The sequence below is a fragment of the Diabrotica virgifera genome, chromosome 8 (genome assembly GCF_917563875.1).
Source record: "Diabrotica virgifera virgifera chromosome 8, PGI_DIABVI_V3a".
Taxonomy (NCBI): Eukaryota; Metazoa; Arthropoda; class Insecta; order Coleoptera; family Chrysomelidae; genus Diabrotica; species Diabrotica virgifera.
The window spans coordinates 76,823,537-77,064,849 of NC_065450.1; the positions used below are offsets into that span (position 1 = coordinate 76,823,537).

Consider the following 241,313-nt stretch of genomic DNA (forward strand, 5'->3'; position numbering starts at 1 on the left):
TATGAAGCATAACGTAAACAATTAACGTAAAAAGTGAAATTATGTATAGTTCATATCATTAGCTACAATCCGTAAAAGTTTCAAGTTTCTACAATGTAAAAAACAAGAGAATTTAAGCATTTTCTATTAAAATCGTTTTTTTTTATTTAAACAATTAATAAACATAAAAAAATATTTTTATTGACCATTCGTGTATTGCTCCCGCGAATGCATATGTCTGCAAATTTTCATTAATTTGCATTGAAGAAAAGGCAGGCAAATTAACGTCTAAAAATTTGACGCAAACTATTGAACTAAAGAAAAGCGTTTAATAATCACTTTTCAATACATCCTCGTGAATAATTTAATCAATTGGAAAATTTTTGGGTTGGAAATCTATCATACATGAAAATATTCTCATTTTTTGTAGACACCACATGTATGTATTCATCAATCAAGAATGAGAATTTTTGATCTTTTGATGCCCTCTAAATTGATAAATACTAACTAAGCTTTATCTAGAAAAGGATAAACCTTTGATTTTTTTATTTACCTATGCAAATCAATCATTGTATTTATGGTAGGTATAAGTGTGTAACAGGTAAATCAGTTGAACAGTGACGTAGGCTAAGTAATTAGACAAACGTAACTATGTAGGTAATCTGTTCAAAAATAAAGTCGATTATTGTAATTACTAAACATTCTCGGGTAAGACAAAAACTTGTAAATAGCACTCATCCTTGAAGATCAAAAGGTCACATTTCGTGATAAGAGTAAATGGTAATATTTATTTATAGTGATTTCATTTGGTCATTTACGTTTATAATTCGTTAAAGTTCATTTTGAAGTGTGATGGTTCACTGCATGTACCTGTAACCTGTGATACAAATTACAATAGCTGCAATGTTAAACTTTTTGATAAACTTCTCTTTGTTTGGTGGTGTGGTTTTGGTTTCGCCTTTTGTGATTTTGACGTTTTTTGGTAAGTTCATTTAGAATGTTTACGATTATTACGTATGATATGTTTTACTTAATTGTTTATATTATGTGCGTGAATGTTTTCCAAACAAAGCAACAAAGCGATTACGATGATACCTCCGACGAACATTCAATCTTCTTCTCTCTTCTTCTTCTTTCTAGCATGATCGATCATGCTTGTAGGCTACTGCCTGTTCATTGCCATCAAGTCTTTCCCGGACGATGAGGTCCAGCATTCTCGCCATCGTTTTGGTGGTCTACCATGTGGTCTTTTACCTACTGGGTTATTCGTTTTTGCGTTTTTAACGAGACTGCTGTCCTCCATTCTCTTTATATGTTTGTTCCAATATCTTCGTCTCTGTCTGACCCACCTTCCTGTATTCCTGTATTTTACAGTTTTGTCTGATGTCTTCACTTCTTACTCTGTCACGTAGAGTTTTGCCTTGTATACTTCTTAGTGTTCTCCTCTCAACTGTTCTCATCATTTGTAGTCCAGAGTAATAAGGATTTTCTCGGGACACTCAAAGATCCAGGTAGCTGACTACTGTTTTAGTTATTGTAGACCTATAGGAAGAAAACCTACTTGTTTCCTGCCTAGAGTTCGCGTCCGTTTTTTAATTATTAACAATTTAGTGCAAAAATCGCGACTTTTTCGATTTTTTGCACTCCATTCAAAAGCTAAATAGTTGACATAAAATTACAAAATTCAGTATTTTAGAACATTGAAAAACCTTCAAAATGCCGATTTTTGAAAATGAAAAAGTTAATTTGTTGCTACACAAACTGCAAAATAGGTGAAAATCGTTATTTGTTAATAACTTTTATTAAAACTAACTTAGAACTTTATAGTGTTTCACCCAAAGTTGGGTATTGGCGTACTTAACAAACCTTCAAAATTTGAGACCGATCCATTAATTAGTTTAAGAGTTATTCTATTTGTTTTTCCCAGAGACCTTTATTTTGCAATAAGATAAGACAGAAAATAATGAAGATAGTGCAATTCTGAGTATGCCAAATGAGAGTAGAAGAGTGATAGTATCAAAATGTAGTAAAAAAAGATAAAAAAATAATTAATATAATCAAAAATCCTAATGCCAAATTTTTGAAATTTTGTAAATTTATAAACATTTAGAATAACTTTAAGAATGTTGTCCGTATAAACAATATTTCTATAGATTCGAAAAAAGATAGTATTTTAACACGAATTTTCAAATAAAAAATTTAGGTTCATTTGGGAAAAAGTTAGCTTTATGTTTTTTTTTTAATTCACAGCTAATGTGTTTATAATAATTAAAGAATCTCGTTAATGCCATTTTAAAGAATGGAATTTGTATTTTTTCTTAAAAAATTTGCACATACATTGTACCTTCACAGCACCCTCTACGATTTTTCAAAAATGTAGTTCAAACGATTACTAGGGGAACCTACAAATCCACCGAGTTAAAATGCCGAAAAAGCAATTTCAAAGGAATATAATTTTCTGTATCTCCGGATCAACTCAATGGATTTTGATCTTTCTTTTTTTAATTTGTATGTAATTTATACGTACATTACAAATATGCAATTTGTTTATAAATTTATTAATTAATAAATGATCATAGAAAATGTTAAAGTACACTTTAATAAATAAATGATTTTTATTAGATAATTATTTATTGAAGATAATTTATTTCTTAAAGTATACCTTAACTTTTTTTATGATTAATAACGATAGTATGATTAAAATCATGGAGTTTTGGGAAAAATTTATTTTTTCAAAAATTGTTTAAACAAATTAGACTGTTTATTAATTAATAAATGTCTAGACAAATTGCATATTTGTAATGTACAGAAAAATTAAATACAAATTAAAAAAAAGAACGATCAAAATATATTCAGTAGATCCCTAGATATAGAAAATGATAGTAGTTTTAAGTTGCCTTTTTTAGTTTTTCAACTCGTGCATTTGTCGGCTCCCAGCTCCCCCTTCACTTACCACGACTAGTCACCAATTGAACTACATTTTTAAAAATTCGTGTAAAATACCAGCTTTTTTAACATTTAAAATGATTTTTTACGGACAATATTTTTAAAGTTATTTTAAATGTTTATAAATTACAAAATTTCACAAATTTGGCATTAGGATTTTTGCCTATATTAGATAATTTTTGAAGTTATACTTCTTTACGGGCGTAATGACGGTGAATTTTTATATGGTAAAACCTAGCGACCGGGCGCATGCGCATTATAACTTTGTTCTGATTGGATGTTCAAATGACATGACAAAAATTATCCAATGTGGCAGCTGTGGCACAGCTGTGGGACTGTGGTTTGGTTATAATGTATGGTTGTTGCGTTTTAAAATTTGTAGGAAGAGAAACAACAAACAAAAAGTTAGTTAATGGTTATACTGCCTTTTTAAATAGTTTTAATATTATATTTTTGGACTTATTTACATAGAAGAGATGATTGTTGCATGCTAATGTGAAAGCCCATCAAACTGTGACTAGTATGAGTGCCGCAGATCTCGCTTATTCAAAGCTAAAGAATCTTACACTGGTAAGTGTTTTATAAATAGTTGATCAAATTTTGTTATGATATTTGAACATAGCCACTTTGCACGATGCAAGTGATTGCGAAATTTATTAGTCGTTATCCGGGCTCCGATACCTATTACATAATTTGATTACCATCAAAATTTCTATCAATATTCACCTAATATATTGTTTTCTTATTCTATGTTTTGTTGTATTTTTTCAATTCTAAATCATTTCAATTCAAAATCAAAATAATTTAATTTACATAAGTTGAAAATGTCAAAAGTTTAATCCGTTTAGTTAGTCGATCTTCGCACATAATGACAAACTGTCTCTGTGGCGAAGCTTTTAATGCGAGTGAACCCCAATACAACGCAAATACTAGCCGCGTGGTAAGTTGGTTCCGAATCCCAATAGAAACTTTTATTTTTTTATTTTTTTTATACATTTTATGATTGTAAGTATATTTATTATATAATTTTATTTTCAGAAAATACGTATTTAGTTAAAAATTTTTCCGACAATTAATTTCAGAAATCATTTGTGGCATTTTTAATGTGTTTGTGTGTGTTTTATTCTTTTATTATTTTAATTTTTGGCACTGTTTTAATAAAAATGTTTGAGAAGTAGTAAGTATAAATTAGTTTAATATTTAAATAAAATATAAATAAAAAGTATATTAATTTCGTTTATAATCATATAATCATATAATAGAAGTATAACTTCTTACGTGCGTACAAAGTACACACACATTCTTTTTTTATCTTTTTTTAGTGCATTTTGATAACATCAGTTTTCTACTTTCATTTTGCATACGCAGAATTGCCCTATCTTCATTCTTTTCTGTCTTATGTTATTACAAAATAAAAATCTCTGGGATAAATAATTAGAATAACTCTTAAACTAATTAATGGATCGGTCTTAAATTTTGAGGGTTTGTTAAGTACTTGAATACCCAACTTTGGGTGAAACACTAAACAGGGGCGGCTCGTGGTAGAACAAGATGGTGAGGCACACTACACTTGAGGAGTATTACAGAGACTCTCTCTATAACGAACACGGGTATTACGAAGTTTCGCTTATAACGAGGTATGTCCAACATCTGTATGCTTACCGAGGCCAGTGCTGTAATAAATTCCACCGCCTGTAACTTCCTTCCTATTTATCTGTCGACCGATATTAAATATCGTAGGAAATTTACAATTTGCGATGGCCAAGTTTCATTGTTGAAGTCGATGATCGACACCTAATAAACTATGTAGGAGGCTTCAAAACATTTCAGTAGTGGTGATATGCACTGTTTTAAGTTCCTTTCGTCATGTAAATCAAATATTAAACAGTATTGTTCATACAAATCTTTATTAGCAATCAAGAAGCTACAACTTACAAGTTACATGACGCTATCCGGAATGGCGTTACGTCGCTGACATCTGTCTGTCGTTGGTCTTCTTCTTTTACATCCTAAACATAATATATTACATAATATTGTTGTCTGATATAACGAGATCCGCTTATAACGAGGTAATTAGTACGCCATTTCAGTTCTCGTTATAGAGGGAGTTTACTGTATTATTATGGTTAGCTTTTGTTTAATAGCCGGAGGGTCGATTTTGTGGCGTCATAACGTCACAAAACGGCACCGTATTTATTTTAAGGCTTGCAAACGATATTAAATAACAATTATTTTATTCGCAAAAGAAAGTCGAAAGTTCTAAGTCTATAACATCATTCATACTCTTATTAGCTGTTTTTTTAGCTAAAAATAATTAATATGATACCACATATCAAAACAGTGTGAGTCAGACGTTTCGTCATTTCTTGGTCTCATCAGCGTTGTATGTACAGTCATATTAAACAAAATTTACATTATATACTACATGACAAGAACGGACAACTGATTTCAGTGGCGTAACCAGGGGTTTTTTAGGGGTTATAAGCGCCCCATACCCTTAACATCCTCCTTAATTCCATACCCCCAGAGACCCATACCCCCTTAGGATCATCCTGGTTACGCTGTTGACTGATTCTTTTATTAATCACTTGCCAAAATGAAATTATTGTGCTCAAACAATATACCTTCAAACACGTGATAATTTCATTTGGAACCAATCTTATATTAGCAAATTACTGTTATATTATAAGATTGATTTTTTATGTTAAATAAACTAAGGGTTAAATTTTATTTTTTTGGTTTTTTATATTTTTTATTAAACAGCGTGCTTAAAAGTAAAATTATTAGGAAATAAATCATAATTTCTAATTTTTTTATTAATTTACTTATTTAATTGACATTTGCAAAATGGCATACAGCTAGCAACAGCATGATAAAATATTCTAAACATCTAATTATACTAATAGTAAGTAACCAGAGTGTAAGAAGGCCAAGTACACGTAACCAGAACAAACTACCTAACTAAAACTGCAAAACCACGCTAGAGGCATATTTTTGCCAGCCTCTGAAAGGATATTTAATCCCGGTTCCAAAAATTATTCTCAGTTTAAATTTTATTGCGGCCAACCGATCACCGCCGGCTTCGTAATATGCTAGACAAGGACCCATCTGAGGCAGTGCTTCTGCTATAATTTGAGAAAGTGAGAATGAGACGCATATATACTCCCACGTAGGGTAGGTACCTACCGGTCAGGGCCGTACCTACCTATTTTATTTTTTATTATAAAAATAAAGTTATTAAGTTTTATAATAAAAATTAAGTTATTTAGCAGGTTTCAAACAGTTAAATTGTATTTAAATAATTGATGATGAAATAACGAAAATAAAGTTATTTAGCAAATTTCAAACAGTTAAATTGTATTTAAAGAATTGATGATGAAATAACGAAATAACGTAAAGAGTCGATTGATATACCGGTGAGGCACTGCCTCACCTGCCTCATAGGACTAGCCGCCACTGACACTAAAGTTATAAGGTAGTTTTAGTAAAAGTTATTAACAAATAACGATTTTCACTTATTTTGCAGTTTGGGTAGCAACAAATTAACTTTTTAACTTTAAAAATTCGGCATTTTGAAGGTTTTTTAATGTTCTAAAAAATTAAATTTTGTAATTTTATGTCAACTATTTAGCTTTTGAATGGGGTGCAAAAAATGGGGTCATTTTTGCACTAAATTGTTAATAATTAAAAAACGGACGCGAACTATATGCAGGAAACAGGTAGGTTTTCATCCTATATGTATACAATAACTAAAAAGGTAGTCAGCTACCTGGATCTTTGAGTGTCCCGAACATGGTCTATTTCTAGCTTATTACCCTGGAGTATTTGCCTTGTATAGGTACTTACTTCTTAGTGTTCTCCTTTCAACTGTTTTCATCATTTGTAATGTTCTATTTGTGTCTGGTCTTGTTTCTGCCGCATATATTATAATAGGTCTTATTGTTGTCTTATATATTTTGGTCAAAACGGCAAACAGGTGTATGTTTTCAAAAAACCTTTGATAGTGTGTAAAAAATATTTTATTATCAGCTAAGTACTTTCGACACATAACGTGTCATCATCAGAGCTTCCTAAAAGGACATATTTAAGATAAGATTTTTTTATATAAAAAATAAGTGAAAAACTTACGTCCTCTTATAAAACCTTCATAGAAGAGCAATTGCTAAACGACACAATAAAAAACATGTATACTGGGCAAAAGCCACATATATAGGGTATAATAACCCTTCTTAGGGTAAATTCTTAGAATTTAGATGTGATTTTATTCACTTTAAAGGGTTATTATACCCTATATATGTGGCTTTTGCCCAGTATACATGTTTTTTATTGTGTCGTTTAGCAACTGCTCTTCTATGAAGGTTTTATAAGAGGACGTAAGTTTTTCACTTATTTTTTATATAAAAAAATCTTATCTTAAATATGTCCTTTTAGGAAGCTCTGATGATGACACGTTATGTGTCGAAAGTACTTAGCTGATAATAAAATATTTTTTACACACTATCAAAAGTTTTTTGAAAACATACACCTGTTTGCCGTCTTGACCTATTTAGAAGTGTGTAGTCTTGCAGTCTTGCAGTCTTGCAGTCTTTTCCAATTAATTTATATATTTTGACTTTGCTTTCAGTATTTAGATATTTGTTCTTCCATACGATTTCTTTCAGGCATCCCGAGATTCTAGCTGCTTTCATGTACTCTGACCTCTTTTAAGAGATTTCCATAGCTTGTTATTTTCGCTCCAAGATATTTGAAGTGATTCACCTGTTCCACAGTTTTGGAGTCAATTTCTAATTTGCATCTTATCGATTCTATGGACATTAATAGGCACTTAGTCTTCTCGGTGTTGATGAGAATATTTAGTTTCTTCAACTTTAGTATTAAATGCATGCATGCCTTTGGAGATTGTCTTCAGAATCGGTGATAAGGACAGCATCGTCAGCGTAGCAAACGACTCTGAAGAATGTGTTACCCATCTTAAATCCAGCTGTTCTGGGAAAGTTTTCTATCATTTTCTCCATTATTAAATTAAATATGAAAGGGCTCAGTGAATCGCCTTGACGAATGCCTGTGTTTATAACTATGTCTTCTGTTGTCAAATGTCCTACTCTTATTTTTGCTTTACATTGTGTATTAATATCGTGTACTCAGTGCCGGATTTAGGGTACTTGCGGCCCTAGGCCAAATTACCCCGAACGACCCCCCATAACTTCACATCACATGAGGTTCTTTTTCTTCATCAAATATCCTTCAACAAAGCCTTTGAACTGTAACGCGCTCTTCAACAAAGTACCCATCATAATGGAATCGATACTTTTTAGCCAAAATAGAAACTTTTTCCCTGATTTCTTCATTGGAAATTGACGCTAAGCTGTTTAAAAATCCAAATTTTTCATTAAGACTGAAATAAACTTACGACCTTGCATTCAATTCTGAATAAAGCCTGACAATTAGGTATAACATTGAATGCATTAATCTTTAAGTCTTCTTTGCCATTAAAGCGGGGTTCAGTGGATTCATCTTCTATGTCTCTGCCAGGAAGAGCTTTTCTTTTCAGGCGTCTTTTTATTTCAAAAATATAGGTGTCCTTTTTAGACAACACTTTTCTCCTTTTTTTTCATAGGAATCAAAGTTGTGTCTCAGACTCAATACGTACTCCTTTAGAGATTTGTATATGTTGCAAGTCATATTCAGTCTGTAGCGGTATTTTGCAATGTTTTGCTACTCTTGTCAAAACGTTGTAAAATATCGTACCACATGTTTAGTAGAAGAGTGGGCCCCTTTTGCTTGCAGCTCTAGGCCGCGGCCTAGTTGGCCTAGTGGTAAATCCGGCACTGCGTGTACTAGGTTAATTAGCCTGTGGTTTAGACCTTTTTTTCTTATTATTTCTAACACGTCCTTTAATCGCACTCTATCAAAAGTTTTGGTCATATCGACGAAACATATACAGGGTGAGTCATGAGGAACTGTACATACTCCTACCTCGTATAGAGGCTCCTATGTGAAATAACAAATGACCATGAAAAAGTGTCTGCTCCCATTGTTTAATAATATACAGGGCGAGTTTCGCATTTTGACAGAAATTTGTATTCGTCATAATTTTTGAACGGTCAGACCGATGTGTCTCTTATTTTGGTAAATCGTTACACTATTACCACCTAATCAAATGATTTATTCAAACTAGAAAAAAATCAGGTCCGGCTTTAAAAAATTAGTTCGTTTGGGTCCTTGAAAAAATTTCACCCTGTATACGCTTTTTGAAAACTCTAATATGAATTTTACAAATTAGACAAATAGGCAATTAAAATGGGGTATTTATTTTTTTCCCCACACGATTACTTATTTTTTTTAGAAAAAAAATCAAATTTGGCTATGAATAATTATAAGTTTGGTAAAGTGAACCATAGATTTAAAAAAATTAACTTTTATTACAAAAATTAATTTTTTTGGACAAATATTTAATTTATGTTACCAGCCGATCAACTGATTTTTTCAAACTAGAAAAAAATCAGGCCCGGATTTAAAAAATTAGTTTGTTTTGGTCTTAGAAAAAATGTCACCTTGTATACGCTTTTTGAAAACTCTAATATGAATTTTACAAATTAGACAAATAGGCAATTAAAATGGCATATTTATTTTTTCCCCACACGATTACTTAATTTTTTATTAAAAAATTAAATTTGTCAAAATCGGAATTTTAACCTAAAAATGAAAAAAAAAATGAAATCACGGTTTAATTCGCTACAACTCAGTTCCATTTTAATATTTTTTTTCAGAAATTTTTACAGCACATATCTCTTACCATTGTGAAGACTATGAAAATTGTCGTAGACTTTCAGTCTTCTTCTCGTAAAAGTTATGAATTTTTAAAAATAAAAGGTGCAGATTCGTGAATTGCAAAGATAAATCGCAAAAATTAAGTGAAAAAATTTAAAATTTATCTATTTGATCACGTCTATGTTAAACTTTAGAGTCCAAAGAGAAGTGTTATGGGGAGTTTTAGATCTGGACGTGTTATAGAAAAAAAAATGGTGAAACTTTTATTTTAAGAAAAACGTTGTTTATTTTTTTTTATTTTTATGGTAAAATTGCGATTTTGACAAATTTGATTTTTTACTAAAAAATTAACTAATCGTGTGGGGAAAAAAATAAATATGTCATTTTAATTGCCTATTTGTCTAATTTGTACATTTTATATTAGAGTTTCCAAAAAGCGTATACAGGGTGAAATTTTTTCTAAGACCCAAACGAACTAATTTTTTAAAGCCGGACCTGATTTTTTCTAGTTTTAATAAATCAGTTGATTGGGTGGTAACATAAATTAAATATTTGTTTAAAAAAAAATAAATTTTTTTAATAAAAGTTAATTTTTTTAAATCTATGGTTCACTTTACCAAACTTATAATTCATAGTCAAATTTGATTTTTTTATAAAAAATTAAGTAATCGTGTGTGGAAAAAAATATGCCATTTTAATTGCCTACTTGTCTAATTTGTAAAATTCATATTAGAGTTTTCAAAAAGCATATACAGAGTGAAATTTTTTCTAAGACCCAAACGAACTAATTTTTTAAAGCCGGACCTGATTTTTTTCTAGTTTGAATAAATCAGTTGATTAGGTGGTAATAGTGTAACGGTTGGTCAAAATAAGAGACACATCGATCTGACCGTTCAAAAATTATGACGAATACAAATTTCTGTCAAAATGCGAAACTCGCCCTGTATATTATTAAACAATGGGAGCAGACACTTTTTAATGGTCATTTGTTATTCCCAATAGGGGCCTCTATACGAGGTAGGAGTATGTACAGTTCCTCATGACTCACCCTGTATATGCAGGTTTATTAAATTCTATGGATTTTTCCCAAGATAGAACTATACAATCCCACCAGTATAATATAGAAACAGGAAAATGGGCAAAAAGTCCACTAGAAAAAGCCGAAACATTTCAGATACACCTTAAAAAAGTCTTTACACCAAATGACGGAAAATACTAAGACTACTAAGAAGAGACTACAAACTGAATAAGATATTATTTCAGTACTCGCAAAACCTTGTCAAATAGAACTTCCTAAAAAAAAGGAATCACAAAAAATAAAGTAAAGAATATTATACAACCCAACATCGATCCAAAAAAGATCGACAAATGCAAAAAGGATACGACCTTGTTACTGGAATAACTCTTCAGCAACTCCCAAAAATGATGAATGTGATCAAAAGGTCACATTTGGTGATAGTAATAAATGGTAATATTTATTTATAGTAATTTAATTTGGTCATTTACGTTTATAATTCGTTAAAGTTCATTTTGAAGTGTGATGGTTCACTGCATGTACCTGTAACCTGTGATACAAATTACAATAGCTGCAATGTTAAACTTTTTGATAAACTTCTCCTTGTTTGGTGGTGTGGTTTTGGTTTCGCCTTTTGTGATTTTGACGTTTTTTGGTAAGTTCCATGTGTTTAGGCAATACGTAAAGTATCCTTAACAATAGTAACCTATACTTATTGTACGGTTATAGAGTATATTCCCATAGGTAAGCTGGTTAAGAGTAGATAACGATTTTTCATATGTAATTTAAAGTATTATCTGCATAAATGGCACAAAGAATATTTGCTACGAGAGGTATATGGTTCAAAATGCATACAGTATCACGACTAATAAGTTATGTTCACATACATGTAGAGTACTTACAGTTTTATTCCTTGATGACGTGTCACATCAGAGCTCTGATTGAATTCCATAATCCATTTGGTTCATTTGTAAGGCACTCACTAATACGCTAAATAAATCATCGTCGATAATACTGAGCAGATTGAATTATCTGAGCGGTATAAAACGATAGCAAAAAAAGCCGGTAAAATGCGGCCTTTTTACGAATAGCGGGAGCGTCGATAGATTAGAGATGATTCTCGTTAGGAAGCTTTTGACGATCTGCCCCGGCGAGGGGTTCAAATGCGAGTCTCAACAATAACCTGGAGTTTCCAGAAAGGTTACATAAATACTACTTGAATTTTAAGTAATCAGTAGTACAGGGGCGTAACTAATTATTTTAGTGAGCCGTGTATAATATATTTATTGTACATATTGCCGGGGGCGACAGGCGAGAGAGATGGCCTATATCACCTCGAAGAGAGGGGATTGGCAAAGATGTGCACAACGATAAGAAATGTTTGAAGAAATTAGAGTTTATATACACAAGGGGTAACAACGATAAAATGGAGGAAAACGATAAGTTTTCCCCCTAGGGATAGATTTTAATCTTCCAGGGGAATCACAGCGATTTTCGTAATACCACGAAGAAAATCACCGTGAGTAGTGTGAATCTTGACAGTACGAACTAGACCATCCTTACCAGGCAATACATCTATTACCCTGGCAGTTGGCCATAAGAGTGGAGGAGTACCATCCTCCTTCAACAGAACCAAATCCCCGATCTTGACAGGGTCAGTAGGGTCGGTCCATTTATTTCTTTGCTGCAGGAGGCAAAGATAGTCTTTTTTCCACAATTTCCAAAATTGCTGTTGAATTTTACTAATACGCTGAAAAAGATTCAACCTATTTTCAGGTATCTCTGAAACACTTGGTTCAGGGGGCGCGGTTAAACTTCTTTGAACTAAGAAGTGAGCTGGAGATAGGAAAGCGAAGTCATTGGCGTCAGACGACATCCTAGTGATGGGTCTCGAATTTAGAATAGCCTCGATTTGGCATAATACTGTGTTAAACACTTCAAAGGTGAAGTGGGAATTTCCTATAATTCGATAGAGGTGATACTTCACACTCTTTATTCCTACTTCATGGAGGCCGAATTGATGGGGGTTGCGGGGAACACCCATCTTGAAAGTTATGGAGTTTTGAGTACAGAATTCCTTAATCTGTTCCGAATTATTTTGATTTAAGAAAAAATCATAGAATTCGCGCATTTCATTTTTTGCCCCATGGAAATTTGTGGCATTGTCGCTCCAAATAATACTGGGCGTGGATCTTCTGGCAATAAACCTTTTCAGAGTAAGAATATAGGCTTCTGCGCTTAATCCTGTGACGAGTTCGATATGAACACATTTAGTGCTCATGCAAATGAAATAGGCTACGTATGCTTTGTAAAGCGGTGCCTTCCTCAAATGTGAGGACTTAATTAAGAAGAACCCCCCATAGTCCACTGAGACGACTTGGAAGGGTCTAGTGGGGAGTACACGATCGGGATGCATATCTGCCATCTGTTGAACAGAATTGGGTGTCATGAATCGGAAACAGTTTACACACTTACGAATTAAGCGTTTAATCTGTCTTAATCCGTCAATTGGCCAGTACTTCATTTTGACATACGAAAGTACTGTTTGCGCGCCTGAATGTAATAACTTATGATGAGCTTGAGTCAAGATTAGTTCTACAACTCGACATTTAGAAGGAAGTAGAATGGGGTGTTTTTGATTATACGATATGGGGGCGTGTCGGAGACGTCCTCCCACACGAATCAGCCCATCATTATGTTGTAGGAAGGGGTTGAGTGTACGAATGGCTTTATTGGTCACGAGTTTAGCATTTTTCAATTCAAGAATCTCTTTTTTAAAGTAGATACTTTGGATATACCTGATGATCGCGTGATCAGCGATCTCCATTTCGGGTGGCGTCAATATATCCGTATCTCGTGGAGAGTTATTTATTTTCTTTTTAATATTACTGATGAATCTAAAAAGATAAGCGACAATTCTTTGAATTTTACGAAAAGAAGAAGATTTAGCGAATAGATTTTCAAAGGTGTCGTTGAGTTCGTGATTTGTTGCTATGTTTGAGACAACTAACTTCCTTAATTCAGGAAGATCATCCTGAAAATGAGGAATTTGATGAAGAGAAAAATCGATGGGATTGTCTCTAATAAAGCTAGGTCCGCATAACCAGTCTTCGGTGGTCTGGGGATTATCAAAGACATTTATCCCTCTGGAAGCGGGGTCAGCGATGTTTTCGTGACTTCTGACGAAATGGAAATCACAAGGAAAAGTTTCCAACAAGGAATTGACCTTTTGAATTCTGTTTTGTACAAAAATGTTCCAAATGTGTTTTTTAGAAAGTATCCAAGACAAGGCAATTGTAGAGTCAGCAAAGAGATGAGATGAAGATATACTCAAATTTTTCTTGAAGATGTGAAAAAGTCTATGAGCCAGAGTGACTCCCAACACTATTCCACAAAGTTCCAATTTGGGGATGGTGAGTTTATTTTTTAGCGGAGAAATTTTGTTTTTAGAAGCGATAAGCCGCGACGATACAGAAAAGTCTGAGTATGTCGCTTTGAGATACACACAAGTGCTGTATATTTTTTCCGATGCGTCGGTGAAAATAATTAATTGAACATCAACAACTTTCTTTTGTAAAAGTAAGCATCGAGGTACCTTGACCTCTTCTATAGTTTTGAATGTCGATAAGAGGTTTTGCCAATTTTTCATAATGATGGGTGAGTCAATGGGTTGATCCCAGTCCAGTTTCTGGGACCATATTTCCTGTATCAAGAGCTTAGCGTTCACAAGGACAGGGGATAACCATCCTAGCGGGTCATACAAAGTAGCAATGTAGGAGAGAATAGTACGTTTAGTAACAACATTAGCCAATTTGAAGATAGGAGTTTTAAACGAAAAGTGGTCGCGTTCTGAATCCCAGAATATGCCTAAGACTTTATCAGATCCCGTGAAGTTAAGACTGACTTCAGAGACGGGATTTAAATTGTGTTGAGACAGAAATTCTGAAGAACTGCAGTTCCACTTGTGGAGGAGGAAACCATGGGTTTCTAGCAAAGAAGTTAATTGTTCGAAAAGACAACTTAATTCATGAAGACTGTCAGCACCGCTGATCAGGTCATCCATATAGATAGATTCTTGCAGAACACTAGTAGCAAGTTCGTGGGTATGTTTGTTGTTGTCAGCGATGTGCTTGATAACTCTTTGAGCGATAAATGGGCTACTTGGGAGCCCGAAGGGTAATCTTTGAAATTGATAGCACCGTAAAGGCTGCTGAATATTGTCCCTAAAGAGAAAATTTAACAGAAATGTTTCAGTGGGACAAATGGCGATTTGTAGGAACATAGCCTTGATGTCGCCTACTAGTGCGAATTTAAACTGACGAAACTTAGCGAGAATGTCAAAAAGTTCATGTTGGACGACATAACCTTTGTCTATGACGTCACTGAGGGAGATTCCCGTAGACGATTTATTGTTTGGATCGAAAACTATACGAGTGGAAGTAGTAGAGTTGGATTTGAAAACGGGAAAGTGAGGGAGAAAGTAATTAGGTTTACCTGAGTCATTTAGCATTTTTAACGGCACTTGAATTATTTGTCCGTTATTGAGATATTCCGATATAATGTCCTGATATTTTTCCAATAAATCAGGGTTGAGTTGAAAACGTTTCTCGAGACTGAGAAAACGTCTTTTTGCCGAGAGAAACGAATTTCCCATGTCTATATCTTCGATAGGGAGTTTGAGATTGAGTGTGGACTCATATCGTCCATTGGGGAGAACATTAACATGTTTTACAAAATTAATTTCAGCGGGGTGATCATTAATGAGATCGGTGTTCTGAGGAGCGGCTTCTTCCAGCTCCCAGAATTTTTGTAAATGATCGGATAGTTCCTCGTTGGACACTACCGGCTCATTTACGGCGGAAGGAGTGTTATGAGAACAACAAGTAACGAGAGAGTTTGAATAAAATTCCAAAGCCTTTTTAGTATTTTTCGACTTAAGAGCAAAGTCTGGAACTGACCCTGATATCGTGTACCCGAGTAGAGTGCGTTGAAGAACGGGAAGACCTTTTCCCAAACGAATTATTTCAGGTTGAATGATATCGTTATACAGGTCTGCACCGAGCAGGATACCAATTGGGGATGTTACATGGAACATCGGATCACCTAATGGTATCTCTGAGGGTATGTTTAGTTTGCTCGCCGAAATAGAAATTTGAGGAAGCGGATTTGTTATCTTTGGGAGTACAGAGCACGAGATGTCAAAAGGAACGTCGTTAGCGACAGCGAAAATTGTTGTATCTACAATAGATTGAGACGAGGATGAGGTGGAGTTAATTCCATTGATCCGTAATTTTCCATCTCTAGTGGTGAGTGACAGTTCCTTTACGAGGTCAGCACTAATAAATGAAACCTGTGAGGCCGAGTCTAAAAGTGCCTTTGCGAAGACCCTCTTGCCGCTAGGAGCGACAAGATAGACCTGGAGTGTGCTTAATAACACCAAATGATTATCAAGCGAGGCTGCAGATAGAGCCATTGAATGTGGAGTCGAATTTTGAAGATTAACTTCCGTTTCAGGAGCTCTAACATGTGAGGGCCCCTGTTGTGAATTACCCTGTGTATGGGAGTTATTTGAGATAGCGGTTTTATTATGATTATTTGAGTTGTGTTGGCCAACAGCCGCGGAAGGGTTACTATGACCCGTTTTGTCGAAATGGAGCAACGTGTGATGACGAGATTTACAAACTATGCAAGAGAATTTGGATTTACACTGATCGAGCATGTGAGACCCAAGACAATTAATACAAAATTTATTTTGTTTGACAAAACTAAAACGTTCTTTAGAATTCAACTGCTTGAACTGAGGACAAGAGTAGATCGAGTGAGAGTCGTTGCAATAGGAACATTTCTTAGGACCTAAGCGAGGCGAAAGGTTACTGGTAGAAGTGTCTGAGGCTAGGTGTAAAGAGTGTCTGGAAGTAGTAGTCGATTTTGGTTTTGATTGAGATTGAATATTCTCAAGATGAACAACGCGTGTCTCGATTTCCCCTAGAAAATGGACAAAATCAGGGGTAGCTTGGCTACCACCGGATTGGAACTCAAGAGCCCTAATGGTAGGTGCGTCGAGTTTCTGAGTAGCGATATGTATGAGAAGTAAATGCAAGAGATCTGAAGGGGGCCTATTCAAGTTCAATAGGGCCTTGAAATTATTTGACATGACCGTATGAAAATTTCTTAATTGTGAGTGATTTGCGTTTCCAGAAATAGGAGGCGCATCAAGAATTTGAGAGATGAGAGTTTTGATAAGCGATTTAGAGTTGGCGTACCTTTGTGTCAGGTTATCCCGGGCTATTTTGTAATTGTCACCTGTGAGTGGGATATGCTCGAGAAGCGTCAAAGGCTCGGAAGTTAGAAAACTTTTGAGGTAAATGAGTTTTTCCAGATCACTTAATGTAGTATCAGATCCTATTATTGTATCAAAGGTCTCAATGAATGAATTGTATTCAGTAACTAAGCCACTAAATGGTTTTAACTGAATACGAGGGAGGTTTACTGTTCGTTGCCTAGCCATAGACTGTGAGGTTAGAGAAGAATTAGGGTCAAATTGGAGGGAGGGGGTAGCAGTCACATTAGAACTTTCAATGACCTCTAACCTTTCTTCCAATAGAGAAATTGTATCCAAATATTTATCAAAAACCACAGAGGAATCAGTAGAGGGGGTAGGTTCCTCGGGGATCGTCTCCAGCACATTTTGAGCATCGCGGAAAAGTCCGTAAGAATGTTTGAGTTGTGAAATTATTTCACGAATTTTATATTTGTTTAGAGAATTAAGAGTTGTGGGAACCGAATCAGCCAACTTGGTTATATCAAGTTTTGCGGTGAGCCTCTGTCGGTTATATTTTGATCGGTCAGCCATGTTGCGAGAATGTGAGATTAGATAGATTATTTGCAAATGTCTAAACCTATAAATCGATGCGAAAATGAGAGAATATGTACAATATATTATATATTACACGTTTAATAGTGTGAGATTGGCTTAATAGTATCACCCTGTATGAGCGCAGATTAGTATATGAAATGCAAAACTATAAAATTTCAAAATATATGCAATTTTCCAAAATGGGTATTTTTCAGCAAGTGTGAGACACCCTTAACAAGTATTTAAATTAATTAAATTGAAGGAAAAAACAATTATTTATTTTCTATAGTTTTCTAGAAGTGTAAAATGAGCTTAAGCGAAGCTAAATGTAGCAAAAACTTACAATTTATGCAAGAAAACAAAATTATTTTTAATAATTTTTGTAACCTGTGAACCAGGCTTAATCGGATTCAAAATTATAAATTTAATTTAAATCAAAAGGTTGAACAAACAATGTTAAAATTATAACACCCGTACTATCAGCCAAGAAATGAGTACACTTTTTGTATACTATAAACAGAAAAATATATTTACGAAAATAAAATAATGTAATATATGCAAATATTTTTTCATACAAACAAAACGACTCCTTTATTTGAACAAAGCAAGTAGTTTCTGAAATTGCACGTGTAGACCGGGCTTAACAACCTACCAGCTATTGTAGAGACGTGCTGGGTTAAATACTGAGAATTTGAGTGCAGAAAGAGAGGAATATTTTATTTTTGTGCCGGGGCGGCGTGGCTTGGAAATTTCCAAATGCAACAGAAAGACACTATAAATGAAAAACCGTTATTCTCAGAATAGAGATTATCAAAATATGCAAATACGAAGGACCTTGAGGATTTAATTAATAAATAATTAATATGATACGGCTCGATGGAACAGAAATGTTTAGGCAATACGTAAAGTATCCTTAACAATAGTAACCTATACTTATTGTACGGTTATAGAGTATATTCCCATAGGTAAGCTGGTTAAGAGTAGATAACGATTTTTCATATGTAATTTAAAGTATTATCTGCATAAATGGCACAAAGAATATTTGCTACGAGAGGTATATGGTTCAAAATGCATACAGTATCACGACTAATAAGTTATGTTCACATACATGTAGAGTACTTACAGTTTTATTCCTTGATGACGTGTCACATCAGAGCTCTGATTGAATTCCATAATCCATTTGGTTCATTTGTAAGGCACTCACTAATACGCTAAATAAATCATCGTCGATAATACTGAGCAGATTGAATTATCTGAGCGGTATAAAACGATAGCAAAAAAAGCCGGTAAAATGCGGCCTTTTTACGAATAGCGGGAGCGTCGATAGATTAGAGATGATTCTCGTTAGGAAGCTTTTGACGATCTGCCCCGGCGAGGGGTTCAAATGCGAGTCTCAACAATAACCTGGAGTTTCCAGAAAGGTTACATAAATACTACTTGAATTTTAAGTAATCAGTAGTACAGGGGCGTAACTAATTATTTTAGTGAGCCGTGTATAATATATTTATTGTACACCATGTAAGTTCATTTTGAATGTTTACGATTATTACGTATATACAGGGTGTTTGGTAAAGAATGGGCCATAGCTTAACCTCAGGTTTCTGAGGTTAAAATAGGCCGATTTAAGCTAACTTACTTTAGTACAAAGTTTATAATAACCGAGATACAGGGTGTCAAAGTTAAACTTTTTTTTTATTTATTATTGAATATTTCCTGACAGGTATAAGATAACAAAATGAAATTTGGTATGTGAGGGTTTTTTGGGTCGAGAAAACTAAATTCCCTACCAAAAATTATGTATTGCCCAGAGGGCGCCACATACGCCTTTCAGCACTCATTTATTACGTTCAATTTTTTTTATCCCTCACTCTGTATAATTTTAACATTAAAATTTTTATTCTCCTATTACTTTTACTTAAAAAAGGTATACTTCTTTCATCTCCCTAAACTCAACCGTTTTCGAGATAAACGGATTTTAAATCTGCGATACACCATCATTCTTAGCATAATATCATTGAGTTACACCCGAAAAATAACTTAAAACCATAAAATTATCCAAAAATGTATCGCAAATTTCTTCAAATGGAATTTGCGATGCAATGACATAAATTTGAGAACTGGCACAATTATTATGGTTTTAAGTTATTTTTCGGGTGTAACTAATGATATGCTAAAAATGATGGTGTATCGCAGATTTAAAATGCGTTTATCTCGAAAACGGTTGAGTTTAGGAAGATGAGAGAGGTATACCTTTTTTAAGTAAAACTACTAGAAGAATAAAAATTTTAATGTCAAAATTATACAGAGTGAGGGATAAAAAAAATTGAACGTAATACATGAGTGCTGGAAGGCGTATGTGGCGCCCTCTGGGCAATACATAATTTTTGGTGGGGAATTTAGTTTTTTTGACCCAAAAAACCCTTACATACCAAATTTCATGTTGTTATCTCATACCTGTCAGGAAATATTCAATAATAAATAAAAAAAGTTTAACTTTGACACCCTGTATCTCGGTTATTATAAACTTTGTACAAAGGTAAGTTAGCTTAAATCGGCATATTTTAACCTCAGAAACCTGAGGTTAAGCTATGGTCCATTCTTTACCAAACACCCTGCATATGTTTTACTTAAATAATTGTTTATATTAAATGCGTGAATGTTTTCTAAACAAAGCAACAAAGCGATTACAATGGATACATCCGACGAACATTCAGATCATGGTTGTTGAAGAGCATAGGGTCAAAACTAAGAGGATATTCACTATTTATCACCTGTCATAATTCCTGTCATTTGGTGATAAATAGCAGTCTGATTTTTGCATGAGAGTTTAATCTCTGTTCGGAGAGTTTAAGTCTGTTCTGTCGGACAAAATAAATGTGCCGTTTTCGTGGTCTGACCGTTCCAAATTTTTAACCTGTTCCACAATTAAAGCTGCCCCTGTTCCAGTGTTCCCATATATCAAAGTTTGTCCGACTAGACACCCTTAAGCTATTAACAAATTTTCAGCTTGCTATTAATCATTTTTTTTCATACGCGGGATCCAGACCTATAATGAATTCATCGTCATTCTATAATTTGTTTTTGCTATGTAAATATTCCCCATATTTCTTGTAGAATAATCATGCACATTTTTATTGTACACTATAAACTGCTTAAAGTAATCTGGAGCTATATTATTAAGTATTTTATAAACCAAAATCATTGTATAATAATACAGTTTCTCTTCAATTGTGAACCAATTTAAAACCTGTAGCATATAATACATATATGAAAATGAAAAGATTGGTATTGTAAGATGTGTTAAATATTTGGGGTTTCAAATTGATAGTTGTTTGAATTTTGATCATCATTTTGATTATATTGTCCGTAAAATAACGAAAACCTGTATCATATTATGATACAGGTGTAAGTCGATTTGTTTTCAATATAATTCTCATGCCACGATTTTGTAGTTTTTGTAGTTGATTGTGTTTATTTAAATTAAACATATACAATGTAGTTACGCAGTACTCAAAATGTGGCTGAATAATTGAATTAAAAACTGTAATTTTAGCTTGAGTCGATATATTTTGTGATATTCGGCTAAAAAATATAGTTTTTTCGTTATTTTACGGACAATATAATCAAAATGATGATCAAAATCAAACAACTATCAATTTGAAACCCCAAATATTTAACACATCTTACAATACCAATCTTTTCATTTTTTACTTGCAGCAGAATGTTATCGGTATTTAATTGGCTATATTTGTGTTTTGTTGTAAAGATCATTGCTTTAGTTTTGGAAATATTTAATTTTAATTTATTTGATGCCAAGTATTTAGCCATTTTTTCTAATGTATTATTCATTTTTTGAATCGCTACTTCAAGGTTAATATCACTAAAAGCTACAAAAGTATCATCCGCAAAAAGATTAATAAATTCACTTTCTACATATAGGTCTATGTCATTTAGATACAATATAAATAAGAGAGGCCCCAATACTCTACCTTGTGGTACCCCAACATTGATATAATGTTCAGAGGATAATGCCCCATCAAAACGTACTATCTGCTTCCTATCACTAAGACAATCACTTAGCCATTTGTGTACTTTATCTACAAACCCATAATTTTGTAGTTTTGTTAGGAGTATTTGGCGATCAATAGTTTCAAAGGCTCTTTTAAAATCAAGAAAAACACCTACTACGTATCGGTTTTTATCAATATCGTTTTTAAGTTTACAGAGAGTCAGTTGTAAAGCTGACTCACATGAATGTTTCTGTCGAAAACCGGACTGATTATTTATTAAAATTGAATTTTTTCCCACGTGTTCTAGTAGTAGTTGGTCATAAACTGCTATCTCTAATATTTTTTCAATTGGGGGTAATGTGTTAATGGGCCTAAATTCACTAGCTTTATTTGTATTCAAAATCTTCTGAATAGGAACAATTGTACTCACTTTCAAAAGTGTAGGAATTCTACCTGTCATTAGAGAAGTGTTTATAAAATTCAGTATAACGTGACCAATTGATTCAAAAATTTCCCTCACCATCCTTGAATTTAATATTTCATGTATGGAGAACTTGTTGTCCATACTATAAACTATCTTACGTAAGTCTAACATTGACAGTGGTTTAAATTCACTCAAATTTAAATATAAATTATTATTGGTATTGGTCCAGGAATTTATTGAATCAATATTTTCGACAATATTTGTTATACTCCTGACAAAATATGTGTTAAAATTTTCTGCAATCTCCAAGCGTTCTCTTAATACATTATGCTCCGCATCTATACAAAACATATACAGCTAGGAATATTAAAGTTTTTAACATTAATTAATTTTTTTAATGTTTTCCACATTTTGTTTGGATCATTTTTAAACCTATCAATTTTCTCCAGATAATACTTATCTTTTTTAGCTTTTAATAAATTAACGACATGGTTTCTATGAGTTTTAAACAATGACCATTTATTTTGTTTCTCATTTTCCCGTTTTGTTACAAGCTGATTTAAGCCATATATTGAAACTAGATTTTTAAACTTTATAGTATAAAAACTATCACTAAGAAAATCAAGATTAAAATCACCTACTAATACACACTTATTATTCCTAGACAATAAACTATCGCATATTTCTTCAAAATCTTCCAAAAATTTCGCATCTGAACTTGATTGACGGCGAGTGGTAAAGACATCCAACAATCCAAGTGGAAGAAATTAAATTTATCCTTATAAATCTACACCAGTAATTACCATGTAAGACAAATGACTTAACATAAGAAAATTCATAATTATTCTGAATATATATAACAATACACCACCAGTGTACCTACTACTTGAATCACATCTAATACATTTATAATTTTCTATCATGATCTCTTTATCATATATATCTTGCGTGGTTCTTGCTTCACTTAACAAAACTAATTTTGGGTTATAGTGTGCAATAGTAAATATATAGTATATATATAATAGTATATACAGGGTGGGGCATTAGTGTGACAAAGTCCAATTACTCGTTTCTCGTAAGAGATACGAAAAAAAGTTATTTAGATAAAAGTTGGGGCACACATAGTACCATAATCTAAAAATATTTTCAAATATACAGGGGCGTGCGTATTGACAGGGTGACACAAACTTATGTTTTTTTAAATGGAACACCCTGTATATTTTTACATTTTTGGATTCTCCTCAATGTTTTCATTCTTAAAATATATAGTTTTGTAATATTATACGAGGTAGTTTAAAAGTTAATTACGTTTTTTTGTTAATTTCGTAGCAACATCTACACCCTGTAGAATTGTAGTGATTTGACATCAAATTTTCTATTTATATTCAAACGATTTTTAATATAGTCTACTACTGTTAATCATTAACAGTATAGCGAAATGTTTAATTTTAGTATACAGGGTGGGTCGAAACTCGGAATGAGTATTTTCTGAGTTTTCTTAAATGGAACACCCTGTATTTTAGTATTGTACTAAAATGATATTTTATGGTACTTTTTTATTTCTTAAGCATTCCCTATACCTAAGTGCTTTAATTTGTAAGTTATTCGTGATTCTTTAAGCCAAACATTAATTACAGGAAAAATGACGTAAAATTTTATTAGGTGGCCGTGAAAATATCCAATCAAAAATAATTTTTCAAAAAAAATACATAATAATCTAGCCTGATCCTTAATTTATTAATATTGGATGAGATATCCAAATACATTCGTAGTTAAGGTTGTTGGTTCTTAAAATATTAATCAGACATATAAATTTTCCCTAGTTGGCTATGACACAAAATTTGCTTAAAAATTTGACATTATACTATTTATATAGTTCCAGTTGATTTGTTACCATTACTAATATTAATTTTTCTAATGAGGTACTGATTAAAATGGCTTTGTGCTAGGACAGTATAACAAAAATGAGCTACTTGCAATAAAAAATTATCATCAGCAATTCCCTGATAGACGACAACCAAAAAGAGAAACTTTTGAAAGTGTACTAAAACGGTTTCAACAGACTAGATACTTAGATTGTAAGAACGGTTGTACTAATATGCAGATCCTCAGTGAAACTAAGGATTACATTTAATTCCTGTTTTTTTCACTTACAATAGTTTTTGTTCGATCAGATTTATCATAATCTAAGTGTCCAGCCTGTTGAAACCGTTTTAGTATATTTTTAAACGTTTCTCTTCTTAGTTGTCGTCTATCAGGTAATTTCTGATGAAACATTCTTATTGCTAGTAGCACTTTTTGGTATACTCCATTAGCACAAAAATCTTATCAGTTCCTCACTAGAATAATTATTCATATTATGTAGTAATGGTAATAAAGCAACTGGAACTATAAAAATAGTATAATGTCAAATGTTTAAAGAAATTTAGTGTCATAGCCGACTAGGTAGAATATTGTATGTTTTTATTAATATTTTGAGCACCAACAATCTTAACTACGAATTTATTTGGATATCTCATCCAATATCAATAAATTAAGGATCAGGCTAGATTATGATGTATTTTTTTTGAAAAATTATTTTTGATTGAATATTTTCACGGCCACCTAATAAAATTTCACGTAGTTTTTCTTGCATTTATTGTTTGGCTTAACAAATCACGAATAACTTACAAATTAAAGCACTTAGGTATAGGGAATGCTTAAGAAATAAAAAAGTACGATAAAATATCATTTCATTACAATACTAAAATACAGGGTGTTCTATTTAAGAAAACAAAGAAAATACTCATTCCGAGTTTCGACCAACCCTGTATACTAAAATTTAACATTTCGCTACACCGTTAATGTTTAACAATAGTAGACTATATTAAAAGTCGTTTGGACATAAAATAAAAATTTGATGTCAAATGACTACAATTCTACAGGGTGTCGATGTTGCTACGAAATTAACAAAAAAACGTAATTAACTTTTAAACTACCTCGTATAATATTACAAAGCCATATATTTTAAGAAAGAAAACATTGAGGAGAATCCAAAAATGTAAAAATATACAGGGTGTTCCATTTAAAAAAACATAAGTTTGTGTCACCCTGTCAATACGCACGTCCCTGTATATTTGAAAATATTTTTAAATTATGGTGCTATGTGTGCCCCAACTTTTACCTAAATAACTTTTTTTCGTATCTCTTACGACAAACGAGTAATTGGACTTTGTCACACTAATGCCCCACCCTGTATGTTACAGTTCAAGTTGATTCTCAGTTAGAGTTGACTCCAACTAGTTGGAGTCAACTCCAACTGAAACGAGCAGTAAAAGTTGATTTTAAAAATGTAAATCAACTTTTACTAGTTGGAGTTGACTCTTCCTGGATCGATTCAGTAAATGTTGATTATACGAGAATCTCAAGTGCATTTTTGATGAGTGTGCGTTTCTTTGTTTTGGCCGTTTCAACTACTTATTAGTATAGTCTGTAACGTCGCCCCCGTTAGGTAAATTATTCTGATTCGATTTTTTCCACAAACTTGCTCAAAGAAATACATCCGTATAACAATCCTTATAACAAATACACAGGGTGTCACGCGGTACCGCGGTCGAAAAATTGTTTAACCAATTTCAGTAAAGTCAGTCAGTAAAGTGACTCTTTATCGAACGAGTCTGATATTACGAGCAGAGGAACAGACGCGTTCGATAAAGAGTATTGAGGTGGTGCGTACAAAATTGTATCGTCAATCATAAAAAACATTAACACTTATACTTACAACTTTGAGGAATTTTTTTTAATTTTAGACGAAATAAAAATCTCGTATGACAGTAATGACAGATGACTTTTGCATGATGGCCGGTTTTGATGTTTAATCGATAGTTATATATCAATATTGTATACCTACCTAATTACTAAATCTGTAAAGTTTTGATTTATTTTGTATGAATATAATTGCGAAACACTACAGAATTTTACTTTTTGACATAAATTTTATTAATAATAAGATAAATTTTGTACAATATTTTTAATAATTAAAGTAAATAAATTTTAATTTCACTCAAATAAATAATCGATTGCTGCCATTGACCACTTACATTCAATCTCGGTTAATTTGATTAATTATCGCGGCAGGTAAAGTAACATTCTTCTTTCAATACAACAAAGTGTTACTTTACTGCCGAAAATGAGGGCAAATGAGTACAATAATGAATGATTTTAGTGAAGTTTGGCGATAAACAATGATTTTAAACAAATTCGCAAAAATACATAATTTTTTCACTTCGTACAAATTTTTTTTTGATCCCTTGGGCCTTTTTTTCTCCAAAATTTACTGTTATCGAGTTATTAGCGACTTAAAATTTTAAAAACGCCAAAATAACCATTTTCAAGGTTTAATAACTCGGTTAAAGATAATTATTGTGAAAGTCGAGCGAGCGGCCGTGGAGTAACGGCATAATCGCTGGCCTCATACGCCAGTGCACGTGGGTTCGAGCCCTGCTAAAGACAAACCATTTTCATTTTCAATAATGACACGAGCCGTCTCACCGTGCCTCGGAGAGCACGTTAAGCAGTCGGTCCCCCTGGGCTAATGTACATCGACACTAGTTACTTGAAACAGGGTTAAAGATGTAATTGGCGCCAGAACTGTCCGAAAGGCAAAAATGCCATACGATATTATATATTATGAAAGTCAGAAACTAAAAAAAATCAAAGAATAAAACTACCTCTAAGATCCTGAAGAAATTTTTGTCATTATTTCATTAATAAGATATTATTTTTAATTATCAACAATGAGCGCTAACCGTGTATTGAGGCGGCCGTCAATGTAAGTGCGAGTGAGATTCACCATTGGACGGCTGGAATGGTGCATCTCTTTAGCACTCACCATTGACGGCCGCCTAATACGCACTTAGCGCTCATTGTTAATAATTAAAGATAAAGCTTAGTAATAAAATAGTGATAAAAATTTCTGCTGGATCTTGTAGAGGGGGCTATAAACTTTGATTTGGTCACTTTCTGACTTTCATAATAATGGATTTTAACCGAGTTATTAAGCCTTGAAAATGGCTATTTTCGCATTTTTCAAATTTTAAATCGCGTATAACTCGACAACAATCAATTTTAGAGAAAAATCACAAAATACCTTTTTTTGCTCAGAATAACCCAAATGATCTAAAAAAAATTGTTCGAAGTGAAAAAATTATTTTTGTGAATTTGTCTAAAAAAAATTGTTTAAACAATTTATCGATCAAGGTACTGCCTGACACCCAGTAGATTTGTTATAAGGACCTCTTTTTGAGTAAGTTTGTGCAAAAAATTCGAATCGGAGTAATTTACCTAACGGGGGCGACGATACAGCTTAGACTAATTTGAACATATTCAGTAACATTTAATTGCTAGAATCGGCTGTTTGTGTGAATCAGAATCAACTTTTACTAAATGGCATTGGGAAGAGTATACTTTTCCTAGTTGGAGTCTACTTTTACTAGTACATGTTGAATATAAATCTTCATTTTATATTTATAATCAACTTTTACTGAAACCAGCCGTTAGAGTTGACTCCAACTAGTTGGAGTCAACTCCAACTGGATAATCAACTTGAACTGTAACATATATACAGCGTGTCTACTTGAGTTGGAAACATATGGGAAACTTTTTTATTATTAATTTTACGAAAAAAAGTTATTCTTTATAAAAAGTTCTGCATGCCCCAAAACCTAAGATTCAATTATCAGATATCAAATTTTCTCAATATTATACGAGGTATGTCAAAAAATATGAATTTCGGCTAAGGGTAAAGTACCTTTATTTCTCTCAATATCGAAAATTCTTATGTTAAAAAGTTGTTTGGAATTAAAAACTAAGATGAAATATGCAATTACATGCTTCTTATTGAAAAAAAATATTTTTCTCAAATTTATGGATACCCAACATCGTTTTTAATTATTACAAATATCATAACTCGTTTATTATTCATTTTACGAAAAAAAGTTATTCTTCATAAAAACTTTGCATGGTCTAAAATCTAAGACACAACCATGATATATCAACTTTTATTAATTTTATACGAGGTGTGTCAAAAAATATGAAATTCGCTCAATATTATAGCACCTTTATATTTCACAGTATTTCAATTAGAAGCATGTAATTACATATTTGAGCTTGGTTTTTATTTCCAAACAACTTTTCATAATAAGAATTTTCGATATTGAGAGAAATAAAGGTACTTTACCCTTAGCCGAAATTCATATTTTTTGACATACCTCGTATAATATTGAGAAAATTTGATATCTGATAATTGAATCTTAGGTTTTGGGGCATGCAGAACTTTTTATAAAGAATAACTTTTTTTCGTAAAATTAATAATAAAAAAGTTTCCCATATGTTTCCAACTCAAGTAGACACGCTGTATATAAATGGGTTATAGTTTGCAATGGTGAAGAACAGAAAAGAAGAGTGAAATGAACACATAAGCAGGATGACTGAATCAAGGATAGTAAGAATAGCTAGGGACAAGTCGCCGTTTGAGCAGAAGAAGTATAGGACGCCCAAGGAAAAGATGGAATGACAACTTAGGGGCAGAATTAAAGGCACCGTTGAAGAAAAACAGGCGGTACTGCCTATATAAAAGAAGAAGAAGAATAAGAAGAAAACCTTATAAAATCGAAACAGCTAAAAACACGTAGGAAAACAATAATACGACCCGTTGTAAGTGGAAACGTGGAAGTGAAACGTGGACTACGGGTTTAGGAAAGAAAAATCCTAAGGAAGATCTTTGGGCCTGTGCTTGATGAAGCAGCAGGATAATATAGGATAAGAACTAACAAAAGCTCGAAGAACTTTACCCAGACAGATACATACAGGCTAGATACCTAGCCTAGAGACCCAACTAGTGCTGCTACCAATCGGACAACGACGAAAACTTGTTCTCAGTCGTCATTTTCACATTCTCAGTTCGTTTTACCTCGATGCCATTATTTGATGAAAAGTTGTTGTGTTTAGAATTGTTTGACTCTATATTTTTGGTACCTATATACTTTTAAGTGCGTTGTTTTCTACATTATATTGCCTACATATCTAAACCTATAATTCCGGTGACTGTTACATTTGATTAAGCACTCATTAACGAATATTCTCATGTGTAGTCTATCTAATTTTACTTTCACGTTTAGGCAAGAGCCATTTTTGTTTTGAAAAATGTCTGAGTTGGACAAAACGGGACACTTATAAGTTGGATAAAATGGGATACAGTTTTTTATGTCCCGTTTTATCCACCTATTTATTTGTTGGCCTATTAATTTTTTAAGCATGTTCTCATACTGCAGAAAAGAACAACATATTTTTATGTGACTGTATCGAACCGTCTATAATGTTCTAAGGTCCTACTAAGAAATAAGAAAAGTCAATTACCTTAAATCTACGACTTCCGAAGTCTCAGCAAACACACGAACTGGTTGACGTCCTCTGCGATGGCGATGGGACACCACCTCTAGTATCCGCCACTATCTTACTGCTCCCGGGTCCCAGCTAATCCGCCATTTAGTGTTCCAAGTCTACACTCTAGACGACAACTTCGGACATAGTTAGTACGGTATTACGCGAATTCGTATTTTTTTCCGCCGATCACTAGTAGTTCCGATCGCACCCCTTTCCTCAAGGAATTAATCCGTAACAAGAAAAAAAATTACCCTTCGTTCGCTTACACACACGCCGAGCAAAACAAAACATTCCAATCGTCTTTTATTTTGACCGTTCTTCGCAGCGCACTCCCCAAAGAACAAAATAACACTGCCATAAAATCCTCGAATCTGTTTTTCTCTCGTCTCTTAGAAGTTTCAACACCCAACAAACGAAATCATAAATCCCTTTTACTATCCTCCAAAATGCACCTGCTCCTATCGCGTGTCATAAAGCATTTCCATTCTCAGCCGCTGACGAAAAACACCTCCTTTTACACGGAAAGAATCTGTTACCGCGACCAACAATACAGGCACCAGGCTGACGGCCGTAAAACCAGGGACGTTACATCACTCCCCTCCACATAAAAAGATTGCCCCAAGGGCAATCCTTTTCAATCCTCTATACGATATCTAAGGGGTTTTCGCCTCTCTCGCTGAGGCCGGCCTCCTCTTGATAACCCAGGTTCCTCCACGGTTGCTTCGTTAATTATGTCTAGGATTTCCTCGTCACCCGAACTTTCCCCTACTTCTGCCGCTACCATCTGCTCTTCTTCACTGCTGGTGTCCGCAAGCTGCTGCAAGTCCCGCAGTTCTTCACTGAGACCGGAGTCATCTGTCCAGAACTCACTCTCGCCAATTCCATCGGAGGTTGGAGTGTATCGCTGTGGAGGCCTTCTCGTTCTTGGGGCTATCACTCTCGATTCGTCCGGAACGTCTCCAATATCTGCCGTACCCCCTAAGTCATCGTCGTCAACCTCTGGCTCTCTTGCATAACCCCATACAATCTCTCCTTCCTCGTCGCTTCCCTCGTCGTCGGTCATCCTGGGTCTCTCCTCTACTCCATCTTCTATTATTCGCGGAAGGGATAACGTAGGTTTTGCTTGGTTGCCGATTTGTTCTTCCGATACGTCTGGATCTTCCCAGGCTTTATAATATTTTAGCCGATCTATGTGGTAAGTTTGGGTCTTACCGTCGCCCTTATCTACCACGTAGTTCACAGCCCCGCGTTTTTCTATGATTTTGTATGGCCCACTCCATGGTTTGAAAAACTTCTTACTGACTCCGCTGGGCACGATCGGATTTTGAATATATACATAATCACCCTCCTTTAAATTTCTCTCGTGCCTTCCCCGATTCATTCTCTCGGCATTAGTTTGTTCTAGTTCCCGCGCTTGTTCTGCTGCTAATATATAAGCCTCGTCCAGTCGCCTTCGCAGTTCCGCTGGGTAGCTTAACTCTCCTCGGTCATCTATTCTCGGTCCCACGTCACAGTCAAAAGGAATATGTACTTCCCTCCCAAAGGTTAACCAATTTGGGGTGAACCCCGTAGCATTATGTTTCGCACTCCGGTAAGCCATTAGCGCCAGTCCTATATGTTCGTCCCAGTCCCGTGCCTTACTGTTCACATAATGCTTCACCATTCCAATAAGTGTTCGGTGCAATCGCTCCACCCGTCCATTTACTTGGGGCCGATACGCCGTGGTTTGAATCTTCTTGATTCCCAATAGTCTACAAACTTCTTTCATTAGCTCCGAAACAAAATTTGTCCCTTGATCCGTCAGTAACCGCTCCGGCGCTCCATGCCGAAGAACGACCTCGTTCACAAAAACACGCGCCACAGTTTCGGCCGATAAGTCTTTTATGGGTATCGCCTCAGCATATCGCGTAAAGTGGTCTACGTACGTCAAGAGATATTTATTACCTCTCTGCGTTTGTGGCAAAGGACCCACTATATCCATTCCTACCATTTCGAGAGGTCTAGACGTATGGTATGGTTCACAAATGGGCACCCTATTTACACTTTTCGTCCGTCCACATTCTCTACAGTCCTCAACATGCTTTCTTACGTCCTTTTGCATGGTTTTCCAGTAAAACTGTGACTCCGCCCGCTGAAGTGACCGCTGTACCCCACAATGTCCCGCACTCGGTTCATCATGTGTCCGCTTCAACACCCGATTTCTCATTTTCACGGGTACTACGACTCGCCACCTACCGTCCGTCACTTTGTATAGTATGCCGTCCAAATCCTTTCGATATTCCTCGCTCCCACTGTTGACATAACGCTGGCACTCGTTATCAGACTCTTGAGTTCTTTTGATCCACTCCCGATCTATTGAGTAATCTTCATCGCGCCTAACATTTGCTACGGCTCTACTTAAAGCGTCCGCGTTTACGTGTCTCTTTCCCGGCTTATACACTACCTCATACTCGTACTCGGCCAGTTTCATTTGCCATCTCGCTAGTCTAGACGACGGATCTTTCACCTGCAACGTCCAACGTAACGGCGCATGATCGGTGATTACGCTAAACCTCCGCCCGTATAAGTAGCACCTAAACTGACCGATTCCCCAAACCATCGCTAAAAGTTCCTTCTCCGTTACCGAGTAGTTTCTTTCCGCCGTGTTGAGTTGCCTTGAAGCGTAGGCTATCGGATGCTCTTCTCCTTCAAGTCGCTGTGACAAAACCGCACCCAAAGCTAGTCCCGACGCATCAGTCGCTAGAATGAATGGCAGTTCAAAATCTGGATAGCGCAATACGGGGTGTTTCGACAAACTCTCTCTTAGTCGGTCGAACGCTTCCACTCTAGTTGGGGTCCACTCAAACGTAGTTTCCACTTTTATTAGTTCTGTTAGCGGCTTAGCTATTTCCGCATACCCTTTTATGAATCGCCGATAATATCCCGTCAACCCCAGAAAGGCGCGTACTTCTCGCACAGTCTTCGGCCGCGGATATGTGCGTATTGCTACAACCTTCTGTGGGTCAGGTTTTACACCTGCGCTGGTGACTAAATGACCCAAATATATTAGTTCACTCATCATGAACTGACATTTCTTAAGGTTCGCTTTAGCACCTACTTCACGTAGCCGCTGTAAAACATTTCGCAACCGCCTATTGTGTTCCGTCTCATCCGCTGCAAAGATCACTACGTCGTCCAAGTAAACATAGCACTCCGTCCCCTTTATTCCCATTAGTACCGCGTCAATGAATCTCTGGAACGTTGCTGGTGCTCCTGACAGTCCAAACGCCATCCGGTTATATTCATAGTGTCCATCAATCGTATTGAACCCAGTCTTCTCTCGGTCCTCTGGTCTGATCTCAATCTGATGGTACCCGCTGGCTAAATCAATGGTCGTGTACCACTTGCATTTTCCCAACCGATCCAATGTTTCATTTATGTTGGGAAGGGGATAGGTGTCCGCCCTTGTCACCGCGTTCAACCCCCTAAAATCAGTATAAAACCTGTACTTTGGCTCCTCCCCCTCCATAGCCTTTTTCTTTACCAACACCACTGGCGCTGCCCACGGTGAAGTCGACGGTGCAATTATACCCTTGTCCAGAAGATCCTGTATTTGCCGTCTCATCTCGTCCTGCAAACGGAAAGGTACTCTATAAGCCGATTTAGCTATCGGGGCAGCATCCCCCGTGACGATCTTATGTTGCACCTGATTAGTACATGAGAATTCCCCCTCCGTCTCTGCATCCATCACATCGCGGTATTCAAGCAATATCTCCCCTATATTTTTTTCCTGCCCCACTGACAAGTGGGCCAACTTCTTGTGAATTTCCTCTGTGAAGTCGGACCCTTGAGATTCAGCTCTCACCTGTCTCACCATCTTCGTATTATCTCGAGCGATTATTGCCGTCTTTCCTACGACTCTTCCCGAACTTAGCTCCACGGGTTCCTGGTTACAATTTATGAACTTCACCCATACATTATCTCCCATTCGCGTTGCCATCACTCGGTTCACTCTAACACCTGATGGTAGGTGTCCAAACTGCTCGACAATTATTTCCTCCGGTTGGTTCGTTCCTCTAATTTTGGCTTTTAGTATAGTTTCGCTCCAGGCTGGCAGGTGGGCCCTACTTTTTAGTACCACTTCAGCTGGCTCCCAATTTTTCTGACAGACTCCGCCGCAAATTGCTCTTATTCGCCGATCCTTTGGTGCCCGCTGAATCTCGCCATCTATTACTTTAAAATACTCTCCTTCATCCATATGATCTCCCTGAATCTGAATCCTCTGCAAACACACAAATTCGTCTCCCTTGCTCCTTCCATTTTTCCTTGTTTCTTTGAAATATTCCCGTACAAACGCGACATGTTTCTTTTGGTTCTTTCTATGCTCGTTGTTTAGGTGAGAACGTATTTTTTTGAAATAATCCCGTATAAACTCGACATGTTTCTTCTGGTTCTCTCTATGCTCTTCGCTTTGGTGCGAAATAATGGGGATATTTTCCTCCTCTGCCTCAAATAACTTAAAGCGATTCTTCAATTCTATTCCACCACGTATCCCACTTTCATCAGATGTACGCTTTATCGTTTTCTTTCGCTCCCTATTCGTTTTGCTTTTGCTCGCTGTACGCTGCTGTGCATTTTCTTCCATCACTTCTTTGATTACTTCCCAATATTTATCCCGCATTACATATTCTGTCAATGCTTGCATCTCACAGCATCTCTTGTCGGGTTGCAAGACCTCTCGAATCCTTTCTGCTAACTTAATCTTTCCCTTAAGGTTAAAATGGAATCCCTGCTTGGTATAATCGCTTCTCCTTGTGCCGCTGTATATATCGACCAGATCTACATTCATATGTATCTGCATCACCATTAACAAGTCCAAATTATGTTGACGGACGTCTTCAACAACAGTAGAACTTGATACTACGTCGAATCGTTTTGGTAGATTGCAGAGAATAATCTTAGGTTTTTCTGTCTTCACAAATAACCTCGCTCTTGCATCATTTGCTTGCTCTTGTTGTTTCCGCCGAATATCGTTGGTGCCCGTTAGCAAAACGAGACAATCATTAGTTCCAAGTGTACTCGTCCGTTGCTGTACCCCATTAATAATATCTACAGTGCCATGACCTGGCCAAACCATTTCCTCGATTTCCCATTCATCTCCAATCCATCGCTGAAGAAGTGGTTTCAGAAAGCGTCCATGACTATCCGCTGCGATCACTAATGTTCGCCGAGCAGAAGTTGCCTTACGGTTAACCCCACTACCGCTATTTCCTAGCTTTTTCATTGTTGTCTCCACATGATACTCCTTGATTTCGTTTCGCTGTAAATCAAATGTTACTTTTCTCCTTTTATCTCCCAGTATCTCGTGAGTGACTTTCCGTATAACAGGTATCATGGCCTGCTTCGTCCGCAATTCATTTCTATTAACGTCGATTACCAGTCCAAGTCGTTTCATCAGATCGAGTCCCAATATACCTTCAGCTCCACAGTCCACATCGACTATCCATACCTCATGTATGGCTGCGGTATCACCGATGGTTACGTTTAGCTTCTGCTTACCCTGGATGCGTTGACATACCCCCGTCACCCCCGTAATGGTCTCGCTTCGGCCGGTGATGACTGGTACACCCTCCACAGCTTCTCGCAGTAAGGTTACATCGGCTCCCGTATCCACTAAAACTTTTCTATTAGCCTCTTGAAAATCGGCCGTAATTATCAAGGATGTTACTCCCCCTGCGGTTACGGTCGCTTTCCCAATATATCCCCCTCCAGTTTTCTGGGCCATCTCCAAGCTAGGGGAACCTGGAGGGCCACCTAGTTTGGGGAAACGCTACGGCTTTCAGCCCGTCTTCCGGCTAGGCTCGCATAATCTTCCACCTCCCTGTCTGACTTATCTGATTCCCATGACCGTTGTCGCCGCGAAAATGAACCCCTCCTCGCGGATGTTCCAGTATTTTGGCACTGTCTCCACACGTGACCGCCATATCCACAATTATCGCATATGGTCTGTGGACATGTGTTTATAAAATGGCCCGGTCGCCCACACTGAAAGCATTCTTCGTTGCTCGCCCTTTTCCCCAACCGTGTTCGTTCTTCCGGTTTCCAACGTGAATCCCCACTCTTCTGGTTGCCCAGATGTATCGTGCACTCCCGTGTCCAGTGACCAACCTGTCCACACCTCCTACATGGGGTATACGGTACCCTGCGCAGTGATCTCTGCCGCTCTCCTTGCACTTCTCCAGCCGGATTCGCCCTATCATGCCATTTACTTCCGGCCGCTACTATAACCTCTGCACGGTCCATCTTTACAAATCCTTCCTTCTTCTCACCTTCTATCCGCCGAATTCCTCTTCGCTCGCTGCTATTGCTTGCTACCGTCGCAAAGCTCTTCTCAGAATCGCTGCTGTTTGCTTCTTCTTCCTCTAGTTCCTTCCTCACCTTCCTTACTCTTTTCCGGTCACCTTCCTCTCCTATGTCCTTCAACATATCTAATACTGCCGTCAGGGTATTTACTCCCTTCCTAGCCTTCACCACACGTCGTACCTCGCTATTTAAACCCTCCATGAATACTCCCAAGATCATTTCCTCTCGAATCTCATTCGCTACTTTCTTTTCCGCTTCTTTCTCATATTTTTTCACAACATAGCGCGCCGCTGTCCTACACCTATCAGCGAATCTCCGATAATTTTCCCCCTCCTTCCGTCGGATGTTCATTAGTTTCACCATTTCATCCACTCTGTCTTTCTTCACCCCAAACCGCTGCAATAGCAGTCCTTTTATCTCCTTCCATGTCCATCCCTCTTGCTTCTCACTCGTCGCATTTCGCAAAAATTCCGCCGCCTCGCCAATCATCCTTCGTCTCACCAAATCAGCTGTGTTCTGCTCAGTCCACCCATTAATTTGCTGCAACATCTCTACTCTCTCAACAAACTCCTCTACACCCATCTCTCCTTCGCTTCCACACCATTCTTTTACCTCTCTAGCACCTATCATTTCCGCCCTCCTACTTCCGGCCATTCTCAGTTCTTCCATCTCCTTTCTCAAATAGTTTAGTTCATTTTGGGCGACTCTCTGTCTCTCATCTTGTAACTTGCATACTTCCTCTCTCGCCTTTTCTAACTCTTGTTTCAATCTATCTACCTCGTCACCAACTTCCGCCATGGTTTTTAGAGGCAAAACAAAACCCCAGTCTTACACCCGTCGGCACCGTGCCTTTCGCTTGGTTCTCGTCACACCTATACCCCGAGTAGACAGCCCAATGTCCACGACAACTAATAACTAATCTATCCCACCGCTGCCACCATTGTATCGAACCGTCTATAATGTTCTAAGGTCCTACTAAGAAATAAGAAAAGTCAATTACCTTAAATCTACGACTTCCGAAGTCTCAGCAAACACACGAACTGGTTGACGTCCTCTGCGATGGCGATGGGACACCACCTCTAGTATCCGCCACTGTCTTACTGCTCCCGGGTCCCAGCTAATCCGCCATTTAGTGTTCCAAGTCTACACTCTAGACGACAACTTCGGACATAGTTAGTACGGTATTACGCGAATTCGTATTTTTTTCCGCCGATCACTAGTAGTTCCGATCGCACCCCTTTCCTCAAGGAATTAATCCGTAACAAGAAAAAAAATTACCCTTCGTTCGCTTACACACACGCCGAGCAAAACAAAACATTCCAATCGTCTTTTATTTTGACCGTTCTTCGCAGCGCACTCCCCAAAGAACAAAATAACACTGCCATAAAATCCTCGAATCTGTTTTTCTCTCGTCTCTTAGAAGTTTCAACACCCAACAAACGAAATCATAAATCCCTTTTACTATCCTCCAAAATGCACCTGCTCCTATCGCGTGTCATAAAACATTTCCATTCTCAGCCGCTGACGAAAAACACCTCCTTTTACACGGAAAGAATCTGTTACCGCGACCAACAATACAGGCACCAGGATGACGGCCGTAAAACCAGGGACGTTACAGTGACTTCTGTTCTGATATACGTACCCAGGGCCGGCGATAACGGGCCTGCAAGGGATGCACTGCAGGCGGGCGCCCCTGTTTGTGGGGCGCCAAAATGAGCATCTTTTCTGCTGGTGTTACACAAAATCATAGAAAAATTAAGTTTTTTAAAATTTTGCATGCAATAGAATTTTATTCACGGCTCCAGTATGCGTAGTGTATGGCGAACACTCATTTTCAAAATTTTCATAATTTTAAAATTTAAAATCCAAATTTAAAATTAAAAATTTAAATAAGGAAAATAATTGTTTTAGATAATAAGAATTAAATAAGATATTTACATCCTAATTACATTTTGTACCATTGCCAGAAGATAAAATATCTAAATATAAGTACCTAATTAAACCGACGGGCGCCTTAGCTAGTATTGCAGGCGGGCGCCTTATACCCGAGCGCCGGCACTGTACGTACCTAGTCCTAAATAAAAGGTATTATTTCCCATTTTGCAATAAAACATAAAAAAGGCCTATTTTTAAGTTTCTGACTACTGAAGATATTGTTTTTTCAAAGGTAAATTTTGCTTTGGAGTCTTATATCTACTTAAATATAGTTTTTAGATAATTTTATGCAAAAAATTAAATATTGTGAACCTATCCCGTTTTATCCAACCGTGGTATGCTAAAACGGGATGTGCAGGACTTTAATAAATATTTTTTTTACTATTTTTCAGTCATTAAAAATAGCTAAAAATATGTTTTTTGTGTGCTTCAATACATGTTATACATATAAAAAATAATAATATGATACTTTCTTTAATATTTTTTCCGTAATAAAAATAAACAAGAATGGTATTCCGTTTTGTCCAACTCTCCCCTAATAGTGATGTTGAAAAAGTTACTCGTTAGTACTCGTTACTTACGAATACCGAAAGTAACGATTACTATACAGAGAGGCAAATCGTTACTTTGATTACTTTGATTACTCTGATTACTTCGTTACTTCGTACCAATCGTATCAGAGCGAGTAACGACTATTGTATCTACTTTGATTACTCTGATTACTTCGTTACTTCATACCAATCGTATTAGAGCGAGTAACGACTAGTGTATCTACTTTGATTACTTTGATTACTCTGATTACTTCGTTACTTCATACCAATCGTATTAGAGCGAGTAACGACTATTGTATCTACTTTGATTACTTTGATTACTCTGATTACTTTGATTACTCTGATTACTTCGTACCAATCGTATTAGAGCGAGTAACGACTAGTGTATCTACTTTGATTACTCTGATTACTTCGTTATTTCGTACCAATCGTATCAGAGCGAGTAACGACTATTGTATCTACAACCAGTACAGTTGATTACTTTCTATAAAAAAATACCAATCGGATCCCAGCGAGTAGCGGACGGGACCGGTATTTTACGAGTGTTATCGAATATGGTTATCGGTATGAAACGTTTTAAGGGTGTGATGGAATACCTATACAAAATACCTACCTACTGAGAAATAGGATTCTCGATATGATTCTCTTCTTTGAGTGCCTCTCCTATCGGAGATTGAATATCATTAGGGCGATTCTAATTTTATTTACGGCTGTTTTGAACAATTCGTTAGTGGTACAGCCAAACCACTCTCTCAAATTTCTCATCCAGGACATTCTTCTACGGCCTGGATTTCTTCGTCCTTGGATTTTTCCTTGCATTATGTTTTGTAGGAATGTGTACTTTTGTCCCCTCATCAGGTGGCCTAAGTATTCAAGTTTTCTCTTTTTTATATTCAGTAGAACTTCTGGCTTGTTATTTATTCTGCGTATTACTTCTTCATTTGTAATTTTATCCACCCAACTTATTCTTAGTATACGGCGGTAGCACCACATCTCAAAGCTTTCAAGATTTTTAATATTCCTCTGTTTAAGAGTCCATGACTCAACACCGTAGAGCAAAGTACTGAATACATAGCATTTTAACATTCTAGTTCGTAGATGAATACTAATATCACGATTACAAAATAATTTTTTCATTTTTATAAAAGTAGACCTGGCAATTTCAATACGTCTTTTTATCTCGTGATTTTGGTCACCTGTTTCATTGATAAGGGTTCCCAAGTATTTGTATTCGTTTACTTTTTCAAGTTGGGTACCGTTTATTGTGATACTAGTGTCATTTATGATTACCGGTACTCAAATACCAAAGTAATCATAGTAACCAAATTATTTTTATCCCTTAAACAGATCGGTGAAGGTCGTTGTTATATCGGAATACCTATACAAAATACCTACGTTACTGAGAAATACGATTCTCGCTATGATTACCGGTACTCAAATACAAAAGTAATCATAGTAATCAAAGTAACAAATACTGTAAATGATTACTTTATACAAAAGTAACGATTTGTAACGAATACTCGAAAATAACTATAATAAACATCACTAGTAAGTAAGAGTGCCTCTTATTTTTATATTGTTCAATCTCAAATTAATCCCCTAATTTGTAATCTCACATTTTTCTTAACTTCTTAAACTTTTATAGTTTCACCGTGTATAATTGAAACATTGGGAAAATATATCGAGTAATATTTTAATTATTATAGAGTCCAGTGAACCTTTTGCAACCTAAATCAACTGTCAAATCGTGGTATTTTCAATTGTACTTCCTAGTACATGTTGCAATATTTCCTCAATAAACTGTAGTTGTAAGCTTTTGAAAGATTACAAAGTTCGTTGCTGTTGTCATGCAACTTATTGATGAATTGTATATTTTGACGAGATTATAAATTAGACAAAGGGACTATTTTGGGTCGCAGTCTATCATAGAAAGTTACCTGAACAGCATCTATAGTGTAATATTCAGTAGCTGTCAGTAAAACCATATTTTTATTCCACACTCAAACATTTATTTACCATCGTCGATCGAGAAGAATCGGACAAAGGGGCATTACAAAACAATTCGATACTGCTATTTACATCGAATTGTCCATATATTATTTAGATAAACGACGAAAGCATTGATTGCTATGCATTAAAGTTAACAATAAAATTAAAATAATTTTATGGTAAATGGTGTAGAGAATACTTGCATTCTTGAGTGAATCAGGCCTCATGGCTAAATGAAGCGCATCGTGAATTTCAAGTTATGTTTAGTTCGAGTTAGGTATAGTAAAAAAAACCATCATCTGTTATTTCGTTTTAGTTTTAAAAGTCTATAAAGCACTATGGATGAATGTGCTTTCCATGCTACACCCCAATGTAGAATTCATCAAATATGATACAGTGAGATCATTGCTAGACACGCACCGGAACCAGGGGATCGTATGTGTTCTTTTAAGTATAAAGGGGCAAGCCCAACCCGAAGCAGTCAGAAGACATTTGCAGGTAATTAAATACTGAATTTATAAAACAAATATTTCATAATAAAGTAAAAGATAGACGTACTTGAAATCACTTATTATTTTCCTCCGACGACCGGTTTCGCTCTTTAAAATTTGCAGAGCATCATCAGGTCAACATCGGGTCATGTACCTATCGGTTGACCTGATGATGCTCTGCAAATTTTAGAGAGCGAAACCGGTCGTCGGAGTAAAACAAGAAGTGATTACGAGCACGTCTATCTTTTACTTCATTCTAAATGAGCTCGCATATGTGCCCATGCAAAATTTAAATATTTTAAAACAAATAATAAATGTCTTAATTTAGCCCTCAACATCTTTTTCTTCCTTTTCTTAAAATTAATTTAATAGAAAGTGTAATATTAAACCCGCGGGATAGATATCTTTTTAATTATTCTTTTGGCATAAAACAATAATTTTGCTTGCTTATAAGTTTTAGTTTGATAAAAGTAAGTCCCAAACTTCATTATTCTATGATAAAAATCTTAAATGAAGCTAACATAAACGAGATCTTTTAAAATTTTCTTATATGCTGCAGTCAAAAGTGTAATTTTCAAATTTTGGCCCCCATATTTTTCCGCCGAAAATAGGGCCCTCTCTGTTAAAAAAGCTTCATCAGTCGAAAGCCAGTTACAGATTTCTCTGAGCTACTTTGAGCTACTCTGCATAATTGGTTGCATAACATACAGTAGCCCTATTGAATTTCTGAAAAGTAACATACTTTTTATAATTTGAAAAATTGTTTCATGAAAGTCATTATTTTCTTTATTGCTCATTGCATAATTAAATATTACTGAAGTAGTAAATTAATTATAGTTACTATGCTTTGTTTTTAAACCAGGAGGAGTAAACTAAAAAGACAGATTCACACCCAAGAAAGTTACCAGAAAAGTCACCGAATACATCTTCTTTTTGGTTGATGATGTCGGCCTTCGACAGTAATCCATAAATATTATATTACACTAATACGTCGCTAAGACTATGTTTCATGTTTTTTTATATAAAAGCAGACTAAAAATCTAAAAATTAAAGGAATAACGCAGAATTCACAAAAATTGCCGATATAACTTAATGAACCTATGAAATGCCAATAGGGCTTTTCATCGATTGTCATTTATTTCGAGCTTCTGTCATGTGTCACATAATATTAATATATCTACGTCATACGTCTTTGGTTTGTATTATCCCATATAGCACACAACGTCCGATGGACGTCCATATAACGTACATTTAAAGTCCAAACGTCCATGGACCAAAACTGGACGTACTATGTACGTCCATACGCGACGTACGTTGGACATCCATTTGTGGTCCATGGAGATTTTACACAAAACGCGACTATTATTATGAGTAATTATATATAGCTTCTTGTTTTAATCAAAGCAATATTATTAGTAGAATACAAGAAGCTTCTAATAAATGTAGTCACATATTTTTTCATCATTAGATTAAAACACTGAACCACTAAAATTATTTTAATTAAACCTATATAATATTAAATGATGATAAAACGATGGTAAATTTTTCAGAATAACGGAGCTACATCGCGCATCGGTAATTATAGAACTTACAATAATTAGACACTACCAGTTTAAATCTTAAATGTGCATTTTGTAGCTATTAAATTTCCCGCCAAACTAAATGAGAATCTTCTTGACAACGTTGTCGCTCTTCACGCTATCGGTCGTAAAAGGTAGTATTAGGCAGGTACTTTTAGGGGATTATCGCTGTTAATTGTTGTGGAATACTGAAGGAGGATTTATTTATGATAATTCACAGAATGGCAAACCCGCTTGCAATATACAACCGTACTGACCCTAAAGTTCTAAGAAATAATGTTTGGAAGGAACTAAGGAACAGAAATAAACCTCTTTTGTGCATGCTTCATAGGGCGCCATTATCTGAATTTTGTCTTTATTAAGTTATTAGATACAAAATAATACATCCTGTGATATCTTTGTGTTTGCTGTTTATCGTGCAAGTGCAGTCGTGCATTAATGAAGTTCCTATAAATAAAGTATACATAATAAAGTTATAATAAAGAGAAATAAAAAAGGTATTTTGTGTAATATTTTAAAGTATAAGTTTCGTATTGTAGGAACTATTTCCGATACCTAAAGGCTTTTTGCTATGTATGTATTCAAAAAATTATGGACACAAGATTGCTTTCTGAAAAGTGCCCAACAAAAATGTCCATAAGACGTACATTGAATGTACATCAGATGTACATTGAATGTACATAGGATGTACACTGAAAGCTTCAACAACGTACACTGTACGTTTGTAGCGGACGTTCTATGGACGTCCAATTTTGTGAACTCTGGACGTTCGTTGGACGTCCATCGGATGTCCATTGTACCTTAGCGGGACGTCCATTGGACGTTCCAATGTACACAGATGTACGTCCATTGGATGTCCATAAAACGTACTTGTGCTATCTGGGATTATATACCAATAACGTATGTCGTAGATATATTAATACTACGTGACACATGGCAGAAGCTAGAAACAAATGACTGTGAATGAAAAGCCCTTTAGTGTCAAAATGTCATAACAGTAGAGTAAACTTGCCTGACGTTGGACCAATTACATTCAAGCATTACGGCGCGGTAAATTTGAATTACTCTCCTGTTTTAAACACAGAGCATAGTCATTTCTTATACCTGCTTTATAAAAATTTGTAGGAAGTGGTTCGACGAAGAGATAAAACGGGAAACTTGGCATTTTTAAGACTTAGGCATTGTTTGGTAACTAAGTGTGGATCTTATGGTTGGCAAAACTCGAAGTTCAATTTGGATCAGCATTTGACAGTCGTTCCATTTACTTATAAAGGAAGAGCTGTGACAGAATATAACATACAAGTAAGTAATCTTATTAGAAGTAGCTCTGTGTCATCGTCATCCAGCCTTAAAAGTCCACTGCTGAACAAAGGCCTCTCCTCGTGTTTTCAACCCCGTCTATCTTGCGCTGCAGCCATCTAGCTTTTATTTAGTCTTCTTAAATCGTCATTCTATCGTGTAGGTGGTCAACCTACGCATCTCTTGTCTCTTGTCCTCCCTTGATCTCCATTCCAATAACCTCTTTATCCATCGCTCATCTTTCATTCTATCTTTGCCCTTTGTCCTCCTGTCCATCTCCATTTTAGTTGGTTAGTCACCTTAGTTCTCTTGATCTCTTCGTTTTTTATTTTGGCTCGCAGAGTTATTCCTAACATGGATCGCTCCATTCTTTTCTCTGTGACTCTTGGCTTTTGCTAAAGAAGTGTTTCTGAGAAAATACTTGTCTCCTAAGGCATATAGGCGGTTCACTTTTAAAAATTTCTCTCAGTTTTCCACATGCTGCCCAACCAAACCGATTCTTCTTTTCTGTCCATGTTCATAGGTCCGATTATCCATGTCAATCAGAATTTCATGTCCTAGGTATTTATCTAAGACTTCTATTTCTTCCTTACGAAAAAATGAAGCTGAAAAAATAGGACTGAGGATGAATTACAATAAAACAAAGATTGTAACAAACACGGACGAAAACTCCTCGATCACTTTAGGTCAAAATAGAATAGAACAAGTTAAGGAATATGAATATTTAGGACAGATCTTAACGCTCAGCAAGGAAAAATCAAACGGTAGAAATAAAAAGGCTAATCATACTGGCCTGGGTAGCATTCGGTAAATTTAGCCCAGTCGGGATAACATTTGACCTTGCATTACGAGCTGCTCCAAATTTTATTTTTCTAATCTTTAGGGGGTCAATAGTAATATAAATTTAAAATTTCGACTGATTTCCACCGTTGCGTTAGCCGCCGCGCCATCTTGATTTTAAACAAGAACCGTTTTTACTCAATATCTCCGCCATTTTTAACTTTCCGACAAAAAGTGTAGAAACTGAAATTGTTACGAATGCGGTTTTCTATATTTTCGTTTATTATACTTTTTTTCATGCGGTCGATATTTTCCGAGTTATGGGGAGAAATAGTGACAGTTAGAGCATAATTATTGAATTATCTCGTTTATTATTAGTTTTACAACAAATATGTACCTATACAAAAATTAAAAGAAATAAATTTTGTACAATTTTGATATCTTTCATTTTTTTGATAACGTCAATATTTTTTTAAGGTAGTACGTTTGCGGTAAAGGTGCGAGTGTAAGACCTGATTGATTTTATAGCAATTGTTTTTATCCAATATCTCACCCATTTTCAACTTTTCGACAAAAAGTGTAAGGGCTGAAATTGTTGCAATTACGATTTACTACAATTTTTCGAGAGAACCAGTGGCGGGTCTAGATGGGGGGAATGGAAAAATTCCCCCCAACAGAGTCCAAAATTTAAAAAAAATTTTTGAAATATTAAAATATATTAGCTGACAGAAAACTTAAAATATCGACAGACGAATTCAACCAATAAAACCCGCTAGTTTATAAAATTAAGTGAACTTAATGCATATTATATAAGTTATTATTTATGTCTTTTATGTATTTATTTTGGTTGGTGTGTCATTGGAAGTTTCAAAAATTGTATAAAATATAATTCTCTTTATTTTTCTTTATGTACAATTATGTCGTAAAGTTAATAATAAATGAGACAATTTAATAATTATGCTTCCCCTCAATTTCCACTATTTCCCCCTTTAACTCGGAGAATGTTGATGGCATAAAAAAATTGTGCAATAGAAATTGTAGAAAATTGCATTTCCAACAATTTTATTTCTTACCATTTTTGTCGAAAAGTTGAAAATGGCGGAGATATTAAGCAACAACGGTTCTCCTTTAAAATCAATATGGCGGCTAATGCTACCGCGGAATTCAGTCGAGATTTTAAATTTACACTACTTTTAATCTCCCCTAAAGAATAGAATTATAACATTTGGGGCAGCTCGGAAACAAGATTCAATTCAATAATTATGCTCCCCCCACCACTTTTTACTATTTTCCCACTTAACTCAGAAAATATCAACCGCATGAAAAATATTGTTAAAACGAAATTGTAAGAAATCATATTTGGAATAATTTTAGTTGAAAATGGAGTAGATATTGAACAAAAACAATTGCTATAAAATCAATCAGATCTTACGCTCGCGCCATTATCGCATACGTATCTACTACCTTAAATATTAATTTTATCAAAAAAATTAAAGAAATCAAAATTGTGTAAAATTTAATTCTATTTATATTTGTATAGGAACGTTTTTGTCGTAAAACTAATAATAAACGAGATAATTCAATAAATATGCTCTAACTGTCACTATTTTCCGCCATAACTCGGAAAATATCGACCACACGAAAAAATTAAATAAAAATGATAGAAAATCACATTTTCAACAATTTTGGTTGTTATACTTTTTGACGAAAAGTTGAAAATGGCGGAGATATTGAGCAAAAACGGTTTTCTTTTAAAATCAACATAGCGGCTAACACAACGGCGGAATTTAGTCGAGATTATAAATTTACATTACTATTGACCCCCCCTAAAGATTAGACAAATAAAATTTGGGGCAGCTCCTAATGCAAGGTTAGGCCTGTTATTCATCTAACCCGACTGGACTAATTAAGCTACATTTTGAAAAACAAAAAAAATCCTACAATATCTTAGAACGCGAATTATTAACCAGTGTATACTTCCTGTTTTCACATATGGCTCCCAAGTTTGGACACTTACAAAAGGAGAATATCGATAAAGTGGCAAAAGCGCAAAGTTCAATGGAAAGAGAGATGCTGCATATAAAACTTAAAGATCGCAAAATAAACGTCTGGATCAGAGGAGTAACCAAAGTGAAAGACGTTAAGGAACAGGTGGCAAAACTCAAATGGAAATTTGCAGGTCACACCATCCGACCAGCAGATGAAAGATGGAACAAACAAATAATCTACTGGCGACAATGGGAACATAAGAGAGGAAGAGGAAGGCATCAGATGAGATGGAGCGACGACCTCAAAAAGCATGCCCGATCCAGATGTATGACCACAGCGTTGGATAGAAACCAGTGGAAAAGAGAAGGGTAGACCTTGTCCAAAGATGGATAGATTAAGACTCGAAGAAAGATAAATTCTATTTCTTCCTTACCAATACTGATGTTCTATGTTCTGGTTAGGTACCTTTGTCATTATTTTTGTTTTCGACAAGTATTTTTGTTTGTCAACTTATAGGTATACATTTGGCTGAGGACTCTGAGGAGGCTTATCGGTCTGTAATTCTCTAAATTTGCTCTATGTACGTATTTAATTAGTATCCCTTTTTAGGATTATGTGAACGAGATAGTTTCAAAATATATGCCTGGAAATATTTCTCCCTGGCAAATAACAATAATACCTTCTTCAGAAGATCAACATTATATTCTATTCAGACTACACCACATACTTCTTTCTGAAGGCCTTAACATAGGAGACTTGCTACCTTTAATACCTCCAACTCGGCCGCCAGTTGGGTAAGTGTTTTAATTATTATTTACATGTTTAAAACCCTTAACCACTGACAAGCGGTATGTCATACCGCACCGAAACTATATTTTGTTGTAAAACGTGTTTTATACAAGATTCCTAGAACACCATCAAATGATCTGTAATTAGGCAATCCAAACCACGTGATTTTTAATGAAAGGACGACTGGCAGGCAATTCAGCGTTGCCAGAGTTGTTACAATTGTACCAATTTGATACAATTAACAACCAAACTTTCGATACTAAAGTCTCCTAAAGTAAAAACCTAAAATTTTGTGACAAGAAATTTGCTTCAAATAATATTAAACGACTTTTTTAGTTTTTGTACAAAATGTGTTGGTTTAGTACTTTGTGTCACTATTCCAGTCATTCCGGTGCATTTACAAAAATTTCTCTGGCAACACTGCACACAAGCGATTTTATTGGATACTTTATTTAAATTAAAATTTCAAATTTAAGATACAATGTGGTATTACTAGGTACCTAAAATATTAAAATATATATTACCCCGATGATTTTACCTAAAATCTAATTTTAGGGATGCTCAATATTATTTTTTATTAAACTTATAAAACATAAAATTTGTTAACCTAGCTTTCTTCAATCTTCCAAATTACTTAATTAAAACTTTTTAACTACTTATTAAAGTTTATTGACGTATGTAAGCAATATTTTTTACTATGTCACAGAAGTATTTAGCAATATTTACACGGACATAAAATACGAAAATTACTTTAAAATACTAAAATAACATATACTATCATATGCATTAAATGTATTCATGCCAGCCGCCAGACATATTGGAATAGTTTCGACAGATCGTTGGATTCCCTAATTATACCTGCTCCCAACTACTGCAGTTTTAGTATGGTTTAGTCTATAAGCTATTTTGACGTAAAGTTTTCTTGCGGAATCACGTACCGTATGTCAGTGTTTATGTTTCTATAGTTAAAAGCAGCTCAGTGTATTCTTTCGCTATTAGTATGGCAGCAAATTCATCCAGTTGTTGTATCTAACCGCTATCATTATTTTATTATTTTTTAGTTACCAATACTCAAGTTTTCTTGTAAGTCAGTTTATAAAGGATTTTTAAAGAATCTCCACCATTTTTTAATATTAGGTATGCATGTGTTCATAATTTTTTTGAAAAAATAAAGTTTAATTTATTGGAAGCAATATTTTATTCTACAGCAGTGTGAAGAATCGTTCCGTAGTTGATGTAAAAAACAAATACAGTGATATAGTATTTTTACTACAAAAACGTTATTACGTAGGTCAAAATTTTTGACGTAAGGGAACTGTCAAAACATTAGAATGTGACTTTTCATTATTCCCATGTTTATTATAAACATGGCAATAATGAAAAGTCACATTCTAATGTTTTGACAGTTCCCTTACGTCAAAAATTTTGACCTACGTAATAACGTTTTTGTAGTAAAAATACTATATAAGACAAATTAATATTCAAAACAAAAATAGGCAACGGTATGACATACCGCATGACAAAGTTTACGTCCTGAAACATCAACGTCAGTAGTTAAGGGTTAATATACAGTGCGGTCATTTTAAGATTAATCCAAATAAATGGCGACGTTGCTAGCGGGAGTACATGTGTTTACATGTTAGCATCTTGCAGGATTTGCAAAAGCAATAAGAATACAGACCTAAATGTCAATATCCTGAATGACATTTTAATAAAAGCTATAGCCTATAGAGAAAAGCCACAAGATACACTGCCAAAAGAAACCATATAGCTTAAGAATAAGAGACACGGTTTGTTTTATTATTGGTGCAGAGTAGACCATAGATAGAGACTCTCTTCTTCTTCTTTAAGTGCCATCTCCGCGACGAAGGTTGGCAATCATCATGGCTGTTTTGACCTTCGAAGCAGCTGCTCTGAACAGTTGTCTTGAGCTGCAACCAAACCATTTTCTCAGGTTCTTTAACCAGGACACGCGTCTCCTTACTACGCTTCTCCTACCCTCTCTTTTTCCTTGAATTATGAGTCTCAAGATGTTATATCTTTCGCCTCTCATCACATGTCCGAGATATTGAAATTTCCTTTCTTTTATTGTGTTTTCAATTTCCCTCTCTCTGCCTATTCTCCTTATACTCTGGGCTAATTAGCAAAATACAAGGAAAAGTTATTTACCAGCAATTTTATTGCTGGAATCGAATCTTATTATTGTATGTATTAATAATATAGATATGCAAAGTCCGCAGATAGTCTGCTACTTTTTGTATAAACAAAATGGCGCCCGAAAATCGTGTTTTTCCAAGGATTTTAACTTTAGACCAAAAACACTCAAATAAAAATTCACCGCAAATAAATTCTACATAGAGACAGACGTGTTTTTTCCGATTTACTTCGACGAAAACTTTCCCCGAAAACAGCGGGTTTTTCCAACAAAACCTCTAATTTTCAACTAAACTTTTAGATAAGTAGTTGTTAATCAATAATTAAATAACTTGGTAACGTAAAAGCCCTTTCCGTATATATTTTAATTCCAGAAGTCTATGGAAATTGAATGAACAGTTTAGCAACAATTAAAATATTAATTAAAAATTTATGGTCGCTATAATAACCACAATACTTACGATACATAAGAATAACTATGATTTTTTCATAAAAAGACACTATATCTATCCAATATACTTTATAAAATTGAAATTGGACTATTTAGGCGGCCTCAAGAATATTTTAACATTATAAACAATCTTTTGGTTTATAAACAAATACAATATCTCGGGAAATATTAAACTAAATTAAATTGTAAAAACGGTATTCGAAAGACAGTGGCAGGACGCTTCTTTTAAAAGAAAAAAAGTTTAATTATAACGAGTGGTTCCTGAGATACAACCGGTCAAATTTGACCGGAATTTACGGCAAAGATATAAACAATAGGATCATAATTTTCAAACCATCACCTTTTTATTTTTGTCCTCTTTCTCGACACCAATTTTCATATCTTTAAAATCCTCATAACATATATTATTATAATAAAAACTATCGATAATACGTGTGAAAATTGCCAAAAATAGCAAAATTCCAATCAAAAATTAGGTTGGAGAAAATGTAACCCTCAAAGTTCAAAATCGGTATATGTTAACAAAATGCATTTTCTCGGCTTCCCATGGAGCAATTTCCTTCATTCTTTTTTTGTTCCCTAATAACTCCAGTAGACCCATCGAACTAATGCATTATTGAATGTCAAACTTGCTTTTGTTTTGTTATAATAGATTAATTTATTTATAAGAACAGAAAATTACATATTTTTTCCAGTTGTAGGCTTTTTTTTAGATAAACTTACTACAAGTGTACCTTTTAAAGTTAAAAACATAAATATTCTCATTTGAAAGCTGTATAATTATTTAAACAATTTTTATTTAAACAAATTAAAATATTGTGTTATAATAAATAAATTAATTTTTTATAACAAAACAAAAGCAAGTTTGACATTTAATAATATGTTAGTTCGATGGCTCTACTCGAGTTACTTGGGAACAAAAAAGAATGAAGGAAATTGCTCCATGGGAAGCCGAGAAAATGCATTTTTTTAACGTATACCGATTTTGAACTTTGAGGGTTACATTTTCTCCAACCTAATTTTTGATTGGAATTTTGCTATTTTTGGCAATTTTCACACGTAATATCGATAGTTTTTATTATAATAATATATGTTATGAGAATTTTAAAGATATAAAAATTAGTGTGGAGAAAGAGGACAAAAATAAAAAGGTGATGGTTTGAAAATTATGATCCTATTGTTTATATCTTTGCCGTAAATTTCGGTCAACTTTGACCGATTGTATCTCAGGAACCACTCATCATAATTAAACGTTTTTTCTTTTAAAAGAAGCCTACTGCCACTGTCTTTCGAATACCGTTTTTACAATTTAATTTAGTTTATTATTTTCCGAGATATTCTACTTGTTTATAAGCCAAAAAATTGTTTATAATTTTAAAATATTCCTGAGGCCTCGTAAATAGTCCAATTTCAATTCTGTAAAGTACATTAGATAGGTATAGTGTCTTTTTATGAAAAAATCATAGTTATTCTTATGCATCCTAATTATTGTCGTTATTATAGTGACCGTAAATTTTTAATTGACATTTCAATTGTTGCTGAACTGTTCATTCAATTTCCATCGGCTTCTGGAATTATAATATATACGGAAAGGGCTTTTACGTTACCAAGTTATTTAATTATTGATTAACAAGTACTTATCTAAAAGTTTAGTTGAAAATTAAAGATTTTGTTGGAAAAACCCGCTTTTTCCGGGGAAAGTTTTCGTCGAAGTAAATCGGAATAAACACATCTCTATGCAGAATTTAATTGCGGTGAATTTTTATTTGGGTGTTTTTGGTCTAAAGTTAAAATCTTTGGAGTTATAGAGCAAAAATTGAAAAAAACACGATTTTCGGGCGCCATTTTGTTTATAAAAAAGTAGCACACTATCTGCGGACTTTGCATATCTATAATATTAATATATACAATCATAAGATTCGATTCCAGCAATAAAATTGCTGGTAAATAACTTTTCCCAAAAATGGCCTATTCTCCGATAATCAGCCCAGACTATTAACACTTCTACACTCACCGACACAAAGTTACGCCACCCAAAATTTTTGATTAAGTTTGACAATCTATAACTTTCTTATTTGTACTCCGATTTTCAAGATTCTTCCATCAGTTTGCAAGCGCGGCTCCTCCTTAGGGTCAATTGGTCAATGACCCCCCTAAAATAATCTCATAAAAATACCAATTTTATTAAAAATATCTTTTATCTAAAACTTCACTCTGAAATATAAAATTCTCTCTCAGCAGTCTGCATTGGCAAAACAAATATAATAGATATAATAACGTCGCGCCTCGCGCTATACACAAGCCCGTGGCTGGGCCGTATTTTAAATTGTCTATATACAGTTCTTATGGCTTATGGACAAATGCATGTAAAATAGAAAAGAGACGGCAGATAGCAATTTCGTGGGCGAGAGTGGGAGTGACCTTTCCGTCGTATACCTCTAGTAGAGTCGACGGCCTCACGTTTAGTTAGTTACCGTCTGCTGACCGCACTTCACGGCAGGTCTATATCGATCGCGGCGTATTTGCGTAATTTATTTTGTTTTGTTGGATTTTTTTGTGATTGTAACAAAAACAAGATGAGTGTTGTTGACGAAATAATTGCCTTAAAATCTGCTGGAACACTAAATTATGAACGGCGGCTTGAGAAAAAAGAAAGTGGTCGACCAAAACCAAACATGAATTTAAAACAAACAACAAAGGATAGGGGTAAGGACATTCAAAGATATTTTAAAGAATCAATGTACAATTTGTGTGATTGGATTTGTGGCTGCAGTGTGAGAAATGCATTTTTTTGCTATCCGTGTTTACTGTTTTCGAATGACGCTGTATGGGCGAAAAATGGAGTAACTGACATTAAGCATTTAAAAGTGAAAATTACAAAACATGCCTCTTCAACTACTCATATAAATTCATCAATGAGTTACGCAAGTTTAGGACGTGTTAACATAAGACAGCAACTTGATAGTGTATATCGTAAATCTGTGCATGACTTTAATGAATTGGTATCTAAAAATAGGTATATTTTAAACAAACTAATCGACTGTGTAAAATTTTGTGGAGTTTTCGAAATTGCATTGCGCGGTCATGACGAAAGTGACAGCTCCAATAATCGTGGAATTTTTCTGGGCCTTATCGATTTTGTTTCTGAACTGGATTTAATGTTTAAAGAACACATTGAAAAAAGTACAGTATTTAAAGGAACATCGAAAACAATTCAGAACGATATTTTAGAATCAATGTTAGCCATTGTGCATACTCATATCATGAAGGAGATTGGCCAGACAAATTTTGTGGCCATTCAAGTAGATGAGACCACAGACAGCTCCAATAAAACGCAGATGATTATCATATTGCGATATGTATTAACTGGTATTGTACATGAAAGATTTTGGAAATTTGTTAACCCCCTAGGTACTACAGCACAACATTTAACTAATGTAATATTGGAAGAACTTCAATTATTAAAAATTAATGAAGCACCTGAAAAATTGATTGCCCAAAGTTACGATGGTGCATCAGTCATGAGCGGTAAACTGGGAGGAGTACAAACAAAAATTAAAGAAATATACCCAAATGCACACTTCATTCACTGCTATGCCCATCAATTTAATCTTATCCTCCAAAAAGCGGCGAGTCAACACAAACCGATAAAAATATTTTTTGCAAATTTACACGGATTTTCGTCCTTTTTCGGCCGATCTCCAAAACGTACGATGGTTCTGGATAGAGTGGTTAAAGTAAGGCTACCTAAAGCTGCGCCTACTCGATGGGCTTTCAATACAAAATGTGTTGAAATTGTATACACTTATAAAGATGATTTAAAATCTTGCTTAGAGGAAATTATTGATGAGGAGCAAGATGGTAACAATATAAATCAAGCAACTGGTTTAAAAAGACATTTGGAAGATGAGCATTTTTTATTTTGGTTAAATTTTTTCCATAAAATAATGCCCCATGTTGATATATTGTTTAAACAATTGCAAATGCGAGACATTGATGTTATATCTGTCAAAAATTGTATCCTGTCTTTTAACAACAATATCCAAATAATTAGAAATACTATTTTGGAATCAGAAGTACCAAGCACATCAACAGCAAAAAAAAGAAAAACTACTGCAGAGGATCCAAAGCGACGAACTGCACTTGAAATTTGTGATATTATTATATCTGAAATAAATCACAGGTTTAGTTTCAATGATCATCTCATGATTTCACAGTTATTCTACATAGAGAAATTTGAAGCATACACTACCAACTTTCCGCAAAATATTTTAAAAATGGTGACGGCTAATTATCCCACAGTGAATATTTCCAAACTAAAATCGGAACTTGAAGTCTTATATTGTCGTGAGGATTTTCGCAATAGTGCTGGTGCAGTAGCCATACTTCAGCTTTTTATTAACATGAATTTGTCTGAAACATTTTCTGAAGCAGTGAAGTTATTAAATATTTTGTGCACACTCCCTATGACAACCGTGGAAAGTGAGAGATGTTTTTCTACTTTAAAAAGAGTAAAAACATTCCTGCGTAATACGATGGGACAACCTAGACTTAGTGCCTTGTCTATGCTGAGCATCGAGAAAACGCTTGTCAAGAGCATTCCAAATTTCAATGAGAAGGTCATAGACTATTTTGCAGAACTAAAGGATAGAAGAATTGACTTAAAATATAAAAATATTTAAAGTAAGTTTCGTTTTAATAAATTTACAATTTATTATACTATAAATATTCCTATCTATATATCAGTCAATAACCTGTTCATACCATTTTTCCTATATTTTTTAAAAGATTTACTCTAAAAAAAGACAAATTTAATTTTCGGAAAACTAGGGTAAATAGTATTGAGTTTTATCTAAGTCTGTATTTTTTATCTAAAATATAAATGCTAAAAGATCTTTTAAATACTTTAAAAAATCAACAGTTTGAAGTTTTCAAACCAAAATGACCCCCCTGAAGATTGACCCACGAGCCGCCGCTGTCAGTTTGTAGGTACATGTATTGATGTCGTTTGTTACTATTCTGGTAACAAAAATTTTTTGCGTAGATGGCATTATACGGGGGTGAATGGAAGCGTTGTATTCTCTCCTAATTTTAAAAAATTCTGTGGAAAAATTGGAGGGCTGATTTTGTTTCATACACTTTTTGTATTATCCTGGAGGTATCACTAAGGTTTTGTTTTTTGAATTATCCGAATATCTCTTTTCTATTCAAAAAACAAAATTTTAGTGATGCCTCCGGGATACTATGACAGCACTATGAAACAAAATCAGCTCTTCCAATCCACAGAATTTTTTACAGTTAGGAGAAAATACAACGTTTCAATTCACCCCTGTATAATGCCATGCAAGCAAAATTTTTGTGTTACCGGAATAATACCAAACGATATCAATACATGTACCTACAAACTGGTGCAAGAATCTTGAAAATCGGAACACATATAATAAAGTGATAAATTGTCAAACTTAATCAAAAATTTTGGGTGGCGGAATTTTGTGCCGGTGAGTGTACATTCGTAACTCTATCTACCCATGAAATCCTTAACACTCTTCTGAATGTCCACATTTCAAACGCGTTAAGTCGATGTATTGCATTTCGATTTAATGTCCATGATTCTGCTTCATAGCAAAGCACACTATGTATGTACATAACATTTAATTAGTTTCTGAGGGCCAATGTTAAATCTTTGCCGAATAAAATATTTTTCATTTTCACGAAGTTGGCACTTGCTTTTTCAATTCTCCCTCTTATTTCTGCAGTATAATCGTTATTTTCTCTGAAAAAAAGAGCCTCTCTGAAGAGCCCTAATAGGGTGAAACGGAATAAGATATAAACTGTATTTCATTTTTTCTAATTGTAATTTGTTAATCTTATTATCGTGTTGTTTAAAAAAAACTAGCCGGAATAGGAAATAGAAGAACCTCAAATATATTGCTCGACAAAAACGGAAATATTATAATGGAGACAGAACGAAAACTACGACGATGGAAAGAGTACATCGAGGAACTATTTCATGACCAGAGAGAAGCTAGTACATCCGTAGATAGCCAAACCGGAGACGTAGGCCCAGAGATAACCAAATCAGAGGTTAGTCAGGCAATAAACTCTATGAAAACCAATAAATCTGCTGGTCCAGATGAATGATAACGTTGGTCAACGAGACAAACCTGGACATAATAGTAGAACTGTTCAACGCTATCTATACTACGGGAATCATCCCTAGAGAAATGTTGACATCAGCATTTGTGTGTTTGCCAAAAAAAGTGAATGCCAAAGAATGCAGTGACTACCGAACTATAAGCTTAATGTCACATACCTTGAAAATTCTGCTGAAAATTATCCACGCCAGAATACACTCTAAACTGGAGCTGGATATTAGTGACACTCAATATGGGTTCCGCAATGGAATGGGCACCAGAGAGGCATTATTCTCCTTCAACGTGCTGACACAGAGATGTTTGGATGTTAACCGTTCTCTTTACGTCTGTTTTATAGACTACAATAAAGCGTTTGATAAAGTAAAACATGACCGACTCATGGAAATTCTAAAAACTAAAAACCTAGATGAAAGAGATTTAAGACTAATAACACATCTCTATTACAATCAGTGAGCAATAGTAAGAATAGAAAAAGAAACATCTGAAGAAATGGAAATAAAGAGAGGAGTCAGGCAAGGCTGCATACTATCACCTCTATTATTTAACGCTTATTCTGAAGAGGTAATGCGAGAAACTCTGGAAAATGAAACAGACGGCATAAGAGTAAATGGAGTCTTAGTTAACAACATTAGATATGCAGATGATACAGTAATAATAGCCAATAGTTTACAACACCTGCAAATACTCATAAGTAAAATAGTAAGGTGTAGTAGGGAGTACGGACTCTCTCTCAATATCAAAAAGACGAAGTTTATGAAAATTAGTAAAAACAACCATAATACTAACGAAATCTTGATAGTAGAGGGCCAGCAGATCGAAAGAGTAAAAAAGTACACTTACCTAGGAACACTTATAACCGAAAATAATGACTACTCTGCAGAAATCAAAGTCAGAATCGAGAAAGCACGTTCTAATTTTATGAAAATGAAAAAGGTCCTATGTAGCAAAGATTTAACATTAGCTCTTAAAGTACGCCTAACAAAATGTTACGTATATAGTGTACTATACTATGGACTGGAATCATGGACGTAAAATGTAGAGACAATGAGACGACTTAACGCCTTTGAAATGTGGACCTACAGAAGAATTATGAGGGTTTCCTGGGTAGATAGAGTTACGAACAATGAAGTACTGAGAAGAAAAGGTAAAGAGAAGGAAGTTGAACTTACAATTAAAGAAAGAAAACTACAGTATCTCGGACATGTGATACGGGGCGAGAAGTATGGCATCCTGCGACTCATAATGCAGGGAAAGATAGATGGCAGAAGAAGCATCGGCAGAAGACGAATTTCATGGCTGAAGAACCTGAGAGAATGGTTTGGATGCAGCTCAAAACAACTATTTAGAGCTACTGCCTCAAATATTAAAATAGCTATGATGATTGCCAACCTCCGTAGCGGAGATGGCACCTGAAGAAGAAGAATAAACATACTCTAGACTCTAGGTCATGGCCTGTTGTGAGTATAAATAAAAATTTTACCGGTTATTTCATTCATAGGAGATTCTGACCAATAGAAAGCTACAGACATGCAAATTAAGGTGATAATTTTTGATAATCTCCCGTCGTTAAGCATATTACGTCAGATGCCCTTCGTTGCTACGAAAAAATACATTCAGTGACATTAATGACAAATGTTTTAAAAATTATAAAAGTGATGACTTTCAACCGTCAAATACATATTTATAACAACTGTGTGTTTAATTTCACTAATTGGTACTTACCTATATAAATTACAATAAAATTTTGGTTTTGAACAGTTTTATTCATGAAATAATCCCAAAAAATTGCACTCGATCTCTAAAATTTAAAATTAATATAGAATTTTTGCCCTCGTGACACTTTGACATAATTTCACTCGCCTTCGGCTCGTGAAATTAAAACTGTCAAAGTGACACTCGGGAAAAATTCAATAATTTTAGAGCTCTTGTGCAATTACTACTGATAATTTTTTTTAGGTCGTATGTATCAAGAAGCCCTTTGGTAGAAGTATTTAAAAAACCTGAAGTCATCCTTGTACTAAAAGATCGATTAACAGAAGAATTATCCAACCGTTGGAATGAGTTCGTAGCAAATAATGATCCACTAGAACGACCAGAGTTACTAAAAAGTACCCCAACTTTTTTCCAGTTTGTATCATACTGCCTACTAAGCTTTGTCTCTGTTATTAGAGACTGCAGAAAAGGTTTTAGAGTAATTAAACCAGATGCTTTTTCTAGATTCAAATATGTAGTACAATCTGTGCTTAAAGAAACAGATAAAAGACAAATTGGACCAAAAACGTTATGTCTATCTGTGTTTAAGTCTTTAGATCCAAGAAACTTATTGACGAATCTAGTACAATTTCTGTTTTATATTTTATTGAAAGTTCCTATTCGTCTACCCATAGCTCTTTTTGCAGAATGTCGAGCTTTTTGTACTTGTTTAACTCTAAATTACTGTCCTTATCCAAGGACTACTGTAGGGATCTTATATACATTTATTCCATTATTCTACAATTCTTTAAAAGAGTTTGCTTATATTGCTACAATTTTGTTCAAAGCACCGAAAACCATAATCCAAGATATCCTTCTACAAGACGAATCATTCGAGACTTTCACTCTCTGTGGAAGGAAATCTGTTGCTTGGTCAGATCCCATCAAAACAGAAACCATCAAAGCTGTCGCAAAACAGGCAGGAGTCTCAGAAACTGAGATAATGTTGTCAGCGGTGTCTATGTGCCTTTCTAAATATTTTGTCCAAACCAACCATTATATTCCAACCAAACTACCAATCACGATCAGAAACATTTCTTCTAACTATATCTTTTCTACTGGACCCAATATTAGACCGGAAGATGCTGTTAGTGGTATACTGTGTCTTAGTCTAACTGTTCCTGATCCAAAGAAAGGCACCACAGAAATAGAAAATTTGTTAGAGATAAGAAACAAGTTTAATGCGTCGCTAGAAAACCAAGGACTGTCTCACCTGTTGACGATGTTGCAAACGAAGTTTAGATTTCTGAGTAAATTCTTGCCAGCAACTCTTCTGAGTATCTATTTGAAATATTTGTCAAGGAAGTATGCAGTAAGTGTTGCTGAGATCACCAGTAGGTATCCTAATGTAACACAAAGGACCATTTGGGGACAGGAAGTTAGTAGTGTTATTTATCTAAGACCTCCACAAGCAAACACGTGTAAGTATATTGTAATTGTAACACTTATTTAGATTAATTTACAATACTTTAACTCAATGACAACTATCAATCTCAAATACTCAATTACCTTCTGCTTCTTGTGCTACTCCTATCGGAGATTGGAAATCATCAAGGCTATCCTGACCTTATTTACAGCTGACCTAAAGAGTTCATTAGTGGTGCAGCCAAACTACTCTCTCAAATTCCCCAACCATGGCATTCTTCTACGGCCTGGGTTCCGTTTTCCTTCTATTTTTCCTTGCATTATATTTTGAAGTAATGCTTATTCATGTCCTCTCATCAGGTGACCCAAATAATCGAGTTTTCTTTGTTTTATCGTTAACAAAATGTCTGGGTCTTTTCCTATCCTTCGTATTACTTCAAAGTTTTTGACTCTTTCAATCCAACTTATCTTCAGCATTCGACGGTAGCACCACATCTCGAAACTTTTAATATTTTTTATGTTCTGTTTAAAAGTCCAGGCCTCTACACCGTATAATAGCGTGTTAAATACGTAGCCTTTTTTTAGCATTCTTAATCGTGCTTATATCTCTGTTACAGAAGAATTTTCTCATCTTTATCAAGGTGGCCCTGGCAATTTCGATACGTCTTTTTATTTCATTGTTTTGGTCTCCAGTTTCGTTTATTAGAGTTCCTAAGTATTTGTAACTTGATACTGTTTCAATTTGAATGCCGTTTATACTAATATGTGCTGGTTGTGTCATGATTTTACTGAAGACTATCTTTTTCTTGCAGTACCGTCTCCTGTCGGAGGTTCCCTACCATCACAGCAATCTTAACTTTGTTGGCTGCAGTTCTCCTACGTCCCACATATTTCTTTCCCGAGATTTTTCCTTGGATATTGAAGCTTAGCAGGGAGTACCTTTTCCCTCTCATTATGTGGCATAGATATTCAAGTTTTCTCGTTTGTATGTTTGTAAGTAATCGTTGTAATTCTTCTACTGTTCTTGCAATTAGTAAAGTGTCGTCCGCGTATCGAACATTATTTATATCCTCTCCATTGATTACGATTCCTTCGTTTGCTTACAAAAGGGCTTCCTGGCAGATACTTTCACTATATTCAGTCCATTTTTTTGTATATTTCTGTTATAATTTTCGGAGCATATGATCTTCTTCATCTTGAGCCGTTACCACTTGGTCATCTCCAAAACTTAATGTGTACAAGAAGTTGTCGCGGATTGGTATTCCGATCCCGTCACATTTTCTTTTCCATGATTTTAATATTTATTCCAGGAATATCTTGAACAGTGTCGGAGGGTACCCCGACATAATATCCCGCACACAAAATAGCTCCGACAAAATAGCCTGCAGACAAAATAGCCGCGGAATAATAGCCCGCCGACAAAATAGCCCCGAACAAAATAGCCCCGACAAAATAGCCCCGAAAAAAAAAGCTCCCTTCAGAATTCATCATGAAATAATTCCTTAAAAATACATTTTTTCGGAAATGGTAATTATCCTCTATTCAGATGTTTATCTGTAACCACATTAAATAAAAATTGTCTTTTCAGAGAACTCGAGTCCTGTCTTTCCTGCCTCTTGGAAGTTTGAACATTTAAGTGAAGCGAAAATCAATGTTAATTTATGATATAAACATTTTTTTCTGTTTTCGGGCAACATTAAAATGCATTTTAAATTAAATAAATTAAATACATTCTTCCTTTTTGTCAAATAATTTAAATTAAAAAAAAGTTTTTGGACACCTTTTATAAATAATTATGTAATTGTTTATAAGAGGCTGTTTTAGCCGGGGCTATTTTAGCCGGGGCTGTTTTGACCGGGGCTATTTTGTGTGCTATCTATTTTGTCGGGCCTATTTTGTTTGCGGGCTATTTTGTCGAGGCTATTTTGTGTTCGGGCTATTTTTACGGGGCTTTTTTGACGGGGCTGTTTTGACCGGGCTGTTTTGACGGGTCACGGTGTCGGAGATGTAGAGCATCTCTGCAATAAGCTATTATTTGTGGTCTTAAATTCGTTGGAGTATTGATTGCCGGTTTTTACTCTTACCCTGTTGTTGTTGTAAAGGTTTTTTACGACTTCTATTAACCTCTGAGTTATTCCGATTTCCTTCATCGTGTTCTATAGCTGTTTCTAGGAACCGTGTTATATGCCTTTTTTAAATCGATGAATGCCATGTGTACTAGTCTATTTTTTGCTATTCTTTTTTTCAAAAATATTATCATTAACACAAATTTTCTTTCAGGCATTTCATTATGTTTAAATGAATATTCTGACCACGTGAAGCTGGGTCTTATGTGCGATAGCCAGTTAGTTCCGTATCATACATACTTGGTCAGGAACTTTTCGGAGAATATCCAGAATTTGGGAGAAGCTATCAAAGAAGGTATTGGCATAGAATGATAAATAAAACAAATATTTTAACGGAATCTCATTTTTCAAATCTATCTGTATATAGTTTATACCCAAATGACGATTAAAATTTTTATTTATTTTTAGTTTCTCCTTTTACTCCCCGTTCTTTCACAGACATTGAACGCGCTAAAGGTGATAAAAGAAGTAAGAATAAACTGATTACTAATATTAAAAAATAGAAAATTGCAACTATTTTATAGAATTATAGAATGATATATACACATTTTAATATTTGTAACAACTTATAATAATAAGTGACTCCAACACGAACTGTATATGAACTGTAGAGAGCTGAACATAGACACCAATGACATTGACGACCACCGGGAACAACTAAAACATTGCATACTAGAACCTTGTAAAGATATACTAAAGACTTCCACAAGGAGAAAAGAGGAATGGATGAACGACGAGATACTGAATATGATGGAACAACGGAGACAATATAAGAACAAAGATGACAATAAATACAGGGACATTAACCACGGGATAAGGAAGATGATAAAGCAGGCAAAAGAAAAACACTTTGAAGAGAAATGCAAAGAGATCGAGGACTTCCAAAAAAGATACGATCTATTTAACCTACATAAGAAAGTCAAAGAAATGGCTGGACTAAGAAAACAAAATCTCATTGGTGTACTTCTGGAAAGACACGGGGTTGCTATAACAGAGACCGATGAGAAAGTATAACGTTGGGCAGAATACATCGATGAACTGTTCGATGATGAAAGAGGGTACCTGGAACACATAGAACTTCCTTCAGGAGAATTAGGTCCAGATATTACAAAGGGAGAAATAATACATGCGTTAAAAACAATGAAGAACAGGAAAAGCCCAGAATCTGACATGCTTCCTATCGACCTTTTAAAAATTATAGATGAGCAGCATATTGATGTTTTAGTGGTACTCTTGAACAAAATTTATAGCTCAGGCACATTACACAAAGAATGGTTGACGTCGATCTTTATTTGCCTCCCTAAAAAGAAAAACGCAAGAGAATGCGGCGACTACCGCACGATTAGTTTGATGTCCCATGTCCTTAAGTTGCTACTGAAAGTCATCCATAACCGAATACATATATCATAAACTGGACATAGACATTAATGATGGACTACAATGACCTCAGGATTATATCGAATTTTTACTATAGGCAACGAGCAAAAGTACGTGTTAACGACCAGCTGTCAAAGGAAATTGAAATCAGACGTGGAGTGAGACAGGGATGCGTGTTGTCGCCAATTCTTTTTAATGCCTACCCGGAAGAGATCTTGAAAAAAGCTCTTGAGGGTGAAACAGCTGGAATAAAGGTAAATGGAGTTTGCATTAACAACATTAGATATGCGGATGACACTGTCATATTAGCTGAAAATATTGTGATCTTCAGAGGCTGGTGACCAGAATAGCAGAGTTTGGACAAGAATACGGGCTAACAATGAATGTCAAGAAGACAAAGTTTGTGAGAATATCGAAAACTCAAAGAAATAACGAAAATCTCTTCATAAACGGATCCAATATCGAACGAGTCTACCAATATGCATACCTTGAAACAATGATCAACTCCACAGGAGATTACTTACAGGAAATCAAAATCAGAATAGAAAAGGCTAGAGCAAATTTTAACAAAATGAGAAAAGTGCTCTGCACAAGAGATTTGAAGTTGGAGCTAAGAGTTAGGTTGGCTAAGTGCTACGTTTTCTCGATTTTGTTTTATGGAATGGAAACTTGGACCTTGAATGCTGCATCAATGAACAAACTAGAATCATTCGAGCTGTGGGTGTACAGAAGAATTCTGAAAATATCGTGGACAGAACACGTCACAAACAAAGAGGTTCTGAGAAAGATGAATAAAGAAATGGAAATCCTAAATACCATTAAAACAAGAAAATTGGAATATCTCGGACATATTACACCTGGAGAGAGATACAGCTTGCTCCAATTGATTATGCAGGGAAAGAGAAGCATAGGGAGACTCAGAATATCGTGGCTGCGTAACCTGAGAGAGTGGTACGGATGTACATCAAATGAACTTTTCAGAGCAGCCGTCTCTAAAATACTAGCTATGATAATTGCCGACCTCCGCCGCGGAGATGGCACTTAAAGAAGATAATAATAAGTCTGTTCCTTCTATTTCAAACTTCTTTATGTCATCGGCCCATCTCATTTGTGGCCTTCCTCTACTTCTTCTTCCTAACCACGCTCTCCATTGTTGCATTTCGTGATTCCATCTTTTATCCTTCAGTCGGGCATTGTGTCCTGCGAAGCTCCATTTTAATTTGGCAGCATGTTCTCCTGCGTCTTTTACTTTGGTTTTGCTTCTAATCCACGTATTTGTTTTTTTGTCTATGAGCCTCACCCCGAGCCGAGCATTGATCTTTCCATCGCTCTCTGTGCCTTTACTATTTTATCCATATTGGCCTTGGTGAGTGTCCACGTCTGTGAACCATACGTAAGTATAGGGAGGATACACTGATCGTAAACTCTGGTTCTCAAATATTGTTCTATTTTAGTGTTTTTCAAGATCCAACTCAGTTTTCCAAATCCTGCCCACGCTAACCTTATTCTTCTAGTAATTTTGGCAGTTTGATTTTCTTTGTTAACTTTCATTATATGTACCAGGTAGATGTATTCGCTTACTATTTCTAAATCTATCTATGATATATACATAGTAGATATATAGATACATAGGATATATTTTACCCACTGGAAATATTTGAATAGTTTATTCAAATCTTACGAAGAAAGTAAATTTCATCTGAAGTCTATTCTATGGTTAGGTACATTAATAACAAGATCATCAGTTAAATTGGAGTTGTAGACGCTGGCTTGAAAGAGCAAGTAGAGTAGAACGCGAAGCTGACTATTGAGTAAAAGTCCTAAGAAGAGTTGTGATCACCATTAAATTACTTGCTTCTCAAGGACCTTTTCGTTGATCCCATGAGAATTTAACGAGTCGTCATAAGGGAAATTACTTAAGTTGTCTTGTATACTTTGCTTTTGACAACTTCTTAGCTCAGCATTTACAGAGGAATGCGAATAAAGAAAAAGGTTCATTTAGCTATCTGTCTGTAAATGCTTTACTTAAAAACTACGGATCCATCAAACATATTTTTCCAGTTAAGCAATAATAGACAAGGCACTGCATAATAAAATGGATACCTTTGAGACAGGTTAACTTGGATACTCTATAGGGCTTTTCATTCACAGTCATTTGTTTCGAGCTTCTGTCATGTGTCACATAATATTAATATATCTACGTCATACGTTATTGGTAATACCAATGATACAAATCAAAGACGTATGTCGTAGATATATTAATATTATGTGACACATGACAGAAGCTCGAAACAAATGACAATCGATGAAAAGCCCTATTGACACTAACTTGGGCAAGGATTTTAAAACGAGTGAATGCAACAAGCAAAACGTTAGAAACTGTGGACTTGAACGTGTCAATTGGAGTAAAATTAATGACATTTGAGCTTTGTTGGAGACGTAAGAAATAAATTAAGCGAAATTGAACTAGAAGCCAAAAACATTTTTTTGTGAAGGCAATAATCTCAAACATATTCTATAGAATTGGCCTTCAAAAAACAAAGAGAAAAACATTTTTCGATGAAGCAGTTGAAAGTGAAACAATTTTAAAGGGGCAAGAGATATTCAGAATTGAAGTGCCTATTTAATGTTATATGCCACAATATTTCTCAAAATTTTTTAAAGAGAATATAATGCTACAATCAGCTGTTAGATGTTTTTTTACGCTAAATAAAGAAGAAGTCAAAAAGTGAATTAATATTTTATGCGAGAAATATAAAAAAGATGTTGATGAAACCAAAGAGAACTTGCATAATGAAATTATTCATTTTATAACGTTATGCCAAAATTTTAATAAATATTTGAAAATTTGTTGTCATCCAGGATGTAAAGGCAACTTTTGCCAATTTTTAACTTTACTGAAAGTTTATTTGACGATACCAATTTCTAATGCGTCAGGCGAGCGGTCTTTTTTGGCTTTAAAAAGAATAAAGATACATATATTGAAGATCAAAGGGTCAAGAAAACCTAGACGCATTATCACTATCGTATTATAAAAAATGAAGAAGTGGAGCAACTTAATTTTGATGTAGTTTGAGTATTAATATGACAGTTTTCTGATGCCTAGTCAAGAAAAAAGTGAGCTAATTTTTGTCTTATATATTTTTTAGAATATGTTTTTTTTTTGTTTGTCATGTGTTGTTCCGCAGAACTATCTGTTTTTATTATATTTTTAAATGTATTTTTTGGAATATTTTTTACGTTTGCTATTTTTCTCGTTTGTTTTAAAAATGTATGGGTTTTACAATAAAAGTTTATAGTTAAAGCATGTGTTTTTTTGTTAAAAAAAATGACAACGAATAGCAATGAAGGGGGCCCCTAAATATCTAGTGTCCAGGACCCGAAGTTAGGTTAAACCGGCACTGCGTGTATGTCAATATTGGTGTAATGATTGTTTTGTAAATTCTGCCTTTAATGTTGTTCTGAAGCTATTTTCTTGTGGTAATTAAATAGTTTTGATGCCTTTAATTTCTTTCCCGATATTTTTATTTCACCATATTATTTCATTCAGGCAACCTGCAGCTTTGTTTCCTCTATTCACTTGATCTTCTACTTCTGTTTCGTGCTTTCGGTGGCTATGTAAATATTGTGATGCTTAGATATTTAAACTCCATCACTTTTGCTATTATCTGACCTTCCAGCTCCAATTTACATCTTATTGGATCTGCTGTTATAACCATGCATTTTGTCTTTTTTGAGGAAATTAACATGTTAAATTTTCTGGCGATTATGTTGAATTGGTGCAGCATACGTTGTAAATCATCTTCACTTTGGGAGATTAGTATTGCATCCTCCGCATAGCAGATTTAAATAAATCGACCTATTTTAACCTCAGGAATCTAAGGTTAAGCTATGGCCCATTCTTTACCAAACACCCTGTATACATTGTAAATCCCAAATCACGATTTCCAAAGTTTATACATTGTAAATTATGATTCGGGAGTGCTCCTAGTAGAATTTAACGTGTCTTGCTTTGTTTATTTCTACTGCATCTTGAATGTAAATTTAGTATAGAATATTATTGAAATGGCGACCGCGGGCGGACAGACGAAGCAGAGGTCGACCACCACGCGCTGAAGTGAGATGGAACGAGAACTGCCAGGAACTGGATGATGGTACCTCAAGACAGGGAGACATGGAGAAACTTAGAGGAAGCCTATGCTCAGCGGTGGACAATAACGGCTAGATGATGATGATGAGAGTTGCTTTTATAACCATGCATTTTGTTTTTTGGGGAAATTAACATGTTGAATTTTAATGATGATCTTCTAAATTTAAAACCTTGTTGTTCTTCTGTTAGTGTTATAATTTCATCCAATTTGTTTTTTATCCCTTTGGTTGTTAATTTTAGTGTTACGTTTAATAAATTAATATATCTGTAATTGAATCGTTTATTTCAGAAAGGGGTCAAGTCACAAAAACCTGCTTTTGAGAAAAACAAAAAAAAACGTGTTTACATTCAACAAAAATTTTATTTATATAAAATAAAAATTCTCACTAATAACCTGTATTGTTTGTCAAAAAGTATTGTATTTTTCAAAAATTTATCTTGTTAATTTGTTAAGAAAAAAATAAATAATTTTTTGCACTTGGCCCCTTTCTGAAATAAAGTTGGTGTTTACATTCAACAAAAATTTTATTTATATAAAATAAAAATTCTCACTAATAACCTGTAGTGTTTGTCAAAAAGTATTGTATTTTTCAAAAATTTATCTTGTTAATTTGTTTAAGAAAAAAATAAATAATTTTTTGCACTTGGCCCCTTTCTGAAATAAAGTTGGTGTTTACATTCAACAAAAATTTTATTTATATAAAATAAAAATTCCCACTAATAACCTGTAGTGTTTGTCAAAAAGTATTGTATTTTTCAAAAATTTATCTTGTTAATTTGTTTAAGAAAAAATAAATAGTTTTTTGCACTTGGCCCCTTTCTGAAATAAAGTTGGTGGTTACACAATTTTTAAGCAAGGAGTCATGCGTTGTTTGGCCCCTTTCTGCACTAAACGCTAATTTCTCTGCGCTGCCAAGGCCACACTATGGCAGCAATTGATTCTTTTCTGCAATAAAAGCTGTATTTACGTTTAAATTAAAAAATTCCACCAAAAACTCATTTTGTCAAAATTAGTCACTTGACCCCTTTCTGAAATAAACGATTCAATTCTCCTGGTCCCATTTGTCTCCCCTTTTGAATTAAATAATTTGAAAGACACAATTTTGTGAATTCAAAATAAATTTTAATTTTAAAACAGCTAAAGTTGTAGACTTCTATTTTCTATTACGAAAAAATAGTAGTTGTTTATCTGTTCCCATAAGTTTTAATATCTTTATTACGTTAAAAAAAGATACAGGAAAACAGTAAACAACATTACCTTATTACAACATTACATTATAGGTAAGCTTGTTTTTGCCGTTATTTACCTTTTTTATATCACTAGATAAGTAACCAGGTGTAGGTGTTCAGGTAGATACATTGGACAAGAACAGGTGCATGTATTCGTATGTCCGTGTCCGGCAAGTTCTATGTATTGCCGCGCCGCGCTATAGTTTTGATGGAAAATTCCATTTTAGTCCAGTCGACAGAGACAAAATTAGTCCAGAGAAATAAGATTTTTCTCGTGACACATCCCCCTCCAGGCCGAAACCAAAATTTTTAAGTAGCATGGACATCTATATTAATAACCTTTATGTTTCCTGCAGCCGATTTTGATGATATACATAGTTATAAACAAATGAAGATCAAAAAACGGTACATTTTCGATTTTTTCGTCTATAACCAAAAAGTTAAGCATTTTAAACAAATTTGAGAGTAAGAAACTCATAAATCGTCTAAAAAATTTCAATCTGGCGTTCGCTGAATATGTCTATCCTTATTGGTTGCTTAGAAAATTGCAAAACAAATCATACATTTTGAGTTTTTATAAAGATTCATAACTTATGTAAAAATTAACTTAGAACCTTCTTATTACACGAATTGCTGAGAGTTTTGGTGCTTAAATTATATTTTAAATTTCAAAGCAATTGGTCAAATAGTTTAAAAGATATTTGATTTGTTTATCCCAAATTCATTTTTTTTTGCAACACTACAAGTCAGAAAATTATGAGGTTACAGGTAGACTTCTGACAGTTTATGGAAGAAGAACATTTATACTATTGACTTAATTAAAAAAAATGACAAAAAGTAATTTTAAACAGTGTAAAATTATTTTGCAAAAACACGTAGATTATTTGTCTGTTTATAAACAATTAGAATAACTTTTTAACCGTTACCCGTAGAGAAATTATTTTTTCATATTTGGAAAGACTGAATTTTTATACACATTTAGAAAGAAAAACAATTGCCCTAGGACAATTAGGGACGAAGTTAGCCCCCCCTTTTTTTAATTCACATGTTTTTGCAAAATAATTTTGCAGTATTTAGAATTATTTTTTGTTCTTTTTTTTAATTAAATTAATAGTATAAATTTTGTTTTTTCATAAACTATCCAAAGTATTAGTGTAACTTCATCATTTTCTGACTTATAGCGTTGCAAAAAAAATTAATTTGGAATAAACAAATTAAATACCTTTAAAACTATTTGACCAATTGTTATGAAATTTAGGATATGATTTAAGCACCAGAAGTCTCAGCATTCCGTGTAACAAGAACGTTCTAAGTTAATTTTTAGACAAGGTATGAATATTTATAAAAACTCAAAATTTATGATTTATTTTGCAATTTTCTAAGCAACCAATAAGGATAGACATATTCAGCGAACGCCATATTGAAGTTTTTTATACGATTTATGAGTTTCTTACTCTCAAATTTGTTTAAAATGCTTAACTTTTTGGTAATAGACGAAAAAAGCGAATATTTACCGTTTTTGAAGTTATACTTCTTTACGGGCGTAATGACGGTGAATTTTTATATGGTAAAACCTAGCGACCGGACGCATGCGCATTATAACTTTGTTCTGATTGGATGTTCAAATGACATGACAAAAATTATCCAATATGGCAGCTGTGGCACAGCTGTGGGACTGTGGTTTGGTTATAATGTATGGTTGTTGCGTTTTAAAATTTGTAGGAAGAGAAACAACAAACAAAAAGTTAGTTAATGGTTATACTGCCTTTTTAAATAGTTTTCATATTATATTTTTGGACTTATTTACATAGAAGAGATGATTGTTGCATGCCAATGTGAAAGCCCATCAAACTGTGACTAGTATGAGTGCCGCAGATCTCGCTTATTCAAAGCTAAAGAATCTTACACTGGTAAGTGTTTTATAAATAGTTGATCAAATTTTGTTATGACATTTGAACATAGCCACTTTGCACGATGCAAGTGATTGCGAAATTTATTAGTCGTTATACGGGCTCCGATACCTACCTATTTGAACCTACCAAAATACATAAGTAGTATGTAATACTTTTATTTACATAATTTGATTACCATCAAAATTTCTATCAATATTCACCTAATATATTGTTTTCTTACTCTATGTTTTGTTGTATTTTTTCAATTCTAAATCATTTCAATTCAAAATCAAAATAATTTGATTTACATAAGTTAAAAATGTCAAAAGTTTAATCCGTTTAGTTAGTCGATCTTCGCACATAATGACAAACTGTCTCTGTGGCGAAGCTTTTAATGCGAGTGAACCCCAATACAACGCAAATACCAGCCGCGTGGTAAGTTGGTTCGAATCCCAATAGAAACTTTTATTTTTTTATTTTTTTTTATACATTTTATGATTGTAAGTATATTTATTATATAATTTTATTTTCAGAAAATACGTATTTAGTTAAAAAATTTTTCGACAATTAATGTTCAGAAATCATTTGTGGCATTTTTAATGTGTTTGTGTGTGTTTTATTCTTTTATTATTTTAATTTTTGGCACTGTTTTAATAAAAATGTTTGAGAAGTAGTAAGTATAAATTAGTTTAATATTTAAATAAAATATAAATAAAAAGTATATTAATTTTGTTTATAATCATATACAGTAGAGCGTCGATAATCCGAACCCTGGTAATCCGAACGATCGCTAATCCGAATGCAAAAAAGAGTTATAAAATTAAGAAATATGATCGCGGACCGAATTTTTGGATTTAATATGACAATATGGGCAAAATATGACCGCGGATTTTTGTTTTGTTTATGCAGAAATACATACAATATATTTGTTTATTATGCAGGTGAGGTCTTTTATTCCTTATAACTAAAACGTATGTACATAATATGTACTATGTTTATGAGCTTTGTATGTATTTTGAACATATGTTCGATAATCCGAACAATTTGATAATCCGAACTACCCCTGTACCAATTAGTTCGGATTATCGACGCTCTACTGTAATCATATAATAGAAGTATAACTTCTTACGTGCGTACAAAGTACACACACATTCTTGTTTGATCTTCATTTGTTTATAACTATGTATATCATCAAAATCGGCTGCAGGAAACATATAGGTTATTATTATAGATGTCCATGCTAGTAAAAAAATTTTGTTTCGGCCTGGAGGGTATTGTGTCACCAACAGGATATTATTTTTCCTTATTTCTCTGAACTAAATTCCACTGAATCTTTAACCCTCGCAGGGCCAACCTTTTAGTAGAAACAGCGAGGACCAAGGAGGATCAATAAATGTCCACACATAAATTAATCAAAAACGTGCTTCTTTATTTAAACTAATTTATAAATAACACTTTTATGATATTCCTAGACGTTAATGCAACAGTTAAAAGATATGAATTTATAATTTACCCGGAGCCTTCGGCTTCAGTGGAATTGGCATCATCGTAGGATATAGATACATTTTTGACTTCTTGCTGTGCTTACCGCATACATACTTAGTCCATATGTGGTGAGACCGCTCCCGTCTGAAAAAATTTCTGATTCGGTTTCTTTGTGGATTCTTATTCCAAAAATATCTCCTTTAAACAAACCTGAAGGGTGCCGGGCGGAGTTTTTGGGCAGAAATTGTTAAAACAATTTTTTTAAACAAATACAAAAGATCACCTTTTTTGATCCGAGGAATATTTTTTTAGATTTTTTGGGTCATTCTAAACAAGAAAGGTATCGTGTGATTTTTCTCAAAAATTGCTAGTTTTCGAGTTATAGGCGATTTAAAATTGAAAAATGCGAAAACGCGCAACTCATATTTAAATTAGTATTTTTGAGGTTGCCAAGTACTTGAATTGTAGTTTAAACATTCATTTTCAAGATTCTGCAGACTGATCGGGTCTAACTTCAATTTACACCGTTGTTTTTTAATTGTTAATTATGCGTGACCATTCGATTTTTTTTGCCGGTGCAGAGCGCACTATTTCCAAAAATTTTCTATTTTCCTCCGAAAAATATATTTTTTAGATTTTTCGAGACATTCTAAATAAAATAGGTGTCTTGTCATTTTCTCAAAAGTTAATAGTTTTAAAGTTACAAGCGATTTACATATTAACTTTTGAAAAAAATGACAAGAACCCTATTTTATTTATAATGTCCCGAAAAATCTAAAAAATATATTTTTCGGAAAAAAATAGAAGATTTTTGTAAAAAATCCGCGCCGCACCGGCAAAAAAATTGGATGGACACGCATAGTTAACAATTAAATAACAACGGTGTAAATTGAAGATAGACCCAATCAGTTTGCAGAATCTTGAAAATGAATGTTTAAACTACAATTCAAGTATGTACTTGGCAACCTCAAAAATACTAATTTAAATATGAGTTTTTAAGCCTTGAAAATGCGTATTTTCGCATTTTTCAGATTTTAAATCGCCTATAACTCGAAAACTATCAATTTTTGAGAAAAATCACAAGATACCTTCATTGTTCAGAATTACCCAAAAAATCTAAAAAAATATTCTTCTGGTCAAAAAAGGTGATCTTTTGTATTTGTTTAAAAATATTGTTTAAACAATTTCTGCCCAAAAATTCCGCCCAGCACCCTTCATATTTGGTTAAAGGGGACATTTTGAATAGGAATCCACAAAGAAACCGAATCAGAAATTTTTTCAGACGGGAGCGGTCTGACCACATGGACTAACTTGCATTTTGAACAAACTACGGTTGTTTTTGCCCACTTATTGGCCGTTTTCTTTTAGATTTTGCTAATTTGACACATGAATGATATCGTCCCTTTCCATTTTGGGATGGTGTGGAAGGTATTCAAGGGGATTATTTATAGAGCACCGTCAAGTTTTTATAAAAGTATGAGGAAATGAATTAAATTATAAAAATGCTAATTATGCTATCTAATAGGGCAGTAGTAGTACGCCGACAACTACTAATTATTTGTGATTTTTAGGAACAAAGGTATTTAGAAAATCGGATGTAATGCACTGTTGTGGATACTTTTTAACACTCCTTGGTCCTTCCAGGGTTAAAAATCATATGAACAAGCTGAATTTTGCCGAAAATGTCAAATTTAGGACCCCAAAAAGACGCAAAAGAGTTTGATACTCCTACCCCCTGAGCTTTCCCCTAAAACCGCACCTTATAAGGTAATTATCGGGAAACATGGATTTAACAAAAATGATTTTCGTTATGATTTTCTGTACGCCATAGACAAAAATATTTCAACAAGAAATGTAGCTGAGATAATTTTGAACAAAAATAATTTTTAACACTGTTTGCCTAGAATGAACCGTTCTCTCAGAAACAATGTCCAAAGCGACCAGCCATTTTGGATGTCAGATAAAATTTGTATCAACTCCACGATAAAAATGCGAAATCTTTTGATCATAGTGTCCTACCGACAAAAATCAAAATGAGTTTTAAAGGTCAATACAATAATGCAGGTTTCGTTTGGAATATTTGCATTTTGCTGCAAATGAAGTCAGTTTCTGGTGGTTTCAGTGGTTCAAACAACCAATGCTTGAGCCACTCTGTATCTGGAAATACTTAAGGGATAACTTTAATGTAATAAAAGCATTTTGGTAAAATTGTGGGTTGTGGGTTAGGCCATTTTGGATCAGATAGCGTTATTTAAAAAGGACTAATTACAATACGCCATCTTCAAATAGCTCTAGCTCCCTTATAGCCCAATAAATGACCGTTTTGGAGTGTAATTTCTAGGGGCAACTCCGAATTGCATGAAAATTTGGATTTAGGTTCTACTTACCCTCCACTTCAAAGTTGAATTTGTGCCGTTGGTTGCTTTTACTTGGGGGGTGACATTTACCCCTTCTCGGGGGGTGAAAAAGGCGTGCTTAAAATAAGGCCGGAAATAGATAAATTGACTTATTTTAAGCACCTTTTTTTTCAATAAAATTTTTTACCTAAGTCAATACTTTTCGAGTTATTCGCGATTTAAAATGTTGATTTTTCGACAAAAAAACTACGTTCCAGACGGTTTTTCCCAAATAACTCAAAAAGTAAATATTTTATCGAAAAAAATATTTTTAGCAAAAGTGTAGCCTATAAAAAAAACGAAAAAAATGGTGTACAATTAAAGTCTACAAATTGAGTAGAAGCAAAGTTGTAGCTCATGAAAAATACGTTTTTATTCGTCTAATTCGAAATAGACAAATTCAACGCGGAATCACCGAAGAAAGAAGCGTTTTTCGGGAAAACCTTATTAACATTTTTAAAGTATCGAAAAAAGCTTATTATTTTTTTTTACAAAAGTTTACAGCATCAAAAATAAACGAGCTACACTGAAAAAAATGTTGGCCCCTCTTTTTGGTAAAAAAAATCGTGAAAACCTCCCTCTATTTAGCACCCTAAATGAAATTAATCGTTTGGATTTACCATCTATTTTAACTGTATGTGTATTGTTTATATGATCTGTAAGTTTGATTGGTTTGAAGTGCTTATTTTTGAAAACATTTGGTTTTATAGTAAAAAAAAATTTTCTAAAAATTTTTGAAAAAATCCATTTTTTCAAACTAACTTAAAAAGTATTGGTGATAAGAAAAATCTTAAGGAGTAAAAAAATGTAGGTTTTGCTATTATAAATATGCTAGTTTCATTTTGTTTCTCCGTAAGACAAAAATTGGTTAAGATATGGCTTTTCAAAATTTGCATACACTCGTGATTAGTGACCCATCCAAGCTTTCTCAATTATAACCCTTTCAAAAATAAACACTTTTAACCCGTGAGACTGACAGATCATATAAAAAATAGAGGTAAGTAGGTAAGTAAATTGTTTGTAAAGCGGTAGCGATTAATTTCATTTGGGGAGCTAAACACGGCGAGATTTTCCTGATTTTTTACAAAAAAAAGAGTGTAAACTCTCTGTAAAAAAGAGTGTAAAAAGAGTGCCAACTTTATTTTGAGTGTAACTCGCTTATTTTTAATGCTAAAACTTTTGTTAACAATTAAAACAAAGCTTTTTATAAACACTTTAAAAAAGTTTAAGTGGGTTTTTCCCGAAAAATGCTTAATTTTTCGGTGATTTCACCTTGAAATATTCGATTTGGAATTAGACGAATAAGAACGTATTTTTCATGAGCTACAGCTTTGTTTTTATTTAATTGATAGACTTTACTGATACACCATTTTTTGGGTTTTTTATACGCTACACTTTTGCTAAGGATATTTTTTTCGATAAAATATTTACTTTTTGAGTTATTTGCGAAAAACCGTCTGAAAACGTTGTTTTTTTGTCGAAAAATCAATATTTTCAATGGCAAATAACTCGAAAAGTATTGACTTAGGTAAAAAACTCTATAGAACAAAAGTTGCTTAAAATCAGTCAATTTATCCATTTCCGGTCTTATCTTCAACGTATGTTTTTTCACCCCCGAGAAGGGGTGACTGTCACCCCCCAAGTAAAAGCAACCAACGGCACAATTTCAACTTTGAAGTGAAGGGTAAGTAGAACCTAAATTCAAATTTTCATGCAATTCGGAGTTGCCCCTGAAAATTACACGGTATCGCCGAATTTCCCGTTCATTTACTGGACTATTAGGAAGTATTTTCGGACTAGGCGAATTGGGTTAAATTGTTTAAAATTATCAGTAGTAATTTTACAGTTTGACTCTTTGACAGTTTTAATTTCACGACCCAAAGGGGAGTGAAATTATGTTAAAGTGTCACGAGGTCAAAACAAATCGGTAATTTTTAGGAGCTCGAGAGTAATTCGGTAAGATTATTTGACGAATAAAAAACAGTTTTTTAAATCATTTTAACTAATATTTTATTGATATCTTCGCCTGAATATTTGTTAAACATGTTCATGGTGTTCTCTTTGACAAGTTGTAAAACACTAATTGTTATTAATGTCATTGAATGCTGACGTAATACTTGACGATGGCAAATTATCGAAAAAAAATCCCGCTGTAATTTTTATTCTTGTAGCTTTCTATTGGTCAGAATCTCATAATTTGAGGAATTTCCGGTTTTCGTTTGTCAAGTGAGTTTCTGGACACCCTGTATTCTCATTGTGGATTTGCACGTTTATACACTTCTCCAAGAAATTAACGCACCACCTTAAAAATGGGTTATTTTTGATGTCTTGAATTTTTTAAACCTGTTGCCCGATTTAAGTTATTTTTTTAATGTTATAGTCTTATGCTTTAACAATATCGCTGTAATAATATTGTCGCTAGAGAGGTAAATTGTCATTGTATACCAGGTGTACCAATCAAATTGTGATTTTTTCTCAAAGTTCGCGCCACCCTGTGGAATATTCTAGCATTTATAAAATACCTACTGAAATTAAAACCCAACTATAGCCTCATGTTTTCTTAACATTGTGTTTTTTTATTCATTCGGTTATGTTGGATAATAAAAAATTAGGTACTTTAACAACTAGCCTTTGTCTTTCGTCAATACAGGGCGTTTTTAAATAAGTATGCCAAACTTTAAGGGGTAATTCTAAATGAAAAAATAATGACAGTTTGCTTGATAAACATATGTCCGCAAATACTTCGTTTCCGACATAGGGGGTGTTGAAATTGTTCTTGCAAACTGACGATTTATTTATTGCTCTGCTCTAAAACCGGTTAAGATATGCAAATGAAATTTGGTGGGTTTTAAAAGGTAGTTATTGCGCCTTTTTTTATAAATTTTAAATTTACCATTGGCGATCATACGGGTAATATCACTGTTATGTGCGTCAATGGTGAACATAACATTCTTAATTGTATGTCAAAAAATGCACAATAACTACCTCTTAAAACCCACCAAATTTCATTTCCTTATCTCAACCGATTTTAGAGCAATAATTAAAATGGTCAGATTGTAAGAAAAATTTCAACACCCCTATCTCGGAAATGAAGCATTTGCGGACATACGTTTATAAAGCAAACTGTCATTAGTTTTTCATGCAGAATTACCCCTTAAAGATTGCCAGAAAATACCCTGTATTGACGAAAAACAAGGCTAGTTGTTAAAGTACCTAACTTTTTTATTATCCAACATAATCGAATGAATCAAAAAACAGAATGTTAAGAAAACATGAGGCTATAGTTGGGTTTAATTTCAGTATTTTATAAATTCTATTCCACAGGGTAACGCGAACTTTGAGAAAAATATCACAGTTTGATTGGTACACCCGGTATACAATGACAATTTACGTGTCTAGCAACAATATTATTACAGCGATATTGTTAAAGAATAAGGCTGTACCATATTAAAAAATCACTTATTCGGACAACAGGTTTAGGAAATACGAGGCATCAAAAAAGGCCAATTTTTAAGGTGGTGCGTTAATTTCTTGGTGTAGTGTAAATTAAAGTAAGGTCATATGGGCTATTCCACGAATATACGACTGTGTTGGATTATCGCGACAACGAATATTTTAGTGTGCAACATAAGAAGTGCGAACGTAAATGGCTCTAATAATTGTTCCAATAAACAACAATGTCTTTGCAATTTACTTTCGTTCTTCATAATTTGCACAGTAAAATATTCGTTGTCGAGATAATAGCCACAATAATGCCACAACAGTTGTATGTTCGTGGAATAGGGTATAGCTATGTTAAATAGTAAGAATATAAAACAAAATATTTAAACAGATACTAAATAAAAATGAAAAAACATTTTAAATTTCTAAACTTGACTTTATTTCCGGTAAAATGTAAAATTGCTATAGTCCATGAGGTGAGACCGCTCCCGTCTGAAAAAAACTTATGATTCGGTTTCTTTGTGAATTCCCATTCAAAAATGTCCACTTTAAACAAATTATCTGAAGGGTGCCTAGGCCTAGCGGAATTTTTGGGCAGAAATTGTTTAAACAATTTATTTAAACAAATACAAAAAATCACCTTTTTGGCCCGAAAAATATTTTTTTTAGATTTTCTGGGTCATTCTAAACACGAAAGATATCTTGTGATTTTTCTCAAAAATTGATAATTTTCGAGTTATAGGCGATTTAAAATCTGAAAAATGTGAAAATACGCATTTTCAAGGCTTAAAAACTCATATTTAAATTACTATTTTTGAGGTTGCCCAGAACTTAAATTGTAGCTTAAATATTCATTTTCAAGATTATGAAGAGTTATCGGGTCTAACCTTGATTTAGACCACCGATTTTTAATTGTTAATTATGCGTGTCCTCCGATTTTTTTGCCGGTGCGGCGCGCACTATTTCCAAAAATTTAATTGGCAATTGGCGTACGAGTGGCAAACCTTTTTGCATCTTTTTTGACGTACCAAAACTGACATTCTCCGAAAAATTCAGTTTGTTCGTATGACTTTTAGATATCTGATGACTGGACTATTTAGCGGTCATGCGATGACGCGAATGACGTCCATACGACGATGCGCTCTCAGTTGTTTGCGAACCAGGGAAGAGTGAGAATATAATCGCGGCAGACGGCAACAACGTTTGAGCGTTTGCTCGGCTATTGTCATTTTTACTAAAAATAAATCCCGGCATTGATAAAAATCTCGATTTGGCATTTCGGCTGCAAAAAGTCTCAGGTGCTTAACTGGAATCATTCAAAGAAGAGGAAAAGGTAAGTGTTTTTATTCATTGTTTTTATTATAATAGTGAAAGTGAAAGATCTTGCATCCTGAAAATGGGAGATCAATATTGTTGCTATAAACGAGAAGTGAATCACCGCGCACACAGAGGTTTATTTTATTTCTTTTTTGTTTGAATGTGTTGAATGCATTTGTTGCAGTTTTAGTTCATTGAAAAGTGCAACAATGCGTTTAATCAAGCATAAATTTATTTGTTGGTTTTAATTCATAAGTTACATTAAAGTTAACTACTATATGTATTTAATTTTTAAATAGCATAAAAATGTTATACATGTGGTATTATTATAATTTAATATTGTATTATCATAGTTGTTTTTATTGTTAATAATTGTCAAGTTTTAATAATCCACACTTTTTATTGGACTTTTAATTTTTTTGTTTTTTTTTCACACCTACTTTAACTTTTCTCGGGTTTTCAGGTTAGTCAAAAAAATAGGCGATTTTCGGCAAATCCGTTCAATAATAGTTATTTATGTACCAAGTCAGTAAAATGACTCTTTATCGAACGCGTCTTGATATTACGAGAAGAGCGGGCGAGGCGAGTAACAGACAAGTTCGATAAAGAGCCTTTACTGACGTGGTGCATACAAAATTATATCATATCGCCAACATAATTTGATTGGAAATCAACTTGGAATTTGAATTCGCACCTTAAAGTTGACTACGTAAGAATTTGGGCTCTGTAATACTTTAAAAATAATATAAAATTTATAAAATAAATTGAATAAAAACGTGTCGGTAATTTAACTTCTTTAAAATCTCATTATAACACTACAAATTTTTTAAATTTGATTATCTTCATTATTTCATAAAATTAATCATCTTTAATTTTAATAATCGCTGAATGAACAACTGGAAAATTAAGTACTGAAAGCTTGACAGCTTGGATAATGCCAAAATATATTTTATCTACAATTTCACTTTCTACAATAGGGCTTTTCATTCACAGTCATTCACATGTTGTATAATCCGTGTATATTAATATTATACACAGATTATACAACATGTAACATATGACAGAAGCTCGAAACAAATGACAATCGATGAAAAGCCCTATAATTTGATATTCATTGGTTAACACTTTTAAAATTTAGTTTTTAACTTTTGCAATATGGCCGCTTTCGATTTTTAATCGATAGTTATCAATATTGATAATTACTAAATCGGTAAAGTTTTAATTTATTTTATATGAATATATTTACAAAATACTACAGAATTTCACTTTTTGACATAAATTTAATTGTTAATAACGCAAATTGTGTACAATATTTTTAATAATTAAAGTAAATAAATTTTAAGTTCACTCAAATTCTCGCCCTTCGATTACTGCCATCGACCACTTACATTCAATCTCGATTAATCGCGGCAGGTAAAGTAAAATTCTTCTTTCAGCACAATAAAGTGTTACTTTACTGCCGCAAATGAGGGCAAATGAGTACAATAACAATAACTAATTTTTTTATATTTTTTTTTATTTTAACAATAACAATCCAGTAGGTAATTACAAAATGGTATTGTCCTTTTCATGAGCATTTTTCAGTGCGTAATAAATGATAGGAAAAAGGGTAAGTCCGTGATAATACACATTTATGACATTTATTCTAACATGACATTTTAGTTAAATCTGACAATTGTCACATTTTATTTTCAATTTGGAATAAAAACAAATCAAATGTGTTTCTTGCATTATTTATAAAATGGTATTTTCTTTGATTTGTATAGTCTTATAAATTATACAGATTATATTTGTAATATTATTATCTAATTAAAAAAAAATTATTATGGCGCCATCTATCGACAACTATAATAACTAAACTAGAATAAATGTTGTAAATGTCTGTAATCACGGACGTGTCTTTTTTTCTGTCACATACAATTTAATGCGTTAGAAAGAAATCGAAAAACTGTGACGCACTGAAAGATGATCATGAGAAAAAGAATATAGGCAAATTTTTCAATTTAAAGAAACTTTTTACTTTATTTAAAAAGTGTTTTTCTTTTTCTTGTTACTGATTTTTATGTTTATTGAACTTTATTGTGTTTATACACTTCTCCAAGAAATTAACACACCACCTTAAAAAGTAGTCATTTTTAATATCTAGAATTTCCTAATGTTGTCCGATTTAAGTGATTTTTTTAACATGTTATAGCCTTATTCTTTAACAATATCGCTGTATGTAATAATATTGTTGCTAGACAGGTAAATTGTCCTTGTATACAGGGTGTTCCAATCAAACTGTGACTTTTTCTCAAAGTTCGCGTCACCCTGTGGAATATTCTAGTATTTATAAAATACTGAAATTAAAACCCGACTTGGGTATAGGTACTTTAACAACTAGCCTTATTTTTTGTCAATACAGAGCGTTTTTAAATAAGTATGCAAACTTTAAGAGGTACCTAATTCTGCATGAAAAAATAATGACAGTGTGCCTGAGAAATGTATGTCCGCAAATGCTTCGTTTCCGAGATAGGGGGCGTTGAAAATTTTCTTAGAAACTGACGATTTATTTATTGCTCTAAAACCGGTTGAGATATGCAAATGAAATTTGGTGGGTTTTAAGAGGTAGTTATTCTGCATTTTTGATATAGGTACAATTAAGAAATTTATGTTCACCATTGGCGCACATAAGGGTCATATTATCAGTATGTTTTCTTAAGTTATTTTCATAGAGTGAATGCGTCTAATCTTCTTTGACAGTTGTTGAAGCTACGCTGACCGTTTTTGTTGAATATATTGATTACAATTATTTTCAAATTCGTAAGCATTAATAATAAAAATTTCTTTGATTTTTAACATGTTTTTCTATTGATGTACTTAGTACGATAGAATTTTCTAGAATCGTATTTATCTGTACAACTTCTATGTAAATCTCACTTGATTATGGTGAAACAATAATTATTATTCCGCAGTTTCATTATAGGTGTGGGATCTTTGCACTGCGACAAAAGAACTGTATCACTATCACTAGCCACTAGCTAGAATGGTATGTTTGTATCTGAACTTCCGGTCAATGCAACCTCGAAAATATGTAACACAACTATGTATATAAATAATGAGGTAATTGCGTGCTTTTTACCATATTTTAAATCCTATCAGTAATGTTGTCAATAATGTGCATATTTAGTGATTTTTTATTGCTCATTTATTTATTTTAATACAATGTATTTAGTTCTGGGAAAAAAACTGGGAATTCAACCGCGACACCAAATCTTCGTGGACTTTAAACAAGCTTAAGATTCTATTCAGAGAAGCATTGTGGAGACTATGGTAGAAATGGGAGTACCTGGAAAGCTGGTACGATTAGCACAGGTAAGCACGTAGAACGCTTCTGCACGAATCAGAATTGGCAGCACCACGTCGGAGGAATTCCTCATTGACACTAGGCGTAGACAAGGAGATCCTCTCACCCCCCTGCTGTTTAACTTCGCACTGGAACATGCAGTAAGGAAAGCTCAGCCACAACTAACAAACGGATTTGCCGCCAAGGATCAAAGATACTATTGGTCTTTGCGGATGACGTGGACATAATTGCACAATCCACCAGAGATGCAAAGGAAGTTTTCACCCTATTCGAGAACGGAGCCAAGGAAGTTGGTCTTAAGGCCAACGAGGACAAGACCAAGTACATGGTGGTTACGAAGAACCTAAGACCAAGGGTTAGACAAAACGTAACAATTAATGAATACAACTTTGAAGTCGTCAAAGAATTTAAGTACCTGGGAGCGATCATAACATGTGAAAATAAATACGAAAAGGACGTGGCAGCCAGGAACACTGCAGGAAACAGGGCATATTACTCATTAATGACCCTACTTAAATCAAAAATACTCTCAAGACCAGCAAAAATAAGAGTATATAAGGCAATAATTCGTCCCACAATAGCGTATGGAAGCGAACATGGACTCTGAACCAGCGGAAAACGACAAAATTACTGGTACTTGAAAGAAAGATGCTGCGGACTATCTATGAGCCTTGCAGAGAAGAGACAACAGGAGAATGCAGAAGAAGACACAATGATGAACTCCAGAGAATATATTATGGAGATGAAAACATAGTACGCTACATTAAAGCAAACCGAATACGATGGGCGGGTCGCGTGCTAAGGTCGAGTGACGAAAGACTTCTGAACGCCACATTCTGGGAAAGGCCCGATGGAAAAAGGTCAGTTGGTCGCTCAAGAAAAAGATGGAAGGACGCAGTGCCCAGTGATCTACGCAAAATGGGAGTACAGCAATGGGAAATAGCTGCTCAGGACCGACAACAATGGAGGGAAATAGTAAACGCAGCCAAGACTCACATAGAGTTGTAGAGCCAAATGATGATGATGATGATGAATGTATTTAGTTGTGAGTGTGTGTGATGGCATTATTGAAAATAAAATCATCAGACCATAATTCTTCGATGACTCTTAAGGTGACAATCCTCCTTCCAAAGGAGGCCATACTTCTTCGATGACTCTTCTAAGGTGCAATATATTGAGGGTAGTTAACAAATTTCGTGGTAGCTCAATTACAAGTTTTTTTTTAACTTTAGAAGTACCTATTTGAAAGTCTATTTGGATGAAAGGACTCTTAGCAGATTGATAAGCTTTGTATTGCTAGCCAATTTCCCGATTTAACACTGCTTGATTATTTTCTTAAAACTTATCTTACGGTCAACATTTAGGTTATAAGTGGATCGGAAAGAAAATTACGTTCCTGATTAGAAACATACGAAACTGGGAATCCATAGAATAGTTGAAAGACAGTAACTGAAATGCATACACGCTGTTGAGCGTATACTACAAGATTATTTTCTATGGGACGACCTAAAGTATATAAGAGTCCAGGAATGTAATAACCATATTGCTTATATTACTACAGTAGACTACCTATATAACGAGAACTGAAATGGCGGACTAATTACCTCGTTATAAGCGGATCTCGTTATATCAGACAACAATAATATTGAAATATTTTGATGCCTCTTACGTAGTTTATTAGGTGTCGATGGTCGATCTGAACAATGAATGCCATCGTAAATTGTAAATTTCCTACAATTTTCAATATCGGCGGATAAACAGGAAGAAGTTTATTACAGGCGGCGGAGTTTATTACAGCACTGGCCTCGATAATAACAAATATGTTAAGCATTTCTATATACAGGAAGTTGGGGTATTTATTTATAGCTATTTCTGTGCTAAAAACAGGTAAAGAAACAAATTCTTCGATTTCATTTTTCCTCGTTATAACCAAATATGCCTCGTTATAGAGGGTTATAGTTCAATAGGAATTTCGTAGGACACCTAATGTACCTCGTTATAAGCGAAACCTCGTAATATCCGTGTTCGTTATAGAGAGACTCCACTGTAATAGAAAGACATACTAAAAAGAATCAAAAACAAAAAACAACGATGGATAACCAACGAAATTATTGTATTGATAAAGCAGAGAAGACAACAGTAAATAACAGGGAGGAATATAAGAAAAACAAAAAATAAGATCGCGAAAAAAGTGTATGAAGGATAAAAATGCTTATTCGTATCATTTTTAGAGCTTCAGTGGTATTTTCATCTGGACTCAATAATCTATTGAACTATTTTTCCACATGCATTGGAATAGTCCATTAATTGAATTAATGGCAATAATTCATATAACAAGCCATCGTTGTATTATTAAAAATGACATATGGTCCACTTAACCAAAATAAATAGCGTCTAACAATATATAATTTCAATATGTGCAACAGCTGGTGTGACAGCCAATTATTTCACTATAAGAGAACTTTCAAAATATAAATATTATGTAGCATTGCAAATTTGAATAGAAGAAAACAAGGGCAAAAATACCAAACTTCTACAAAACAAAATAACGAAAATAACTAATCAGTGGTGAACGCGCTAATAACCGACAAAATAACGCAAAAGATGGAAAATATAAAACGTGAAATAAAAAGAGATGAAACTAGTAGAGGTGTACAATTTTCGTTAGGAACCTATAAATTTATATAATTTATATAATTTAGGATAGTATCACGAGGTTTTTCCTGGTTTTCCCTCGTTATTTACTATGGGATCTCTAACGCGAGAATTTTAATGTCACCGTTGCATGTGGTTGTCTTTTTAAAGACAGATCACATGCTATGATTTTTTTGTGACGGATATTCTTGAGTTGGGGTTGATTTCATGTAATCGAATGAACTATCTTTCAGTAAAGTCGTCCCAGGAACGCAACTCATAAAAATATTGGCAATATCATTTTAAAGTCTTCTACTTTAAAATGTATCATATTATGTATCTGAATTGCCGATATAAATGAGTCAAATTAAATAAATTATTAGAAGAATTTTTTTTTACTAAGCAACAACATTTTTGTTTATGTTAGTAGTATTTTGTATTTTGACAACGGCACCCGATTTGGGCGTCGAAACGTTAATAAAAATAATTTTTTAATAATATTGTGGCTTATTTGCCATTATAAATAGTTAAAACTATAAATTTACATTACATTACATACTTTCCCACCTTTAGATGTATCGGAGGAAAATGACAACTGTCACTCACGGACGTCTAATGTTGGGAATGTAATGTAATGTAAATTTTATAGGTTTCTATAGATACCTTTACACCTCTACAAGTTTCATCTCTTTTTATTTCACAACGTGTTATGTTTTTCATCTTTTGCGTTATTTTGCCGGTTATTAGCGCGCTCATCACTGTAGAATAAATCTGCAAATAAATAGATGTGAAAATATAATTACAGAATTACATAGGTAGATTGTATAAGTTGTCAATAGATGGCGCTATAATCGAAAAAAAAATTATTTACGAATTATATAATAAATATATCTACGAGTATAATCTGTACAATTTATAAGACTATACAAATCAAAGAAAATACCATTTTATAAATGCAATAAACACAATTGATTTGATTTTATGCCAAATTGCAAATAAAATGTGACAACTGTCAGATTTAACTAAAATGTCATGTCACTAAAATGTATATTATCGCGGACTTACCTTTTTTTCTATCATTTGTGACGCACTGAAAAATGCTCATGAAAAGAAGCATACCTACCTACAGAATTGAAAAACAACAAAACTCAGACATGTAAGGTTAGCTCAAAAACGTAGCAATGCAAAGACAAATTATAAAACAAACAAAAAAGTTAAAGAGCACGAACATATTTATAAATGAAGACTTCTCAAAAGACATATTAGATCAAAGAAGATATCTATAACAATACCCGAAAGAAGCGAGAGAGAAAGGGCAAACCGTCTACATAAGTAACACTAAAAATAGGGCTTTTCATTCACAGTCATTTGTTTCGAGCTTCTGTCATATCTCGTATAATCCGTGTATACACAGATTATACAACATATGACAGCGGCTCGAAACAAATGACAATCGATGAAAAGCCCTATTGATGTAGAATGATATACCCCGAAAATACACTTCTCAAAGAAATTAACGCACCATCTTAAAAATGGGTCACTTTTGATGTCTCAAATTTACTAAACCTGTTGTCCGATTTAAGTGATTTTTGAAGTTATACTTCTTTAGGCCCGATTGGGAGTGAATTTTTATTATTCTGCGCGCATGCGCACACAGACAGTATGGAGTCCGTTCCTAATTGTTTTAAGTCATGTAATTATGTATTAGTCCAAAAAAGTTGTGGAAAGAATATATTAGTGTTTTTAGTAAATATATTTATTATAATTTTTGTATCTTTGGATTTGTCTACCTCGGAAATAAGATAATAAGTAATATTTAAAGTATTTTTCTACTTCACTTGGTCTATTTGACACTGAGAAATGTCTGAGAAATCTTGTAGTCCGCACCCGCACAAACAAAAGGAGTATAGCTCAGTGGTAGAGCGTTCGACTGGAGATCAAGAGGTCCCCGGTTCGAATCCGGGTGTTTTCTATTTTTTTTTTAATTTTTGGTATTGTTTTAATAAAAAATTTTGGAAAGTACTAAGTAAAAATTAGTTTAATCTTTAAATAAAATATAAATAAAATTTTCGAAAGTATATTTATTTCAACAAATTTACAACAAATCTAGTATTTTTATATTTATTTCGTTGAAATCATATAATAGAAGTATATCTTCTTACGTGCGTACAAAGTACACACACATTCTTTTTTTTTAATAAATACGTTATAGCCCTATTCTTTAACAATATCTTTCTTGTTTCTCACTTTTGATAGATTAGGTAATACACCCATATAGGACTTTTACTACATGACTCATAAGGCACAGAAAAATTTTTGGTGAAATTTTCTTGGTAGTTTTATTTCTATGCGGTTCTTGATCATCAATCTTTCTTGGTTCATTTAACTGTATTTAAAAACCAGCTCAAGCTAAAAGACTTAGTTTACGGCCATGCTAAAGCATTAGGGCTGTCTTATTGTGATTGATAGTTTTCTGGCAAAATCAGAGTTTTATTTATCCAAAAGCTCTCCAACTTTAATCAAACGTTTTTAAGTAAAGGAAAATAACACAAATATAATCGATATTTCTAGACCTAATAACGGAAAATTAATTTAGTTAAGTGAAAATGCAATGCAGATATCTGTATTGAAATTGCTTTTATTTATAGACATTCATTTTCATCGGCTTATAAGGTCATACTGGTGTGCCCTTTAATGTGATTGTTCGGAGTGGATTTCTAATGAATTTTCGTATTATGCTGCGGATGCATAAAGGTGAAGTTAAAAATAAACAGAACATGACTATAATTCCGGTATACTTATAGGTTGTTCGGCGTGTAAATTTTTAAGATTTTTAATTTTTAGATTGTTCATGATGTATTCAGAAAATTAATTTTTACTAATAGTCCAGTCATCAGACACAAAAAAGCAACTGAACTTCTAAAAATCATAACTCATAACAACAAGCTTAATTTTGTTGATAGTTTCAATTTTCTTCATTTCCATTTACGAGATCCTTTCAAAACGTTGGTTACCATCACCATCAAATAACTATCTTAATTTTATTCACTGCTAATACCATAACATTCTCGCAAGTTATTTAACCATTACACCATTAAGGTACTAATACACTTTAGAATTTAGAAGACCAAAAATAATCTTTTTTTTTTCAAATTTTTTTTTTCAGAACCTTTATTAAAAATGAACATAAAACTTTTTACATATTAATATCTAACTCTTATCCAATATCTTTTTTCAAAAAAAAAAGATGTTAAGAAATAAAGAGTCTAATGCTCATAATCTTATTGAAGGTTTTATTTACTACAGTTTGTGGGCGACCGGTTTCTGTATTTTCAATTTGTACGCCATAATCAGGCCCTTAGAAACTGAACAAAGCTAAAAAATAAATGAAGCTGTGTCAAAATACAGTTGCCCTAGGTTAAGTTTTAGGTGTTAGGTTTAACAATAGGTAATAAAACACAGAAGGTGTCACAATGGTGTTCGAATGGACCAGTACTAATCTGATGTTAACTGTTGTAGTCAGTATTTGATATATAGGTAAAGTATTAATAAAACAATTATTGGTACTTATATATCAGTATAAAAAGTATACAGTGTACAATCTGGTGTTAGAATAGTAACAATTTAGCCTCTATGTCTTACTAGATTTCAAACTCATATGGTCTTCTAAATGTGTTCCTTGGTTGCCTAGGTGTTCTAAATATGTATCTCAATTAATTGTAGTGTATGTGTGTGAGATACTGAATACGTTAATTTTTGTGCAATGCCAGAAAAAACTTACAAACAGTATATGACAAAACCAAAATTGGTACTTATTGGTACTTTTGTCATATATTTTTTGTAATTTTTTTCTGGCATTGCACAAAAATTAACGTATGCAATATCTCACACACATACATTACAATTAATTAAGATACATATTTAGAACACCTAGGCAACCAAGGAATACATTTAGAAGACCATATGAGTTTGAAATCTAGTAAGACACAGAGGCTAAATTGTTACTATTCTAACACCAGATTGTATACTGTATACTTCTTATACTGATATGTAAGTACCAATAATTGTTTTATTAATACTTTATATATCATATACTGACTACAACAGTTAACATCAGATTAGTACTGGTCCATTTGAACACCATTGTGACACCTTCTGTGTTTTATTACCTATTGTTAAACCTAACACCTAAAACTTAACCTAGGGCAACTGTATTTTGACACAGCTTCATTTATTTTTTAGCTTTGTCCAGTTTCTAAGGACCTGATGATGTCGTACAAATTGTAAACGCAGAAACCGGTCGCCCACAAACTGTAGTAAATAAAACCTTCCATAAGATTATGAGCATTAGACTCCTTATTTCCTAACATTTACACAATGTGCTCATACCAGCAGCTAGTTCATCAATATCTTTTTTTTATTTATGCACTTACACTAATATTGTAGAGGGCGTAAAAGTAGAGACCTCGAAAAATGATGGCGGACAGTTAATCTGAGGATTGGGATATCTGAAATAAAAAATCGTACTGCATTTGAAAAAGGAAGGTTTCTTACGTGACAATTTACCACAATTTGACCAAAAAATAAAAATTTAACCATGAAAAACTGACGAAAAACGGGCGATTTTTTTACAAAATTTTTTCAAATTTCCGTAAAATCTTTTTTGCGGAATTTTTCACTAACGATGGTAAATTGTCACGTAAAAAACTTTCCCTTTTCAAATGCCATATGATTTTTTTGTTTCAGAGATCCTAATCCTGAGATTAACTGTCCGACATCGGAACTACTTTTTTTCGAGGCCTCGACTTTGGCGCCCTCTACAATATTAATGTACGTGTATAAATGAAAAAAGATATATTTTTTGTACTCTCTAAGAGTTAGATATTAATATGTAAAAAAATTTATGTTCATTTGAAGTTTTTCCAGAAATGTTGAACTATACATATATAGGAGAAAAGACAAAGAAAAGATTTTTATGCATCCTAAATATAGTATGGCTGTCAGATGGCATATAGGCTGTCAGAACTATAAAGACGTAATCCTATTATGTATAGCAATAAATCGATTTGAGAACAAATGGAGAGAATTATCAAAAGCTAGACCCACCTCTTATGACACCTAACGGTAGAAAATGAACGATTTTGTTCGTACTATGTGTATTATGAATTTTATATTCACCATTGGCGTACATACGGGTAATGCCCCGTATGCGCTCCATTGGAGAATAATTTTTTTTTAATTATATGTCAAACAATGCGCAATAACTACCTCTTACAACCTACCAAATTCCATTTGCATATCTCAACCGGTTTTAGACCAATAAATAAATCATCAGTTTGTAAGAAAAAATTCAACATCAGGTATTTCGGAAACGAAGCATTTGCGGACATATGTTTATAAAGCAAGCTGTCATTATTTTTTCATGCAGAATTACCCCTTAAAGTTTGTCACACTTATTTAGAGATACCCTGTATTGATGAAGAACATGGCTAGTTGTTAATGAATGACTCAAAAAACAGATTGTTAAGAAAACCTGAGGGTATAGTTGGATTTTAATTTCAATATTTTATAAATGCTAGAATATTCCACAGGAAGTGGTGAACTTTGAGAAAAAAAAACCAAGTTTGATGGTACACCAATGGTATACAATGACAATTTACCTGTCTAGCGACAGGTTATTACAGCGATATGGTTAAAGAATAAGGCTACAACATGTTGAACAAATCACTTAAATCGGACAATAGGTTTAGGAAATTCGAGACATCAAAAATGACCGATTTTTAAGGTGGTGCGTTAATTTTTTGGAGTAGTGTATAATTCCCAACAGAAGTAGTAAATTTTGATTGGTGTCGTAATTTAAGTTAAGTCGTAAGTTAATGTGAAAATATTAGAAGAGAAACATTTTACCTTGAATATAATAATAATTATTATTGATAGTAATAATAGATTTCCGTTATCAAGAGAAAGTGAATTAAATCTAAACGTAGGAGGTAATAAACACTGTTTTGAAACTATAGGAAGGAGTGTTGTTTACTGTTTATCGCTTATATTTTGGTAGTGGGTTTAGTTTTATAGATGATTTCTAGTGTACAGTATGTAATAAAAAGTAATAACCCGAGTGTAATTGTATCGCTTGGTTTGATAGACCATACAAAAAAATGTGGAAACAATGAAGTGGATGTGGAAACTCAAAATTTATACAGTGAGGGGCAACATTATGGAACAAATTAATCTTTCGAGAATAGGCGACTTTGAAGGCAAATCCCGAACCAGGTTATTTTCATTTTTGATTCATAATCGTAATGAACGAATTAATAAGAAAAACTAGAGCAAGAACCAACCAACTACAGACAATAATAGGATACCATAGATTACAACCGATAATAGAGTCCTTAATGTATGCGGACGACATAGTACTAATAGCAGATTCCGAGAACAAAATGCAGAAACTAATGGATATATGGGTAGAGGAAATAGAAGAGCTAAAAATGGAAATAAACGAGGAAAAAAGTAAAATAATGATAATCAACGGCAAAGAAGATAATGAAATAAAAATAAAATGCAAAAACTCAGAACTGGAAATAGTTACAACTTACGAATACCTAGGAAGTATCATTACTAACGACGGAAAAATAGACTGGGAAATAACAAATAGAATATATATATATATATATATATATATATATATATATATATATATATATATATATATATATGAAAAACAAAAAAACAAAAGATGTAAATCTTTGAAACACACTCAGTGATCAAAAGATCTAAGTTATTGGTTTACCGACCAAACGTAACTAAATCAAACAAATGAAATAGAGAATGTGGAAAAATTGAAGAGGGCGAAACACATTTCGAAGAACAGGTGTTTGGATCTTTGATTCTATTCAAGAAATTTTTCCCAACCTGAAATGGTGGATGTGTGAATTGTTCGTAAGGGGATTTTTCCACATTCTCTATTTCATTTGTTTGATATATATATATATATATATATATATATATATATATATATATATATATATATATATATATATAAATAGAAATAACAAAGACATCAAACAACAAACAAGTTATACTATGCCTTAGCCCCAATACTGGGAAAAAGAGAACTTGCAAGAGAAACAAAAATAAACATATCGTGGGCATACTGCAAAAACTGACCAAGTCAAATATTGTGCTTTCGAGATAATTGATGTTGAATATTCTGTAATTTTATTTGAATTTTTTTTTAAATCATTTTAAAAGGATATGTATTTTTTCTTTCCAGGTATTAAATGGTTGAAGTTAGTGATTCTAAGTAGCTCTAAAAATCGCATTAACCTTTTTGTTTTTCGAAAAAAAAATTGACTTGGTCACTTTTTGATGTAGAAATTTGCTCAAATTTAAATCATGGTCACAAAAAGATGATTATTTATCAATAATAAATCACAAAGAAAATACTTCTAATTTTGTTTATTTACAGTGTAAGGCTGAAGTTTCAAATAAAAACATTTACTTTACTTTTTAAATTGGAAAATGATAACAAAAATGTAAACGTTTCTCTACTAGAATTAATCTGAATCCAAATAGGAGAAGTAGAGCTAACCTGAATCCGAATAGGACAATACTGATGGCTCTGGAGCAACATCTTTCCACTCTGATGGTATGGACTGATACCCAAGCATGGAATTCAGAGGGAGTTGTTTCTGTCTACACAATTTTAGAAGATCCTGCATTTTGAGTTTAGAAATAGGAATTTCTTTGGAGTAAAATAGTAGTTGAATTTCTTTTATAAGATTTATAACTCTGGATCACTATAGTTGTACTTAAAAAATATATTGCGGTTTGTCTTCTTCATATCACATACATATAATTTTTAGCCAATTAACACGATTTCAGTTTTCGTCAATGGTTCTATTTTTAAGAGTACCTACGTAAGAAAAGCAGTATACCTTAATTCCTGTACGTTATATGCATCACTTTTTTTGTTTCGGCCAGTCTAAAAATGTGTAACTAATCATGCATAGTTATACTGGAACATTATTTTTAGCATTTTCTATGGCACTGTGCATGTAATCTACTTCCATGTAAGAATGCCCAGATTCTAAAAATTATGCTGCACAATATTTAAATTGCTGTTTTATAGGATAAAATGAAAGATAAACTTATTATTTATTTTTCCAACACGTGATCGTTCAACAAATAAACATACAACGTATAGATAAAACTAAAACATAGAAAAGTGACCAAGTCATAATATCCAATTGTCGCAGTTCAATGTTTTTTTTTCTTTTATGGCATAGACTTGGGTGTCAATTAGCCAGTCACAACTTTTTGTTTTCTATTCATACATAAAGAAGGCAATGAGGTCCTTAGAGTTCCATAGCAAACTCTTCCACAGCTCTCTACTCAGTTCAAAAGCCGCAGCTGGCCGCTATGGACTGTCCAAGTTGCTCACCACATTTTTCCATTATACATCTTCTTCTTTTTTCATATGAACATAATACAGTGGAACCCCGATAAGTCGGCCCCCGATAACCCGGAAGTCCGGCTAACCCGGACCGATTTTCATCAGACAAAAATTTAACAAATAAACAATTTAACAATTTTATCAAATAAAAATGTATGTAGGCCAAATAATATTTCAGAGATAATGTGTATTTGTGTAATTTGAACACATAAGTACAATAGTAAAAATGATTCATGCACACGGCGGCAGCCAGAGCGACCGTCTCAGCTTATCGGAAAGAACAGACACCTGTCTGTATTCCTTTTTCTTTATTTATGTCAAACTGTCTTAGCATTGTTTAAAAAAGACGTGACTATTTAAAAATTCTTGTATTGTGTGTAGTACAGCCTATTAATCACTTCCGTTCTGTAATGTAATCGTGCTTCAGATTGTGTTTGCTTTGTCTACGTAATGGTAACAAAACGTAAAAATGTTGCAGTGACAATGGAAAAGAAACTAGAAACATTAGGTAGGATTGATAAAGACGAATCTTTAAAATAAATTTATTGCAGCATCATAATATGATATTATGCTACCATAGGTCTGGATCCCGCGTATTAAAAAAAAGTTGATTAATAGCAAGCTAAAAATTTATTAATAGCTTAAGGGTGTCTAGTCGGATAAACTTTGATATATGAGAACACTGGAACAGGGGCAGTTTTAATTGTGGAACAGGTCAAAAATTTGGAACGGTCAGAACACGAAAATGGCACATTTGTTTTGTCCGACAGAACAGACATAAACTCTCCGAACAGAGATTAAACTCTCATGCAAAAATCAGACTGCTATTTATCACCTGTCATAATTCCTGTCATTTGACATATTCTACATGTTCCACTCATTAAAACGCCAATTTGGTGATAAATAGCAGTCTGATTTTTGCATGAGAGTTTAATCTCTGTTCGGAGAGTTTAAGTCTGTTCTGTCGGAAAAAATACATGTGCCGTTTTCGTGGTCTGACCGTTCCAAATTTTTAACCTGTTCCACAGTTAAAACTTCCCCTGTTCCAGTGTTCCCATATATTAATGTTTGTCCGACTAGACACCCTTAAGCTAATAACAAATTTTCAGCTTGCTATTTATCAATTTTTTTTTGTACGCAGGATCCAGACCTACCATATTATGGTGTCGGTACATCTCTACAGTATGACTGAGTTTTTTACCAAGAAATGAACAAAACTCTACACTCTATACAACTATACGTAATTTAGATGTGTACTGTGCATATGTGTTTCATGTTTTTGTAATTGTGATGGAGGTTATTTATTAATTTTTACTATATTCTCCGGCTAACCCGGATTTTCGATAACCCGGATCGGCCGCGGTCCCGATTAATCCGAGTTATCGAGGTTCCACTGTATATCAAAATATCAGGATTAAAAGTTTAGAGGTTAATTTAAGTTTCACAGATAAATTTCATTAAACAATCATATATATTTTTGCTATTCAAAGACAATAGATGGGGTACATTGAAATGTGGAAAAACATTACATTTTATTAAATCTTCGATTAAATTATAGGTGTATGGAATGTATTTTGTGCAATCAAAGAAAATGTGATTCAAATCACCCACCTTCTGACATTCAGTACAAAGATTTGAATCAAAAACTTTAATTCTTGATAGATGTAGAGGGAAACAAGCATGTCCAAACTTCATTCTAATTAATGTTGTTATATATCTTCGAGGTACTACATCATTTTTAAACCAATATATATTTGGAACAAAAGGTTGAATCAGTGAATACTGAGATTTGGATAGTTTACAAAGATCTCGCCATGATTGACTCCACTGATTTTTAACTCGATGCTTAATAGTGTTAACTAAATCAGATATGCAAAACTTACGAATATTTGAAGTACCATACTCAATAGCTTTTTTAGCCAAACTATCAACATATTCATTATGCGTTAGTCCTATAGGAGCCTTAACCCATAAAAAGTTCACTCTTCTTTTATTTTTATGAATTTCAAAAAGAATTTTCTTAATTAGTAGGATATAAATATTTGAATCAGTTCAATGTTGACATGAATAAAATATGAATCATATTTCATGCAAAAGTGACCAAGTCAACATGTTCATTTCTTCCAGTCTGTTGATTCGCATACCCAGACATAGACATATTTGTATGTTATGTGTGTTGCGGCATCAAACCTTATAATTTTGCCATGGGAATTTTTTCAGGTATTCGGTTAGTTCTTTGGAGTGACTTGGTCACATAAACTAAAAATCGATAAAAATTGACTTGGTCAGTTTTTGCAGTATACCCACGATATATAACACAATAGTGATACCGACTGTGGTCTATGCAAGTGAAAACTGGACAATTCTGGAAAAACATAAGAGCAGAATAAATGCGATGGAGATGAGACATTTAAGAAGGATAGATGGAAAGACAAAATGAGATAGATTAAGCAACGAGACTATTAGGAGAATGGCCAACCAAGAACCAATAATGAATAAACTAAAAAAGAGACGAATGAATTGGGATGGGCATTTGATGAGGATGCAACCCAACAGAATAACGAGAAAAGTCCACGAAGCAAAGAACGTTGTAACAAGAAAAAGAGGCAGATCAAGAAAAAATGGATACAGCAAATAGTAGAGGCGGGAAAAGTTAAAGGAAAATCACTCGAGGAATTAAAAATAATGGCAGAAAACAGAAAAGAATGGAAGAGATGGGTGAATGTAAATTAAAATAGCGATCCCAAATCCGACACCCTGATAGGGTACAAGGAAGGGGAGAAAGAAAGATTAAAAAGGTTGATTTTTTGGAATATATAATATAGTCATAGGCGTAACCAGGATGATCCTAAGGGGGGGGGGGTTACAACTACCTGAAAGGGGGGGTTACAACTACTGGAAGGTCTCTGAGGGCTATGGTGTTAAGCGTATAGAGCTCAAAGTACATTCCAATGGGGGGGGTTACAACCCCCAAAACCCCCCCTGGTTACGCCTATGAATATAGTCCATCAGCTGGATCTTTGCAAATTGTCATCATTCGTATTATAGTATTATAGGAATTAATCCAAAACCTGTAAGACAATCTTACGTCGGTTATTTATAAGAATTAGAAAGTGGCTAATATTACGACTAACGTTTTTATACTTCTTCATGACTAACTTCAAAAAATCATAATTTAAAAATAAAACTATTGTTCTTGAATTTGTAATGAGTTGAAATGAATTTCATATATTAAAAAACCACCGAATAACGATTTTGCCCTGAGTTTGTACCGAATTTCCAGAAAAATGAAGGAGACGAGGAACTTCTTGGGCCCCAGGTGCCTCGTAGACCATCGGTGTATAATATTCGTAATCAGCGACCACAAAAATCGTCGTGTTATTAGTTTGCGTGATTTTGTATCGAATTTCCATAAAACTCCAGGAGACGATGGCTATCTTGGGCACTAGGTTCTTCGGAGACCAACACCGTTATGCTATTCGTGTTCAGCGGGCCCAAAAACCCCTGAGTAGTAATATTGAACTCATGTCTGCCAATTATTTCCTAATTACAGATTTATCATTTTTCATCACTTCGAAATGCATCATTTTGTAAATAGCGTAATAAAATAAAAAAAAGTCAAAATGTAAATTCGTACAGGTTAAAACAAATTTTATATCACAGTTTAGGAGGGTACAAAAGATATTTGCAAGAAAGTATCCAAATCATATGAGGGGATCATTGTTTAAATAATTAAAAAGGGGTCATTTTTGCAAAAAAAAATATATTTTAACTGCTGAGGTAATTCACTTATTAACGAAGGTCTATGGGATTTTTTTCTGCAAAGTTATAGGGTAAATCTTTCACATAAGACTTACTAAATTAAATTTGACCCCCTGTTTATTTAAATAATTGTACACAAAACTTTAAAAACAAATTTACAAACAATTATTTTTAGCGTTTTAAATAAGCACTATAAAATATCTTATTTTACAGAATAAGTTGAGCTATGTTACCAGTATTAACCAAAAAAAATTGGTCAAAAAATATTTAATATTTTTTGAGATATTGAATTTGTTTATTAAATGTTACTACATTTTCAATTGCAAAAACGCGGTTGTTGCCAAAGAAATATTCACCTGCTTAAGATCTCATTATTTTTATTTTTATGTATATTTTCGATAAATGTATTGATAAATTCAAATTTCAAATAAACTCCCCCCTAAAAGGGCATTTGAAAATTATTCAAATTTGTTTACAATTTGTTTTTTTAATACCGTCGCGGGGATTAAGTATTTTGAAATGCCGTTTCGAAATTGGGTTCCTGGGAATTTTTTACTAATTTACAAAATTTTTTTGTCGTTTTTTCTTCTTCTTTTTTTTCTTGGAGTTATATTACTACGGGCCCTTTTAGGGTTAAATTTTATTAAGAATGTCGAATCTCTGAGTTGTAGATTCTAGACCTGAAAATATTAAGATTTAACTAAAATCTCTTTAATAAAATTTGGCTACTTACTGAGGGTGTTTTATTTAAAAATTTAAAAATTATTGTTACCAAGTACTTTAAAACTATTTGACGTTTCCTTATCATACTTGGCAGAAAGTGTAACTATTATACGCCCTATTAAATTATGATTAATAAACGTTTCTAGCTAGTGCCAGAGGCGTACGACAGGGGATAGTGAATGATTGACCCTTCCCAAATTCTACGCCACTGAGTGAATTACTATTTTAGCGAAATTTTTCGATTCTCCAATACTTTGTATGTAAATAACTTTATAGGTATCGATAAAGTCATCAGTTTGAGATATATTGGAAGTTTAAAATGAATGAATGAATGAATCAAAATAACTATGCCGTTTCATTTTTAACGTCCAATATCTCGAAAACTAATGACTTAATCGTTACCAGTAAAGAGTACATTATTTACATAGAAAGTATTGGAGAATCGAAAAATTTCGCTAAAATAGTAATTCCCTCAGTGGCGTAGAATTTGGGAACGGTCAACCATTAACTATCCCCTGTCGTACGCCTCTGGTAGTATCGAGAAACTTTTATTTATCACAATTTAGCAGACTGTATAGTACCCACACTTTCTGCCAAGTATGATAGGGATACGTCAAATAGTTTGAAAGTACTTGGTAAAAATAATTTTTAAATTTTTAAATAAAACACAGTAAGTAGCCTCATTTTATTTAAGTGATTTTAGACTAATCTTAATATTTTTAGGTCTAGAATCTACAACTTAGAGATTTGACATTCTTAAACAAACTTAACCCAAAAAGGGCCCGTAGTAATATAACTCCAAGAAAAACAAAAGAGGAGCAAAAAAAGACAAAAAAAATTTGTTAATTAGTGAAAAATTCCCAGAAACCCAATTATCGAAACGGCATTTCAAAATACTTAATCCCCGCGAAGGTACTAAAAAAACAAATTATAAACAAATTTGAATAATTTTCAAATGCCCTTTTAGGGGGGAGTTTAATTGAAATTTTGGATTTATCAATACATTTATCGAAAATATACATAAAAATAAAAATAATGAGATCTTAAGCAGGTGAATATTTCTTTGGCAACAACCGCGTTTTTGCAATTGAAAATATAGTAATATTTAATAAACAAATTCAATATCTCAAAAAATGTTAAATATTTTTTGACCAATTTTTTTTTGGTTAATACTGGTAACATAGCGCAAATTATTCTGTGAAACAAGATATTTTATAGTGCTTATTTAAAACGCTAAAAATAATTTTTTGTAAATTTGTTTTTAAAGTTTTATATACAATTATTTAAATAAATAGGGGGTCAAATTTAATTTGGTAAGTCTTATGTGAAAGATTTACCCTTCAACTTTGCAGAAAAAAATCCCATAGACCTTCATTAATAAGTGAATTACCTCAGCAGTTAAAAAAGTATTTTTTTTTTGCAAAAATGACCCCTTTTTAATTATTTAAACAATGATCCCCTTATATGATTTGGATACTTTCTTGAAAATATCTTTTGTAACCACCTAAACTGTGATATAAAATTTGTTTCAACCTGTACGAATTTACATTTTGATTTACATGTAGTGTAATTTTATTTTACTAGACTAAAAATGCATTTTCGTTGTTAGTGTAGTCACTGAAGGTGGATGGGATACGAACTATTACCTCCGATTTCGTTGAACCTCTATCGATTTCCATGAAAATTGGTGAGTAGTTAGAGGATACATCAAGAAACAAAAGTAATAATTTCCCCCTTCCCCCTTCTCGCGGGTGAAAATTATTTTATTAAAAATAACTCCATAAATCGATAAAGGGACAAATTCTAAGCAAAGTTTGTTATATAAAGTTATCAAAATAAAAGTCTTAAGTTTTTCAACCTAATAAAAATATTTTTAAAATAAAAATAATAAAAAAAAATATTTTAAAATAAAAATATTTTTAAAATAAAATATTTTTAAAAGATTTTTAATTGAAAAACTTATTGGACCATTTTCCTGGTGACACCTCCAAGGCTTCTACAATATGGAAGCCAAATGGATGCTGAAGTGAAGACAAAAGGGAAGGAATTTCCTATGCAATTCACAACCCCTGTCTGCAGCTGGTAAAGTTCCAACGGAAAATGGACCTAGTTACTCTATAATAGGAGTAATACTAATATAAAATAAAAATGTATACCATTTTTATTCAGCTGCAAGGCGAAACCAAAACTGTCTTAATTTTTACTTAGGTTAGAGAGCGCGGCCAGCACTCTTATCGACGATTTCACCTCTTGTTAGAGGCTCTTCAGAGAATGCATAGGCTGTTATCTCTACTCCAGGTAAAAATTTTCGACATTTATTAGTCCCCCATTGCAACTGACGTGAAAGTAGTAGGTGCGTAGCGGCATCTGCTAAATGAAAGTCTAAAAATCTAAGTAACCTAAGTAAAAATTAAGACAGTTTTGGTTTCGCATTGCAACTGAATAAAAATGGTATACATTTTTATTTTATATTAGTATTACTCCTATAGAGTAACTAGGTCCATTTTCCGTTGGAACTTTACCAGCTGCAGACGGGGGTTGTGAATTGCATAGTGTAGAATTCCTTCCCTTTTGTCTTCACTGCAGCATCCATTTGGCTTGCATATTGTAGAAGCCTTGGAGGTGTCACCAGGAAAATGGTCCAATAAGTTTTTCAATTAAAAATCTTTTATTTTAAAAATATTTTTATTAGGTTGAAAAACTTAGACTTTCATTTAGCAGATGCCGCTACGCACCTACTACTCACGTCAGTTGCAATGGGGGACTAATAAATGTCGAAAATTTTTACCTGGAGTAGAGATAGCAGCCTATGCATTCTCTGAAGAGCCTCTAACAAGAGGTGAAATCGTCGATAAGAGTGCTGGCCGCGCTCTCTAACCTAAGTAAAAATTAAGACAGTTTTGGTTTCGCATTGCAACTGAATAAAAATGGTATACATTTTTATTTTATAAAAATAAATTTACTATTTATATGTTATGAATCACCTTAGTGTAGGCGAAAGTCTATAAATTCGGGAAGTCGGACTAGTAATGGATCTGACAGATATACATATTTGACCAGTAGAAGTTTTGTCAAAAAAACGTTTTTGAAATTTAATTTTGTACTTTACTTATTAAGAATTTAATAAAGTTGTTACAACCCCGTAATAATTCACTTAATCCCTGAACCCATCTAGAATTACAACAATATCAAAATAAATCAATACTTCTTGAGTGGTAATTAAAGTTCAAAGATTTTAATTTTTCTTGAAAAAAAAATGCATGTTTTAAAGTGCTCCACTTCCAGGACAAAAGCGCAAGAAAAAGGCACCATGTCACTTTTGTTTCTTCTAGGTATCCTCTAATCCTAATCTAACTACTCACCAATTTTCATGAAAATCGATGAAGGTTCAACGAAATCGGAGGTGACAACCTTCAGTGACTGTTCAAAAATGCAGTTTTCATTTCATCATCATCACTTTAGTTCGCAAAGTTTCCTAAGGTTCTTACAAACTGAATGCAACACAGCAACACGTTTCGTTGAGATGCATTCAACTGCAAACATTTGGTAGATTTTGGGCTTTTTACTGCTTTATTGCCTCGCCTATTTTGTAATGTGCATTTGAACTTTTATCTTCCTAAAAAATCTTTAATTAAATTACGTTTAATATCGTCAGTGATTGCGTCCTTGATCTAAAAGTACTGAATGCTCTATTGACGATTTTCAATTTGAATACGTACAAATCCATAGGTCAACAAGTTTTTTTGTACTTTAAAGAAACAATATACATTATCAAACAGTAAACAATTTAGTGGATACAAAATTTTAAATTTTCTACAAAATTTGAGATCTTTGTTCCCTGTTTAGAATCTTATTTGAACTGATAAATATCTTTATCTTCTGAGTTCCATGTCCTTCAATTAAACAACTGATGGACAAAATCAGTTACTAACGAATTGGTGAACATTTAAGTCCGCGAAAGATGCAATTTTATAAGGTAAATGTTTTAATTTAACAATATTTAAAAAAACAGGATTTTCTCGTTATACAGGGTGTCTGCGTAACTTGGAACCATATGGGAAACTTTTTTAATATCAATTTTATGAAAAAAAATTCATTCTTTATAAAGTTCTCTGCATAGTCTAAAACCTAAGATGCAATCATCAGATATCAAATTTTGTCAACAGTATACGAGGTATGTCAAAAAATATGAATTTCGCTCAAGAGCAAACTACCTTTATATTTCAAAATATCAAAAAATGTTATTATGAAAAGTTATTTGTAATTAAAAACCATATTCAAATATGCAACAACAGCCTTCTACTAGAAAAAAAATTTCTGAAATTTTCCTAAATTACCGATTCCGAACATCATTTTTATTTATTAGACATGTAATAACTCTTTTATTAATAACTTTAGGAAAAAAAGTTATTCTTCATAAAAATCTGTGCATGGTCTAAACCTCAAGATGCAACCATCAGTTATCCAAGTTTGTTAATTTTATACGAGGTGTGTCAAATCATATGAATTCTAGAATTCTTTCTAAATTCATATTATTCGACACACCTCGTATAAAATTAACAAACTTGGATAACTGATGGTTGCATCTTGAGGTTTAGACCATGCACAGATTTTTATGAAGAATAACTTTTTTTCCTAAAATTATTAATAAAAGAGTTATTACATGTCTAATAAATAAAAATGATTTTGAAAAAAAAATTTTTTTTTCAAGTAGAAGGCTGTTATTGCATATTTGAATATGGTTTTTAATTACATAATAAAATTTAACTTTTCATAATAAAATTTTTTGATATTTTGAAATATAAAGGTAGTTTGCTCTTGAGCGAAATTCATATTTTTTGACACACCTCGTATACTGTTGACAAAATTTGATATTTGATGATTGCATCTTAGGTTTTAGACTATGCAGAGCACTTTATAAGGAATGACTTTTTTTCGTAAAATTGATATTAAAAAAGTTTCCCATATGGTTCCAAGTTACGCAGACACCCTGTATACACTTCTCCAAGAAATTAACGCACCACTTGACGTCTTGAATTTCCTAAACCTGATTTCCGAATAAGTGTTTGTTTTAGCCTTACTCTTTAATAATATCGCTCGCATAATAACGTTACTATTCGCGGTGTGCAAGTACTTGGAAGGGAAACGAGAAACGATCGTGCGCGAGTCGCGGAGAAATATTGCAACTATCTTAAATAATTCATATTGTCAATTGAAATTGTCAAATTGACGTATATTTCATACCTTCTGTCATTGAAGCAGAAAAATTATATATTGCTTCACAATATTGATATGATATGCAATTATTATATAAAGGTAAATTTAATTAATTGTTGATGGATTCGACCGTTACTTGAGAAGGCACTTGAGAAAGGCACTCTGCCGAAACAGCTGTAGTCACTTAGTTATAATAAATTCTGTGGAAGTATAGAAAACAAACGTTTTCAGTGTTTTACTATTAGATTAATTAATTGTATTTTGCTTGCAGTACTGCATTTTAATAACTAATTTTATTTACTACATACAATTATTGTTTACGTTTGCATAACATAACCTGCATAATTTTTTCTTCTTATTATTTTTTTGGACTATGGCCTTGACAATTATCCAGCAACCAGGACTAATATAATTGGCCAATATAATTAAAAGTACGAATAAAAGTACAGAGCGTAGAAATAGAGGTCGCTTTGCCGAACTTGCACGGTCCCAATACAGTAAATTGTCATTATATACCGAGTGTACCAATCAAACTGTGATTTTTTCTCAAAGTTCGCGTGACCCAGTGACCCTGTGAAATATTCTAGTATTTATAAAACACTGAAATTAAAACCCAACTATAGCCTCATGTTTTCTTAACATTTTGTTTTTTGATTCATTCACTTATGTTGGATAATAAAATAGTTAGGTACTTTAACAACTAGCCTTGTTTTAATCAATACATGTTTGACAAACGTTAGTATAATTTTGCAGGTAATTTTGCATGAAAAAATAATGGCAGTTTGCTTCATAAACGTATGCCCGCAAATGCTTCGTTTCCGAGAAGGGGGCGTTGAAATTTTTCTTACCAACTGACAATTTATTTATTGCTCTAAAACCGGTTGAAATGTGCAAATGAAATTTGGTCAGTTTTAAGAGGTAGTTATTGTGCATTTTTTGACATACAATTAAGAATTTTATGTTAACCATTGGCGCACATAAGGGACATATTACCCGTACGCGCGCCAATGGTAAATAATTGGAATATATAAAGGACATGCCAGCGATGTGTCTTGTACTTCTGTACAAAGAAAAAAGCTAAAGCACATTTGAATTATTGTCACAAGCCACTGAATCCTAGCAATAATAGTCTAGAGCAGGGGCTCTCAAACTTTTTGAGTCATGTACCACCTACAGTTCTTTTTATTATTTTTGGTACCACCTATAGTTTTAGATTGTATTATCAAGACTTACTAAGCACTACTATTTTAATTTTTTTTGTGTCTTGTGTACCACCCCAAATAATGAGATGTACCACCAGTGGTACATGTACCACAGATTGAGAACCGCTGGTCTAGAGATACACAATGTTCGTCCTTTCTGCATCCTCACGCGACGATCGAACGGTAGATCGAGAAAGATTTTCTGCGAAAGATTTTCAACAAAGCACTGTACCAACAACTGACGTGCAAGATGCTTATCCAGTTGTTGGTATTGATGAAAGTCTTGCTAATCGGTGGTCCGAGGATAGTGTACATTAATAATAATATTCATCGTCATCATTCAACCCGGATCTATCCACTGCTGGATATAGGTCTCCCCCAGTCCCTTTGCATCCAATTTTTGTCGAAGCGATTTATGTCATCAGACCATCTTGTTGGCGGACGACCTTTACTTCGATATTCTTCTTGTCTTGGTCTTGGTCTATTATATAATATTCATGTATTAGTAGAAAAAGTTTTTCGCATTTCTTTCATTATTTTTATGTCAGCCAAAAACAACCTGCTCATTTTTATGTCTGAACGTTGTTATTGTACCTAGTCGCTAATTAAAAAAATACAAGTGATATAGGGTAGAGAAGTGGTAGTCTTAAACCTCACCATGTATCACAAAGGGGAAGAGGTTGTTCAAAAATGCCCAAAAAAACATCACGTGATTAATGGACGGCCCCAAACATTCTGTTTTTATAGTAAAGTAATGTGAATGTTTCGAATATTTTCGAAATTCCTAAAACTCTGAGATATGAATCTCGAATACAGTCTAGTTATTACTTTTTAATTGATTGGGAAACCGAAAATTATTTTCGTTGTCAGCTGGATTCAGAAGGTCAACGAGGAGAGATATTATTAACTTTTGGCATAGTTCTAGTCTCTAGAATGACGTTTATTATTATTTCTACTTTCGAATATAACTAAGTAGTTAAGAAAATTCCATAATTTCTAAAATTGTGTAAGTTGCGTCGTATCCGAATTTTCACCTAACCGTAAACAATTATCCGGTCAGCCAATAATCAAAATATTAGCTAACAATAAAACACTGAAAACGTTTGTTTTCTATACTTCCACAAAATTTATTACAACTAAGTGACTACAGCTGTTTCGGCAGAGTGCCTTTCTCAAGTGATATAGTTTACAATGTGTTTGCCTTTTTAAGTCTTTAACTGAAGAGGTTGAGGAGTGGGGAGCTGTTTGTCTCGAGTTGGTCATTCAGAATTATATCTGTATTTTTCAATGTATTAATTTCCATAGATTCTAAAAAAGATAGCTTAAGGCCTTTATTTTGGATATGCAGAATTTGAAACTCTTCATTGAAAGAATGATTATGATCTAGAAGGTGAAGTGCGTATGTAGAGGTGTCTGTTTTTCTATTGTTGAAAGCCCTTTTGTGTTCTGCTATCCGTTTGTCAAAGGTTCTGCCAGTTTGACCGATGTAAGTTTTCGGACAGTCACCACAAGTTAGTTTGTACACACCACTCTGTAGTTACTTTCTCTTTCGGCTTTTATTGTTCTTAATATATTTACTTAAGTTGTTGTTAGTTCTGAAAGCTGGTGTTATTCCTTTCTTTTTTATGTATCTAGATATTTTTGTTGTTATCTTGCCAGTATATGTGAGAGAGCAGAAGGTACTGAGTTCTTTCTGTGGTGGTGGATACACTAATTTCAGGGCTTTCTTATAGAGTTTTTGGTTTAAAATTTTGTTAACGGTCAGTAACGGTCGAATCCATCAAAATATTAGCGTTTTTCCATCGGGAAAACTCTTTTATGGAGTATTAATTCTAAAGGTACCATAATATTACTTTACTAATACAAATTTAATACTAATACAAAAAAGTACATTTACTTGGGTCATGAAATTAGAATTGGCAGAGATAACCAAACATGCGAAATAAAAAGAAGATTAACTCTTGCTTGGGCAGCCTACGGAGCTCTGAGAGACATATTTAGGAGCAGTATACCGATCGGTTTAAAAAGACAAGTGTTTGACCAATGTGTGCTACCGGTAATGACATATGGAGCAGAGACACTGACTCTAACCAAGGCAACAGCGTCGAAAATGCGGGTTGCTCAAAGGCGCATGGAAAGATCCATGCTGGGCGTAACTCTACGGGATAAAATAAGAAATGAAGATCTCAGACAAACAACCGGTATCGCAGATGTTGTAGAACGTATCACCAGGCTCAAATGGAACTGGGCAGGACACGTCGCCAGACTGAAAGATTCAAGATGGGCACGAAGGCTGATGGAGTGGAGACCAAGAGAAGATAAACGAAGTAGAGGAAGGCCGCCTACACGATGGACAGATGATATTAAGCGGATTAGTAAAAACTGGCAAAAATCAGCACAAAACTGTGAAGTGTGGAAACAATTGGGGGAGACCTATGTCCAGCAGTGGACGTAAATTGGTTGGATGATGATGATGAATACAAATTTCGAAATTAATTTATTTCTATCAAGGAGTGTAGAGTGTAGACAAGGAGCTCCCTTATCACCGTTGCTATTCAATTTTGCCTTTGAATATGCAATAAGTAGAAAATATCGTCTGAGCTAATAGGGAGATTTGCGAATCGAGGATCAAAACTATTGTTGGCCTTTGCTGATGATCTAGATCTAGATGCAGTCGCTCATTCTACAATAGGGTGGAACGAAAAAAATGATTTTATAATTTCAATGTGTAATAGTGATAGAAAGTTGCCTATAGCCATTGTGAAGCCACAAATAAAATATTTTTTCAAACAAACTATTTTTAGAGGTGTCGCAAAAGGGTTGAAAGTTAGAATTTTTAGTTAAATTTTGCAAATTTTGATGATTTTGTTTGGTAAAAAATAGCTATTGTAATGTCTTTTCCTATTTTAAATGATAAATACATACTCTAAAACTAATCTTTCAAGATAATACCATAGGAAATATTTATTTCATTCCTTAATACAATTTAACATTCTGACTATAGCAGAAGAGCACATTTCAACTAACACCGGCATTAACAATGGTGTAATTGCTTTTATAGAAAAAAACCTACATAAATTTTTTTCGTCTAAACTAGGTTTTATTTCCATCCAACTCCTCCTAATTGGCGAATCTTACAGACTTACAGGCTTACAGCCGCCGTTATGTCTGTAAATAAGGCGGTTACAAAAATCAATACCTCGAAGGACGAAAAATACCATTAAGACCTTTAAATACGAAAAACAGTAAAACTTTTATTAAAAGCCACAATACAATTATTATTTGGTATATTTTGTAGAAATTATGCACTATAAAATCGCTATCGCTTTTTTATGATTACATATTTTCAACTACTGCTACTTATATCATTTGCGAATACGTTTTCGGTTTCGAAAATGGAAATACTGAGGTATTGGACTGTGGTATTCCAAATTCGTGTGTGAATAAGGCTATTTAGACTTGCTTGTTACTAAGAGTTAGTCCGTGTTCGTCAAATCTGGCTAAGAGTCGTCGATTGATTTGTCCTATCTGTATCTGTAGACTAGGGAGGGAGAATCAAGTCTCACAGCATATAGACCACAATTGACCCATTGTGCATCCTCCCAGGGAGCTGTCGTCCTTATCGCATTGTCCATCCTGCCATTTTCAGGAAGGTGGACTCCCCTATGTCGGCAGGTGTATGCCAGGTCTCGCCGAACGCATACTCTCGTATTGACGATAACTCCGGAAATTCACATAGGACATTTTCGACCGTTTCGTCTTCTCGTTCATACTTCCTGAACAAAGGTGTGTCTCCTAGCCCCAGTGTGTGGAGGTGTTTGCTTATAACCCGGTCTATATAGACATTTGAAATAACAAAAATTGCCGGAGAGCCAAATTTTGGTGGAGAGCTAGGGTATACCATAACAAATAAAGTTTTAAAAGTCCCCATCGATCCCATGTGTGCAACAAAAGTTATTCGGGGTCAAAGGTCAAAATTTGAGATTTTTTGGATTTTTTTTCGAAAACGGTAAGTTTTATCAAAAAATAACCTTACACCAATGTTGTAGATCTAAAAATTCTCTACAAAAATAGTCCTTACCATTTTTTTCCTAAGAGTTGCCATTCCTGAGATATCGCGATTCTAAGAGTCACATTATACATGATATTATGCACACGTTTCCACACCACTACCGTGTTTTCCCCTGTAGGCCTACTCCACTAACTGTTTTGACAATTTTAGGATAATTTAAGGAAACAATACCGGTCGAGTTCTAGATATTACCTTATTATTGATATTGATTATTGATATTGCTATTGATTATTAGGTTAACTATTATTTTGATTTCTTTAGATATTTTATATCTAAAGAGATATTTCATATTCTTGAAAGTCTACTGCAACAGTCAAGTATTCTTCGATTCCATCTTCTTCCTCTTCCTCTTGCTGGATGTTCAAAAATTGTTCAAATGTGACTGAGTCATTGGTCTCTTCATTAAAATCACAGGAGTCTTCCTCTGTTGTACTAAACTGGAAATTTGAGCAAGACTGACCTTGGCAGTTGGTACACGCTAGAGAACACAGCAACCCGAGTTTTTTACATTGAAATTTGGCACTACAACCTTTTTTGCAATTGCAAAAAATAGTGTTAATTAGTTTTTCTGGAGCAGGTGGGAATAAGGTTTTAATCGGTTCCAGAGTATTATCTATTAATTTTCAACCCCAGTCTTCTGGATTCAGTTCATTGCCTAGTCATGTTTGAACTTGATAATATACTCGATACAAATGTCGAAAAGCAGATGCTGATGTCGGAGGAAGACATGATAGTTGTACTTGTTTCTTGTTTCGCGTATTTTTTACAAAAGTTAAGTATCGGTATTTATCAAGACAACTAATTTTTTTTGGAGCTCCATAAACCGCAAGAAGAAAGCGAATTCCTTCCGTAATTATTATTGTTTGCGGTGTGGAATCAAGTTCTGTAAAAACTTTACAGCAGTCAGTCAAATCTTTTTTTTTAGAATAATTTAAGTACTGACGTTTTGCGTCTTCTGTACATTGCTGACGCAGTGTCGCAGCCGGTTATCGCATGTAAAAATAAAATTTACTTTTGGCATTTGGGATAAGCCGATAAACTTTACGAAGAAAAGCTCTTTTTTTATTTTATTTATCTCTGTTCGCTGTTGAGCTCTTCCAGGTTTCAGAAAATAAATAACTTTATCTACTGGAGTCCTTGCAGTAAGCAGTACGCAGTACTAACAAATCAACATCTTCACCAACTACAATTGTTGGGTTTGTTGCCTTAAATTTTTCAATTGCTGTCTCAATTCGCGATGAAAAACAAAGTATCTGACCTGTGATGGAATAAATTTAAACTACTATAAGTGGTATAAACAAACCAGAAAATTGTTGATTTGAATGGAATTTGGTCACTATCAAGAAATTTTTAGTAAATTTCAGCATGATGAGTACATTAAAATATTTTAAATCAAATCGGTATTGTTCTGTTCCTCAATGTTTGTTTATACCATTTATATCGGCCATTTTCCTGCATTCGACCTACCCTCTATATTCCGTTTCAATCGCGAATTATAAGGACATCTGCGTCATTTTTAGCTTGTTTCACTTCAATATTCGCAGCTGTTAATTTGTCAGTTAACATGGAAATGAAACGAGATTTATTATTAATGTTAGCGAAAAATTGTTGTTGTTTCGCTGCAACTGTTATATTTTCATCAAAGATAATCTCGGAACCCGATGATGTTTTTGTAGTTCGACGACGTTGTTCTGCAGCTTTAATATTCTTTGTCGAGTCATTGTAGCCGTCAAATACCACTGTCACTGTAAGCCCATAATGTCTGCTAAATGGTAGACGCTTGTAATAAGTACATACTTATATTCACTTGAACTGAACCTTTAGCACTAAAAGAAACAGATAATATGAACAAGACCTACAGACAATACTGTAGCCATTGTTTACAATAGACAATCTGTTCTTTTTTAAACAGTGGTATAGCCAAATGTTTTTCAAGGCCACATGGATAGAGGAAATTCAGTTTAAATATTTTCAGAATAGTATATAAAAGAGACATAAATAGGCACTTGTCTTAAGTGCCACATTATGTATATACGTGGCTTATATGTGCATATAATGTATAAAGTAACTTTTAAAATCACCATATCTCTGGAATGGTAACTCTGAGGAAAAAAATTGTAAGGACTATTTTTGTAGAGAATGTTAAGATCTACAACTTTGGTTTGATGTTTTTTTTTTGATAAAACTTACCGTTTTCGAGAAAAATCCAAAAAATCTCAAATTTTGACCTTTGACCCCGAATAACTTTTGTTGCACACATGGGATCGATGGGGACTTTTAAAAGTTTATTTGTTATGGTAAACTCTAGCTCTCTACCAAAATTTGGCTCTCCGGCAATTTTTGTTATTTGTCAACTATTTTGATGTCTAAGTTGACCGGATTATTAGTTGACAATGGCCAGTTAAAAAACAACTGTCAAGCGTAGGTTTTCTCTGGCCATTATTAAGTACTTTTCTGATGCTGACTTCCCAAGGCTTCTTAGTGTTACCTTGGCAAGTCTACATCCTGGTCCTTCTTCCCGTCTTTTCACGGTTTGCGTGTGGGAGTGACAATTTCCGCCATTGTTGTAGTTGACTAGTCAAAAAGATCACCAGGCCTTAAGAGTCTTAGTCCTGCTGCCTTCCTAGCTAGCTGTACAGCAATGCGGTTTCCTTTATTTCCATTATGTCCTTTAACCCATCTCACGATGATGTTGTTACCATCCAAAGCTTGGGATAGTGACTCATGACACTCCATTACTAGCCCTGATATAACACGTGGTCTATTCAGGGTTAGTAGCGCTTGTCTGTTGTCTGTGCAGGTTATTATGGTTTTACCGTCTATACCTTTCCGGGTTATCTCTTTTGCGGCTATGGAGCTACCAGCCAGTTCAGTTTGAACTACGCTGGCAATTTTGCCCATACCCCATTTTATACTAAGGTTCAGTGATCTGGTTTGTCCTATATGGTTTAGCTACAAAATCAGTAAGTTATACCTATTGTAAATTGCAAAATTGCAGCATTTTCATAGGCATTTCTTAATGTTGATCCTATTGTCTTTCAATATTTATATCTTTCAGTTAATTTCCAATCAGTGCATTTTAAATGAGCCTAATAGTAGCAAACCACCTAGCACAGATATTTTTTATTTGTTGGACGGACAATAATTGTATGCTGTCTAAATAAAACTACAATACCCGCTACAATTTTTAATATTAGAAAAGAGATATTTTATGAAAAAATATACCATAAGCCGAGTCCACTTTAATTTTTTTTATTTATCTGGAAGATTAGGAAGCTGTAGGAGTTAATAAAAGTATCATTATCGTTATTATGCGTACACATTTTAGTTTTAATATCTTCTCATGAATTCTAATTGCAATTTGATAAGATACGGATGCATTTAATCTCTTTTAACTGACAGCGTAACGCGATATATACAAAGTGCCATGAGTGTACATGAGTGATATACAGATAGCTAAAACCGTATTTGAAGTATTTTTTTTGGTTGGCTATTTTATCCTTCCGTCCACTGAAGAAATAAGCTTACCGTTCGGGTCCATTGGATCCCTGGGTTGAATGAACGAATACATAAACCAAATTTTTGCCAAATAACTTTGTTTCATTTGGCATTTTATATAAAATAAAATAAATATTTCAAAAAACAACTACTATTACTCTGGGCTAATTAGCAAAATTCATGGAAAAGTTATTTACCAGCAATTTTATTGCTGGAATCGAATTATAAGATCCTATATATTAATAATATAGGTATGCAAAGTCCGCAGATAGTGTGCTACTTTTTTTATAAACAAAATGGCGCCGACAAATCGTATTTTTTTCAATTATTGCTCTATAACTCAGAAGCTTTTAACTTTACAAGAAAAACACTTAAATAAAAATTCACCGCAATTAAATTCTGCATAGAGATATGTTTTTCACGATTTGCTCCGACGAAAATTTTCCTCGGAAAATGCGGGTTTTCCTAACAAAAACTCTAATTTTCAAATAAAGTTTTAGGTAAGTAATCATTAATCAATAATTAAATAACTTAGTGACATCAAAGCTTTCTTGGTATAGATTATAATTCCAGAAGCCGGTGAAAATTAAACGAATATTTTAGCAACAATTCAATTGTTAATGAACAATTTACGATCGCAATAATAACTAAAATAATCATGATACATTGATCAAACTTATAAAGATTATAAAGATGAGATTCTTATTTAATATTTTATCGACAAAATAAAAATTTTTCTTTTTTTTGCATAATCTTTAAATTTTGAAAAAAAAAATAGTTATAATACGCTGGTATAATTAGTAAAGTACAAAGAAAGGTTATTTACCAGCAATTTTATTGCTGGAATCGAATTATAAGATCCTATATATTAATAATATAGGTATGCAAAGTCCGCAGATAGTGTGCTACTTTTTTTATAAACAAAATGGCGCCGACAAATCGTATTTTTTTCAATTATTGCTCTATAACTCAGAAGCTTTTAACTTTACAAGAAAAACACTTAAATAAAAATTCACCGCAATTAAATTCTGCATAGAGATATGTTTTTCACGATTTGCTCCGACGAAAATTTTCCTCGGAAAATGCGGGTTTTCCTAACAAAAACTCTAATTTTCAAATAAAGTTTTAGGTAAGTAATCATTAATCAATAATTAAATAACTTAGTGACATCAAAGCTTTCTTGGTATAGATTATAATTCCAGAAGCCGGTGAAAATTAAACGAATATTTTAGCAACAATTCAATTGTTAATGAACAATTTACGATCGCAATAATAACTAAAATAATCATGATACATTGATCAAACTTATAAAGATTATAAAGATGAGATTCTTATTTAATATTTTATCGACAAAATAAAAATTTTTCTTTTTTTTGCATAATCTTTAAATTTTGAAAAAAAAATAGTTATAATACGCTGGTATAATTAGTAAAGTACAAAGAAAGGTTATTTACCAGCAATTTTATTGCTGGAATCGAATTATAAGATCCTATATATTAATAATATAGGTATGCAAAGTCCGCAGATAGTGTGCTACTTTTTTTATAAACAAAATGGCGCCGACAAATCGTATTTTTTTCAATTATTGCTCTATAACTCAGAAGCTTTTAACTTTACAAGAAAAACACTTAAATAAAAATTCACCGCAATTAAATTCTGCATAGAGATATGTTTTTCACGATTTGCTCCGACGAAAATTTTCCTCGGAAAATGCGGGTTTTCCTAACAAAAACTCTAATTTTCAAATAAAGTTTTAGGTAAGTAATCATTAATCAATAATTAAATAACTTAGTGACATCAAAGCTTTCTTGGTATAGATTATAATTCCAGAAGCCGGTGAAAATTAAACGAATATTTTAGCAACAATTCAATTGTTAATGAACAATTTACGATCGGAATAATAACTAAAATAATCATGATACATTGATCAAACTTATAAAGATTATAAAGATGAGATTCTTATTTAATATTTTATCGACAAAATAAAAATTTTTCTTTTTTTTGCATAATCTTTAAATTTTGAAAAAAAAAATAGTTATAATACGCTGGTATAATTAGTAAAGTACAAAGAAAGGTTATTTACCAGCAATTTTATTGCTGGAATCGAATTATAAGATCCTATATATTAATAATATAGGTATGCAAAGTCCGCAGATAGTGTGCTACTTTTTTTATAAACAAAATGGCGCCGACAAATCGTATTTTTTTCAATTATTGCTCTATAACTCAGAAGCTTTTAACTTTACAAGAAAAACACTTAAATAAAAATTCACCGCAATTAAATTCTGCATAGAGATATGTTTTTCACGATTTGCTCCGACGAAAATTTTCCTCGGAAAATGCGGGTTTTCCTAACAAAAACTCTAATTTTCAAATAAAGTTTTAGGTAAGTAATCATTAATCAATAATTAAATAACTTAGTGACATCAAAGCTTTCTTGGTATAGATTATAATTCCAGAAGCCGGTGAAAATTAAACGAATATTTTAGCAACAATTCAATTGTTAATGAACAATTTACGATCGCAATAATAACTAAAATAATCATGATACATTGATCAAACTTATAAAGATTATAAAGATGAGATTCTTATTTAATATTTTATCGACAAAATAAAAATTTTTCTTTTTTTTGCATAATCTTTAAATTTTGAAAAAAAAAATAGTTATAATACGCTGGTATAATTAGTAAAGTACAAAGAAAGGTTATTTACCAGCAATTTTATTGCTGGAATCGAATTATAAGATCCTATATATTATTAAGAGGAAACAGTAGCGATCAACAGGTAGCAAAAACGCGTTCCAGGATTGTGGCTGTAATTTTGAATATTTTTTCGAGATATTTGGCACACGTATTCGTAATATAATAATGTAACATAATAATGTAATATAAGAATGGCGGTACAGAGCTCAATTTGAAAAATATATTAATATGTGGAAATTACTCTGTAATTAAATACAATATTATAAAAACGAGCCTGTACCGCCATTAAGAAGAACAAAGAAATACACTTTCTTCAAATAAACTTTTTTATCCGATGCCTAGATTTTGTGTCATTTTGGAACTACTAAAATTTTTTATTTCATTATTTATGTTTTGAGTAGATGGTTATCATACGTGATACTCCTTACAAATTATTTAACGAAAGACTTTTAGAAATGAAAAAGCATTTGTCTGCAACAATGTTGTGTGATAAAAGCCATAAAAATCGTAGGTTTCATTGTTTTTATAGTAAATTTTTGTTTTTGTCAGTTAATATTTTTTGGGGTATTATGAATTCTGAATGTACAAATAGATCTCTTATAAATAATATAACAATTATTCAATCAATGTCTCATTAAAAATGATCAATTTTAATTTACCAAAATATAAAAAAATAATGAAGGAAAAAAATATTTTATTTCTATATCGGCGCCCCTCAAAATTTGGCGCCCCGGGCGGTCGCCCGGCTTGCACGCCCCTTTATCCGGTCCTGCATTGCAGATATTTATTTCAGTCAGCTTCCCAATAATGATTTTATGTTTACCAAACTGTTCCTTATTGAGCAATCTTAGAGCCGCCATTAAGTCTATAAATAAGACCATTAAAAAAATCGATACGTTGAAGGACAAAAAACAGCATAAAATCTTGGAAAGAACACGTAGAGAAGGATTTCCGAGTATTAATGAAAACTAAAATTATAAAACACTGAACAATAATATTATTTTCCATTTGTTTTCACTAGATATTTGAAATAACTCCCTATCGATGTTATAGGCCAGTAAAGCAAACAAAAGGGCTGAAAAAATTCTTATAAGTTTTTGAAGGTTCTAAAAGGTGTATGAGGAATAATAGCTGATGACAAATCCTTGAAGACGTACAGCTAATTTTGCTTTGTTTGCTTTAAACAACCATAAAAAGTGAAAAAATCATTGTTTGGCTATTTACGTTTCATATAGGTTGATGAAAAATGGTTGAAATAAAAATTGTAAAAAGTTCTAAAGTTCTTTTCTGAAGAATGACATTCATGTAATATACCTACTTGAAATTGGGTCATTAAAATGTGCTAAATCTCAGCTTAACGACAAAATCTTAGATTAACAACAAAATTCGACAGATTCCAGTGGAAAGAACAAGCTGGTTTTAGAAAGGATTTAGCAGAAGTGACCATTTATTAAGTATGAAAATCCTTATAGAACGAACAAAAGAATACCACATTCCTATATAGCGTTTATAGATTTCGAAAAGTCTTTCGACATTGTCGAACATTGGGCATAAAAATTTCTTTGATTAACAGCAGAATTGACCAGATATACAGACACCTAACAGCCAATATATTTATATACAGGGTGTTTGGTAAAGAATGGGCCATAGCTTAACCTTATATTCCTGAGGATAAAATAGGTCGATTTAAGCTAACCATGATGTTTAGTTGGCCCCGTGTAAACATCTTCTCTTTCAACTGGACTGGCCTCCGACAATCCGCAACCACGTGATGACAATTGTCCAATGACAATTGTCTCGCCAATTGCCATCGTGTAAACGCGACTTAAGTACGAAAGTTGATAATAACCGAAACACAGGGTGTCAAAGTTAAACTTTTATTTTATTGTTAAATATTTCCTCACTGGAATAACACGTTTGGTCACATTATTCTAATGAAGTCTGACAAGGGTGTTTCCTGTCACACTGCTATTATTACTTATTTTTATCTATTTTTTCACATGGTTTTTTGTAATGTTGCCTCTTAACCTAACAAAAAATAATGGGCTTAGGATACTTTCGTAGACATTTAGTAAAAAAACAATACTATTGTTTCCATCTGATAATGAATTACCTATTGACTAAGCGATCATTTTATTACATTTTATAGCACTTGGCTCTTGAACAACTTTATTAATATCGCACATTTCGGTTTACTCATGAATTGGCAATGTTTTGATTCAACTAAGGATTTAGAAATAATTGCCAATACTTTCAAATTTAAAATAACCGAATACAGTTTGATGTTAAATGGCGCCTGGGAAAGTACAATCGTAGAAATCTTATAATATAACTTTTTTTTGTTAGTGTGTGGGAAAAGTGTTGTGGATGTATATTCGTTACGATTTTTGCTACTGTGAATCCAGAATTTGGGAAAACTTTAAAGTTTTGACTCTTCAAACAGCATTACAGATGCTATATGTGATTTTGTTTGGGGTCAACAAAGATTCACGTCGGACAATAACTCAGTGTACGTTGTATATTTTATATTTTTTAAATTGCACATTTACTTGCTCGATTTTTTCAACTTAAGTGACTCTCCAGTGTGTTTTGTTTTATAGTATTATAAGGTTTTTGAACTCTCGAAGTGGAGCATAGAGCTTTAGTGAAAACGTGCCATAGAGTTCTATTTGCCACTAAGTCAGAAGCCAGAAAGAACTCAATTTTAGCTCTAATAAACCAGATATACAGGGTGTCCAGAAACTCTACCGACAAACGAAGACAGAAGATTCTTCAGATAATTTTAAGATAATTTAACCCAATTCACTTAGTCCGAAAATGATTCCTAAGGGAGCTAGAGCTCTTTGAAGATGGTGTCTTGTAATTAGTTTTTCTTAAATACCTCCAGAACGCTTCTATTTAGAAAAACAAGAATTGGTACGCGTATTTATCTTCAAGATATAAATCTAATCCATTTATTGTAAATTTCTAGTACCGATCATAGGCGTCCGTTTTGGGTAGGGCAACGGTTATTTTATCGCATAACTTTTTTATCTTTAACTTTTATGCATTTCTGACATTGGATTATTAAATTGTAAAGTATTATACTACTAAAAGGTACTCTTGTTTTAAATCGGTAGGACACACCGTTTTCTAGAAAAATCGATTTGAAAATTTTTCGCTTTTTGAATTAGAAAAAAAAAATTTCAAAAAAAACTGTTTAGAAAGACGAAGACTGGTACATTTATTTATATTCCAGAGATAAATCGATTTCATTAATGGCGAATTTACAGTACCGGTCATAGGCGTCCGTTTTGGGTAGGTCAAAAGTTATTTTATAGCATAACTTTTTTGTCTTGAATTTTTGAGCATTTTCGACACTAGATTATTAAATTATGAGGTATTCGAGTACTAAAAGTTACTCTTACTTTATGTTGGTAAAATACTTCGTTTTTGTTGAAAAGTTCTTTCATTTTTTTTTTCAAATTCCAAAAACGAAAAACTTTCAAAGCGATTTTTCTAGAAAACGGTGTGTCCTACCGACTTAAAGCAAGAGTACCTTTTAGTACTCGAATACCTTACAATTTAATAATCCGGTGTCAAAAATGCATAAAAGTTAAGGACAAAAAAGTTATGCGATAAAATACCCGTTGCTCTACCCAAAACGGACGCCTATGACCGGTACTAAAAATTTTCAATGGATGAAATCGATTCATCTCTGAAAAATAAATAAGCATACCAATTTTTGTTTTTATAAATAGAAGCGTTCTGGAGGTATTTAAGAAAAACTAATTTCATGACGCCATCTTCAAAGAGCTCTAGCTCCCTTAAGAAGCATTTTCGGACTAGGTGAATTGGGTTAGATTGTCTTAAAATTATCTAAGGAATCTCCTATCTTCATTTGTCGGTAGAGTTTCTGGACACCCTGTATATGAGCCGATGACTCTTGGTAGAATATAGATTGCTCAATATTCCGTGAGCTCTTTTAATCCATGTAACACGGTGGATTAGTCAGAATCTCTCCAGTACTGAATCGTTACTCTTCAGTTTACAATTTCCATATTTGATATATCCTCTAGTAGTTAGTCTTTCCATCTTACTTTTGGTCTTCCTCTTGGTCTTGGTTTACGATTGGTTTCCAGTTACTTATCTTCTTAATTAGTACGTCTTCTACTTTTCGTTCATTAGTTTTCTATACTTCTTCTATAGTTCAAACCACAGGTTTGTCAAAGCTTTTGAAACCTTTTGAAGCAGGTTTTTGAAATGTTGCTTGCATTGAATTGAAACTGATGTCTAATAATTTTTGAGGTCAAATGTATAAAACGGAACAGGTTTTCTTGCACTACAATCAAAATTATCGTTTTCAGGATCATCATCACGAATAGGCAATGTTTTGAACAGAGTTATTCAAAGCAGAGTGAGCAAAAGATTTAAGCGAATAATGACAACATGATTCACACAGCCTTAGCTCATTTCCCACATTTTCCACGATTTAAAAAAAAACTCACTCTTTTGTCATGTAAACTTTGAAGTTTTCGGCATGGAATTGGAATTCGAAATTTGTTAAAATTTTGGGAAAACTTTTAGATAACTATTCGGCAGCAAATATTTTTTGGGGATTTTTTGTTCGGAATTTTTTGTGGGGATATTTTGTCCAAAAAAATTTGTGGGGACTATTTGCCCAGGGATTATTTGTCTGGATTTTTGTCTGGCGGTTTTTAGTCCAGGGTTAATTTGTGGAGATTTTTTGTCCAGGATTATTTGTCCTAGCTTCATATACTTAATTTTACTAGTATTAACGTGTAGCCTCATTATTTTTGCTGCTGCTTCGAATGCCGTGAACGATTGGACCAGGTCCGCCTTCCTTCCTACTATTATATCGATGTCATCCGCATAAAAAAGTACTTTAATATGTTATTATTAAATTAAGTACGGCATTATTAATTTGATAACAATCCACATGAATTAGCTGTTTTCTGTATCATTACGTTATTATTAGAGTAATTTCTATGCAAGGTTCTGAAACTGTTGTAAGTATGTAATTTCTATGCATTTTTCGATGTACCTATGTATTTCGATATATTCTGTATATTTAACCCGGTCCAGTCGCGAATGTTTTTCAGCCACGATATTTGTCATTCACTTTACTCTTTACTTCGATTTTATCCTTAATAATCTGCTGCAGCAAATTATCATTTCTAAGTATTTGCTCCAAATATGCTGTCTTTCTCCTTTTAACGGTGACCAAAAGTCAAAAGTGATCATGAACATGAGTACTTAAATATAACATATTATGTTATTATTAAATTGGTGGTCGACATATTCAACTGACTAACATGTTATAGTAGAGGATCCGATATAAGGTCGATTTGCACCGATCTGTTTAATGGATAGAAATTATTGGATATGTAATTTAGGGCAGATTGCAATTGCGCGCAGCGGTCAGAGTTCTCAACAGGGTGTCTAAGCCAATGGTGCAATTGCGCGCACGTCTTTAAAAAGGTATGCTGTGATTGCGCGCAAAGTCGTAAATTATAGTAAACGGAAGTTTTATTTACTTCTTATTCGTTTTGAACGGAAATTTTGCTAATTTTAAAAAATTAAGATAATAACAAGTGAATACTACATTGAAATAGTTGTGATAAAAAAAAACTAAATAGTGTTTCTTTTATAATTAATATTTATTGTATTCTGGATATTTCTTTATTTTTAAATTTCTCTATCAAATTTGTTACATATTTTAATCACAATATACCGTTTTGTTTACCTGCCTTAATCCTTCCGTTGCGCGCAATCACAGCAACCCTCTTAAAGGTAAATTTCAGTACACCAGGAGGTATTTGACCGCTGCGCGCAATCACAACCCACCCGTAATTTAGCATGTTAAAAATTACAAAAAACAAGGATTGCCCGATCTAATCATCTTGTTCTAACTATAATTAATTAATAATTAAAAAATTAAATTTTTTTTATGAATTTGAAAAAAAAATTCGACCCGGGCAGATATTATTTTTTGGATCATTCTAAACAATAAAGATCTTTTGTAATTTTTCTCTAAAGTTGATTGTTTTCGAGTTATAAACAATTTAAAACTGAAAAAAGAACGAAAGATGACAATTTTCAAGGCTCAAAATTCCAAGTAAAAAATATCATTTTTGTAATCATCAAGTATATAAATTCACGTTCAAACCTTTTTCTCAGATCTCGATAAAAATTTTAGCCATATTTTATTCTAAAACATATTTTTTTAATTGTTTATGAGGAAGGTTTCTTATGGGGAGACGGGCATTAACAACTAAAAACCAATGTTTCAGAATGAAATAAGTCCAAAAGACTTATCAAGAACTGATCAGTGGCGACGCGTGACCTTTTCTAAAGTGTTACCAAACCAGATGTAAAAAAATCTTATTAAAAAAAATATTTTGAACCTCCCAAATATATGTTTTTGTTTTCAATCCTGTGGGATAAAATTAAACAAATCACTATTCTCAAATTATATGTATGTAATTATGTATATATAACAGGTATAACAATAAATAATAAACAAACTAAACATATTATTCTACCATAAAATTAACATAAAAAATGAACAAGTAGGAAAAAGAATAGATTTTGAAAACTATTATTTATATTTTAATTCTTCCATTTTCAATAATATCATTTTTGTTCTTCAAAATTATATATAAAAAAAATATACAAGGAGAATAACTTTTCAAGTAGTTGATCAATTACGTAGCAACACTGTTCCATGTTGAAATGCACGCACACTGTAATCTGTAATAGGTACTAAACTAATGTTACCAATCCTCAAAATGGTTACAATACTGATATACACAGCGTGCCTGCGCGCCGTCTCTAACAGAGCCGTCGCTCCTTAAAAATTTTCAGAAACGAGCTAGTCCCGAGCGATAGCGAGGTTTCTCCTGCGTTACCACTGCCGACTCCCAGTATTGGTAACAGCATATAATAACGTGCAAGTGCAATGGATTCACATATCTCGCCAATATTTTCGTGCGTCTAGTTGGCTATTTACTGAATTAGGTACTCTTAACAAATATTTCTGTTGGTAAAAAATATAAGTGGAATTATTTCATAACAGTCATAAAATATTTATTGCACGACTTTTAACTGTTACCAGTGGTAACAGTGGTTACATGGACGCTTCGCCAGTGGAACTTATAGAATAAGGTTTGAACTTGAATTTAGATACTTCGTAATTTCAAAAATGATATTTTAAACTTGTTTTTGAGCCTTGAAAATCGTCATATTTCGATCTTTTTTCAGTTTTAAATTGTTTATAACTAGAAAACGATCAACTTCAGATAAAAATTACAAAAGACCTTTTTTGTTTAGAATGACCTAAAAAATCTGAAATAATATCTGCCCGGGACGAATTTTTTTTAATCTAAAAAAATGTAAATTTTTAATTATGATTTATTATTATAGTTAGAACAAGATTAGATCGGGCAACCCTTGTTTTTTTTTTAATAATTATTAAGATGCTAAATTACATATCCAATAATTTTTATCCATTATACAGATCGGTGCAAATCGACCTTATATCGTATCTTAGACTATTACAGGAATACCAGATAGTAAACAGCTTTGTCTATCTCGGGTCTAACTAATATAGAACTAATATATAACTAATATATAACTAATATAGAAGTATAACTAATATAGAATAGAAATATGCTTTATTGTCATGAAAAATTTAACAGTTTTATAGACAAAGCTTACAAGAATCATAAATAAAATAAAAACAATAACAAATACAATTTACTAAAATTATATAAATCGTTAATATAAATAAAATATAATGAAGTGAAACAAAAAACAGTAACAACTTATTGCAAAATTTAAAAAAAAATGCCAAAAATTAGCAAATTGCATAACTACCTTAAGAAATTTAATAAGTTAAGTTAAGCTGCTGCATACGACACTCAAATATAGATTAAGATTCTACTTATACATAAGAATACTGTAATTTCTTAGTTATTGGTTAAGGAACTCTGCTATTGAATAATATGGTCTTTCAAATAAATAGGCTTTTGTCATTTTACGGAACTTGGGGAAAGATGTTGCAGATTTAAGTTGTAGAGGGGGATGGTTGTAAAGTTTTTTTGCAGAATATAATATAGATTTCTTTACTAACTCACTGGACGGGATCGGTGAATAGATGTCAAAGGTAGAATTTCTGGTGGTATAGTCATGTCTAGGTCTTGCTGGAAAGACATGTAGATTTGTAGATGTTTACGAACTAAGCAAACAGTTTCTAAAATATATAAAGAAGGTAGTGTTAGAATCCTGTGATCTTTGAGTAAGGATGTAACGATGGTAAGTGTGAAGCAGAAGTTCGTAGACGTATTGATATGGCAAAAAATGCAATGCCTAACTAAAGTTTGAAAAGACAGATCTATCTCTCAAAATATCAAGAAAGATGAAACTGGTGAATGCCCTTCTATTCTCAATATTTCTATAGGGGCAGAGACTTGGACCCTTCGCGCACGCGAGCGCCAAAAAATTGATGCTTTTGAGATTTGGTGCTGGAGAAGAATGCTGCGCATACTTTGGACAGCTCATAGGACAAACGTTTCCATTATAAACCAACTCGAGATTAAAAAAAGGCTGTTCACATTATGTCTGCAACGAATTCTGCAATTCTTCGGCCACGCGGTTCGCAGAGGTGACGGTAGTTTGGAGAGATTAATTATTGTTTCTGGAAACGTTCCGGGGAGAAGATCAAGAGGACGATCACCAACTAGATGGTCCGACCAAATTAAGGATTTGGCTGGAAACTCATTCTGCGAAGCTCTTAGATCAGCTGAACATAGACAATGGAAAAAATGTTAGGAATATTGGAAGAAATCACAATCCTCAGTAATGGGGAAACGACAAGAGAGAGATTATTAAATTAAATATGGCGCTGTTTTCAGAGTTAGCGGTTTTCTGTATTATTACGTTATTATTAGACTATGTGTAATATTCATCCATTTTTAGATTATATTTAAAACCAAAATACTCAATAAAACCAAAATAAACAATAACAGCTGAGACAAAAATCGTATTGTAATGACGCGTAAAAATAGTCTGAACAGTAAAAATATGTTTATTGAGAAAAAAATTGGACGGTACTTTATTTTGACGGTAACGCTACATGTCGAAGATGTAAAAACAACAACACATCGGATTTATTTTTGATAAAATCTAGCGACGACATCCAACTTACAAAAATAGAACAGATGAAAATAATTTTAATTGCGTTATGGCACAGGTTGATTCGCAAATTGCGGTAAGATCGGTAGGTAACCTCATTTCAAAATTCGCTATAATCGATTCGGGACACGGGACACTCTGGGAGGAATATGCAGATTTTTTTCCTCATCTTTGCTGTGGTTGTTATAATTTTTTTAACTAAAGACCGGTAGATTTTGTTAGATTTGCCACAGATTAACCCAACATTAACAGATTAACATTGTTGGGTTAATCTGTGGATTTGCCTATAACGTCGTCAACTCACTTTTGTCTTCTTACAGTACCTGTCCGTTCCGAACGTTGGCGATCATTCTAGCTATGATGACTTTGTTGATTGCTATACGGAATAGTTGTGTTGAGGTCTTTCTATACCATGCTCTCGGGTTAGCAATCCAGGATATTCTTCTTCGCCCTGGGGCCCTTTTTCCTTCAATGTTACTTTGTAAAATGCATTGGAGTAGCTCGTATCTGCCTTCATTTCTCATTATATGTCCCAAGTACTGCAGCTTACGGCCCTTCACGATGTTGATTAAATCTGCGGTGTGTTCATCCTCCGTAGTACTTCTTCATTGGTGACTTTGTCTGTCCATGGTATCTTCAGGATCCTTCTGTACATCCATAGCTCAAAAGTCTGAAGTTTCGATAGAGTTTCTGCCTTCAATGTCCACTTTTCTCCTCCTTATAGAAGCACTGAGTACCGGTAACATTTAAGGAGCCTTATTTTTGTTTTTAGGGTGAGGTCATGGCTCTTGAACACAGAGCTCATAGTCAAGAATGCACTTTTTGCCTTTCCGATGCGACTTCTAATTTCTTGAGTATTCTCCCACGACTCATTGATTATAGTTCCTAAGTAGTTGTATTGTGAGACACGTTCAATTCTCATTTGGTTCGTATACAGATTTGCTCCAGTTATGTGTTGTTTGCTGATGATCATTAGCTTGGTTCTGCTGGTGTTTGTATCTAATCCATATGTTCCACTTGTTTCCGTTATTTTGTTCATTAAGTTTTGCAGCCCCTTCTATGGTATTGGAAAACACTATTGTATCATCTGCATACCGCAGGTTACTGAGCTTGACTCCATTTATTGAGATGCCTTCATCAATATCTTTTAGAGCCTGTTCAAAAATGTGCTCTGAGTGCAGATTAAATATCAGCGGTGAAATTATGCATCCCTGTCTCACTCTCCTTAAGATTTTGACCTGATCTGTATATTCTCCATCTATTCGGACCACTGCTGATTGATTCCAATACAGGTTAGCTATTATTTTCAGATCTCTTCCGTCAATCCCTGTTCTCTTCAACACTTCCATCATTTGTTCAAGCCTGAGTCTATCGAAAGCCTTCTTGTAGTTAATCAGGCATGTAAAAACATCACAGCTGACACTTCTACATTTCTGAAACAACACCTGCACGCTAAATAAAGCCTCCCTCGTACCATCGGCGTTCACAAATCCAAATTGATTGGGCGCAATTTGTTCTTCGCAAATTCGGTAAATTCTATTGTGGATGATTTTTAAAAACAACTTCAACAGATGGCTCGTTAGGCTCATGGTCCTATAGTCTTCATAAACTTTTGCTCCTGTTTTTTGGACAACGGTACGAACTCAGAATTGAGCCACTCTGTTGGTATTTTTCCTGCCTTGTATATGTCATTAAATAGTTCAGCTATTATTTTTATTTGTCCTGCATCCAATAGCTTCAGCAGTTCTGCAGGAATTTCATTAAGTCCCGGTGCCTTTCCATCCTTCATTTGGTGACTGCTGAACTGCTGTTACATCTTTTGGTAGGATTCCCGGAGAGAACCACGGCCGGTGAAAGAAATCCTCTCGTTTGTCATGGCCATGGTTCGTTCCGGCAGATGTCCTACATCATCGGAGTCCGATCATATTCATGTGTGTAGTGGAAAAATATTTACTGTTGCACTCCTCGGTATTTAACATCATTTTTTAACGCTTCTGTTAAATACATTATTGATTCTGGTTGTATAGGAAGCGTTCCTCTATAATTACATCTAAATAACAAGGAGGTGATTTCAGTGTTTCTTGCCAATGCCATAATTAGGTAGTTATTTAAAGAATTAGTGATATTGATTTCATTCATAAATATCTCTTCCATTCGCTCAAATAGATAGGCGTTAACTTTTCACAGAGAAAATTATACAGATCTGGTGGATATTTTTGGATATTCTATATCATAATGGAATTATCGACCAAATGACGCACTAGAGATTCATCCTAGAGATTCATCCTGCATATATACAGAACAATTCAATGACGCTACATATATGTCGCAACGAAGACCTACATACCTTACATACTTATTATTTTGTATATCTTAAAAATTGATTAAAATAACAATAATAAAATTTATACACGATATTCGTCTTTTACAAATACATTTTGGAGTGAAATTATGTAGTGATCATTGTGCACATTTTGTAGGTAGTACATACTACATACAAGCGTAATTCACTATTATAACGCTACAAACTCCTCTTCTTCGTCCTTCTCAATATAAATTATGCTGTACTTATAAGGATTCTGTCTCCTTTAGTTAGCGACTACACTGGTAAATCTGTCTCTGTCCAATGCGCCTTTAAACAATGATGTTGAATCAAGTCTGGTCCAGCTTCTGATGTGTCTAAGCCCTAAGCCATGAAATCTGGCGCCTACTGGGACTCCGTTTTCCTTCAATCTCAACATGGATGATCAGTTGCGCGAAGCGGAACTTTTCGTTTCTCATCATGTGTCCCAGGTAGCTAACTTTTCTAACTTTGATAATCTTTAGCAACTTTCTATCTGTACCTATTCCCCGCAGAACATTTTCGTTGGTGGTAAGGGTTGTCCAAGGTATTTTAAAAAATCGACATCTAAGGCTGATATATACACACACCCAAACTATGGAATCATCTGATATTTCTTATTATTTCGCGCGAATTTAAAAAACAAACACACGAAGTCAAACAATATTTATTTTATGTTATAATATTTAACCAACAAGTGTATTAATAAGGGCGATTAACAATAATTGAGATATTTTAACGCGTGACCGGCGCGAGCGCGTTAATGTTCGAGATTGTTAATCGCCATTTTAATTCACGAGTTAATTACAAAACTTTTCCGTCGACCGTACTTTTCAGAAATAAAGATATATCCATCTTTTGATTTTTCAAATACACAGAATTTTAAACAATAAAGTAAATAATGACATACAATGACAGATAGTACTAAACTAACAGCGGCTACTTGATTTTAAATTTTTTAGTGGGAATATAAATAGGTATATGTTTGGTTGCCTACACCACAGGTCACTGCCAATCGCAGAGCGTTTAATTAATTTATGCAAGCAATGTATGTTGTGTTGCCTATATAGAAAATCATTCATTAATAGGGGTCATTAATCAATGATTTTGAGGGTGTTAAAATTGATCATAAATGGACGGTCGACGGAAAAAGCAATTTAATAACAAATACATAACAATTAAATAAAACAATAAAGTATTTAACAAACAAATTGAAACTAGTTGTTTTAAAGTCAGTAGCATAAAAAATTTCAATGTAAAACGAATAATGTTTAAATTGTTTTTATTTATTTATTTATTTTTTTGGTAGTCAGTGTTATCACCTCTAGTCCTTATATGCAAGCTTGTTTGCGTGGGCATGCTCCTAATCAAGTTATCAACATGTTTTTGTGGTAGGTTGCTTCATTCTTCAAGAGCAGCTTGTACTAGCCGTGCGGTGTTTTGTGGATTCTCTCGGCGAGCTCTAATTTTTCTTTTAAGCATATCCCACAAATACTCTATCTATAGGGTTAAGCTCGGGTGAGCAAGCAGGCCACTCCAAAAAAGGGATACCTTCTGCTTTAATCATGTCTCTAGTCATTCTAATAGTATGTGGAGGTCCATTATCATGCATGAAAATTAAATTTTCTCTTGTTGCACCTCTCCAGGGTCTAACCACAGGTTATCAACATACCGGTGAGCAGTTAAAGTTTATTGGATGAACATTATAGGAGTTTTTTTACGCATCACAATTCCTCTCCAGAACATTACACTTCCCCTTGTATATTTGTGAACAGATCTGACAGTTTTCGTTCTTGATTGTGTTCCTCAACCTCTAAGTACTCGATTTCGTGGGTCATTTGATACACGCCTCATGTGAATTGCAGTTTAGTATTCTTTGGCTAAATTATTCTAATCTATACCATTTATATGTTAAAATATCGGGAATGCGGTCTGCGGCTTGATTTTAAACAACATTTATTTCGAAAGTTTGATATTTCATTGATTTTTATTTATTATTTTATTTTTTGAACAACATCCTAACATGCATGTTTTTGTTTCAGGTCTTCCTAAGAGCAGACAATGCTACCAGTTGTATCCTGCAACTTCTGAAACTTTAAAGACTTCGAAAAGGCTGTGTTTTTCATTAAGTAGTATTACCTGGACTGTTATTGATGATCGGTCACGGGAATATCATTTACTGTAGTCAATACAAAAACCAACAAATCGGTAAAGATCCAAGGCAACGACTCCAGAGCTGGTCCAAGCGGTGGATGCAAAATAAAAACCAGATACACTTTATATTGTATACGATACCAATCAATTGAATAGCTGTATATTTTTTTAATATGGAGAGTCCGATCAAGGAAGCACCACTAGCAACACTATCAGGTAATGTACAAAAACTATCCGTTACAAAGTAACGGGTATTGGACAAATACCCGTTACAAAGTAACGGGTATTGGACAAATGCCCGTTACAAAGTTACGGATAATAAATACCCGTTACAAAGTAACGGATAATAAATACCCGTTACAAAGTAACGGGTATTTGTCCAATACCCAAAGTAGAACACAGTGATGAGAACCGACAAAATAACGCAAAAGATTGGAAACATAATCTGTTGTGGAATAAAAAGAGATGAAACTAATGAAGGTGTTAAATTATTGATAGGAGGAACCTATAAAATCTAAATTACATTACATAGTTTCCCACCTTTAGACGTCTGTGTTAGGAGAATTTCATAAAATTCCCCTGTCACAGTGACAGTGACAGTCACAGACAGTCATACTCCTCCGATATGTCTAAAGGTGGGAAACTATGTAATGTAGTGTAAATTAATGGGTTCCTATCGATAATTTTACACCTCTATTAGTTTCAGCAAGACACGAAAGCTGCAGTACCTGCGGCATGTTATGCGTAATGAGAGATACAACATACTTCAGTTGATTATACAGGGGTAAATCCAGGGCAAGAGAAGTGTAGGAAAGAGACGAATCTCGTGGTTGCGTAGCTTGAGGGAATGGTACGGATGCACATCAACCGAACTATTCAGAGCAGCAGCATTTAAGATCAGAATAGCCATGATGATTGCCAACCTCCGTCGCGGAGATGGCACGTGAAGAAGAAGAAGATTGAAGAAGATGCTTTCCATCTTTGGCATTATTTTGCCGGTTCTTAGGGCACACTGGCACACATCACTGTATACAGTATGCACCTATATGTAGTATTCTATAAATATTTAGTGCAGTTACTGAAGGTTTTCACAGTAGATTTCGTTGAACCTCCATCGATTTGCATGAAAATTGGTGAGTAGTTAGGTATTAGTTAGCTAACTAGTAACTTTAGCTAATTAGTAGTTAGCTAACTTGTGCTTGTATTCTGAGGATGGATGCTACCTGTTCTTGTCTACTACCCATCAAATACTCCTTCTGAGACAAGCTTTGGAAAACATATGAGTATGTAATTGATACCATTTGTTTGTGGATTTTAGATTTGCCTATGACAGTGTAGACAGAAATGCATGATGCAAAGCCATGATAGAATTTAATATCCCAATACACTTTTCCTGTTATTTAAGCTTGAATATTTAGATTTGAGTACTCACCGACAAAAAATATACATACATTCAATTACCCATAACTCACTTTGAATTAATATTCAAAAGTTTTTTTAATATTAAAAATATTTGGAGCGGGGCATTTATTATATTTTTTATTTGCTTCAATTTTGGTAATGTTATCTTTTTTGTAAAAGCTTATAGTTTTTGAGTTATTTATGAATAACCGCATTTAAAAGATGCATTAATTTTACGAAAAATTAAAATCTTCGATCTTTATTAACTCAAAAAAGTATTGATTTATTTTAATAACTTTTTATAAAGATTTTGCTTAAAATTTGTTCCTCTATCGATTTATGGGTTTATTTTTAATAAAGTAATTTTCACCCCCAAAAAGGGGTGGCAATGACCTCCAGGGCAAAAGCGCAAGTTGGAATTCATGTCACTTTTGTTCCTTGAGGTATCCTCTAACCACTCACTAATTTTCATGAAAATCGATGGAGGTTTAACGAAATCGGAGGTGAAAACCTTCAGTGACTGCACTACTAGCCGTTACAAAGTAACGGGTATTTGTCTAATACCCAAAGTAGAATCAAAAGTAACGAAAATTTACATAACTGTTTTCAGGTGTAGCTCCATCACTAGAATCTAGCCCGAAGAAAAGCGAAGAGCTGATCCTGATCAATCCATACGAAAAACCAGAAGTCACGTTCAAAACCGACAGTCTTTGCTCGTCTTCGTCTTCATCATCCTCCGCTTCAGAGTCTGGAGATGAGGCTGCGAAACCAAAAATTCCTGACGGAGGGTGGGGGTGGGTTGTAGTGTTTTCATCACTCTTAGTCTCGATGATAGCAGATGGAGTTAGTTTATCGTTCGGCCTACTATTCTCAGAGTTCCTCATAGAGTTCAAAGCTTCTAGTTCCGATACTGCTTGGATCGGTAGTTTATTCTTGGCTGTTCCTTTAATTTCAGGGCCTATTATGAGCGCCTTAGTGGATAAGTATGGATGCAGAATGATGACCTGTGTAGGCGGCACTATTGCTGCCGCTGGATTTATTCTTAGTTGCAGAGCGAATACCATTTCTATTATGTACCTTACGTTTGGCATATTAGCAGGACTTGGTCTTGGACTGTGTTATGTTACAGCTGTTGTATCAATAGCTTTCTGGTTCGATAAGAAGAGGACGTTGGCTGTTGGAATTAGCGCCTCAGGGACTGGAGTTGGGACGTTTATTTTCTCTCCGTTAACCAATATTCTTATTTTCGAGTTCGGATGGAGAGGAACTACCTTGATTCTAGGAGGACTCTTCTTAAATATGTGTGTCTGTGGAGCCTTAATGAGGGACCCCGACTGGATAACCGAACAAAATAAGTAAGTATTACTATATACACTATATACTGATATTTGTTGACTATGAAAAAGCTTTCGACACAATAAGTCATCAAAAAATGTTAAAAGCCTTAACAGAGTGCCGTATAGATCATCGCTATATAAACATGATCAGATACATTTATCAAAATGCGACAGCAAGCGTGAAACTGGTAGATCGAAAGACATTTACTGGCATTTAAAATAAAACGGGGAGTGCGACAGGGAGACACAATTTCGCCAAAATTGTTTACAACATTATTAGAGCTTATGTTTAAGAACGCAAATCTGAGTGAAAAAGGAATTAATGTCAACGGAGAAATACTTAGTCATTTAAGATTCGCTGACGATATTGTTCTTTTTGCTGACAGCATCGAGGATGCAGTATCGCAACTGGAGAAACTATACCTAGCCTCCCTACAGTTGGATTAAAAATCAACCACACAAAAATACAAATCATGACAAATCTTATGTTAAGCGAATCGATTTCAGTAAATGGCATGTCTATCGAAGAAACCACCTCTTATAAGTACTTAGGACATGAGATACGCATAAGAAGAGATAAAACGTGCGAACTAAGCCGCTGTATAGAACTTACTTGGGTGTTATTCGGCAAGCTGAGCTGTGTCCTTAAGTAAGAACTGCCTATGTGTCTCAAAAGAAAAGTCTTTGATCAGTGTGTGTTGCCAGTACTTACCTATGGTGCAGAAACTTTAACAATAACCAAGAAAGTAAGAAATAACATTTGTGTTACTCAAAGATCCATGGAACGCTCAATGTTAGGCATTTCTCGTCAGGATCGAATTACGAACAGGGAGATAAGACGGAGAACAGGAATGACGGATGCCATAGAAAGAATTATGACTCTAAAGTGGAACTGGGCTGGACACATAGCTAGAATGTCGGATAACAGATGGACACAGCGGATAATACACTGGAGACCAAGACAAGAAGCATATCGAAGTAGAGGTCATCCGCCAACCAGATGGTCTGATGACATAAAACGGATCGACAAAAACTGGATGCAAACAGCACAAAACAGAAATGCATGGAAAAGACTGAGGGAGACCTATATGCAGCACTGGATAGATCCGGGTTGAATGATGATGATGATGATGATCTTTGGATCCAAACACCTGTAACAGATAGAAGTCTGTTTGGTTAGCCATTATCTTTTTCCGTATTTCCTTCTTGCTGCCGTCCGGAGTTATCTGTATAGTAGTACCAGCTCTCAGCGGGGTATTATTTTTCGAGTTGTGGAATTACATTAATAGGGGATCATTTCATAAAACAAGTAGATCTCTTGTTTATGGAATTCCACACCTCAGACAATCCCAACTCTCACATACGCATGCTAAACATGGACCTTGACCAAAGCAAACATGGATAAAATAATAAAGACACAAAGAGCCATGAAGAGAAAAATGTTAAGAATAAAATTAAAAGACAAAAAGCAAAACAACTGGATAAGAGATAAAAGAAAAGTCAAAGCCGCAAGGACAACATATAGCCAGGCTAAAATCGAGTTTCGCAGGTCATAACGCCAGATAAACGGACAGTAGGTGGAATACCGATACAACAATGGAGACCATGGACAGGAAAGAGAGCAAGAGGACGACCCCAGATGAGATGGAGAGATGACATTAGAAAGAGAGAAGGAACACACTGGAAACAGAAAGCACAAAACAGAAGAGAATGGAGGAAACTGGTGCAAGCCTATGTTTAAAATTGGACGAATTAAAGGGCAAGAGAAGAATAAAGAAGTATATTTCACTTAATAGTTTTTTTGAAAGTTTTACAAACGACAATCCCTTAATTTCCTTAAATTCATGTTATTTGTGTTTCAGGTTGAATCCGAAATTGTCAAAATCGAGTAAGTCTAGCAAAACAAGTTTAGTTTCATTATCATCAACGAATTTTATGAAAGATTTGGATATTGACGAATTGAAAGATGTTTTGAAGAGCGGAAAGAACGTAGAATATCTTCTGCAAGGTTTGGAAACATCTATCGATTCAAATGCTGCCGCTAAGTCGACTTTAAAAAATAACCATAATTCTGTATTAAATCTTCCAACGTATATTCGTCAAAATGAGAAAGTAAGTATATAATATAATAATAAAAATAAAAACATTTATTGCCGTAATAATATACATACTCGTTTGTTTTAAATTAGATGTAGGTACACCATATTCATGACAATACTGCTTCCCATCTTATTCGCGCCGATTCATTCAATCATTCGTCATTATACAGTGATAATGCAACTCATTCTCTTACGCAATGTTGCCGATCTTAGCGTTTCCTTTAGTGGGCTATATCTAATCCAACACTAAATAGTCTGTATACATTTCATTCCTTAAGATACTTTAGCTTTCTTGTGATGTTCCGCTGCTGTACCATCTCCTTTTCAACTGCTTTTTTTTCGGATACCTGATTCTTCAAGTGTTAGCAAAAGCTGACCTACCGGTAACTACCTGTGATCCTGACACAACGTGGGAATTTACAAAGAAGTGGATCATTGAAGCCATCATCAACACAAACCCCAAAGAAAAAAAGAATGTGTGTGTACTTTGTACGCACGTAAGAAGTTATACTTCTATTATATGATTATATGATTATAAACGAAATTAATATACTTTTTATTTATATTTTATTTAAATATTAAATTAATTTATACTTACTACTTCTCAAACATTTTTATTAAAACAGTGCCAAAAAACACATTAAAAATGCCACAAATGATTTCTGAACATTAATTGTCGGAAAAATTTTTAACTAAATACGTATTTTCTGAAAATAAAATTATATAATAAATATACTTACAATCATAAAATGTATAAAAAAAATAAAAAAATAAAAGTTTCTATTGGGATTCGAACCAACTTACCACGCGGCTGGTATTTGCGTTGTATTGGGATTCACCCGCATTAAAACTTCGCCACAGAGACAGCTTGTCATTATGTGCGAAGATCGTCTACCTAAACAGATTAACCTTTTGACATTTTTAACTTATGTAAATCAAATTATTTTGATTTTGAATTGAAATGATTTAGAATTGAAAAAATACAACAAAACATAGAGTAAGAAGACAATATATTAGGTGAATATTGATAGAAATTTTGATGGTAATCAAATTATTAAATAAAAGTATTACATACTACTTATGTATTTTGGTAGGTTCAAGGTAGGTATCGGAGCCCGTATAACGACTAATAAATTTCGCAATCACTTGCGTCGTGCAAAGTGGCTATGTTCAAATATCATAACAAAATTTGATCAACTATTTATAAAACACTTACCAGTGAAAGATTCTTTAGCTTTGAATAAGCGAGATCTGCGGCACTCATACCTACTAGGCACAGTTTGATGAGCTTTCACATTGGCATGCAACAATCATCTCTTCTATGTAAATAAGTCCAAAAATATAATATGAAAACTATTTAAAAAGGCAGTATAACCATTAACTAACTTTTTGTTTGTTGTTTCTCTTCCTACAAATTTTAAAACGCAACAAGCATACATTATAACCAAACCATGCACAGTCCCACAGCTGTGCCACAGCTGCCATATTGGATAATTTTTGTCATGTCATTTGAACATCCAATCAGAACAAAGTTATAATGCGCATGCGCCCGGTCGCTAGGTTTTCCCATATAAAATTTCACCGTCATTACGCCCGTAAAGAAGTATAACTTCAAAAATAGATAAGAAAAAACACTGGATAACTGAAGAGATCCTCAACCTTGTAGAAAAAGCATGAAAATTAAAAATGGAAACGAGAGAATTCAAACCGAAGACACATCATATCACACAGATCATATATTACAGAAAATGAAGCAAAAAAGGATACCAGCAAACATGATGGAAGTCATAAAACAGATGAACAATAACAATACGACAAAAATTAAAACAAATTACACCACTATGGCCAACATACCCACACCAGGGGGAATCAGGCAGGGAGACAGCCTTAGCCAATTTTTATTCAATATGCTGATGGACGATGGATGAAATAATAGAAGATATGGAATCGCTACAACTAGGATACAGACTCGGGCACAGTAGAATTAGTATAATGTGCTATGCGGGTGATGCAGCCCTTATTGCAGAGGATGAGGATGACCTACAAAGACAACTTTATCGATTCTACTAAGCATGTCGATGACTGAACATGAACATATTCACGCAGAAAACAAAATGCATTACCATTGCGAAATATTCAATTAGATGCACGCTCGTGGTAGAGGGGAAAACCATCGAACAACTAAACCAGATCTAGATGTAGATTTATCAAGTTATCATGACCCAGCCAGAGACCTAAGAGGACAAGGCCGCATATATGAGAATGGACAGCAAAATTAGAATTTATAAAACTTGCATCAGACATGTTATGACTTATGGTATTGAATCAAGAGAAGACACCAATAAAACCAAAAGCATGCTACGAACAGCCAAAGTGAAGACACTAAGAGCAATTGCAGGACACACAAGAAGGGATAGAATACGAAACAACAGCATCAGGGAACAATGTGGCGTGCAAGATGTAGCAAAATGTGGTAGGCAAAGACGAAGAGAATTGTTCAGTCATGTAAAAAGAATGGAGGAGCACAGACTACCAACACTGCTAGAAGTAAAACCAGCTGGCAAGCGTTCATCGGGAAGACCACCAAAAAGATGGAGAGATACCTGGCAGTCTACCTCTCAAGAAATACTTCTCGGAATTAACAGATCGACAGATCTACAAGTATAAGAAGGAGAAGAAGAAGACACATATCATCAAAGATAATAGTGAAAACAGCACAACAAACCCAGAAAGTATTGCAGCATCGTGGAAACAATATGACGAAGTACTATTCTCTAACAACGATGGAGACAAGAATACAAAGAAAAGAAGGTATGAAAAAAAACACAAAGAAATTGGGGCGGCGATAAAAAAGCTAAAATTCAGAAAAGGAAAAGATGAAGATGGAATAGCTGAGACACTCAAAGAAATGTGAGGGGTAGGGATTGAAGTAATGTTTAGAATCTGCAATAAATTCTGGAATACTGTAAAGTGGCCAAAGATAATTACGTTTTCAAAATGTGAATTTTATTAAAACATTCTTTTCGTTCCCTAAAACTTTTTAAAGTTCTCCAAAAAAGTCATTCAAAGAAATAGTATATTCTATACCCATTTTTATTGTATTAATGTATTCATTTTTTTTACCTTTGTATTCTCAACAATAATTTTACAGATAGCGTAAATACCTGTTTACCATAATTATTTTTATTGCACCATATCACTACAATCAACTTAATTATTTTATAACTCTGTACGTCGGTCGTTGAAAATTATACTGTTCTACACGTAAATGGAAACTGTCACGCAGTTTGGCTCAAAATAAATTAACTGGAGCAACAGTGTAAATAATTACAATTTCCAAACAACCATCGCTCGTGGAAATGCTCGATGTACTCGTTTATGATGACAAAATGAGTTTTTGTTTAGGCAACTACATTTTAGGTATACAGGAGGCAATTATATTTTATCAAAATATGAAAAAATACAACTAGACGAGCTGAAATCAGCTTTATAATTTGTAATATACCACTTAACGCCTGTAAATATCTTTGAATTGATTCTGTGTTACAATTTCAACGATTTTTCCCATTTATGTCTCATGGATCTTAACTATATATTGTATGAATTTTATTGTTTTGACATATTTACTTACATTACTTACTCCGTGGCGTTAGAACCCTTCATAGATTTTAGCCGACTCGACAACATGCCTCTACTCTTCTCTATCTTGAGCAATCTCTATCCAGTTTTCCACGCCCATAGCTTTCAGGTTTCCTGCTATAAGATCTCACCACCGGAGTCGAGGGCGTCCGCGTGGTCTTCTTCCAGTTGGGACTTCTTCCCACACCAGCCTTTGTTCTTTGGTCAGAATGTCTTCTGAGGTGTCCTGTCTGGACTTTATTTCTTTAATGATGTTGGCGTCCGGGTATAGTTCATCGAGCTCTTTGTTAGTTCTTATCCTATATTGTCCTGTGCTTCATCAAGCACAGACCCAAAGATCTTCCTTAATAGGATTTTACTGTTCACATTTGTCGGGTGTTGGAGCTAGTGATGCCACATAAAGTCAACAGAGAATTGAAAAAGAGGAAAGATGTTATTGAACTGAATCTTCGTAATTAGGTATTCACCTAATTTGTTCCCATAAATCAGATTGCCAGATTTTTATTAGAGAAGAGAATTATTTTAGTGTCAGCACCAGCATCAGATATACAATTTTAGGATATTACTTATTTACCTACACACTTTTATATGCATGCTATTATGTATGTTTATAGTTTTTAAATATCGTTTATACTATAAATTTCAATGAATGCACCTAAAGTTATCAACATCCGTTCGAAGACATAAATATGGTATGAACTACTATATCTGAGAACCATAAAAATAATAGGTGAACCAGTTTTGTTTTGTGAGGATTCATGATCTTATTGGCACTTTTAAAAATGATGATACATACATAATATGTACATACATTTTAGTTTATTATACACATTCTAACACTTCCCTCGCGTAGACTGTAAAAAAATTTACACCATCTTCGACCTTGGCGACAAGCGACAACCGAATATTATTCGAAGTGTGAATAGAAACGCCGACATCCGATTTAATATAGGTACGAATCCGACACACGACAAGTGTGAACGAGCTGTAACAGGACGTACAAAGATTAGTGATGTTGATTATAGTTACTTTCGAGTATTCGTTACAAATCGTTACTTTTGTATAAAGTAATCATTTGTATTCGTTGCTTTGATTACTATGACTACTTTTGTATTTGAGTACCGGTAATCATATCGAGAATCGTATTTCTTATTTCTCAGTAGGTAGGTATTTTGTATAGGTATTCCGATATAACAACGACCTTCACCGATCTGTTTAAGGGATAAAAAGATTTGATTACTATGATTACTTTTGTTTTTGAGTAGCGGTAATCATATCGAGAATCGTATTTCTCAGTAGGTAGGTATTTTGTATATAGCCCAGTAAATGAACGGGAAATTTGGCGATACCGTATAATTTTCAGGGGCAACTCCGAATTGCATGAAAATTTGGATTTAGGTTCTACTTACCCTCCACTTAAAGTTGAAATTGTGCCGTTGGTTGCTTTTATTTGGGGGGTGACAGTCACCCCTTCTCGGGGGTGAAAAAACATACGTTCAAGATAAGACCGGAAATTGATAAATTGACTGATTTTAAGCAACTTTTGTTCTATAAAGATTTTTACCCAAGTCAATACTTTTTGAGTTATTTGCCATTGAAAATATTGATTTTTCGACAAAAGAACTACGTTTTCAGACGGTTTTTCGCAAATAACTCAAAAAGTAAATATTTTATCGAAAAAAATATCCTTAGCAAAAGTGTAGCTTATAAAAAACCCAAAAAAATGGTGTATTATTAAAGTCTATCAATCAAAGAAAAACATAGTTGTAGCTCATGAAAAATACGTTCTTATTCGTCTAATTCCAAATCGAATATTTCAAGGTGAACTCAACGAAAAATTAAGCACTTTTCGGGAAAACCCAATTTAAACTTTTTAAAGTGTTTATAAAAATTTGTTTTAATTGTTAACAAAAGTTTTAGCATTAAAAATAAGCGAGTTGCGCTCAAAATAAAGTTAGCCCTCTTTTTTTTGTAAAAAATCATGAAAATCTCGCTGTGTTTAGCTCCCCAAATGAAATTAATCGCTACTGCTTTACAAACAATTTACTTACCTATCTATTTTTTGTATGATCTGTCAGTCTCACCGGTTTAAAGTGTTTATTTTTATAATTGAGAAAGCTTGAATGGGTCACTAATCACGAGTGTATGCAAATTTTGAACAGCCATATCTTAACCGATTTTTGTCTTACGGAGAAACAAAATGAAACTAGCATATTTATAATAGCAAAACCTACATTTTTTTACTCTTGTAAGATTTTTCTTATCACTAATACTTTTTAAGTTATTTTGAAAAAATGAAATTTTTCAAAAATTTTTAAAATTTTTTTTTTTAATATAAAACCAAATGTTTTAAAAAATAAGCACTTCAAACCAATTAAACTTACAGATCATATAAACAATACACATACAGTTAAAATAGATGGTAAAGCCAAACGCTTAATTTAATTTAGGGTGCTAAATAGGGGGAGATTTTTTACAAAAAAAGGGGCCAACTTTTTTTTTTCAGTGTAACTCGTTTATTTTTAATGTTGTAAACTTTTGTAAAAAACAAATAATAAGCTTTTTTCCGATACTTTAAAAATGTTAATAAGGTTTTCCCGAAAAACTCTTCTTTCTTCGGTGATTTCGCGGTGAATTATTCGATTTGGATTAGACGAATAAGAACGTATTTTTCATGAGCTACAACTTTGCTTCTACTCAATTTGTAGACTTTACTGGTACACCATTTTTTTCGTTTTTTTTATAGGCTACACTTTTGCTAAACATATTTTTTTCGATAAAATATTTACTTTTTGAGTTATTTGGGAAAACGGTCTGAAAACGTAGTTTTTTTGTCGAAAAATCCTCATTTTAAATCGCGAATAACTCGAAAAGTATTGACTAAAGTAAAAAACTTTATAGAACAAAAGGTGCTTAAAATAAGTAAATGTCACCCCCCAAGTAAAAGCAACCAACGGCACAAATTCAACTTTGAAGTGGAGGGTAAGTAGAACCTAAATCCAAATTTTCATGCAATTCGGAGTTGCCCCTGGAAATTACACTCCAAAACGGTCATTTATTGGGCTAATAGGTATAGATATAAATCTAGATAAAAATATAGGGTTCTCGCATTCGATCTTTGTTAATGACGTACATTACATATTTTACCTCCATTATACCTCCCTCTGTTTCATCTTCTATCTTCTCACCCTCACAGTGTGAGGCTCTGAGGCTCACACTCTTAAAACGCTTCATACCCATAACGATATTCGATAAAACTCGTAAAATACCGGTCCCGTCCGTTACTCGCTGGGATACGATTGGTAGAAAGTAATCAAGTGTACGGGTTGTAGATACAATAGTCGTTACTCGCTCTGATACGATTGGTACGAAGTAATCAGAGTAATCAAAGTAACGATTTGCCTCTCTGTATAGTAATCGTTACTTTCGGTATTCGTAAGTAACAAGTACTTTGTAACGAATAGATACTTTTTCAACATCTCTATTATTCATGGGCGAGCGAGATCCGACACATTTTTTCCGGGCAACGAGGGCTCGCAAAACAGCCGACATTTATTGTCGTTGCCAACAAAAAATTATGTGAATAGCTCCATATAAAATGCGTTGTCATTGGAACCTCCCATTAAAATACGGATCCGACACACGACAAGTGTGAATGGGCTTGTTTCGATTTTATAATTGTTTGAAGGACATACATATATATCTGTTGCCGGCTTGTATCCTATTGTTTATTTCTTGTGATCCGTTATTGTCTTCAGTAGTTATTGTTGTTCCAAGATCCTTAAATTCTCTCACACGCTTGAAAGTTAAATTCATCGATGGTGGTGTTCTCACCTCACCGATTCTGTCTATGCTTTGGTTATTGCGGCTCATATGTATATTTCGCGTTAGTTTAATTGATTATATAATAATATATCGTATATACTATCGTATATCTGTACTTCTAGCTCTGTGCAATAGTGTCTTACCATCGATTTTTCTAAGGGTTTTCACCTCTGCTGTTTCTAGCATTCTTTTTGTCCTCTCTGTGTCAGGTCGTGTTTCTGCCGCATATATTGATCTGATGACTGTTTTATACATTCTGCCTTTAATTTCTTTTTCGATATCTTTATTTCTCCGTATTGTTTTATTTAGGCAACCTGCGGCTCTGTTTGCTCTATTCAGTTGATCTTCCACTTTTGTTTCGAGCTTTCCATCCATAGTTAGATAGCCTAGATGCTTAGATATGCCTAGATATTTAAACTCCATCACTTATTCTATTATCTGACATCTGACCCTCCAGCTCTAATTTACATCTTAGTAGATTTGCTGATATAACGATGCTTTTTGTCTTTTGTGGGTAAATTAACATGTTAAATCTTCTGGCAGTTATATTAAATTGGTGCAGCATACGTTAGAAATCATCTTCACTTTGAGAGATTAGTATTGCATCTATATTTTAATCTATAAGTTTTTTTGTGTCTCTTGGCTCGTTTACTTCCTTATAAAATTAGCAAATATACAGGGTGTAACAAAAATACAGGTCATAAATATATTCACATATTCTGGGACCAAAAATAGTTCGATTTAACCTAATTTACCTTAGTAATGTGCACATAAAAAAAGTTACAGCCCTTTGAAGTTACAAAACGAAAATCGATTTTTCCCAATACATATATCGAAAACTATTAGAGCTTTTTTATTAAAAATGAACATGTGGCATTATTATGGCAATATTATTTTAGGAAAAAATTATAGTGGAATTTGGAAACCCCTCAAAAATTTTATGGAGGTTTTGTTCCTTTAAACCCCCCCAAACTTTTGGATACGTTCCAATTTAATTATTATTATAGTACCATTAGTTAAAGACTATGTTTTAAAAACTTTTTTGCCTCTTAGTACTTTTTCGAAAAATCAGCTTTTATCGATATTTTGAATATTTATTGTCAAATCCACCACATATTTGTATATGGTTAAGTACGATTATGGACACTTGGTAATACATAATATGAAAATTTATTTATGATTTACATTTTTAGGTATATTTTGAACCATATTAAAAAAGAAGCCACATCTCGATAAAAGGTGCCTTATCTAAAAAATAGAAACAGGCAAAAAAGTTTTAAAAAGACTGTGTTTAACTAATGGTACCGCAGTAATAGTTTAACTGAAATGTACACAAACATTTGGGGTGTTTAAAGGCACAAAACCCCCATAAATTTTGTATGTAAACGTATTAAAAAAGAAGCCGCATCTCGATAAAAACTGCCTTATCGAAAAAATACTAAGAGGCAAAAAAGTTTTGAAAATATTGAATTTAACTAATGGTACCACAATAATAAATTAATTGGCACGTACACAAAAGTTTGGGGGGGTTTAAGGGAACAAAACCCCATAAAATTTTTAGGGATGCACAAATTTCACTGTAATTTTTCTTTAAGATGCTCCTACCATAAGAATGCCACATGCCTATTTTCAGTAAAAAGTCTCTAATAGTTTTCGATATATTAGAGAAAATCGATTTTCATTTTGTAACTTCAAAGGGCTGTAACTTTTTGTATGTGCATATTTGTACTAAGGTAAGTTATGTTCATTCGAACTATTTTTGGTTCCAAAATGTGTACTTTAATTTATGACCTGTATTTTTGTTACACCCTGTATATTAACGTAAACTAATTGTCTAATATTTTAGGTGCCTGTTGAAGTATTAGAACAACTTAGTTCAAATAGAAAATTATATAACATAATTTTAGAAAACTTTCCTAGTTTACTTTTAAGTAGGAGTACATCCGATAAAGGTCTAAATATATTAGCTGGAGACGCTTCTCTTGTGGAACGAGTGCCCGTAACAGTTTGTATGACACTAAAAAAGGAGGAAAAAGAAGATCATGGATTAAACGGCAAGGTAAGATATCTATAGAATATGTTTTAGTTTTTGTAGACTTCTCCAAGAAATTAACGCACCACCTTAAAAATTCGTCATTTTTAATTTCTCGAATTTCCTAAACCTGTTACGATTTAAGTGATTTTTTTAATATGTTATAGCCTTATTCTTTAACAATATCGCTGTAATATTATTGTTCCTAGACAGGTAAATTGTCATTGTATACCGGGTGTTCCAATTAAACTGTGTTTTTTTTTAAGTTCACCACACCTTGTGGAATATTCTAGCATTTATAAAATACTGAAATTAAAACCAACTATAGCCTCATGTTTTCTTAGTACATATTCTGTTTTTGGTTCATTCACTTATGTTGTATAATAAAAGAGGTATTTTAACAACTAGCCTTGTTTTTGATCAATATATACAGGGTGCTTTTAAATAAGTATGGTAAACTTTAAAGGGTAATTATTCTGCATAAAAAAAATAATGACAGTTTGCTTTATAAACGCAAGTCCGCAAATGCCCATTTCCAAGATAGGGGGTGTTGAAATTTTGCTTACATGCTGACGATTTTTTATTGCTCTTAAACCAGTTGAGATATGCAAATGGAATTTGGTGAGTTTTAAGAGGTAGTTATTGTGCATTTTTTGACATGCAATTAAGAATTTTATGTTCACTATTGGCGCACATAAGGATTATATTACCCGTATGCGCGCTAATGGTGAATATTAAATTCCTAATTATTGTATATCAAAAAATGCGCAACAACTACCTCTTAAAACCCACGAAATTTCATTTGCGTATCTCAACCGGTTTAAGAGCAATAAATAAATCGTTAGTTTGTAAGACAAATTTCAACACCCCCTATCTTGGAAATGAAGCATTTGCGGACATACGTTTATAAAGCAAACGGTCATTATTTTTTCATGCAGAATTACCCCTTAAAGTTTGCCATACTTATTTAAATAACACCATGTATTGACGAAAAGCAAGGCTAGTTGTTAAAGTACCTAACTTTTTTATTTTCCAACACAAGCGAATGAATCAAAAAAGAGAATTCTAAGAAAACATGAGGCTATAGTTGGGTTTTAATTTTAGTACTATATAAATGCTAGAATATTCCACAGGCTGACGCGAACTTTGAGAAAAAAATCACAGTTTGATTGGTACACCCGGTATACAATGACAACTTACCTGTCTAGCAACAATATTATTACAGCGATATTGTTAAAGAATAAGGCTATAACATATTAAAAAAAATCACTTAAGGTGATACAGTAGCGATCAACAGGTAGCCAAAACGCGTTCCAAGATTGCGGCTGTAATTTTGAATATTTTTTCGAGATATTTGGCACACGTATTCGTAATATAATAAAGAATGGCGGTACAGAGCCCAATTTGAAAAATATATTAATATGTGGAAATTACTCTGTAATTAAATACAATATTAAAAAAACGAGCCTGTACCGCCATTAAGAAGAACAAAAAAATACACTTTCTTCAAATAAACTTTTTTATCCGATGCCTAGATTTTGTGTAATTTTGGAACTACTAATGAAATAAAAAATTTTAGTAGTTCCAAAATAACACAAAATCTAGGCATCGGATAAAAAAGTTTATTTGAAGAAAGTGTATTTTTTTGTTCTTCTTAATGGCGGTACAGGCTTGTTTTTTTAATATTGTATTTAATTACAGAGTAATTTCCACATATTAATGTATTTTTCAAATTGGGCTCTGTACCGCCATTCTTTATTATACTACGAATACGTGTGCCAAATATCTCGAAAAATATTCAAAATTACAGCCGCAATCTTGGAACGCGTTTTCGCTACCTGTTGATCGCTACTGTTTCCTCTTAAATCGGACAACAGGTTTAGGAAATTTGAGAGATCAAAAATGACCTATTTTTAAGGTGGTGTGTTAATTACCTGGATGGAGAAGTGTATTTTCATATTATTGTAAAAGTCAAAATGTATTTCATAATTTTAGGAATTAGTACAACATAAAGATAAGGATGTGGAAGCACAGGAACCATTATTGGCCGAAAAACGTAGTAAAAAACCTGGAATCCTAAAAGTTCCAACTGTTCCAAAAATCAAGGCACAAATAGCCCAAGCACAAAGGCAAAACTATTTTAAAAATCTTAAAGTGCACAGACAGTCACTGATACACCGTGGAGCCATATTTAATACTCACAAATATAGATTTAAAGCTTCCAGTTGTCCGAATATATACAGAGTGTCTACTCTAACCTTAAAGAAAGATGAGAACGAGGTAGGTACATGAATGCGTGTAGAAATAGACTTTGTCATCATAAGTAAGAAAATATCAAAAGTGCTAACCAACAAGTGTCACTAATGAATTATAAAAGTATTCATGTTATATACATAGTGATGCTTATTTTTTATTTATAATTTACAATGAATCGTTTAGTTTTTCATATTATCTAATTTATATGAGAATATTTGGTGTAAAACAGAATTCTACCAATAATTATATGTTTATTAAAATTTGTATATTGTTATCAAAATACTAAAGCAAAGTAAAGTAGAATTAATTAACATAGGTACATATTAGGTTTGTTCTAGCATCAGTTTCAAACGGTTTGAAACCATCAGCGAATAGTCGACCAGTGTGAGTAGATGGGATAGCACTGGTGATTTAGTCCAGAAAAATAAGATTTTTCTCGTGACACATCCCCCTCCAGGCCGAAACCAAATTTTTTGAGTAGTTTGGACATCTATATTAATAACCTATATGTTTCCTGCAGCCGATTTTGATGATATACATAGTTATAAACAAATGAAGATCAAAAAACAGTAAATTTTCGCTTTTTTCGTCTATAACCAAAAAGTTAAGCATTTTAAACAAATTAGTGAGTAAGAACCTTATAATTCGTCTAAAAAATTTCAATATGACGTTCGCTGAATATGTCTATCCTTATTGGTTGCTTAGAAAATTGCAAAATAAATAATAAATTTTGAGTTTTTATAAATATTCATAACTTATGTAAAAATTAACTTAGAACCTTCTTATTACACGAATTGCTGAGACTTCTGGTGCTTAAATTATATTTTAAATTTCAAAGCAATTGGTCAAGTAGTTTAAAAGTTATTTAATTTGTTTATCCCAAATTCATTTTTTTTGCAACACTACAAGTCAGAAAATTATGAGGTTACAGTAAGACTTCTGACAGTTTATGAAAGAAGAACACTTATACTATTGACTTAATTAAAAAAAATGACAAAAAGTAATTTTAAACAGTGTAAAATTATTTTGCAAAAACACGTCGATTCTTTGTTTACTTATAAACAATTAGAATAACTTTTTAACCGTTACCCGTAGAAAAATTATTTTTTCATATTTGGAAATAATGAATTTTTATACACATTTAGAAAGAAAAACAATTGTCCTAGGACACTTAAAGAGGAAGTTAGCCCCCCTTTTTTTAATTCACATGTTTTTGCAAAATAATTTTGCAGTATTTAGAATTATTTTTTGTCATTTTTTTTTATTAAATTAATAGTATAAATCTTCTTCTTTCATAAACTATTCAAAGTATTACTGTAACTTCATCATTTTCTGACTTCTAGCGTTGCAAAAAAATTAATTTGGGATAAACAAATTAAATACCTTTTAAACTATTTGACCAATTGCTTTGAAATTTAGGGTATGATTTAAGCACCAGAAATCTCAGCATTCCGTGTAATAAGAACGTTCTAAGTTAATTTTTACATAAGTTATGAATATTTGTAAAAACTCAAAATTTTTGATTTATTTTGCAATTTTCTAAGCAACCAATAAGGATAGACATATTCAGCGAACGCCGTATTGAAGTTTTTTATACGGTTTATGAGTTTCTCGCTCTCAAATTTGTTTAAAATACTTAACTTTTTGGTTATAGACGAAAAAAGCGAAAATTTACTGTTTTTTGATCTTCATTTGTTTATAACTATGTATGTTGTTCTGAAGCTATTTCCTTGTGGCATTTTTATAATAAACTATTTTTAATGGGAAATAAGCCACAATTTTACCAAAAAAATGATTTTATTAACGTTTCGAAGCCCAAATCGGGTTTCGTTGTCAAAATACTACTAAAATAAACAAAAATGTTGTTGCTAAGTAAAAAAATTCTTCTAATAATTTATTTAATCTGACTCATTTATATTGGCAATTCAGACGTATATTATACATTTTAAAGTAGAAGACTTTAAAATGATATCGCCAATATTTATGAGTTGCGTTCCTGGGACGACTTTACTAAAAGATAGTTCATTCGATTACATGAAATCAATCCCAACTCAACAATATCCGTCACAAAAAAATCATAACATGTGATCTGTCTTTAAAAAGACAACCAAATGCAACGGTGACAGTAAAATTCTCGCGTTAGAGATTCCATAGTAAATCACGAGGGAAAACCAGGAAAAAACCTCGTGATACTATCCCGACATCGTAAGTATTTGGTCTTACATTTAATTTAATTTCAAAAAACTAATACCAAATTCTGACTTTAATATGTTTAAATTATAAACAATATTAATAATATATAGATATACAATAAGTAATACTAAAATATAAAATTTGTACTAACTCGATATGTTATTGACTTAATAATCGTGGTATTTTCTTTCTATTGACTTCCTCTTTCAGTATGGGTAACCACATCCTACTGCATTCTACCGAGGAATTTGCCACACAATTGGTTTCATTTAGCATAATTAGAGCCGCTTCTTTGATTTTTCTCTTTTTACTATCTGATTCTTTCAGGACTATACTTGAATCTCTCCACTGAACTCTATGTTCATTATCCCATGCATGTTGACATATTTGAGATCTATCAAATTCTCTATTTTCAATATAAGACTGATGTTCACTTATTCTAACAAAATAAAAACGCTTCGAAACGTTAATAAAATCATTTTTTTGGTAAAATTCTGGCTTATTTCCCATTAAAAATAGTTTATTATAACTATGTATATCATCAAAATCGGCTGCAGGAAACATATAGGTTATTATAATAGATGTCCATACTACTCAAAAAATTTGGTTTCGGCCTGGAGGGGGTTGTGTCACGAACAGGATATTTTTTTCCTTATTTCTCTGAACTAACTGTATTATGTTCTCTCACTGACCAACTGTTTGCTGACGGTTTCCGACTAGTTTGACTGTCTGCTAGAACAAACCTATTAATTATATTATTTATATCTATTCTTCATCTTCTTCTTCTTTTTTATAGACATGACTGTCTGTTTTTCAGTGTGCCTCCAGTACTCGTTCCATCGTTTATTTCATGGTCTTCCTATTGTGGAACCGTCTCTCGCCGTTTACCTACTCTATTTGTTGTCGTTCGGTTTATATGATCGCTCCATTCTACTTTTCTATTTCTTACCCACTTCTTGATGTTCTCCACGTTGCATCTCCGTCATATATCTTTACTTCTAACTCTGTCCCATAGTGTCTTACCATCGATTTTTCGAAGGGTTTTCATCTCTGATGTTTCTAGCATTCTTTTTGTTCTCTCTGTGTCGGGTCGTGTTTCTGCTGCGTATGTTATTACTGGTCTGATGACTGTTTTGTGAATTCTGCCTTTCATTTCTTTTCCGATATTTTTATTTCTCCATATTGTGTCATTCAGGTATTGTGTCATCTCTATTTACTTGATGTTCCACTTCTGTTTCTAGATAGTGCGATGCCTAGATATTTAAACTCATCACTTGTTTTATTATTTGACCCTCCAGATCCAATTTACGTCTTATTGGATTTACTGTTCAAACCACTCATTTTTTCTTTTTTTGGGGAAATTAACATGTTAAATTTTCTGGTAATTATATTAACGAAAATGGAATGAAATAAATCTTAAAACTGATCTAAATTTCTTATTAGAGTTAAAAAACACTCGTCAAAAATTGAAATATTGTAGTCGTTATCGTGCATAACAGCACAAAAATAATATGGTAATGCTTAAAGTATAAACTAATAGCCAACAAACACGCAACAAACTAAGTCATAAACTTTAATCACCTGAAATATTGGGGGTGATAAAGACACTCACGAGAAACTAAAAATACAATCAAATAATCTGCTCTGCGGATTGTTTTTTTTTCACCCCTGTAACTTATTAAAATAAACATTATATAAGTTTTCAAGGACTTTCGGCCCTCGATAATAACGTAATTTTTCATTCTGCGTTTAAATCTTAAAAAAATACTTATTAGTTTTCTCAGGATTCGAAAAAAATGAATACATTTAAAACACATTGAAAATTTTGACAGGCGACATTTTGCGGCTATGCCCTTAATTAATGCGTCTCTTAGAAACTTGAGGTACGGGCATACAACTTTTTTAATTTTAACAGACCTTGACAAAGGCCTAATACGAACGATGCCGTATATTGTATTGATTAATAATTTTGAGCACTTTTGATTATTTTTCTGTACGGTAGATGACGCTATTGGTATAACCTAACCCGTTTTATAGAAATGGTACGATGAACTTCTAGAATTGGTGAAGGGAATGTGCGATTTTTCCTTGTTCTTAGAACTACATTTTTTCTTGCTGTCCCTCTCAACTATAACCCTTTTTGTTTGGTTTATAGTGCCGTATTTTTATTTGGTGGAACACATGACAAAACACGATTATTCCAACGAAGATGCTTCACTCACAATATCAAACATAGGTATCACAAATACCATAGGGATGGTAAGTACTCCTTATAACAGATCTCTATGTCTATGTATAATTGATAATCATAATTATTATATATGTATTGTATATCATACATACAGACTGTCTAGTTTTTGATTAGATATCTTATGGTGTGAGTTTTTATTGAATCTCACCCGAACAATGGCGAAAGGGTTTAATTATTACCTTTTGCCTAATTGGACATAGGTGAATATTTTAGGACCACAAGCATATGTCCCAAAGCATAGAGTCCTTCGATATTAACAAACTAGTGAACTTCTAGGGCGACTGGTTCTGAGAATTTATTTGGTCTGGTTTTATAGTTACTAATAAACACGATATGAAGCATTGTGCAAACGAGAAATAAAAGTGTTAAGCGAACAAAACATTTATTAACAACAACGGAGTACAACAACAAATATGCGGAATTAACGATAAATTGTCTTAATAGCGAAAGAGAAAGAGTATTTAACCTAATTATTGCGGAAAGCGTAACGTATATTCACTGCGAAAAGAGGAACACACGCGGACAGTAGTGTCCACCGCTGAGAACTAAAAGGGACTGCTGCTATTCTTTTCAAAATCACTGCATTAATATCTTAATTTACACTTTTCTGCCTGAAAAAGGGCGACACACATTTTTTTCTTAGTTAACAAGGATAGATGCCTCTTCTAATAGCAACCACATGTGCGTTAACTTTTGTGCCTACATAACACAAACTTTTAAGAAAACTAAAATATATTTTCAACCCACATACAGATTGTCCCAAAAATTTAAGACCGATAAATTTACGTAAATGCGAATTAATTTAACTGTTATTTTCACAACATCTTCTTCTTAACATGCCCTATCAAGTCCCCTTGAAGTTGCGTTGGCGATTAACATGGCGAAACTATCTCTGTCTCGAGCTATTCTAAATAGTTGCGATGCTTTCTTTATACCTGTCCACTCCCTGATATTCTTCAACCAAGAGGACTTTTTTCTACCAATTCCTCTGCGTTCTTCGATTTTACCCATCATAATAAGTTGAAGAATATATTGTCGGTCTCCCCTTACTACGTGTCCAAAATAAGCCATCTTTCTACATTTGATATTATAAGTGATTAGATATAAATGATTAGACATAGAAGTGCTAAAATCGGCAACATTGCTGTATACTATAAGTATTTTAATTTGATAAATATGTTCAAAATTGATCTACTCGTTCTGAGAAAGCACTGGAATATAATAAACCTGCATTTATGTGCTTTATAGATCTGACTAAAGCCTTCGATCGTGTAAGATTAAATGTGCTAAGATTGCTGAAGGAGAAAAATCAGCCCAACAAGATGATAAGGATAATTAAAGACATTAATACTAAGAACAAAACCAGAATAAAAGTCGAGAATGAACTAACATCGGAAATAGAAATCAACTCGGGAATCCGACAAGGGGATAGCTTGAGTCCATTGGTTTTTAATTCAGTAATGGACAAAATCATAGAAGACATTAAAAGTAGAGGAAAAGGATATACAGGGTGTCTGCGTAACTTTGCACCATATGGGAAACTTTTTTAATATCAATTTTACGAAAAAAAAGTGCTTTATAAAGTGCTCTGCATAGTCTAAAACCTAAGATGCAATCATCAGATATCAAATTTTGTCAACAGTATACGAGGTATGTCAAAAAATATTAATTTCGCTCAAGAGCAAACTACCTTTATACTTCAAAATATCAAAAAATTTTATTATGAAAAGTTATTTGTAATTAAAAACCATATTCAAATATGCAATAACAGCCTTCTAAATTACCGATTCCGAACATCATTTTTATTTATTAGACATGTAGTAACTCTTTTATTAATAATTTTAGGAAAAAAACTTATTCTTCATAAAAATCTGTGCATGGTCTAAACCTCAAGATAAAACATCAGTTTTCCAAGTTTGTTAATTTTATACGAGGTGTGTCAAATAATACGAATTTAGAGAGAGAGAAAGAATTCTTTCTAAATTCATATTATTTGATACACCTCGTATAAAATTAACAAACTTGGATAACTGATGGTTGCATCTTGTTCTGTTATTGCATATTTGAATATGGTTTTTAATTACAAATAACTTTTCATAATAAATTTTTTTGATATTTTGAAATATAAAGGTAGTTTGCTCTTGAGCGAAATTAATATTTTTTGACATACCTCGTATACTGTTGACAAAATTTGATATCTGATGATTGCACCTTAGGTTTTAGACTATGCAGAGCACTTTATAAAGAATGACTTTTTTTCGTAAAATTGATATTAAAAAAGTTTCCCATATGGTGCAAAGTTACGCAGACACCCTATGGAATGGCAGAAAAACAAATAAAAATGCTGTGTTATGCTGACGACGCAATTTTAATCTCCGATAACGAGGATAACCTACAGCGAATGGCACAGACTGTCAATACAGTGGCGAAGAACTACAGCATGAAAATATCAACAGCTAAGACCAAATTCCCGGTAGTGTCAAGATAGATGCAAAATAGTAATTAACAACGAACTAATTGAACAAGTCTCGAGATTCGAATATCTGGGAGTCGAAATATGTAGTTATGGAGATGTTAAAGAGACATCCCAAAGCAAGCAAATAAAGCCAATTACGTGTCAGGATGTCTGAGCGATGTTAACTGGAGAAATAAAGATATGAGGCTGGAAAGGAAAGTACGCATGTACAAAGCATGTGTAAGACCGATCATAACGTACGCGATAGAAACAAGATGTGACACAGCAGAAAGCAAGAGAATACTGAAAACATCAGAAATGAGAACGTTGACGTCAATAACTGGGAAAACATTCAGAGACAGAACACCTAACAACAGAATAAGAGACCTCTGTAAAATACAAGTCATAGTACGGAGGGGAAGACAAAGAAGACGAGAGTGGAATCAGCACGTGACGAGAGTGGACAGCGAGAGAATAGCCCGTATAGCCAGAGATTCAAAGCCAACAGGCAAGAGATCAATAGGAAGGCCCTTTAAAAGGAGACTATATAGCTGGCATTCAACATCACAGCTACGAATACAAGCTCAAAATCGGCAAAGAACTGGTCAAGAGGCCCCTTATAAGAAGAACAAGAAGAAGTTCCGATAGTAACAGTATTAAAATCACTATCAATTTTTCTCTTTTCTCGATTATTAGTTTTATTGCATAGTATTTAAATAATTATAATCACTGAATACATAGTAAGTGAAAAAATAATTCTATTATTTAAATTAGTGAATAATTTAAGCGATTATGCAAGGAACAATTGTCCAAGAAGATTAAAAAACTAAATGAAATAGACCTCTCTATTTTGCTGGTGAAATTGATGCTCTGCCGTTGTCAATAATACAAAAATAATACTAGCTAAACGTTTACGTCTAGCGCGCAGTGTTACCATTTAAAGAGTGTATACAGTGCTAGTCAAAAGTCCGTACCCCCCCTCTTATCTTTTGAACGGTTATACCTAAAAAAGTGAGATTTGGAGGGAGGAAATAAACGGACATAAGCTTCTTAACTAGTCATGACAGGTGACGTAATAGTGACAGATGACGTTACAGAGCCACTGTGACCGATAATTTTAAATGGGACCTTATGGCAAGTGATACCTCGTTTGAAAGGTATTTAAAATACCTATTCAGCCATACTAATTTTTTTGGGTGTAGGTGGATTTTTATTTTGGTGAATAAATTAAATAAATATAATATTGTAGTTTCTCATTTAATTAACAAAAATTCAAATGTCCGCCTATGGTTTCTTTGTCAAAAAATTTGACGTTTTTCAAATTTCTAGTAGTTTTTACGTCAACTTCAACCCTTTTGACAAGTAATCATAGGCGGAATTTTGAATTTTTATTAATTAAATGCGAAACTACAATTTTATATTTATTTCATTTTTTCATTAAAATTAGCTTAAACTCAAACAAAATTAGTATAAATGAATAGGTATTTTCAATTCCTTTCAAACGAGGTATCACTTGCCATAAGGTCCCATTTAAAATTATCTGTCACAGTGGCGCTGTAAAGTCATCTGTCATAATTATGTCACCTGTCATGACTAGTTAAGAAGCTTACGTCCGTTTATTTCCTCCCTCCAAATTTCACTATTATAGGTATAACCGTTCAAAAGATACGAGGGGGGGTACGGACTTTTGACTAGCACTGTATATAATTTAAATATAAACAGTCTGTATATTTAAGTTCGTTTTTTTTAATTATTCTTATGTCGATTTATGTAAAATATGTATTATGTATATGTATGTCGAATTAATCAGTGCAAGATAAATACTTTGATTATATAAACCCTCCCTTCGTACCTTCGATAAAAGATTCTTCTACTTCTTATTATTACTTTATAAATAGGCTCATGCCTGTTTTACTTCGGTTTTTACTTTTTCTACTGATTGGTGATTTATTTCTTGCCATTTTGACCACACATGTCTCCCCCATTCTGTTTATATGGTTATTCCAATCTTTTTTCTATTTAGTATCCATTCCTTTATACACTGTACGTTACATTGCCTTCTAATGTCTTCACTGCTCTTTCGATCTCTCAGCGTATTTCCTGTAATTCTTCTCAGTACTTTCATCTCTACCGTTTCCACTAGTTTTTGTGTTGTGGCTGTATCTGATCTTGTTTCTGATGCATATGTCATTATTGGTCTTACACTGGCTTTATAAATTCTTGACTTCATCTCAGTGTTAATATGTCGGTTTCGCCATATAGTGTTATTGAGACATCCTGTTAATCTATTTGCTTTTGTACTTGATTTCTCAGTTCTTTGTCCAGGTCTCCGCGGCTTAACAATGTAAGTCCAAGGTATTTTGTTTCCATTACTTGTTCAATACTGACACCATCAATTATCAATTTCTATTTTACATCTGATTGGTTCTTTACTGATTACTATTGTTTTAGTTTTCTGGGATGAAATTGTTATATTGAATTCTTTTGCTCTTACTTTTGCAACAGAGTATTTTTACCTCTTTGTTTCCCATTCTGTATCCTGTTCCTTTGTTGACGTTTTAGATTTCATCCATGATTAAATTGATTGAAGAGCATAGGACTCTATGAGTCTCCCTGCCTTATTCCACTGCCTATGTCTATAGGTTCTGTAAGTTGTCCATCTATTCTGACTTCCATTTTGTTGTTTTGGTAGATGTTTCCAATAGTTTTTATGATATATAGGGGGACTTCACTATTATACAGAAGATGGATTACATCCTTTGAGTCTTACTCTGTCAAATGCTTTCTTCAAAACAATCAGACATAGAAATGCTGGTCTATTATACTCTAGTAATTTCTCAGTAATTTGTTTTATGACGAATATTGTATCTGTACATGATCTTCCAGTACGAAAACCGTGTTGTCCATCTGCTGAACTTCAAGTTCTTGTAGAATTTTAGTTGTTTTAGGGTAGTATTTAACAAGTTGATACGTCTGTAGTTTTCTGGCTGCCTTTTATCTCTTTTTTTGAATAGTAAAATTAGTTCGCTTAATTCTTTATTCTTCCGTTATTTTATTGTTTTATGATTTTGTTAATTATTGTTGTTAATTGTTCTGTCATTGCTGCTCCACAATATTTCATGCCGTCCTTACCTGAAGCTTTTCTGTGCTTCAGCTTTTCAAGTGTTTTTCGAACTTTTTGTGTACACATCTTCATTTGTGACAATATATTAGAAATAGTAGCTATAATTGGTAATAATTTCTTTATTATGTATAATATATATTTCCATCAAATGCTTCTTCTGTTTCAGATTTTTCTGGGTTGGGCAGGTGATCAACCGTGGATGAGTATTACAAAAACATACGCAATGTGCTTAGTACTCACCGGAGTCTCTTGTGCTGGTTTGATGTTTTTCACGAACAGTTTTATAATGATCGAATTATGTGCAGCGTTATTTGGAGTTTTTGTGGCCAGCACATACTCCTTCACCCCGGGAATTATTGTGGAGCTGGTTCCCTTAGATCGGTTTACAACTGCATATGGTTTGCAGTTAATGTGTATGGGCATTGGTCTTTTGTTGGGTCCTCCATACGCCGGTAAGTTATTTTTTTTCTACAACCACTACACACAAACGTCTTTCTGAATGGTATTTTATGTTAACATTTCTGAGGCATGGTTTGGGTTTTTTGATATGTTGTGTTTTTCCTAGTGCAGGAGAACTATTCCAACGACTGAACCCCTAACTTGGAGGACCAGGATTTTCTGTAGAGGGTTCTTCCCCTCGATTTTATATGTTCCCTAAAACCGTGGGGCTGCCACCTCCGCCCTCCAGATCGTTGTGAAGACCTTCTTCTCCGCCCTGGATGCCGTTGTGGACTTCATCCGTGATCCTGGACAAGGGACCCTTAGCAAGTACTAGTTTCCCGGATCAGGAAACACCTGGAATCTGCAAAAGGCAGAATTGATTCACTTTCCAAAAAGGAGTTCCTACCCGCTACCTGCTCGAATACAGCCAGTATGAAGAAGAAGAACAAGGGGGCTTTAGAGCTGGCGGCTCCTGTACAGACAACGTATTTAGTTTAAAACAAATTACAGAGAAAAAGAAAACAAATAGAAACGGATAAGTGCACCTGACATTCGATGACTTACAAAAAGCTTATGATAACATACCCTTAGATAAGAGGTGGGAAGTTTTACATTCTTCACCAGTAAGCTACATTCTCACCAAAGCATTAAAAAATCTATATGCAGGATCACGTTCACGGGTAAAGATAAGAAACTCACCAACAGCTTTCCAGTAACTAAGGGGCTTAGAGAAGGATGTTCCGTATCTCCGACCCTGTTTAAAGTCTACGTTGCAGCAGCACTTAAAGGTTGGAAGAGGAAAGTAAATCGAATGGGTATCGAGCTAAACAATACATCCTCTACAGGTTCCAGTTCGCGGACGACCAGGTCGTAATAGCAAACGACAGGGAGGGCATAGAATATATGATGCGTAAGTTGGTCGAGGAATATTCAAGATGGGAATTGGACGTTACTATCCATAAAACCAAGTATTTATGTGTTGGTACAGAAGAGAACGATATTCATCTTACGGAAAATAATCAATAATCTCTGTCAAGATTATAAATATCTAGGAATAACATTTGATAAAACTGGAACTGAAGACAAAGAAATTACTTCCAGAATTATACAAGCAAAAAGAGCAATCTGATGTCTTAACAATACGCGTCTCACTCCCTCTAAGGCGAAAATTGACTCATCCCAGATACCTACGGTATCAAAAGGATTGAGCTCTGGTGGGACTCTTTCCGTGTTATCGAGCCCTAGGTGACTTTATATGCTGAAGTATCTCCCAAAAATTTTAGTACACATCCGGCCGTCGAGAGTAGTACAGCTTTCTGCATGGTCTTGTAAAGATGTTCATTTAGCCCCAGCCTTTTCATGCTTTCGAGGAGGTTCTTTGGAATGACTCCAGTAGTAGACATAATAATAGGTATCGTCTGGGTATTTTGTATTCTCCATTGTCTTCGTATTTGAATTTCCAGATCTCTGTATTTGGTGATCTTTTCAGTAAATTTAGTAGATTAGTGTTATTAGGTATCGCCAATCAATTAATGTTGTGTGTCTTGTTAATTTATTAACTAGTACGAGATCTGGTCTATTATGTGCCACTGTTTGGTCTGTGAGTACAGTGCGGTCCCAGTATAGCTTGTAGTCATTCTCAAGCATACTCTCAGGAACATATTGATAATATGGGAGATGGTCCGTATGGAGAAGCCCCAGTTTGATAGCTATCTCTTGATGAAGTCATGCCGTTCCTTGTATTCAGTTGCAGTAAATGCCTGGAAGCCCCCTGTAAGATATTGGATGGTTTTTTGGGCTTGACATCCACATCGGCATTTGTAGTTTTGGACCTGAGGGTCTTTGACGGTATATTTCGGTAGTTTTTGCTTGGTATAACCTGATTCCTGAATGGCCAGTAATGAACCTTCTGTTTCAGGGAACATCTTTCCTGATGCCAACCAATAGTTCGGCGCTGTATTGTCGACATAGTATTGGCTGACCTTATTGGGATGCCGCCGTGCAGAGGTTTACCCATTCAGGTGCGCATTTTTTTCGTCTTTTGTAAGGTGGTTTATGCGCATTTATGGTTCCCTCAGTTTGATCGGTGTGGTGTCATCTACTGTGCAAATGGCTCGATGTAGAGTAGATGTCTCAGCCTGCATCTGAAAATAAGTTCTTAAATTAGCAATTTGTTTATCTAATTGCTCACCTACATCCATAAGTCCTCTTCCTCCTAAATTCCGTGGTAATGTTGTTCTTTCTACTGCACTTCGAGGATGGTGTTTTTGTGCCTTTGTGAGGTGTGTTCTTACTTTTCGCTGAAGATTCTCTATGTCCGTTTTTGTCCACTTAACAATGCCAAATGAATAACTAAGCGCGGAACATGCGTAAGCGTTTAGTGCCTTAAACAAATTTCTACTGTTAAGGTGTGAACGAAGCAGCTGTTTTACCCTTCGTATAAACTCAGTAGTTATCGCTGTTTTCATTTGTTTATGGTCAATTCTTCGCGCTTGCTTTACTCCAAGATATTTGTACATAGTATCGTTTTCACCAAAGGCCTCGATTTTTCTGGTCATTTTGCATATCGAATCCTCCGGGCTGTACTTTTCCTCTGACTATACAGAGTGAGTTTTATGTATGGATACCCTTAATTATCTCAGAAACGGCTTAACGATTTTTATATATTTTGGTGGGTAGGTATTTTCTAATGCAGCCGATATTATAGTGATAAGTACATTGTTGTCAGATCTTCCGTTTTTCTGGAAATCTAATGAACTTTCTTATTTCAAATGAAACACCCTGTATAATTTTTGCGTTTTGAAGTGCTTAAGAAATTCTGATTATTTTTCATGTTATATTCCCTACACCTAAATGCCACAGTTTCGGAGTTATTGCTACATTTATTAAAAAAAAATCAGACAAATTATAAAAATAATTTTTTTCGGTCCGTGTAGACATTATTTTAGGTTCTTTGGATCATTGGGAACAAAAAAGGTCTTGTAATTTTTCTCTAAAATTAATCGTTTTCGAGTTATAAACAATTTAAAACTGAAAAAAATCGAATAATGACGATTTTCAAGGTTCAAAAGCACAAATAAAAAATATTATTTTTGTAACTGCAGAGTACGCAAATTCAAACTAAACTCTTCATCTAGGGGCTCGCTATAACATTTTTTGGCACACTTTATTCTAAAACATGGCTTTTTAATAATTGTTAATGAAGTGCATGAATGAAACAAGCTCAAATTACTTATTGGTAACTGATAAAATAAGGCTTGAACTTGAATTTGTGTACAGCAGTTTCAAAGATAATATTTTTTATTTGTGTTTGGTAACTGATAAAATAAGGCTTGAACTTGAATTTGTGTACAGCAGTTTCAAAGATAATATTTTTTATTTGTGTTTTTGAACCTTGAAAATCGTCATTATTCAATTTTTTCAGTTTTAAATTGTTTATAACTCGAAAACGATTAGCTTTAGAGAAACATTACACAGACCTTTTTTGTTCCCAATGATCCAAAGAACGTAAAATAATGTCGTACACGGGCCGAAAAATGGATTTTTACAATTTGTTTAAAAATTGTTTTTTTAATAAATGTAGCTCCGAAACTATGGCATTTAGGTATAGGAAATATAACATGAAAAATAATCAGTATTTCTTAAGGACTTCAAAACGCAAAAATATACAGGGTGTTCCATTTGAAATAAGAAAGTTAATTAGATTTTCAGAAAAACGGATGATCTGAAAACAATGTAGTTATCAGTAGTAATTGCACAAGAGCTCTAAAATTGTACATTAATTTTAGAGATCGAGTGCAATTTGTTGCGATTATTTCATGAATAAAACTATTCAACACCAAACTTTTATTGTAATTTATTTATGTAAGTACAAATTAGTACAATTAAACACACAGTTGTTATAAATATTAATTTGACGGTTGAAAGTCATGACTTTTATAATTTTTAAAACATTAATTGTCATTAATGTCACTGAATGTATTTTTTCGTAGCAACGAAGGGCATCTGACGTAATATACTTGACGACGGGAAATTATCAAAAATTATCGATTTAATTTAGATTTATGTAGCTTTCTATTGGTCAGATTTTCCTATGAATGAAATAATCACTATAATATCGACCGGATTAGGAAACCCCTATTCACCAAAGTTTATAAAAATTGTGCAAGCCGTTTCCGAGATAATTGAGGGTTTCCATACATAAAACTCACTCTGTATTTAAAACACGGACTTGTTAAGTCCGAAGTGTATACTAAATTATTATTCTTATTATTTTTATAATAAACATTTTATTTTTAGGTCATCTATATGATGTCACCAACAGTTGGCAACAAGCCTTTTACCAGGCGGCAATTTGGATGGTAATCTCAGGGTTAATGATAGGCATCATTCCCTACACAAAAAATAGAAAGATTTTCGGCAAAGGACCAGTGGAAAAAGTAGTTGAAGATTCTGAAGATAGACTTTGGATTACTACCTCTATTATTGCAGTTTTTCTCATATTAACTGTAATTGTTATGTATTTTACGATTATGTGTCTTTTATAAGTATTAAGAAGTATTACTTATGTATTTTTGAAGATAATACAAGTTTCTCTCGTATATTCAACTTAAATATGCATTATAAAATTTCATGTTATTATATTTGATTCGAATACTGAGATTAATATATACTGTTTCAACCGTTATTAGTTTTATTTCCAAACTATAAGTAATAAATGTCAATAAAAAGAGGAGTTCGCCAGGGCTGTGTACTTTTTCCACTAATATTTAATATATATTCCGAAAATATCTTTCAAAATGCCCTCGAAAATATTGAAGAAGGAATTAAAATCAACGGAGAATACGTACGTAACTTAAGTTACAATTCCGAAAGTGGCTGCAGACTGCAAACCACAGACTACAACGACAGTGTCGTCTGCGGTCAGACCAATTCCGAGCAGAACTGCATCAACTGCACTGCATCTACATGCTAGCGGCAACAGCATTGCACGGTGGAAAGGGCCTAGCCGGGTAAGATGGTGAAAAGTGCCCCCAGCTCGATTTAAATTCCATATAGGCCACTTTTTAGCACCTATAGAGGAACTCACTTTCTGAAATTTTTAGCCCCCTAGGTGGTCACGTGACCCCCCTAGAGCCTATATAGGCTTTTTAGGTTTTTATTTTTTATCTCAGCCGCATCAAGAGCTAGCCAAAAACTTTATTGAAAGAAGTTGTAAGTTTCAAAAAGATCTATATGAAAAAATTTTTTTAAATTTTTTTGGCGGGAAATTCGAATTTTTAGAACAATGTTAAACTTTTAAATAACTCTGAAAAAAAAACTAAGACACTCGTTTTTACGAAAATCAATTATAATGTGTATTTTTGCACAATCTTTCACCCTGAATTTTTTCAGATTTTTAAAGTTGGTGAAACGTACCTTTAAAAATAAAAAACCACATTTTTTTGTTTTTTTTTTCGTTTTTTGATACAATTTTATACATATTTTTCAAAAAATTTAACACTGTCACTAGAATAGGTAAAAAACTGAAAAATAATTGGGGTTTGCTTAATAAAAATTTTTTGTAACACCATCCATTTTCAAGATACAGGGCGTTGAAAAAAACAAAATTTTACATATTTTTTACGATTTTGCCGAAACTACTGGCAACATTGTAATAAAACTTGGCAGGTTTTAAGAGGTAGTTATTGTGCATGTTTTGACATACAATTAAGGATTTGATATTCATCATTGGCGCGCATAGGGGTAATGGTCTGAACTTTTCAAAGAAAAAAAGATAGTACGCCACTGACATATTTCAAATTAACAATCATTTTTGAATTCCTCGTTCAATTTGCAATAAAAAATCGATCTTCTCATTTTCCATGCGACGCGCCGTTTTGCTGCAAAAAATAAAATATCTTAACGCTTCCAAAGTATTTGAATTAATTTTGATAATGGATATAATACGAGTTTATTATGTAGATGTATGTAGAAACTACTAAATTAGAAGTTCGAATACTTTGTAAAGGTTAAGATTTTTTATTTTTTGAATAAAAATGGCGCGTCGTATGAAAAAATAAGAAGATACATTTTTTGTCACAAATTGAACGAGGAATTCAAAAACGATTGCTAATTTGAAATATGTCAGTGGCGTACTATCTTTATTCTTTAAAAAGTTCAGACCATTACCCCTATGCGCGCCAATGATGAATATCAAATCCTTAATTGTATGTCAAAACATGCACAATAACTACCTCTTAAATCCCGCCAAGTTTTATTACAATGTTGCCAGTAGTTTTAGCAAAATCGTAAAAAATGTGTAAAATTTGGTTTTTTTCAACGCCCTGTATCTTGAAAATGGATGGCGTTACAAAATTTTTTTTAAGCAAACCCCAATTAGTTTTCAGTTTTTTACCTATTCTAGTGACAGTGTTACCTTTTTTGAAAAATATGTATAAAATTGTAGGTATCAAAAGACGAAAAAAAAAACCGAAAAAATGCGGTTTTTTATTTTTAAAGGTACGTTTCACCAATTTTAAAAATCTGAAAAAATTCAGGGTGAAAGATTGTGCAAAAATACACATTATAATTGATTTTCGGTAAAAACTTGTGTCTTAGTTTTTTTTTTCAGAGTTATTTAAAAGTTTAAAATTGTTCTAAAAATTCGAATTTCCCGCCAAAAAAATTAAAAAAATTCTTTTCATATAGCTCTTTTTGAAACTTACAACTTTTTTAAATAAAGTTTTTGGCTAGCTCTTGATGCGACTGAGATAAAAAATAAAAACATAAAAAGGCTAATTAGGCTCTAGGGGGGTCACGTGACCACCTAGGGGGCTAAAAATTTCAGAAAGTGAGTTCCTCTATATGTGCTAAAAAGTGGCCTATATGGAATTTAAATCGAGCTGGGGGCACTTTTCACCATCTTACCGCTAGGCCCTTTATAATAGTATAATATTAAAAGTCATAAAGTCATAAGTAGGATGTCACACACAATGAACAACGATGAGTTTATGTTATATCTTTTGATGGAAGAAGATGACGACGATCTTTTACTTTTGCTTTATAAAAGAAAAAGGAAGTCAACTAGGTCTCTATTTAAAAATAGACAGTTTGAAGGAAACTTGCGTCGTAAATAACTGAATATTTTGCTACAAAATTAATTAACTGCTCTTCTTCTTCATTTGAAATACTCATTTTCAAAAGAAATTTAATTCTTTTTACTTTTCAGTCAATTTGGAAACAGCAAAAATACGTGTTGTCGCTCTGCGGTCGGCGACACTACTGGTTCTGTCTGGTGCAGCACTGCGGTGGCGACGTCCCTTTAAGATACGATTCCGAAAGTGACTGCAGACTGCAGCGACAGTGCCGTCTGCGGTCAGACCAATTCCGAGCAGAACTGCACTACATCTACAAAATAGCGACAACAACATTCTTCTTCTTCTACGGCACTACAGCCCAAATTTAGCCTTTGCCTCCACCCTTGCTTGTCTGTGGCTGCTCTTCTCCATACACGGACTCCTAAAAGGGCTTGTGCGTCGCTGTTTACTGTGTCTTCCCAGCGCTTTCTTGGCTTTCCAACCGGTCTCTTTCCCTGGTACACGACAATTAGACCGAAAGCAGTAGACCGAACACATTAGACCGAAAAGCACTTTACCGAAACCTCATTAGACCGAAATGGTAAATAAATTTAAACAGTTTGCAGTAAATTATGCTAAGATTTTGTATATCTTTCTTTTTGTTTATTGTATTTTTTTTTGTATTATTTTATATATAGACTGTGTAAATTGTTACTCTGTACAGTCTGATATGAAATAATTTTCATCCGTTAAACAAATTAGTGAAGGTAAAAATAAATTAAGGTTAGATGACGTTAACACCATTTTAACTGTTTATAATAACCATCCAAATATCCAAATAACATTTAGTTGTAATTACATTAGTCTTATCTCTTTTACTGCGACAAGTAAAAAGAACTGCTTTTCGGTCTTCTGCTGTTCGGTCTAGTGAGGTTTCGGTAAAGTGCTTTTCGGTCTAATGAGTTCGGTCTACTGCTTTCGGTCTAATGATTTCGGTCTCTTTACAGTAAACCCTTTCCCTGCATTCTAGTATTCAGTGCTCTTTTTGGTTGCCTATCCTCTCCCATTCTTATTACATGTCCGGCCCATTGCAATCTTTGTATTCTAATGAAGTCTGACAGGGGTGCTTCTCTATAAAGTTGATAAAGTTCGTTGTTGTATCGACTTCTGAATATTCCGTTTTCCCTCAGAGGTCCTAGTATTAAATTCTCCTCAATACTTTCCTTTCGAATGTGTCGAGTTTGTTTTTGGAAGTTTCTTTCAGGACCCAGGCAATATTTTGCAATTTTCACAATAGCATATTATTGGTCGAATTAAAGTTTTATAGATTCTCATCTTTGTATCTCGGTGGACACTTTTAGACCGAAATATATGGGAAAGGGCAAAACAAGCTCTGTTTGCCTACGTTATTCTCTTCCGTATTTCTCCATCTTCTGATCCGTCGGCATATATTTCTACTCCCAGGTATGTAAACTTTCCAACCGTTTCAATGTCATCTTCATGTATAATGTTTTGTGGGACTATATTTCTTCTCGTCTGAGTCATTATTTTTGTTTTTTCTGTGTTAATTTCAAGACCTAGCATTTTTGTTTGTGTTTTTAACTCTGCCTATGTTTCCTGTGCTCCTTTTGATGTTCTACTCATAATATTAACATCATCGGAATAAGCGGCCAATTGAACCGTTCGGTTGGTCAGTAAGTTTTCTCGTCCATTTTGCATTTGCCTAACCGCATACTCCAGTACCAGGTTACACAATGTTGGGGCCAGCCCATCTCCCTGCTTTAGTCCCTGCGAAATTTTGAAAAAGTCTTTCCGGTGGTTTTGTATTTGTACACATGCCTGAGTTTCATCCATTGTGGCTTTATTGAGTCTTATTAGCTTGTGTGGTATTGCCAATTCAGCCAATATATAGTACAGTTTGTTCCTTTTGACTGAGTCGTATGCCTGTTTGAAGTCTAGACAACAACATTGCACTATGAGAATTTATAAAAGTATAATATTAAAAGTATAAGTAGGATGTCAGACGCAATGAACAGCGATGAATTAATGTTATATCTTTTGATGGAAGATGACGATCTTTTACTTTTGTATTATAAAAGAAAAACTAGGCCTTTATTTAAAAATAGACAATTTGAAGGAAGCTTGCGTCGTAAATAACTAAATATTTTGCTATACAATTAATTAATTGCTCTTCTTCTTCACTTGAAATACTTACTCATTTTCAAAAGAAATTAAATTCTTTTCACTTTTCAGTCAATTTGGAAACAGCAAAAATACGTGTTGTCGCTCTGCGGTCGGCGACACTACTGGTTCTGGTTCTGGTGCAGTACTGCGGTCTGCGGTGGCGACGTTCTGCGTGCGGTGGCGACAGTGCCGCTCTACTCGACATACAGCTCATAAGAAACCATATGAACTAGTAGGTCTGTCGCTGCGGTCTGCGGTTGCGGTCTTGTTTGGAATCGTACCTTTAAGATACGCAGACGACGCCGTTATTCTTGCGGGCAGTGCTGAGGGTTTGCAACAACTTTTAAATGTCATAATCAGAGAGGGAGATGGCTGGGGGCTGAACATAAACACAAATAAAACAAAAGTAATGGCTGTTACACGTGTACCAAATGCCGACATTAATATTCGTATCTATAACAAACAGATAGAACCAGTACAAAGATTCCAGTATCTTGGTTGCTGGATAACAAATGATCTTGACCACGAGGTTGAAATACGTGCTCGTATAGAATATGCTAGGTCTGCTTTTCAAAGAATGAAAAAATTCCTAATAAACTACCTTATCATTGGATATCCGATACCAATTTGTAAAAACATTCATTTATTCCATATTGCTATACATAGTGGAAACGTCGGAATTACAAGTATGCTTTAAGATATGGGTTTTTCGAAGTATGCTGAAGACTTCTTGGACAGAGCACGTGATGAGAAGAATGGGGACTGAAAGAGAACTCCTAAATATTGTAAAAAAGAGAAAACTAGTTATCTAGGACAGGGGTCACCAATTAGATTCCCTGAGGGTCCGTTCAGACAACCTATGACACTTCCGGGGTCCGGATTTCATGCTACATGTGTCTGGTTCATGTGGCGTGCAAAATTTTTGGGCATAAATTATTTAACAATTTTGTTTCACATATCCAAAACATCACCTTTTTTGTCCACGAAAATATGTTTTTAGCATTTTGGAGTCATCCTAACAAAAAAGATCTTGTCATTTTTCTCAAAACTTGATAGATTTTGAGTTTTATATGATTTAAAATATGAAAAATGCGAAAATAAGCATTTTCGAAGCTTGAAAATTTATGTGTAAATTATTATTTTTGCGGTTGTTAAGTGCCTAAATTGAAGTTCAAACATTAAATCTCAATATTCTGATGAGTATTCGGGGCTTATTTCAGTTTGGATCGTTGTTTTTATTAGCTTATGTAATTAGCACATTGACAATAATATGTATGTTATATGTTAATAATAAATTTTTAATAAATGTCAAGTATTTATTGGGAATTTTTCACATAAGTACGTATAATACGTATCGCACATACAGAGACGCACCATAAAGGGCGGCTGCTTTAAAGTCGAGTAGAGGCGTCTAATTAACAATTAAAAAACAACGGTCTATACAGGGTGTTTCATTGGGAAAGTAACATACGTTAACTGCAGAAAGAGGATACTTAGGCGGTCTCAAAAATACCATACTTAATGGGTCTTACTCCATTAATAACAAAGATACTGAGTGTTTTATCTATTTTGCCATTTTCTTAATTGGTTCATAACTTTTTAACCACACTGTATATTTATTTTATATTTGGCACGCAAATATCGTTTAAGGTGTACAATAAATTAAATTATTTATAATTGTAAAAATCCAGGTCAGGATTAAAAAAATTTGGAAAATTATTCCAACCCAAAAACAACACCATGTACAATAATTTTTTTTAAAATGGATTTTTCAGTTGAAAAGAGGATGAAAAACTAAATTTAGTGGTATACTTTGAATTTTTGGCAAAATGATTTTTCTGGTCAAATTTTGAATTTAAATTCTGAAATTATGTGAATTTCGAGAGCTCTAAGTAGAAAAAAATTGAAATACAGGTTACAACTTGTCAACCGCACTGTATATTCATTTTATATTTAACACACGAATATTCTTTTAGGTGTCCAATCAATTAATTTATTTACAAATAAAAAAATCCAGGTCCGGATTAAAAAATATTGTATAAATGTTCCGACCAAAAAAAACATCCTGTATATTAAATTTTTTTAAAATGGATTTTGCATTTGAAAAGTGGCTGAAAAACTGAATTTATTGGTACACTTTGAATTTTCGGCAAAATAATTTTTCTGGAAAAATTTTGAATTTGAATTCTGAAATTATGTGAATTACGAAGCTTAAAGTAAAAAAAATTAAAATATGATTTAATTTTAAATTAATACCATTATTTAATCTAAATTGGTAAAATATTAACATTTTGACACATAACAATGATTTTTGATGGTGGTAATTGTGAATAAGTACTTTAGTTTTGAATAGTTTACTGCACATTTTCTCTGTTTTGTTATAATTTTTAGATACTTTGTTGATTAAAGTGATGTATTCTTTATTGACTCTTTATTATTTATTCATTATTTAAAGATGAATATTCGCCATAAACTATTTGTCACAGATAATAAAAAAACACTGAAATGTTTTAACATTTTACCAATTTAGATTAAATAATAGTATTAATTAAAATTAAGTCTCATTTTAATTTTTTCTACTTAGAGCTCTCGCAATTGACATAATTTCAGAATTCAAATTCAAAATTTTATCAGAAAAATCATTTTGCCGAAAATTCAAAGTATACCACTAAATTTAGTTTTTCATCATCTTTTCAAATGAAAAATCCATTTTAAAAAAATTTAATATACAGGGTGTGTTTTTGGGCCGGAACATTTTACAATATTTTTTAATCCAGACCTGGATTTTTTATAATTGTAAATAAAAAAATTGATTGGACACCTAAAAGAATATTCGCGTGTTAAATATAAAATAAATATACAGTGCGGTTAACAAGTTGTAAGTTGTATTTAATTTTTTTTTCTACTTAGAGCTCTCGCAATTCACATACATAATTTCAGAATTCAAATTCAAAATTTGACCAGAAAAATCATTTTGCCGAAAATTCAACGTACACCACTAAATTTAGTTTTTTATCCTCTTTTCAACTAAAATATCCATTTTAAAAAAAATTAATATACAGGGTGTTTTTGGGGTCGAAACATTTTTACAATATTTTTTAATCCAGACCTGGATTTTTTATAATTGTAAATAGAATATTTGATTGCACACCTAAAAGAATATTCGCGTGTTAAATATAAAATAAATATACAGTGCGGTTAACAAGTTGTAAGTTATATTTAATTTTTTTTCTACTTAGAGCTCTCGCAATTCACATAATTTCAGAATTTAAATTCAAAATTTGACCAGAAAAATCATTTTGCCGAAAATTCAAAGTATACCACTAAATTTAGTTTTTCATCCTCTTTTCAACTAAAAAATTCGTTTTAAAAAAATTTAATGTACAGGGTGTTGTTTTTGGGTCGAAACATTTTTATAATATTTTTTAATCCGGGCCTGGATTTTTTACATTTGTAAATAAATTAATTTATTGTACATCTGAAAGGATATTTGCGTACCAAATATAAAATAAATATACGGTGTGGTTAAAAAGTTATGAACCAAATAAGAAAATGGCAAAATAGATAAAACACCCAGTATCTATGTTATTAATGGAGTGAGACCCATTAAGTATGGTATTTTTGAGACCGCCTAAGTGTCCTCTTTCTATAGTTAACGTATGTTACTTTCCCAATGAAACACCCTGTATTGAAATAAACCGCGACTACGTATAAGAATATTGAAATTTAATGTACAAATTTCAATTTAGATACTTGGCAACCTAAAATCTAATAATATTCTTATTTTAATGGCGGTCCGCACAAAACTAGCCCACGGTCCGGATGCGGACCGCGGTCCGCCAATTGGTGACCTCTGATCTAGGACATATTTACAGAGGAGAAAGATACAACTTTTTACGACTCATAATGGAAGGAAGAAGAGGTCCAGGGAGAAGAAAATGCTCCTGGCTGAAGAACATAAGGGACTGGTAAGGCATGGACACACATTCGATACTAAGAACCGCTCAAGATGTTAACTTGATTAATATAAACGAAGTTTATAATAGTCGAGGAAATGGAGCATTGCACTAACGATTTTCCATAAAGTAAGATGGATTTGCATAGACGGAGAAAGATGGATATGGAATAGCAGTCAACAACAATTAATAAAAGACAAAAAATGTAAAACCAAAAACCTAATGGCACAACTGAAAAACAGGCTAAAATAACGGAGACGACTTGGCAAAGTAATGCTACACGGATGGACAAAATGTACAGATTATTACATATTCAAATAAACGAATAGGTATATTATATTAGTAAGGATATGGAGTACTAGGGAGGAGACACTCGTGGCTACAAAACTTGCGCAATGGTTCGGATTGTCATGTGCCGAACTATTCAGATCTTTCGTAAACAAAATTAGAATAGCCATGTTAATTGTCAACGTTCAGAACGGACAAGGCACATGAAGAAGAAGGGACATGAAGGCACTTACGAGGAAGGAACAATAAAACACCTAGTCGACTAATACTTCTTCAGTCTTCAGTAATCCAACTTTGGACACAGGCCTCCCCCAATTCAATCCAGTGTTGTCTATTTTGCGCCACCTGTTTCTAGTTGTGTCCTAAAAACTTCTTTATGTCATCGGCCCACCTCATTTATGGCCTTCCTCTACTTCTTCCTAACCATGGTCTCCATTGTTGTATTTCTTGATTCCATCTTTTATCCTTCAGTCGGGCATTGTGTCCTGCGAAGCTCCATTTTAATTTGGCAGCATCATGGCAGCGTCGACTAATACAAAAAATATAAATTCAAAACAGTAGCACTATAAGAAAAAAAAACAACTAGGGCAAAACTTAATTGAAATAAGTGACTAGGTAATCCTATTTATTTTTCAACAGCGAAAGAGCGGCAGAATAGGTATAGGCTTTGAGATAAATAATAAGCTGAAAGATTCGAAACTATCCCGCCAAACATGATGTGAAAATAGTGCTAGGAATGCATAAGAAAATATAGAATGTAAAATATAACAATATAGTTCATGTACCTAGATGAACGAAATAAGTGATAATTCAAAATGATGCCAGAGAAAACAGCAGAGATAGAGGGAAAATATAATGAAGGTAAATTGAAGTTTCCCTTAAAAAGAAAAAAATTAGGAACTTATATCAAGGGGTAATCATCATCAGCCTCTCTCAATCCACTGCTGGACATAGACCTCCCCTGTTTGTCTCCAAAGTGTTCTATCTTGTGCTTTCTGTATCCAGTTTTTTGTGGTCTTTCGTAAGTCGTCTTGCCATCGTGTTGGTGGTCTTCCTCTGCTACGTTTATCGGCTCTTGGTCTCATTTCCAATTCATTTCCACTTTAAATTACAGCTTCTTTCAATGACGTCTATGACTTTGGTCTGAGCTCGTAAATCTTCGTTTCTAATCCTGTCTCGCAGAGTGGCCCCTATCATTGATCGCTCCATTCTTCTCTGCGCTACTCTTAGTTTTTCTGCGATTTTCTTTGTGAGCGATAATGTTTCTGCACCATAGGTCATCACCGGTAGCACGCATTGGTCGAAAACTTTTTTCTTCATATTAGTTGGAATGTCACTCTTAAAAATGTTCCTCAGAGCTCTGTGTGCTGCCCATCCTTGTATTATTCTTCTGGATACTTCGGTTGTTTGATTGTCCTTTCCTATCTTAATTTCGTGACCCAGATATACATGTTTGTCTACCAGGTCTATTTGTTCATTTTGTATTTCAAGGTGTTTACTTGGTACTAAGTTCGTCATATATTTGGTTTTTGTTATATTCATTTTTAAGCCTATTTTATGACATGGTGTAGTAAGTTCTTCCAACATTTTCTTTATTTGTCCCAAATCGTCTGCAATCAGGACTATATCGTCTGCGTAGCTTAGGTGGTGTAGCATCTCTCAGTCCACATGTATTCCTTTGTCCCCCCATTTGAGGGTTTTGATCGCTTTTTCTAGAGCCGATATGAAAAGTTTAGGTGACAACGTATCCCTTTGACGGATATCTCCTTGGATTTTTATTTGCTTGCTGTTAGCGTGTAGTTGTATCGAGCTTGTCGCATTTTTATATTATATTACATATTAGCCTCGAATATCGGCTATCAATGCGGCTCTCATTTAGTGCTTCTATAACACTGTCGAGTTCGACTAAGTCGAATGCTTTGTGGAAAGCTACGAATGCTAAAACTAAGGGCTTGTTATATTCTATGGATTTTTCGATGAGTTGTTTTATTGTTTGGAGGTGATCGTTGGTTCCAAAGTTTGCTCTGAATCCAGCTTGTTCTCTACTTTGATATAGGTCTAATTTCTTGTATAATCTTGTGGTGATTACTCTCGTGAAAAGTTTATAAAGATGGTTTAACAGATTGATTGGTCGGTAATTTTCCAGATCAGTTTTTTCTCCTTTTTTCAGATGCTATGGATTTCTGTGTCAAACATAGATTAAAGAGATCTTTTATTTTTCTCATTAGAGGTTCACCGCCATTCTTAACAGCATAGATCACTATTCCATCCTCATCAAGGGGTAAACAATGAGAAAAAGGGTTACCAAAGAAAATCTGTGCAATACAAAAGCAAAAATAGAAATAATTTAGCAAGTGACGAGGAAATGTTGAACAGGTGGAAAGAATAGTTGGAAGAGCTTCTAAATGAAATACCTACCCACAACAGAAGAAGAAGGGTTGAAGGAAAATGCCACCAAGAACAGACAGAGGAGAGACTACCTAATGAAAAGAAATAATAGAGAAACTAAAGAAAAATAAGAACCTAGGAAAGGATGAAGCAACAGCTGAAATGTTCAAATATGCAGTTCAAAATATTTAAGCAATTGGAAAAGTTGCTGAAAGAAATATGGGAACAAAAACACATTCGGAGATGATGCATATAAAATACTTGCAGTATCTATAAAAGATAAGATATCACAAAAAAATTGATAATGACATAGGAGAGTATCAATGTGGAGTCAGAAGAGGACGCAGCAAAGTAGATCAAATTTTGCTGCTGCACGAAATACAAGCAGAAATCTACGAATATGGGAAATCTAAAGTGGTTCTATTCATCGACTTTAAATAAGCTTCTGACAGAGTACAAGTGTACAAGGAAAGAAATATGCAAGGCCCTACATAAAATGGGAATTAGTGAAAAAATAGTAAGAATGATAAAAGCGAAACTCAGAAAAACAGAGAATAGGATTAAAATAAATGCAAAAGAAACAGATAAGTTTGAAGTCAGTGAAGGGGTGCGATAAGGGGCCCACTGTCATCACTTTCGTTCAGTATCATTTTTGAAATTGTCATCAAAGAAGCCCGAATCAACAGAACAGGACTTGTATAATAAGGAAAATACACAATGCCTAACATTCGCCAATGTCATAGTACTGATAGCCAGCAGTAAACACGAATTGAAAGAAATATTAAAAAGACTAGAAGCGAAAGCAAGAAACAAAGATACATACAGTAGGAAAAATGAAAGAATACCCATGAACGAACATATAAAACACGCTGTATTTTCCTGTCACCGTGTCACAAAGAAAATTGCCCAGCGCAATTACATGTAATAATAATTATTACATGTACTTGCGCTGGTCAATTTTTTGTGTGACACGGTGACAGAAAAATACAGCGTATTTTATATGTTCGTTCATGAGTATTCTTTTATTTTTCCTACTGTATATAAATTAAATAATAAAAGACTAAATATGTATAATGAATGGACACGTGATTACATACAGGGACAATACCTAGGAGGAAAATATATAAAGTCAAAGAAGTAGAAAGACTCTAAAGAAGCTATTATAGGAGTGATATTCACCAGGAGACCGTTTATGAAAGCAGATATCAAATAAAAAATTCTGACTGGTAATCGTAGTATGGTAGTACCCTTGCCCTAAACAAGTTATTAAGAAGTAAAGCATATCTAGAAGGATTAAAATAAGAATATATATGACAGTGATAAGACCTACAGCATTATATGCCAGTGAAACATAGACGATGAAGAAATCAGAGCAATTCATGTGTGGGAAAAAAGTCCTCAGGAAATTATTTCGAGGAAAACATGGAACGGAATATGGATATAATGGCTTGGAATTAAAGCCGTAACTGCTATGAGAAATTTCAGCAATAGCTTTTGTATAGCTTTGAAATTACAGGTAGTAAGAAAATCGGTCTGTAGGTACGATGGTACTGTATTTGGCTTTAAGTATCCGGGCTTAAGGATCAATATGACCTCTGCTACTTTCCATATCTTGGGTATATGTCTTAATCTGAACGAGGCATTTATAAAATATCAGTTTTACTGTGGGTTTTATAGGGAGTTGTTTTAAGATTTTCCCAGTAATTAAATCAAACCCAGATGCTTTCGAAGGTATTTACCGTATTAAATAAACTTCTTCTTATTCTTCTTCTTTTATATAGGCAGTACTGCCTGTTTTTCTTCAACGGTGCCTTTCATTCTGCTCCAAGTGGTCATTCCATCTTTTCCTTGGGCGTCCTATACTTCTCCTGCCTAACGGTGACTTGCCCCTGGCTATTCATTACTATCCTTGATTTAGACATCCTGCTTATATGTGATCATTCCACTCTTCTTTTCTGTTCTTTATCCAGGCAGTGGCGTCGGAAGGTAAATTTTGATGGGTGGGCTCAGATAAAACATGTTAAAATAGTATGAAACGAACAAAAATGCTTTATTTGCATATAAAATTTTTACATATAAGTCTACACTCGACCAAAAACACGTTTTCTTTCGTCATTTCTGGAAACGAATTCACGCATTATGTCCTGTAGTTTGAGTTGGCCTGCCAAGTTTTCATGTACATGTAAAAGCATCACATGATTAAGACGTTTTTGGGTCATAGTACTGCGAAGGTACGTCTTCAAACGTCGCAAAGCGCTGAACGAACGTTCCGCTGAAGCAGCTGATGCCGGAACAGTCAACACGATAATTAGCAGTTGAAGGACTTGCTGAAGCATCGATTTGACAGTTTTAGATTCTTTGGAAAGGAATTCAGCTAAATCTTGACAACATTCTGGGCGTTGGTCCAATTGAAGACTTGACAACATCTTCAGCTCTGTTCTGAGAAGATCTGCATCGAAGTCGTCTGAGAAAGGTTTCAATAACTCTTGGATATCATCCAAGCTCGGAATGTCTTTTCCATGAAGAGCATCTAGAAGTAGATTTTCAAGTCGGATGAGGGTAACCCAGGTGTTTATATTGTCTACCCCACATATGCGTCTGATTTCCTCACTTCTTACCCTATCCTGTAGTTCTTTTCCAGCAATCCTTCTTAAGATCTTCATTTCGTGGGTCTCCCTGTCTTCGTGTTTTGCTTCTATCTGGTCTTGTTTCGGCCGTGTAAGTCATTAATTGGCCTAATAACTGACTTATATATTCGGGCCTTTGTTTCCAATCTTAGGTGTTTGTTTTTCCAAATTGTGTCGTTTAGGCATCCGGCCGTTCCACTGGCTTTAGTTATTTATTGGTCTTTTACCTATTGTTCGATATTGTTGTCGGCTGATAGATTAATTCCCAAATATTTGAGAGTCATTACTTGTTGTATAATTTGATTGTCTAACTCCAATTTGCATCTTATTAATTCTTTGGCAATTACTAAGCTTTTTGTTTTATGGGCTGATATTTTCATATTCATTTCTTTTGCGAACTCTTTCTTTTTCTTTTTGTTGAACTCGTGCAGTAATTGTAGGTCGTCTTCGCACTCTGCTACTAACACGGTGTCATCAGCGTAACAGAGTATTTTTATCTCTCTATCGCCCATTTTGTACCCTCTTTTTTTCTTCACTTGTTTTACTATTGCATCCAACATTATGTTAAACAGTAGAGGGCTTAGTGAATCTCCTTGCCTGATTCCTGTGTTTGTTTCTATGGGTTCTGTTATTATTCCATTGACTTTCATTTCTATTTTATTTCCTACATAGGTATATGTTTTCTATCAGTTTTATGATATCCAGTCCAGTGGTAAATTTTTGTCATATAATAGGTGTATCACATCTTTTAATTGGATTCTATCAAACGCTTTCTCTAGGTCTATTAAACAGAAAAAGGCTGGTTTATTGTATTCTAATAATTTCTCCGCTATTTGCCTTATCACAAAAACTGCATCGTTACATGATCTTCCACTTCTAAATCCTTGTTGTTCATCCGATATATTTATGCACGCCATTATTTTCTCCATAAGAATTTTTGTTGCGAGTTTCAGTATAGTGCTCAGTAAATGTATCCCTCTATAGTTACTGGGGTCTGCCCTATCACTTTTCTTAAAGAACGCTATTTGAGTGGAACGCTATCTTCTGGAATTTAATAATAAATGTCAATTTCTAAATAAACTTAATTGCAGGAAACATGCGAGTTTTGTCCGATAATATTTTTTTTGGTTATTTTGCGCTCCCAAAATAAAATATCTCCTGCCACCACTGGCAATATTTGATATAAAACTGATTATTTTCTATCCTTATTACGCCATCGACATCTTATTGAATTATTTGACTAGGATAACCGATTTGCTCCGACGCTTTACGATATCTTAAGCGCCGGCGCTGAACCGCGAACTTGCCTTGCGTACAAATGATTCCTCTGTTTTGGTTCGCCGAAAGCCGAAAGGCGAAAACCGAAAATAGTAAAAAACACAGTAAACGAGCGAGTAGACTCAAGCGTGGAACGTTGTTGAGTTATTACTAAAAAATAGCTGTTTTTTGTTACTCGCGTCTACACATGTGCTGAATTATTGTGCCGGATAAATAAATTAAACAAGAATCCACAATAAGAAGTAAGTTTTTGTATTTTTTGTACCTTGTACAGTAATTTCATAATGTTTGTTTATTAAATATTTATGCAATCAATTGTCTACAACACAGTTTATTTTTGTATTTTTATGTAATACAATACAAACAAAACATGCATAAATACACATTCATGAAAAGATATGATAACACATTGGCGCACCTGCTAAAAAACTGTATGTATGTGTTGAATAGTCCAGTGTACCATGGTAAAAACCTTTGATTTCCATCAACACGCATCGATTTTGGTGAAATTTTGGAATTAACTCTATTTACCCTTAACTTCAAAATCTACTCTATGCCGAAGTGTAATTTTACCTTGGGGGTAGAATCTACCCCAACGAGTGACTTGAAAAATTGTTCTTATACACACCTCCAAGAAATTAACGCACCACCTTAAAAATTGGTCCACAACAATTATCCCTGTGGAATATTATAGTATTTGTAAAATACTGAAATTAAAACCCATCTATAGCCTCATGTTTTCTTAAAATTCTGTTTTTTGATTCTATCACTTAAGTTAGATAATAAAAAAGAGGTAAAAATAATAAATAATGGTTTTGCTTGTTTTCGATTCAGAGGGTTGCACACCAGCTAGACAGGCACTATTTCTACCCTTTCAGGCGTCATCAGTAGCTTTCGATAGTGTGCCCACCTCTTTAAAAAAGAGGTATTTTAACAACTATATAGCCTTGTTTTTCGTCAATACAGGATGTTTTTAAATAAGTATGCCAAACTTTAAGGGGTAATTCTGCATGAAAAAATAATGACAGTTTGCTTTATAAACGTATGTCCGTCCGCAAATGCTTCGTTTCCAAGATAGGGGGTGTTGAATTTTATCTTACAAACTGACGATTTATTTATTGCTCTAAAACCGGTTCACATAATATGCAAATTAAATTTGGTGAATTTTAAGAGGTAGTTATTGTGCATTTTTTGACATATAATTAAGAATTTTGTGTTCACCATTGGCGCACATAAGGGTCATATTACCCGTATGCGCGCCAATGGTGAATATTAAACTCCTAATTGTAAATAAAAAAATGCGCAATCGCTATTTGAGAAATTTAAACTTTGAGAGAAAATCACAGTTTGATTGGTACACCCGGTATACAATGATAATTTACCTGTCTAGCAAAATAGTTATTTATGTACCAAATCAGTAAAACGCTCGCTCTGCTCATAATATCAGACTCGTTCGATAAAGAGTAACTTTACTGACGTGGTGCATACAAAATTTTATCGCCAATCTTAAAAAACATTAACACTTACTTAATTACATCCTAATTAAAAGAGTTTGTGTACTTGGTACGCACATAAGACCTTATACTTCTATTATTATAATTTCAACGAAATAAATATATTTTAAACAGTTTAATCGTATTTTTATTTATATATTAAACCAATTTTATAAGTTAAAATAAAATACCAAAAATTATAAAATACCTACCGTTAATAGTTACGTTATTGTTTATGAAGTGTAACCTTCGCAGCGCAGTTGCTTTTCCCTTGATGAATAGTAGAAAATCTAAATAAATATATTTGCTAACACATTATCATTACCTAATATCTGTCACCGTCCTATATAGGGTGAGGCAGATAAAGGGCCTATTAGAAATAGCTCGAGAACTAAAGTAAAGAAAATTATGAAAATTGGAATATAGGGGTTTTGAGGTGTGAACTATTTAATGAAAATATTTTGGTCTCTTTACTACTTCCGGTTATACCGGAAGTTGATTGTAACTTCGTTTTTTTTAAATGGGACACCCTATATAGGGTGAGGCAGATAACTGGCCTATTAGGAATATCTCGAGAACTAAAGGCAACAGAATCATGAAAATTGGAATGTAGGGGTTTTGAGGGATGATCTATTAAATGAAAATATTTTCATCTCTTTGCAACTTCCGGTTATACCGGAAGTTGCTTATAACTTGGTTTTTTTTTAATGGGACACCCTGTATATTTTTACACTTTTCGATTCTCCTCAATATCTTCTCTCTTAAAATATGAGATTTTGTAATATTATACAGGGTATTTTAAAAGATATTTTCGTTTTTTTATTAATTTCGTAGCAACATTCACACCCTGTAGAATTGTAATAGTTTGACATTAAAAACTCTGCTTACATTCAAGTGATTTTTAATATAGTCTATTATCGTTAAGAATCATTAGTATAGCTAATTTTGAAATATTAGTATACAGGGTTGGTCGAAACTCGGAATGAATATTTTCTGAGTTTTCTTAAATAGAACACCCCGTATTTTAGTATTGTAATGAAATGATATTTCATAGTACTTTTTTATTTTATAAGTATTCCCTATACCTAACTGCTTTAATTTGTGAGTTATTGGCGATTCAAGCTAAACATTAATTGCAACAAAAAATACGTAAAATTTTATTAGGTTGGCCATGAAAATATTCAATAACAAACAATTTTTCAGAAATAAATGCATATTAATCCAGACCGATCCTTAAAATTGCCAATAATGGTTTAGCTATCAAAATAGCTACGTAATTAAGATTGTTGGTGCGACTAACAATTAAGCACAAATTAAAGCAGTTAGGTATAGGGAATGCTTAAGAAATAAAAAAGTACCATAAAATATCATTTCATTACAATACTAAAATACAGGGTGTTCCATTTAAGAAAACTCAGAAAATACTCATTCCGAGTTTCGACTAACCCTGTATACTAAAATTAAAAATTTAGCTATACTAATGATTCTTAACAATAGTAGACTATATTAAAAATCATTTGAACGTAAGTAGAGTTTTAGTTGTCAAACTACTACAATTCTACAGGGTGTGAATATTGCTACGAAATTAATAAACAAACGTAAGTATCTTTTAAAATACCCTGTATAATAGGGTGGAGCGAAAAAATCAACTTTTAAAATTTAAAATGCCTGTATGCGGAAAAGTGGTCTGCATATTTGTTGTAATACCCTGCAAAATTTCAAATCGATCGGACTTCGTTTAGCGGTGCCCCCACTACTTCGAAATTTGAGGCTATTGGCCTCCCACTAAAGTAATGCGCCGATGCGCCCGCCTTCGTTAATACTTACTTGGTTAATTTTGGTAGTAGTTCGATTCGAGAGCAAACTGCGTTTCTTGTATTAGTATCAATTTAGATGCAATACAGTGAACCGTTGTTTTATTCTGTGTTGTTAAACTGTGTCCGTGAGATCCGTAAAAAAAGAAAACATGCCTAAAACACGAACAGACGTCGCTTGTTGTGTTTTTGGAGCACCAAGGAAGTTTAAAGACAATATGTTACCGACCTGTGCTGATGTTATCAGAAACTTTTTGTGTATTCGCCAGTTTATGAAAGAAGCTGCAGCAAATAATGCTGAACCAACTGTTAGTGACATTAATGAAATTCTTCTTGTTGAATTAAAATTGCTGTGGGTTAAAGCATCCATTCCGATAATATCCGATCAACAAATTAAATCTAAATTAAAGGAATTACATCAAAAATACAGAAATATTAAAAAACCTATGAAAAGTAGAAACTCAGCCAATATGCAAAGAAAGGTTAAAGATTTTAGAGATTTATTGGAAAAGAAATTGTTTGATATTGCATCATGCAAATGTTCTGACTATTTATTATGCAAATGCAAAAATAAAATACCGGCTCGAGAGCATGACTTCATTAAAGATCAGAGGCATGATAGAAAAATGGTAATTGGTTCGGTGGATAAAGTAATTACCAAAAAACTAGAACGCTCTATTTACCGGAAAATTGTGGAAACACAATCTCCAATAGCTACATCTTCTTCATCAAGATCCGAAACACATCTTCCAGTAGAACAAATTATAAGTGAGTCTTCAGATGAAAGTGCCACAAGTGTCTACGAGAAAAATACAAAAACCGGAACAAAAGACGATTTACCGAATACAAAAAAAACAAAACAAATGCGAATTAGTTTGCCAAACTTAGCTCAAGCATGCGATCGTACAGGAGTATCTGATAGAGTAGCATCCATAATAACAAACTCGGTGTTGCAAGATCTAAGTTTCATCTCGGTAGAAAGTCATGACAAAATCATAGATCGGAGTAAAATTAGGCGGGAGAGAAAAAAAAGGCGCAACCAGATTAAAATTGATGATACAAAAATTTTTAAATTTCTTCATGGAATCTATTTTGATGGTAGAAAAGATAGAACTCTACAAAATGAAATGAAGGATAATAAATACTACAAAACTACCATATCTGAAGAACATATTGTCTTAGTCTCTGAGCCCAAGTCAAAATATATAGGACATATTAGTGTATCGTCGGGTAGTGCAGAAGAAATCAGCAAGACAATGTTGGACTTTCTAAATAAAAATGTAGACCTTGATAATTTGGTAGCTGTTGGATGCGACGGAACTGCTGTCAATACAGGTATTCACAATGGTGTTATCCGTAAAGTAGAACTTGCAATTGGTCGATCAATGCAATGGTTTATTTGCATATTACATACCAATGAACTACCTCTGCGCCATCTAATAAAGCACTTGGATGGAGAAACTACCGGACCACGTGAGTTTTCAGGACAAATTGGAAAAGGACTACAAAACTGCGAGCATCTTCCTGTAGTTAAATTTGAGCAAATTCGATCAGTTTTACCCAAATATGATGCAAAGGAAATCGAGAAGCTTAGCACGGATCAGAAATATTTATTTGAAATTAGTAATTCAGTATCTAACGGTAAAATCTCGAGTGACTTAGCAAGAAGACAACCGGGAAAAATTTCACATGCTAGATGGCTAACAACTGCAAGCAGAATTCTTCGTCTTTACGTAGCAACAGATCCTCCTTCGGAAAACCTAAAATCTTTGGTATGCTATATACAAAACGTATATGCCCCACTGTGGTTCGAGATTAAAGCAAGACCATTTTGTTTTGATGGACCAGTACATTTATTTAATTTAGTAAAAAGGACGAGGTATTTGTCACCTGAACTGCAAAAAATAGTGGACAGGATAATACAAATTAATGGTTATTTTGCACATCCTGAAAATGTGTTGATAGCAATGCTTTGTGATGAACGGCAGCATATCAGAGAGTTAGGTTTGCGGCGAATCTTAAAATCCAGAAACTCCCATGAAATAAGAAAATTTAAAGTCCCAGAAATTAACTTTAACGCAAATGACTACATTGAAATGATTGACTGGCAACAATTAGTGATAAGCGAACCTCCAATGACAAAAAAAATTTCAACAGAAGATCTAAAACAGATGATTAAAGATGTTCCTGAAGAAATGGAGATACTACGTTTTCCCTGTCACTCCCAAGCTATAGAACGCTGCGTTAAGTTGGTAACAGAGGCATCCTTAAAAGTATGTGGGCCTGAAGCAAGAGATGGCTTCATAAGGTCCCAAATAGTTTCCCGACAAGCATTACCTAAATTTAACACAAAAGTTGAGTTTTTAGCTAATCTCAAGCATTAAATCATAAACGTTTTAAAGGTGGGTGGGTGGGTGGAACTCGAATTGCAGCCACCTCCTCGTGGTGAGTTCTGGGTTGTTTTCACGGAAAACAAGCGAAGAGCTGCAAAAAAAATCACTTTATTTTAATTTTTAGGTGGCTCGGGGCACCGGAAAAAATTATCGCATCAAATTCATTTTTTGCAAGCTACTTACACTACACGTGAGACCACTTTTCCACATACAGGCGAAAAAATTTGAGAAAAAAAAATTTTTGTTTTATTTTCACGTTATCTTAATTTTTAGGTGGCTTGGGGCACCGGAAAAAATTATCCCATCAAATTCATTTTTTGCAAGCTACTTACACTACACGTGAGACCACTTTTCCGCATACAGGCGAAAAAATTTGAGAAAAAAAAAAATTTTGTTTTATTTTCACTCCACCCTACTGTATAACATTACAAATCCTGAAAAATATATTAATGTGTGGAAATTACTCTTTAATTAAATACAATATTAAAAAAACGAGCCTGTACCGAAATTAAGAAGAACAAAAAAATACACTTTCTTCAAATAAACTTTTTTATTCGATGCCTAGATTTTGTGTCATTTTGGAACTACTAAAATTTTTTATTTCATTAGTAGTTCCAAAATGACACAAAATCTAGGCATCGGATAAAAAAGTTTATTTGAAGAAAGTGTATTTTTTTGTTCTTCTTAATGGCGGTACAGGCTCGTTTTTTTAATATTATATTAAATTACAAATTAATTTCCACATATTAATATATTTTTCAAATTGGGCTCTGTACCGCCATTCTTTATTATATTACGAATACGTGTGCCAGATATCTCGAAAAAATATTCAAAATTACAGCCACAATCTTGGAACGCGTTTTGGCTACCTGTTGATCGCTACTGTATCACCGCGACAATTCGATGAAATAAAATTATTTTGACATAATATTCGAAAGTCAAATCGGTAGACACTAACAGTCACAATAAGAGTTTTGAATCATCGTCATGGAAATCACGATCATCGTCATGCTAACTAATTATATTGAAAGTTTGGTTTTGACAACCTTGTCAAAGAATTAATTTGTGTATGTATTTTCATATTAAATAAATTAATTAATTAAGATTTGGTAATTTTTTAAAGACTCTTAGAAAAAATATTGTTCTTAACTCTTGCAGAAAGTCTCTTTTCCGCAACTCGACGCTTGCCGAACTCCCGCTTCGCGTCGTTCGGCAAACTGCAGTCGCGTGCGGAAAAGAATGACTTTCTGCACTTGTTAGGAAAATAACTCTTATAACTTTAAAAACAGTGCTGAGGCCGCTTAGATAATCCGATTTTAATTCTGTAAAGTGTATTAGATCGGTAGGGAGCCTCTTTATATGTCAAAAAATTAGCAAACTTCTAAATGGTCTACTTTCTGTTCAGAAAGTTTTTAAAAAATTTGAACTTTTTTAAAAAAATTTAGATTGCAAAATTATTATGCAAAATCTATCAGGTCGATTTTAATGAAATTTGGTGGAAGATTTAAGTATGTTATAAGGATTTTCTGTGCGAATTACGAAGGTTCTAAGTGCATCCAAAGTTGTTGAAAAACACTGAATAAAAAGAGGCTTATTTTGCCCCCTTATTTTGTATTTATTGGTATTTTGCAGAAAGGGTAATAATTTAAGACATTTTTAACTAGTCGTATATCATAAAAAATTCAATTATCTTTACTTTAATTCCCTACGACCTTGCTCCAAAATGAATCGTTTTAAAGTTATAAGCAAAGAATGTAGGAAAAAATTAATGTTTTTCGAAATTTTTAAATATTTTAATTTTTTTATTAATATTCCGGGCATATTTGAGAAGGAGCATAAGTCAATTATTATTATTGAAGTTGTCACTTAACTTTATCTGCAAAAATCCGAATGCCACCTCGCACATCCACAAATAGACGTTTTATACAGATCCGCCCTGGTCTATACATATAATATTGTTTCAATCAAAAGAGATTTCAATTTTTGTTATATCAATGTTGTTTTTATAAGTACATATAATACACAACATGTTTTTAAGCAAACCAAGAACCATTCGCTTACATAATAATATGCTATGTGCCCCGTGTTGGCTTAATCCGTTACTGTTCAAATTTATTTCTTACCTTTTAACCTAACAACTACGTTGGGTATTAGAATTAAACAATGGTTTCGAATTAACCTGTATAAAGTTGCGAGTTGTTCAGGTAGTGGAAAAGTTACGAATTGGCCGGTATACATTTTGATTTAAAAAAGTTTGTCATTAAGAGTTACGAGTTGGCGAGTGTCCGCTGTAACCTTTCATTCTGCGTTTCAATTCTTCAAAAACACTTATTAGTTTTCTTAGGATTCGAAAAAAATTAATGCATTTAAAAAGAATTTGACCGAAATATTGTGCCTACGCTCTTAAAAAGTATTTAAGTATTAGGTATACATTTTTGTAATCAGTATTTCAAAATCTTTTAAATGCGGTGTCACATGACGTACTTAGTTTTCTATTAAAAAAATCAAAGTTATGATATGACTGTCACCTGAAGAGAGATTGCGTAAAGTTCGAAACATTGATGCTATAATATAGCATCAAGTCCGAGCATTTTGCTTATGTGCTAAAAATCCTAAAAATTTTGCTTATTCCAGCGCACTGTATAATGAAAACAAGGTTAAAAAATATAATGTGCATGGCGATTATTAAAGGCACCTTGCACAGAAAAGCAAAAGTAAAGGAATATTTTGCATTTAATGAAAGTGCATAAGTATGTACGATTTTAATAAATGATTCACCTCGAAATTGAATATATTAATGAGTAAATTTTCCCAATTTTGTTTACGTACTTTACAAATTCCAGAAATTCCGTAAATAATGCAATTCGCGGCAAATCCAACAGTAGTTGCATAACTATTTATGAATTATATGAATGTTATGTCGCACAGTGGTTCCAAATGCTGAAAACGTGGTCATGAGGCGAAGGAAAAAGTCCCTATCTAGGGATTTTCATGTTTACAGTTGTTTTCTCATACTATCGTAAAGGCCTAATACGCAGGTATGAGGATCAGACTGGATGTATTGTGGTTCACAGCTCAGGAACAAGTGAGCCATGTCCGAGGTTATTTTGGCCGGCAGAGAAAGTGTAAAAGAACGCGTATATTGAAAACGCTGTAAAACGTTTTGTGGTTTATCAATTTTATCGCTATAAAGCAGATTCTTCTTTTTTAAGTATGTAGTAATGTAAGATGTAAGTTAACTTAAGTTTTAGTAACAATAAATGCCTTAAATTTGTTACTACATAAATAGTGAAAATATACTTGAAATAATCAAAATTTTGTAAAGATACATTCAAAAAGTACAAAATTCTGCATAATTCTGCGACGGATGTTTATTAGTCTTAAAATATATTGTAAGAAGATACATAATCACTTTGGTCTAGCTGCCTATAACTGCCTATGCATTGCTGGCAGTTGTTTGAATGCAAAAGTGGAAAATGACGCATATTACACTATTCTGGCGATTGTGGAGTATTTATGGGTGGTTGTACAAAAGTAATAGGTTCTGAATATTGTACTTCATAATCAAAATGTATTGGTGATCAGCAATTTTAAAAACCCCTTATAATATAAATTTTTAAACACATATGCATTTAAAATAAAATTTTCGAAATTCTTTCGGCTATATTGGATCCGCCATTTTATTTTAATAAAAAGTAATGTTAGATTTGTAATCAACGACCTTAAATTACCAAATTTGACAAAAACAATTGCGTTTTGATTGATACTTTCAATTTCTTTCCGCCATGTTGGATCTGCCATTTTGTTTTTCAGAAAAAAATAATGTCAGATTCGTAATCAGCGATGCAAAAAACCCCTAAGAACGAAAGTAATTCCGAAATGTATAAACAATATACGCTTTTAAAGGTTCATGACTACGTTTTCAGCATTTGGAACCACTGTGTGTCGGACAGAAAATTTAATGTTTTGAAATTATGTACTATTTTACTGTTTTCTGCTATTTTAAGTTCCATTTGCTTCTTTTTGCATTCCTGAGGTAGGAAACACTGCATATAATACTCTTTCTATCTTATCTGGCTCATTCCAAGTTTATTTCACTCCATTCAGGGGATTCTTAGCATTTCTTGAAGATTGAAGTCGTCTTTTTATATTATTTTTCTCAATTTAAATTTTCACTTCCATTTCGATACTCTACATTTTTAGGTATTTTTTCCACCTTTCATCCCGTCTTCGATAGGCACATAAAAATTACTAGTTTACAGTCGATTGTAAACCAGTTTAGTTTTAAAATAAAAAAAAAACAATGCAAACAAATCATTAAATTTAGTGTCACAAACAATTCATGTTGGGCTGCAAAACTATTTAACATAAATATGTTAATGGAAGTGTGTATGTACTATCAATTGAACTCCATAACTGCTTGCAATTTAGGAACAATTGAGGACAACCACGTTTTATAGCTATGACATCATGCCAGGGACTTACATTGAAATTTGTTACACTAATTGGATGATGTATTTTTCGAATTCCATTTAATTCCAAGAATACAATTAGGAAAAAAATAAAGTACCTAAATAAAAGTAAAAAGAAATTATATAGACCGGTCTAGTTAGACTCAAAAATAGGAGTAAGGCTACAATAATTACCATCAAGCTGAAAATTGACAGGATTGTTCAAAATAAATGAAATCTAAAATGTCCTCATAAATCCGACCCGAGCTAAATAATTTACGCGGGGTCAAAGGTCACCAAATATGGTTTTTAGCGATTTTCAGCGAAACGGTAAGCTTTATCGTAAAATTAGCTTTAACAAAAAATGTAGACTAGATAATTATCTATAAAAGATATCTTAATACTTTTTTTGTAAGAGTCACCGTTTTTGAGATACAACGATTCAAAGAGTTGAAAGACTCCTAATCGTCAAAATATAATACCGGGTATACAGGGTGTAACAAAAATACAGGTCATAAATTTAATCACATATTCTGGGACCAAAAATAGTTCGATTGAACCTAACTTACCTTAGACAAATGTGCACATAAAAAAGTCCTTTGAAGTTACAAAATGAAAATCGATTTTTTCCAATATATCGAAAACTATTAGCGATCTTTTATTGAAAATAGACATAATGTGGCATTCTTATGGTAGTATTATCTTAAGAAAATATTATAGTGAAATTTGGACACCCCATAAAATTTTATGGGGGTTTTGTTCCTTTAAACCCCCCCAAACTTTTGTGTACGTTCCAATTTAATTATTTTTGTAGTACCATTAGTTAAACACAATATTTTAAAAACTTTTTTGCCTCTCAGTTCTTTTTCGAAAAGTCAGTTTTTATCGAGATATTTTGAATATTTGTCAAATCCACCACATATTTGTATACTGCTAAGTACGATTATGGAGACTTGGTAATAATATGAAAATTTATTTATGATTTACATTTTTAGGTATATTTTGAACCATATTAAAAAAGAAGTAATATCTCGATAAAAAGTGCCTTCTCGAAAAAATACAAAGAGGCAAAAAAGTTTTAAAAACAATGTGTTTAACTAATGGTACCGCAGTAAAAGTTTAATAGGAACATACACAAACATTTGGGGGGTTTAAAGGAACAAAACCCTCATAAAATTTTTATGTAAACATATTAAAAACGAAGCCGCAACTCGAAAAAACTGCCTTATCGAAAAAATACTAAGAGGCAAAAAAGTTTTAGAAATATTGAATTTAACTAATGGTACCACAATAATTATTTAATTGGAACGTACAGAAAAGTTTGGGGGGGTTAAAAGGAACAAAACCCCCATAAAATTTTTATGGGGTTCACAAATTTCACTATAACTCTTTTTTAAGATGTTCCTGCCATAAGAGTGCCACATGTCCATTTTCAATAAAAAATCTCTAATAGTTTTCGATATATTCGAAAAAATCGATTTTCATTTTGTAACTTCAAAAGGCTGTAACTTTTTTTATGTGCATATTTGTACTAAGGTAAATTAGGTTCATTCGAACTATTTTTGGTCTCAGAATATGTGATTTAATTTATGACCTGTATTTTCGTTACACCCTGTATACATCACTGAAGATGTAATACAAGTAAACATAATATTCTATCGGTCAACTTAACTTATATTACACATAATAATATAAGATTATAAATATGATAATTTTTCTACTATACAGCTTGCGGTCTACCGAGGAATGCAATGTATTAGCTGTGTTATATTCTCGGTTCATTTCAATGCTGAAAGATAAGTTTATTGCTGAAAATATATCGGTAAAACAAGCCAATAATGATACTGACGTAATGATAGTTGAAATAGCCATAGAGCAATTCAATTTAACAAATACAACTATTGTTGTAGGTGAAGATGTAGACTTGCTCGTATTACTCACTGGTAGAACTCCAATCGAAAAAACTATCTTTTTTTTTTTAAACCTGGAAAAGCGCAACACCAATCGGAAATATATTCATCGAAAAGTTTATCTACTTTTGCAAAGTGTCAAAATCATATACCTACTATTTTTACACGCAATAACTGGCTGTGATACGACATCTGCATTTTTCAGGAGGGGTAAAACCACTGTTTTTAAAATGTTTGAAAAACAAGATTTACTTTAATGTGCTAAAGTTTTTAAAAACACTAATTCAACTCCACAAAAAGTTATTTCCAACGGAATTAGCTTTCTTCTCTCTTGTATGGAGCGCCTAAGAAAACTACGTGCTTAGATAAGTTTCGATATGCATGTTTCTTTAAAAGTACTCGAAACAAAAAACAAGTGCAGTTATCTTGTCTTCCTCCAACCTCAGCGGCTACTCATCAACATAACCTTTTTCGGGTATATCACCAAGTTCAAGTGTGGCTTGGTTATCAGCTAGATCCAAAAGACTGGGGATGGAAATTAGTCGACAGTTCATTAGAACCAATTCAAACTTTACTCCCACCTGCGCCGGAAAAACTCCTGAACACAATTTTTCGCAACTGTAAAAAGGGATGTAGCGCTAAATGTGGTAGCAAAAAAGTTGGACTGTTTTGTTCGGTAGCATGCACTAATTGTCAACACTGGTCGTTCTCCAATGTTGAATCACCAACAATTGAGGATTCATTTGATTCTATCGAGGAGCCATGCGATTATTGGGGCAATTTACTTGCACCCAGGATGAACAAGAAGAAGAAGAACAAGAAGAAGAAGAAGAACTAGAAGGTGAAGAAGAAGAAGAAAAAGGAGAAGAGAAAGCAGAAATATTAGAAAATTATGAACCAGTTGGATAAATTTTCCTTTTTTTTTAATTTATACCGCTTTTTATATTTTTTATCATTTTTAACCCTTGCCAATATCAAGTATTCAATAGCTTCAAATTAAACAGAATCATAACAGATCCGTGAAATAGGCCTACTGGGGAAACCACGTTAAAAAAACGCGCCAAGTACACTACTTCAAAGGTGATGTGGAAAGGGAACATCCATAAACTACGTCGTAAAAATTTTGGAGTTTTTAATCCTCCCCCCTTCCATCGTAAAGCGTCGTTTACAGTTGACCCCCCCTCATACCGACGTCGCAATTGCAACTCATGACCTCCCTTTTTAGAGATTTTTTTTAAATTCAATGGTATTTCTGGATTTTTTAAAGTTAGCTCTTCCAAGTTTATTTACGAATGTATCCAAATCAGTATTACTATGTAGCTCATTAATATCCGCGTACTTTTTTCTCTCAATTCACTGTACAACTAATAATTAGCTTTATTGGGACAAAGGACAACACTTTTATCGGAGTTCCTATGTTTGTTTTGATTCCAATGCCATTTCTTTTATGAAGTATAAATAGATACAATGTACTAACTAAACAGAATAGAATATTTTATTTCTATTCATTCTTGTAGAATTGTTTCACACAGAGTATTCAGTAAATAAGTGAACAGTTTAATATTTATTGCTTCCAGACGTTGTTCTGAAAAGAAGCGTTTGTTTAAAGACATAGAACAATGTTTTATTGTTTGTTAGTCTGTATAAAACTGCTAGCAATATTATTAAGACTGTGAGTGATAAAAACAAAATGAAAAGTATGCGATAAAAATAATATACTAATTTTTTTTAATTCTAAAATAGGTGAATTTCAAAGGACGACGGATGTGCACTCATGGCCCCCTCCCCCCTGTCGTATACCGTCGTAATAAGCAAAGTCCCCCTCCCCCTTTTCAACGACGTAGTTTGTGGATGTCCCCAAACGTGTGCGCATATTATGACGATTATAACTTTTTGAATCGTTCTATCTCAAAAACGGTGGCTCTTAGGAAAAAAAGTAAAGAGACATTTTTTATAGATAATAATTTAATCTACATTTTTTGTTAGAACTAATTTTATGATTAAACTTACAGTTTCGCTGAAAATCGCTAAAAACCATATTTGGTGACCTTTGACCCCGCGTAAATTTTTTAGCTCGGGTCAGATTTATGAGGACTTTTTAGATTTCATTTATGATGGTATGTTGAACAATCCTGCCAATTTTCAGCTTGATGGTAATCGTTGTAACCTCGGATGTGTAAGTTGACCGGAGTATATAAGGAGACGTAGAATATTATAGCTGCACAATCTGAGAGAATGTATATTAAATGAACTTTTCAGAGCAACCGTCTCTAAAGTCCGAATAGCTATGATGATTGCCGACCTCCGTCGCGGAGATGGCACTTGAAGAAGAATATGTTAGATCCTAACGGTCATTGTACTACAACTTACGTCAAACCTAATATTTTGAAGTAATAGTGTGATTAGCAATATTTGTAAACCAAAACATAATTGGGGGATGTGAATTGCATAGTGTAGAATTCCTTCCCTCTCGTCTTCACTGCAGCATCCATTTGACTTGCAAATTGTAGAAGTCTTGGAGGTGTCACCAGGAAAGTGTACCAATAAGTTTTCAATTTAAAAATCTTTTAGTAATATTTTTAATATTTTCAATATTAATAATTTACTATTAGGATTGAAAACTACTTCGTCAAAACATAATTCTTTGAATAGGAAATAACAAAATATTTCAGATACAAAATAAGTGATAACATAGTACGTTTTATTATTTACTTGTGAGATATTTTCTTATCTCAGAAAAGATAAAAATAATATTAAAAATAGTTGTTCTAATTTATGTCTAACCATGCTAATTTTTAATCTTTCAGAGTGTGGCCTCGATGAGAACAACCGATTTGAAGCAGTCGTGGGTGAATAAGATATACTCGATATAAAGATGATTGAAGATCCAGTTGAAGATGGACAACCACACGCACCTTTGGTCAAAATTTCGGAAGTGGCACCTAGTGTGGAAAGTCTCAAAGACTCTCTTCCAGAAACGGATAATTTTAACAATTCTACTCTTCGAATAGATCATCTATATCAACGAAGAGAGTCCATTCTTTCTTCTGAGATTAGTTTGTTCATTGAGAAGACTGGTCAGAAGATTCCTGATGGAGGGTGGGGGTGGCTTGTGGTGCTGGCTTCTTTTGTAATTAACATGTTATCAGATGGCGTTGGATTCACGTTTGGATTGTTGTATAAAGAGTTTTTGATCGAATTTGGTGCTTCCAAGTCAGCTACCTCGTGGATAGGAAGTCTCTTTATGTCGCTGCCATTGATTGCAGGTAAAATATTTATTTATTTTGAAGTTATACTTCTTTAGGCGCGATTGGAAGAGAATTTTTATTATTCTGCGCGCATGCGCACACAGACAGTATGGAGTTTGTTGCTAAATGTTATTTATGTCTTGTATTACTCCGAAAAAGATGTGGAAAGAATATATTAGTGTTTTTAAAAACATGAAGAGAAGTATCCATTCTCAAATGTGGTCTCGAGGTAAGGAAGTACAAAACTCAAAGAAGTACCACAAAATGTATGTATTAATAAAATGGTCATATAAGGACGCGTTTCGGCTCTTCACGAGCCATCATCAGCTAAAAATATAGGAGCAAAGACAAAACTGACCAGACCAGGAAGGAGGAAGAATCTACTAGTTTACATTTTTATGGTTCTATAGACTTCATTATTAGTTTTTTAATTTTTTATATGTTGTATTAACATTTAGTTAATTTGAATGTATAAATTTAAAAAAAAAAATTTAAGACTTCCACGTTGGGATGAACCATCTTGCGAACAGTCTATATTTTTCAGCTGATGATGGCTCGTGAAGAGCATTTTATTAATATATACATTTTGTGGTACTTTTTGCAGTATTTTTTATACTTCACTTGGTCTATTTGACACACTGTCTGAGAAATCTTGTAGTCCGCACCCGCACAAACAAATGGAGTATAGCTCAGCGGTAGAGCGTTTGACTGGAGATCAAGAGGTCGCCGGTTCGAGTCCGGGTGTTTTCTAATTTTTTTTTTAATTTTCGGTATTGTTTTAATAAAAATTTTTGGAAAGTAGTAAGTAAAAATTAGTTTAATCTTTAAATAAAATATAAATAAACATTTCGAAAGTATATTTATTTCGTTGAAATCATATAATAGAAGTATAACTTCTTACGTGCGTACACAGTACACACACATTCTTTTTTTGTAAAAGGCAGATATCGTGAACAGGTGTTTATTAAATCTTGCCCAAGTATACTTTCGCTCTCAGAGGGTGAAGATCAGGGGCATGTGAAATAACAAAAAAACGTCATTGAAGAGATAGAAAAAAGGTGGAAAACTTCGATAAGAGCTCGAAGCTGATACCTATATAAAAAAAAGAATGTGTGTGTACTTTGTACGCACGTAAGAAGTTATACTTCTATTATATGACTTCAACGAAATAAATATACTTTCAACAGTTTATTTTTATTTTATTTAAATATTAAACTAATTTTAATGCTTACCACTTTCCAAAAATAAAAAAAAAACGAATAGGAATGGTCCGGATTTGAACTCAAGGCCTCTCGATCTGTAGCCGAATGCTCTACCAATAACGCCACGACCTCTTTGTTTATACAGGGTGATTGATTAGTAGGCTATAATATTTTATTAAAAGTAGCTTCTAATTTTTTCAAACATATTTTTTGCAAAATGTATTACTGATAAATTATGTTTCGTTCTTTATTTGTTACATTGTTACATTTACATACAAAAGTAGTGTTTAATTGTCTTCACAAAATATTGTATTTTGTGTTTGTGTGTTTTTTTATAAAATTTATTACTAATTTTCTTTGTTTATTTGTTGTATTTACATAAAAATATAGTTTTTAATTGTTTCAAAAATGTTGCATGTAGTGGTTGTGTTTTGGTTTGTAAAATGTATTACTAATAAATTATTTTTATTTCTTTATTTGATACAGTGTTACATTGATTACCGGATTGATAATCGGTAATCTTCAATTGTCAATTCCGTCATGGCTTACTTAAAATTTAGATAAATTTAAACACCTAAAATAATTTGCTCTGAAAAATGAAAATATCTCGAAAACTAATAAATTTGGGCATAGGGAATGTTATATAAAAATTAAAGTACGTTAATGTACGTTAATTTTTGTATCAATAATGATATAAAATACAGGGTGTTCCATTTAACATTACTGAGAAAATAATGTACTTGCGTTTTGACTCACCCTGTATTTGATATAAAGAAAATTAGCAATATCAATAATTCTTAAAAATTTTGACAATTAATAAAAAAATATGGCATTAATAAACCATTGCTGTTGTGCTTATTTTTATTTATACAGGGAGTTGAACTTGTTACGATTTTCATACAAAATTGGTTATAACATTGTAAATACCCTGTATAACATTACAAACCTTTATATTTTTGTGATGGAGAAGTTAACAGGATTTCGAATATAAAATAAAATATAGGGTGTTCCATTTAAAAAACATAAGTTAGGTCTGCCACTGTGTTATCGAACACCCTGTAACATTCTAACTAATTTTGTAATGTGAAGCTCAAAGGTGGCTAAAAATTTTGTTATTACCTTTTATTGCTATCGATTACTATAACGGAGCTATTGAGCTTTACCCTACTAATCAATCATCCTGTATAGTTTCTCAGACATAATGACAATTCACGGTAACAAACAGACGAAGTGAAGTATAATATATACAGGGTGTTTCATTGGGAAAGTAACATACGTTAACTGTAGAAAGAGGACACTTAGGCGAACTCAAAAATACCATACTTAATGGATCTTACTCCATTAATAACAAAGATACTGGGTGTTTTATCTATTTTGCCATTTTCTTTATTGGTTCATAACTTTTTAACCACACTGTATATTTATTTTATATTTGGCACGCAAATATCAATTAAGGTGTACAATAAATTAATTTATTTACAATTGTAAAAATCCAGATCCGGATTAAAAAATATTGGAAAAATGTTCCGACCCCAAAACAACACCCTGTACATTAAATTTTTTTAAAACGGATTTTTCAGTTGAAAAGAGGATGATAAACTAAATTCAGTGGTATAATTTGAATTTTCGGCAAAATGATTTTTCTGGTGAAATTTTAAATTTGAATTCGGAAATTAAGTGAATTGCGAGAGCTCTAAGTAGAAAAAAATTGAAATACAGCTTACAACTTGTCAACCTCACTGTATATTGATTTTTATATTTAACACGAGAATATTCTTTTAGGTGTCTAATCATTTAATTTATTTACAATTATAAAAAATCCAGGTCCGGTTTAAAAAATATTGTGTAAATATTCCGACCCAAAAAACACCTTGTATATTAATTTTCTTTAAATTGGATTTCGCATTTGAAAACAGGATGAAAAATAAAATTAGTGGTATACTTTGAATTTTCGACAAAATGATTTTTCTGGTAAAATTTTGAATTTGAATTCTGAAATTATGTCAATTGCGAGAGCTCTTGTAGAAAAAATTAAAATGCGACTTAATTTTAATTAATACCATTATTTAATTTAATTGGTAAAATGTTAATATTTTAGTGTTTTTTTATTATGTGTGAAAAATAGTTTTTGGCGAATATTCATCTTTAAATAATAAATAAATAATAAAGGGTCAATAAAGAATACATCACTTTAATTAACAAAATAGCTAAAAATTATAACAAAACAGCGAAAATTTGCAGCATAATCACTATTCAAAACTAAAGTACTTATTCAAAATTACCACCATCAAAAATTATTTTTTTTATACGTAGGTACGGTAAATTTTTGTAGTTAGGTACCTAGCGACATGTGTACTGTGTACTGTGCGTGTTGAGTAAGTGTCTTGTTACATTGCAAAGTCGACGTCATTGTCTTTGCAAAGAGACACTAATTGTATCCGAACGTCTGCGGTCCCTCCGGTGAGTACCGATCCCACAAGGACAGAAACTATTTTCATTTATTAATTTATAATAAACGAAAAATTTCTGACCCTGGTGAGATTCGAACTCACGACCATTCGGACCTTTCGATCCAAAGGTAGGCGCTCTTACCACTGAGCCACAGAGGGGGTCATAAAAAATTAATGTTATGTGTGCAAATGTTAATATTTTACCAATTTAGATTAAATAATGGTATTAATTAAAATTAAGTCATATTTTAATTTATTTTACTTTGAGCTTCGCAATTCACATAATTTCAGAATACAAATTCAAATTTTTACCAGAAAAATCATTTTGCCGAAAATTCAAAGTATACCACTAATTTTGTTTTTCATCCTCTTTTCAAATGCAAAATCCATTTTAAAAAATATAATATACAAGGTGTTTTTTGGGTTGGAACATTTATACAATATTTTTTAATCCGGACCTGGATTTTTTATAATTGAAAATAAATTAATTGACTGGACACCTAAAAGAATATTCGCGTGTTAAATATAAGATCAATATACAGTGTGGTTGACAAGTTGTAAGCTGTATTTCAATTTTTTTCTACTTAGAGCTCTCGCAATTCACTTAATTTCAGAATTCAAATTCCAAATTTCAATAGAAAAATCATTTTGCCGAAAATTCAAAGTATACCACTGAATTTAGTTTTTTATCCTCTTTTCAACTGTAAAATCCATTTAAAAAAAAATTAATGTAGTGTGTTGTTTTGGGGTCGGAACATTTTTCCAATATTTTTTAAGCCGGACCTGGATTTTTACAATTGTAAATAAATTAATTTATTGTACGCCTTAAATGATATTTGCGTGCCAAATATAAAATAAATATACAGTGTGGTCAAAAAGTTATGAACCAATTAAGAAAATGGCAAAATAGATAAAACACCCAGTATCTTTGTTATTAATGGAGTAAGACCCATTAAGTATGGTGTTTTTGAGACCGCCTAAGTATCCTCTTTCTACAGTTAACGTATGTTACTTTACCAATGAAACACCCTGTATATAAAAAAATGTGTTTAATACTTATCTTACTCCCGGGAAAGACATATCCAAATACACAAAAATTATAATAAATATATTTACTAAAAACACTAATATATTCTTTTCACACCTTTTTTGCACTGATATATACATAACTTGAAAGATTTGACAACTAACGTCATATTGTTTGTGTACGCATGCGCCCAGAATAATAAAAATTCACTCCCAATCGCGGCTAAGAAGTATAAGTTCAATAAAAAATGTAATAGCGTTCTAGACTCACTTCGTCAGCAATTTATTTATATTATACAACTTTGTTACAATTTTTTTTTTTATTATTAAACACACGCTGTGTTTAGACTACTGAAATCTGGTCATCAGTTGACCAATTATCAGTTCTTCTTTAACTTATATTACTAAATGATACATAATCTAAGATCTTAACCCTATGGTGTCCTCTTATTTTTTTTTAACAAGTATGAAATTTTAAAACTAAAACTAACACACAATACAACACTTGTTACAATTAATAAATAAATAATCATTTCATTGTAAAACGAAACAATAGCCGTCTTATATTTTAGTTTGTTCAGAGAGCATCAAAAGCACAATAACCGGTTTCAAACCTTATGGTAGGTGAGCCCAAGCGGGGATTTTTGCAGTTACTCGAGCGCGTTAGATTATCATATGGGGAGAAATGGGCGAGTTAAAAAGTTTCACAAAAAAGCGAATAATTCGCAAAATGAATGTTAGATCGAAAAACTAAAAAATACGTGTTCAATATTTTTAAAAAATCTATCGAATGATACCAAACATAACTCCCCACGGAGAGGGGTGGGGGTAAATTTAAAATTTTAAAACAAATCCCGCGATATTTCGCAAAATAAACATTAGATCGAAAATCTGCAAAATACACTTGATCAATATTTTTGAAAAATATATCTAATGGTACCAAAAACGACCCCCCACGGAGGTGGGGTGGGGGGTTACTTTAAAATCTTAAATAGGAGCCCCAAATTTTTATTAAAGATTTGGATTCTTTACCTAAAAAATAAGCAACTTTTATTCGAAACATTTTTTCAAATTATGGATAGATGGCGCTATAATCGGAAAAAACGATTGTTGGAAATGGAAACTTACAATTAAAAATGGAAAGTTTCCCACTAAAATGGAAAACTTTACTTAACTTTTTTTGGTTTTAGGACCTACTCTTCACAACCCAATAGGTCCTCAAAGCGCTCGAGTGACTGCACATTTAGCATACTTCGCTCCCCTACTATTGTTAGGTAATCATCAGAGAATGCATATCTGATTATTTCTGAACACACTAAATCCCGAATTTTAGGAGGAATGATGGAAATTATGGGAGATAGTATTATTGCTCCTTTTTTTCATCTAGGGAAATCTAAACGCAATAAAATATTTTGAATTACCGTGGAATCCAATTATTCCTGCATCTCGACATTTTCAAATCAACTTAAACGAAATTTGGCTTCAATAAGACGCCTGATTGGGCTGATGATGCACAAATCGTCATAAACTATTTAGATTTAATTTTTCCTGAACGTGTAATTAGTTAGGTGTTACGTCACCAGAGGACACTCCTCTGGATTTTTCCTGCATTTTTATTTCTTTTTTTTTTTTTGGTATAAATTAACTTAATAAGCCAAGAAAAGCTAAGCGTGTTTGATTTCAATCATATCTATAAATGTAATTACATATTCTCAGTATTATTTTTAAATCAATTATTTATTATAGATACTTGAAGATAACGAAAAATAGAAACGTTTTTTAATTTAACTGTTTCAACTCCCGCCAAATGATGCATTATGCAATCGTATACGATACTTATGGTTATCCCTTTGTATCTATCTTGAACTCAAGATTAAGCGTTATTATTAGAAAGAAACACGTTGTTTATATATCACGTGTATCTTAATAAAACACGAAAGTTCTTAAGGTTATCATGAAAATGAAAGTCAATTTGAATTAATTTTTTTGATTTTAAAATCTCATCAACTCATTGAACCGATTTATTGATGAATTCATGGATATTTGATAAAAACCCATTAGACCAGGGCGCATCTGTAAAAATATTAGTACATTTGGACGTTGAGAGGTGACTCAAATTTTTTTACAAAAATTACTTGAAAATAACTCAAATAATAATATTTGAGTTATCCTCCCTCTCAAAAAGGTCCACCACATTGTTTAAATAATCAAAATGTCAAAAAATGAAGGAAAAATTAGATATTTTTCTTCGTTTTTAATTATAACTTTAAAAGTATTCATTTTCGAGAAAAGTTGTACTAACGTAAAAGTTGCATAATTAAATTTACTATAATATAAAATTGGTTAAAAATTTTTAAAAAATAGTCACCATGTTGCAAAATAGCAATAATTGCGAAAAAAAAACATACAAAAACAAGTATTCGCATTTTACGTTTTTCAACCATTTATGCTACACTTAGGATCTTTATATTTCACCCAGAAAAACTTTATGATACAGTAAAACAAAGCTGTAAATTTCATTAAGATCGGCCTAATAGATTTTGCAAAATAAATTTTGCAATCAAGCTTTCGCAAAAAAAATTCATTTTTTCAAAATGTTACAGGACTAAAAATAAAGCAGATAGCCAATTTATTTTTTATTTGCTTATAGAAGTGTACTGTACCTTTCATTTTTAATTTGTAAAATTAAAATCGATTAACTACCACGGCGTCAGGAACTTTTTAAATAAACAATAATTATTGGTGCTACGCGCAGGACAGCGGATAGTTTGCTCTGATTGGGCATTCCAATGACCTTTGATAATGATTGATACATTTTAATTTTTATTACATTTTGATATAAATAAATAAATTTGTTTATTGCAAAATAAAAACACATACTCTATCCTTTAAAATAACACTTTTTTTTAGCAAAAACTTTCTTTGTTCATATATTTTAACTTAGAGAATAAAAGTTTATTATTTTTAAACATATGCAATTGCTTAAACAATATTTCACAAACAACAATAAAATTAGTTTGATTTTTGTGGAATTAAAATATTAAAATACAACAAAATATAAAGTAAGAAAATAATATATTAGATAAAGATTGGAAGAAATTTTGGTGGAAATCAACTTGTGTGAATCGAACACCGCTGTCCTGCGCGTAGCACCAAAAATTAATGTTTATTTAAAAAATTTCCTGACGCCGCGGCGCGCCGTGGTAATTAATGGATTTTAATTTTGCAAATTGCAAATAAAAGGTACAGTACACTTCTATAAGCAAAAAAAATATTCAACTTGCTATCTGCTTTATTTTCAATCCTGCAACATTAAAAAAAAAAATGAATTTTTTTTGCGAAAGCTAGATTGCAGAATTTATTTTGCAAAATCTATTAAACCGATCTTAATGAAATTTACAGTGTTGTTTTACTATATCATAAAGCTTTTCTTGGTAGAATATGAAGGTCCTAAGTATAGCATAAATGGTTGAAAAACGTAAAATGCGAATATCTGTGTTTGTATGGTTTTTTTCGCAATTATTGCTATTTTGCAACAAGTGTGACTATTTTTTAAATTTTGAACTAATTCTATATTATGCAACTTTTATGTCAGTACAAATTTTCTCAGAAATGAATAGTTTTAAAGTTATAATCAAAAAACCAATAAAAACATCGAATTTTTCCTTCATATGTTGATATTTTGATTATTTAAACAATGTTCCGGACCATTTTGAGTGGGAGGATAACTCAAATATTGTTATTTGAGTTATTTTCAAGCAATTTCTGCAAAAAAAATTGAGTCACCTCTCAACGTCCATCTCAAAACAGATGCGCCCTGGACTACATTAGATCGGGTACCTACTACGTTTTCCCAAATTAAAACAAAATTATTAACCATTGATTTAGAGATTTATACAGAGTGTTTTAAGAATATACGTAAATATTTCAGCCGCACAATTTTGGCAACCATCAAAGCTATAGTAGTAAGTTCTGCCGAAACAGCATTACTGTGCTTAAGGTTCCCTTCGTGTAGTACTCTGTTTGGAGCTGTCGAGTCTCCAATCAAAGGCTCTCGAAGCCTCCTTTTACCCTCCGATTTTACCATCAGTTCCGTCACTCTGATTTTGTGTAAGTTTTCTGCAGTCCACATCCTAGCTGCTATATTTGCCCCGTCCCTGATATTCTGATGAGCTCCATATAGGCACGTAGCCTGCTTCTGCTTAACAATGAGATGCTTAAAAATTGAGAAGAAAAATCCATTGTAACAGTATAACAACCAACACATAGTGGGCCAAAAGGTGGAGTGTAAGGCCAAAAACTAAAACGAGACACCTTGTGTTAGCCTAGCGACACCATAAATTTTAAAAGAACCTAGCAGATTATTAAAGGCAAGGATTATTAAATAATTATAATTATTATTAAAATAAATTAATTAAAATAATTGAAATAAAATATTTCGGGACCAAAACATCACTTCAAATAGATGAAAGACATGCATAAAAAGGTTCTCTGTAATATTGGTATAGCTAGTGGTTGAACCTTATTCTCCATATATCATTGTCCAGAAATGGGTCCCAGTATCCTCCTTAATAGTCCAGAGAAATAAGATTTTTCTCGTGATACATCCCCCCAGGCCGAAACCAAATTTTTTGAGTAGTATGGACATCTATATTAATAACCCATATGTTGCCTGCAACCGGTTTTGATGATATACATAGTTATAAACAAATGAAGATCAAAAAACGGTAAATTTTCCCTTTTTTCGTCTATTACTAAAAATTGAAGCATTCTAAACAAATTTGAGAATAAGAAACCCATAAATCATATAAAAACTTCAATATGAAAAAAAACGTTCAAGAAAAAACCCTCTGGATTCTGCAAGGATACTAATCGAAAGAAATTTCGAAATAACCGACCGTTGGCAAGAAGATTGGGAGAAGAATGCTCCACCTGACATTCGAAATATGCCATGTATTACAAGCAAGCCAGAGGGCTTCATCAATCAACCAAGACGGATCTGGGCTACACTAAATAGAATTAGAACCAACTGTGGTAGGTGCTCTGACTCACTTTTTAGATGGGGAAAAATACCTTCTCCAAATTGCGATTGCGGTGCTGAAAGACAAACGGTTAAGCATTTGGTGGAGGAATGCCCCATCAGATCGTACAGTGGCAATTGGTCCGATTTTTTAATGGCGACCAATGAATCGATTCAATATATTTATCAACTAAATTTTCGTGTATAAAAATTAATTATTATTATTTTTTAATGTATTGTGATCTTTATTTTTATACAAAAACTGTGATAGAGCCATACGCTAAATAAATGAAATAATGGCGTTCGCTGAATATGTCTATCCTTATTGGTTGCTTAGAAAATTGCAAAGTAAATCATAAATTTTAAGTTTTCATAAATGTTCATAACTTATCTAAAAATTAAGTTAGAACCTTCTTATTACACGGAATGCTGAGACTTCTTGTGCTTAAATTATATTTTAAAAAGGTATTTAAAAGTTATTTAATTTATTTATCCCAAATTCATTTTTTTTGCAACACTATAAGTCAGAAAATTATGAGGTTACAGTAATACTTCGGACAGTTTATGAAAGAAGAACATTTATACGGTTAACTTAATTAAAAAAAAAAAATGACAAAAAGTAATTTTAAACAGTGTAAAATTATTTTACAAAAACATGTCGATTTTTTTATTACTTATAAACAATTAGAATAACTTTTTAACCGTCACCCGTAGAAAAATTATTTTTTCATATTTAGAAAGACCGAATTTTTATACACATTTAGAAAGAAAAACAATTGTCCTAGGACAATTAGGGACGAAGTTAGCCCCCCTTTTTAATTCACATGTTCTTGCAAAATAATTTTGTAATGTTTAGAATTTTTTTGTCATTTTTTTTAATTAAATTGATAGTGTAAATCTTCTTCTTTCATAAACTAGTATTTCTATAACCTCATCATTTTCTGACTTATAGTGTTGCAAAAAAAATTAATTTGGGATAAACAAATTAAATCACTTTTAAACTATTGACCGATTGCTTTGAAATTTAGGGTATGATTTAAGCACCAGAAGTCTCAGCATTTCGTGTAATAAGAAGGTTCTAAGTTAATTTTTACATAAGTTATGAATATTTATAAAAACTCAAAATTTATGAATTATTTTGCAATTTTCTAAGTAACCAATAAAGATAGACATATTCAGCGAACGCCATATTGAAGTTTTTTATACGATTTATGAGTTTCTTATTCTCAAATTTGTTTAAAATGTTTAACTTTTTGGTAATAGACGAAAAAAGCGAAAATTTACCGTTTTTTGATCTTCATTTGTTTATAACTATGTATATCATCAAAATCGGCTGCAGGAAACATATAGGTTATTATTATAGATGTCCATACTACTCAAAAATTTTCATTTCGGCCTGGAGGGGGTTGTGGATATTTTTTCCTTATTTCTCTGAACTATAATATCTTTCTTTCAAAAGTATAGAAATATAGAAATATTTAATGTAAATTCACATAAGTAGTGATCTGATCACGAATAAACATGAAAAGCCCTATAGACCATAGAACGACACCCTATCATGGGGCTTGGAGGGGTTGGTAGCAGTTTGTCAAAGAGTTAATTATTGGCATCTGTTATATTATCCACATTAACCGCAATCTATAATTGCATGACCCATATAATTATACCATTCCTCGGTACATAAAATTTCAATATTAATTCCATTCCGCCATAAATTAACGTGAATCAAATCCTGCTTTTACTTTCCCCATAAAATTGTATTTTGATCGCGTTTCTTTTATCTCATTTATAGCAATAAAAATACTCAAAAAGACTTAACTACACGCAATAGTCTGAACACGCGTTAGGAAGCCAACAAACATGACTGAATGAAACGAAAGTATTAACAATATAGGGGTTGTTTCGTGAAATATGAGCGATGTAAATATAAAGATTTGTACTACTGGGAATAATGAATAATGGACTGGATGAACTTTCAACATAATTCATTTTATGGCTTCTTACGTTAGGTAATGTCCCTAATTTTTGAATAGGATAATCTTCTTATACTTAACTAGATTATGAAATTGTGTAAAAACGATTATATTATAATCTGTTCATGATTATACAGTATGTCCCTGTAAGTTGTATCCATATGGAAAACTTTTTTATTATTCATTTAACGAAAAAAAGTTATTCTTTATAAAAAGCTCTGCATGGTCCAAAACCTAAGATTTAACCATCAAATATCAAATTTTTTGAATATTATACGAGGTATGTCAAAAAGTTTGAATTTCACTCAAGAGTAAAGTAGCTTTATTTTTCGTAATATTGGAAATTACTATTATAAAAAGTTGTTTGGAATTAAAAACTATATTCTAATATGCAATTACATCCTTCTAATTGAAAATTTTTTTTGAAAAATTATGGATAACTATCATTATTTTTTATAAAAGATAACTCTTTTATTATTAATTTTACGAAAAAAAGTGATTCTTAATAAAAAGTTCTGGATGGTCTAAAACTTAAAATACAACCATCTTATATCAAATTTTATCAGTTTTATACGAGGTATGTCAAAAAACATACATTTAGATCAAAAGTAAAGTACCTTTATAGTTTAGAATATTTCAATTAGAAGGATGTAATTACATACTGAAACATAGTTTTTAATTCTAAATAACTTTTCATAATAACAATTTTCGATATTGTGAAAAATAAACGTATTTTACTGTTGAGCGAAATTCATATTTGTTGACATACCTCGTATAAAATTAATAAAATTTGACAAAAGATGGTTAGATTTTAGACCATGCAGAACTTTTTATTAAGAATCACTTTTTTTCGTAAAATTAATAATAAAAGAGTTATCTGAATAAAAATAACTAAAAATAATGTTAAGTTACCCATAATTTTGCAAAAAAAAATGTTTAAATTAGAAGCATGTAATTGCATACTAGAATACAGTTTTTAATTCCGAACAACTTTTCATAATAGCAACTTTCAATATTGTGAAAAATAAAGCTACCTTACTCTTGAGTGAAATTCAAAATTTTTGACATACCTCGTATACTATTTAAAAAATTTGATATTTGATGGTTAAATCTTAGATTTTGGACCATGCAGAGCTTTTTATAAAGAATAACTTTTTTTCGTAAAATTAATAATAAAAAAGTTTTCCATATGGATACAACTTACAGGGACATACTGTATATAATACTGCGCGTCATAGAAAACGGGCACCCCAAAAAATGGGTCATTTTTGATGTCTCATATCTCCTAAACCTGCCATCCGATTTAAGTGATTTTTTAATATGTTATAGCCTTATTCTCTAGCAATATCGCTGTAATAATATTGTTGCTAAACAGGTAAATTGTCATTGTATACCGGGTGTACGAATTAAACTGTGTTTTTTTCTCAAAGTTCCCAACACCCTGTGGAATATTCTAGCATTTATAAAATACTGAAATTAAAATCCAACTATAGCCTCAGGTTTTCTTAATATTCTGTTTTTTATTCATTCGCTTATGTTCTACAATACAAAAGTTAGGTACTTTAACAACTAGCCATGTTCTTCATCAGTACAGGGTGTTTCTAAATAAGTGAGATAAAATTTAGGGGACATTTCTGCATTAAGAAATAATGACAGTTTGCTTTATAATCGTATGTTCGCAAATGCTTCGTTTCCGAGATACGGGATGTCGAATTTTTTCTTACAAACTGACGATTTATTTATTGGTTTAAAACCGGTTGAGATATGCAAATGAAATTTGGTAGGTTTTAAGAAACAGTTATTAAGCATTTTTTGACATACAAATAAGAATTTTATATTCACCATTGGCGTGCATACGGGTACTATGAAAGGTCATATTACCCGTATGCGCGCCAATGGCCCAATAACGGCCCAGCCGTTATTTGTCGAAGATTCTGCCCATCTCTAGTTATTGTCCCGATATTCATAGAATTGCTCGTCTTCCGGTCCGCTACATCACGTCTTATCCAGAAAGATCGACGTGGAAAGCGTGTGTGGAGATGGGACCTGTTATACGAGGGTCGGTCAAAAGTAATCTTTTGTTGCAATAAGTTTTATGACACAAAGAATAATTTTTTTGTTTTGTGTTTGATTAGGTCCAATTGGCAGCGCTCTCGTCGACAAATACGGATGCATGTCAATGACAATCATCGGAGGGATCATTTGCACTATTGGTCTTGCTCTCAGCTCGTATGCCCGCACCATAGGGGTAATGTATTTAACCTTTGGAGTCATCGGCGGCCTAGGACTTACTTTATGTTTTGTAACAGCGGTAGTCTCGATAGCCTTTTGGTTCGAGAAGAAGAGAACTATAGCTCTGGGACTGGCTGCCAGCGGAACTGGATTCGGTACGGCAGTTTATTCCCCTCTGGCTACCTGGCTTCTCTTTGAGTACGGCTGGAGAGGAACGCTGTTGATTACTGCTGGATTTTTTGCCAATATGTGTGTTTGCGGTGCGTTAATGAGAGATCCAGACTGGATAATTGAAGAAGAGTAAGTATATCCTGTATAAAGAGTGAGTATGCTGTTTATTTTTTTATATCACCATTTTCGTTTATTCCTAGATGTCTCCCTTTGAACTATCCTTCCAGAACATGTATTAAACATCATCTGGGATATACTGAATCCTTGTTTGAGCCCTTTATTCTTCTTCACGTACCACATCAGAATTATCGGACGTTGGCAATTATCGTTACGAAGGCTTCTCGATCTTCTGCAACATAGAAGAATTGCCCTGTACTGGATGTCTGAGTCCATTCACGAATGCTTTTTAATCAAGAAACTTGCTTTCTTCATAACTTAAGGATCAGTTTTAGTATTCTGTATCGATTTCCTCTCACTATGTGTCCCAAAAGAGACATTTTCCAATGTTTAACAGTCCTTAGCAGTTCTCTATCTTCCACATTAGTTCTTCTTGCTGTCCAAGGTATCTTTAGAATCTCTGTATGAATCCCCATTTTCAATGCTTCAATTCTGTTCATGCTTAATACTTTTAGTGTTCACACTTCGGCACCATACAAAAGTACAGGCCAAACATAGCACTTAACCTATTTGTCTTAGTTCTAAATGGAGATGATTATTACAAAGAAATGTTTTCATCTTCACAAAAGTAGTTTTATATGTACATTTCCATTCCGCGTTTTATTTCTATGTCTGGATCTATTTGGTCTATTGTGACAGTTCCCAGATATTTAATTTTGTGAACTTTCAACTTGGACTCTATATAATACGACTAAAAACTAAAAATTTGGTTTTTTTTGAGTTTATTTTAATGCCCATTTCCTCTCATACTTCGTGAATACGATCATGCAAAAATTAAAGATCTTCAAAATTACTGTATCGTCCTCGTATCTGATTACATTAAGTACAGTTGAGTCCGCGAGTCTTTACCCGTGCGTCATCATTTAAAGCATACGAAATAAGTCGATGATAAGTCGGAAATTGAAATTTACTAAACGCAACAGCAAGTCACTTACTGTCACTTGCTGTTGCATTTAGTAAATTTCAATTTCCGATTTATTATCGACTTATTTCGTATTCTTTAAATGATGACGCACGGGTAAAGACTCGCGGACTCAACTGTAGTTCCCGCTGATTTTTATTTAGTCGAGGAAATGAAGCATTTTGGCTCGCAATTTTTTCGTCCAGCATGGATTTTCTTGAAATTTTCACAGAAGGTAGGAAATAGTCTAAGGATCATTTTCTATATCATGCTGATGTACGCTAAAACCTTGGGGGTGGTTGCCACCCCATCTCGGGGGTGGAAATTTTTTATTACATTTTAACCATGTAAATCGATGTAAAAGGTAATTCTAAGAAAAAAATGTTTTTTACATTTTCTTCGTAAAACTAATATTTTTCGAGTTATTCGCGCTTGAAAGTAACAGTTTTTCGTCGAAAAAATCGACTTTTTTAGAGGGTTTTTTGAGAATACCTCGAAAAATATGCATTTAATCAAAAAAACTGTAGATAGCAAAATTGTGTCTTTTAGTAACACAAACTAAATTCTTTTTCTATAATATCTCTAAGACTAACACAACCCGAGATACGGCATGTTAAAAGTTAGCTTTTCTCGTCAAATACATAATTTGAAATATTCAAAGCCAAATAACGGGAAAACTTTGCATTTTTAGAGGAAAACTTAAATGATCATTTTTTAAGTATGTAATTAAAACTTTCAAAAAATAAAAATAAAAAAATTTCTAGAATGAAAATAGAGCGACTTATGATCAAAAAAAGGTCGGTACCTACTTTTCTCTACGAAAAAATCAGTGAAAATAACCCCCTAACTACTCTTCTAATTAAAAATTGGTCTTCACCTTTCTTTAATTCCTTGTATATTAGTATTGTCAATACACCCAAGAAGTTTGATCTATTTAAAAGGCGTAATTTTAGAAAAATTTGAGTTTAAAGAAAAACTGATTTTTTGCAATTTCGTATTTTTTACCTTTTACTTCAAAATATCTCCGAAAATACTGGATATACGAAAAAAATGATTAATTACTAAATTGTACCTTTTTTAACAACTACAATTATATTGTCCATAGATTTTCATTAGAGTGAACATTTAGCGAGATATAGCTGTTTATAACCTCTATTTACGAGCAAACACCCCAATATTCGAGTCCTTTAAACCCACCCCAATTAAAAACTAAGGGATCTAGCCGAATTTGATTTATAAAAAACTTTTTATCGCCAAAAATAAAGGAGCTATGTTTATAAAACACATTTTTTTTCGAAATATTCGAATAGTACGCTCATGGAACATTTTCAATGCATGTATAATACCACAGAACTGGTTCATATACTGGAAGATGACTTAAAAACCATTTGTATTTGTACTTCTACGTATTTGTAAATTTGTATTTTTGTGTAAATAAATGTTTTTGTAATTCTTTAATTCTACTTTATTTTCTGTATAGATCTATTAAATTATCTACTTATAAAAATTGGCATGTTCTTAAGGGTGATTTTTAAAGTTTGAAATATTATATTATATCCTAAAGCATAAAACAATCATTATTTTTAGCCAATCAAAACCAAATGTTACCCATATTAAAGTTTACAATGTTTTTACATAATTTTTGACCATCAGGGGTAGTTTACACCCCTAAAAATAATCGACGCCCTTAAGCATGTTACAGAATATGAAGTACAGGGTGAGATGATCCTTATCCCAAATTTTTATGTAAATCGATGCAAGCTGAAATTATTCTTTTAGGATAAGTAATTTTTTATATATAGCTCCAACAAGGGTGGTTTTAAGGGTTGAAATATTATGATAGTAAATCTTAAGGCGTAAAAGATTCTATATGTAACTAATAACAACCAAATGTTGACAATATTTAAGTTTAAAATGTTATTTTATAATTTTTTACAAGTACTTTTTAAGGGGTAGTTTTCACCCTTAAAAAACCAAAAGCGTACAACGGCTCAATATAGAAAATGGACTAGAGGGTGAAATGAGCCCAATACCAAATTTTTGTACAAATCGATGCCGGACGAAAAAATTGCGAGGTTTTGCTATTATTTCAGTTTCATTGCCTCGACTAATTACATATATATCTGTCTCTCAAATGTCTTTTTAATAACTGGTCCGAGTAAACATTGAACAATGTTGAAGACAAGATCCAACCTTATCTGACTTCTCGTTGTATAGAAATTTCGTCGGTATAATTATGGATGCAGTTTGATTCCAGTACAAATTTTTAATGACCCGAATATTTTCGTCATCTATTCTTATCTTTTTTAGCATCCGCTTTAATTTTACATGCTGTACTTTATCAAATGTCTTTTCGAAGTACACGAAGCATATTTCTTTGATCACGGCATTGTTGTAATATATAGGATATTTAGAGCAAAAAGTGCCTCCCTAGTTCCCATAGCATTTCTAAAACCAAATCGGGTATCATCGAGATCTTCTTCGCATTTGCGTTTAATTCTGTTATGAAGTATTCTTAAGAAGATCTTAAATAGTGTGGCTCATTAGTCTAATAATTAATGGATATTCTGAGTTAATCTTTTAAGTATTTTGACAAAGATGGATTTGAGCCAATCTGTGGGAATCATAGTTTAATATTTGCTACAAATGGTTGGTGATCAGGTTGGTCCTTTATTCAGTGATATTTTTTATGCCATCTATTTTTCAATATTCATTTTTTTTTTTCGTTAATGTAGAACTATATCTGTTTCTCTCACATCTTTTTTCTAGTATTTATATCACACCAGACATAAGCAACCCACTTTAAATTTTTTTAAAGATTCAATATTCTTTTTGATCTCTTTTCTAAACACACCTGCAGCAGATGTAAACGCTCTTGTTATTGTAGCTCTGTTATTGTTAGATGCCTGCTTGTTTTTCTTTTTATAAATGAATTATATCTAAAGGTACCTGTATCATCACGATTTTAAATATTATTTAATTGAAATAGGTCAACATCGTAATTTAAGGAAGAATCAAAGAAACTATTTTGGGAAAGGCCTTGTGGGAAATATAAATAGAACATAATGATTATAAATAGAATTAGAGTTAAAATTACTATTTTGCAGCGCATCTCAAGAGTAGGGTCGGAATAAAAGACGGAATCTACACTAGACGTAATATACAGGGTGTCCAGAAACTAACCCCTAAGAGGTAGACTAACCGCTTATGCTGAAAATGTCCTATAGAGCAGCGGTTCTCAAACTGTGGTACACGTACCACTAATGGTACATATCATTATTGTGTTATACACAAAACGCAAAAACAGCCAAAATTAGTACCACTATTATAGTTAATTAGATTACCTAACTAGATTAGTATTTCAGTTAGGTGGTACCAAAAATATTAAAAAGTATTTTGTGGTACATGACTAAAAAAGATTGAGAACCACCGCTATAGAGAGTTTCACGTTAAGAATAGAACATTGCGGAGATAGCCCCATGTATTTCTTACGGACGAAGGAAGCGTGACGATGCCACGCCGTACTGATTAGAATGAATCGTATATCGGCAGTCGAGTAGCCACCCGTGCCCGAGAGGTTTGACAACACTGATCTCCATAAGCGTAACGCTCTATTCTTAACGTGAAACAAAGTATAGGAGAATATCAAATCGGTTTTAAGGTAAACAGATCAACAATAGATCAACTATTTACGCTGAAGCAGCTTCTAGAAAAGGGATGGGAGTAAAACAGACCCATACGCAATCTCTTCATAGACTTTCAACAGGCATATGATAACGTAGAAAGAAGCCAAGTATGGAATACCATGTGCGGAGTTCTCAATGCATACCAAAGAAACTCATTCGGATAACCAAAGTGGTGGGTGGAATATCTAAAATACGTGTAAATAATAAACTGTCTGGCAGCTTTGAAATCAACAGTGGACTCAAACAGGGTGATGCGTTATCTCCACTACTTTTAATCTTGTATTAGAGAAAGCCATGAGGTCGGCCGAAATAAAAACAGAACTGCTATCGGTTCAAGGTCCCAAGCTATTACTAACATACGCAGATGACATTGATCTCGTTGGAGACTCCATCCTAACCATAAAAGACATTTTCAACAAGGTGGAAAGAGCAACAAGTGAAGTAGGGCTGAAGATTAATAAAGAGAAGACGAAATATATGTGTATAAATAGAACGATACGAAGAGATCGGATAGGACACAATGTGACGGTCAACACCTTCAATTTCGAAAGAGTACAACCTTATAAATATCTGGGGCCGTAATCACAGCTGGCAACGATGTTACTGAAGAAATAAAAGATAGAATCCAATCGGATAATTGCTATCTATTCGCACTGGATAAGCTTAATAATATCAAAAAATCTTACAAGAAGTTCCAAGCTCAAAATGTATAAATCCATCGTCTGACCTGTACTAACACAAACCAGTATAGGATCAGAACCAATATCGAATTAAAAGCACTCTACAATGACACCGATATTGTCCAAGAAATTAAATCACAGTGACTAAGATTGGCAGGCCACGTGCACATACTTCATAACGCGAGATTTGTAAGACCGGTATGGAAGGAGATTCCTACAGGCAAAAGACAACTCGGATGTCCAGAATACGATGGAGAGATAACATCCAACCAAGCAGATCTCCCGAAAATGACCATTCAATTTGATCCTAGGTTGATGGAAGACAGAACAAATTGAAAAAAAGTTGTACAGTCAGCCAGGACCCACCCAGGGTTTTAGCGCTACGTGATGATGATGATGATGTCCAGAAGTTCTCCTGACAAACGAAGAACTGAGATTCCTCAGATAATTTTAAGATAATTTATCTATTCCAAAAGTGCTTCCTAAGGGAGCTAAAGCTTTTTGAAGATGGCGCCTTGTAATTAGTTTTTTTTAGAAAAAAAGAACGCTTATACATATTTAGAAAAACGAAAACTGGTACACCTATTTAGGCTGCACCTACATTGGATCCGTTTTTCTCCGATCAGATCAGATCAGATCCGACGTCGGAATAAAAAATAAACCCATAGTATTAAATGAGGGTGCCTACATTGGATCCGTTATTCTCCGATCAGATCAGATCCGATCAGATCCGACGTCGGAATAAAAAATAAACCCATAGTATTAAATGGGAGTGCGTACATTGGATCCGTTTTTCTCCGATCAGATCAGATCAGATCCGATATCGGCCGACGTCGGGAGTAGCTTCTCCTATTCTCATGAGAAGTGTTTGGTTTCATTCCGATTTTTGCATATAATTAATTGAATTTTTTGTTTTAACTATTTCATGAAATAAATCAACAATAAATAGTTTCCAAATACAAATATTTAATTTTGTAATAATGTATCTCTACAAGATAGATATTTTATAATGTTGTCTTGTATAATGGTTACAAAATCTCTTTATTTACATTTATACCTCTCGCACAGAATAGGAAACACCCTATTCTGTGCTTCTAGGTAAATAGTTTTATTGGGATGGATACTAGTTTGTAATAAATCAATATATTTTTTCTTTTCTCATGATTTATTTTACATTCTTTTGACGAAAAAATGGAAAATAGGATTTTAAATTTATCAGGATAGTTACGTAGATTTTTGTTTATATTAAATTCTCCTAAAGATCCGTGTTTATTAAATGTATGCATCCATCTACGTTTTTTTCTGTGTCTTTTAAGAACGTTGTTTTCCAACAACAGCCAACAAATTAATAACACATCTTCATCATTGTCGGTGGTAGGTGGTCGGTGGTCGTAAGATTACTGAACCAATGTAGGCACCCTCGCCGGAAAACCGGTCTGATCGGATCTGATCTGTGATCTGATCGGATCGGAGAAAAACGGATCCAATGTAGGTACGCACTTACCTATCTTCTTTTTCTTAAGGTGCCTGTTCTTTCCGAACTTTGACGATCATTCTGAATATTGATGATTTTGTTGGTTGCTACACGGAACATATTTTTATCTACCAGAGATAAATCGATTCCATCAATTACGAATTTCTAATGCTGGTCATAGGCATCCGTTTTGGGTAGGGCAACAGTTATTTTATCGCATCACTTTTTTGTCCTTAACTTTTAAGCATTTTTGACACTGGTTTAATAAATTGTGAGGTATTCCAGGACAGTACTGAAAGGTACCCTTGCTTTAAGTTGGTAGGATGCATCGTTTTCTAGAAAAATCGGTTTGAAAATGTTTCGTTTTTTTAATTTGAAAAAAAATTGAAAGAAAGAGTACGGGTTGGGAATCATATATATTTGTTATATTTGTATACAGTGTGTTCCAACGAAAATTTGACCCCCTCCCCAGAAGCTTAGAAACCAAGAGTTCCTTCACAATTAAAAAAAAAACATAAATTTGTATTGAAATAGGGACGAATTTTCATGCAAAATTCATGCCCTCAAATGTAACCCCATACTGCCCCGCATCAATCCCAATTTTTTTTAATAACAAGTGTAGTCGAGTGACACATCATTTAAAAGGTATTTTTTTTTCTCTACACGATCCTTTATTTTTGTTTTTAATTTGCGAAATAACTTAAAAGATAACTTTGGATTTAACTAATTTATAATAAATTTGTTAAGTCCAAAATTATCTTTTCAAACTTATCACGTAAATTAAAAAAAAAATAGAGTGTCGTGTTGAGAAAAAAATTACCTTTCAAATGATGTGCCACTCAACCACACTTGCTATTTAAAAAAAACTGAGGGTTGATGCGGGGCAGTAGGGCGTTGCATTTGAGGGTATAAATTTTGTTCCCCTTTCCAATATAAATTGATGTGTTTTTTTAAATTTTGAAGAGGGGGAGGGTCAAATTTTCGTTGGAACAGACTGCATTTTGTGTAATAATAGGAAAACTGAATAATTATTTGCTGCAGTGTTACTATTTGTATTTACTATATTAAAAACTAATAGCATGATAAAATATTTTTTTGTAGAAGGGAAGAGAAGAAGCTAAAAAAAGAGAGAAGGAAAAAGTCGAGTGCTTCTTCAATTGATACAGAATGTCTCGAAGAAATCAAACATGTCCTTGAAGAGGGAGGCGACACGCAATATTTGCTTCAAGACGTCGACGCCACTTTAGATTTAAGCGATAAGGATAGATTTAATTCAGTTGTTGATTTACCTACGTTCGTTAGAGAAAACGAAAAAGTGAGTATTACTACTACTGCTACTACTACTATAGGTTTACAGCGTTCTCCGACTCCGAACCGCCATTCTTCCTCGTCAGCGCGTAATGTGGTTACTTCAGTCAGGTGCTGTTCACGCGCCAGCGAGTGATACGGTTACTTCAGTTAGGTGCCGTTCAACAAACTGGCTGCTAGCCAAGTTTCATTCTCTTCGGTCGGCAGCGAATGGGTTAACAATAGACCCGGAGCGATTTCTCATTCCTCTACTTCTTTTTCAATTCCCTCCCTCCAGCTTCTCGCCCTTCTTCTTTTCCTTCTCCCTTGTGGTGTCCACGCCAAAATCTGTTTAGGGATCCTGTCATCTGGCATTCTCTGTATATGGCCGTACCATATTAGTTGTTTTGTTTTTATGTCATCAATTATTGTGTGTGTGTGTGTGACTGCGTGACTCCCATCATTTCTATTGTTTGTTTTTTAACCAAGAGGAGTGATTCAAATTTACCGCGCCATAATGCTTGTTTCTAATTGGTCCAACCGCAGGAAAGTTTACTCCACTGTTATTAAATTTTGACACTAATGACATTTATGAAATTTTGGCACTTATGTCATTTTATAGGTTAATTAAGTATATCGGCGATTTTTTATATTTTCTGCATTATTCCTTTAATTTTTAGATTTTTAGTCTACTTTTATATAAAAACAGTTGTTTTGAGTACTCTTTAGCGATATGTTAGTATAATATAATATGTATGCATTATCATCGAAAGCTGATATGATCAACGAAAAAAGAAGATGAATTTGGTGACTTTTCTAGTAACTTTCTTGGGTGTGAAGCTGTCTTTTTAGATTACTCCTCTTGGTTAAAAAATCAACATTAGTATTCTCTTATTTACTATCCGATCTCCTCTTGATTTGCCTGCTGCTCTTCTCCAGAAATTAATTTCTGTTACTATTAGTAACATTTTCTCTGTTCTTTGTTTCAGTGGCCAAACTTCACTGCCATATGCGATTACACTTTTAAGTATGGTATTGTACATGAGCTGTTTGTTCGCTTTAGATATTGTTCGGTCCCACAGAATGCCGTTCATCATGGTATGGGTTTTCTACCCTGTATGCTTCTGTATTTTATAGCAGCATCGAGTGTTCTATCTTGAGTTATCTTCACGCCCAGGTCCTTGTATTCATTACAGTGTTTAATTCCTACCCCTTCGTCTAATGTAACGGACGGCTTTGCCCGTCCAGTACACATGGCTTCAGTTTTCTTAATGTTCACTTCAAAACTCCATTTGTCATATTCTTCTATTAGCTTCCGCGTCATGTAACTCAAGTCGTCATGATCCTCAGCAATCAGAATTTGGTCATCAGCGAAACATAAAGTGTACAGTGTTGTCTCGTCATTGAGACTGATTCCCATGCCGTTACATTTTCTTATTTATACAGGGTGGGCCAAAGAAAAGAGTCCACCTCGATATTTGGCAGTAGTTATTAGATTTTAAGGAAATACCGAATCAGGTTTATTTTTGTTCTAAGGGGGACACATTTTTACGATACATACATCCGTTATTTGGCAACCCCCTCCTTTCCACGTCCTCAACACCTTATTTTTAAATAGGGAATAGGGGTCGTATGGTAGCTCATTTGAAGGGGTACTCAATTATCTATGCAGTAATGTAAACATATAATTATTTATACAGGGTGTCCAAAAAATTTTTTTTAATTAAATTAATTGACAAAAAAAAAGAAGAATGTATGTCATTTATTTTATTAAGAATTTTAGAATACATTTTGCTGTTGTCAGAAAACAGAAATAAATGTTAATTTCACAAATAAACATTGCTTTTCGCTTAAATTCAATGTTCAAGCCAGCTCCCGCCATCCACCTGCTTCTTGGCAGATTGTACATTTAATTTAAGCGAAAAGCAATGTTTATTTGTGAAATAAACATTTATTTCTGTTTTCTGACAAATTTAAAATGTATTTAAAATAAAATAAATTACATACATTCTTCTTTTTTTTTGTCAATTAATTTAATTAAATAAATTTTTTTGGCACCCTATATAAATAATTATGATAATGTTTATATTACTGAATAGAGAATTGAATACATTTTTAAATGAGCTGCCACACAACGCCTATTCCCTATTTAAAAATAAGGTGTTGAGGACGTAGAAAGTGGATGTATGTATCGTAAAAATATGTCCCCATTAGAACAAAAATCGACCTGTTTATTGCCAAATATTGAGGTGGACTCTTTTCTTTGGCCCACCCTGTATATATGACAAAACGTATTTCAAGTGGGGTAACTTCTTATCCAATTATGCTCTTTGTCTACTAAATTGACTTACTGTTTTCCTCTATTCATCCTTCGGTTGGTGAAACAATGAAATATGTGCCTTAAATATAGTAGTAACTATTTTTGGATATGCGTTTACCGATTATTTTTTTTTTGATCAAATATACGTTTCAATTGAACAAGCCTAGTACATAATGTATTTATTCATGCCAATGTTATTTTATGAATTCTAATATTTTTATTTTCTATTTTTAGGTTCCGTTAGAAGTATTAAAACATTTAAGCGAAAATAAACAATTATACAGTATTATTGTAGACAATTACCCAAATTTATTATCAGGTCGCAGTTCGTCAGACAGAGAATTAAACATTTCTTACATGGCAAATCGACATACGTCTAGAGTTCCCGTAAGACTTTCCATGAAAGTAAAAATTCCTGAAGAACATGACCCCAATAAACCTGAATCGAATACGCCTCTTTTACAGCGACCCTCAAAAAATTTTTCCGAATACTCAAACCCTGCAAGTGAAGCTGTCAAATCTACTGATAGTAAAACGGAGGTTGGAAGACCTTCAAAAAATTTATCTGAAGTATCCAAGTCTACAGATACTAAAATGGTGACTGAGAGACCGTCAAAAAATTTATCTGAATATTCAAAGCCTGCAAGTGAGGCACCCAAATCTATGGATACTAAAACTGACGCTGTATCACCTACTGCTAACAAGGCCACTCAACTCCTTAGAAGTTTATCTGTTAAAGCTAAGACTCAAATCCAACCCCAGTCTTATTTGAAAAATGTTAGATTTAGGAAGAACTCTATCGGTTACAGAGGTGCGATGTTGAATATCCATAAATACAAAGCTAAAGCTACGAGCTGTCCAGATATATATAAAAATTCCATGGCAACTTTATTTAGAGAAGACGAGGTACAGTATACTAATTTTGTTCTTCTGGTATTACTTGATGGGCACTAGTAAATAATGGTTTAGTTTGATACAACTTCGAAAAGTGATTAAAAATACAACAATATTTATGTAGGATTCGTTAAAGGCAATAGTAATAAAAGTCCGTGTGATGTTTTAATTAATAAAATAGCCAACTAAATTATAGATACTATTAAATTGACGAAATGTAAAAGTGTTTGTGTAATTGCGACTAAAATTTTACGAGTTCTCACAAAAGAAAATGTCTTTGAAATAATCGCGTTTATCTACTTAATAATAATATATGACCGGCTTGTCAATATATAAGTACGTCTTAAACTTCCCGTCCTTTCGATTATCACCAAATACAGCCTCTTTCATTCGAATCTCAAAATCGACTGACTCTCGCACCCCTACCTATTAAAATTGCTTCAACCTATTAAAATTAGTCAAGGCGGCTACTTGTTTATCTTGCGTCTTATTTCGTTTTCGTAATAATAATAATTAAGAAAAATTATATACAGGAGTCTTGAAAACTAAGATAAAATATTTACAATTCTACATTTATTAATATTGTTTTTAACACGTTCGATGCGTATGTCGCTCATCGGCGAGATTCGGTTTCCCTCTCCAGTGCTGATGTCGCCGATGAGCGGCATGTGCTCACTTTCATTATAAAAATTATTTCAGGTTCTAGGAGAAGTACGTAAAAAACTGTACGCAGCAAACGTGTTAAAATAAAACTAAAACATTTGAAACTTTAGATCCCCGTTAAATTATATACGGAGTGAAAAAATCTTATTTTCTTTTGGTTCTTCCTTCTTAATTGTAGGCAAATTGCCACTTATATCTTCATACTTCGTATCTCGTCCTCTTTCTTGGACGAGCCATGGTTCGTTGTTCTCGATTTGATTTCTTTTTAGTGTGCCCTCCACTTCTTAAAGTGTATTACAATTACAAAATTTGCTGTGTTCAGCAAATTTAGCCCTGTACATCATTGTCGGATGTTCCTTAGCCATAGTCTTTTCCTTGCTAGTATCCTAGTCCCTCTTTCTCTCGATCTTTCCTTTCACTATTATAGTTTAGTATATTGGTACTTATATAGTATATATTGGTACTATTATTTCTCAGTAAGTTGCCTAAGTATGATATTTTTCTAACGTTTACTGTGTTATGGTGTTGCTATTACTTAAAAGTATTCTTTCTTTGCCTATTTTATGCAGCACTTCTTCGTTTGAGGTATGCGATGCCCATGAAATTTTAAGAATATTCCGGTAGATCCACATTCAAACGGCTTAGAATTTATTTACGGTTGATGTTTAAAGGGTCCACGTTTCAACTTCATAGAGAAGAGTCGACCGGACGTAGCGTTTTGATAAACGTCGTAGAATTTCGAGTTTTGTTCGAGAAACACATAGCAGTCTTTTGATTTCTTCGAAAGATTTTTTTTATTCTATTCTAGATATTATTTCTAGGTCAGGATTTAGACTGCTATTCAACTTCCGAAGTACCTAAATTTGTTGATCTGTTTATTGTGCAAGGTTAAGGTACATTTTGGTTTTTTTCCGCCAAGGAGACTCGCTCAGCCCATTGTTATTCAATATGATGATGAATTAAATAATTCACGAAGTAAGAAAACAACATGAATACCACATGGGAGCGCATAAAATCATGATAATATGCTATGCCGATGATGCAGTACTAATTGCTATAACGAGGATGACCTACAAAGGCAGCTTCACACCTTCAATATCATAGCAAACAAACTTAATATGAGAATATCAGTAGAAAAAACTAAATGTATAGTGATCAGTAAAGAGCCGCGTAGATGCAAACTAGAAATAGACGACAAAATTGTAGAACAAGTAATGAAATTCAATAACCTAGGAGTAGAGATCACTAGTAACAGGAATATAAGAACAGAGACCACAAGACAAGCGGCAAGAGTAAGTGGCTGCCTCCGAGAAACCATATGGAGAAACAAATATCTGACCACGAAAAGCAAAATGACGGTATACAAGACAACAGTTAGACCAATCCTCACATATGCAGCGGAGACAAGGACCGATATAAGAAAGACCAAACAACAAATAAACAATATCGAAATGATTGTATTAAGATCAATAGTGGGCATATCATTAAGAGACAGAGAAAGCAACAGGCGCGAACAATGCAAAATTCAAAATATTAACAGGTGGATAAAAACACGAAGAAAAAACTGGAACGAACATGTAAACCGAATGGGACCAGATAGATTAGCGAACATCTGTATAAACAACAATCCGTATAACAGAAGATCCGTTGGAAGGCCGCCGAAAAGGTTGAAAGACAATGTGCAGTCAAAAATAACTGAAACAGAATAAAAGGCAGACAAACAGGACTAATCCTAGTCACACCAAGAAGAAGAAAAATACGTTTACATACATCAAACCGGCAGCAACCTTTTGCTCGATGTATACTTTTACACAGTTCATCTAGCGTAAAGGACAGAAAACAATATTAATAAATTGTTTTAGTTCATGGGCATCAGAGTAGATGGTACCTGTGTACGCTTACCACTTGAGTGGGAAACTATTATTGTTCTTTCGTGTTTGATTTTGTATTCAGTCCCTGCGTCTGATGAGTCATGTGAGGCCGAAATGATGCCAGAACGTGGGGTTGTTTACCAATTCAAAGGCAGAGACTTATAAATCCTGTTCCTACGACATCGACATATATTTATACTGTATTGTAATCACTTTTCGAATTGTTCATCTTAAATGTATGAAATAACTTATTCACTTATTCATCCATTAGTTACTGGACCCTATATCTGATCTGAGACTATTTAAATAGTATTTCAGAATTGGTACGACGAGTTTTTGGATATTCTGAAAGATTTGACCAATTTTTCCCTCTTCTTGGATTTGCACTTCTTCATACTGTCATTGTCTACAGTAATAGTGGATATGTGGTACGTGGTACCGTATTATTATTTGGCAGAACATATGACGCGCCATGGATACAGTGACAATGAGGCTGCGTTTGTAATTTCTGTTATTGGTATTACGAATACCATTGGAATGGTAAGTATCTAATCTTATAAACACCTAATGCGACAAGTCACGCAGTGTGTCCGGTACGGTTTCGATGTGTAAACATTAAATGACGTTTAATAAATGTCATTTTATTTTATCATATCCTTTTTATAACAGCTCCAGAATGAGTGAATCGAATTAGCTTACTTCTATTTTAAAACATTTTTAGAAGTCCAAGGAAGGTTTAAAAGGTGAGAAAATGTGATGAAATTGTAAAGAAAATACTCAAAACAGCAATGTTATTGTCATATACACATAGTTATATTATACTCCTTTAGATTTACGTCACTAAAACTGCGGCTAACTTCGCGTCTATTTACTTTTTTACGTTTTTCGTGAAATCCATGATTTTGGTATTTTGTTTGATCTAAATATGGTATTTACCCCCTCTGTGACTCAGTGGTAAGAGCGCCAACCTTTGGATCGAAAGGTCCGAATGGTCGTGAGTTCGAATCTCACCAGGGTAGAAAATTTTTCGTTTATTATAAATTAATGAATGCAAATAGTTTTTATCCTTGTGGGATCGGTACTCACCGGAGGGGCCGCAGACGTTCGGATACAATTAGCGTCTCTTTGCAATGACAATGACGTCGACTTTGCAAAGTAACAAGACACTTACTCGACACACACACTACACATTATACTAGGTACCTAATCGGAACAATCCATACAGTACCATCACCATGCCAATGGCCGTTAGTCGAGGCATTAGCTAAATAAGAAAAATATGGTATTTAGAATTGTTTCATTAAATTTATAATTATTATTAAAATGTATTGCATTAATGCACAATTCAACTTTATCCTAGAGAAAATGTTGAAAAATAGTTTTTATCTCCTACCGTCACTAAAGCCATTCATTATTGTACTCATTTGCCGCCATTTGCGGCAGTAAAGTAACACTTTATTGTACTGAATTGGTTGCCAGCTTGCGGTATTTTTCCATAATTTTAGAGTAATTTGAAAGCGTCTAGAGGAATTTTTCTAAGCAGAAATGGTTGGCGAGGGACAATTATGAGATATTTTAAAGGGTCATGGTAAATTAAATTTGCTTATATACATAGAACTGTATAATTATACTCTCATATAATCGAAGACGATAGGATCTATGAATTATTTCCAGGGCCTTCTGTTGATAAGTAGTATAATTTTGGTTTACTGTTCTCTACATTTGACTACTAATTTATTAAAATGCGGCAAAAATTTAAATTTAAGGGGTTTGAGCTTCAATTTGAGGGAATTTCAGTTTCTAAGTGGGGAATTTATAAAATCACATCTGGCAACTCTGGTGGTATGTTGTAGCAAATTTTCCCTGACAAGCTCTGTCTCTCTCTAGGACCTCTCACTTGTATGTTTGGCCGCAATCTCGCTTCACTGTTTGAATGGGATGGGGCCATTCCATCCGTGTTGACAGTTCATTGGCTACACTACACTTCATAAACAATGACGTAACTATTAACGGTATTTTTAATTTTTGGTATTTTACTTTAAGCATTAAAATTAGTATATTATTTAAATATAAATACGATAAAATTATTTAAAACATATTTATTTCGTTGAAATCATGATAATAGAAGTACATATAACTTCTGTGCGTACAAAGTACACACACTCTTTTTTCATTAGAAGGATGTAATTAAGTAAGTGTTAAGTAAGTGTTAATGTTTTTTATGATTGGCGATAAAATTTTGTATGCACCACGTCAGTAAAGACTCTTGATCGAACTCGTCTGTTATTCGCCTTGCTCGCTACGCTCGCTCGGCTCATAATATCAGACTCGTTCGATAAAGAGTCGGTTTTTTACTGACTTGGTACATAAATAACTATTATTATTGTAAGTAAACAATGTTTTAATATTATTTTTAATTATAAACATATTTTCTGTATATTAATTTTCGATATTGTCAAAAATAGAGATATTCTTGAGCAATGAGCAGATATTTTACACACTTCCTATACAACTAATAAAATTTGATATCTCATGGGATATTGTAAAGATCTTCCTAAGACTTCTACAAATATTTCAAAATCAAAAGTAGCCAACTCAATTCAGTCCTTCTCGAGTTACAAAATATAAACAAGCTGAAAATGCGAGCATTATCATAACGAAAACTGTTTATTTACGTATTTTCATTCTAATATAAATGTTGTGAACTATAAAGGTACTTTACTCTTGATCGAAATTCATATTTTTTATATACTTCGTATAAAATTAATAAAATTTGATATATGATGATTGCGTCATAAATCTTAGACCATGAAGAGCTTTTTATGAAGAATAACTTTTCTTCGTCAAATTTAAAATAAAAGAGTTATAAATGAAAATGTTGTTGGTATCCATAATTTGAGAAAAATCTTCAAATATTTTTTCCATTAGAAGGATGTAATTTGCACATATCAGACCATATACAACATTTCATATATTCGGTTCGCTAAACTAGACACAACTGGCTAGTGATTTTAGTTAGTAATTTTGCCGATTTGGCAAAAAAAAATTTACTAAATAGTTAATAATTACTAAATAATTAGTAATTTTGACAATTTTGGCAAAATTGGCAAAAAACAAAAAATTACCTACTAAAATCACTAGCCAGTTGTGTCTGAGTTTAGCGAACCGACTATAATAACAATTTTCATTTCATAACAAATGGAACAGTCCATTTATCATTAGGTACTCCCATTAAAGGGGAGGCCGTATACTCGTATTTTAAAGTTGTTAATAAATTATTGCTTTCAAAATATACTCAAATTGTATTTTTGAACATCTTATTTATTTTATATGATAATTAAATTCACTATCAAATTAATGTCATTGATATTTTATTAATACTTAATTTAAAATTTAGTTTGACATTCACGAAGAGTCAAACTCAAAAATTCAGATTAAAAAACTAGCCTACTTACTAGCAACGATTTCAGCTGACGTTTAGTGTGTCGGCAAAAAATAAAAGGATTGTGACGTCACACTTTAGACTTTGAGGTCGATTATCTCAAAGACAGTTAGAGATATCGAAATGCCGTTTTCAGATTTGGATTCAGAAGACAAAACTACATAAGAAGCCATCGATAAATCTGCTCTAAGTATTGCAGGAGCGGCAACGCACTAACGCACAGACACAAATTGTCTATTTTTATACAAAACCGTCTATTTTTATTTTATTTTTAAAACAGTTTCTTATATTTCAGGTACTACTTGGGGCTGTTGGAAATAGACTAAATATTGCAAAATCATATGCAATTTGCTTAGTTCTTTGTGGAGTAAGCATTGGCTGTATGATTTTAGTTACACCCAGCTATATTTTGTTATTAGTATCCGGAGGATGCTTTGGTCTATTTTTCGCCAGTTCTATGTGCCTTACTCCTTCGTTATTAGCAGAATTGGTATCATTAGATGATTTTACGATGGCATACGGGCTCCTTTTGTTGTCACAAGGAGTTGGAACTCTTATAGGACCACCCTTGGCAGGTAATATCATTTTTTTTATTTAGTTAGTACTTTATATACAGTGTGTAAAAGCTAAATGGAATAAATTCATTATTTCGTGAATGAGCGGTTTTAGAAATAAATTCCAAAACAAGTCTATTTTTATTTTTATAGGTATTATGAATTTTTGGCATATACGCTGCAGTGCAAAAAAATCGATCCACTAAAAATTTGGTCATTTTTGATGTTTCGAATTTCCTAAAGTTGCTGTCCGATTTAAGTGATTTTTTACCACGTTATAGCCTTATTCATTGACAATATCTCTGTAATAATATTGTTGCTAGACAGTCAAACTATCATTGTATACCGGGTGTACGAATCAAACTGTGTTTTTTTCTCAAAGTTCGCATCACCCTGTGGACTATTCTGGCATTTATAAAATACTGAAATGAAAACCCAAATATAGCCTCAGGTTTTCATAACATTTTGTCTTTCGATTCATTCGCTTATGTTGGATAATAAAAAAGTTAGGTACTTTAACAACTGGCCATGTTCGTCATCAGTACAGGGTGTTTCTAAATAAGTGCGACAAACTTAAAGGGGTAATTTTACATGAGAAAATAATGACAATTTGCTTTACAATCATATGTCCGCACACGCTTCGTTTCCGAGATACGGGATGTTCAATTTTTTTTACAAACTGACGATTTATTTCATCATCATCATTCTCTTTGCCTTATCCCTATGCGGGGTCGGCTTCCCTAATTGCATTTCTCCATACAATTCTATCTTGAGTCATATCGATATTAATCCCCTTTACCAACATGTCCTGCCTAATCGTCTCCCCCCACGTCTTCTTTAGTCTTCCTCCCGTACTCCTTCCAGGAATCTGCACTTCAGCAATTCTTCTTATTGGGTGATTAACTTCTCGACCTGGGTTGAACATGACCAAACCATCTTAACCTACGCTTACTCATTTTATCATCAATTGGTGCTACACCTAGACTTCTCCTAATATACTCATTTCTAATTTTATCCTTCTTTGTCACTCCACTCATCCATCTAAGCATTCTGATTTCCGCCACATGCATTCGTTGTTCCTCTTTCTTTTTCACTGCCCAACATTCAGTTCCGTGCATCATAACCGGTCTTATGGGTGTTTTATAGAATTTTCCCTTCAGCTTCATTGGAATTCTTTTGTCACACAATACACCACTCGCTTCTTTCCACTTCATCCATCCATCCCTAATTCTATTGCATGCATCTCGATCTATTTCTCCATTACTCTGTAATACCGATCCTAGGTACTTAAAACTATTACTTTTCACAATCATTTCACCATCCAAAGATACCATTTTATTTGTAGTAACTCCATCTTTAAATGAACATTCCAAATACTCTGTTTTTGTCCTAAGTTTTAAACCTTTTTCCTCCAGAGCTTGTCTCCACTGTTCCAGTTTTTGTTCTAAATTTCTTTCACTATTTCCTATTAACACTACATCATCAGCATACATTAGGCACCAAAGAATACTACCCTGTAGTTTCGCAGTTATCTGGTCCAAAACTAATTAAGAATGAGAACTAAGCACCGAGCCTTGGTGCAATCCTACTTTCACCTGAAATTTATCAGTCTCTCCCATACCTGTCCTAACACTAGTTGTTACTCCCTCATACATATCTCTCACAATCTTTACATATTCGCCAGGGACTCCTTTCTTATTGAGTGCCCACCACAGAACCTCTCGAGGAACTCTATTATATGCCTTCACAAGATCAATGAATACCATATGAGCGTTGGTCTCTTTATTCCTGTATTTTTCCACCAGTTACCTTACAATGAAAATTGCATCTGTTGTTGATCTGCCCTGCATAAAGCCAAATTTATTATCGGATATTTCGGTTTCTTCACGTATCCGTCTATCAATTACTCTCTCCCATATTTTCATGGAGTGGCTAAGTAGTTTTATAGTCCTGTTGTTTGTGCATTGCTGTATGTCTCCCTTGTTTTTGTAGACAGGTACTAATATACTGCTTCTCCATTCGTCTGGCACTTGTCCAACTTCCATGCCAACTTGTTCCTGTCTCTCCCAATGCTCTCCATACTTCCCCAGGAATATCATCTGGTCCGAATGCTTTTCCTTTCTTTATTTTTTGAAGCGCTTGTGCCACTTCCTCGTTTGTTATTCTGGTAACCATTGCTGTTACTGTCTCCGTTAACTTCACAGGCTGTCTGTCAAATTCTTCATTTAATAGACTGTCAAAATAATTTCTCCATCTCTTTTTGATATCCTTTTCGTGAATTAGTATTTTATTATTTTCATCTCGGATACATCTAATCTGATTAAAATCTCTTGCTTTCTTTGCTCTCTGTTTGGCTATTTTATATATCTTTGCTTCGCCTTCCCTAGTATCAAGTTGCTCGTATAGGTTTGAATACGCTTCTGCTTTAGCTTTTGCTACTGCTACTTTCGCTTCCTTTTTGGCGACCATATAGTTTTGAAGATCTATGTCAGATCTGGTTTTGGCTCTTGCCACTTTTTATATAATTTTCCCTTCTCTTTTATTTTTCCTTGTACTTCATTTGACCACCACCAAGTCTCTTTATCCTCAAACTTCTTTCCTGACGTTTTCCCAAGTATTTCAATATTTTCTATTCTCTCTAACAATATTCTCTCTAATAATATTGGCCATTTTTCTCCAAACTGTGTTAGGGCTTCCTTTCATGTTCCAACATATTTTTTCTACTATTTTTTCCCTGAATAGACCTTCCATCTTTTAGCATCCACCACTTGATTTTTTGTGGTCCTCTCCGATATTTTTGTTTAGTTTCAATTTTTACTTCGATTTCCAGAACAAGCAGCTTATGTTGTTGGCTTACTGTCTCACTAATTATTGCCTTGCAGTCCTTGCATTCACGTATGTCTTCTTTCCTTATCATAAAGTAGTCTATTTGGGATTGATGTTGTCCACTTTTGTAGGTAATAAGTTGAGTTTCTCTCTTTTTAAAGAATGTGTTAACAAACTGACGATTTATTTATTGCTTTAAAACCAGTTGAGATATGCAGTAGGGTGGTGCGAAAAAAGTCAAGTTAATAATTCCGTATCGCTATAGTGCGGACAAGTTGCTATTGGTAATTACAAGAAAAACAAAAAAATAATTATTCAAATCGGACGTTATCTTCCGATCCCGCAATGGACCTAAAAATTATGAAAAAAATGAAATTTTACCTTTTTTCAAAAATTTTTATTTATCCTTCGAGTACGTTTTATTTATCGCTATAGTAAAATTTATTTACACTTTGCATGGTTGAGTACTAAAAAAAATTGTTTTACGCATTTAACGGATATTTTCCGATCCCGCAAGGTCAATCAAAATCTATAAAAAATTGAAATTTTTGATGATTTTGAAAAATTAAAAAACATTTAGGTATCTCATTTTTTTGTTACATTGTGAAGTTCTTCGTTTGTTTAGATATTGTATGACAATATTTAAACAACCCAGATCTCAAAACGAGGGGTTGGTTGCACTTCTAGCTCCACACGCACCCTTGTCTCCAACCAACCAATGAGTGTGTGTTTTTTGCATTATTTACATTATGTACTTTGTATGTATTTCTTTTTCATCTGTTTGTGTCCAGCTCTCAAACACCAACTTTGCATTGTGATTTCTTGATAAAATCTGGCAGCATGGACCTTGATTTAATTGTCCTGATGCATCCATCTCTTGATTGAGGCCCACATACATTAGCATGAGACGATGCTTCCGTGGCCAACTTTAGGCACCGCTCATCAGCTGACGTGTGGCAGGGATAATTTTGTACATACATTCCAGTCTTACATGTCGCCCGATGTAATACAGGGAGTTATATCTTCATTTAAAACTCTTCGAGGAAGTGGTGGTGAAGATAGTTTTGCATCATTCCAGTCTATTATTTTAGTTTAGTCCTGTGCTTCAAAATTTCAAGTAGTAGGGAGAAAGGAAACACATTATAGAGAGCTAGGGCCAAGAAGAGTGTTAAAAGCCGGACATACTAAAGCCAAGGGCAAAAGTATTAGAAATTTCATCCCACCTACTTTAAATTTTCAAGCACAGGACTACACTGAAATAATAGACTGTAATGTTACAAAACTGTCTTCTCCACCAGTTCTTTGAAGAGTTTCAAATGAAGATATAACTTCTTGCATTACATCGGGAGACATGTCAGACTGGAATATACAAAACTATCCCTGCCACATGCAAGCTGGCGAGCGCTGCCTAAAGTTGCCCACGGAAGCATCGTATAATGCTAATGTATGTGGGCCCCAATCAACAGATGGATTCATCAGGAAAACATTTAAATCAAGGTCCATGCTGCCAGATTTTACCAAGAAATCACAATACAAAGTTGATGTTAAAGAACTGGACACAAATAGATAAAAAAGAAATGAACTTACGTAAATAATTTAAAAAACACACACTCATTGGTTGGTTGGAGAAAAGGGTGCGTGTGGAGCTAGAAGTGCAACCACCCCCTCGTTTTGGGTTTTGGGTTGTTTAAATATTGTCATACAATATCTAAACAAGCGAAGAGCTTCACAATGTAACAGAAAAATGAGATAACTAAATGTTTGTAATTCATCAAAATCATCAAAAATTTCAAATTTTTATAGAACTTGATTGACCTTGCGGGATCTTAAGATATTCGTTAAATGCGTAAATCTATTTTTTTTTATTACTCTACCATGCAAACTGTAAACAGATTTTATTATAACAATAAATAAAACGTACATGAAGGATAAATAAAATTTTTTTAAAAAAAGGTAAAATTTTATTTTTTCCATAATCTTTAGGCCTGTTGCGGGATCGGAAGATAAAGTCCGATTTTAATAATTCTTTTTTTGTTTTTCTTGTAATTACCAATCGCAACTTTTCCGCACTATAGCGACACGGAATTATCAACTTCACTTTTTTCGCACCACCCTAATATGCAGATCAAATTCGGTGGGTTTTAGAACGTAGTTATTGCACATTTTTTGACATAAAATTAAGAATTTTATATTTTTATATTCACCATTGCGGACATATGATTGTAAAGCAAATTGTCATTATTTTCTCATGTAAAATTACCCCTTAAAGTTTGTCGCATTTACTTAGAAACACCCTGTACTGATGACGAACATGGCCAGTTGTTAAAGTACCTAACTTTTTTATTATCCAACATAAGCGAATGAATCGGAAGACAAAATGTTATGAAAACCTGAGGCTATAGTTGGGTTTTAATTTCAGTATTTTATAAATGCTAGAATAGTCCACAGGGTGATGCGAACTTTGAGAAAAAAACACAGTTTGATTCGTACACCCGGTATACAATGACAGTTTAACTGTCTAGCAACAATATTATTACATCGATATTGTCAATGGATAAAGCTATACGTGGTAAAAAATCACTTAAATCGGACAACAGGTTTAGGAAATTCAAAACATCAAAAATGACCAAATTTTTAGTGAATCGATTTTTTTGCACCGCAGTGTATATCATACTAGTGACGTCATCCATCTGTGCGTGATGACGTAATTGAAGATTTTTTTAAATCGTGATATCGTGATTATATCGTGATCGTGTACTACCTCAGTTGAAAGGTCATTCGATTCTCTTTTCAGTAATGTAAACATTAACATAATTATTTATTTGGGTGTCCAAATTTTTTTAAATTAAATTATTTGACACAAATCTTCAAAAAGAAAAATGTATGTAATTAATTTAATTCAAAATACATTTTACTGTTGTCAAAAACAGAAAAAAGTGTTTATTTAGCAAATAAATATTGCTTTTCGCTTTAATTAAATGTTCAAATTGTCAAGAGGCAGGTAGGTGGTCTCTTTATAATTGAATGCAATATCAGCTATATGTATTCAAGTATTTTTCATCAGTTATCTTTCACAGGGCCGCTTTATCTCTTAGGTAATATAGACAGTTGCCTTGGGCGGCAAATTATGAGAGGGCGGCAAAAATACTGTACAAAAAAAATATTTGTATATAAAAATTAAAATCGAATAATATTTAACTACCTCCATCAATGGAATAGAAGTGGGCTTTCATTTCTAGAAAACAATTCTATTCATTCAAAAAAGGCGGCTACTAGAGAATTGCCTAGGGCGTCAATTGACCTAAAAGCAGGCCTGATCTCTCATATACCTTTTTCAACTTTCAAAAACCTTTATAAGATTTTTTTAGCTTTTTTTCTTTACTGGTCTAATAATGTATTAAATGAATAACAAATTTGTTATAATAGATGTTGTTATTCATCGTGGGCTAATTAAATGAGACCTATGTCCTCCTCACTCAATTAATTCAATCAGTTTTTTAAGTATAATAATTAGTTCAACATCAATCTGCTGCTCATATTATGATCAATATGTGTCACTAATTCTTCATTTGTTCTGGTTATTAACTTTGTGAAAAATGTGTGATTCCTAATTGGAAAAAATTTTAATTGAAGCCTGTTGTTGTTTCTTCCTGTTTACAAAATTCATATCTACAGATCAAATTTAATTTTATAAAAAATCATCTGAATATGATCGATATAAATATGCAAATATAGATGTACTTATAGTATGAATTGCCTTAGAATTGATTTTCCCAAAATTTGTTTTTCTTCATAAACTTCATAAACTGTTAAGTACTGTATTATTTTGTTTTTTTGTAAATTTGTAGCTGATTTAGTGTTGGTTATAGCTCGAATATTCATATAGTTACTTGTAATTTATAAATAATGGGTAAGTGCAGTCCCGCCGTTGGGGTATAAGGGGCCCGCCTGCAATAATAGCATAGGCGCCCTTCGGTTTTAAGTTAGTGTTTTGTATTATAACATGAGCAGAAAAAACTCATTTTGGCGCCCGTTTTGCGTCCCTTATAGGCCCTTTATAAATGCTATGTACATATGTAGATATTTATTTGAATTTAAAACAGAGACAAATATCTCTTTAGTTCTGTATTCAATATTGAACACTGGGCCATACAATCCTCGCTAATAAATGGAAGGATCGACTATCGATACACATAAAAAATCATGTTGAAAAACATCTACGAAAAAGCAACAATCACAATAAAACATCCACATCAAAACACCAAACCAATAAAAATAAATAGAGGAGTTAGGCATGGGGACACAATATCCCCAAAATTATTTACACAAGCACTAGAAGATATATTCAAAGAACTTGAATGGCACAACAAAGGAATCAACATCAATGGACAACTTCTGACTAGGGCCACTATGCGTTTAGTCTGGTGCAGTTTGTAAGCGCGTAGCGATGACTCAAAACCGAATCGGCCTGCCGATGCCACATTATGCGTTTTGACCGGATGCGGTGAAAACGCATCCGTTTCCAACGCATCCGGAACGACCTGTCACACTATGCGTTTAGTCTGGTGCAGTTTGTAAGCGCGTACCGATGATTCAAAACGCATCCGTTTCCAACGCAACCGGACCGATCTGTCACACTATGCGTTTTCACCGGATGCGGCGGAAACGCATCCGGTCAAAACGCATAATCTGACATCGGCAGGCCCATTCGGTTTTGAGTCATCGGTACGCGCTTACAAACTGCAGCAGACTAAACGCATAGTGTGACAGATCGGTCCGGTTGCGTTAGAAACGGATGCGTTTTCACCGCATCCGGTCAAAACGCATAATGTGGCATCGGCCTAGTCAGCAGTTGTCCATTGATAGGCCGATACAGAGATAACTTGAGATATGCAGATGACATAGTGGTGATATCAGACAATATGAAAGATTTTAACGAAATGATGACACAATTGGACAAGGAAGCAAACGAGATAGGTCTAAAAATGAACTATACAAAAATTAAATATATGACAAATGCAGATAGTTCTGGATCCCGCGTATGAAAAAAAAGTTGATCAATAGCAAGCTGAAAATTTTTTAGTAGCTTAAAGGTGTCTAGTCGGACAAACTTTGATGTATGGGAACACTGGAACAGGGGAAGTTTTAATTGTGGAACAGGTTAAAAATTTGGAACGGTCAGAGCACGAAAACGGCACATGTATTTTGTCCGACAGAACAGACTTAGACTCTCCGAACAGAGATTAAATTCTCATGCAAAAATCAGACTGCTATTTATCACCAAATGGGCGTTTTAATGAGTGGAACATGTAGAATATGTCAAATGACAGGAATTATGACAGGTGATAAATAGCAGTCTGATTTTTGCATGAGAGTTTAATCTCTGTTCGGAGAGTTTAAGTCTGTTCTGTCGGAGAAAATAAATGTGCCGTTTTCGTGACCTGACCGTTCCAAATTTTTAACCTGTTCCACAATTAAAACTTCCCCTGTTCCAGTGTTCCCATATATTAAAGTTTGTCCGACTAGACACCCTTAAGCTATTAACAAATTTTCAGCTTGCTATTAATCAACTTTTTTTTCATACGCGGGATCCAGACCTAAGAAGAGGACAACGAAGCCATGCAAAGAGGAACAAGTACAATACAGAAAGTCAAGGAGTACATATACCTAGGGCAAATAATGAAACTGAGTAAAGAAAATCAAATAGCAGAAATAAAAAGGAGAATATGACTCACATGGGTGACATTCGTAAAAATGAGCTATATCCTGAAAAACCAGAAATATGTCCAACACCTTCACACAAAAGTATATGATCAATGTGTCCTACCAGTACTTACATATGGAGCACAGACATGGACCTTCACAAAGGAAAATAAGGAAAAGATGGCCAAGACTCAAAGGACAATGAAAAGGTAGGTGCTGGGTATCAAGCTAAGTGATAAAAAGAAAAATAACTCACTGAAGACCTTGGGACCATAAAAGAGGAAAGGGCAGACCACAGATGAGATGGTCGGACGGCCTAAACAGAAACGCACCCGTGTTGAGCTGCCCCCCCCCCCACTTGCAAAAATTAAAAAAACAAATAGCCCTGATTTATGAGCTTTCATATTCCACAAATTAAAAATTTTGAGCTCGTTCCACTGAGCAGGAATTTCATATTTTAGTGGGGGGGGCTAGGTCAGACCCCCCCAATACTTAAAAATAGGAATATTGAATCGATTTTTACGGCAGAATTGCAAGCTATTTATGAGCTCTTGAAATTATATAGCTTCGATTTTTGAGCTCATCCCCTTCACCCCCAAACTACCCTTTTTGATTTAACTTAAGAGAAAATGCTGAGAAAACTTAAAATATATCGCATTGCGGATATAATTCCTATAGCTTATATATTCTAAGAATAAATTATTAAATCACGTGCATTTCGATTATTGAGCTACAACCCCTTCGCAAGAAAACCACCCCATCTTCCCGGCTTAAGAAAAAGTTGTACTTAAAATGCATTAAATTAATTATTTGACGACTACATATCACTTAATAATTTATGAGCTCCCAAATTACGCGCATTTAGATCAGTAAATTGCAATTTATTTTGTATAGTACAGTCACTGAAGGTAAAAATCAACGATTACCTTCAGTTTCGGTGAACCTTCATCGATTTTCACGAAAATTGGTTAGTGAAACAAAGGTGACATGGTACCACCTCGCGCCTTTACCCTGAGGGTGGATACCGCCCCTTCTCGGGGGTGAAAATTATTTTTTCTAAAAAATAACTGCACAAATCAATAAAAGAACAAATTCTAACCAAAATTTATTATATAAAGTTATTAAAATAAGTCAATACTTTTTAAGTTATTAAAGATCAAAGATTTTAATTATTCGTGAAAAGAATGCATGTTTTGAAGCGGTTTTTCGTAAATCACTGAAAAACTGTAAGTTTTTACAAAAAAGTTAATAGTAGTTTAAGTCGTATAGCTTATATTCTAAGAATAAACTCTTAAATCACGTGCCTTTCGATTATTGAGCTACAATCCATTCGCAAGAAAACCATCCCATATTCCCGGCTTAAGAGAGAGTTGTACTTAAAATAATTTAAATTAATTATTTGGCGACTACATATCGTTTAATAATTTATGAGCTCGCAAAATATACGCATTTCAATTATTGAATTGCCATTTTCTTTCTATAGTGCAGTCACTGAAGGTAAAAATCGACTATGACCTTCGATTTCGGTAAATCTTCATTCATTTTCACGAAAATTGGTGAGTGGATAGAGGATACCTCAAGAAACAAAATTAACTATAACAAATTAGCCGGGGGTATATATAAAATAATCCCACAAATCAAGAGAGGGAAAAATTCTAAGCAAAATTTTTTATATAATGTTATTAAAATAAATCAATATTTTTTGAGTTATTACAGATCAAATATTTTAATTTTTGTGAAATAATTTTGCATAAATAACTCAAAAACTGTAATTTTTTACAAAAAAGTTTCCATCACTAAAATTGAAGCTAATAAAAAATATAATAAATTGCTTACTTGAAAAACCCTTTAATGTTAATTTAAAGTAAGTTATAGGTAATTAAATGTATAGTTTTTTCTGCGACTGTTCAAATCTAAGGATTCAAGCTTAATTAACGGGAAAGATGTATTTTATAACACTTACTAAATACTTGTCAAAGTACTTAGAAATACCTATCAGTGAATGGAGATTTACCGAAATCGAAGGTCATAGTTGATTTTTACCTTCAGTGACTGCACTATAGAAAGAAAATTGCAATTCAATAATTGAGATGCGTATATTTTGCGAGCTCATAAAGTATTAAACGATATGTAGTCGCCAAATAATTAATTTAAGCTATTTTAAGTACAACTCTCTCTTAAGCCGGGAATATGAGATGGTTTTCTTGCGAAGGGGTTGTAGCTCAATAATCGAAATGCGCGTGATTTAAGAGTTTATTCTTAGAATATAAGCTATCTATACGAATTAAACTACTATGTATTAACTTTTTTGTAAAAACTTGCAGTTTTTCAGTGATTGACGAAAAACCGCTTCAAAACATGCATTTTTTTACGAATAATGAAAATCTTTGATCTTTAATAACTTAAAAGTATTGACTTATTTTAATAACTTTAAATACATAATAAATTTTGCTTATTATTTGTCCTTTTATTGATTTGTGCAGTTATTTTTTATAAAATAATTTTCAGCCCCGAGAAGGGGCGGTATCCACCCTCAGGGTAAAGGCGCAAGATGGTACCATGTCACCTTTGTTTCACTGACCAATTTTCGTGAAAATCGATGAAGGTTCACCCAAATTGAAGGTAATCGTTGATTTTTACCTTCAGTGACTGCACTATACAAAATAAATTGCAATTTACTGATCTAAATGCGCGTAATTTGGGAGCTCATAAATTATTAAGTGATATGTAGTCATCAAATAATTAATTTAATGCATTTTAAGTACAACTTTTTCTTAAGCCGGGAAGATGGGGTGGTTTTCTTGCGAAGGGGTTGTAGCTCAATAATCGAAATGCACGTGATTTAATAATTTATTCTTAGAATATATAAGCTATAGGAATTATATCCGCAATGCGATATATTTTAAGTTTTCTCAGCATTTTCTCTTAAGTTAAATCAAAAAGGGTAGTTTGGGGGTGAAGGGGATGAGCTCAAAAATCGAAGCTATATAATTTCAAGAGCTCATAAATAGCTCGTAATTCTGCCGCAAAAACCGATTCAATATTCCTATTTTTAAGTAGTGGTGGGGGGGGGGCAGCTCAGCCCCTTCACTAAAATATTAAATTCCTGCTCAGTGGAACGCGCTCAAAATTTTTAATTTGCGGAATATGAAAGCTCATAAATCAGGGCAATTTGTTTTTTAATTTTTGCAAGTGGGATGGGGGACAGCTCAACACGGGTAAGATACGCAAGGACCAGAGGGGCAGGATTAGCACTGAACCGAGAAGAGTGGAAAAATAAGGGGGAGGCCTACGTTCAACTTTGGACAAATGAAGGGCAATAGATAGATATATAGACTGCTATACTCATAACGTTTTAAACTTTAAACAATTTTTCTTTTTGTTTTAGGATGGCTCTTTGATTTCACTGGTTCCTGGGATCAATCCTTCTATCAGGCTTGCATTTGGATCATAGTATCCGGTCTTCTGGTGGGAATTATCCCATATACAAAAAATAGAAGAATAGGCAAGAGAAGTTAGATGAGATTTTGTACTAAAACTTTTGTAAACTCATGAAATTAATAAAAGTTTATATGTAGCTTTATTTTATTTTATATTGATCTATACAGTGTGAGCCAAAGAAAACAGTCCACCTCGATATTTGGCAGTAAGATTTTAAGGAAATGAAGAAACAGGTCGATTTTTGATCTAAGGGGGACCCATTTTTACGGTACATGTATCTGTCATTTGTCAACCCCCTTCCACTTTCTCACCCCTTATTTCTAAATAGGGATTAGGGGTCGTGTGCTATCTCATTTGGAAGGTTATTCAATTCTCTATTCAGCAGTATTAACATTGACATAATTATTTATACAGGGTGTACAAGAAAAATTACTTAAATTAAATTAATTGACACAAAAAGAAGAATGTATGTAATTTATTTAAAGTCAAAATACATTCTACTGCTGACAGAAAACAGAAAAAAATGTTTATTTGTTAAATAAACATTGTTTGTTGCTTAAATTCAATATTCAACCTACCAAGTGGCAGGTGCGGGTGGCAGCTTGAACATTGAAATTAAGCGAACAGCAATGTTTATTTATCAAAAATCATTTTTTTCTGTTTTTTGACAGCAGTAGAATGTATTTCGAATTAAATAAATTACATACATTCTACTTTTTGTCTCAATTGATTTAATTCAAAATAATTTTTCTTGGACACCCTGTAAAATAATTATTTCAATGTTAATATTACTGAATAGAGAATTGAATATCTTTTCAAATGAGCTAGCACACGACTCTCATTCCCTATTTAAAAATAGGGTTTGGGGGAAGGGAGGGAGTTGAGAAATGACAGATGTATGTACCGTAAAATTGTCCCTCTTAGATCAAAAATCGACCTGTTTCTTCATTTCCTTAGAATCCAATAAATACTGCCAAATATCGAAGTGGACTGTTTTCTTTAGCCCACCCTGTATAATATAATGTTATGACAAATTTATTAATGTCAATAAAAAGCTAAAATTTAATACGGTACTATACGAATCAATTATAGATGGGTTGAGATTAATACGATGATAATTATAGCTAAGACAAAAAACAAGAGTAAAAGTTTTAGAGTGAGAAACTTATAGAACAGCCGTGGTTAAGCTCTTATTTAATTGGTTAAACATTAACCCTTAAAATGTCCACCGATAAGTTCGGCGTATGTGGATGATGCCTGATAAGAAATGAATCAAGATGAGTCAGATTATTGTATAGCGATTTAAATCGTACCTAACGTCACAACTTATAACTAAGGAAGAACGTTGAAACCAATTTTAACTATTTCCTGTATGCACACAATGATGATTTACCACAATTAAACTACGATATGACCGCAAATTGGAAATTGCGATGTTACGATTTCATGATAAAAACAAAGCACTACAAAGTTGTTTTTACCTTGTTCGGTTTTCCCTGGACCATTAATAGACCTGGATCCCGCGTACCAAAAAAAGTTGATTAACAGCAAGCTGAAAATTTGTTAATAGCTTAAGGGTGTCTAGTCAGACAATCTTTGATATATTGGAACAGGGGAAGTTTTAATCGTGGAACAGGTTAAAAATTTGGAACGTCAGATTACGAAACCGTTCTATGTATTTTGTCGGACAAAACTTCCAATTGATTTGTTACTATTTCATTAAACTCTCATGCAACAATCAGACTGGTGTTTATCACCAACTGGGCATTTTAATGAGTGGAACACGAAGAACATGTAAAATGACAGGAATCATGTTGGTTAGTAATAGCAGTCTGATTTTTGCATGAGGGTTTAATGAAAGGGTAACAAATCAATTGGATGTTCTGTCCGACAAAATACATAGGACGTTTTCGTAAACTGACTTTCCAAATTTTTAAACTATTCCACAATTAAAACTTCCCGTACATCAAAGTTTGTCCGACTAGACACCGTTAAACTATTAACAAATTTTCAGCTTGTTAATCAACTTTTTTTGGTACGCGGGATCCAGGCCTATAATCTCTCCATATTTCAGTATTTTGCTACAAAAAAAAACACTACGTGATATGAAGTGAAACATGGACATTGAAAAAGAAAGAAAGAAATAAACTTTTAGTAAGAGTTATAAAAACGAAAGATGATAATAAATGAATTTGGTTCAAAGAAATCATTCTGTTGCCAGACTTGTTTGCAACAGTGTATAGTGACTATATAGTTAAAGCAAAGAGTATTGAAGATTCTTCTTCTTCTGGTGCCGATCCCTTACGAATGTTGGCAATATTTCTGGCAATGATACTCTTATTAGCTGCTGCCTTGATAAGCCCTGTAGTGGATATCCAAACCAGGTCTTCAAGTTCCTGAGCCAAGATATTCTACTTCTTCCTACGCCTCTTTTACCATTCACCTTTCCCTACAAAATGCATTTTAACAGCTATATTTTGTTTCATTTCTTGTGATGTGGCCGAAATATTCTAATTTTCTTCTTTTCACCGTACACATTATTTCCTTTTCTTTGTTAAGTTTTCAACTATTTTGGTATAGAGTCCAAGACTTCAATATAATAAGATGGAGAATATATAGTCCAGAGAAATAAGGTTTTTATCGGAAGACTTGAGCAGCCAGGTTGCAAATGGATTTTTCGGGTACTATATACCTAAAGTCGACTTTACATTACATGATTTATCATGTGATTGTCATATGATTTGGTCATGGAGTGAAATTTACATGTTTACACTGTGTGATTTGTCATATGATTTTGCATTGTTTATACGGCTCGTTTTGTCATAAGCATTGTCATGCGGCTCGTCATGGGAAAAATCATATGACAAATCACATGATAAATCATGTAGTGTAAAGTCGACTTAATAAATTATAAATAAAAAAATGCCTGTCACAGTTCGGACGAGAAACTTAGTTATTAACAAATAAGGGTCAAAAATGGCAGTTTTTTCGTTTAAATCGCTACAGGTAAAAATAGGGTAATTAAATATCTTATTTATAATATTCTTCTTTTTGTAGATGAGCCAAGGTTTAAAATGGCACTTTTTGAATTTTGGTCTGATCCTTTTTTGTTTCGGAAAGTGGAAAATAAGACTAAAATTTCAAAGATTAAAAATGTTAAAGTCGTTCTTATCACTTCAAAAAAAGTTTAGTAAAATAGAGTCATTTTTGACTTCTAAACAATTTGAATAACTTTGTTAATATTGACTATAGAGTAAATCTACTTTAGGATTTCAAAAGTTGGTATTTTTATACGAATTTTCAGAAAAAAACCTTTTTGCCTAGGTTAATTAGGTTCAAAGTTAGCCACTTTTAATATTTAATTCGCATTTACTTCTATATACATCAAATTTGCCTGTAGCAGTGTTAGTTACCATACTACTCCGAAACGGCTTGGCCGATTTTTATAAAATTTTACACGTTTACCCTGTAAGACGTTGAAGAGGTTTTAATCTATTTTTTATACCCATAAGTTATAAGGGGGGTTGCCCCCTGACATTTTTTTTTTATTTTTTTGGGCAAAATTATCTACCTTAATTTTATACGATGTAGAAAAAAATACATATAACCCTTAATTTTCACTCTTCTATCACCAAACCCTATTTGTTAATAGCCGTCTACATATTTACATCTATAAAATTCTCCTGTCACAGTGTGAGTTTCCATACTCCTACGAGACCGCTTGACCGATTTTTATGAAATTATATATGTATATTCGGTAGGTCTTAGAATCGGTCGTAATCTATTTTTCATATCCCTGAGTGATAAGGGAAGTTCCCCCTAACATTCTGTATTGTTAGGTGGGTTTGTGTGTACATAACGTACTCTGTAAGACTACGAGTGCATACAAATTAAAAAAAATATGATCAAAATCCATCAACAAATTCCAGCGATGTTATTCGCAGCATATGTTTGAAGAAGCTGTTTCATTTTTTGAGTGCACGTATTTTAGTAATTCCCCTCCGCCGACCGAATTAATTCCGTTCGGATGCCATTTTTAAAGCTTTATTAACCACTCTGTTGAGGTTCAAAGTTTACTCAAACTTTTACACATAACCTATATACATATCTTCAACTTTAAAATGGCTCTAGTAGTTATGTTGCTTAATTGTTATAAACAAAGTAGCCGTCAATTAAATAAAAAAAGTAGCTAACTTTGACCGTAATTAACCTAGACGAAAAGTTTTTCTTCGTAAATTCGTATAAAAATACCAGTTTTTCAAATTCCATTGTCGTTTTAGCCTACAGTCAATATTAACAAAGTTATTCAAATTGTTTATAAGCCAAAAATAACTGTATTTTATTAAAATGTTTTCTGAGTGATAAAAATGACTTTTTAATGATTTTTTCAAATGCTTTGAAAATATGACTATTCTTCTTTCATGTTGTTTTCACAGAATTGCTGTATCATTATTATTTTCTGAACAATAACATTGCGAAAAATGAGTTTGGGATAAACAAATTGAATAAAATTTAAACTAATTGAGGTATCGTCTTAAAATTTTTTGTGTGTTGTATGGACTGTTTGTCTCAATTTTTCATGCAATATGAAAGTCTTATATTCATTTTCGCAAATTTTTTTCGCAAGTTATAGCAAATTTTTTATTTTCGAAATTTTAGTTTTGTTTTACAATATCCGAAGCAACAAATAATCGGACCAAAATTCAAAAAACGCTATTTTAAACCTTGGCTCATCTACTAAAAGAAAAATATTATAAATAAGATATTTAATTATCCTATTTTTACCTGTAGCGATTTAAACGAAAAAACTCTTATTTTTGACCCTTATTTGTTAATAACTAAATTTCTCGTCCAAACTGTGACGGGCATTTTTGTATTTATAATGTATTAGGTATATAGTACCCAAAAAACCCATTTGCAACCTGGCTGCTCAAGTGTGCCGAACATAGTATATTTTTGCCTTATTTCCCTGGTGTAATATAACATCGGAGGAGTTTGAGTGATAACACCACAATATATCGCTAAACTGTGATAACACGCTGCATCTCTTTTACTTTTTCTTATTTTATGTGCTCAAGGTGCTAAGTCAAAGGATTTGCGCTGACCAACAGGGTTAACTTAGTGTGGGCACCGAAACACACAGGTATGCGTGAAAAAGAACGAAAGAACTGACGCCATGGCAAGACGCGACTCATCCACTCTGTCTGTGGGACCTGAACCTGTGATTGGGGTGCCCTTCAGTACTGGTTTTGGTAGTCTTTTTTTGAGGAGGTTCTAGGACTCCTGAGCCAGTTGTATGAGATAGGCTAGGCTCCAAATAGTGGGGCCATCCAAAATTCTTACAGCCCAACTTCAACGTCTAGACCGTAGAAGATGCTTGTGGTGGTCAGCATGCTTACCGGCCATTATAGACTCCGGCAGCACCTTCATCTGCTTGGATTGACGGATAGGCTACGGTTCAGTCTATGGGATGAGGAGGAGGAAACCTTCTCACATGTCCTCTAGAAGTGCCCGGCAATAGGCTTATCGGAGATGGCAGATCCTGGGTTCGGCCTTTATGCAGCCGAGTCAAGTGAGGGAGTTACCCCTGAAGAGACTTGTGGCTTTCTGTGAGACCATAAGGTTACTAAAGGATTGGACGTTCGGAGTGTGCGAATAATAGTATTTAAACGGGCCTGTCCAAAGTGCATGTGCATCATCTTGGTGTTGACATGGTGCTGACAACTGAATACAAAGGATTATTCTTACACGGACTCGGCGCTGCCTCCGAAAACCAGCGTGTACGTTGGATGTGCCCTTACACCAAGCACAGCAGGGTTACGAGGCGCGTTTTTGCTAAATCGAGGAAAGGTTTTGAAGATTTCCAGGCACTGCTTAAATAACTTTGCGCATGCATGCATAAGCAAAGTGGCTTTCTTCGGCCACAATATACGTAATGATAAATACCGACTTCTTCTTCTACGGCACTACAGCCCAAATTGAGCCTTGGCCTTATTTTTTGCCTTCTCCCTTGCTTCTCTTCTCCATACACGGACTCCTAAAAGGGCTTATGCTTCGCTGTTTACTGTGTCTTCCCAGCGCTTTCTTGGCTTTCCAACCGGTCTCTTTCCCTGCATTCTAGCATTCAGTGCTGTTTTTGGTAGCCTATTTTCTCCCATTCTTATCACATGTCCGGCCCATTGCAATCTTTGTATTCTAATGAAGTCTGACAGGGGTGTTTCCTTATAAAGTTGATAAAGCTCGTTGTTGTATCGACTACTGAAGATTCCGTTTTCCCTCACAGGTCCTAGTATTCTCCTTAGTACTTTCCTTTCGAATGTGTCGAGTTTGTTTTTCTGCGTTTCTTTCAGGAACCATGCTTCACTGCCATAGCATGGTATTGGTAGAATTAAGGTTTTATAGATTCTCATCTTTGTATTTCGGTGGACACTTTTAGATCGAAATGTATGGGAGAGGGCAAAATAGGGACTGTTTGCCTACGTTATTCTCTTCCATATTTCTCCATCTTCTGATCCGTCGGCATATATTTCTACTCCCAGGTATGTAAACTTTCCAACCGTTTCAATATCATCTTCATGTATAATGTTTTGTGGGACTATATTTCTTCTCGTCTGAGTCATTATTTTTGTTTTTTCTGTGTTAATTTCAACACCTAGCATTTTTCTTTGTGTTTTTAACTCTGCGTATGTTTTCTGTGTTCCTGTTGATGTTCTACTCATAATATTAATATCATCGGTATAAGCGGCCAGTTGAACCATTCGGTTGGTCAGTAGTTGGTTTCCTCGTCCAGTTTGCATTTGCCTAACCGCATACTCCAGTGCCAGGTTAAACAATGTTAGGGCCAACTCATCTCCCTGCTTTAGTCCTGCGAAATTTTGTAAAAGTCTGTCCGGTGGTTTTTTATTCGTACACATGCCTGAGTTTCATCCATTGTGGTTTTAATGAGACTTATTAACTTGTGTGGTATTGCCATTTCAGCCAATATACTATTGTGTTTCAATTCATCAATCAAAGATAGAATAAAAATTTTATTTTTTTTAATATAACGCGGGTACATAAATTTGATACACCCTGTATATTGATTTGTAAATATTTATTAGAAGTTAGCTTTCACGCAAGGTGATTTCTCCTTAATGAATTTTTCCATGAAGAATATTAAAAACATTTTTGTAAATAAAAGTGAAGTGAAAGTTATTTAGGATTATTATTTTAAACCGATTGCTTATTACGGGAAAGGTAGAAGCCATAGGTAATTAGTTCTTGGAAAATTAAGGTAAAGAAAGTTTGGAATTTTAATCTCTTTTTATTTAACCCCGAGTAAATTTTGTAGAATTTCCTGAAAGTAATTATTATGATGGTAGGAATAATTTTGAAAGTATGAGTGGGTTTTCGAATGAAAAAAAGAATGGGGAGAGAGAA

The 241,313-nt window shown here is 33.4% G+C and overlaps 3 protein-coding genes and 1 non-coding gene across 8 annotated transcripts; all 4 read left to right on the forward strand.

Annotated features, from left to right (window-relative positions):
- Nucleotides 1-675: 675 nt before the first annotated feature.
- On the forward strand, nucleotides 676-61,578 carry LOC114340511 (uncharacterized). 2 transcript variants are annotated; one of them, XM_028291259.2, is made up of 6 exons: nucleotides 676-961; nucleotides 40,557-40,738; nucleotides 43,437-43,613; nucleotides 46,989-47,173; nucleotides 57,885-59,101; nucleotides 61,326-61,578. In XM_028291259.2, exons 1-6 carry the CDS (start codon nucleotides 883-885, stop codon nucleotides 61,481-61,483), a joined length of 1,998 nt encoding a protein of 665 aa, XP_028147060.2. In that variant the 5' UTR covers nucleotides 676-882; the 3' UTR covers nucleotides 61,484-61,578. The 2 variants fall into 2 exon arrangements, with proteins under 2 accessions (XP_028147060.2, XP_028147061.2); XM_028291260.2 differs by lacking the exon at nucleotides 676-961 and adding an exon at nucleotides 11,215-11,366.
- A 16,702-nt stretch (nucleotides 61,579-78,280) lies between these two features.
- Nucleotides 78,281-159,496, forward strand: LOC114332190 (monocarboxylate transporter 9). Of its 4 annotated transcripts, none has more exons than XM_050657546.1 (9): nucleotides 78,282-78,475; nucleotides 127,649-127,976; nucleotides 129,772-130,516; nucleotides 132,361-132,610; nucleotides 141,908-142,120; nucleotides 144,089-144,373; nucleotides 148,580-148,801; nucleotides 154,539-154,824; nucleotides 159,113-159,496. In XM_050657546.1, the coding sequence occupies exons 2-9, from the start codon at nucleotides 127,934-127,936 to the stop codon at nucleotides 159,358-159,360; spliced, it is 2,292 nt and encodes a 763-aa protein (XP_050513503.1). In that variant the 5' UTR covers nucleotides 78,282-78,475; nucleotides 127,649-127,933; the 3' UTR covers nucleotides 159,361-159,496. The 4 variants fall into 4 exon arrangements, with proteins under 4 accessions (XP_050513505.1, XP_050513503.1, XP_050513504.1 ...); XM_050657547.1 differs by lacking the exon at nucleotides 78,282-78,475 and adding an exon at nucleotides 101,250-101,355; XM_028281927.2 differs by lacking the exon at nucleotides 78,282-78,475 and adding an exon at nucleotides 116,354-116,579.
- Nucleotides 86,340-86,411, forward strand: Trnas-gga (transfer RNA serine (anticodon GGA)). The gene has a single exon. It is a non-coding gene; the product is annotated as a tRNA-Ser (tRNA).
- A 15,121-nt stretch (nucleotides 159,497-174,617) lies between the features above and the next one.
- On the forward strand, nucleotides 174,618-234,030 carry LOC114332181 (monocarboxylate transporter 12-like). Its single transcript, XM_050657545.1, has 8 exons — nucleotides 174,618-174,834; nucleotides 189,461-189,919; nucleotides 203,708-204,104; nucleotides 211,995-212,208; nucleotides 214,735-215,406; nucleotides 218,247-218,468; nucleotides 221,666-221,945; nucleotides 233,842-234,030. The coding sequence occupies exons 2-8, from the start codon at nucleotides 189,529-189,531 to the stop codon at nucleotides 233,970-233,972; spliced, it is 2,307 nt and encodes a 768-aa protein (XP_050513502.1). The 5' UTR covers nucleotides 174,618-174,834; nucleotides 189,461-189,528; the 3' UTR covers nucleotides 233,973-234,030.
- The last annotated feature ends 7,283 nt before the right edge of the window (nucleotides 234,031-241,313 follow it).

Excerpts from the sequence above, each read along its gene's own strand:
- LOC114340511 (XM_028291259.2), top strand. The coding sequence starts at position 883 with ATGTTAAACTTTTTGATAAACTTCTCTTTGTTTGGTGGTGTGGTTTTG. Across the intron at positions 962-40,556 it reads TGTGATTTTGACGTTTTTTG|TTTTAAAAGTCTATAAAGCA; the intron begins GTAAGTTCATTT and ends ATTTCGTTTTAG. Across the intron at positions 40,739-43,436 it reads CAGTCAGAAGACATTTGCAG|GAAGTGGTTCGACGAAGAGA; the intron begins GTAATTAAATAC and ends AAAAATTTGTAG.
- LOC114332181 (XM_050657545.1), top strand. The coding sequence starts at position 189,529 with ATGATTGAAGATCCAGTTGAAGATGGACAACCACACGCACCTTTGGTC. Across the intron at positions 204,105-211,994 it reads GACTGGATAATTGAAGAAGA|AAGGGAAGAGAAGAAGCTAA; the intron begins GTAAGTATATCC and ends ATTTTTTTGTAG. Across the intron at positions 215,407-218,246 it reads CTTTATTTAGAGAAGACGAG|AATTGGTACGACGAGTTTTT; the intron begins GTACAGTATACT and ends ATAGTATTTCAG.
- LOC114332190 (XM_050657546.1), top strand. The coding sequence starts at position 127,934 with ATGGAGAGTCCGATCAAGGAAGCACCACTAGCAACACTATCAG. Across the intron at positions 127,977-129,771 it reads ACCACTAGCAACACTATCAG|GTGTAGCTCCATCACTAGAA; the intron begins GTAATGTACAAA and ends AACTGTTTTCAG. Across the intron at positions 142,121-144,088 it reads ATCATGGATTAAACGGCAAG|GAATTAGTACAACATAAAGA; the intron begins GTAAGATATCTA and ends TCATAATTTTAG.